At 44.7% G+C, this 253,741-nt stretch overlaps 15 protein-coding genes across 25 annotated transcripts in view; 6 read left to right on the top strand and 9 right to left on the bottom strand.

The window, feature by feature from the left end:
* Positions 1–28,864, bottom strand: part of LOC118770861 (NACHT, LRR and PYD domains-containing protein 12-like) — a 29,815-nt gene extending 951 nt beyond the window's left edge. Inside the window, exons 1-17 of one of the 4 annotated variants that reach the window (XM_036518608.1) lie at positions 28,803–28,864; positions 11,103–11,235; positions 10,791–10,898; positions 9,712–9,819; positions 9,165–9,272; positions 8,630–8,771; positions 8,327–8,366; positions 6,171–8,028; positions 5,093–5,266; positions 4,684–4,857; positions 4,275–4,448; positions 3,695–3,868; positions 3,049–3,222; positions 2,544–2,717; positions 2,022–2,195; positions 1,359–1,532; positions 378–545 (exon numbers count right to left, since the gene is read on the bottom strand). In XM_036518608.1, the coding sequence (XP_036374501.1) occupies positions 378–545; positions 1,359–1,532; positions 2,022–2,195; positions 2,544–2,717; positions 3,049–3,222; positions 3,695–3,868; positions 4,275–4,448; positions 4,684–4,857; positions 5,093–5,266; positions 6,171–8,028; positions 8,327–8,366; positions 8,630–8,771; positions 9,165–9,272; positions 9,712–9,819; positions 10,791–10,898; positions 11,103–11,224 (4,046 nt within the window). In that variant the 5' untranslated portion in view covers positions 11,225–11,235; positions 28,803–28,864. Of the gene's footprint in view, positions 1–377; positions 546–1,358; positions 1,533–2,021; positions 2,196–2,543; positions 2,718–3,048; positions 3,223–3,694; positions 3,869–4,274; positions 4,449–4,683; positions 4,858–5,092; positions 5,267–6,170; positions 8,029–8,326; positions 8,367–8,629; positions 8,772–9,164; positions 9,273–9,711; positions 9,820–10,790; positions 10,899–11,102; positions 11,236–12,173; positions 12,240–28,802 lie in introns of those variants that run through there. The other 3 variants (XM_036518609.1, XM_036518610.1, XM_036518611.1) reach the window with 3 other exon arrangements.
* On the bottom strand, positions 15,211–23,916 carry LOC118771512 (NACHT, LRR and PYD domains-containing protein 3-like). Its single transcript, XM_036519519.1, has 8 exons — positions 23,898–23,916; positions 22,296–23,793; positions 21,927–22,259; positions 17,772–17,945; positions 17,130–17,303; positions 16,633–16,806; positions 15,648–15,815; positions 15,211–15,220 (listed from the first exon to the last, which is right to left on the bottom strand). The coding sequence occupies exons 1-8, from the start codon at positions 23,914–23,916 to the stop codon at positions 15,211–15,213; spliced, it is 2,550 nt and encodes an 849-aa protein (XP_036375412.1).
* A 6,340-nt stretch (positions 28,865–35,204) lies between the features above and the next one.
* On the bottom strand, positions 35,205–38,786 carry LOC118771324 (cytochrome P450 7A1-like). The gene is made up of 6 exons (XM_036519285.1): positions 38,668–38,786; positions 37,667–37,907; positions 36,347–36,957; positions 35,994–36,124; positions 35,669–35,847; positions 35,205–35,504 (listed from the first exon to the last, which is right to left on the bottom strand). The coding sequence occupies exons 1-6, from the start codon at positions 38,748–38,750 to the stop codon at positions 35,205–35,207; spliced, it is 1,545 nt and encodes a 514-aa protein (XP_036375178.1). The 5' UTR covers positions 38,751–38,786.
* Positions 38,787–54,667: 15,881 nt separating this feature from the next.
* Positions 54,668–79,977, bottom strand: LOC118771271 (protein FAM110B-like). The gene is made up of 3 exons (XM_036519218.1): positions 79,831–79,977; positions 62,771–62,928; positions 54,668–56,379 (listed from the first exon to the last, which is right to left on the bottom strand). The coding sequence occupies exon 3, from the start codon at positions 56,171–56,173 to the stop codon at positions 55,061–55,063; it is 1,113 nt and encodes a 370-aa protein (XP_036375111.1). The 5' UTR covers positions 56,174–56,379; positions 62,771–62,928; positions 79,831–79,977; the 3' UTR covers positions 54,668–55,060.
* Positions 79,978–94,132: 14,155 nt separating this feature from the next.
* On the top strand, positions 94,133–98,228 carry LOC118771232 (inositol monophosphatase 3-like). Its single transcript, XM_036519162.1, has 5 exons — positions 94,133–94,721; positions 95,125–95,284; positions 95,385–95,480; positions 95,977–96,138; positions 96,543–98,228. Exons 1-5 carry the CDS (start codon positions 94,383–94,385, stop codon positions 96,812–96,814), a joined length of 1,029 nt encoding a protein of 342 aa, XP_036375055.1. The 5' UTR covers positions 94,133–94,382; the 3' UTR covers positions 96,815–98,228.
* Positions 98,229–121,368: 23,140 nt separating this feature from the next.
* On the top strand, positions 121,369–124,882 carry LOC118771411 (proenkephalin-A-like). The gene is made up of 3 exons (XM_036519394.1): positions 121,369–121,446; positions 121,807–121,950; positions 123,957–124,882. Exons 2-3 carry the CDS (start codon positions 121,810–121,812, stop codon positions 124,566–124,568), a joined length of 753 nt encoding a protein of 250 aa, XP_036375287.1. The 5' UTR covers positions 121,369–121,446; positions 121,807–121,809; the 3' UTR covers positions 124,569–124,882.
* Positions 124,883–127,494: 2,612 nt separating this feature from the next.
* Positions 127,495–140,566, top strand: LOC118771236 (epidermal retinol dehydrogenase 2-like). Its single transcript, XM_036519170.1, has 7 exons — positions 127,495–127,787; positions 128,221–128,559; positions 131,140–131,271; positions 131,594–131,693; positions 133,122–133,266; positions 134,915–135,040; positions 140,262–140,566. Exons 2-7 carry the CDS (start codon positions 128,239–128,241, stop codon positions 140,356–140,358), a joined length of 921 nt encoding a protein of 306 aa, XP_036375063.1. The 5' UTR covers positions 127,495–127,787; positions 128,221–128,238; the 3' UTR covers positions 140,359–140,566.
* Positions 140,567–143,274: 2,708 nt separating this feature from the next.
* On the bottom strand, positions 143,275–160,985 carry lyn (LYN proto-oncogene, Src family tyrosine kinase). Its single transcript, XM_036518600.1, has 13 exons — positions 160,859–160,985; positions 155,909–156,043; positions 155,362–155,419; positions 155,160–155,265; positions 154,696–154,794; positions 154,085–154,188; positions 153,381–153,530; positions 152,240–152,392; positions 147,066–147,248; positions 146,649–146,725; positions 145,891–146,044; positions 144,602–144,733; positions 143,275–143,991 (listed from the first exon to the last, which is right to left on the bottom strand). Exons 2-13 carry the CDS (start codon positions 156,035–156,037, stop codon positions 143,789–143,791), a joined length of 1,548 nt encoding a protein of 515 aa, XP_036374493.1. The 5' UTR covers positions 156,038–156,043; positions 160,859–160,985; the 3' UTR covers positions 143,275–143,788.
* Positions 160,986–162,719: 1,734 nt separating this feature from the next.
* Positions 162,720–174,362, bottom strand: tgs1 (trimethylguanosine synthase 1). Its single transcript, XM_036519520.1, has 13 exons — positions 174,068–174,362; positions 173,767–173,840; positions 173,335–173,483; positions 172,264–172,933; positions 170,542–170,674; positions 170,146–170,235; positions 169,893–170,046; positions 169,099–169,423; positions 168,422–168,595; positions 167,053–167,196; positions 166,428–166,644; positions 165,475–165,553; positions 162,720–162,833 (listed from the first exon to the last, which is right to left on the bottom strand). Exons 1-13 carry the CDS (start codon positions 174,175–174,177, stop codon positions 162,720–162,722), a joined length of 2,433 nt encoding a protein of 810 aa, XP_036375413.1. The 5' UTR covers positions 174,178–174,362.
* Positions 174,363–174,452: 90 nt separating this feature from the next.
* LOC118771266 (transmembrane protein 68-like) lies at positions 174,453–179,703 on the top strand. Of its 2 annotated transcripts, none has more exons than XM_036519210.1 (7): positions 174,453–174,553; positions 175,198–175,623; positions 175,984–176,151; positions 177,334–177,527; positions 177,635–177,695; positions 178,151–178,290; positions 178,783–179,703. In XM_036519210.1, the coding sequence occupies exons 2-7, from the start codon at positions 175,296–175,298 to the stop codon at positions 178,885–178,887; spliced, it is 996 nt and encodes a 331-aa protein (XP_036375103.1). In that variant the 5' UTR covers positions 174,453–174,553; positions 175,198–175,295; the 3' UTR covers positions 178,888–179,703. The 2 variants fall into 2 exon arrangements, with proteins under 2 accessions (XP_036375103.1, XP_036375104.1); XM_036519211.1 differs by having other exon boundaries at positions 174,453–174,548.
* A 7,813-nt stretch (positions 179,704–187,516) lies between these two features.
* Positions 187,517–211,112, bottom strand: LOC118771235 (XK-related protein 4-like). The gene is made up of 3 exons (XM_036519169.1): positions 210,244–211,112; positions 193,035–193,234; positions 187,517–188,943 (listed from the first exon to the last, which is right to left on the bottom strand). The coding sequence occupies exons 1-3, from the start codon at positions 211,107–211,109 to the stop codon at positions 188,009–188,011; spliced, it is 2,001 nt and encodes a 666-aa protein (XP_036375062.1). The 5' UTR covers positions 211,110–211,112; the 3' UTR covers positions 187,517–188,008.
* A 5,090-nt stretch (positions 211,113–216,202) lies between these two features.
* LOC118771515 (oxygen-regulated protein 1) lies at positions 216,203–225,697 on the bottom strand. The gene is made up of 5 exons (XM_036519521.1): positions 225,633–225,697; positions 223,425–224,046; positions 222,193–222,346; positions 218,864–220,749; positions 216,203–218,692 (listed from the first exon to the last, which is right to left on the bottom strand). The coding sequence occupies exons 2-5, from the start codon at positions 224,031–224,033 to the stop codon at positions 216,203–216,205; spliced, it is 5,139 nt and encodes a 1,712-aa protein (XP_036375414.1). The 5' UTR covers positions 224,034–224,046; positions 225,633–225,697.
* A 2,071-nt stretch (positions 225,698–227,768) lies between these two features.
* tcea1 (transcription elongation factor A (SII), 1) lies at positions 227,769–232,654 on the top strand. Of its 2 annotated transcripts, none has more exons than XM_036519219.1 (10): positions 227,769–227,928; positions 228,555–228,617; positions 228,701–228,806; positions 228,981–229,083; positions 229,290–229,429; positions 229,616–229,672; positions 229,947–230,101; positions 230,549–230,695; positions 231,357–231,428; positions 231,708–232,654. In XM_036519219.1, exons 1-10 carry the CDS (start codon positions 227,854–227,856, stop codon positions 231,714–231,716), a joined length of 927 nt encoding a protein of 308 aa, XP_036375112.1. In that variant the 5' UTR covers positions 227,769–227,853; the 3' UTR covers positions 231,717–232,654. The 2 variants fall into 2 exon arrangements, with proteins under 2 accessions (XP_036375112.1, XP_036375113.1); XM_036519220.1 differs by having other exon boundaries at positions 229,293–229,429.
* Positions 232,655–235,587: 2,933 nt separating this feature from the next.
* On the bottom strand, positions 235,588–241,516 carry rgs20 (regulator of G protein signaling 20). Of its 2 annotated transcripts, none has more exons than XM_036519290.1 (5): positions 241,310–241,516; positions 238,926–239,074; positions 237,995–238,072; positions 237,079–237,313; positions 235,588–235,814 (listed from the first exon to the last, which is right to left on the bottom strand). In XM_036519290.1, the coding sequence occupies exons 2-5, from the start codon at positions 239,069–239,071 to the stop codon at positions 235,626–235,628; spliced, it is 648 nt and encodes a 215-aa protein (XP_036375183.1). In that variant the 5' UTR covers positions 239,072–239,074; positions 241,310–241,516; the 3' UTR covers positions 235,588–235,625. The 2 variants fall into 2 exon arrangements, with proteins under 2 accessions (XP_036375183.1, XP_036375182.1); XM_036519289.1 differs by having other exon boundaries at positions 237,995–238,084.
* Positions 241,517–249,252: 7,736 nt separating this feature from the next.
* Positions 249,253–253,741, top strand: part of atp6v1h (ATPase H+ transporting V1 subunit H) — a 30,370-nt gene continuing 25,881 nt past the window's right edge. For 2 of the 5 annotated variants that reach the window (XM_036519096.1, XM_036519100.1), the window contains exons 1-2: positions 249,253–249,311; positions 250,815–250,964. In XM_036519096.1, coding sequence (XP_036374989.1) covers positions 250,861–250,964 — 104 coding nt within the window. In that variant the 5' untranslated portion in view covers positions 249,253–249,311; positions 250,815–250,860. Of the gene's footprint in view, positions 249,364–250,814; positions 250,965–253,741 lie in introns of all 5 variants that reach the window. The other 3 variants (XM_036519098.1, XM_036519097.1, XM_036519099.1) reach the window with 3 other exon arrangements.

The following is a 253,741-nucleotide window of genomic DNA, read 5'->3' on the forward strand; positions in this document are numbered from 1 at the left end:
ACATACTGTCACGACTGCATCCAGGGACACCACCACAATCACACACTGTGATGTCACATCCTCTAATGTGCTTCATTATAGACAAACAGGACTGACCTGGAGATTCTCAGAATGAACCTTTTAACCCATTCATACATTCATTTTTCAATATGTTTTACACAATTTATGTACTTTTCCTCTAGTGTGTTTTTATGTGAGGTCCATCGGCCAGCACTGCCATGTGCTTACTGTGTATTCATCAAGGATGGAACAGGTTGAGAGAAACCATCAGTCTAAATGGTAAGAACTGTACCTCACCTGTTTCCGGATCACAAACCATCATCTGTGTATTAGAGATCGTTAGAGAAATACAAACTGAAATCAGATACTCTACTTACACACTCAAGTTGCATCCTGGATCATTTTGTATGGCAGAGAAGAGCTTCTCTTCACCCCCCTGCAAGTCATTTGCTCTGAGATTCAGCTCTCTCAGGTGTGAGGGGTTTGAACACACAGCCGAGGCCAGGTGAGCACAGCCTGTCTCTGTGACGCCACACTTACACAGACTGCAGAAAGGAGACGAAAGCTGTTCACTGTCCAAGCTCAGGCTACAGTTAGCTTTGCCGCCTCTATAGGCAGCAGACCTCTTAACTTACATCCTCAAACGTAATCTTAAATATGCAAAGGCATGCTTTCATTCATAAACTAGTTTTTCAACAGCGACCTTTTCACAAACTGATAATCAGGAAAGTCTTCATCACCATTAAACCTTTCATAGTCACAGGTGAATTGACTCCCCCAAATATGTGGGGATAATGAAAGCAAGATTCACTAAAGAATAATGTGTGCAGTAAAACATGCACGGGATTTAATGACCAGATTTACTAAGCAGTCTTAATGGCTGAACTGCACCATTAAGTACTGTTACATTGTGATTGCGACACCATGTGCTTTTGCCAATGACACATATTTGGTTTTCATAAGTGGGATAAATGTACTAAAACTGGCCATTGTGTGAAGTGTTGTCCAATTTACTAAAAACAATATCATACACAAGCCCTGTATTTGTGTTGAAATTTTTCAACCTTTGAAAAACACTCATTTTCTGGGTAGAGCATATGGTTGTATAAACTGAGCACCATGCAAACGTACTATCCATCCTGACAATTATCAAGCCATAATTGAGCTTTGAACTGCTTTGCATTTACACTGGCAAAATAAGTCTTCATTTTGGAAGCATAATATTGCTGATTATGTACTTTCCTTCAACCTCACCTATAAATTTTATCTTGTGGAAGAAATGTAACCTGGTGCATTCATTAAACAGGTGGATTCTGGTGCCCAGAGTCTATTATAATAGAAACAAACTCTGCACTGACCTCAGTTTCTCCAGTTTACAGTGTGGATTCCTCAGTCCATCAGAGAGCAGCTCCACTCCTGAATCCTTCAGGTCATTAAAACTCAGGTCCAGCTCTTTCAGGTGAGAGGGGATTGAGCTGAGAGCTGAGGCCAGCACATCACAGCATTTCTCCGTGAGTTTACACCTTTGCATCCTGAAAGGAGACGGGTAATTTTGTTTTCATAAAAGGACCAGTGCTCTAAATTAATAAACCCATGTGGTGGAAGAACATCCCCACTATTTTATTTGAAATATTCTGTGGTTCTTCTTTTAAGAATAAAGAAGTACCATAGCCTAAAAAAGAAGGGGTTAGGGGGAAGAGTATTGTTAAATGTATTTATAATGAGAAAAATGACTAATTTAATGAACTTTGAAAAAGACACAATTAGGACATATAAAATGAAATGACTTTCCGTGACACTTCTATTAGAAAATTTTCCAAATCATTCATATTTACTTATGTTATTTATGATATGGTGGATTTGCAATAAAATATCTTGTTTAAATCTTTATGAATCATATAAACATTTTGAGTTTGACATTTTCATCAGGTTTACATCCTGATATTTCCCTTATACTCCATAAATCATGTCCCCAGTTTCAAAGACATTAGAAACACATGTACAAACCATTCTGTACAAACCTCAGTATCTCCAGTCTGCAGTGTGGATTCCTCAGTCCAGCACAGAGCAGCTTCACTCCTGAATCCTTCAGGTCATTGTTACTCAGGTGCAGCTCTTTCAGGTGAGAGGGGTTTGAGCTGAGAGCTGAGGCCAGCACATCACAGCATTTCTCTGTGAGTTTACACAGCCATAGCCTAAAAAAGAAGGGGTTAGGGGGAAGAGGATTGTTAAATGTATTTATAATGAGAAAAATGACTAATTTAATGAACTTTGAAAAAGACACAATTAGGACATATAAAATGAAATGACTTCCCATGACATTCTATTAGAAAATTTTCCAAATCATTCATATTTACTTATGTTATTTATGATATGGTGGATTTGCAATAAAATATCTTGTTTAAATCTTTATGAATCATATAAACATTTTGAGTTTGACATTTTCATCAGGTTTACATCCTGATATTTCCCTTATACTCCATAAATCATGTCCCCAGTTTCAAGGACATTAGAAACACATGTACAAACCATTCTGTACAAACCTCAGTATCTCCAGTCTGCAGTGTGGATTCCTCAGTCCAGCAGAGAGCAGCTTCACTCCTGAATCCTGCAGGTCATTGTCACTCAGGTCCAGCTCTCTCAGGTGAGAGGAGTTTGAGCTGAGAGCTGAGGCCAGTGCATCACAGCATTTCTCTGTGAGTTCACACCCTCGCAACCTGAATAAAAAGGGATAAAATGCAACAACTATTGCTAATTAGTTGTTGTTGGTGCTAATATTACTGGATTTATCCAAAGAAATTTAAGGTCAGATAGAGTATAACAGTAAGGTCTAATTACAGTACCATTCACTGCATACCTAATCTAGCACAACATACAGTAGTGGCCCTGCTGAAAAACAGAAGATATAAAAAATGCTTGGGCACCTTTCAAATACTGATGTAATAGCAAAATTAACACGCAAAACTGTAGCGTGAAAAAGTCCACATGCAAACATGTTAACCACTCAGCTATTTAAACACATTTCCCTTATACTGCAAAAGTACTGACCGCAGTATCTCCAGTCTGCAGTGTGGATTCCTCAGTCCAGCAGAGAGCTGATTCACTCCTGAATCCTGCAGGTGATTTTCACTCAGGTACAGCTTTCTCATGTGAGAGGGGTTTGAGCTGAGAGCTGAGGCCAGCGCATCACAACATTTCTCTGTGAGTTTACACCTTTGTAACCTGAATAAAAAGGGATAAAATGCAATAGCTATTTATTGCTAACATTACTGCATTCATCTAGAAATGCATCAAGAATTTTAAACAACCTATTATCATAAAGCTTTCAATTAACTTAGACTAAACACATTCCATGCAATTACTCTGGACGTTCTACATTTTACTGTATGAGAGGAGGCATGTGTAATCACGGATTGATGATCAGATAGACTGCTTTCATTCTGAATAAACTACTAGGTCAGATAGGGTACAACATTAGGTCTAATTACAGTACCATTCACTGCATACCTAATCTAGCTCAACATATAGTAGTGGCCCTAATGAATAATATAAAATATAAAAAAATGCTTGGGCACCTTTAAAATATTGAAGTTATAAAAAAATTAATATGTAAAACTGTAGCTTGAAAAAGTTCACATGCAAACATGTAAACAGCTATTTAAACACATTTCCCCTATACTGCAAAAGTACTGACCCCAGGATCTCCAGTCTGCAGTGTGGATTCCTCAGTCCAGCAGAGAGCAGCTCCACTCCTGAATCCTGCAGGTCATTGTCACTCAGCTGCAGCTCTCTCAGGTGAGAGGGGTTTGAGCTGAGAGCTGAGGCCAGCACATCACAGCATTTCTCTGTGAGTTTACACCTTTGCATCCTGAAAGGAGATGGGAATTTTGTTTTCATAAAAGGACCAGTGCTCTAAATTAATAAACCCGTGTGGTGGAAGAACATCCCCACTATTTTATTTGAAATATTCTGTGGTTCTTCTTTTAAGAATAAAGTTTTTACAATTATATTGACACTTTATTTCCAAAGAGCAAAAACAACACTTGCCATAGGGTTTCTATACATCTGACAGACTTTAACCATCCTTAATCTAGCCCAACACACAGCATTGGCCTTACTTAAAAATATAAAGTAAAAAAACAAATATTAATGTTATATTTAAAGTTTATATAACTCTACAGGGTGAAAAATTCACACGCAAACATATTTTTGCTGGTATATAACCAAAGAGCTATTTAAATATCATATTTCTCCAGTATTTCAGAAGTACTGACCTCAGTATTTCTAGCCTGCAGTGTGGATTCCTCAGTCTAGCAGAGAGCAGCTCCACTCCTGAATCCTGCAGGTGATTGTTACTCAGGTCCAGCTCTCTCAGGTGAGAGGGGTTTGAGCTGAGAGCTGAGGCCAGCGCATCACAGCATTTCTCTGTGAGTTTACACCCTTGTAACCTAAATGAAAAGGGATAGAATGCAACAGCTATTTATTGCTAACATTACTGCATTCATCTACAGAATTTTAAACAACTTATTGTCATAAAGATTTCAATTCACTTAGACTAAAGACATTCCATGTTATTACTCTCAAAATTAACATGCAAAACTGTAGCGTGAAAAATTTCACATGCAAACATGTTAACTACTCAGCTATTTATACACATTTCCCCTACACTGCAAAAGTACTGACCCCAGGATCTCCAGTCTGCAGTGTGGATTCCTCAGTCCAGCAGAGAGCAGCTCCACTCCTGAATCCTGCAGGTGATTTTCACTCAGGTGCAGCTCTCTCAGGTGTGAGGAGTTTGAGCTGAGAGCTGAGGCCAGCGCATCACAGCATTTCTCTGTGAGTTTACACCCTTGTAACCTGAATGAAAAGGGATAGAATGCAACAGCTATTTATTGCTAACATTACTGCATTCATCTACAGAATTTTAAACAACTTATTGTCACAAAGCTTTCAATTAACTTAGACTAAATACATTCCATGTTTTTACTCTCAAAATTAACATGCAAAACTGTAGCATGAAAAATTTCACATGCAAACATGTTAACTACTCAGCTATTTATGCACATTTCCCCTACACTGCAAAAGTACTGACCCCAGGATCTCCAGTCTGCAGTGTGGATTCCTCAGTCCAGCAGAGAGCAGCTCCACTCCTGAATCCTTCAGGTGATTTTCACTCAGTTGCAGCTCTCTCAGGTGAGAGGGGTTTGAGCTGAGAGCTGAGGCCAGCACATCACAACATTTCTCTGTGAGGTTACACTGTTGCAACCTGTAAAAAGATCTCTTTTTATTTTACAAAAGGAACAGTTCTTTAGATAAATATCAACACACACTGACTTGGCTGAAGAGAGATGAGGACTGTTAAATATTAAATAATGTATCCCGTAAGCCGGTGAGCTGACCCCAGTCCTTCAGTCTGATCACACCATCTTCATACAGACATTTCTGTCATGATTAGATGCTGAGCGTAAATGTATCATAATCCTTTGCTGTGATGGGTCTTGCACTGAAATCCCACTATAACTCTTGGATTATATCTCTTTTTATTTCATCAGCACAACTGCTTCAATTATACTTTATAATTTATATGTATACATACACATTATATGGAATCATTGTACATGGTCCGATATCATTTTACTGATTTTACTAATTTACTGACTCAATTTGAAAATTTACCATATACAGACAGCACAGAAGACAGACCAGCTGTATAAATGGCTAACATGTTAAAAAACTAACTTATGCAAGTTGCTCTGAATAAGAGCATCTGATAAATGCCAATAATGTAATGTAAATGACTTCAGTACGGTACCCCCATTAAAATGAATCCTCTATTTAAGGGATTACACATTTATTTGCAATGATTTATTTCATTATTTATAACGCATAGCCACGAGCCATTTCTTTTGAAATTTAAATTCCTAACAACTTAGCTAAGGAGAACTGAGTTGACAGTGTAAACAAAACAAGTCCAAATGCAAACAATAAAGTCTTACAAAATTCAGTTAAATGAAAGCCTCACTCATATTTTGTGGAACTGCCACATGGGTGCAACAAATTGCAGACTGTTCTGCTTGAAATGAATTAATATCACTAACATTGACAATATGTGAGACACTGGTTTGTCATTGGTCATTCTCTGGAAGGACTTACTCTGCAGCAATACTTACAGAGCTTTTCTGGAGAATTTCACCACTGGTAGCATACGAAGGAACCCGCTCTCTGATCTTTTGTACTTTCCGAAGTCAAACTCATCCAGATCCTCTTCTGACTTCAGCAACACAAAGACCAGAGCCGAAAGTTGTGTGGGTGTGAGTTTGCTTCTGTCAATACCTCCTGAGCTCAGAAATCCCTCGACTTCCTTCACTAGAGTATTGTCATTCAGTTCATTCAGACAGTGGAAAAGATTTATGGTCCTCTCTGCAGAGAGATTCTTCTTGATATTCTCCTTAATGTACTGTAGCGTTTTCTGGGTGCTCTTTGAGGTGCTTTGTGGTTGGGACTGCAGACTGCGAAAGACAGGGCTCACTGTGCCAATGATGCTTCCTGTCTCTGTCAGGCCTTGTAAGAGAATCTGATTGGAGTCCAGAGAGAGGCCAAGCAGGAACCGGAGGAAAAGGTCAAGGTGCCCACTCTGACTCTGTGAGGCCTGATCCACAGCCATCCTGTGCAAGTTAAATAAAGAGGTTTCCTCAGAGCGCCTGTTTGCCTTCTCAGTGGGGCTTTGGTCAAGCAGATTTGTCTTGCTGGTTCTGTAGGAGACGAACACATACAGAGCAGCCAGGTACTCCTGGATGCTCAGGTGTATGAAACTGAACACTCTGCCTCGGTACATCTCTGAAAATGACTCCTCTTTGAATATTTCTGTGCACAGCCCAGAGTGGACAGAAGCTGCACTGACATCAATGCCAACCTTCCTCAGATCTTCTTCATAGAATATGAGATTGCCATCCTTCAGGTGTTGGAAAGCCAGCTCCCCCAGTTTCATTATCATCTCTCTGTCTGACTGCAGCAGACCTTGTGGAGTGGTTTCCTTTCTCACCTGATACTTCTGATTCTTCAAAGTAGTCTGAAGCAGCAGGAAGTGTGTGTACATATCAGTCAGAGTTTTGGGGATTTCTCCACTGTCTTCTTCATTTAACGTTGCCTCCATAACAGTAGCAGAAATCCAACAGAAGACTGGAATGTGACACATGATGTAGAGACTCCTTGATGATTTAATGTGTGCGATAATTCTGTCAGCTGTTTTCTCATCACTGACTCTCTTCCTGAAGTACTCCTCCTTCTGTGTATCATTAAACCCTCGCACCTCTGTTACCTGGTGTATGCACTCAGGAGGGATCTGATTGGCTGCTGCTGGTCGGGTGGTGATCCAGAGGAGTGCAGAGGGAAGCAGATTCCCCTTAATGAGGTTGGTCAGCAACACGTCCACTGATGTTGACTCAGTTATATCACACCAACGCTCGTTGTTTTGGAAATCTAGAGGAAGTCGACACTCATCCAGACCATCAAAAATAAACAGAACTTTGACTTCATCTTGTTCAATGCTTTCGACCTTGTCCAGCTCTGGGTGATAATAGTGAATAAGCTCCATTAGACTGAATTGTTTCAGCTTCAGCAAATTCAACTCCCGAAAAGGAAGAGCAAATATGAAGTGAACATCCTGATTGGCTTTCCCTTCTGCCCAGTCCAGAATGAACTTCTGCACAAAGACTGTTTTTCCAATACCAGCGATCCCCATTGTCAGCACAGTTTTGATGTGTTTTTCTTGTCCAGGTAAAGGTTTAAAGATGTCATTGCAGTTGATCGCAGTGTCGTGTGTGATCTGTGTCCTGGATGCTGTCTCAATCTGTCTCACCTCGTGTTCGGTATTGACCCCCTCACTCTCCCCCTCTGTGATGTAGAGCTCTGTGTAAATATTGTTGAGGAGGGTTTGGTCTCCTTGCTTTGCAATCACTTCAGATATGATCTGGAACCTTGTCTTCATCTTGGCTTTAACAGCCTCTTGTGCTGTTTGCAACTGTTCATCTACAAGAAGAATGACATTTTCAATAAAACACATGCTGCTTACAGAAAGTGCACAACACTAAATAAATGAACTTTCATTCACTGCTGGAGTGCAGTAACTGTACTTCCTCCATTGTGAACCATTCATATAAAGTAAGGATGAAAACATTCAGGAAAATAAAAACAATGCAGAGAATAAATTAATAGAGGAATACATGTCTGACAAACATTGAATCAATGCATTGAGTATCATTGCAGTCTATCCTGACTGTGGCCACATATCTAGTGGGGCATGAGATTTTTACAGAAAAGACCTTACTCTGTCTGGTATCTGTGTCCTGTGTCCTGTAATCCACACACTGCCAGGGAATAAAGATTAGACAACAGTCAGAAAATCATACGGTCAGAAAACAGATGGTCCAAACAGTCAGGATTTTTAAGACTGCATTCCTCCCTCGTCTACTTCCAAAATACTCTCAGTGTTCAGATATGATATGCAGATTTCAAAATAAACTCTCTAAATATATTGGCAATTTTAATTGCCATTTAAATTCTTTAAATGTGAAAAGAAAGAGACCAGCTACATAAGGTGGGAGATGTCACCTTTATAAATCACACTTACTTCTGTTGTATGAATGTTGTTAGACACCAGGCTTTCACTAGGTTCAGCAACAAACCCACCGCTGAACTGGAATGGCTGCTCCATGGAACGGTCACTCTGCACTGAGAGGCAGCTGAGTGTTGGAGATTCCGCTCGCCGGACCCTGGTCACAGCAGAGTGAAAATAGCGTCAGTAACAAAACTTCATAATTAGCTACTTCAGTACCATTTTTGCATTAAACGCTCTTAACCCTGGAAAAGTGAATAGAGAAAGGTGCTAGTCAGAGCAGCAGAAGCTCGTGTAAACAGTTTCTGACAGAAGTACAACTTCCCTCTATGAAATGCAGTATGAATGAAAATACAGCATGCTACCTGGATCTGTGATGTCCAGTGCTGAAAGATATTTAACACCAGCATCGGTATCCAGTTTGTCTCTGTCTCTGTTTCTGTGGACACCGGCTATCACCAGTGTGTAGTGACTAAATGCTTAGTGAGCTCATTGTACATGTATTAAACATTCCTAATTCACCCCTCTGTATTACAGTCAGTTTTCTCACTTTGGATCCTCAGTTCTATCTCCTTCGCTGAACTGGAATGGCTGCTCCATGGAGCGGTCACTCTTCATTGAGAGGCAGCTCAATACTGGAGATTGTGCTCGTTGGACCCTGGATACAGCAGAGAGAAAATGATGTTAGTCACATTAACAAAATATCATCTTAAGCTACTGTAACTCAGTGGCACAAGAGAATCTGAATTTAAAGAATAGTTTTACTTCCTTGCTTTCATACTGTATTAGAAATGAGTTATTTCATTCCTTGCATTGCATTTATTTTATACCAGGTTTCCCTGAAATTACAGAAATCTAATTCATTATTACCACATTTCACCTATAACCCCCCCCCCCCCCCCCCCCCCAAGAGTCACAGTTAATACATAAGATCTTCCAATAAACAGTTTCTGAATCATATTAAATTCCCCTGTAATTTCCCCACTGTTAAATGTAGTCTGTGCATGAGCATACATGACTACTGAAAGTACCACATACAAGCAGAAATTTAACTTAACCAGCATCTCTATCTAGTACATTACAGTCAGTGAGCTCACTTTGGATCCTCAGTTCTATCTCCTTTGCTGAACTGGAATGGCTGTTCCATGGAGCGGTCACTCTTCACTGAGATGCAGCTGAACGTTGGAGATTCTGCTCGCTGGACCCTGGATACAGCAGAGGGAAAACCGTGTTAGTAGCAGTAACAACAGCTCCTGTAAACTGTTTCTGTCAGAAATAAAATTACATTCCCCCAATAATTTCCCGCTGTGAAATGCAGTCTGGATGAAAACGGAGCATGCAACCTGGAGCAATGATGGCCAAAGATATTTAACTTAACCAGCATCTGTTTGTTTTTGTCTCTCTGTTTCTGTGGATGTTACGGCCAGACTCCTACCAAAGGTGACTACAGGCAGTCACAGGGCAGTTGGCAGGATAAATACTCCGCACATAAAAGTACAACAACCCGGCTACTCGCTCTTCTGTTTGGTCCAGTCGGGCAGACGACACAGCGGCGAGTGCTTCGTAGTTTTGACTGGCTGAACAGTATTTATACGGGTCAGAGAAAAGATAGTTGGAGAGACAGCAGTGTACAGGAGTTTTAGAAAGAGTGGTTTGAGAGAGGGAAGAAGGTAATGTTTAGCAGAGAAAAGAGGAGTTCTGGAGATCAGTGCGCAACAGAATGAAATAAAACGGTGGGGACCGGCCAGTCTGCAATAGACTGTCGGACCGGCTCCACTGTCCTACCCAAAACAACAAAAAAAAACTAGAAAATAAACATGACAAAAATGCACCACCGTCTCACGAACTTTATACACAGAGTTGCACTTAAACACTAAGTGAGAAAACAACTATATTCACACAATATACCACGCTGGTACTCACTCTAACTCCCCGACGACTGTGCTTGCCGCCGTAGACATTTAAATTACCTGAGGTGCACACCTTCGTGCACCCGTGACCCTGACGTCACATGACCCATAACCCCTACTTCCGCGCACCCTTTATGTCCCGTGGCATAACCGTAACAGTGGACACCGGCTAACATCAGTGTGTAGAGACTGAATGCTTAGTGAGCTCATTGTACATGTTTAAACATTCCTAATTCACCCCTCTGTATTACAGTCAGTGGGCTCACTTTGGATCCTCAGTTCTATCTCCTTTGCTGAACTGGAATGGCTGTTCCATGGAGCGGTCACTCTTCACTGTGATGCAGCTGAACGTTGGAGATTCTGCTCGCTGGACCCTGGACTCAGCAGAGTGAAAATAGCGTCAGTAACAAAACTTCAGCTACTTCAGTGCCATTTTTGCATTAAATGTTTTTACTTCCTGGCCTCATATTAGTTTAAAAATGCTTACAAATAAAGTATAACACTTATTTTGTGCCATTAAACATCTCCCTTGTCAGCATCTTTGATTCACTTACATATGTTATTCATTGTGACCTTACCTTGAATCAGGGCTTAACTCTCCTGCACTGCACCTCAGTGGACAATCTTGTGTCTGCTCACTCTCTGCTGGCTCAGGGGCCTTAGCTGGGTCAGAGGAGAGGGATTCAGGAGGGCTGTCCATGGTCAGCAGGTCTGTCACAGAGAAGGAAAGAGACTATTGTTTGACTTTTAAGACCGTGGAATTTAATCCATAGAAGCATGGGGTCGTAAGACGTCGGGGACTTTATCTATGACATTTAAGTCTCTTCATTGTTCATGTACTCGGGGTTGTTCGAGAAAACAGCATTGCTGTCGTACCCTCTGTTCATATTATTCTGTGTATCATCTTGTACCACTAGGTGGCACCGTTTTACATGCGTTTTCTTGCAACTGCGTCGTCTGTAGACCTCTACATCAGTACAGTTTACATCTGATTACACACTAATTCTTTGATCTGTAGACGGTACAAGTTTTGCTCGAAATAAAGAGCCAGTTACAAAAAATAAAAGTTATTTATTCTCTCTCTATATCCCCTCTCTCTGGGGTTCTGTTTACGACCGTCGTTTTAGTCTTTCCTTGTTCCTGCTTGTTAGACGAATGTGGTACAACAGAAACGAATTGTGTTTTGTTGTACAGCTTCGTCCAAAGCGACATATTTTGAACTATAATACTAATGTTCCTTTAATTAAACGTTATTATTTGCTGGTTATTAAACCGTCAACATTAAAAACGCCCTTTGCTTTACTATGTTTTTATTATTATTATCAGGGTTTACATTTACAGCCAGCAAACGTAACTCATCCTGCAATATTAGTAAACTTTATTGAAATCCTTTTCGTTGCTCGGAATTTAAGTATAGCCTTATTCGTTTTCTAATCGGCTTTGTGGTTCCTTATATTAGGAAGGCCTAACTTACGTGGATAAACTTTACTCGAGTCGCACATACAGTACATGACGTGTCGTAAGCCTAGGTCCCTTTGGACGTCAGAGAAGACTCGCGGTTGTACCGAAGCAATAGGTAAGATGACAAACCAGCTATTATTTAACAGTTTTTGCTGTTTCCGAAGGATACTTTTTCCAAATGTTCTTACCTTTTCTGCCGTCAAACGGACGCAACCTATGCAAAACGCTTCACTTTTACTTTCACTTTTATTTTTCTCAACAGGAAAAAAAAAACGTCTGAGATCACAGTGCCTCTATTTACACTTTATCAGTCCAGAACCAGCAGGTGGCGTTTGATGATCACCCAAAAAATGTGCTTATTTAGGAAAGTATTTACGGTTCAATAAAAAAACTCCTTCCCCCAAATAATAAGAACACAAAAACAAGGCGAATATAAGAAGAAAAAAAAAAATAAAGACTGGATGTCCCTTCAGTTGGGTGAATCACACCATAACATCTTGATTCCAGACGCGCTCCTGAGCAGATGAAGGTGTCTAGCTTGCACCCCAAGTAGTGTGTATAAATCACGGCACGAAGAGCAAACGCGAAGGTGGAGAACAGTACGAGCTACGCAAGGCTGGATGTCTTTATACAAACCTCGCAGCGTGACTCTTCTATTCATTCAGTATAGCTGCTCATTCTCGACAGCAGTTTTTCCCCGTGTCCCGTGTGGTGGTGCTTTAGCCTCCCGTGCTGTTCACAGGTGCACGGAGTTTTCCAATCAGTCTCGCACAGCTCACACACGTTAGAATGATAGAAAAGATGGACAAATGTACGTAAAGCGTTTTTGCTGAGTGTTTTGTTTGTTTATTTTTGGTCAGTCTGAGTTTGCTCCTGTGTGCATAGTTTGGCGAAGTAGTTTCAGAAATAAATATGGTGTAATTATCAAATGAGAGCAAGTATTGTTCCTATTCTGCACGTTGACCAAAAGATGGCAGCAGCAAGCTAAAGTCAGGCTAGTTTTTTATCACAATATACATAGAATAGCAGACACTCCTGGATTTGCAAATGGGATGCTTTTCCCGTCCCACCTCCCATTTCAGAGGCAGGATTATTACTGGAATAATGTCTAGATCACATCAAGTCAATGACTGGTTTTCATGTGAGGGTTTCAATCAGGTCCACCAAGTCTTACCTCCTGCCATTAGTCCATATGTTTCTCTCTCTCTCTTAAACAAAACAAGGCTAAGGTAAGATGAGAGCTTTGTGAAGCTGAATGCCACAGTTTGTTGTTGTATGGTCTACTTCTATTCTGCCAGCTCCCCGTGTTCAAGACCAAATGGTCCCTTTCATCTCTGATTGGCTCAGCAATAACCAGATGAGACGGGTCTCCTAGCCTCCCGACATCTCCTGTCTAAATCCTAAATCCTGGTACACATTTCCGGAAAGGTTCAAGAAAATATCTGTCTGCATGCATGGTTAATATGTAAAATTCTATCCTATGTAAGTCACTCTGGATAAGACAATATGATGACAATAAATGACAATAATGTAATGTAATGGATCTGAACCCACAACACTCCAGCACACAAAAAGTATGGTTTATTATTTATTTATTTATTTTTGCTTAGCTGACACCGTTATGGTCAAGATGACATGTGTGGCCTTTTTCACAAAGGAAAATCAAACAAAATTCAATATATGCAGTATATACAAAGTCGCTTCAATATGTAATAGACACAGAAATCCTTTACAATACATATGTGATCTTTTGATCTCTGAATGACATCTCACCAGTATTTTAAAACTGATTAGACATTAAAAACAGCAGGGAAAAAAGTAAAACTGTACTGGTATATTATGAAGCATGTGGAAATTATTTTTACACGGATGTTTACATGATATTTATATGTTTGGACATTGCCTATGTAACAGAGTTAAAATTGTAGTTTGTGATGAGAGTTTCGCCATATTTAAGCAGCCCTAGGCGGTATTAGTTTTCCTGGAGCCTCCTTTGGAGTTGTGGCGTACTGCAGGTCTGCGTTTATTTTTGTCCTCGTGTTGTTGCCGTACTCCAGCAGAAGCGGTAGGCTGACTGCATGAGATACTGCGGTATTACAGACCCCAGGGGATCTGAAGACATTTATGTGTTTGTTTTGTCTTCTACTCAAGGAGTAAAAGAACAAAAGCACATGGTTGTCCCTCAGTCCTTTGACGGTCTGGCCATCATTACACTTAGATGATGTCAGCAGAGTTGTGCCTATCATCCAATTAGCTCCTACTTTACTTTAGTGCATTCTGGGATTTGGAGTGTGTAATATAGTTGCAATGGCTGTGTGTGTGTCTGAGGATTGCATTTGCCTCGACTTGCACTCCCGTGCAAACGCAGAGGTTATCGCTGTGAGACAAGCCAACGTGTGTGTAGCGAAGGGCGAGAGCAGTCACCCCACCCGGCCTTGAACCTGGGTCTACAGGGTACCAACCATGCAACTTTGACCGCGACGCCAAACAGCCAGGCTCGTTGGTATGGCAGTCAGAGCGCATACTCAACTGTAGTGACAGCACTCCGTCACAGTGTGCAACTGGCGATCCCTAAAGGGTGGGTGAAACCTCTCTGTGCTGCGTGGAGCTCCAGTGTGAGCTGACAGAAATCTGCAGAGGAGAGGGAGATTACTGCAGGAGAGAGTCAGAGACACACTAGTTCGATGGCCACATCATCATCATCCTCATTATTGATTTTTCATTCTTAACTGGCCACCTGCCATCATCAGCATCTCTTCGTGAATCAATCTTCAACGGTTTCATTTATTTTAGTACTACTGCCAGGTCTTCTGTATATATTAAAGTATATATTTAACTTGTCGGAAGAAACTTTATTTTACAGTTCAACCAGCCTCTTAAACCCACCTCAAACCAGATTTTTGGGAGGACAGCCTGCCACCAGTTTGATGTATACTGAGTGGAGGTTTCCAACTGATGCTGTGATCTGAGAATTTACAGGTTTAAACTGGTCACAGCCCTCAAAGTCCTTGTAGTGTGAACGGGCCAGTACAGTATGAGGTATTGAAAGCACATACTGTACTGTACTTATTGTACTGACAAGGATAATAATATAATCCATTCTTCATTTTCCACTTTATTTTTAAGTCTACCTGTGGAAAACCTGAATATGAGATGACTGTATTAAACAGGAATCATGTCTAACTTACATTTCTGCTGACTGGTTTATCTGCAGCTCCTTCGATGTCACACCAACCTGTAAGAGCACAGAGAAACAGAGTTAGAGACACAGCCTGTCTATGAAGTGCAGTGTGGAAACCCAGAGCACCGTGAGAATGGGAGAGCCCCACACATTGATGTGACATCCTCTAATGTGCTTCATTACAGACAAACAGGACTGACCTGGGGACTCTCAGAATGAACCTTTTAACCCATTCATACATTCATTTTTCAATATGTTTTATACAAATTATGTACTTTTCCTCTAGTGTGTTTTTATGTGAGGCCCATCGGCCAGCACTGCCATGTGCTGACTGTGTATTCATCAAGGATGGAACAGGTTGAGAGAAACCATCAGTCTAAATGGTAAGAACTGTACCTCACCTGTTTCCGGATCACAAACCATCATCTGTGTATTAGAGATCGTTAGAGAAATACAAACTGAAATCAGATACTCTACTTACACCTTCAAGTTGCATCGTGGATCATTTTGTATGGCAGAGAAGAGCTTCTCTTTACAACCCTGCAAGTCATTTGCTCTGAGATTCAGCTCTCTCAGGTGTGAGGGGTTTGAACACACAGCCGAGGCCAGGTGAGCACAGCCTGTCTCTGTGACGCCACACATCCACAGACTGTAGAAAGGAGACGAGAGCTGTTCACTGTCCAAGCTCAGGCTACAGTTAGCTTTGCTGCCTCTATAGGCAGCAGACCTCTTAACTTACATCCTCAAACATAATCTTAAATATGCAAAGGCATGCTTTCATTCATAAACTAGTTTTTCAACAGCGACCTTTTCACAAACTGATAATCAGGAAAGTCTTCATCACCATTAAACCTTTCATTTATCAGTCACAGGTGAATTGACTCCCCCAAATATGTGGGGATAATGAAAGCAAGATTCACTAAAGAATAATGTGTGCAGTAAAACATGCACGGGATTTAATGACCAGATTTACTAAGCAGTCTTAATGGCTGAACTGCACCATTAAGTACTGTTACATTGTGATTGCGACACCATGTGCTTTTGCCAATGACACATATTTGGTTTTCATAAGTGGGATAAATGTACTAAAACTGGCCATTATGTGAAGTGTTGTCCAATTTACTAAAAACAATATCATACACAAGCCCTGTATTTGTGCTGAAATTTTTCAGCCTTTTAAAACCACTCACTTTCTGGGTAAAGCATATGGTTGTATAAACTGAGAACCATGTAAAGGCCCTATCCATCCTGACAATTATCATGCTATAGTTGAGCTGTGAACTGCTTTGCGTTAAAACTGGCAAAATAAGTCTTGATTTTGGTAGAGTTAATATTCCTGATTATGTACTTTCTTTCAACCTCACCTATAAATTTTACCTTGTGGACAAGAGAACCTGGTGCATTCATTAAACAGGTGGATTCTGGTGCCCAGAGTAAATTATAACATAAAGAATCTCTGCACTGACCTCAGTATCTCCAGTTTACAGTGTGGATTCCTCAGTCCAGCAGAGAGCAGCTCCACTCCTGAATCCTGCAGGTCATTGTTACTCAGGTGCAGCTTTCTCAGGTGAGAGGGGTTTGAGCTGAGAGCTGAAGCCAGCGCATCACAGCATTTCTCTGTGAGTTTACATCTCCAAAGCCTTAAAAAGAAGTGGTTGGAGGAAGAGGGATGTTGAAAGTATTTATGATCAGGATAATGACTAATTTAATGAAGTTTGAAAAAGAGATGATTAGGACATTTAAGATGAAATGACTAGCCACCACAGTTTTATTAGATATTTTTCCAAATCATTCATATTTACGTGTGTCATTTATGTAATGGTGGATGTGCAATAACATCTCATAAAAATCTGTATCAATCATATCAACATATATATATATATATATATATAATCTCAACCCTACACTCCACAAATCATGTCCCCAGTTTCAATGATATTAGAAACACACGTTCTGTACTGACCCCAGGGTCTCCAGTCTGCAGTGTGGATTCCTCAGTCCAGCAGAGAGCAGCTCCACTCCTGAATCCTGCAGCTCATTGTCACTCAGGTACAGCTTTCTCAGGTGAGAGGGGTTTGAGCTGAGAGCTGAGGCCAGCGCATCACAGCAATTCTCTGTGAGTTTACACCATTGCAACCTGAATAAAAAGGGATAAAAATGCAACTACTATTTATTGCTAAAATTACTGGATTTATCCAAAGAAATTTAAATAACCTATTATCATAAAGCTTTTAATTATTTTAAACTAAAGACATTCCATGTTATTACTCTGGACATTCTACATGATACTATAGAGGGGGCATGTGTCATCGGGGATTAATGATAAGATGGACTGCTTTCATTCTGAATAAACTACTAGCTCAGATAGGGTACAACATCAGGTCTAATTACAGTACCATTCACTGCATACCTAATCTAGTTCACCGTAGAGTAGCAGCCCCACTGAAAAAATATAAAATATATTTAAAATTCTTGGGTACCTTTCAAATATTAAAGTTATAGCAAAATTCATTTTTTAAAACTGTAGCATGTAAAAGTTCCCATGCAAACATGCTAACCACTCAGCTATTTAAACACATTTCCCCTATACTGCAAAAGTACTGACCCCAGGATCTCCAATCTGCAGTGTGGATTCCTCAGTCCAGCACAGAGCAGCTCCACTCCTGAATCCTTCAGGTCATTAAAACTCAGGTACAGCTTTCTCAGGTGAGAGGGGTTTGAGCTGAGAGCTGAGGCCAGCGTATCACAGCAATTCTCTGTGAGGTTACAGTCTTGCAACCTGAATAAGGATGCAAAACATTTCATTCCATTTTACAAAAGAAACGCGCCTGTCGATAAATATTAACACACACTGACTTGGCTGAAGAGAGATGAGGACTATTAAATACGACTATGGAAACCACTGATATCCCTTTAGCAGGTGAGCTGACCCTAGTCCTTCAGTCCGATCACATAATCTTCGTACAGACATTCTGATCATGATTAGATGCTGAGTGTAAATATACCATAATCCTTTGCTGTGATGGGTCTTACACTGAAATCCCACTATAACTCTTGTATTATACCTCTTTTTATGTCATCAGTGCAACTGCTTCAATTACACTTCATAATTTATATGTTTTATATACACATTATATGTGATTATTGTAAATAGTCCGATACCATTTTACTTAATTACCAGACTTGAAAATTTACCATGCACAGAGAACACAGAATACAGCCACTTCTAATGATGCCAAATACAATCCATTTGGGCTGCAGCTGGCTAATTATGAGTCAGCAAAGAAAACTGATTTCTCCTGGAGGAGGTTTGTATTGCATTTACATTTACATTTATTCTTTTGGCAGACACTTTTATCCAAAGCGACTTACAAGTGAGGTACAATACAATCTGCATCTAAACCATTATCTAAATCACTAAAACTGGGGGAGGAGGCTCCTGAAATTTGCTCTCTCTGGGTGCAAGCTAAGCTCTATGGTCCCGGGTTCAACCCCAGCCATGTAATTAGCCAGTGACTGAGAGCCCACAGTTGCACAGATGTTATCAAAGGTGTAGCACCCATGCCTTTATGAAAAATAGGCTGGCTCTGGGTGAGTGTATCAGAGGATTACATTCAGCTCGCCTCAGAATTTTTGCAAGAAAACAATTAAACTGGTGCACTTTTCAATGCAAAATGCATAAAATTGTTCTACATAACAGCATTTTTGGCTAGATACCCTGCACAAACTCAGATATCGAAGTTATCCTAAATAAAGTTATCCTTAAATAAAGTTCCTTTATTTAAGTTGGTTATCTTTACAATGAACCAGGAGCAGGACTCATAACCCAAAGTTTGCTGGTTCTATTCAATTTTCAGCAGCTGCATTTGTAAACCAACAGAAGGGGTTTTCAGGAGGCACATGCAGATCCTGAAAAGAGGGCATTGCAGTAGTCCAATTTGGATGTAACAAAAGCATGGAATAACTTTTCAGTGTTGTGTACTGACAAAAATTTCCTGATTTTGGCTATATTCCTCAAATGAAAGAAAGCAGTCCTGGAGGTGTTTTTATAAGTGTTTCAAAAGGGACACCAGTGACACCAAGGTCTTTGATGGTTGCACTTGAGGTCACCAAGACACCATCAAGATTTAATGTAATATAATGTAATAAGAACTCCCCAACGATCGACACTCCAATCACCATTGAGGGTTCTGTGGTGGCCCCCTCCAGGTCAGCCAAAAACCTGGGTGTGACCCTGGACGACCAGTTAACCTTCTCAAGCCACATCGTGGCGGTCACCCGGTCCTGCAAATTCTCTCTCTACAACATCAGGAGGATCCACTCTTTCCTTAGCCAACAAGCAACCCAGCTCCTAGTTCAAGCAATAGTCATCTCCTGCCTTGACTACTGCAACAGCTTACTGGCCTGTGCTATCAGGCCACTTCAGCTGGTTCAGAATGCTGCTGCATGCCTGATGTTCAACCTCCCAAAACATTCTCATGTCACTCCGCTACTCACTGCACTTTACTGGCTTCCGGTAGCAGCCCGCAACCAGTTTAAGACACTGGTACTGGCTTACCAGGCCACAAGAGGCTCTGCCCCGTCCTACCTTCAGTCTCTGATCACTCCATACACTCCAACTAGATCTCTCCGCTCAACCTCCTCTGGGCAGCTGGTGGTCCCCTCACTTTGGGAACCTGGCAGCCGTTCCACTTGGCCACGTCTTTTTTCTGCCCTTGTTCTGCGGTGGTGGAATGACCTTCCTCAGCCAATCAGAACTGCAGAATCACTCACCATCTTCCACAGGAGCCTAAAAACCCACCTTTTCAGAATCCACCTGTCCCCTATTGTGCAACCTTTCTGTTAGGTTTCTATATAAAAAAAATCCTCTGTACTAACCCTGTCTCTATGTTGCAGGTTTTGTTTGCAGATTTCTGTTTTATTGTTGCAGGATATACAGGAGCATGGTACTGTAAATAATTTGCATTCCTACTGTGATCTTCTATGAGGAAGTCAGCTAAACCTATTTGATACACTAATTGTAAGTCGCTTTGGTTTAAAAGCATCTGCGAAATGCCAAATTGTAATTGTAAATTGTAATATAGTTTTCTGCCGAAAGCCAAAAACCAATATTTCTGTTTCCTCCAATTTAGAGGGAGGAAATTTTGGGCCATCCATGTCTTTATAGCTTCCATGTTTGACATTTTCAAGGAGACCTTAGGTTTGGCCAATATGTATAACTGGGTATCATCTGCGTAGAAATTAATGCCATGTTTACAGATGATATTGCGAAGAGGCAACATGTATAAAGAAGTAATCAACAAAAGTCGGGACACCTGTAGGAATTGTTTGCATCAACTTTGAAGGCTTCATTTACTTCCATTGCTGCAGAAAAGCTGTAAGTTGTTAACCCATTACTTGTTCCCCGAAAAGAGAAATTGACATTATTTTTCAGTTTTTGGTAGTTTAAACTTTTTTTAACCTTTGGCAGTTTACCGCCTCCTTTTGTTCCATTTCAGGTCATTCACTGGACCTGAAGTGCTTAAATTTCAATAAACTGGAAAAATGGAGGTGTTCTAAAACTTTTGACCAGTAGTGTATGCCAATCAGGTTTTCAAATCAGTCTAAGAGAATAAGATGATCGATAGTATCGAAAGCTGCACTTAGGTCTAGGAGCACAAGTAGGGAGATACAGCTATTGTCAGAGGAGAGGAGTAGGTCATTAAGCACTTTTAGGAGAGCGGTTTCTGTGCTGTGATGCAGTCTAAACCCACACCAAAAGACTTCCAGAATGTTATTGGTCTGTAAAAAGGAGCAACATTGCTTTGTTACACTTTTTCAAAGATTTGGAATGAGAGATTCAAGATGGGCCTGTAGTTCGACAGGTCATTCAGGTCTAGATTGAGCTTCTTCAGAATAGGCTTGATGACTGTTTATTTGAAGGACTCAGGTACATGTCCAGATATTAGGGAGGCATTGATAAGATTTAACAATGGTGTGCCAATTTCAGGTAGCATCTGTTTTAAACATCTTGTCGTAATGTGGTCTAACAGGCAGGCGGCATTTTTAGATTAATTAATTAGGGAGGAGAACTCGCTTAATTCAATGGGTTTGAAAGAGTCTAGGCATGTGGCTGGCCTTGTGGACATCTCTACATTATCTGAGACTGGACAGGACAGGCTGGAGGCAGAAGTATAAAAAGGTTTTTGAATTGTCTCTCATATCTTTATGATTTTGCTGTCAAAGAAGTTAATTAAGTCATTGCTGCTATGAATTGCTGAAATGCAGGGATTGGCTGATGCAGGGCTCTTAGTCTGGCGACAGAGCTGAACGGATATCTGGGATTTTCCCCACTGGGCCACTGCTGTTGTACCCTTGGGCAAGGTACGTAATCCAGATTTGCCTCAGTAAATATCCAGCTGTATAAATGAATAACATGTTAAAAAATTGTAACCTATGTTAGGTCTAGAAAAGAGCGTTTGCCAAATGCCAATAATGTAATGTGATGTAACTGACTGCAGTAAGGTAACCCCATAAAAAATAAAATTCTCTATTTAAGGGATTACATGTTTATTTGAGATGATTTATTTGATTATTTACAACTTGTACACAAGCCATTTATTAAATTCTTAACAGCTTAGCTAAGGAGAACTGAGTAGTCCTACAAAATTCAATGAAATGAAGGCCTAAATGAAGTCATATTTTGTTGAACTTAATATTACTAACATTGACAATGTGTGAGACACTGGTTTGTCATTGGTCATTCTCTGGAAGGACTTACTCTGTCGAAATACTTAGAGCTCTTCTGGAGAATTTTACCACTGGCAGCATACGAAACAGCCCTTCCTCTGATCTGCTGTACTTTCTGAAGTCAAACTCATCCAGGTCCTCTTCTGACTTCAGCAACACAAAGACCAGAGCCGAAAGCTGTGTAGGTGTGAGTTCTCTTCTTTCAATACCTCCTGAGCTTAGAAATCCCTGGATTTCCTTCACTAGAGTATGGTCATTCAGTTCATTCAGACAGTGGAAAAGATTTATGGTCCTCTCTGGGGGGAGATCCTCCTTGATCTTTTCCTTAATGTAATGGAGCGTTTTCTTGGTGCTCTCTGAGGTGCTTTGTGGTTGGGACAGTAGGCTATGCAAGAGAGACCTCATTGTGATGATTCCTGTCTGTGTCAGGCCTTGTAAGAGAGTCTGATTGGAGTCCAGAGAGAGGCCAAGCAGGAATCGGAGGAAAAGGTCTAGGTGCCCACTCTGACTCTGTGATGCCTGATCCACTGCCATCTTGTGCAGGTTGAATAAAGAGGTTTCCTCAGAGCGCCTGTTTGCCATCTCAGTGGGGCTTTGGTCAAGCAGATTTGTCTTGCTGGTTCTGTAGGAGACGAACACATACAGAGCAGCCAGGTACTCCTGGATGCTCAGGTGTATGAAACTGAACACTCTGCCTCGGTACATCTCTGAAAATGACTCCTCTTTAAATATTTCTGTGCACAACCCAGAGTACACAGAAGCTGCACTGACATCTATGCCAACCTTCCTCAGATCTACTTCATAGAATATGAGATTGCCATCCTCCAGGTGTTGGAAAGCCAGCTCCCCCAGTTTCATTATCATCTCTCTGTCCGACTTCAGCAAACCTTGTGGGGCTTTTTTTTTTCTCATCTGATACTTTTGATTCTTTACATTAGTCTGAAGCAGCAGGAAGTGTGTGTACATTTCAGTCAGAGTTTTGGGGATTTCTCCACTGTCTTCTTCATTTAACATTGCCTCCAGAACAGTAGCAGAAATCCAACAGAAGACTGGAATGTGACACATGATGTAGAGACTCCTGGATGACTTAATGTGTGAGATAATTCTGTCGGCCACTTTCTCATCACTGACTTTTTTCCTGAAGTACTCCTCCTTCTGTGTATCATTAAACCCTCGCACCTCTGTTACCTGGTGTACGCACTCAGGAGGGATCTGATTGGCTGCTGCTGGTCGGGTGGTGATCCAGAGGAGTGCAGAGGGAAGCAGATTCCCCTTAATGAGGTTGGTCAGCAACACGTCCACTGATGTTGACTCAGTTATATCACACCAGCGCTCATTGTTCTGGAAATCTAGAGGAAGTCGACACTCATCCAGACCATCAAAAATAAACAGAACTTTGATTTCATCTTGTTCAATGCTTTCGACCTTGTCCAGCTCTGGGTGATAATAGTGAATAAGCTCCATTAGACTGAATTGTTTCATCTTCAGCAAATTCAACTCCCGAAAAGGAAGAGCAAAGATGAAGTGAACATCCTGATTGGCTTTCCCTTCTGCCCAGTCCAGAATGAACTTCTGCACAGAGACTGTTTTTCCAATGCCAGCGATCCCCTTTGTCAGCACAATTTTGATGCGTTTTTCTTGTCCAGGTAAGGGTTTAAAGATGTCATTGCAGTTGATCGCAGTGTCGTGTGTGGTCTGTGTCCTGGATGCTGTCTCAATCTGTTTCACCTCGTGTTCGGTATTGACCCCCTCACCCTCCCCCTCTGTGATGTAGAGCTCTGTGTAAATACTGTTGAGGAGGGTTGGCTTTCCTTGCTTTGCAATCACTTCAGATATGATCTGGAACCTTGTCTTCATCTTGGCTTTAACAGCCTCTTGTGCTGTTTGCAACTGTTTATCTACAAGAAGAATGACATTTTCAATAAAACACACGGTGCTTACAGAAAGTGTACAACACTAAATAAATGAACTTTCATTCACTGCTGGAGTGCAGTAACTGTACTTCCTCCATTGTGAACCATTCGTATGAAGGATGAAAACTTTCAGGAAAAGAAAAGCAGTGCAAGAGAATAGATTAACACAGAGGAATACACGTGTGACAAACATTGAATGAATGGATATATCATTACAGTCTACACTGACTGTGGCCACATATCTAGTGTGGCATGAGATTTTTACAGAAAAGATCTTACTCACTTATGTCCTGTTTGTAATCCACACACTGCCAAGGAATAAAGATTAGACAACAGTCAGAAAATCATACGGTCAGAAAACAGATGGTCCAAACAGTCAAGTTTTTTAAGACCGCATTCCTCCCTCGTCTACTTTCAAAATCTTCTGAATGCTCAGATATTATATGCAGATTTCAAAATAAACTCTAGAACAGTCATGTTTTGGTTCATTTGCAGTTTCAGTAGCTATTCTTTAAATTCTTTAAATGTGAAAAGAAAGAGGCCAGCTACATAAGGTGGGAGACGTCACCTTTATGAATCACACTTACTTCTGTTGTATGGATGTTGTTAGACGCCAGGCTTTCACTAAGCCCATCAATGAACCCACCGCTGAACTGGAATGGCTGCTCCATGGAATGGTCACTCTGCACTGAGAGGCAGCTGAGTGTTGGAGATTCCGCTCGCTGGACCCTGGACACAGCAGAGAGAAAATGAGGTTTTGTTAGTTGATGTGACTAACATCATCTTTAGCTAATGTAACTCAGTGGCACAACAGAATTTAAATTTAAATAATAGTTTTACTTCCTTGCTTTCATATTGTACTAGAGATGAGATATTTCATTCCTTGCATTGTATTTACTTTGCACCAGTTTTCCTTGGAATTACAGAATTCTAATTAATTACAACCATATTTTACCTATAAAACCCCTAAGAGTCCCACATTTAATACATAAGATATTCTGGTCCCTGGATACATCACAGAGAAAACTGTGTTAGTAACAGTAACAACAGTTCCTGTAAACTGTTTCTGACAGAACTAAATTATATTCCCCCATTAATCACTGTTAAAAAGGCCGGCTGTTCCTTTAAGACTGTGGGAGCTGAGAAGCCAATCACTGGCCAGCAGAAGGCGTGCCTCCAGAGTCTTGCGAAAGAACTGAAGAAAACAAGTTCGCGAACAGCACGGGGAGCCACGAGTTCATTAAGAGTTTAGTTAAAGAGTTTAAATAACGCAGTGTAGTAATCATTAGTCTAGTTACACTGGGATTTGTGCGTCAATGTAAACCAAACCACAAATCTCAATACCTCGAGTCTCTATGCTACCAATGTCACTACCTCAAGCCTTGATCAGCAAGCATAAATAAAGGAACCCTTTATTGTAACAAGGCCTGATGATTGGAATCCCTCTTCTACAGCACCGGAGTTCTAACCAGACTCTCCACAGTGATTTGAACGGTCCTATCAGCATTACTATTCTTCAATTACCCTCTAGAAAGTGCAGTCTGAATGAAAAAAAACAGCATGTTACCTGGAGCTAAGACTTCCAGTACTCAAAGATCTTTAACTTCACCATCTTCACTGTATCTAGCAGACTGAATGCTTAGTGTGCTCATTGTGCATGTATTAAACATTCCTAATTCATTCCTCTGCATTACAGTCAGTTTTCTCACTTTGGATCCTCAGTTCTATCTCCTTCGCTGAACTGGAATGGCTGCTCCATGGAGCGGTCACTCTTCATTGAGAGGCAGCTCCATGCTGGAGATTCTGATCGCTGGACCCTGGATACAGCATAGAGAAAATGATGTTGGTCACATTAACAAAATATCATCTTTAGCTACTGTAACTCAGTGGCACAAGAGAATTTGAATTTAAAGAATAGTTTTACTTCCTTGCTTTCATACTGTATTAGAAATGAGTTATTTCATTCCTTGCATTGCATTTATTTTATACCAGATTTCCCTGAAATTACAAAAATCTAATTCATTACCACCACATTTCACCTATAAACCCCCCCAAGAGTCACACAGTTAATACACAAGATCTTCCGATAAACAGTTTCTGAATCATATTAAATTCCCCTGTAATTTCCCCACTGTTAAATGTAGTCTGTGCATGAGCATACATGACTACTGAAAGTACCACCTACAAGCAGAAACTTAACTTAACCAGCATCTCTATCTAGTACATTACAGTCAGTGAGCTCACTTTTGATCAACAATGAAATCTCCTTTGCTGAACTGGACTGGCTGTTCCATGGAGCGGTCACTCTGCATCGAGAGGCAGCTGAACGCTGGAGATTCTGCTCGCTGGACCCTGGATACAGCAGAGGGAAAACCGTGTTAGTAGCAGGAACAACAGCTCTTGTAAACTGTTTCTGTCAGAAATAAAATTACATTCCCCCAATAATTTCCCGCTGTGAAATGCAGTCTGGATGAAAATGGAGCACGCAACCTGGAGCAATGATGTCCAGTGCTCAAAGATATTTAACTTGACCAACATCTGGATCTAGTTTGTTTTTGTCTCTGTTTCTGTGGATGTTACGGCAAGACTCCTACCAAAAGTGACTACAGGCAGTCACAGGGCAGTTGGCAGGATAAATACTCCGCACATAAAAGTACAACAAGTACTCGCTCTTCCATTTGGTCCAGCCGGGCAGACAACGCAGCGGCGAGTGCCTCGTAGTTTTGACTGGCTGAACAGTATTTATACGGGTCAGAGAAAAGATGGTTGGAGAGACAGCAGTGTACAGGAGTTTTATAAATAGTGGTTTGAGAGAGGGAAGAAGGTAATGTTTAGCAGAGAAAAGAGGAGTTCTGGAGATCAGTGCGCAACAGAATGAAATAAAACGGTGGGGACCAGTCTGCAATAGACTGTCGGACCGGCTCCACCGTCCTACCCAAAACAACAAAACAAAACTAGAAAATAAACATGACAAAAATGCACCACCGTCTCACGAACTTTATACACAGAGTTGCAGTTAAACACTAAGTGAGAAAACAACTATATTCGCACAATATACCACGCTGGTACTCACTCTAATTCCCCGACGACTGTGCTTGCCGCCATAGACATTTAAATTACCTGAGGTGCACACCTTCGTGCACCCGTGACCCTGACGTCACGTGACCCATAACCCCTACTTCCGTGCACCCTTTACGTCCCGTGGCGTACCCGTAACAGTGGACACCGGCTAACATCAGTGTGTAGAGATTGAATGCTTAGTGAGCTCATTGTACATGTTTAAACATTCCTAATTCACCCCTCTGTATTACAGTCAGTGAGCTCACTTTGGATCCTCAGTTCTATCTCCTTCGCTGAGCTGGAATGGCTGTTCCATGGAGCGGTCACTCTTCACTGAGATGCAGCTGAACGTTGGAGATTCTGCTCGCTGGACCCTGGACTCAGCAGAGTGAAAATAGCGTCAGTAACGAAACTTCAGCTTCTTCAGTGCCATTTTTGCATTAAATGTTTTTACTTCCTGGCCTTCAGATTAATTTAAAAATGCTTACAAGTATAGTATGCTACATACTTAGTGAGATTAAATATGTGTCTCGTCAGCATCTTTGATTCACTTACACGTTATTCATTGTGACCTTACCTTGAATCAGGGTCGAACTCTCCTTCGCTGCACCTTACTGGACAATCTTGTGTCTGCTCACTCTCTGCTGGCTCAGGGGCCTTAGCTGGGTCAGAGGAGAGGGTTTCAGGAGGGCTGTCTATGGTCAGCAGGTCTGTCACAGAGAAGGAAAGAGACTAGCGTTTGTCTTTTATTACCGTGGAATTTAGTCCGTATAAGTATGGGACCGTAAGGCGTCGGGGATTTTATCTGTGACATTTAAGTCTCTTCATTGTTCATGTACTCGGGGTTGTTAGAGAAAACGGTATTATTGTCGTATCCTTTGGTCATATTATCCTGTGTATCACCTTTTACCACTAGGTGGCACCATTTTGTATGCCTTTTTTTGCAACTGCGTCATCTGTACAACTCTACATCAGTACAGTGAACATCTCTCCACGCTGTAATTTTTTGGTCTGTAGACGGTACAAGTTTTGCTCGAAATAAAGAGCCAGTTACAAAAAATAAAAGTTATTTATTCTCTAGTCAGGGATCAATGAAATTAAAAATTGTGGGTCTCGACGCCATGGTCTACAACTACAAGCGTAGGCAACAATTGACGTTACAATAACTAATCAAAACAATGTCAAAGAAAAGATCGTACTTTATACACGTTTTTATTCCTATTCTAAGATAAAACATATTCCTAAACAGTTTGAATTTAATAAATTGAACTGGATTTGATGTCTCTTGTACGTTAGTTTTTCCATTAGCCGGGGAATAGCATAATTTAAGACAAAAGCGGAAGCGGCCTGCTGGGGTTCTGTTTACGCCCGTCGTTTTAGTCTTTCCTTGTTCCTGCTTGTTAGACGAATGTGGCACAACAGAAATGAATTGTGTGTTTTGTTGTACAGCTTCGTCCAAAGCGACATATTTTGAACTATAATACTAATGTTCCTTTCATTAAACGTTATTATTTGCTGGTTATTAAAGCGTCAACATCAAAAACGCCCTTTGCTTTACTATGTTTTTATTAATAATAATAATAATAATAATGTTTATCAGGGTTTACACTTACAGCCAGCAAACGTAACTCATCCTGCAATATTAGTAAACTTTATTGAAATCCTTTTCGTTGTTCGGAATTTAAGTATAGCCTTATTCTTTTTCTAATCGGGTTTGTGGTTCCTCATATTAGGAAGGCCTAACTTACATGGGTAACTTTACTCGAGTCGCACATACAGTAAACACCTTCCACAGTAAATGACGTGTCGTAAGCCTAGGTCCATTTGGACGTCAGAGAAGACTCGCGGTTGTGCTGAAGCAATAGGTAAGATGACCAGCTATTATTTAACAGTTTTTGCGGTTTCCGAAGGAGACTTTTTCCAAATGTTCTTACCTTTTCTGCCGTCAAACGGACAAAGCCTATGCAAAACGCTTCACTTTTACTTTCACTTTTATTTTTCTCAACAGAAAAAAACCGTCTGAGATCACAGTGCCTCTATTTACACTTTATCAGTCCAGAACCAGCAGGTGGCGTTTGATGATCACCCAAAAATGTGCTTATTTAGGAAAGTATTTACGGTTCAATAAAAAACTCCTTCCCCCAAATAATAAGAACACAAAGACAAGGCGAATATAAGAAGAAAACAAAAATAAAGACTGGATGTCCCTTCAGTTGGGTGAATCACACCATAACATCTTGATTCCAGACGCGCTCCTGAGCAGATGAAGGTGTCTAGCTTGCACCCCAAGTAGTGTGTATAAATCACGGCACGAAGAGCAAACGCGAAGGTGGAGAACAGTACGAGCTACGCAAGGCTGGATGTCTTTATACAAACCTCGCAGCGTGACTCTTCTATTCATTCAGTATAGCTGCTCATTCTCGACAGCAGTTTTTCCCCGTGTCCCGTGTGGTGGTGCTTTAGCCTCCCGTGCTGTTCACAGGTGCACGGAGTTTTCCAATCAGCCACGCACAGCTCACACAAATTACAATAATGGAAAAGATGGACAAATGTACGTAAAGCATTTTTGCAGAGTATTTTGTTTATTTGTTTATTTTTGCTCAGTCTGAGTTTGCTCCTGTGTGCATAGTTTGGCGAAGTAGTTTCAGAAATAAATATGGTGTAATTATCAAATGAGAGCAAGTATTGTTCCTATTCTGCACGTTGACCAAAAGATGGCAGCAGCAAGCTAAAGTCAGGCTAGTTTTTTTATCACAATATACATTTGAATAGCAGACACTCCTGGATTTGCAAATGGGATGCTTTCCCCGTCCCACCTCCCATTTCAGAGGCAGGATTATTACTGGAATAATGTCTAGATCACATCAAGTCAAATGACTGGTTTTCATGTGAGGGTTTCAATCAAGGCCACCAAGTCTTACCTCCTGCCATTAGTCCATATGTTTCTCTCTCTCTCTTAAACAAAACAAGGCTAAGGTAAGATGAGAGCTTTGTGGAGCTGAATGCCACAATTTGTTGTTGTATGGTCTGCTTCTACCAGCTCCTCGTGTTCAAGACCAAATGGTCCCTTTCATCTCTGATTGGCTCAGCAATAACCAGATGAGACGGGTCTCCTAACCTCCCGACATCTCCTGTCTAAATCCTAAATCCTGGTACACATTTCTGGAGAGGTTCCAGTGAGAGTCTTTTCGGGAGTCTTTTTCAGGAGGCTTGATGTATACCTTACCAGTGAATAGCCTTTAAGCTTCATCTTCAAGTTTTTCAGAAGGGTCGAAGCGTGGCATAGTGATAACTGGTCAAACTAATCAAGGTCTACTTCACTGCTGTTCTAATGCTGGTGGATCAGATCTCCATTCTGATGCCTGATTACTTTGTCAGCGTCATGCTAATACTTACACGCAACCCTGATGTGATCCAAAGACAATGAGAGGAACAAAAAGCTTACTTGTGGATTTCAGCAAATGTTTTAACATTTGTGCGGTTTGGTGGGTGAGTTTGCTACAGCACCCGACATCCTGGTCACTAAGGGGTAAGAGTGAACTGTTTCTGTCACAGGCTTGGAAAGAAACTGCAACCTCTTTTTTTACAAAAAAAAAAAAAAAAAAACAAGCCTTAGTTTTTTGCAAGATAGTTTACATTATGCAGATGAAATTATTAAGAAATGCATTTGATGCACATTAGTACAACGAACAATCAAAAACCCGCAAAGCATACATTGATCAATTGTCAATCTATGACGTCTTTCATTATACATCGGTATGCATGATATTCTGTAAACATCTCTGGACCAAGGACATCAAAGGTGTGGGTCTCTGAGCTTCCAATGGGGTGGGGGAACACTGTGAGCCAGGGGTGGGAGGGGGGTGGACATGTGTCCTGTCCACAGGAACGTGGTCAGCCAGATCACAGTGTGCAGCGCAACGACGGGTCATAACCTCACGCCCAGGGGCAATCGTCCTTTCCTTTCTTCCCTTTGTGGACTGGACATTTCCCACCGGACGCAGCCGCCAATAAAACCATCCCAAGAGTGGCCTGTCATTTTGTCTGGGTCGGGGGGTGGAGTGGGGGTGGGGTGGGGGTGAATACTGTGGAATGACTGGAAAGAACAGTCATGCTTAAGGAGGTGATGTGGGGGGGAGGGGGGGGGGGGGCTGGGGGATGGAGTTTCAGGTGTGCTAAACATCATAAAGCACTTGTGTCTGGCTGCGGTGGTCCGGAACACCCGGTGGACGGACAGGAAATTGGGACATTTCAATTGCTTTTGCTCTGTGCAGTCACTGACTGGACTGGTCCTAACACCAGCATTCCGGTGAGCAGCTGCCCAATGGTCTGTTAACATTGTCTTTGGTTGTGTGGTGTTGCATTTCTGTCATGAGAACCCCCATCAATGTGTCCAAAAGGCCCTGTGTACGTGTCTTCGAAAAGACCCCATTACACCATCACATGGCAGTTTCCTGACCAGTGGCTACAAAGGTACTGAGAGATCTGTCGTTTCACCCTTTTAAGAGCAATGTTGCAATGCATACTTGATAAGGACATTCCTATGCTTATGAATACCAACATCTGAATCCATTTTCTTGCACCATCACATGTTATTCTAATTACCGTTGAATGATTATCTGTGTGGGGCAGCGTCTTAAGAAAAACACGGCGTTTAAGCGTTAATTAAACCGCCTCCCAAACTATTAGAGAAATTAGCCACGTTTTGTGACCAAACATTATTTACTTAATGATCTTTCATTTGATGCATTTGTAGGTTTGCTTACATTGTATTTTGGGTTAATTTAGAAGGGTTGGGATTATTTTAAAAGTCAGTTTTAAATGTTTGTATTATATGCTTGTGATAAAGTTCCCAGTACCTGTGGCTGGAGCTTTTTGTATTCAACTAAAGTTATACTCAATTTCTTAAGAATACAGCGATTATGGAACCGTGAGACATTCCCACTCTTTCACACCTACCTTAATAATAAAGTGTACGTTTCTAATTACTGCTTTGAATGCATGTTTGTTTTTTATTCTAAGGGAACTTCTCAGTACAATAAGTGACAGTGTGTCAGATGTCACAGCCTTTGAAATATGCTCCAGGGTGCCACCCGGGTCCTACACGTAGATTGACGACACAAAGGACAAGAGAAAATTTATCAATGTGAAACTGCGTTTTAAATTCGAAATTCCATTTCAGTGTGACGTTTCAAACGAGTCGATGCTTCGTGAGCGCTGTGGAATCCACGCCACCACGTCAGAAGATGCACTTTGAACGACGGCGCGTTGTCCTCAGCGTGTCAAACAGTGGGGTACCTGCAACGCAGGCACGTTTACATTGACATTTATTCATCTGGCAGACGCTTTTATCCAAAGCGGCTTACAAGTGAGACAGGCAGAGTACAACACAAGCAAAAAGCCAAATAAGCAGTCAACAATATTAGAAGCAGCATAACCAAATTGGCCAGACAAGGTAGTAAATCGCCGAAACATTTGTTTGCAACACTTCAATTTCAGACAAAACAGTGTCCAATGCTAATATTAAAAATATTGCGCGTTTTGGTGTCACGCTGTACACTTATCTATCGAATTGCCCAACAGAAGCAGATTTCAGGGCGAATACCTACCGTCGTTACACCCGTAATTAGCAGAGGGCGGACACGAGTCCTATCTCATTGATAAATAAAGCATTGAAAGATACCGTATCAATTCGCAGATCACCCGTGGTAACATCTCCTCTGTCCGAGGATAACCCCTGTTTCTGGTAACCTCCCCCCCCCTGTAGATATCTCTGGCGCTTGTTTGCGGTTTCGCCCATATCAAACTGTCTCCTACAGCAAATAATGACAATGTTTCTATTCAAAGTCCATGTCGTTAGTGCAGTCTGGATACAGCGGGAGGAACCTCGAGGGCGAAATATTCTTCTTCTTCTTTTTTTTTGCAACCGTGTGTCGGCAATTCGGAGACAGCAATAACGTAATGTACGATGTGGCAATGAGGACAACGGTCTAAACGGTCTAAAATTAAATTATGCCAGCTGTGGTTGTTTCAAAATAGCTTTTGATCTCAAATGCAACTCTTAATTTGGAGCTTGACTAAAACACCAGTTTGGCTGATGTACTGCACTATGTGCAGTGCTGTTACTGTCAGTGGTCGAGCCTCTGAACTGTAGCTCCTTGAAAAACTCCTTGAAAAAATTTCCTAAGTTAACTGTAGTATGCAATGGAATGTATGTGATTCACGCACTATACTGTAAGTGGTGGTCGTCAGGCAAATGCACATTAGTCATTTAACCCTATAAATGGTATATGCACACATCTCTGCTTCCGTTACCACATAACAGCCTCTCTAAAACAACACTGCAAAGCTCATTTGTATTTTTTTTTCCAACCACGGAATTACATTATTTCACTCCAGTTCACCTGTATCATCTCAGGGCACTGTATCAGAAGGTCTGTAAGAATGCACGTGACTACACAGAGCAATCGGTGTAGTCCATGCCCAGTCTGTCGGTGGAGAGGTGCCCAAAGCGCAGTCTGAGTTTACTGGAACTTTCTGCTGGCGTCTCCCCCTGAAAGTACCCTGTCTGCAGCCTGTTCCCTGTAACTCAGCTGAGAGACATGGCTGAAGGACTGAGGAGTCAAGCCCTCTGCAGAGCTCTGGAAGATTCTCAACCTGAAAGCACCAGGTGTGGCGCCATTTTGGGGGGGGGGGGGGGGGGGGTGCCAGATGGACCTCAGTGCACCCTCAGTTGTCTCCTTATATCCTGATGTCTACATCGTATTTATGAGTTTTCGTGCACCCCTGTGGATTGCAGTTGCACCCTTCTGTATTTCATCCTGGTGCTGACCCAGGGGAAAACAGTCTTCTCCTGCTTTTAGCTGTACTCTGACCGTTTGCTGTGGGACAATGGACGCTGAGTGCGGCGAACCCCAACCGTGTGTGTTCAGGATTACTTAATCTACTCTGGAGAGGAAGCAATGACAACCATTTGAAAAGGGCTTCTGGGGGGGGGGGCTGGGGGGGAGTTGGACGACTGCAGGCAAACAGGCATGATTTCGGAGAAGAAGGCAGAGAAAATGAAAATGAAATGAAAATAGAGTACTGTAATTCTCTGGTAGTATTCTGTATTCCCCCCAATCAGGGATAAATTGTACAGTAAAATGTAGTGACACACACGCTCACTGCAGTGATAGAGCAGGTGAACTGTAATGAACTGCTCTTATCTGTAGCACTGGCAAACTCACGCCAAAGATTAAGATAAGGCAGTGCAATCTATCCTAGGGAAAAGAAAATCAAACAGTAATATTTTACCAGCAAACAACATCTACTGCAATCAAAGCTGCCGGGACATTTTAGGCTTTTTAAAAATTTGCGCATCAGTCTGTTTTTTTTTTTTTTTCTTTTGAAAATGCAGCCATGCAGAATTTGAAGCTTCCATTGTCTGGTATTTGTGTGTTGTCGGGTGGGGGAAGAGAAGAGAGGACGTTTAAACAATTTAAACACTTACAACATATATTTTTTTTTTTACAAATGTTCTGATTTATTGAGCACAATTGCTTGCGCAGTATGTTACTATAAACAATACAAAGCACAGATTACCACACGTTTGATACCAAAACAAAATTTATCAAACCCCCCAATACATGAACAAGTCTTCCTTCTATACGCATGTGGTATTTACAGAATTTTAATTACACATTACATTAGACAGCACTTTGAAAAGCAGAGATCTTTCACAAATCTTGACTTTGACCGATTGATTGGTCATGAGGAACAAGAAACAAACAAACAAAAAAAAAAATCTTATCTGTTTGTTCATGAGTAGAATGTACAACTAGTATTTCAGCACTCAACATGTAACACTGATTGCTAACACTTTTGTGTCTAAGTACATGTTTGCTTTGTTTTCATTGAACCATTCCTATTAATAAGACACAGCTGAGGATGAGAAACAGTCATAGGAATTACTAGGTTTACTGGATTTAATTCTGATTCCCACCCCCCGCTCTACCGCTCCAAGATCACCCATCACAGCAGAAAAAAGCAGCAAATATTACTGGTGACCTCAGAGTGGAGTGGGGGAGGCAGGGGTGGGGGGTGGGGGGTGGTTTATTGCATAACTTCTTTCCCAAACATCAGACTTCAAGTCATTTCAGTACTTTTAACCTTAAAAAACACTGTCTCAATGGAAAACAACAGCAGCTGTCTCTTTTTGGTTGTATTTTTAGCCCAGCATGAGCAAAGTCACACTAAAGCACTCTCTCAGTTTATATACATGTATTACGGCTGTACATGGCGGCAAAATACAATATTTACAGCGTTCCCCTGCGAGAACACACATGAGTTTTTCTCTACTGAGCTTTCAGCCTGTACCTAAAGTCCACGTCGTAGGTGGGCTGCAGAATTCCTAGGCCCGCCCGAGACTGATCCAGAGGAGGCACCTTCACGCTGGAGTCCAGCAGCTCCATCTCGAAGTAAGACAGCAACAGGCACAGAAACTGTTTAATCTCGTGCACAGCGAAGAACCGCCCGGGGCACTTGGTCACCCCAGAGCCGAATGGCATATAGTAGTAGCGGAGTTTGCGCCCGTCTCTGTAGAAGCTGGTTTTCTCCTCTCCGTTCTCGTCCAGGTATCTGTCGTATTTGTAGGTCTGTGGAGAAAAAGGGTGAAAATTCATGAAGACGGTCCATGCTTTTTTTCGCGCCGCCGAAATGCATCAACATGAGCTAAGGCCGCTCTCATTCCTTAACACAGAAAGGCAATCATTTCGGGAAACTTGCGGGCGGGTGGCCCACATGACCTTTGGTGACTTACCAGAGGGTCTTCATAAATTTCTGGGTCAAAGTGGAGCATCTGGGGGTAAAGGGCAATGACATCATCCTTGCGGATGCGGTAGGACTCCTTGTTGTCCAGGTGCAGCAGGAAGTCCTCTTTGGCCACCCTTACGTTCAGGGATGCGCTCGACAGTCTCATGGCTTCCTTGATGATGCTGTCTGTAAGGTAGGAAGATACACGGTCAGTGGCTGAGACATAATTTTTACAACACGTTTGCTTGCAGTACTGGTCCAATACCATCCCTCACTGGCATGCAGTCTCACTACGACCTGTGGTTCATTTTCATCAGAAGGGCCGTCCTCACCTAACACTGGAAGGTTGTCCAGCTGTTCCCTGGTTATCGTCAGATGTGGACCATGCGGGTCGGGTTTCTGACCAGAGCTCTCCAGAAGCTTCCTCACCTCCTCGGTTGCCGCTTTAAGGGCTTCAGGACTCCTGTGAATGAGAGGCGAGCGATTACGTGAAACGTTTCGCCAGATCGAAGAACCTCAGGAACATCACACAGCATAGCCCAAAATGTGATATTCGTGACCTTTAGACACAGTGGCATATCTGTGTATCTGTTTCAGAAGTGTGCTTAGGGTTGTTACTTGGGCCAACCAGCAGCCTTCCCTGAGTTTCACCCAGTGAGATGCACTGTTGCTTGTGGCTCCGTACCTGATCATGTAGAAGAGCGTCCAGAAGGTGGCGGGGAGCGTGTTGGCCTGGGAGGCCCACAGCAGAGCCACGTGGGTCCTGGCCTTGCTCAGGTCATTGAAGGTGGACAGGGTGTCATTGAGCAGCATCCGGAGAGAGATCAGGTCCGACATGTCCTTCCTTTTGCTCAGCTTCTCCGCTGTCATGGTCTTGGCCAGGTTCTCCCGGGCGCTGTGGCCGCTCTTGAAGACGTGGATGGGGAGGCCGGCGACCAGGGCCGGGAAGATCTTGTCGAACTCCTTGAAGTTCTCCAGCGCGTTGAGGACCAGGGCCTTCTGCGCCTCCTGCCTGGCCGGGCTCTGGTCCTCCTGGGTGTTGAGCTCCTTGCCGAAGAGGGTCAGGTAGCCGGACTCGAACATCACCTTGTAGCAGAAGGCGAAAATGCCATCCACCTCCCAGTCTGAGCTTTTGGGCGGGCCGGAGCAGGGCTGCAGGAGAACGTTCTGCAGGTTCTCCATCATGTTCTCGATCAGGGAGGGCAGGGCGTCGCCCTGCAGGGTCTTCAGGAAGGTCTGGTGCAGGTTCTCAGTGGTGTGGCCGTGGCTGGGGTCCATGCTGTCATGTCCAAACGCCTGCAGTGGAAAATACTCCTTACTCACTGTACCACATTCCTCACAGTTCCACAGCCAGCGCCGTGGTTTCATTGGCTACACACTGGAAATGCCACACTTCTGAATGGGAATGGAGTTATGAAACCAATAAAACTTATTTAAAATTATCCAATTCTGAAAAGTAAAAAAATTACCATTTTTATTTTGACACAATAGTTGGATAAAATATTAAAACAGCTGTATTTTTAATAAACATTGCTCATTACTAAATGTACTTTTTTCTTTAAAAATCTCAATTTGAAACATTTGAGAGAGCGCCGCACTAAAATCTGACTCTTTCAGTTTCAGTAAAACTGGCTCGGTCACAAAAGATACACTTTAATCACCGACGTGGCTAGGAATTTTCAGCATTGCATTCACATGTATCAATTAAATGTATTGTTATTCTGATATGCATGTATATGGAACCGTAAATACTTAATATAAAGGAGGCGGCGATGTGATTTGTATTTTGTATTGTATTCACTTGCGCAAGAAATAAAGCAATGAAAACATTCATAGAAAGGGCAGTAAAAGAATAAAAAAGGATAAAAGTGCATTCCCTTTAAATTAAATTTTACGTCTCATTTCATGTGACAGATTAGAGCTTCAATAAGAGACATTATAGCTTAAACTCAGGAAAACCGTATCCCGCATACACTGACACCGCAGTACAGCAAAAGTCTCTTACCTTGACAGAGGCGGCGAAGTGGAATTTCTTCCAGTCCAGGTGGCGACCCTGGCGGATGACCGAGTGGTAGGAGAACGGGTCGCAGAGGAAATGGACATACTGGCCGGCGATCTTGCAGGTGAAGATGTGGCCGTACTTCTTCTGCCGGCTGCGGAGGAACTCCAGTGGGTTTGCGCCGAACTGCAGGGCACAGCCGAGGTACGGGATCAGACCGTTTTCCACCGGAGGTTCGCCGGGCTGTCTGAAATGAGAAGCACAACTCTCTCAAAGGCTTGCAGGGAGGACCCAGCGCTCGAGACAGAGAGATGGAAACGATGAAGGTAAAGAACGTCTCCCGCGTGACAGTCCTGAACGTCCACGGAATCTTTATCTGACGTTTCACGCTTTCTGTGATACTACACAACGGCAGATGCGCACAGACGCATGTCTGACTGTGCGCTCGTTGGCGAGAGAGAGAGTGAGCGCGAGAGAGCGAGCCAGGATTTGTAAAACTACCATGATGAGAACCTCCGATTCAGCGTGTTTCAGCTGGTCATTTCCTTACGTGTCACATTAGGTGCTTAACAAAGGCTATTTACATACAAGAGCTATTTACATACGACATACATATCAGCAATGCCCCGTCTGGCAATCTCCTGGATGGCAAGCCCCGTTCTTTAACCACCACAGATCACTGCAACTGTCATTCTTACTGGATGCACAGCAGAGCTTAAATTTACATCTGTAAATGACACGAACCTTCTCGTGCAGTATAAAACAATAGAAAATATACCAATACCTCACGTATGAAATGTACACAACATATGAGCCTTCTCAATATATAACACAAAGCCATGCCCGAAGAAAATTAGGGACCTTCAACATTTGGGGTAAAAAAAAGAGGGGAGAAAAATAATGTGTTTCTTGTCAGGAAAAGTTTACTTAAAAATATACACCGCCAAATTAATAGAAAAAGTCAAGTGGCCTACGACACACAGCAGATGTGTTTCATCCCCGCTCACCTTCTGCGGATGCCGAGCACGAGCCACAGGCAGCAACAGAGCGCGACCACGATCCCCCAAATTAGCGCGACACTCAGCACCATCGCTGCTGCGGACTGCGGACAGATCAGCGAGCGTACCTGGAGATATTCCTACAGAAGAACCCTAATCGAGTGAGAATTGCCCGGTTTTATACGCCAGATCCGCGACCCCTGTCAGATCAGCATGAATTATTAACGAGCCCGAGGAAGACACGGCCCCCTTTTCCTTCAAAGAGATAGCCAGCTGCCAGCTGCCTCTAGGAAATCAGAAAGGTTACAGTCGTTGGAGCGGCCTTGAACCCAGTCCACGAGTACGAAAGCCGGGGAGACTATAGACTGCACTGCGACAGCATCGTTAGGTTGGGAAACCGTTTCAAGGTCCTAGGCTTTGGCTCGGACAAATGCCTACCGAACGCGCTTTGAGAGAAGACGCGTGTTTCTATGAGTCTTTCTTGAGTCTTCCATTTGCTGAGCTGTAAACACATACAAAAGCATCTGAACACGTGTAACCCTAAAGAGGGATTCGTTCATCACCCGTTCATTCGCGAAGAGGGATTCGTTTCATTAGGAAGTGCAGACTGGAACGCACGATTTTTTAAAAAATTAATTTCAATTTAAGCCTTTTAAATTCCGTTTAAATTAGTCACCAAGTGGAGATTTTCCACGAACACACAGAGCTGTGCAATGCTACAAAACAAACAAAAAAAACAATTACATGTACACAATTAAGAACGAGTAATATTTGTAAACGTTCCTTTTAAAGGAACGCTGTCGCAGTTGAGATGAATGCTCAAATGCTGTTTTAAGAGATTTCTCTCTTCCCTCGAAAAACTGGAATTTTGGCAATTTCGTCAGCCTATGTAAAACGTAAAAACGTATACAAAATGCTGAAATATTCTCAACAAAATATTTATGAGACAGTTGCAGAGTTTAAAAGTTTGGACTACGCTGCGCGATTCTCAGAAAAGTGAAGAGATTCATTTTTGTGCTTGGTCACTAGTAAGGCTTGCGTGGAAGTACACAGTACGCTGAATCAACGTCTCAGATCAATTTTACAGCCAGATAACGTCAGATTATTGATAGAGGAACAGGATACAACAATATGATTAAAGGGATGCCCCCAAAGTAACTGACGACCACTGTGCGGGCATTTCTCCATGAGAAGCTCAAACATGGAGAGACATTCACCCGTCGCTGAGGCGACACTCTCTAAACCAAAGAGTGGTTTTAAAGGACTCAGGTAGTTGTGCAATACAGGTTAGCACACACTGCCCCTCGGAAGCCAGTACATTGTGTGTTCGAGTGTGGTCCCGGAGCCCCCTGCTCTTCGTTAAAACGTCAATGATGTCCTGCGCTGGAAACGGTTCACCTCGGCGTTTTTTTGTTGAACCGTTACCAGCGAAAGATTAGCGGCTGGGGGGACTCGTTTTATTCGTTTCTTAAAGGCTGCAGTGGGACACGTGTACCCACGTCAAAGTTTGATTGAACCTCCACAGAAAATATCCGTGTTTATGAACGCATAATATATCATTAATTATATGTAAGTAAATTATAGGCTATATAAATAAAACAATTGCTGATCAGACCTGTTCCTTCCAGTTTTGCATGGCAAAAATATCTCGGATGCATAAAAAAGCAACTCGCCATAGTCATGCCTGAGGTTTGATTTTTGAGAGGAAATGAATTTGACGCCAGGTTCCATCAGCTCATAATGTTATTTGTCATTAACGTTGACGAATGTAAGCAATTATTTATCTGCTTGTTTTGTTGGTGTTGGTTGCAATTGTTGTTTTTTTTTTTTTTTGGAGTGTGGCAGTCACTGTCATTCATGGAAAATGTTGCAAATGCTTTTACCCATGTGTTGAACTATGACACTCTCAAAAGACCCCAGCATGAGCAGATCTCAGATAGGAATATGGGCTAACTGCACATGGCAAGGCAGAAAAGGCAACAAAGGTGAGAGGATGAAGACCCAGGGCCAGCACTGCGGTGCGGCAGTGAGGAGCATGTCTTGTCACCCAAAGGTCACTGGTTTGATTCCCAGGCAGAGCAGTGCTGACATCATATTGCATGACATTTTTTCCATTTAGCAGACGCTCTTATGCGGAGTGATTTACACAGTCTACAGTTTTACATGTTATCCATTCATACAGCTGGTTATTTAGTGAGGCAACTGTGGGTTAAGTATACCTTGGCCAAGCGTATAACAGCAGTGCCCCACCAGGGAGTCAAACCAGCAACCTTTTGGTTACAAGCCCTGCTCCTTACCACTATGCTACACTGCCTCTCTGTGATTGCCTCAGCTGTTCTGATGTACCCTTGGATAAGGTAGTTAGTCCAGTTTTCTTGTGTAAGCTTCTCTGGATAAAGCCATCTCCTAATAAGCTAGAAAAATGACAGCAAGTCTGTGCAGCCTGCATACGCGGATTTTTCCAGCATCTGACTCCCACGCATCTGACCCAAACCTGCAGATGAAAGAGGGGAAACAGCTAGAGAAATACAGTCACAGCTTTGTGTGAGATGGAGTACCGGGAAGGACGGCTCACGGGTTCAGCGTGAAATTACAGGGAATAACAGCATTTCGCTTCACCCCTCAGCTCTCATCTCCCATCGATTCTGCCTGGCTGTGCGTACGGTTTCGATTCGGATCCACGGGCGTGGCGCCAGTCGCTCACGCTGTGCCGTGAAAGTGGGGACTGAGCAGAAACGGCACTGCAGCGCTCGGCGAGCCGGGAATACCTGGTAACCAGGTGCTGAAAAAAAAAAACAACAAATGCAACCAATGGAAATAAAAAAAAAATCCATTTACATTCTTATTTTGCTTAGCAGACACCTTTGCCTGAGGTGATATGCATAGCTCATGTTTCACCTGCTGCTCCTTAATGTAGCTGGATAGTGGAATTGTGCAGCTACTCAGGTTGGGAGCCTAGGACACAGCTGTGCCCCGTCTGGGATGAGATCTCACAACCTCTCGGCTTCAAGCCCACCCTCTAAACGCTATGCCTCATTTTCGTGCATTCGTCTCAGCTTTCAGCTATAGAATGAAGGGTAATAAATGTGAAAGCCACTGGCATGCATGTCAAACATGCTTTTTCTTTTATTAATGTAAAATTCAAATAATGACATTTGAAATATTCATCTTCATTTCATATCCGTCCAATTCCCAAAGGTTTGTTTTAGCATGCCACGTCAGTTTCCTCACCCCCTGTGTTTTGAGGACAAGCAGTCGCACTTTCACATCTGACCAGACAGTGTACAGCCTCAGAAAAAGTCTCAGACTTCAGCTGGTGCTTTTGTTTTATTGTGATGGTAAACGCAAGCTTGGAAGCTTAGCTTGCTGTGCTTTCAGAGATGAAAACTATGAAAAGCGGTTCTCTAACTGCCCATTAGACACAACCCTGAACGATGCGTTTCACCTTTTGCCTGGTTTCACTGCGGTGATTTATTCAGTTTCGTTGCCCTTTGAGTTTTACGCTGAGGTAACCTTCTTGGCTGTCCATCAGCTGGAGTTACTTTTGGGTAAAGGCACAATCGCTGGCCACGCGCGTCATTGCGCACCGACTTAACAACGCCCTGTTGTTGAGCAACAATGCGGGGTTTGACTCATGCGATCACAAGGATCTGGACGGGACTGTGTCTCATCTCTCCCTTTTCACACGCCTGCTGCTCTTGTCCACTTTCAGACCACAGGGCAAAAGAGAACATCGTGCTTTGCAAGCACACAGCAACGGCAGACAAACATTGCCTGTGGTCATGGGAGTCATGTCAGGAAGCATCACTGAGTGGAAAATTTGCACAGAGCAACACTTTGAGTGATGAGCAACACGTCAGTAAATTCACTGCAAGTTGGATTACAGGCTCTGAAAAGGCTTTAAATTTGAACTCAAAATCCATCTTTTTTAGCATCTCGTTCAACCCCTGACCTTTGTCATCCAAAATATACACTCTGCCTGGCCTACCCTGGTGTTCTCAAAAATCAGAAGGCCACCTGAGTGACATGTGTTAAATATATCACAGCTGAAACAGCCTTTTGTACCTTTTAGTTACCCTTTACTAACCTCTCTTTGTGTGACTGCACGTATTTTTTTTTTTTTCAGTTTAACTTGCTTGCTTGGTTTCCAGCCCAGGGACCACACGATGATAGCATTTCTCCAGTGGCGCTGCGTATGGTAGCATCAGCACCACAGCGAGCAGCCGTTGTGTCCCTCCCCTAGTTTTCACCTCCTTTGCCCTTTTCAACACACAGCCTTCAGTTTAGCTCATTTCCATATCAATGTGTGTTATAAATTCAAATCAATGTCAAATTACTTTCCATATGAAACTACTTGGCAATTGATGATGTATAAGGGTAAACCCACTCGCATGCAACTGTATATAACGGTAGCATAAGCACCTGTATGTACCTGTGTCGTGTGAACCTGTATATATCTTGACTGCATGCACCTGTACGTACCTGTAATGTATGTGCCCACATGCACCTGCATGTACCTGTGCTGTGTGAACCTGTATATACCTCTACTGCATTCACCTGTACATACATGTATGCACCTGAGAGCTTTTCGCATACCACAGATCTTCAGTACAGGTCTTATCAGAACCTGCTTCATGAAATCTAACTCTCTGTGACGTTGCTGATTTGGACTCAACACAAATGATAAGGAAACCTTGAAAGCCTACTCTATTAGCATTAAAAATTAACAGTGTAACACTGAGGCATCACTGTGTGGCCTTGAAAGCTCAGATAGACAGCAGAACATTAGCAGAATGTTTCTGTCCACACCTGAAAGCTCCACAAAAAACAACCAGATCAAGGTTAAGCCAGGTTTACCTGAGGTCGAGAAAAAAAAGGTGACCTATTAAATATTAGAGATTTTGAAAAGCCTTTATAAAATTATGCATGCATGAACAAGTAAAGAATATTAATACATCCCCTCCTGTATTATTATGGTGAGATTGAGTTTTTTTTCCCCAAAATCATTGGTTTAGCTCAGTCCCTAACTAAAAAAAAGAGTCAACTGTGCTCAGTCCTTTTTACTAAAATAAAAATGTGCAATTATTTATAATTCATAATCAAAGCCACACATGATGAATATTGTAATGAAGGGGTAACTGGGATGGACACACATTTTTAAACGTGGGTGACGTGTTGGGGTGTTGTGTGGTGAGACCTGGTGAAGCAGACAGGACAGGTGGCAAGGGGAAAAATGTCTGAATACAGACACGCTCACAGATAATGCACGGATACAGATACGCCCGAATACACACACGGACAAGCGTGCACACACACAAACACACAGGTGTGTACACACATGCACACACGTTGATTCCTTGTTGAGCACCGAACTGATAAACGAAAAGAACCTATCAAAATCATTGATATGAGCCCGTTAACCCCCCTAGATGGATTGGGATGTGGCTATTCCTGAACACCTATCAGATCAGAAGATAGGAACAGAGGAGATGACGGGCAGAGATGGCCACAGGTCTTCTTTATTCTTATGGTTCCATGGACTGTATTGTGTTAGAACACCGGAGCTGACAGATTCCCATCCTGGATGCAAAATGAAAAAGATTTTCTTGCACTTATAAAATTCTAACACTCTGAGAAATGGAGAGGGAGTGTAACCTGCTTAAGACAAGACAACAAGCTGAGTGAGGTGGTTAAGTGGCTAGCTGAAAATAGAGCCTGAACACATTACACAACCCTCTTGGACCAAGGTGATATGTCCCGGCAGATACCTAAGTGAAAAATGCCACCTTCCACAGAAAGAGGCTCATGCAATCACCGGAATTCTTATAAGAAGATGACCGGTGTGACAGAGAGTTGGACCACAAAGGGTTGTGCTGACATATCATAACTGGACATGACCCGCAGGAGTGCAAAGCTTGCGAAAAGGCGCAAATAGGCAGAAATTATACTATCAGTCCATACTAACACGAACGTGCGCTAGCTGGGTGCTACTTTGTTCACGTCGTCGATATCATTTTGTAATTAATGATTGCTCGTCAATTATTAAACACGGTTCATAAAGACAACAATGCAATTTTTGTAATTCTGACCTAATAACTGTCTGATGTGGCTCTTGTCATGTTGCCATGGTTCTTGCGTACAGATGATGGTGTAACGATGACCTTCAAAACTCTGCTCTCCGTTCAACAGTCAGTGCGATTACAGCTGTCGGGGAACGCTTATACAACCCTTCAACTCATCTGAGAAAACCATAAAGAAAGATAAAAACAATGCGCCAAGGTAAAACAGGCAAAGAATATTTAAGTGTGTTATTACATATATACATATCATATTTTGCTGGACTGATTAAAAATATAGGAAAAAAGCAATTACATATCGCGATCTCTTAGATAACAGCCAGTGTGCACTGCATTGACGATTAATTACGATGAAAAGAGGAAGAAAACGTATTGTAATTTTGCCTGTCAGGAGCAGAAAAGCAGAAGTCGAACACATCACTCGCTATCTATCTATCACAGGGCGAGGATCGTGTGTATCTTGGATATAATTTGTATTGACATTTTTATCTGACGCATTTGTGCGTCAGATAAAAAGTTAAACTCTCCGGCAGAAAGTACTTTTGTGTGTGGAGAGATTTTTAAAAGTAGTTTCTGTTCAGTGGATAAATACACATTCCAGAGGAAATATATACATTTTATATTATTGTAATTGTACACCAGCACGAAATAACTAACTATAATGGGCTTCCAATACATTTTATTGATCATCGAAAAGTATAAATGTACAAACATATACATGAACCAAACAATATACGCAAAGATTTTTTTTTTATCTTGAATCCAGCACAATTTATGATTTTATTTATTTTTAAATTCAAATTTAGTTTGCGTTTTTGCAGACATCAGACATTCCTATCATGAGATCAGAGTTCATTTTTGTACCACACACTTCGTTCGAAATTTCCGCTTCTACGCAGTGATTTCAAACAGCATGAAAAAAATGTTCAGTCTGCACCTGCACCCTGCTGGAAAACAAACCCAGACCTGTTAAACCTTTGCTAATTGTAGCGGAATCTGACATTGCTGAAAAAATATGCTTACGCGTTTAGCATCTTTATGTGTACGGTGCGGACGTACATTGATTGAACACAAAAAAGCTACTGGATGCGCTGTTGTATACACCATGATAACAAAAGTAAACAAACCCATTAATATTATAAGTTTTTTGTTTTAGAAAGTGGTAGAAGTTGATGGGGAAGAACTTGCGCTCAAAAGTCTGCTTTCCGCAATCCCCAGCCCACGAACTTCGGGAACCATCAGGGCTCTTAACCCCCAAAAGTTTAATTTTCAGGAGAGCTGTTGTTGTTATGTCTTCGGACAAGGTATTTAACCCAAAATGCTTCAGTATATAGCTGTAAATGACATGCAAACTTGTTCACGTTTTTTACTGTAGAGAACTTTGTCCCTGCTTCACGCTGTGCTAAAAAAACTGCAGCTTGCACTTCTCTCTGACAAGACCATAAAAGGGAAGCGCAGATATTGTTAATTCACCGCGGCCGTGACGGATATAATTGACCTTGAAAGCCTAATAGCGACTGAAAGATAAACCACGTATAGGGCATAGATCAGCAATATTGTGGAAGCAAGTGGCGTTTATGCGCTTCCTCAAAAAATTGAGACAACCATAAAAACAATAAAGGACAGATTACGATGGCTGCCTATCTGGAAAGAATCTATCGCTGCGTGCAGTTTCGTCGCGTAAAATCCAAGGGTCTCCGAGTCCACTGGCAAGCTGTTCCGTGCATCAGTAGCTCTCTGTGGAGAGACAAGTCTCTTTACGTTACATTTCTGAAACAACCTACGCAGAGGTACAGCCTTAGGGCGTAGGTGTGAATAAGTGGATTTGCTCACCGTTTTGGAAGTTACAATATACCAGCACAGACCAGAGGCACACCAATCAATCAGTCAGTCAATGCAATTTGTAGCACATTTGCAACTATCCAACATGCACCGTTTGAATCACCTACAATTCATTTTTGTTGTATGTGGAACTAATGGGTTAAACCTGTGTCGGTGCAGTGCAATCGGTTCTGTCAAACTCATCCAGGTAAAATGGAACACGGTTTGATTTCATGTTAGCAGATACTGCATTGTGTATGCAGCGTGCCTTTTAGGAAGTGGTAATCGCACAGAACACAGACTTGTCGTCACTGTAGTATGTTTGTAATGCACAGGAGTAAATGAAACTATTACTATTTCCAGGGACAGAGGTAAAAGCAACAATACATTACATTAATGGCATTTAGCAGATAGTCTTTTCCAGAGCGAATAAATAAATAGGTTACAATGTTAACATTTTAGCTATATATACAGCTGGATATTTACTAAGTCAGTTGTGGGTTAAGTACCTTGTGCCCCAGTGGTGAATCAAACCAGAAACCAGTTTGAAGCCCCCCTTGCCAATGTGCTACACTGCTGCCCCCTAATAACAATTTAGGTGTGTGTGCGTGCGTGCGTGCGTTTCAGTCCTAGGAGTTGTGATTAACTGCCCAAGTCATCTGTCATGCAACATGAAATAGTTTGCAACAGGGCAGGTAGAATTAAAACTGACTCTCACAGATGGTCCCACAAACAAGTTATCAATAAATTGTTTTTCTTATTTTCTACAAAGTCCAAATGGCTGAAAAGGTCCGTTTCAGATATTGTGAAACATTATGATCTGCTGGTTGGCAGATAGCATTCATTCATGTATTGACTGGGGCTTGCACTTTGGCTACTTGCAGCTTAAGGTCAGTCTCAGCTCCTAGATATGTGATCAGTTGTGCTTGGAGGTTGTTTTCAAACACGTTGGCATTTATTCCAAAATTGATCACTGTTGCTTATTGATAGGTGAAGATCATTTGATCGTTGGAGATCATCCAGACAATTTCGAAACAGAAAAAAAGAAAAAATAATAATCTTTGGTAACATTGGCTTTCAGTTTTTAGGAAGTTTCAGAACAGAGCACAATGTATAATCGGTAACATTGATGGCTGCTTTACTAGTTGACAAGATAGAAGGCTTTGTGATATCCCCATTGACGATTCCGTCTGCCATTGTTGAAGCTACAAGCATTCTGATTTGCTGGCTGAACATTCTTGAAGAAGCGTGGTCTAAAAGCAAAGCACCGGGAGTCAGAGAGCAGTGGAACCTTTTGGAAGGAGGACGGAAGGATGCACGAGCTGAATATCTGGTCAGAATGGAATATCTGTGCCTGTGGGCGGGAATGGGTAAGGGATGATGCCACACTGTTAGCATAAGTCAGGGGCTGTCACTTCATACCCCCATACATTTTATCTGAGCCCTCTGAACCATACCTGAACCACACTTGAACCACAAGGCTGCTGGACCACCCCAGAGGGCCATTGGTTCGACCCCCCAGCCAAGTCATACCGAAGCCTGTAAAATGGCACTCACTGCCACTCTGTGCAAGGAATTCAGCTTTAAGTGAACGGACTGGGATTCAGAGACTGAGACAGACAAATCAGTCACATGATGCATTGATCACTCCCCCACTCCCATCCAAAGAAAGACAATAGACATTCGGAAGGCCTTACTGCAAGCCAGAATTGCATAACCAATCAATTGGGGTTTCACTGGAAAAGGGGTCAAGGATTTCAGCAATGCTTGTACGTATTTTCTTTGCCGATCAAGTGTCAACAAGTCCGCAGGTATGTCTTGCTGTCAGTAGATTGTGCTTAAAACAGAAGGTTATGGCATATCTGCTGCCCTGGTGAAACCAGATGGCCAAACTCTACAGACAAAAATCATTCTTGTTGTTCCTCACTTAATGCAATGGAGTCCATCTGTGGGGATGAGCGGACCACTTCACCAATCTCTTGTCTTGAGGAGCAGCATGGTGCAGTGGTCAGGAACACGGCCCAAAACCAAAAAAACAAACATTTGATTCCCAGGTGGACTGTTGCTGTTGTACCCTTAAATGTGTTTAACCCAAATAACCTACGTATATATACCTGTATATAACATGTAAAAAAAATGTAAGCTAAGTAGCTCACTGTGGTTAGAGGAGTTCACTAAGCACATGTATGTTTTAAGCGTGCTGTTTCTGTAAAAAAATTGTTAGGGCCCTCTGTGCTCTAGTAGATTCTTTTGTTTTTGGCTCTGTGTAGCTGTACTGGCATACTTTATAACAATGCAACCCCAGTGCGGGCTGGCAATAACAACTTTGAGAGGTGCAAGGAATGTGTTTTCGGTGATAAACTTTCCCAGAAAAGGACAGCTTGTATCTCCATCGGCACTAAGCAGTAGTGCACTAAAGCGTCTCCCTCCTCCATTTCGAAACCCTTCTGCTTCTGCCACGCTGAGGATGTTATCACCATCGGCAAAATACAAGAGAAACCATCGCTGCAAATTGGAAAAAAATTCAGAAGCATATGATTGGCTGGTTTTCTTTAAAATTGAGCATTGCAAAATTCACAATCATCAAAATGCAGTGTTTCCTTGTTTCCTGCCAGCTAGCAGCAGAAATACATCCAAACACATGCCTGATTATTCTGTTATTACTCAGCCTCGCTGATGTGGTCCACAAACTGCAATTTTGCAACAATTGGTCAGAATAAAATTGTAAATATCAATCACTGACTGTTTCTAGAAATACTGCAAGTGAATGATGTTCCAGTTAATAATATGTGCGAAGTGAATACAAGGAATCAATTATTATTTAATTGAATTAAACATAAATAATTTTAAGGTGAGTTGGACGGCAATTTAACTGGTGCAAGGCACATCCTAAGGATAAATTACAAAAATACTGCCATGTGTTTACAATAAATGTCATTTTAAAAACTGTATGGCTCAAAGGGTATTTTAATTTTCAAACAGTCCAACACTCTCCCCGCAGCCAATCTCTGCCCTCAATGGTAGAAAGCAGTATGACGCGTGACCTGGCACATTGTGTGTAATAACGAAATTTTTCCACAAGATGTCAGTGTTTTCTTTGATACTGAAAACGGCTTCTCCTCTAAGGTGCATATAGCGTTCTCTCTGCTTGACCTAACATTGATTCGATTATAAGGGCTCTATTATGATAATATGCCCGCCAATACTTCATCAGTCAATGTAATAGGATAGCTGGCAGTGAACAGGAGGACTCATCAGGCATTCCTCAGCCAATCAGAGATGCCAGGAACCCACAGAGTACCAATGATATGTGTATTCGGTGGTGGAGGCAATAATTCAAATTTGTGGTGTGTAAAGTGAGCAGAACCTGAATATACTGCAGATTGGCCTTCCTTTCACTAGACTTTGTGATTCTCTTTAAATCACATGTGCGTGTTATGTCTTATGACACTGGTCTCCCCTCTGTCAGGTTACGTCACATTATTACATTATTTAGCAGACGCTCTTATCCGGAGCGACTTACACAGGTTACGGTTTTTACATGCTATCCATTCATACAACTGGATATTTGCTGAGACAACTCTGGGTTAAGTACCTTGCCCAAGGATACAGCAGCAACACCCCAGGCGGGAACTGAACCAGCAACCATTTGGTTATGAGCCCTGCACAGTACCATAGTGCTACACTGCTGCCACACTAGCTCTGTTGTTTTGCAGCTACTGTAGTGCGTTGACCGGTCAGGTCACCCTGGGGCAGGCTGTATGTCTCACAGGATGACGTCACAGTTCAAGCAGTCAATGCCCCCACGTTACCTCTCCAAAACCGTGCTCAAATGAATCCACGCTCCTCCTCAGATTCCCGGCATTGTCACAGTCAAAACATCAAGTTAATGTGTATCTATTGCTTTTTTTTTTTTTTTTTTGCAAACAGTCTTTGAAGACTGGAAATAGGAAATTTGCTTGGACGCAGAAGGTGGTGTACAATTCCACTGAAGCCTCGTCAGCAGTTCCCCCCTGGGAACAGAGCTTTGCTTTTTTTTTCCTGTCTACACTAACATATCTATACAATCAATACATTATCTCAGTCCTTGAAAGAGTGAATAATGGCTATCTATGTATCATTCAATCTCATCCATAGTTGCTCTCTTCCAGTTTACCTTCTGCACTGTGGGCAGAATTCACTGATGTCATGCACACACGTGTTATAAATGGTGTGCAAGGAAGACACCACCATCGTATATGGCTGCCCATGACGTCTGTGATAAGGAGCAGGACTCGTAACTGAAAGGTTGCCAGTTCAATTCCCTGCTAGGGCAGTGCTATTGTACCCTTGGGCAAGGGAGACTTAACCCAGAATTGCCTGAGTAAATATCCAGCTGTATACATTAGTAACGTGTAACAAAAAAAAAAAAAAAAAACACAGTTGTAATCTATGTAAGTTGCTCTGGATAAGAGCGTCTGCTAAATGCCAATAATGTAATGGACACTGTCAGTGAACCAATGCAAATTTGGTCGCATTTTATGCAGCAGTGTTATTTCATAGTAAAAGTCACCCCAAGGTGCTACCTGTACACTCAAAGGCCGCATTTGATTTGACTGTAAACTCAAACCACGCAGGTGAATGTGAGAAGGTAACAGAACCAGAACTCATTTCCTCTCGGCACTGATGTCACCGCTGGGACATAAAGGTCCTCTCTGAAGGTTGTCACGCTCACCACATTTTGGCAGAGACTTCTGTTGTGACATGGAATGTTCCAGACCTGCAGTGCACCATGGGTAACTGGACAGCTCACCAGAAAACAGAGGTCAGATGATACCGAGCGTCTCCACCCAGCCAAGCTGTTTTTGACTTTTCATACCTTTGTTAAAAAAAAAAAAAGGTGAAGATCTTAAGTGTGAATTTCCTCGGTGAGGAGAAGACAACAGTTTTAGCACAATGCATCAGGATGCTCTGTGGCTGACAGACACATCAGGTCTGACATTACTTTGGAAAGACACTTTCCATCGTATCTAAATAAAAACATGTTTACGTGGTTGTGTGAAAAGCAGATTTTTGAACAAAACAATGAGTTGGCTGTTAGTCTCTGAGCCCCTTGGTGATTGGGGTTATCTGGCTTAATGATTTCTACGAGAAGTGCGTCTGAGTGTCTCTTGAGCTGTGGAAACTGGTGCTGAATTAGGTCACTTCCTTTCCTGTGATCAAACAGAGACCTTAAAGTGCCCAGATAACTGCTCCACCCCTTCTCCTAGCCTGTACCTACTGCAGAGAAACTGCATATGCAGATAGACTTACAGCATAAACCTGCCGGAGAAACCACAGTCTAAATACACTATTGAGGTCCCACCTGTATACATTGAAGATAAAGACTTCTTTGCACAACCTGTATATACTGCAGAGACCACCTTTTACTGCCTAAAAATGCTGGAGAGGCAACCTCTTACAGTCTGAATATACTGTTGAGAGACACCACCTTTATATGCTGAAGAGAGAGATCGCTTTGTACAGCCTGTTTATGCTACAGTGAAAGACTGCCTGTTGCAGCCTGTATATACTGTAGAGAGAAACCACCTCTTACAGCCTAAAGATACTGTAGAGAGAGACTGCCTCGTACAGTCTGTATGGACCAGAGAGAGATCACTTTTTATCGTGTTAATACCGCAGAGAGAGACTGACTCTAACAGTCTGTAAATACTGCTTCCCACAGTCTACACATACAGGAAAAAAGAGAGAGGCTACCACTTGATGGTGTGTGTTATACTGCACTTAGCGTTATGCAGCGCAGTGATATAGGTGGTGAATACTAAGGGAACGGCACAGAAAACTACATCTCCCATGAGCCCAGCCCAAACCACGCCTGAGCGAATGGAGTCCCTTTGTCCTCGGAGGGCAGCCCAGCTGCTGATGAGTCACGGCTGTGGGGTAAAGGAGTGCAACACTACAGCTGTGTCAGCATCGCAGGAACCATCACCACATCGCGCACAGCCCGGCCATTGTGTACAACAGCTGGGAGGGTAACAAAAGGCAGCTCTCACACAATCACACCTCTTGCCCTCATATTCATCATGACAGTTGGGAAAGTAAAAACTTGTGCAGATCTATGTAGTAGGAGTTCACATGTAATCTAATCTTGTCAAACTGAGGGTGAAGACCTGAATACTGAGCGGAGGTTGATATGTCCTTATGCCACTGTCTCAATGGCAGAGAGAGACGTTGCATGAACTCCCTTTAAATGGCAGATTTATTTATTTATAATCATCCCAATACAAATTTAATCCTCATCATTTAAAAGTCTACAACCAAGGTTGTGAACAAACACTGTCTTTAATAATGAAATAATAAAATAATATTAAAATAATAGCAATAAAAGACAGATTACATTTATACAGTGTCTTTCGAGGCTCTCCAAACACTTTACAATGAGGAAGCGGTACTCACCTCAACAAACAGCTCCCACCTGGGTGAGGCACGGCAGCCATTTTGAACGCTCAACAGAACGCTCAGAACGCTCAACACACATCAGCTGAGGAGGAGAGGGAGGGAATTGTCTAACCAATTAAATTTGGGGATTACTAGATGACCAAACTGAAAAAGCCTGATTGGGAATTTAGCCAGGAGTGGCATGGGATCACAGAGGGTCAGGACCTTGGTTTGACACTTCATCTGAAAAACAACATCTTCTACAGTGTAGTTTGAGTGTCATTGAACTGGGGCACTGGTCTCCTGTTAGGGACAGATGGAACACTGCCCTCTACTGGCCCATCAACAACTTCTTTTTCCCCAGATAGTCTCCCAAGTTCTAACCAGGCCCAACCTTACTCAGCTTCAGGCATGAAGAGCTGCAGGGTGATATAGCTGCTGGCATCTTGGTGTCACGCTTCATCCCATTTCATACGTACGCCAGGTTCAGTGAGCGAGCTGTCACAAATTAGAGTACCTCTTAGGCAGTGAGCCCACACAGTCCCAGAGACTCTGCAGATTGCAGTTCTGAAGCATATCCTACTGTAAACATGCTAAGGTCGACGCAGACTGGGGCCGAAACAGGCTTTTTAAGGACCAGGGTTGAGGTGGACCTTCTCACACCAGACCACGAGTTTTGTGTTGCACAGCAGAAATGGCCATTCTTTCCGAAATCACTGAAATCCGTGATTTCCAATGCGAGCGGATGACAAATAGCATAACATCCACGCTAAAATCATACAGTAAGCATACAATTTCAGCGTTAACGCCTAGAGCTACTCCCAAGGAACTCATGTCAGTGTGAACTGTTAGCGTGACTCTGCGTACGAACATGGGCTTATATATAAAATATTTACATCAATACCACATCATAACCTTAAATATAACATCAGATTTCCATGTCTAGCAGATGCCCTTGGCTATGGTCACTGGCCCATCTTCAGACTTCTGCATATTGTTCATTTACGCAGCCGGACAGGGAAGCAATTAAAGTTTAGTGCTTCACTCAAGGGTACAGTGGCAGTGTGCTGTATGCCAATCCTAAGCCTGTGGGAAAGAGACTGCATCCTCTTCCTCATAATGGGTACAGAATCTGGTTAAGCAGTACGTGTGAAGGCCCCAGATATCACTATTCCAGGGATGACTGTACCAGCTAACGTTCTTATAATACAATTACGTTCACCAAACTAAAATAAAATATAAAATATGTTCAGTCAGCTGACCTATTTACTGACCTAATGAAACATATTGGATGGAAGTAACAGTGGCTTTTAAACTCAGTGTCTGATGTGTTAACACTGAATACGAATTCCATCGCGATGGGTAATAACATCAACAAAAAAAAAAAAAAAAGGGAAAAAAAACATGGTCCTGCAAGAATGAACGAGGCAGACAAGCAAATGCACCAAGAGCTATTTATTAGCAGAGCAGACTCCCCCTTTACAGACCTGGTAACAACTTCAAAGTTATATACATATTCTTACAGCATTTACACCATTAAAAAGTTTTATGTTTTTACCAAGGAAAAGCCGGGAGAGACGTCGCTAAGGGTGATGAGGTCACGGGCTGGATGCGCCTGTCGCTCGGTACCGGAACAGAGAGGGTCAGGGGCGGGAGCGCGTCATGGGACACGGAGACGAGGGGGCGGGGGGGGGGGGCGAGCCGGCTGCAGGGGGCCTGGGGGATGAAGCGGGGTGTGTCTGAGAGCAGCACGAACCGGGGGGGCTGTAACATGCACCTGCAGCCCTCGGTTTCACACACGGAGACGCTCTCGCTCGGAGACGGCCCCTCGCCATGGAAACAACCTCGAGGGGCTGACGCCGCAGTGTCCGATTGGCTGCTGGTGGGAGCTGGGCGCTAAGGGCAATGGACGAGCAGCCATCTTGAATCAGTCTTTATTTTGTTGTAGTTTTTTTTGTAGTTTTGTTGTTTTTTTGGATCCTTTGATCTGGAGGCGGGGTCAGCCGGGGTTCTGAGAGTAGGAGGGGCTATGAGAGTTCGGGGGGGGAGAGTGGGCGGAACAGGGGTGTGGTTGCAGGCCCCGCCCCTCAGACGTGCGACACCCTCTGGGACTCGCGGTGCTGCCGGATGCTGTAGAGCCACTTGATGATGCGGGCGTTGCGCTCGACGGCGGAGATGCCGTAGGGCACGTGCTCGCCGGCGTCGTCCTCGTCGCGCCCGTCGTCCTCGCTGTGCCGCGAGTGCTCGCAGTCCGAGCTCACCATGCTGGCGCTGCGGAAGTTGAGCGAGACGATGTCGGAGCCCGCCCGCGTCAGGCCCTCCACCGCCAGGTGCTCCAGCTCGTCCGGGTCCAGCCCGCACAGGTTGAAGAAGCGCTCCACATCGGCGCCCGCCCGTGCGTAGCGATCGCTCAGGTCCGACTTGGAGCGGTGCAGGGAGGGCCGTTTGGCGGCGCCTGCCCCGGGCGCTGCCCCCTCGCCCTCGGGGTGGCAGGGGGGCGGGGCGTAGGGCTTGGGTGGCAGCGGCGGGGCGGAGCTGCTGCTGGGGGTGGCCCGCAGCGACTTGCCGTTGCAGATGCGGCGGATGTCGGAGGAGCTGTGGGAGACGTGCAGCCAGGCGTCGCCGGCCCGCTCCTCCAGGGGGCGCTTGCTCAGGTTGAGGTTGCTGCCCTGCGGGCTGCCGCGGCTCTGGGTGGGGAACACCTTGAGCGACTCGGCAAAGGAGCGGCGGTGCAGCTCGGCCGACTCGGAGCGCTGAGGCGCCCAGCTGCGGGCGCTGTGCTTGTGGCTGGCTGCCGACGCCGCCCCCTCCGAGCTGTTCAGGATGTTCTTCAGCATCTCCAGGTTCAGGTTGTCCCGGGTCACGCACGTGTCCGACTTGGCGTTGTTGTTGGAGGCTTTGAGGGCGGGGCTGCTCCCGGCCCGCCTGGGCCCGGGAGCGGGACCCGGGCCCGAACCCGGTCCCGGGCCCGGGGGGGGTTTGACGGGCTCCTGCTTGGCATTGATCACCTCCTGGCTCTTGACGTACTTGGCCTTGTCTGCCTCGAGGCGCTCGACCGCGCTGAGCCGCTTGGGGTTTTGGTCCACCTGCCGGCGGAAGTAGTCAGGCCCTTTGTTGAGGATACGCAAGGGAACAGCGGAGGCGAAGGAGCTGGCGGGGCCCGCGGGCTTGCTATCTGTCTGTAGCGTTTCGATGGGCATGCTTAACCGTCTCTCCCCGGCGGCCGTCTTGGACTCTGCGATTGGCTCTCCTCGGAGAACTGCCCGGATACATGTGCATCAAGCCAGATGATTGGACGATTAGTTCTCTCTCCTCTGTCGACCGGCCCTCATCTCCCAGAACGTCGAACAGCAGCCTAGCTCCCTCCTGCTCACCTACTTCCTTTGTGTGCAGAGCAAGTGAAAATCTGAGGGGGGAAAAAAAAAAAAAAAGCAACCAATCGGTCATTAGGGATCAGGTGACATCACAATCACAATAAGAAAGAAAAACAAAGGGGCAGATCTGCAGCTGGCTGCTCTTATTCACACCTCCAATTTATCCGAAAACACCTCATGTCTGGAACGCCGAACATAATCATTTGACATGAAGATGCATGTCAACACACATATAACTGTATCTATGTCCTGTACTTATGTAATATGTCATTTCAGCACACACACACACACAATGTAAACACAGTGGCTTACCAATTAATACATCTGCAACAACACAAACACACACGCTGCCTTGCTGCCCCTTAAAAAAAATGCTCGCGAACATGCTTCCCCGTTAAACGACGGCTTCGTGCCGTACTGTTGCATTCCAGGAGCTGCGCATGATGTAAATCAGACAATACATTTCTTTGCCCCTCCCCCTAGATTTTTAACCCTTGACGTGCGTTCCTAATGGCTTATCATAGTCGGGGGCTGGCAAGGAGCCTATCGTTCCTCGGCTCAGTGCAGGCGCAACAAACTCGCACATTCCTCAGCAACGGTGCGCATATTTCATGGTTTATTCATAGGAGGCAGAGTTTTCATCTCAGCGGCGAATCCCAGGCTTCCAGAGCATGTCTTCTCACGGCGTTTTGTAGTGATGACAGTGTGTGTAATGAGTTTCCCCTGCTGTCGCCTGGATACACCGAGATCAGAAGAGATTTATAATTCCTCCAATTAAAGGCTGTCAGCACACTGGAGCGGGGGGCTTGAGATTTCACAGAGTGATCCGCGCAGGAATATTTACATAACCCTCCCCACACTCCATCACACACACACACACACACACACACACACACACACACACACACACACACACACACACACACACACACACACAGAGGCTCTATCTGTTTAAAGATGTCCAATAAAATCACTCACATCACACAGGTCCGAATGACCTTTCAAAAGCTGTCCTCAAATGTAGTCCAACAGACTCAGAGGCTGTGAACTCCACCCATCATTACTGCAGCTAACATGCCTAATGGCCTGAAAATAATGCATAATGGAGTGTGGAAAACCGTACTGCACATATCCAATGTAAACATGTGCAGCAGCACCCACTAGTGGCTGGTAGTGGCAGCACACTGTTTCCATGCAGGAAAACGCCTCCCCTACACTTCTACAGTTACTGAGAGTGGTCTTCAGTACTCCCAGTGTTTCTAATGTTTGAACTAACCCTTAAAATATTAAAATACGTAATTACAATAGTAGTGCAAAATAAAAAATGTGCCTAAAACGTTCTGTTCTGAGGTTCAGCAGCTGGTACTGGCCTGTCTGCTCTTTAAAATGACCCCATCTTTTATAAATTTCAGTTAATCTCTTGAGGCAGCTGAATTGCAGAAAGGGCCCATTATATTCAAACGCGATGCTCTCCATCAGCTGAGGGCTGTGGTAATGAACCATGCGCTGGTTCTGAATCTGCTGTGTCTCTCGGAGTTTAACGCGCTGCCGTTCGGCTCTCGGCGTGTGACGCTCCTGTGAGTGGGCTACATGTGGGCAGACCACGAGAAAAAAAGAAAACAAAACACAAAACGACCCATCAACGTCACTCTGACGCCCCAAATTACGCTCACCCGGTCCTGGCAGCACACCCCCATAGCCCCCCACACACATCACAAGGCCCACTGTTTATAAAAAGCCAACTCTTTATAAAACGCAGTACAAGGGACAGGGTTGTTGGATGGACTCTAGATCTCAGAGCATCAAGAGTCATTGTTCCTGTGTGCATGGAGTCCCTGCATATACAATAGCAGTCATTCATGAACAAACCACACAGTCTGTACGTACATGTACATATTTAAATGGTCATTTCTGTGCATCTGTGCATGCAAATGGGTATCTGTGTTAGCGCATGTACCTGTATCTGTGTGTGTGTGCGTGTGCATGCATATATGCGCATATGGGAGTGTGTGTATCAAGGCAATGTTTACATGCAGGGGAAATCACACGTTGGAAAAACCCATCTCGGTGATTTTAAGCAATATTTTTCCCTCCACTTTTGCCCAACTACTGGTGACTAAGAGTACAGAAATAGCGGCTCTAGGCAGCTCAGAGAGGCGTATTTTTATCTGCATCACCCAGAGGGATGCAATGTTCAGAGGGACCGTGTGCAGAGAGCAGCATGGTGGAACAGCATCGACACTGTGCGCATTCCCAGATCGTCCTGATGAGGATTGACTGCTAGCGTGGGCTCGGTGAATGGGGTGGGCCATCCAGGTGATATAGAGATCAGTGCAGTGATCAGAAGGGCAGGGCCTGTCTGTAGAGGGCAGGGCTGACGGAGAGGTACACCTTTGATCTCATGCGGGGAGCTGAAACCCTGTCGGGACATGAGGCGTGTGTGTGTGTGTGTGTGTGTGTGTGTGTGTGCCAGCAGACCTGCATTCACATCAATTCTAGTAAAATGAGGGTCATATAAACACACAGGAAATACAGGAAATCACTCCCAACGACATCATCTCAGTTTAAAGAGCTGGAATGTTTTTAAAAGGAAGGAGAAAAAAACATTGATCCTCAGATTACTGTCCTGGGCACAGCGTCTAAGTACAGAATTCAGCCTAGAAGTGAACCTTGCAAGTTTCATTCGTAATTAATGCACTAATTAAAGGTGCTTATGGCCAGAGAACGCATGACGATCATTTCCAGTTATACTGGCATTCAATAACAGACAATGAGGACAGCTTCCTTCTTCAGGTACAGTCATCTCTGCTGTGAGCTTGCCGACATTCCTACAGCATTCTGGGACCTGGCTCACACAAGTACCATCTGAAAGACTTAAAAAGACTAAAAAGACTTCACCAGGATTCTTCTTCAGGCAGGAATACGATTAAACCCTCTATTATGTCCACGTTTTGCACTTGGCTGGACTCTGTGTAGTTCAGACAATCACAACAGCTGCATTACACAACAGAACAAGGGCTTGAACTGTGCTCATCAGTAAACATCCAGTAGGGGGCTTTTGTCAATATTTCTATAGAAAGAGAAGACAAAACATAAGAAGCTAAATGGGAGCTTTTATTTACTCTCTCTAGAGTCAGTTGTATCTGCAGAATAAACATTTCCAGGTCTGGGCTTTTTCATTGAGTTTACACAAAGGGCTCTGCTGGTCTTCAGAGTGTTCTGGGGGATTCTGGGTATACATGCGTGGGTGCCACGTGTTCTCCTCTGGGTAAGAGAAGGAAGAGGGTTTGCCATGTGATGAAAACGGAGACGCTCAGAGCCTTCCCCAAGCGACCCGAGACCAGAGGCCCAAACCGGGCCTGAGGCCGGAAGCAGACCTGTTTCCCAGAGAACTCAACACCACACAGTGCTGAGGCAAAAATCTCCGCTGCCCCCTAGGGACCACCACCTGCAAACAGCATTCTCCGCTTCTGAAAACCACATCTGCAAAACGCATCTCGCAGCGGATTATAAAAAATGATCATTACATCCAGCCGCTTGTGATCCACTGCATTTTACTTGAAAGTTAATGAGTATATGATGGACTGTCACTTTTATTATACTGTATCAGTTGTGCTCATATTTAATTAGGTTAAAGCGAAAAGGGTACAGGGAATTAGGGAAAAGGACATGAGCACAAAGACTGTGTCCGTGCTGGACCTGCTACGGAAGAACAGCAGCGGCATGCTAGCAAGCTAACACTAACTCTGACAGTAAACACCTGCTCACATTTCCGTAGTTCATTCAAAGTCCGAGATCATAATTGAGGAAGTTTCGAATTAGGCTTCCTTCCCACACACACACACACACACACACACACACACATTGGTGCAGGCACTAAACAAACGCAGCCACGCCACCACACCTCCGACTGAGGGCGCTTCTGATTTACGATCCGAACGTGATCACAATTCCAGACGAGTCTCGGGGCGAACGCAAACATCTGCTGTGTGTAAATGATCTGTGCTATTTAGGGAGTTCAGTCCGCGCAGAGAAAGGACACAGTCTACACAGCTGGAGACAGGAAAAACAAAACCACAAACCCTAACCTTAAAAAAATAATCATAAATTAACTGAAATTAAAAACTGATTTGTCTGTGTTCCTGCGTGAATGTAATTGATGGTGCTCGACAGGACAGAAGAATGGAGCCACGGGCTGCCCTCTGAACGTGGTGCAGATCCTTTCATGGTGCCAGTGTAATCCTTACGTTAGCCCCGTCTCTATTAGAGGGGCCTGGGCAGCTCGATTCTCAGGCCCCCGAGGGGTGCGCCGAGGCGTCGCCTGATCAGAAACGCGTCCGCGGGGGGGGCGCGGTGCTGAGGACGCTGTCGCCGCGGCGTCTGGGTCGCGTCGCCGTGGAGAGGCGGGCGCTCCCGACGGGGGGATTCGGAGAGCAGCAGGGGGGTTGCCATGCCAACGGGCCCTGTTAACGGTGCGCGATCGGTAGTTCTCCGATCCGTGGCTGTCCGGGAGCCGCTGGCGCTCCCGTCTGCAGCGAGACCCGCCTGCGCGCTCTTCCCGTGCCACGCCCTCACCGCCATGCAGGAGCGACAGCATACACGCGGCACCAGCGAATTCATCTGCCTGACGGTAATACGCAAGGTAATACGATTGTGGAATGTTGTAATATTATTCATGCCATCATGAATGATTAATGAACTGTGTTTTTTTGGTAATAATAAGACGATGGAGAAGCTCATGATGGCTTAACGCATGTCATTCTGCATAATAAACAGGTAATTATCTTGTAGATCCTCCTTTAGCTTTTATCATTGTTTCACACCTCTTTGGAAGGCTGTTGCACACGTTCTAGAAGCATTCTGGAAGCGTTCTGGAAGCATTCCAGAAGCTTTCCTCTGGTAGTGCATCCCACACGGTTTACATCAGTCTAGTACTTCGTAGCTGCAATTTTGTATCCCAAGGGTTCTCAGTGGGACTGAAGCTGGTCCACTGCGATGGCCTCGATTCCCTCCTCCTCCTGAAACCACGCCCTCACACTGCTGGCACAGGCGCCTCCACATTCCCAGAATGCTCTCTTCTCTTGGCTCAAGTCTCATGAAAAGGCTCCACATCAATGAAGAAACTCAGGTCATCAGGCATTTAACTGAATATAGGAGTGTATTTCTGTTTCTGGTGACAGATTCAGTTCGGCTGCCAGCGTAATTAGCAAACTGCCAAATTAGCAAACCGGCAAACCCAGCCATCTTTTCCCATGAACAAGGATAACTGAGCTGCTATAGCAGATACCCAGTGGTATGAATGAGTAATGTGCAGACTAGATTAGATGCAAATTGGCCTGTATAATCGTGCCTGCTCAGCGTATGTGCTGTAAGTGCACTCAGAAACAGGTCTGCTCTATCCCACTCCATGAGGCTTCTGGTGGTCGTAGTTCCCAGAAGTCTCTCTCCTGGTCAGTGAGCTTCAGAGCCTGTGAGCGCAGAAAGCCCACGTCCTTGGAAATGTTTTCTCTCCTGCCTCATTTACATTTTTGTCATTTAGCGGATGTTCTTATCCAGAGCAACTTACACAGGTCACAGTTTCACATGATATCCATTTATACTGCTGGATATTTACTGAGCCAGTTGTGGGTTAAGTAACTTGCCCAAAGGTAAAGCAGCAGTACCCCGCCGGGTAATCAAACTGAGTCCTGCTCCTTAACCACTAGGCCACGCTGCTGCAGGTTCAGTGTCTGACTCCTGCACACGGATCCAGAGGCAGGCAGAACAGGATCACACAGCCCAGCACCGCCAGCAGTATCTGACAGCCGTCTCCAATGGGATTTCAGAGCCGGAGGGGAGAAAGCCATTTGCAGAAAAGACACACACTTTCAGGCCCGTCTTTGACTGGGAGCTGTTAACGGACTCCCCGTTAGCGGTTTCTGAACTCAGCGTGGGGTGCCGGGATTAGGGTGCGTGTGCGTGAGCAGCAATTCTGAAAGAAAACGTTACTGCGGTGTTAGATGAAACTCCGGGTTTTCGCCAGAACGCAGAGCGGATTATGGGCTTTACGAGGAAACGCTGGTGAGAGGCGCACGGATGTGGGGTGATTCAGAGGGCCCTGCAAGGAGGCTCTACTCCTCAGCAGGACAGCAGTAGGTTCTCTCAGCAGTAAAGCACGTTCCCCTGACAGACGCGCCGTCAGTAACCGTTTCAGAACTGGAGCAGACACTGTCGGTAATTCTTTCTGAACCACAGCAGACACTGCCGGTACCCATTTCTCGACTGCAACGGACACTGTCAGGAATTGTTTCTGCATTGCAACAGACAAGGTCAGTAATTGAATTGAATCAGACTGAATTGAATCGCACCCTTTCAGAAATGGAACAGACACTGTTGGTAACCTTTTAAGAACTGGAACAGACGTGTCCGGGAGGAGAGACTTACTCGGAGGGGTCGGATCAGCTCTGCATGTCTGCGCTGATGAAGAGGGAGAGGCCGATTCCGCCTGCGTAAGACTCAGGTTCTGGAAGGTTCTGGCTGGGTACTGGCTTTCTCCGGCTCCTCTTTCTCCTGCAGCTGTGAGCTGTCAGTGGGGGTGATTCCTGCAACACGGCCAGGCACAAGCAGGTGAGACAAGCCTCACACACGCACGCACGCCCACACACACGCACGCACGCACGCACAAAAACATGTATGCTCACATACTCTCACACCCAGGCACACACACACACACCCAGGTGCACACACACACACACATGTATGCTCACATACTCTCACACCCAGGCACACGCACACACACCCAGGTGCACACACACACACACACACACACACACACACACACACACACACACACACACACACACACACAGCGATTCTGCAGTCAGTGGGAGTGTACTGTCACAGAGAGGAGAGAATGCAGCCCTTGTGCGGGATGCTTCCAGCGGCTGATCTGCAGTCAGGAGATTAACCCGTCTCTCCCGGCAGGTCTCTCCCGCTGCTCTCCAAGGTGACACAGGAAGTCTGGGGCCTTTCCGAGTCTGCCCTGCACAGCAACAGTGGAGCCCCGCCCCCTCTCTGCCTCTGCTGCAGCAGAGGCCCCGCCCCCGAGCCTCTCTCTGACTGGAGCGCACTCTTTCCGCTGCTAAGCCCTGCTCACAGAGACACGGCCTGCCATCCCTCACCCCCGACACCCTGCTGCCGTATCGATCACGGCAACAGCAGCCAATAGCAGCCGCTGATGTGACATCACTGCCAACCTAACCTCACGTACACGCAGAGAATAAACGACCCGAAGACTGAGGGCATCGGAACACGTTCTGTGTACAATATTTACCGCCGGTTTTCACGTATTTTAATGCCAAGCTGCCTCACCGAGATTCTGACTCTCCCACTTGCTGCCAACGGTAAGAATCTTGATTTAAACCCAACGCCAGCGTGACACTGTCCCCGCCTCAGCGTGACAAATGACATCACGCCACACTGGGGACAGGCTGTGTGGAGCAGCATGTTCTGAAGCGCGAATGCCTTTTCACAGACAGCGGCCTGCTGTTCATGAAGCCCCTGGAAAAATCAGTCAGCCTCCTGTCCTATTTTTGGCTGGATGTGCTTTTTTTCCCCCCTCATCCTTACCTCAGAGAACTGCACTTCAGCCATACAAGGAGAGTTAAACACACTCACAGACCTGCCAGGTGCAGAATCACTGATCTCAGGTCAGCTGCATGCAAAAACAGGGGAGTCTCGCTGATCTCAGGTCAGCCGGGCAGAGACACAGAGACACCTCACTGGCCTCAGGTCAGCCAGACAGAGACACAGAGACACCTCACTGGTCTCAGGTCAGCCAGGCAGAGACACAGAGACACCTCACCGATCTCAGGTCAGCCGGGCAGAGACACAGACACGCCTCACTGATCTCAGGTCAGCCAGACGCATAAATAAGGGAAGCTTACAGGTTGCAGAGCAGTTTCACTCTTTTCCACTCACAGTTTGTTGGCCAGATTAAAGTAAATATCATGGATGAGTGAAAATCCAAGCAACGAAAAGGAAACCAAAGACGAAGCCCGCAGACATTTCATTCAATTTCCATGTAAAGAAATCATAACCAAGCACATACCACACATCGATACAGAGTCACACCATGACTCTTGGTGTCTTTACGAATCAGAGAACAGTGGGAAAACCAGCCTTTCTGAGCACATTTTGGACTTTTCTGCCTCTCTGATGAAACAGCTCACATCTTGGTGGTAAAGCAGCTTTTCTCATAAGCTGGAGGAGGAAGGTGGGGTTGCAGACTCTCAGTGTGCGGTTCGGAATGCTGAACTGCACGCAGAATTATATGCCACAGCGCACATGATGAAATATGTTAAATTTGCATTTTTGACCCTGGTTCTCCTTAATCTCCAGATGCCTGGGAGATGAAAGAGGACAGATTCTCTTCTGCCTGTCACGGGAGAGAAGCTGCGCTTGTTGTGACCGGGAGACGGGCCACAGCCATCCGCGGAACGTTCCAGATTCCTGACCTCTGACCCCGCACGCGACAGCGATGGAGAACATGAGACATCTCCAAAATGAAATTAATCCGCAGTGCATGACAAATCAAAAATGCTCCTTAAGTCCTCCCAGCCGCTGTCTTGATTAACCCAGTTCTGCTTCTGTTCCTAGCCCTGAGTGGCACCGGTTAACAGAGAGCTGGACTGCGGCCTTCTTGGACCAGAGCTGCTACATATACTAATCTCGTGCTTTATTACATCATGTTATGCTGAAAATATGGTTGCTTTGCGTCCGCAACAAATCCGCTCTGCGCGTCTGCGTCTTTATTATCTCTACGGTGCAGTTCTGGTGGATCGCCCCATTTGTGGGGATCCCAATACCCAATAACACGCATCACCCAAAAAATAACAAGGGTGTCCAGGGGCGTGCTGGGACACAGTCCAGCTCAGTGTCCTGGGGTCGATTCCTCTCAGGGCGTACTCTCAGACACACCCTCTGACCCGTGCCCAGAGAGACACACACAGGCAGCCAACTCAAAAAAGGCCAGCCTATTTACTTTCAAGCAACTAACACAGAAGAGGCAGGAAATATCCTGTCAAAAAGCCTGATCCATCAGAGCCAAAGATGATGGATTCCATCTAGAATCGCAATGACAGACGAATCGGATTCCGTTCCACCTGCCTCCCCTCTCTGATCTCCACCAATCAGAGGCTGTAGCCATGACAGAGGAGGAAGCAGCGTTCTTCAGGGGAAAAATTCCTGCTGTCATTGTCTCAGTGCACGCAGTACCGATGAGGTGGTTTTCAGTCTCCTTAGCCGTGTTTAAAACTGTTACGCCAGTTGGTGATAAAGGATAAGTGGTCCATATAGCAGGTCAACACTCTGCTACAGTATATCAGCACAATCTTCACAAAAAAAGATGTGGCAACACAGTGTTTTAGTATTTACACCCCCAGAACAAGCATTCAGAACCACTTAAGGAACCTCAATATGTGGAGAAGTATATGACACACACAGCTCCTTCATCTGTTTAAAGTTAGTCTTCCTGCTCTTTGCTTAAATACAGTTATGCATCATAATGGGTCTGGCAGAGAGATTGCACAGAGGTGGCTGGATATCTGATTTTAGTAAAAGTAGCGCTTCTCTGCAGAGTGATAGCGCGGAGGGGAACGGGCGGGGTCCATAGACTTTGGTTTGGCCACCGCGAGGAGGCAAATCCAGGCTGTGGATCTGACTCTACACGTCAATCACCACCATGTGCTTTTGTCTAGAGCCACCAACAACATGGCGTCTGCCCCACTAAAAATGTAGGTTACAGACAAAAACAACGGATTTAAAGATAAAATTACAGATATGACACCCTATTTTAGCCTATTTTTACCCTCTGGAAAAAAAAAAACTAAAAAAAAAAAACACAGCCTCCATAAACAGGTGGAAGGCTGTCCAGGTCTCGCTCTCTCTGTCCAATGCGTGGATTAGCAGGCCCGTCCGGAGGTGACCGAGTGCGGCGTTCTGTAGGGGAGGCGCGTGGCCGTTTCGCTGAGTCAGGACTGCAGCTACGCGGCTCTCCTCAGGGTGTAACACTTCATCAGCATTCTCCACGCAGACCTGTCTCACACTCGGGACGGGGGGGGGAGTCAGACGCCCCGTCTGGGAGGCCGTTTCTGTAAACATTCCTCATTTTCACCGAACGAGACGCCCGGATTTGGCCCGGGGACCTCCGTACCCTGACGGAGAGCTCGCCGGGCCGACAGGCAGTCTGGTCATTGCGTTACATTACTCCCATTTAGCAGATGCTCCTATCCAGGGCGATCTGTAAGTGCGGTCATTCAGAGCGCAGATGGGAAATTACAGTCCGTCGCAATGCAAGTGAACTGTGCAGGTTAGCCACAGTTCTGCTGGGCCAGCAGTGTAGCATAGCGGTTAAGCAGCAGGACTCGTAACCGAAAGGTTGCCAGTTCGATTCCCCACGGTGGGCACTGCTGCTGTACTCTTGGGCAAGGTACTTAACCCACAACTGCCTCAGTAAATATCTAGCTGTATAAATGGATAGAATTGTAAAAACCTGCAATTGACGTAAGTCACTCTGGACAAGAGCATCTGCTAAATGCCAAGGATGTAATACTGTAATACGCAGCCAACGCAGTCTGATCAGGACGCTGACAGAGCCCATGTTGCTGGGCCTCTCCACGGGCCTTCAGAACCACGCTCACTGGACCCAACAGGCAACCTGGACTATGCTGCAGCAGCACAGCTGGGTATCTCCGCGGTAACGTACGGAATACAATTAGAAAGCTGCATTCAGACGCACAAAAGCATGAGACTGCAGACATCAAGTAACACCATGTATTACCGTTCACAAGATAAACTTATTTCATTCCAATGGTAAAATAATGATGAGGAGAATGTAATGTAGAAGAATGTAAATGTAAATGTAAGAATAATAACAGAAGAACAATAATAAGCTGACACACCATGGTGCTTGGAATGGGAAAACAATCATTAACATTTTACCCCTCTTTCAAGGACAAAAAAATGAACCCAATCTAAGGGTATTTAGTCTAATCATATTCCAAATACAGACAGGCAGCAACTTCCTCACAGAGAAAAGGGTGAGAAACTGCTAAAAAAAAAAAAAAAAAAACCCAGACGTGTGATTGGAGTCTGTCTGGAAACAGTGATTCTCTTCCCTGCCTGCCAGCCTTTAAAAAGACCCACCGATGAGCCAGTGCCATTTCCACAGAGAGGGAGAGACCGCCCACGCCTGCACTGCGCTCTGTATTAGCAAAGATAAACACTGGCCTTATTCTGGAGCGTGTGTCTGAGGACACAAACGGCGTCACCGGGACTGGGACAGAGCTGTGGAAAACACGCTGCTGGCCGTGCCCTGCTAAACCACGCTAGGACACAGCTAAAGCCATTAACTCCGGCATCATCACACACCTCCAGGCCAAGCAACGGCGAAAGTGAGATACACAGGCGCGCACACACACACGCGCGCGCACGGGCACACGCACAGCGGCTTATCATTTCAGACTCACTTGTATGTGGCCCATCTGGTTTCTGCAAAACTTTCTGCAAGCATGACACTCGCATGAATACCCCACAAACACGCTTGTGCACGCGCATGCACACACACACGCACACACATGTGCGCACGCACACACATGCACGCATGTGCACACACACATACGCGCACGCACACGCGCACGCACACACACACACACACACACACACACACACACACACACACACAAAGCCAGAAATCACCACAGGTAATGACATCAGCTTCTTGTGGAAGCAGACAGTGCCTTCTGCACACGCTCAGACTCAACACAATGCTCCGCCCACCGATCTAATCCAATCAGAGCCGCTCAGCCCACCCTCTGCCAGGGAGGGGCGGTGACGGTCACACGTCGAACATGAGAAAGGCTTAAACCAACCCCTCTTCCCAGACGACCCGATCCAGACGCCCCCTGTCACAACACTCGGCCTCCATCCCTTCAGCCTTCACATTACAGAGGCAGCGGGAGTCTCGGCTTTCAGCCATCATTGTTTACGGCAAAGACACAGGCGTAGAGTCGCAGTGGCAAAGATTTTCAGCCAATCAGAGCACAGAAGCCTCCACGACAGGGTCTTCTTGACTCGCTCTGTGGTTTTAGGGAGTATGCCTTCCTCACGGGTCTGCAGAGACAGCTCTGATTTCTTATGAAAAGTTAATGTGTGGTGTGGCGAGACAGAGAAAGAGAGTGAATCTATAATGGTCATGTATAAAGACTTGAAATCCTGTCTTTTATTTTACACTCTCATCTCTTTGTTACCATTGTTTTTTTAATCAGGAGGGTACAGGTACCACAGACACTCTGACAAAGGGTTTCAATGACACCTGGAGGTTATACAGACACCTGGAGGTTATACAGAACCTCCTGCCCTCACAGCCAGAAACAGCCAATCAGTGCTGGAGTATCACATTTCTTTCACAAATGTCAGTACAAAAATGACAGTACAAAATCGGACAGATTAAAAAATACATTCTTGGTGAAATGTCTCGATTTGGGCCTATTACAGTATGAAGTATTCATCCTTCACTGACCCTAAGATTAAACAGATCAACAGCTTCTCTGGCTCGTCAGAATTATAAAACGGCTGTTCGCTATAAAGCTTGCCGTCGCTGTAACTTAGACCCAGATGCATGTTAAAAAGGGACTGATCTCTGGTTCCAACTGCGAACATCACACCATTCCTGCATGGTCCAGCGTTCAGATAAGCGCTTTAATGTTTTGGCCTAACTCGGCGCAAATGGCGGTTTGCCCAGATGCACAAGGCACATGTCTCCTGAAGTCACCAGCCAATCCTGTTCACACGAGACAAGTTCTTCTGATTCTAGAATCTACTGACTTTTTCCTCACCTCTCTGAGTGTCCACCTGTGTGAATTCACCAGCTGATAAAGTTTGCTGAAACTTACAAGCCATTTTACCTGCTGGTTTTCCAATGCATTTTTAGGGCAACCCCCCTCACGTTCACAAAATGTACCACAATTTTCGACAAATAATCTCTTCAAAGTTAATTCTATCTTTGAATTCTGCACACAGAAGAAGCAGGCGTTCCACTTGTTAAAAACGATATAAACATTTCCAAATAAAGTTTCATTAAACTACACTACCTAAACTACATAAACATCAGGGTTAAACACAGCATTTCAGCAGTTGTGTTGGTTTATTTCTCAATGTCTTTTTGCATGACAGCACACTAATGTGCTCCACAAAATACATGCCTGCAAAAAGCTGGGGTGTTGTGTGACGAGAGCCGACACCCCCCCCTGCCTCCCGTCACCACGGGAACACCCAGTGCGGGCGGGCCAGATGTGAGGGGTTACCGAGGTCTGGCTCTGAAGTAATAAACCTCAGGGACATCTGGAGAGTCAGTCCCGTGTGAAAAGGGCTTCAGAAACAGAACAGCGGCGAGGTGACGGTGCTTTTTGGATGCCCCTTTTCCCCCGCTGTGACTCTCCTATCCCTCGAGTGTCTCTTCAACAGGAATCACATGAGACAGTGCCAGTCTGATGGGGGTATCTACGTTACATTACATCACAGGCATTTAGTAGATGCTGATATTCAGAGCGACTTACATAGGTTACAATGTGATCCATTTAAACAGCTAGATATCTACTGAGGCAATTGTGGACTTTGCCCAAGGGTACAGTAGCAGTGCCCCAGTGGGGTGACGAACCAGCAACCTTTGGGTTACAAGCCCTGCTCCTTACCACTATGCTACACTGCATCTAAAATTCAGGCACCAGATGACTCCAAAAACACAGCGCCCTGGGGCACTCCAGAGGCCCCCAAAGATGCCGACACCCGGTCACAAGTCAGCTCAGAGGCCTCTCGGCAGACGCAGACTCCCTGTTAATTGACGGCAGATTGCTCCTCGCGAGGCACGCTGATGTCACTTTGATTAAACGCCCATTGAGCGTCTAATCAACCGGCAGCGAGAATCTAATCACTAATTATCTAAGCGTTAATTTCAAATTAGAGGCCCTTTCTGACTCACACCGCGACGATAAAATAGACCCCAACGTGAAATGCATCTGATGTTGCTGCCAGCAGATGACACAGTAAAAAGAGATGGGAAAGAGAGATTAAGGACTTCCCCACCGTCCCGGTGCAAGCACACGCCAGAACCCAGACCCCTCCGAGACCCCTCTGCTTTTGTGTCCATATAAAGAGCATTCCTCTCGCTGGTTCTAACAATATCTTTGTGTTATGGTACTTGCTAGCACTGACAGGCTATGGAAAGAAGCTCAAAACAGATTCCTGCAAACGCCTATGGGCCTAAACACAGACTGGGGCCCACACAAGAATAGTGAGATTATTTATATCTTGGAAGACACACTCAAAAGAAGCTGGAGAAGGTCTACACAAACCCTTATTTGTGCGAAAGAAAAGTTCAACAGATTTCTTTAACGCTCACAGTCACTGCTAAGAGAGCTGTCCAGCAAGCTAAGCTCAGCCCAAAGCTAATTAGGCCCTCCGATATCTCAACTAATTGCTCCCCGAACTGGGGACCCCCCACTCTCGAACCCACGCACTTACGCCCTCTGGACTCTCGCCCGGCCGAGCCCACCTTGACGGCGCACTTCCAGGCCTGCCGCAGGAGGAAGCAGACGATGACGGTGCACATGTTTGGGATCCTCCTGCGTCCCACGCCGCCGAGCGCCCCTGCGAATGGCGCCGCGCCCGTCCCCTGCGGGCCGCTAACCCCCGGCTGGTCCCAGCCGGATCATCGCCCCCACTGTCAGGCCCCGTTACGCTAATCCCGCCTGACCGCCCGCTTTAAGACGCTTGGCTGACATCACACTCTCCCTGACTCCCCCCGCCCCCCCCCCCCCCCAAACCCCAGCACCTCGGGTGCTGATGTCACTGACGATGCTGGCTTGTTTGGGACGTCGGCGGCCAAAGTTTTTGGGGTGTGACCTTGGCTGAATGTTTTTTTAAGGTTTTTTTTTCTTGTTTAATCTTAATCTGGGTGCATGAGTGCATGACGGGGTCACCTCGTCCCCGAGCAGTTTCCTGGAGAGATTACATCTGCCGTATCACTGCATTTTAATGCTAACGGCCGAGAAAAAACCAGATCCCCTGGGGCTGAACACCTGCTCTCACACTCGAACCCGACTCGACCTCGGCTGGGTGACAGAGCAGGCGTCAGTAACGAGGTTGGGGTCACCGACAATGTTTTTAAACTCACAGAAAATCACATCAAGAGAGCAGCAAAGGCATACACGGCGAACTCTGCAGCGAAATCACCGCGACAAGAACACCAGAATGTCCTGGAAGGCCGGAAGCATGCCACCCACAGTCACCGTGCCCTTCCCTCTCAGGGACATTTCATTCAGTTTGATTCAATTTCTGCGCTTAATCTCAAATCCCATTCCGGCAGATTACAGGCAACGTCAATTAGGCGGCGGCTGATCCTCTGTGCTTAGAGGAGCCGACTCCGCCCGTTTTAATCAGGTGAGACAAACGAGCGCGGCCCAGGCTATAAAAGCAGGCGCTGGCAGGCGGAGCAGGTGCAGGCAGACGAGTGAGACGACGGCCGAATTTCCGCCGTCCATCCACGCGGCGTGGACAGTTTACAGTCAGAGGAGGATGGCTCAAATGGAAAACTACAGCAGTGTGCACAGATTACAACCACACTGCTGCTGCATGTGGATCTGAGAGGTGTCAATCACCTTAACACTGTGCTGTGCGGAGGTGGAGTTTAGTGCAAGGACTATTTAGGGCTTTAAATATTAATTAAATACTACTAGTACTACTCTGTGCAGTATTCCATGGTTCACTCCATGCCAACGGGATGAGGTTGGTAGCCTTCATGTTCAGATTTTACTACCCCAAAAAAAAAATCACCTGGGGGTATCTGGACATGGATAGAAATTGTTAATCTTACAAAATGTCTCACTTCAAGTCTGACCTGACAAATCTCCAGAAAAAGTGAAATCAGGACCTCAGCTATAAGACATACCCAAGAGAAAAATATCATTTGCTTAGCAGGGGTAAATTGCCTATCTTACATTCTTTATGTTGTCCATGTGTACAATGGTTTTAATAAAAGCAATCCAGGATAAATGCTGACCTTAACTGTACAACAGCATGGGATTTGACCCTGCAACCTTCTGCTACATGTGCTTGACGACGTCAAACTATGATCACTGGTGTCTTTTTTTCCATGAAGTAAGAATTCTGAGAGCTGGGCAGAGCCCTGATTTAAGCTGCAGGTTCAATTCCAGCCGTAATGAGAGTGCGTTCGCTCCAAACTGGACTCTGTCGCCCGAGGGCCTACCAATCGGATTGACCCTGGATGACTCAGACCAGAGTGTGGCCCAATCGAACACAGGAACTCACTCTCCAGTCTCCGGGCCACCTTTTCCATCAGAAAAACGATATCGCATGCCAGCACGGTTCCATCACACACCAGTGCGGTTCCATCACACACCAGCGCGGTTCCATCACACACCAGTGCGGTTCCATCACACACCAGCGCGGTTCCATCACACACCAGTGCGGTTCCATCACACACCAGCGCGGTTCCATCACACACCAGTGCGGTTCCATCACACACCAGCGCGGTTCCATCACACACCAGTGCGGTTCCATCACACACCAGTGCGGTTCCATCGCGGTGTTCGCCCTGGGGTGAGAACATCGCTCACCGGGATCCAAACGGAGGGAGAAAGGAATAAGCCGTTTACTGTCTTGTGAGGGGGGGGGGGGTCAAAGGGTCACCTGCCTTCCCAGTCCAACACCACTGACTCCTCGGGCAGTGGATTCAGGTCACCTTTTAATCCCGCCGTATGGCGGGCCTCACACGGCTCAGAGGTTAACTGCAACGTTCCCCACGCCCACTTTAATTACATCCAGGGGAATAACGAAGGAACGCAGCCACAGGAGACCCCCTGGAGAGCGTCAGCCATCAGAAGCACAAATAACCCTAAGCCATTTCCGAAGCCATCGGGGCTTCTGATTTGCCGTCTTTGCGTGAATATTCATGAGAGGGTGCGGCTGAGAGCTGACCTTCCACGCCTAGCACACCAGTGCAGACAGCACCACGGACTCACAAAGACACAGAGACAGAGAGGATGGAAAGAGGAGGGAGATGAATATCTGTTTAGTAAATAAAATATCTGCTCCCTGTGACCTGGAACGCTACCTGTGTCAGCTGCATGCTAATTCAGGACCTACTGTGACAACACAGCTGGTCTTGCATTGTATATAAATAGAGTGCCGTTGGGAGACATCCCAAAACTGAAGTGATCTGTTTTGACAAGAATTAAAAGCTGAGCTCTCAAAACAAACACCTAGCTTTTTTGCTTACAGTTAGGGATGTACCAACCACATCCCACATCAAGAGTGCTCAAGAAGCACATTCATAAATTCTTAGTACATCCAACTACACGCTTTCATAGAGGGGGTGTTATTTTCGGATTTTCTCATATGCAGGTACCTTTCAAAGGACATATTTCAACAGCGGTGAATCCAAAAGCTCTGATTTTTAAAGGCCGCTGTCGAGCCAACAATTAAAATGACAGCAGTAATAACAATTGGCAAGTTCACATTCAAAGTGCAGAGTGTTCGTCTCTGACTCTGTGAGGCCGTTCTTGAGTATGTTATTTTTGTCAGCCTTCCACCTGGGGGAAGTTCAGTCCCAGAACCCTTTGAGAGAGGCCATCTGTTCCCGATGGATCCTTCAAAGGCTGTTTTCTTCCACGCCTCCTTCAGACTCATTTACTCCTGCAGACAAGGATAGTTTCATCTTCCCTTATTTGGCAGAATGTCCAAATGCTCTAAGCCCCTAGAGAGGGCGATCAGAGCTGTCCGAAGACCTCTGTTCCACACCTCCGTCTTCTCTCCCATCATTTTGATGAGTTTCTGACATCTGAAACTCCATCAGCAGCCTTCGGCCGGGTCGTTCAGTCTCCTGCTGAGAGATGCCCACCTCAACCTATTCCCCCATCAGTCTCTACCCTCCACTCACTGACTAACCTGCTCACTGAACCCGATCCCTTCTTCCCTCCTCCAGACCATTACCCTTGACCTCCTCCCATTCCTGTCCTCCCTACCCAACACCTACCCGACCACCGGCCATGTCCCCTCTGCAAAACAGAACTACTGCCCAGTCTCTCTCCTCCCATTTCTCTTCAAAACCATTAACCTGCTGGGGCTCCCGAGTAGCTCAGTCAGCAAGGTGATCGAGTGCAGGCTGAGCCCTACGGTCCAGGTTCTATTCCAGTCACGTCAAACAGCCGAAAATGACGGGAGGCCACAGCAGCAGGAAACCTGGCTTTGCTCCACCAAGGCAGGGTTGGATTTGTTGGCAGGGTCTCCTCATCTCACTACACTCAGGCACCCTGCCAGTTGCACAAATGATGTCAAATGATGATATAAGCGGTTTTCCTCCAATGGGCGCCCGCTTCACTGTGGTGCACTGTGGGACTCGTAGTTTGAAGAAATAGCAGCTGTGTACGAGAGGACCAGAGGATTGCATTCGTCTTACTTCTGCGCCCCTGCACGGCTGTTGTCATGGTGAGATAAGCCTAATGTACGATCCCAAAAGAGGGTTTACGTAAGAGGTGGAGACAAAAGACAAAAATTTAGCAGAATCGCAAACCATCACCTGACACAGGTATCTTTTCAGACAGCACATCTACTGCCTAATTAGCTGGCTTCTGTTACTCTTAATTCTCCTTTGTTTAGCACTGTGCATTGTAAGGCCTCCTGGATAAAAGCGTGGATCACATGACAGCGTGAGTATCACAGGTCACATGACTGTGTGTGGGATCTGCCAGCCTTCCCCACACCCCTCAGTGCAGGTTGTTGTCTATGCCCGACAGCTCTCACCGCTGAAACCGGGCGATGAGTCATTCGCTGCCCTGAAGGACAGCATATTCTCTCACCAAGAATGCTCTCACCCTGCACAAGCTAACAGATCACGCACTAACTGGGGGAAAAAAAAAAACAAAACAAAAAAAAATGTGTGAGCGAATGCCAGTTTTTTTGAAGTGAGTCATTATTTATTATGAACCGGAGTTTCATACAGAGCTTGGGGGGGGGCATAAAAAGAAAGGTGGTTTTATTATACGTGTATATTTGATATTGGGAGCTGCTGAATGTTCAAGTATCAAATGAATTTAATAAAGACGCAACCCTGGAAAAACCCAGAGAAGCAAGCAGCTGTTCCACCGTGAAATCAATAATAAAATGAATGGGTAGCCTACAGTATATATTTCATAGGCTGAATGTTTTTTTTTAGTGTGAGGGGTAAATCTGTTCAGACAGATGCAACATCTGACTGCATGTTGCTCAATATTCCTGCGTTAGATCCGCAGCCAGGACCTGATCCTCGACGGCCCTGCTCGGTATGCCTTCATTTCCTCGCTTCTGCGTCTCAGACGCCGCTGGCTTCCCTTCCGAGGTCGCCAGGGCAATGGTGAAGCACAACCCTGCCGCCCCCTGCTTGGTGCAACGTGCCTTTTCAACTGCAGTTTCCCCTCTGTATGCTCGTTTATCGAACCCGAGACACTTGCTCAGCAAGGGACCCTCGAGAGGCCGCGGGATATTCTGCGGTGCTGAAGGCCAGGGGTGCACGGCTCGCCCCCGGGACTCACTCGCAGAAAACGCTGCAGGACATTCCATCGCTACAGACGGGGAAGATTTCCTGTAACTGCCCTGATTCTGTGTAATACTAATGACCACGTCACCAGATCCCCCACCTCAAACCACGAAAAAATCTGAGGAATCCATCACAGAATGCTGTATCTGACATAATAAATTGCAAGCATGTTATTCCATTATTACATCTTAAAGGCAATTTTCTGTAAAATATTCTTTTACACTCTCACACATTTTTAATCAATTATGAAATGCAGAAATTTGGAGGAGACTGGTCACATGGTAAATGGCATTAAGGACTCTCTGGTAATTCACTGGTGATGCCCGATGGTACGTACTGACCACAGACGGCTGAATTCTTTGACGTTGCACGGTACCATCATTTTGGATTCAAGTCAGAAGGATTACTAGGTTAGCTGGAGGGAGTAAACGGCCACAGTCAGCTGTAAGCCATTTCTCCGCTGCTACAGAGCCACAGAAAAGACGTGCAGGCAGACGAGCATGATGCCTCTGTGTTTCCCGTCAGTGTAGCTGCGTGTGGAGTGTCTGAAGCATCTGAAGCCAGGGACCGTGATCAATCGTCACAGAAGCTGCCCGTAAGGGGCGGCTGGTGCTCAAATACGTCCCCGTTTCGGTTTAAAGCATGCAAATGAGGCGGTGCATGGGGGGAGTGACATAGAGAGCAGCTTTAATGGCCATCACAGTTTATCTTTCGCTTCATCTCGCCCTATCGCAAGAATGCAAAAAATGTCGAGCTTTCTGCTTCCTTCACGCAGCCAGCTAGGCCTCTCTTACCTTCCCGGTCAGGAGCGGTCCCTGCAGGAGAGAGCTTCTGTTTCGGGTGCGTGACAGACACCATGGTGCTAAACAGATGGCTGTGCAATTAATCTCCCCGATCGTGTCAATATTCGCTCGCCGCGGCCGGTCTGGCTCGCGAGCGCGTTCGTTTTTTTAACGTTAGGGACTTCAGTAACGAAGACAAACAGGGTTGTGTGGCTGTTAAAATGGCACCGTGGAGTCCGAGACACCGTGTACACTTTCACTCACGTTCACTGTGCAACAGCTGTCCTTGTTTGTTGTAACACTACTGTTTGGCATTTGCTGTATTTGATGTCACTTTTGACGTCGTAAGCAAACACTACAAGAGACACAGGAACCTGAGTCAAATCCCTTGTATGCGTAGAAACACGCTTGGGCAATAAATTCTGATCCTGAACCCCCCAGGTAAACAGCGCTCTGCTCGGCTGAGCCCCGGTCCCGCTGCAGAGGGTCTCTCTCTCTCTCTCTCTCTCTCTCTCTCTGAACACAGGTTCTGCTTTTGCTATCACAGAACCCCTCCGGAGGAACGGGCCACGAGATCCCTCCTCTAGCTCCAACGAGGCCTGCAGAAACCTCCACTCTCACACACGTCACAGGACAAAGGAAACCCGTCCTAACAAGCTGGTGACCAAAACGCTGTCCTAGTCTTTGTACTATAATGAACAGATGGAATAGATCCATATCCATAGATCCATCGTGTTGTGAGTCATAAGGGCAGAGATGGCTCACCTTGGTTTCCTCATCCACTCCAGTGTGCCCAGTTCCTGCGTGTAGATGGCTTTCTCAACACCGCAGAGAGCACCCATAACAAAGCATTCTCTTCTGCCCCAAACGGACTCAAACCCCGTTTTTATCCCACTGTGGGCCACAATGTCCCTGCTGTTCAACACACACAGAACATTTTCAGGACAATATCAGGCCAGGATCAGAATCTCCTGTGTGAGCTGGCCTGGCCTACACCCACCGCCTCTGCACAGCCCTGGTCATAAAAACCAAATAAGTTTAATGACAAGAGCAGACCACTCGGCCTTTGTGGGCCTGCAATTTTGCCTACAGGCCAGAGAACGTCTTGCGCTGTGAAACATGTGATAAAAGTCTCTGCTTCCACTATGACCTCCTGGTAAGATATCCCAAGCATTACTGACTCACCGCCTGAAAAGTATGCCCTAGTATCGGTGTGAAATTTACTTTTAGCCAATTTCCCTTGTGTCTCTACCAGCTAGCTTGTACCTTGTCTGGCCAACTACTGAAACTTTGTGACTAATATTGTGACTCCTTGTATGCCTTTGCTTGTGTTGTACTCTGCCTCACTTCTAAGTCGTTTTGGATAAAAGCATCTGGCAAATAAATAAATGTAATGTAAAGGTTTCTGTTATGTTGACACAATTTCAACTGGAAATCTGAAACATGCCCCTTTTAAAATTTAAAACGCCAGTCAAGTCCTCCAACTTCACCTTTGCTGAAGCTAAAGAAAATAAGAGCTGAAAGTATCCCTTTGCAACTAGAAGCCTACGGTTTACACCCAGACCCAGTCTTGCTGTCTTTCTCTGTAGTTGTATACACCAGAGCTGTTCTGTGCACCCAACTGTCAGCACTCTCTTAAGCCCAGAAAGCTCCAAGTCACAGCTGAGAACTGTCAGAACTGAGCATTCGGGGGTAACACTGCGAGAATACTTCCAGCACACACGGTCTGTGTGCACCCACAACGCACTTCGATTCGCACAACGAAACAAAACAGAGAACCCACATCTAACAATAACTCACTGAACCACTGAAGAATGCATGACTTCAAATGCGCCCGCACGTCTACGGCTAGAAAGCACGACACCTATATAAAAGGAATAGGCGTTACCCTATGGGAATCTGGCAAAAAATCGCAAAACCTTTAACCTGGCAACATGTTTTATGTCCTGCCTTCCAGTAAAGCTGTCCTGATCCGACGGTAGTGATTTACTTTTCCAGCGAAAACCTGCTTTTCGCAGCTGGGGATCACGCCTGGTAATGAATCAAACGCACTTTAGCACCTGACTGCCCTCTATGGTGTAAGATTTGCGGTACATTTCCGCGGCAGGTGCGCTAGCTGGTACGCCGAATCCACAGCACATAATAAATTTTCCACAATATGGTGATGATGCTTAACGGCTTTAAGCCGAACTGGTTTTGCTGAAATACGCAACGATTTCGACTGAGAAATCGACTGTAGTTCTGCGTATCCCCGGACATTAATTCGGCTTGCTAACTAGCTACCTCGTCTCACTCTATTTTTGTCATTAGCCCAGTTCAGCAATGCGGGCGATAAGCAATCGATGCACACACAGTCTGCACCGCGGGTGCCATCTGTTTATTGGCGATGTCAATGCCGAATAGGATCAGATATCAAATAATACTCACAAGACATCGAAGATGGCTGGCTTGGTACCTAGCCAGCTAATAACACGGGAGCACCTTGAGGACAATTGTCCTCCAAGGCACACAATTTTCTAGCATGCAAACAAAAAACGATAGTGTCCCTTCATCACCATCCAAGACAGCTATCAACGGAGAGCCGATGAGAGTTTGCCTGTTTTATATGTGGGTATTAAGTATCTGTTCAGTAAACCAGCTGAAAACTGTCATAAGACAACAGTATATGATGCGAAGCCGTTATTAAGTCAGAGATCGCAATGAGCAAGCTAGCTGTGCGACACGTTCAGCGCGAGGAACAATCGTCCCCCGACTGCATTGTTCCAGCGTTAGCCGACGTTAGCTTGCCACCAACCTGAAAACCGCGATTTGACACATTATATGTAGCCACGATGTCTCAATAAATCGGTCGTCAGTTACACTTTCATTTTGTGCCGTGCATTAAACGAGTGACACCTTGAAGTAAGGGCAGCTTGCTAGCCAGCTGTGTCTACACATCCAGTCTAGCAGCGGAACAAAGACACAAGAAAGGTTTCCATTGGAATAACAGCGCAGCCTCTGCTTTTCCTGCAAAGAATATGTTGCCTGTTTCTCGGTATTGTTTTAAAGGCATGCCGGTAAATGCCATTTACCTTCGTGTTTCGGGACCACTGGCCAAACAGATGTTGCGGTATTCGCAGGTTAGCCGGTGCGCTCCGTACCGTTATAGCTACCGCTGATGCCTCCTCTGCCCAAACAAGTGGCAATTTCAGTCTGCACGGTGCACTGTAGCGATCCACCTTTAAGACTCGCGTTTGAGAAAGAGGGGGGGCAGAGTTGGGAGGAAAAGTGTTGATCCCGTCTTAGCTCCGCGTGAAAACATAAACACATCTTATTTCAAATTCTTCATCACTGTTGTTCAAACTTAATATGACCTGACGTTAAATAGTTTGGATTTATCTGAATTTGTGCATTTTTCTCCTAATCGTCTTTCCCTACTGCCCAAAAAAGTTACATTTTCTCTTAAAGGGGACGTGCTCCTTTTTTCGTTGACGCAAGAAAGAACTGTTTTGCTCCCATGAAAAGAGAGATTGTCGGTGTCACGAATAAAAAGACCGTTTGCAAATGTTCAGGGATTTCAGGTTGATATTTATATTATGTAATCACATACAGGGATTAAATTCTCTTTGTCTGGTCATTTAATTCAGCACGGTAACCATGAATAGCAAGTAGTCAAAGTATACAGTATTCAAAGAAAAAAACGTGCCCTTATTTGAAAAAAGTTACCACTAATTCTTAAAAAAGGGTGTGTACATGTTAAATATTTACTTTTTCCAAGTTACTGCTTCAGGTTTTAAAAAGACCACTGTTTTTAAAAATCACAGTGGAAAGAACAACCTGGAAAAAAACAACCATGCCCTTCTCTTCCCAGAAAGGTGGATTTGGGTGGCAGATGACCATTTCCTGGACTGGTACAAAGTGTGGCCTTCATTACCTTCTCCCCTGCTGGGCTCCTTCACTCTGCCAGTATAGTATGCCCATTAAGCAACACCAGTTGTTATAAAATGCTTTTCGGCCCTACAACTGCTTTTTCATGAACTGACTTTTTTTCAGAGCTGTGATATTCCATTACATTACTGTCATTTAGCAGACACTCTTATATAGAGTAACTTACATACAGTAGGTTACAATTTTATCCACGTATACAGCTGGATATTTAGTGAGGCAATTGTGGGTTAAGTACCTTGCCCAAGGGCACAACAGCAATGTTCTAGCAGGGAATCAAACCACCAATCTTTTGGTTTGATCCCTGCTCCTTACCATTACACCACACTGCTGTCCCTTATAGGCTTAAAGCACCTGCTATTCCTAGGAGGACCCCCATCCAAGTACTAACTGGGCCTGTCCCTGCTTACCTTCCAAGATCAACTGAGATCAGACATGTTCAGGGTGGTATGGTGGTATTCCTTCTACACTGTCCTAGCCCAGTAATTCAACAGCAAGCTGGAAGGCCAGTCATATCAATATCTTCCCTGTTTTTTTTTTTTTTTTCTCAGATCAAAGCCAGCCCCATCCACAATCCATCACTCTCTGAGGCAAAAAAAAAAAAAAAAACCCGAAACAAAACAAACCAGTCAGCTATACAATATCACCTGTAGATTGTGTTGTATGCTATACTGTGGGTTTTATACCGTGGATTATATGCAAGACAGCAGTTCAGAGAACGAACTGCATTAGCACTTCACACACTGCTACCACAGCTTTTTCCCAGTTTCACTTCCCCTTGCATGCTACCCTGTGCTCCTGTTTCATTCGTTCTTCATTTTCTGTTCTTCATTTACTGCATGCACTCAATCACTGTCAAATTAACACTCTAAATACTAAATGTTGTGGTATCCTCAACTGCCTGCTCTTGAGTTTCCTCCAGGGGAATGATTTCCAAGCGCAATGTTCATAGAATGGCAGGCTTTTGTCTCCCTGTAGGCACATGGCCATGGCCATCAGCACAAGGTCTCCTTTCAACATTAAAAAGAGCTTTTACATGTGCTGACAAAGAGCCCGCACACAGAATTTGAAACAACGCACACATCACGTTATCTGTAAAAGTGCACGTACCACAGCGAGGTTGAAACCCGTGAACTTTTCAGAGGGTGAATTCTTGTTCAGCTGCATTATGAAATATATGTGACAGATTTCCTGAGGTCTGGCTACAGGGAGTAATCAGATTTTCTCATGGTTAGCCCATATTTAATAACGTGATCAAATATGGATGCTCTTAACTCATTTTGGATGCTCTTTGTTCCCATCCGGTGCCTTCTTTCAGGCCCTTGTGCACCCCTTCCTCCACTCTCACACACCCTTCTTCCTTTCTCCAGGTTTACCACTTCATCTAAAAGACTAAAAGACTCCCTTTTTTTTATTACCCATGACCAAGCGTGCACCTGTGGCTACTTTTATGCATTATTCAGGACCGACGGTTCAGTTTAAAAAGTCATGCAGCAGCACTTGCACGTATCACATGTGTTAATGGACACAGCTGTGGGCCATTGCTCTCACTCTCAGACATGTGCCACAATCTGTTGAGTGAGACACACTCGCAAGAACTGTGCATTCAGCAGTTACACTTTTGTGTCAAGTGGTTTGGCAAAACAATGTTTTGCTTTTGCATTTTGAGTGAAAAGAACAAGAAATTAAGTTCAGGTTCCATGAATGAGTTTGATCATAATGTGTTTGATTTATGGTCGTCGATCTACAAATTTAAAAAAAGAACAAAAAAAAAAAAAGCATACTAATGCAGAGTTTAAAAACAGGTGACATCATTTTATTCTCTGGACACAAAAGTGGATACAAATTGTCTTTTTACACGAAGCCCTCAATAAATATTCACTTTTTATAACCTCTTTCATGAGGTAGAATTCACAAAGATGCACCAGGGTTAGGGCCAGCTCATCCCTCATTTACGATAAGAAGTGATTCTGAGCTCTGTTCCAGCGTCAAACAAGCAGCACTCTTCCTGAGTGATCCGTCAGCAACTGTACCGGAACGTCTGCTAGCCCTCAGCCAACTGCAGCATGATGCGCATCCTGTCCGATGACACGCTCGGAGACTGGGCACAAAATGTCACCTTTTGGCACACGTCCGTGCTGTGCTTTGTCTTAACTGGAATTGAGCATTGCTGACACTCACTGTCTCACACTTGTCTTTTTTACTGGGTTAATTTAAAGTGTTCCCCTTGAGGGTTACTGAATCATACAACGGGGCTATAATAACACCCTGTGAACATGAGTACTGGAACACACCACTGCTTGGTACAAGCAAAAATTAGGCACTGGAAACGGGTCACATTTAAGAGAGGCTGTGAGGGTGAATTATAGTCTTGAAAGTTGATGGTGCCTATAGCTTGAAGAAGATGACCGTCCTACATGTATAATCTGATGCTCCAGATGCCCAAAAATAATGACTTCAGCTTTATCAGGGAATTACCCAAAGAAGCCAAATCCTTCTGCTGATAGAGGCGCTCATTCATCAGGGTTTTGAAATGAACGTCTAATCATTGTAGTCTGGTGGGCTACCCATGTGTTGGTATCAAAGCGGGGTCAACTTTCGTAGCGCTGTATCAGGGTCACGTCATGCCACCTGGCTTGATTGTGGGAGATATAAAAGGGCAAGACAATGGATCATCCCACCAAGCATCTATAAATTTGCCTGGTAAAAGCCTTACTGAAGTTCATACAGCCAACCACATTCCTTGGGATCCAGTTTCAAATATGGAGATACTTCTACCAGAACTATGAATTTAATTTCAACCCCCAGTCACAAGTACATGTTCAAATGACCATTTTAAGGTCACTGCAATGTCTCTGACCTAGGTACTAAAGGGTTTCTAAAGATACAGGCCAAAACCCTACCTGAAGAGACAAAATCTCAGATATATCCAGTATATATTCAGTAAGTGATGTTTGACCTTCTGAACTTTCATATTTTTAATATAATTTAGCATCTCGCACCTTGACCCAGGGCTGTAGCGTTAGCTGGCATCGTGGGCGTGAGGGTCACCCCTATAAATCCCAGGTCAGTCATGGCTGTCGAAACCAGGGAAAATTCGATCTCAGCGGCCCCATTTAGTGTCCTGCAGTGTGAACGGGCTCAGGGCTTCGGACAGTAAAACGATAATCACTGTAATTTGCGACAGCGGGGGATAAAGGGTGTTTCTGTTCAGGAAATCCAAGCACTGTCTGGGATTTAATCAGAGCTCTGTGTCCACTTGCACCAGAGCCCCTGAAACCTGTCCAAGAGAGTGACCCGCTGCCATGCGCAGTCTCTGGCTGGGTCAATGGGGGGCGGGGGGATTGGGGGGTGGGGGGAGGGGGGTAGGGGGTCAGAGTATTGACTTAATACAGGCTTTTCTCTGTCGGGAGCCAAATGAAACTGAGAATGGTATACTGACTTGTCCTATGGAGTTAGGAAAAGATTAAACACCTCTTTCTTTTCAGGACAAGTCATCAGAGAAGCAGGTGTGATAGAGGTGGGGGTGTGGGGGGGGGGTGTGGGGGTTGGGGGCTGCATAGAAGGTGGGGTAGGGGGGCGGAGGTGATGTTAAACACAACATTTCTGAAACTCTGCTATCAAATTCATTGGAAAACATGGGCTTACTATCATTACCTTTGTACATTAATTAAGTGGGCTACAACTGCATGTCAGATTTCATATTTTTTTATTTAGTTTTGTGGAAAATCGTAGCTTTGATAAGAGGTGGAACACCAATAGCCTCTGAATATGTAAATGTGATTTACATGTGATATTCACATGTAGTTAGGCAAATGCATCAACGCGTTAAGAGAGTTGATCTCATTTTTCCTCGATGTTATTCATATTAACCATGATGCTTTGTTCATGAGGGCTTGTGCTGGTCAGGAAATAAAAACAAAAGGGCAGCGATTCTTTAAGCGAGCAAGTTCTGAAAGGGAGGCTGCTTCAAAACACAGGCTGCAGGAGACTTCACCTCAGAGAGACATCTCCTGGTTACTAAGCAACAGCAAACCGGGGTGATAATCGCAGTTCTAGTTGTCAGGCAGAAGCATCATGCCGCTCTTATAATATTTAAAGCACCACCACTATTTTTTTGATCAAAGTAAACGCTCGCAAGCAACAACACCACCCAAATTAAGATTGCTCTTACGTACCTGTGGTTTGTTTTTTGCGGATAAATGCAGAAAAAAAATCAGAAATCAGAAAAATCAGAAATCAGCACCTCATCCAGTCAAAGCTTACAGCGTGTCGTGCCAGGATTAAGTGTCACATACAAGTGTGACGAACAATGATTTGCAGTTCAGCTCCCAGACACTGATGATTTTCAAACAGCACATGAGCATATCTCTGCATAGAAATGGGACCCTGTATATTGCCTCTGCTTTTTGCAGGGGTCAGCCACAGGTTGTTCAAATTTGCCACGATAATCATTTGTTTGTTCTATGTTTGTCCAGCGCAGGACTTTGGAATTTCAGCCCATAATTCGGATTATGAATGTGGTTTTATCTGAAAGAGCAGCATTCCTGAGTTCGCACCTTGTGTGGAATGCTGGAGAGGAGGATGGTGTGTGTCCAGCCCCATGATCGAAGAGGCAGGAGGCTGTAAGCTGCTGAAATGTTAAAGCGCTCAGAGAGAGAGAGAGAGAGAGAAAGAGAGAGAGAGCACCAGAGCATGTAAATACCACCCAAATGTGAGGGGAAATCTTTCATCATCGAGCCTCCACGCTTCATTCATCTGATAACAAACATAAATACAAAAGTCAGCATGAACACACACAATCAAGGGGTCGTTCATAATATTTTACCTTTCCAAGAGAATTTGTTCCTGAAATCTCCTGGGTCTGTGAATCTTATATACTGGTAATTTGAATAATGGCATAATATCAGATATTACACTCACCATGTAGTCTGTCCAGTTATGTTTACAGGAATGATTATGAATGATTAGGGACACTGTTGCTATGTCTCATTCATCTTTAAGATACATATCTTATGTACACACACACACACACACACACACACACATACATACATACATATATACATATATGTATGTATGTATGTTTACCCGAATGGAACCCACTTATGGAACTAAAACGATGTTTAATTTTACTAATTCTCCTTATTAGATTTCATTAGAACACGTGAATCCAGGGAGTTATTAAGGGAGATGGACGGGATACTTTATGACTCGCAGTTTTAGAATTTGAGCGTTGTGAGTTTTGCTCCTCCAGCTCTAAGCGTGAGTGGTGACTGCGTGTAAGTGCGAGCTCGATGCTCCACACTCCTGCGCGGATCATCTCTCTCTGTCTGTATGAAAGGCGTGGCTGCACCGCGCGGCTCCGTGTGGCAGAACTCCTGGAAAATCTAACGTCTGGAAAAGGGGAGCGGTTTTTGAGTCACGCTTTCGGGAGAACAAGGAGACGCTTTTATCCGTCTAAGACCGCGGTTCCACGGTCGGCTTTCTCTGAACACCCGGTGGCACGCGAATGTGGGGAGGCACATGACCGTGTGAGCGCAGGTAAGAGGAGCCGGTTGCGGAAATATTAACCAAATCACAGCCGTGCGCACTGCTTGAGGGGGGGAAACGTGGAAAACACAGAAGTAAATGAAGACGGTCGTTTTATCACAGCAGCTGATTCCCAAAGCGGCCATCGCAACCTGCATCCATCAGCTGTGTTCACTCAGCTGGGTCAGCACTGTGGCCCACCTGGGGAAACAGGAACCAGCTCTGTCAGACAGGCCAGGAAACAGGGGCAGCTTTCACCAGAAACCAGACCAGCAAAGCGCTGCCAAAGACTGCACAGCCAAAGGGGTTAACAGTGTTATCAGGGTAAGCTCTGAATGACCAAAAACAAAGCAGCATATTGTATTTATTACTTACTTTTTCCTAATTTAGGGTATTTTATAAAAATTCATGCTGGCTCTGCTGATGTTAATGTGATCCCGCAAGCTCAATCGGACAACGGTGTTTTTAAACAATGCCCTGATAATCCAGAACAAACTGCAACAGTACAAAGAGGCCAAGGTGAAAATCCGAGCAGAATGTTTGGCCTAATTACGCCTCGTCACCTTCTGCCAGATCCCACAACCCGAACAGCCACCCCCACCAACCCCCACCACCCCCCTTCCGTCCTGTCCTGTCCCCAGCAATCCCCCCCAAACCCCGCCCCGTCCCTAATGTCTGGGACCAAATCTCTGTTTGATTCATAGCCCGCTGGCTACCATTAGCCTCAGACGCAACATCTGTTACTAATCCAAAACAACAAGCAGGCCAGATTCCCACACTGGTCCAAGCGCAAAGTCTTTAGGGGCACCTTGGTGGGTAGAATTAAACTGTTTCCATGCTGCAGTTACCACAAGGCCTGATATTAAATCAATACAGCAGATTGAGTGGCAGGATGAGATAAAGCTGCTCTGTCTCTTCTCCTCACTCATGTGACGGCTGAGGAAGGCGTTTATGGAAGGTACCGGAAGCAAGACAGGCAGGGCGCTGGGTTTATGTGTTAGCTCTGAACCTAGCGGACACAGAGGTCAGGGCCCGCGTTTCTGGTGCGGTGCTCACACAGATTCCTCAGAGGATCATTTTCATTGTATTTACTCTTCTGTCTGCTCCACATTCTGCTTCCTGCTCTGCCCCAATGATCACAGAGCCTCCAACAGGAAGTCCTCATCTAGACAGGAAGTGACAGCCCTCATGCAGGAAGGAAGGGCCTGGTGTAGGTGGAGAGACCTTTGTTACACTAAGGCTCTGATTCAATCTAACCGCCATACGCTCAGTCCTGAAATCTGAGTAATTAAAAAAAAAAAGTGTTACCATTTTTTCTTCATCACCAGAATGGATTTGTAAATCACTGAAATGATGAAAAATATTAACATCTTTACAATTTCATATATGTCATCAAGACTTGCACATACAAATCAAATGAAATAAAAAGAAAACGTAATAATAACAGGACAAGGGTGTGATCACAGCAGCAAAGAACTTACCTACAAAGTGATGAACAAAACGCATATTCTCAGTACCACCTTTTGTAATATTTGCTCCAAACGTGATATCATCTTTGAGGACAGACAACTGACCAATCGTGACACCAAAACAGCTCTTCTCTCCATCACAGATGCAGTTCACTCTGCAAGAGCTGCCTGCCAGTCCTGTGGGCTGATTCTTCTAGAATGTTCTGCAGCCTTTGCCTCAGTGACCCACCATGCCCCTCTGTCTGCACTGGCTGTGACGGGCATCTCAGACACTGTCCTTAACTCATCTCATGCTCCCGCTCCTCACCCTTCCTGGTCTCCAGCTCTAATGGCCCACATCTGTTTCATAACACTGCTGTTAGCCTACCGGGTGGCAAGGGGAGTGAGTTTACCTTCTCTGCAATCGATCACCAGACGCCGCGCGCTGGCCAGGCCACGCCGCTCTGTGCCCTTGGGATGCCTGGCTGTCCCTCGCCTTCAGAGCAAAATATTTACATTTATCAGATGCTTTTATCCAAAGAGACTTACATAGCTTGCAGTTCTTTACAATGTTATCCATTTATACAGCTGGATATTTACTGAGGCAATTGTGGGTTAAGTACCTTGCCCACAGGTACAGCAGCAGTGTCCCAGCGGGGATCGAACCAGCAACCTTTCAGTTACGAGTCCTGCTCCTAAACCACTATGCTACACTGCCATATCCCAGCCATGTCCTCCGTCAGTTCTGGCCCTAGTGTGGAAGAATAGGCTTCCGTCAGTAGTCAAGACAGCGGAGTTGCTGGCCATCTTCCATACACTTAAAGACTGATGTCTTCAGACTGCATCTTGCATCCTCTACCCAAGCCAAACTCCCCAATCCCTCATTTGCACAGTCTTATTGTATGACACGTTGTACTGATGTACTGCACTTATGTATAGCATTTGTAAGCTCTAGGTATTACAGCACAGTGTGTAAGAGGCTGAGGCTGATTGCGAGCTGTATGAACCATCTTTCAATCAACTTTATTACAAGTACTTTGCTCTCATTCTTTGTAAGCCCCCCACCCCACGATAAGAGTATCTTTCAAATTACAAAAATGCACACATGCACGGGATCTACAGACATTGTACATTTATGCTCAAGTCAGTTCATTTTGTCTTTAAGCGCCGGGACAAACCTGAGGGAGGAAAAGGAGGGAAATAACAGAGAGAAATGAAATCCAGATGGCATCACGAGCGGAGACGGCAGGCAGTGATTCAGTTTCACACTCGGGACACGTGGGATTGCTTAGTAGTGACGTGTCTGTGTTCATGAACTCAGCCAAAACCTCCACCGCACTTAATAACTAGGACACGTTTGTTCCAAGATATTATCACTGTTGTCTCTCCTCCTCCTCCGTTCCCCAGGGAAAACATACAGTACTCAAACTTCCTGTCACCTACCGGAGCGTCTCTGTCCTGAAACAGTGCTCACAGGAACTCTCCAAGCATGTACTTTAACAAGAGAAGTTTTAAATGCTATCTCGTTCGTATCCTACAGAAATTAAGATATCATCTAAATAAGCATACACGTACACCCCGTCTGGCTACTCCAGAATAATGACTTGTATTGAAAGACCACTTTCTTATGTCTCTGGCTTAAATATGAGACTGTTTTTTGCTGTTGTCAGATCTTCAGGAACACAAGCCAGGAAATCTGAACAACTTTTTCCAGTAAAACAGTAAAAACACTGACAACGTTGATAAATTACAGAAATGATGTCCTTAGTTACAGCGACAACCTATGCTTATGAAAATTGATTGAAAGAAATACGACCTGCGCTTTCTATTTTAAGCAAAGCTTTATGTTAGTAAGGGAAGCAATTTTAAATCCAGATGTAACAAGTAACTGTGTTTTTGTGTGAAGGCTTTATACAGGACTGGATGATATGGGCTATAGAGGAAATGAACAAAAACCACATGAACCATAAAGTAATGAGAACTGATCATGCATATTGTCAGCTATTGCTGAATTTATTTCCATATTACTGCAATATTTTTGGACAGTGTTGCACCAAGCATCTGCAAGTATAACCCTGGTTATGTTACAAGATCAATAGCATGACAGAGTTTCCAAATTTTCAATCAACAATGCACTGCTTGTGATGCAGGTTCAAAGTCAAAAGTGGTTATGTATACTAAAAAAGCACTAAATACAACTTGATTTTCTGAGGGCAGACTTAAAAGTAGTTTTTCTCTACCAATAGCAAACAGACGGTAATCCACAATGTACCGGAACATATTTCAAGACGTTTTCTTGGAGCATTTTCAGGGTTGTATCTTGAATTACAGATTCTGCAGAACATTTCTTTCAGAACTTTGCTTGGCCCAGTTCCTGCCAGCCTTTTCTCATAATGCGCCTGTCTTTCACTGAAACATAAGCCAGAGGAAACATTAATCTGTCTGCAACCAAAAATCCCCCCCCCCCCCAAAAAAAAAAAAACAAAGCGCACAATCACAGCACAGAAACGCCTGTTTGAAGACACGTGTAAAATTGCTTGTTCGACACCTCGTGGCTGCGATTAAGGCCCCCATGCACTCGCAGAAAATCATATTAAGCAAAGCATGCATACAGAGCGTTCAGCTCCCAGCCTCTCCTCCTCAGCTTAGCAGCAGTAAAACCCTCTCAGAATGTTGTCCTGTTCTCCGTAGGGTTCCGGAACACTCTGCTCCCTAAGCCGGGACCCTCTGTACAATGTAACCAGCACAGCATCTGCCGTGAGAGAAGGAAAGTTTGTACATGATAGAATTGGCTTTTTTTTTTTTTTTTTGAGCAAGCAAATGCTATTTATTTGGTTCAGGGACGTACAGTCCTCAAAGACAAAAAGAATGACATCTGGCTGGCAAAAGATGCATTGTGAGACCTCAGGCCCTTCACCGCAGAAGCAACTCGATTGAGAACAGACTGATAATCGATGCGAGTTTCTGTCCTGTGCCCTTTCAGACAGGACTGGTCCACCTCCTCTCTTTCCCGTACAGGTAACAGGCCTACTTATACAGCACCTTCGCACTTCTGCCATGACAATTCAGAGAAAAAAAACACCCATAATGCAACAAAACTAGTCAGATTACGTAAATTAACATGTGTTAGGGCTTGAAGGGTGTTATGCTCACACTCACTAGTCTGGGAGTGTTGTTAGCCTGGTCTGAAACTGTTGCTCATTTAACTTGAATGGATACACTTATGTTCTATTGTGCTGGAAGTCAGTCTGGGTAAGACTGTCTGCTGAATGCATGTAATATAATGTAAGCTATGAAACTTCTTTCCATTGCCCAATTGTTAAGGTGAGTTCAGAACATTGAACACACAATGAATGCTGCCAATAATCTATCTGCTGGAGAGGATGTTTAAGCGTCCATTTCCTATCAGTTACACATTCCTTTGTCCCCTGCTGTGATGTCACCACCATGTCGTTCCAATCACATGATCTGGGGGGAAAAAGCAGCATCTTTCTATGTGTGTAGAGAGTCTTTGCAGGAATGCTCATTCAGCTCTGGCGTGGTTCCTGCATCCCTCCCCTCGGCCAGCGGAGAGCTCCAGTGTTTACGGCCATCCCCTGTCTTATTAAAACCAGACCCACAAACGTCCCCCCACTCCCCTGCCCGGGAAGATCAAAGCCCCTCTCTGAGGACCTGCTCAGACCCCGAAGGAACTTAAACAGGAAATGGGGAAACAAATGACTTTGCTCACATTCGCTCAGCTTCTGCAAGGACAGCGCTGCTGGTTCAGTGCAGTGAAGAGTGGCCCTGACAGAATACAGCCCTTTGACCTCTGACCCACGCAAGCACGAGTAAGGTACAGCCTTTAATTCCTGACAGGAAAAGAGGCAGGGGAGGGAGGAATGAAAAGACACTGGGAGAGAGAGAGAGAGAGAGAGAGAGAGAGACAGAGAGACAGAGAGAGAGAGAGAGAGAGAGAGAGAGAGAGAGAGAGAGAGACAGAGAGAGAGAGAGACAGAGAGAGAGAGAGAGAGAGAGAGAGAGACAGAGAGAGAGAGAGAGCGAGAGAGTGAGAGAGAGAGAGAGAGAAAGTGTGAGAGACAGAGAAAGAGAGAGGGAGAAAAAGAGAGAGAGAGAGAGACTGAGAGAGAGAGAGGCAGAGAGAGTGAGAGACAGAGAAAGAGAGAGGGAGAAAGAGAGAGAGAGAGAGAGACAGAGAGAGAGCGAACGAGAGAGAGAGAGAGACAGACAGACAGAAAGGGAGGGATAAAGAAAGGAAGTGAAACGAGGAAAGAGAGAGAGAGACAGAATCTGCTCCTTTCTCTTGGCTGCCGTCCTGCAGGATCCTATGCAGAAGCGATCAGATGGGCAGATACGCTGCCCATTAGAATCTCATTACAAGTGCCCCAGAGACAGGGAGGCATAGCAGTGTAAACCACACCAGCCCTGCAAGGATGGCATACTGCAGAAACACAATATGGATTGATCTGTTTGAAACAGCATCTGTTTAATTCACACACACAGGCACACATACACATACTCTCCCTCTCTCTCTCACTCACTGTCTATATAACACACATACACATGCACATACTCTCCCTCTCTCTCTCTCTCTCCTTCTCACTGTCTTTATGACACACATACACACACACACATTCTCTCTCTCTCCTCTCTCTCTCACTCTCTCTCTCTCTCTCTCTCCTTCCCACTCTCTTTATAACACACATACACACACACAGATTCTCTCTCTCTGTCTCTCTCTCTTTCACACTCACACACACACACACACACACACACGCACACTTTCTCTCACTCTCTCTCATTCTCTCTCACACACATACATTCACATACATACACATACAGTCAAACATACACACAGTACTCAAAGTAATAGCTTTGCTGAAACAGCATGGCATAGACTATTCAATACAGAAGAAATATGGATTCAATCAGAATATTGATTCTGTAGGGGTTCTCATCAATTAAATGTACATGCAAAACTACGCTGTACACAGTAAACATAAGTATTCTTGAATGCATATTCTGATCTCACAATCAGAGAAAACAATGATGAAATGATGAAAACAAAAACGATACCATTTCTCTGTGTTCAAATTGTATTTGTGTCTGCTGTGTGATCGTGTATCAATAAACCAAAACAATAAATAAGAACAATGAGGAAAACATATTTCCATTCAAAGGCCCGTCACTCAGCCAGACTCTGTGGAAGACCACCTTGGAATGTCTGAACTGCTCCGCTGACCCCACTTCAGGACAGATGTTGTCATGACAACTATCTTCGGCCGTCACTGGACGTCACTGTTAGAGGCCACACAGATCTGAATGAAGAGTTAAGAAGGGTAATGTAGAGGGCTCTGTATGAGCTGGTCTCCACATTGTTGGCCCCCCTATTTGTGAGCCAGCTTTACTGACCAGATTTAAATCTGTAATTTCATTACAGATTGCATCACATATCATTTCTGTGGTGATATATATATATTATTATATATTTTTGCTACTCATTCAGAAGACGTTTTACAAAGAGTCATACACAATTTGTAGTTTGTAATCCTGGAACCTAAATTTGTTCAAAGCATTAAATTACTAGACTGCTTAACTGTTTGTTTGGTGATAATACACGACATCCTGATTAAAATTTGTCCCCTCGCGCATTTTTTTGAATTAGACAAACGATCATTAGTGTCCTAAACAGGGTCACTGCAGCAACCATGAATAAACCAATAGTCAGAAAATAGTGAAAAAGAGGACAAGAGAGACGACTGCTGGTGTGCAAGCCGCTTGCAGAGACGGATCATTTCAAGGTGAACTGACAACGTAATGAACCACAGTTGCGCTGTACGGGTCTCTGTTGAGAAGTTGAATACACCAGTCTGCAACGGACACGCTGAATGTGCGTTTCTCTGGTTTGACAGGAAATACCTTCAAGGCAGGTCCGGAGAACTGTCACCTGCACAAGTACGACCATTTTCTGTTGTCTTCTGACATCTAGTGGTAAAAGCAAAAATTCTTCAGATTGCTCCCAGTCCAGGAAAAGTGAGGAACTAAGAACTAAGAAGTTTTAAGATGCTTTCCCTGAAAACATCATTATGACCCCCTCAAATCAGAGCCGGGGGTTTCTTAAAAATAACAAAATTAAATGAAAGGAAATACAAGCATATACGCAAGGGAAATGTACCTTTTTAAAACCTTGTTTCACTGGTTTAAACTGTTAAAGTATTTAAATAATGTTGAGTGGGCTTTTCAACTTGGGGTGGCAAAGAAGCTATAAACAAAACTATTTTTTTCTGGACCCCTCCTCCAATTAAATTCCATTTGGTCTAGACTCTAGAGATATGTAAATTCCGACGCTCATAGATGCTACTGGAGCTTGGTTTCTTTAAAATCGGAAATGTATGAAATCATACAATTAGTCACGTGGCTTTTCTGACCCGGAAAAGAAACAAACTATTTCTCACCTTTCTTTTTCAACGACCGTGGACAAGGAAATAAGCCGTTTTGTGGTCACAATACATGCATTGGTTATAAAATATATTTGGCTAGCTGGTCACCAGTGAGATACGGAATGCTAAACCGCTTGATCTTGTCTATTTAGGTGCTGGCAATAGATAGCCTATCCGAAACAGCTGGCTGGACTGTAATGGAATTCGCTGCATAAAAAGTTGCATCTTCGTGGTAAACACTGTGTTTTACCAAGGGAAAACCGACACGTTTGTAACGCAATGGCTCCGATGGGAATCCGCCTGTCTCCTCTCGGAGGTGCTGTATTCTTTTTGCTGGGTCTCGGCATAATCTACCATCTTTACTCCGGCGTTATATCCAACAGAATTGCGGCGTTCCGGCAGCGGAGGACCGTGGATCTGCGGGAGCTGCTCGCCCTGTCGATCGAGGCTGCGGTCCGAGGCGGCCGCGAAGTGAAGCGCGTCCGGGAGGGCAACACTTTGGAGGAGAAATCTAAGGGCAAAACCAAGGAGGGGGCGAACGAGATGCTCACGTCGGGAGACCTTCTCTCTCACAGGAAGATGTATCACCTCATAAAGAACACGTTTCCGTTTTTACAGGTGAGATAAAATGTGATCAAACATTCACTCATACTTGTCCGGACAAGCTTAATTCAGCAGAACCTAGATCTACCACACCCCTTGCAGAATTTTGCTAAATTGGGTATTTCTGTTGAAGGTATTCGATGTACGTTACCTATTTTGGTTTCATTAAGCATTGTCGTTTTCAAGGTTTTACTGCCCCAAATCGAGGATGTAACTAGTTTCGGCCGTCAGGACTTTTTTGGAAGGGCGTGTCAATACACGAAATTATAAATCTAAATCACAAGGATCAGCCTATATCACAGACTCGATTAGTAAAACGAGCTGTAAGCCTTTCGCGTACAGAACTCTCTATTTGCGCAGCCCTGTTCGAAAGTTTACAATTAATAATAACAGTGATCTGAACCGTGCCGTGCTTCAGGTGAAATCAGAGGAACACGACGACACCGGCGAGGACGAGACAGCCGTCTGGGACCACGTGATTCCCCCCGACATACAACTGATCACCAGTAGCAAAGAGGTGCCGGCAGAGGGCGTCACTGTGTGGATTGACCCCTTGGACGCCACTCAGGAGTACACAGGTAGTGGCACACAGTGTACTGAACATACAGTGTTTAAGATGTGCTGTCAAAAGAGATTGTGCTTGATATACTGTTCATGTACTATTTTCCCCCTCTACAGAGAATCTTTGCAAGTATGTCACCACAATGGTCTGTGTTGCACAGAATGGTGTGCCTGTTATAGGTGTTATCCATAAGCCTTTCACAGACTACACAGGTGAGTCTCATCCACTGTGAAGGATGTAGCTTATTTGTGGAATCAAGCCTCATGAAGTAGTATAACAACTGTCCACATATACACACGGAATTATTGTGGCTGAAAGAGGTATTATTGTTGGAGTTCAGTGTTAGCCGAGAGAGGGTGAGAGTGAAAGCTGGCACATTCAAGGTATTAGGTTTTTGAAAACTGAAAGCAAGTTTAGCGTGTCCTGTGCACCTTCACAGGACCCTGAAAATCTGCATGGTGTTAAGCTGTGAACTGAAAGAGCTAAGTCTGGGCTGAAAGTGCAGTGTGTGATTTAGACTGTTTGGTGCAGCGGTTTTAGTTTGTGTTTACTGTTACTATGGTGAGTGTATACTGTTACTATGTAGGCCCAGAGATGGAGAGCAGCAAGCTGGCTGAGCGCTTCAGAGATGGTCCAGGCCCAGCAGTTTCTCTGGAGCGCTTAAGTCTGAGGCCTCTCTTCTGATCGATCTGTCCCCTCCCCTCTCAGCTTGGGCCATGGTGGGCGCGGGTTCGAACATCAGGGCCCGCGCGTCGTACAACGAGAAGTCGCCGAAGGTCATCGTGTCACGCTCCCATGCAGGGAAAGTGAAGGGGTTCGTCCAATCCGCTTTTGGGAACGACACGGTCATCCTGCCCGCTGGGGGAGCAGGTACTGGGGTCACTGCGCTTAAAAAAAAAAAATGCATTCTAATCCAGGGCGACTCAGACGTGTTATTTACCTCCTGTCCATTCACACTGCTGGGTATTTCACACTGCTGGGTATGAAGTTGATGCCTATGTGTGATTTTTCTTTCCAAAAAATTTTTTTTAAGAATCTAAATATAAAATAGTGTTGATTTGCTTAACTTTTTTGGTCACTGCATAATTCCATTTGTGTTATTTCATAGTTTTGATGTCTTTACTGTTCTTGTAAAATGTGGGGAAAAAGTAAAGAATAAAAGTTGTGTCCAGACTTTAGAATGGTACTGTATGGTAGCAGTAAACGGTAATCACTGTGCTACCGTCTCCTCTCCGCGTACAGAAGTACTCATGTCCGCCCCCTTCCGTTTTTAGGCTACAAGGTCCTCGCCCTCCTGGACCCAACCGATGAGAAGTACGAGCAGGCGGACGTGTACATCCACATCACCTACATAAAGAAGTGGGACATATGCGCAGGGGACGCCATTTTGAAGGCGCTGGGAGGTCACATGACCACCCTGAAGGGAGAGGATATAGACTACTGGGGCTCCGAGGCCAATGATGGCGGGGTTCTGGCCAGCGTTAATGTGGATCACGAGGTGCTGCTGGCCAAACTGCCGAGCCAGGACACCCAGAAAAACACTTAATCCCCTTGGCCCGGGACGGTGTTCTCCCCTGTCATTAAACTGCTACAGAGATCTAACGATGTAACCTGCCGTTATCCGTAAGATAATGCACAGAGTCTCCAGAAGATGTGTGGTCTTTAACTGAGACGGGTGCCATCTGAAAGAAAAGTTCTGCATTGCCAAGCGGTGTGCCTTGAGGTAGTTTGGTGTGTGGGTTAAGTTCGAAGGCCTCAGACTTGCAGAACACTCCTGTCTGAAAATGTCATTATGTCGGACACTTTAGAACATTGCTATTGGTTGTCCGACATGCTTTTAAATGAGTGTGATTTGGCAGGAGTTGGTGGAGGTTGAACTATTAAAAAAAGGCTACTGAGTGCTGTTAGTTCCTGCTGTATTTCGATGCTTTTGAGGTAGGTGTTGGTTATTCAGGGTATTTTAAAGGGACAGATTGGGGTGGTGATGTATACAGTACCTGCCCTTATGAGCTCAGGTGAAGAAGAATCCCTCAGTTTGCCAGATTGAAGAAGATGTTTATACATAAACTCCTACTTTTATTGATATCCACAAGTGGGGTGGCAGTGTACTCTTTAGTGTACTTGCACACTGACCCCACCACAGATACGCAGTTAAATTCTGACCCCTGAGAGCTCTGATGTGTGGTGGCAGATTAGTCAGGCTCTTTGTAAATAGTATCATCTGAAAAAAATTCTATTTAAAAAGAGCAGAATGCTACTGAAGCTGGGTCTGAACTATAGATGCTGTATGATCTGCCATGAAGCAGGGTGATTGTCTACAAATCTGAGATGTTTGATAATAATAGTAATAATAAAAATAAACAATAATATGATGGCTAACATTGCCTGGGGTGAAGGATTCTGTAATAATGCACTCACTGTGATAACTACACTGAAAAACTGTGCATTTTCGTATGGATTATTTGCGTACGAATTTGTCTTGTGAATTTGTGTGAACTGCACTTTTTCGGGCATCGCACACAGCTCTGTTCGTCCATTGTGCCTACCTTTTGCGTGTTTTAAACAAAGTGGATGCATGACAGTGGTGAATGGATGATTTTTTTAAAAAACAGATATACCTTTTCAGGTGTGAATTTATGGTTTCTGTCGTGTCTACAAGCTCCACCATACCGCATGATCCATAAAGATGTGTCTAACCTGGACTGCTCCCATTAGGCTGAAAGGATGCCTTCTACTGTCGGATGATTAAAGATGTACAATTTTATTTCTGAACCGAAGAGTATGTGTTTTTATTGAGGGAAGAAAAGTAATGGGTATGTGGGTGAGAAAAGTAATGGGTAGTGATGAGAACAGCAGATGTAACAGCTCTCATTGCGATAACAACCTTGTGATGGTTTCAGCTTCCTGTTGAAATGTGATCATTGTCCAATTAAAAAATGCAAAAATGTATTTTGTCTGGGGGGGGGTTCTAATTGAAGATAATAAATAAAAAAAGATAATTCATGATCTTGATGATGGCGTCTGTTTTTCCAAATAGCCTTATTTGATTTTGTATTTTCAATTTTCGTGTAATATGAAGAATGAAGGAAAAAGGATTAGTATGAAGATTTAGGCTTTCAGTCTCATCCTGCTTGTGGCTTTAAATGACTTTAAACCATTACTTTTTACTATTTTTTGAGTGACAGCTAAAATTTCCATCTTTACAGTCTTTGTTAATAAGGGTCATATATTTCTATATTTCTTTTCATGATTGTCAACAGTATTTTTTATTCAAATGTGTATTAAGTCATTTTCGTCCTGCTTTCTATAATGTTAGATATGTTTTGGATATGCAGGTTAAATGTAAGCGTACATACCAGTCGAATTTAATTTATGAACTTAACTTCAGGTGAATATTTTGATTTACAGCAACACATTCTGGGCAACATCGTTTTCAATAGTAGTACCTCCCTTTTGCCACACGAGGGCAGCAAATACAAGGATCTCAGGGTAGTGCAAGTGCTGCAACTGTTACAACTGAAGAAAAAAAAATGAAAGACAAACACATATACATATTAAAGAATACAGACTGACAGCAATAAAGTAGCCTCCATGCTGAAGTCTTAAGGGAGTTTGAGGGCCTGGTCATCCCTAAGGGACTCAACATATCTTCAGAGTCTGTTCTCGCTGTTCTAGCAGGATTTACAATTATGACTAAATGTTTTTGAGGCCTCTCGGCTGCAATATTGCATTATATCAGAGGCTGTGAGACTGATTCACTGTTATTATATTTCTCCATTGGTCCTGTGCTGTGCAGTGTGCCTTTAATCAGGTATATCATTTATTTGCTTATTCATGACAGCTTACATATCCTACACATTATCTATCGATAACAGCAAAAAAAGTCACTTAAGCAGTTAACCTTAAGCACCTTGATGACGGATACAACAGCAGAGTTGCATTTAGGATTCAAATCTGCAACCAACTGGTTACAACAAAGCCTTCCTGAAATTAATGCATGTAATAACTGACTTCCTTAATTACTGTTTTCTGTTTTGATTACCTTTGGGAACAGCACTTTCTATAATCCAGTTACCCATTTGTCATGATGATCCCATAACTCATATTAACATTAAATAAGTTTTACCGTCTGCCATCCCAATTACATAATTTGGATCTTTTTTTTTCTTTTTTACGGATGCTAATAATGCTAATCGGCGATTGGCCCTTGTGTGACCGCTGTTGGGCGTTAGCCTGCACATGTGCTCCGCTAACACGGCTGACAGAGATGGAGGCAAATGGCCCGGCTCAACACCCACACCTCCTGGCGTGGAGCGGGCAGGAAGCCGGACAGCAGCGACTCCCTGCCCGTCAGAGGGGCTGATTAAGGCAGGCAGTTCCGCGGGTTCGTTAGGGAGTTAATCAGCTGGCAGCTGAGCGGGGCAGAAAAAAATGGCCCCGCTCTCCCGTCAGTGCGGGCAGCATGTTTAAGAGTCCTCAGGTGCGGCCGGTTAATTCTCCTAATGGAGCGCGGGTTCCGCCAAGACCTCATCTGCTGTCGAGTGCTTCTCCTCGCGTAGCTTTTGAGGGCCCGCTGAGAACGGCTGGCTAAAAGCTCTGCTCTGGCTCTCACAAACACTCAGCAAAACAAGAGAAAAGCACGAGGAAAAGCATTTTGTGTGCTATAAGCTAGCAGTGCAATCGGGGGTATCAACCTCAGCACTGAATTATACCCGTGAGTACAATAATAATAGTATTAGTAATAATAATAATAATCATCATCATTATCACCACCACCATCACCAGTGTCATCGTCATCATCATCATCATCATCATCATCATCATCATCATCATCATCATCACCACAAACTGGTGGAAGACATGACTACCATCCCGGTCGTGGCTGTACATGCTGCATGACAACAGCCATGGTGCTTCCTTGCAGTTTCCTTAGTGCTTCAGAGTTTGAAATGCTATTTCCATAGCTGTGGTGAGAGGAGCCTTTCAGATGAGCTGGTTTTGCGTTGAGTTTCAGATTGACCTGCCTGCTCTGCGCCTTCCTCACCTGCCATGTGCTGACGACCCACTTTTAAGGCCAATCGTGTTCATGCAATTATCAGTCAGGAAAAAATTTAGGAAATGGTCCTCAGCAGTGATCAGGGAATGATTAAAAAAACAAGCAATTAACAAAGTGGTGGCTGTAAGGAACAACAGCTATGAAAAAGGCATAATTAACAAAGTGTTAGACCAAAGGATGATGGCAATAATGAAAAACAAGTAATTAGGAATGAAAGGAGCTATTCCCTAACAGGTAATTAAACTGTGTGTGGGGCCTCTCAACTTTGTGACAAATTCTAATGGCCTAAATACTTTAACAAAGTGCTGAGAATGAACCATACAAGGCAATGAAAATAGTACAGAGGTGTTTCTTAACCCCTTAGATGGTCCACTGGACTATACAATACACAATTTAGTCATCTCTCAGTCTTTTCAGTATGACACTTTTCATAAATTCCATCTCAAGTGCCATCTTTGTGCTTCAGCAGTTTTTCTGCATGGTATTTTAGGACACTGCCTGTTCTTCGTTTGTGGAGGAGCCCACATTCATGCTATATTTTTCCATACAGCCGGTCTATGGCTAATCTATTACTACAGCCATATGCTGGTATTGATGGTAACTGCTGATATTGAAGACGTTTGATTTGGTTGGTTCAGTCTTCTTTATTGGACACATTCCTTTGCCACCTAATCTTCAGAATGCATTACAAGGATGCTCTTTTGAAAATAGTCACTATTTGTCATTCTCACATTTTTTTCTCAAGTCATTTTGTCTCCATGCAATAATAGAAATATGTTTTTAAGTACAATAACACAATATGTTGTAAATTAAAAAAAATGTTTAATGATGTGTTATCTTACATTGTAAGTAAAGAAGAGCCTAACTCTTTTGGGAAAAAAAAGTGCTGAGAATGACCTCATGGCATTCAGCTAAGAGATCTACAGAAATAACCATAGCAACAGAGAGAGGGGAACTTAAAAATCAACTCTCTGGAGATTTTAATTAAACAGGTTTCTGACACCCAAAACAGCGACACCAGCATGTCACCATGGATGCCACTGGTCCCTCATTGGATGCTTGCTTGCTGCCAGAGTTTACTAATGTTGCTTGGCAACCGCATCCAGTTCGTTGCATTGAGTGATGCTGTAGGTAATCTGTACAAGCAAGCCTGTGTTTGTGGAGAACAACAGAGGCAGGTCATTATCCCACATGTCTGTTGCCATCAAACTGATGTCACCTCTCAGCTTACACAGTCAGAAAAGACTGTTTTGCGTTGATTAATTCAGCGCTTTGCCAAAGGATGGAATTCACTGTTTGGCAGCTTTCTGCTGGAGGAAGGCCATTGGTTATAATTTGGAGCAGGAAGTGTCAAACTGTGAAAAGCTGTGAAAATGGGAGAGAAAAGGAAAAAGAGGATAGATATTAATATGTGAAAAGGCAAGGCGGAGTAGGAGAAGTAAGGAGAAGCTCCATATTGTTTTTTTTTCTTTTCCTCGATTGACATTCCATCTCAATGATTCACATCACATTTGACTTTTCTGTTCTTTGATTGGTCTTTCTTTTATTCTTTCAGCCACCACTTGACAGGCAATTCATCTAAAAAACCTTCACTAACAGGGCAATGCTGGAGGAAAACACTTAGAAGAAACTAGCAATGACTGAGTGAGAAGTAAGCTAACCGCTTACAGTGAAAAACCAGTTACAAACATCCAACAAAAGGCACAAAGCCGCATTAATGTTATACCTGGTCACTAGTTAGATCATTTTCATTTTTTTGGGAAGTGATAGAGATACTCTACACTTTGTGAGCTGTTGCTTTCTTTGAGGAGCAATCGGCTGCAGACCTGGAGTTCCTTCAGCTGTCACTGAAGGAAGTCGCAAGTCATTGAGAGGAAGTGAGAGTGTATTCTCTGTAGAATAATGATCTTCACTACAGGGAGTGTCCATATAAGGCATTCTATATCCACAGCTCTGGAAGGACATACTGTTTAACAGTCTCTGATGAAACTTTTATGTCTTGATTTAAAATACTGGCAAATAGTTAAAGAATGCAATGTTGCATATATCATACAGTAGGATTTAATTGAGCTAGGCCTATTTACTGGCAAATCAAAGTAATTATAGCACAGAATTTATGAACTAACTGTCACACGATCCAGAATTTTTAACAGTCTTTAAAGACCAAAGCTGCCTGGGTTGAATAAGATGATTCCGACGAGCTGAAAGACTTGGAGACATTGTTGCCATGGAAATTATCGTCCTAATTGGTTTAGTTCTCTAATTAAAAATTAACACCCTCAATGAAACCCTGTCTTTGTCTGGTTCAGATGTTTCTGGACAGAATCAGATTCTCATTTCACTCATTTCATTTTATGTATATTACATTCCAATGCTTAAACCAATGACTAAATGGTCTCCCAACTAGTGCTACTGGGTCCAGTAAGATGATATTCAGGAAGGAGTTAGTCACCCCATTACCTGAGGGGATTATTAAATTAAATTGCCAGACTGTAAGGGTCTCATTGGGAAGTTAGCCAGGGCATTGGGGAATCCCCTAGTCTCAGCAAGAAGCACCATGGGATCTTTAATGGAGAGTCAGGACTTCGGTTTAACATCTCATCTCCATCACTGCTAATGGGGCATTGAGCTACTGTTAGGTTCAGAGGCAAGACTGCCCCCTACTGGTACACCAACAGCTTCAGCAGCAACCTGATTTTTCCACAGATGGTCTCCCATCCAAGTGCAAACCAAGCCCAACCCTACTTAGCTTCAGCCATCAGACAGAATAGAACATCAGGGTGATAAGGCTGCACCATATAAAGGCACCATATGAAAGTGTTCCATCAAACATACAGAATGAGCGTGTGTGATATCTCTTCTGTTTCTCTCTAAGCATGAAACACCTCCTCTCTCAGTGTAATGTGGCCTCAGTCTACAACCATATTAAACTTGACAAATTGAAGAGAAGTCTCATTGCCACTGACCATACTTTTCGGATTCAATTTCTTAACTGATTTGAATGACTCAGTACTAGTTTCCCAGTTGCACACATGATGTTAGGTAAAAAGTAATAATTGTAATGGCAATTTAAAAAATGGTTTTACCAAGTGGTAGATTTTTGAGAATATGGATCTCCTCCTCCTGCTGGGATTCGCAAATTAGCCATGATAGGGCTCGGCCGTTGAGAGGACCCCCGAAACTTCTCTGCAATTAGAGTAATTGCTGACTCTCATACCATCTGAAATCACTTCTCCTTACCAGCATTTGATTGCACTGATTATCATGAAGGTAGCAGGCACCTTCTGCAGTGCTCAGTAATTATGGAATGATAGATCATTTCGCTGTGGGCTATGCTAGCAGCGAGGGGCACTCTCTCTGATTGCATGGCACAGTTCAGCTCTGTGCTGCCAAGGGGGCCGGAGTGTCCTCTTCCTCCATCTTCTCACTCTCTCTTTTTTTTCCAACAAGGGACAGAGAACATGATCTGATGTGAGTGGAGACAGAAATCGATTGCGACGGTGCGTATTGCTGTCTGTTACCAATGCTCACTTTGAGAAACAGGTATGGAATGCAGGAGTCAGGGGGTGGGGTGGGTGGCGGTATAGGGTGGGGTATGTGGGGGGGGGTTGTCTGACAGTCTGAAAACAGATATTTGAACCTGTGACTGTCATGGTTCGGAGTCCTGGGTGTGATGCCATTGTGGGTGGTAGGCTATGGAGCACACTAAGCCCCCTCACATGCACACACACACACCGCATCGGATCACTGGATTCGCAGTGAATGAGTCTGCGTGTCCGTTTCTGACCAGTCACTCTGGCAGTCTGCTGAGGAGTAGAGCCACAGCAGAAATATAGGGCTCGCCGGTCATATGCGACACCACACCTGTCCCCCCCTCTGTGATGCCCAGATGCCCCCTCTGTGAAAAATTTGTGATAAGAAGTACAAATATGTACAAATAATTACTATATAGATGGAAGGGTTAAAGTTGTCAGTGAAGGCTGCTCGTTTGGCAACAGCCAATTCAAATAAATCTCCCCTTCACTCTCCCTCTCTCTCTCTGTCTGTTTTTCTGTCTTGCTCACACTGTTACCCAAAGACAGATCCCTTGGTCTTCATGCACGTCACCCATGTGTGCAGGCCGGTCTGTATGAGGCTGGATAAATCGGCTGTTACAGTTTCAGAGCGGAAATCGATTCATTGTGTCTGACTCCTGAGGGCAAGCATGATGGTACCTGCATTTCTAATCTGCAGGTGAACGTTTTGCCCGGAGGCTACGGGGACAGGTTGTTCTGACATTGTTCCGTCCGTTAAGGTGTCAGACCTGTCATGTTTCTCGCGTTTGGGCGAGATACCTCAAGGTACCACCTTAAAATGGCTCCGTGGACTTTAACATTACTTGCTCCCTCCCAAACACGGCCGACCCGCTGACATTTTGGTCATAAAACCTTTGGCCCTGCAGGTGGCGGTGTTTCTATTTGTGTGTCTTCTGCGGACTTAAAGTAATTATCGTCTCCATCTGCCAGGAGTGCTGGGCAGATGGGAATGCCTCAAGCCCTCTGTGTGACAGCTCATAGCCACCATCCTGCAGAATTGGGATCGGTCTCCTTCTTGGGCCTGGAGTCGCAGTGTGTAAAACGAGTCTCTGTGTTGGATAACAGGGTGTGACACCCTAAAAACGGGGCACTCCTTAGAGAGTGAGGGTGAGGGACACTGGGCACCCCAGCAAAATGATAAAAGTACCCAAGCTGGGTTGTTAACATTTATCGCTAATGTTTGGTTAATACCGTAGAACAGTTTTACTGGCAATTATATTCAACATTATTATTATTGTAAAATATTATCAAAAGGTTACATAAGTGTTTTTACCCACCTGCAGTGCCAGCTGCTACTGGTTTTGTGTCTAAGCCCTAACCTCACCTGAGTCACTGACTGCAACTCAAGCATCACTCATACTGTGATTTCCACATCACTCAAGTGACTCCAGCCTTACTCAGACTGTGATTCCTGAATCACTCTTTGACTCCATTTGTCATGCAATTCATACTTAATATGTCTTCACTAAATTGCTAAAATAATGAAACTCAATAAAGGAAATCAATTTTGCTAACACAGGTCTCTTGCCTTTCTGCCATGTATGTGCTGACTGAACAACCTATAATTTACCTGTACCGAAAACCCTCATTACCTGTCCCTCAATTAAGTTCACCGCCATCTCTATACATGAAAATTTGTTCATCAGACAAGCCTGTCAATGCGTGACAAAAGAACATTGTTCTACTGCCTGTGACTGCTCCTTGATCAGGTATTAATTAAATCCCCCTCCACAAAGGGGGACCTAATTTGTTTAAAAATGTAAAGAAAAGCATGCAAAAATTTTGCAAGAGTCATTACATAAGTTCATTACAGCCCCCAAGTTTCTAGGATAACATATACATGTCGTCTTTCCCGGAGAGGATTGAACATTTTCATCTAATGCTGTTTAATGTAGCTTATTGACATCTGGACAGTTAGTTTGGGAAAACGAGCTGAAATTCAGTCAGAGAGCTGTCATTGGGCTTGTGAAAGGGCCGTGTCATAATGTCAGCATCTGACAGTGTACATGCTGAAATTACTACTCTCTGCATCAAATGTGCATACACTGACACTGAATCTCATTCTCTTCATCTCTGGGAAAAGGTATTGGAATGAGAGAGAGAGAGAGAGAGAGAGAGAGAGAGAGAGAGAGAGAGAGAGAGAGAGAGAGAGAGAGAGAGAGAGAGAGAGAGAGAGAGCACAAATAGGCTACAAAGATTTAACTGCCTGTATTAGGCAAACTTAGCACTTACATCGGAGGGGTGTAGTGTCTGTTAGAGGAGCTTGGTGATTGTATGAAAGACGCATGGTGTTTGGGTAAGAAGGGCATGGCGTCTATTAAAATTCTGGGTTCAGATGATGGTTAGATTGCCAGAGAAAAGTTACCGCAGGGGCTATGAGAACCTTGTGGCATGGTGAGATCAGACAGACACTACTGTGAGCTGACAGAGGTGCTATGATCTGAGAGAGACACTGCACCATGAGCTGAAAGATGTACTCTCCCACTGTGAGCTCAAAGATGCTGTGAGCTGGGAGACGCCATGATATTAAGAGGACACCGTGAGCCCAGAGACCCTGTGAACTTTGAGGTGCGGAGGTCATTAGCTCCTCCCTACCTCAGGTGCTTACATAAAGAATGCAGATGTTTCGTAAGGTACATCAACTGTTTATTAAAGTACATTGGTGGTTATTCTCTTGTCTAATTCAACCCTCTTCTCTCTGGTAGAGAGGAATGTTCTCTCTGTGTAAATGAAATTATGTTCAATATGCTCTCCAACGAGTGAGTCATGATGTTAAAATGAATCTGTTCTCGTTCCCAATAAAGCAGAGAGTGAAAATAGCCCTTTTATGTAAACGCTGAATGATTATTATTTATTTAAAATGTCTGATTCAAATTTTAGGTCCTTATGTCCTTGTGTGGGCCAGGATAAAGGTATTTTGCAAAGGTCTTGTTGACATTTGAACAAAACAATATCCCACTGCCCTTCTCCCCAGTTGTATCGTTGCTAACTCTAAGAGAATGGGGCTACTTTAAAATATGCCTAAATGCAAACATCTTACCAGGAATATATTCTGAATGCATATTAAAATATCAGGCTTCCTCTATTGTTCACACTACTGAAAGATGAATGAGGTTTTTTTGTTTTTTTTTTAAATACGGGTTATTTTTTAAAAATAACTAATTTATTTATTTAATAAACTAACTCTAATTTGCTTCAGAACAGACCTGACCACAGCAACTACATCAACAACCAGAGAGCAGTGGACACAGCTGAGACACATGAATTACTTAATAAGATTATTATTTATATTATGCATCTACTCAGTGGTTATAAAACTTTGGAATATTGTGTTTTCAGTTCATATGAAAAGCCAAACCATTCAGGTTTTTTTTGTATACCAAGAGCATTTACATTTCATACTGCCACAATGGCCAGCAACCTACTATTTAAACTCATGGTTTAAAAACTAAGTAAAAGTAAAATGCAACATATGTCTCACTCATGAAAGTTTATACAACTTAGTGCAGCACTGAGTAACTGCATTGTGCTTTTTCTTTAATCAATTAGTGAACTGAACTTCGGTGAAAATGATTAGCGTGAACGTCATTCATAGCTCAAAGTTAATTAGCTTTTCTGTGCCTTAGAACAGTGGCTATGATTTAATTTAATTGCTTCCCCCTTATCAGCGTGACGAGAGGATTAGTCTGGTCTGTGCGTTTCGTACAAAGACTTTTTCAGGTGCTGTTGAGGTGTCAGCTGTAAGATTAATTATGACACATCAGGGCGAGATCAAACACACACATATGAAAATCAAAAATGCAAATATATGACACATCCTGTCAATATATGTTTCCGAGCAATGCAGCAGATGAACACACAGCTGAATCTGATGAATTTTACATGTGTGAATTTCAAAGACTGAGTTGGGTGTTTAAGAGTTTTGCTCACCTCCACAGCTTCTCATGAGCTCTGCACAAAACTGAAATGAATGTTACCATCAATTATTTAGAACAGGAATTAGCTGTCTTAATCTTTCTGTATGGTACAAAACTATTAAATGAGTCCATGCTCTATGCTATTTAATCCCAATTTGCATCACTGTGAACTACATAAAGTCAGTCCTGCTTATTATAATTATCATTAATACTATTACTAGTGTTGCTGCAGCTAATACTTTGAACACAACTAATAATTCAAATAAATTATCATTATCGCCATCATTAATAAAGTTTTACGGATCTCAAAGTGCCTTATTGTGGGGGGGGGGGGGGGGGGTGAATCACCTCAATGTGTATCACCCACCTGAGTGATACATGGATGAGATTTTTTTTTTAATAAGCAAATTAATTTTTACAGCACTATTCACCACCACAGCCAGCAGTGATAAAGAGCAACCCCCTACTGTATTCAAAACTGAGTCATGCAAAGAATATACTGGACTAAGGTTTTACCAATGTAACGCTCAGTGCCAGCTGAGTGTTGACCTATGGATATTTAAAAAAAAAAAAATCACATATTCCATATTCAGTGCTGTTGCTCACCTGCTTACTTATAACCCTGGGGAAACTGTCTTTCAGCAACAGAAACACAAAACCAAATATAAACCTCAGCGCTATACAACAGCAACTAATAACATTACTTAAGTCTCAGGAATAAATCACCAGCTGTCCAGTTTCCTTCACATTTTCACATCATATTCTCAGGTACCTTTGCCTTGGAGAACTTCGCAGGACTTTGCAGAGCTGAATGTGTAAGCAAAAATGAATGAGATGTTTCCCTTTGAAGGTACTTTTGTCTGAATGGTTACCGCTGCTGTAGATTTTAATTTCTGTTCATCATGACCCTCAATTAAATTCCACATTCCTGCATCTCACAGGTCACTCTTTAAACCAGTCTGGCAGTTAACCTTTCAATTTGCCAATAGGTGTATATAGGGCTCTCATTGGGAAGACGGCTGCACCTCTTTGGAAATTCAATTTGTCCTGTAAAGGTCAGATTCGTGGCGACGCTTTGTGGATAAAGTAGAGATTTAATTTAGTGTATGGGAGAGTTACATACAGCAGTGATAACGGTGAGCCAAACATCTTGTGCCAATCAATCATTTTTTCCCCTCATTACATTTTTTTTTCTGGTTTTTTCATCACCTTCACAGTTAAAGATAACTTTTACTGCACCTTTAAATGTTTTACAAAAGCCGAAAGCAGTTTCACCAGTTTGCAAGCAGAAGGCTCCAAAAAAAAAAAAAAAAAAAAAAAAAAAGGATCTGCACTGTGGTAAAAATAGTCCAGATGGAGTGACGGAACCATCATCAGCACATTTATTTTAAAATTAAGGGTACGCAGACAAAAACGTGTCACTGTGCGAAAAGTAAGAGCGCAAGAAAAAAAAGCATAAGTTTTTGTGCTGATCTTCGTCAGAGCTCCAGACAGCTGGCTAGATACATACAAATTAATAGCTCTGGAACTGAGAGGGACTTGAGGGGAACATTCTGCTTGTTAATAACCCATAGAAAATAACACAAGCAAATATTACTGAGATGGTATAAGTCCCAAATCATTCTCTCCATTTCACAATGGCAGTTAAAACAATCTTTTTTACACAATTGTGTAAAACATACCTTGTACGTGTTAAATTTTCTGGATCACGCTATTACAAGTAGTAATTTCCATTGCCCTCTTACGTAGAAGAAAAAGGTTAACCTGTCAGTTCAAGTTATGCCAACAGCAAGCAAAAAAAATTAGAGGCCTTATGTTATCAGCCTGCTGCAAATCTATGAGATAGTTAAACTGCACATGATAACATTACTGTAAGAGCAATTCTGACAAACTGTCTGAATTATGTCCCAAGACATATAACTATGACCAAGGGGAGAAAAGTTCTACTTTGCATTAAAACAAAATCATCAGGGAGTGGTACAGACAGTGGTAATTTCACCTTTCAAGTCTCTAGAATGCAAAGACTTCTGGTTAAGATTGCTATGGCAACATTCAAGTCACAGTTTTAAAATGGCTTAATGTCTCAGGTCAGAGACAACGATTTTGACCGGTGAAATGTCTGGCTTTTAGCAAACGGGTGTAATTTTTCAGGGCACATTGCTATGGTCATTTATTTGGTGATGTCTCTGACAAACATTCAACCACAGGGGCTGCCTATGAAATAGACTATGTGGGTGCTCATCACCGCTTCTGGTATGTCATGTTCCCTTTTTGGTCAAATGACTTTCACAGCTGTCGTTCCTGTAGTTATTTAAAGTTAGCTACAGACATGACAGGGGCCAGATTCTGCCTGCTCACCTGCTCTTTCAGGGTTTTCGTGTGCCCTAAAGGAATTGTGAGGAAGCCAATGCTTCTCACAAAAGAAGAAAGCAGATGGAACAAACAAAACAAATTTTCAGAAAAATGTATTTTTAAACACAAAGCAAAGAAATCCATCCTTGGCCACAAGCACCACAAACTGCTCACAAGAGTCATCCAGCAACACCCACACATCTGCATTTAATGCACCTTTAATTAGGCAGGTGTGGCCCATTAACCAATGGCTGGCTTCACAAGCACATCAGACAATTACACTGACAACTGGCAAACAATTAACAGATTTGGATGCAATTGATAAAATGTGATCTCCTATTGGTAGGTTTGAATTAGATAGAAGAAACATGCCCCTTGAACATTTAACATTTAAATCAAATCAACATAAACTAACAATTAACACACAAGCAGTTTCTCGGGGAGGTGAAGGCTCTTTTTTAGAGGAATACTCTCTGATTAGATCTGAAGTATCTGACTTTTCTGTTCCTGTTGTAAACTGGCATAATGAGAATATTAAAAGCACAGACAACATAATCTGTGCATAGAACATTCTGATCTTTTGGTCACAGTCTAGCAGAATCATTTGAGGAAAACAGTGGTACTCATTGTTTTTTTCAGTATTACAAATTTCTCAATATTACAATTATTATCATCAAAGAAAGTGAACTGTTTTATGGTTTACCACGGCAAGGAGCAAACAACGGAAGCACCTTGCAGCGAAGACTCCAGGGTGACATTGTTACAGGGCTGCATCAGGTGAAGCTGGGAATTAACGCCACTGTGTCTAATCAAAGGAGTGACATTCAGACAGGGATTTAACCGGACGCCAGTGATAGTGGTGTTTTGAAAAGAGGTGTAGGACTCAGGTCCTGATTACAGCAAACTCACAGAGGACGATATGCAGATACTGACTGTAGTAAATCTTACAACACATTAGTCCTCACAACTGTCTGTTTCTCACCTGTATTGAGATGCAGCACAGAGACACAGTCATTGCTGAGATTTCACGCGGGGAGGCAAAATCCCTGAGAGCGCATGGAGCTAAATTTCATCGTCAGTTAATTAAGTGCCAGCCTCCTCCCATTAAAGCAGCTTTCTATAAATAATAAGCCCTAGAAAGAGTTACAAAATAAACAATGCATATTCTGAAAGAGTCACAGGAATATCCACATTTCAACAGCACATGCAAAGAAAGGCTTAGTAATGATTGCTTTAGTATTCTAGGACATAATGCATTTGGTGTTTGTTCTATGCCAGTAACAAAAATAAAAAGAAAATTATGCAGATTGCTTGCCGGGGAGATTGTTGTTGTTGTTGAAAGTTAGGAATCAAACTTAATTAATTTTGTTGTATAAACAAATGTCTGTGCTGAGGAAAAGGAAATTATATATTTCACTTCATCTCTGCATTCAAATAACTACACTTTGCAAGCACCTTGGTTAAGAGCAGAATCTTTAAGTTAGAACGATGTTGACCAATAACTTGTTGATTGGACAGAATTTTTTTTTTTTCTTTTTCTAACTCCTGGGACAATTTGCAGTGATTTGGGAAGGAAGAACATCACCTGGAGTGACCCTGGCCAGAGATTGCCTTGACCACTCTGAGGTGGAACCCAATTTTGCAGATTGAAGTAAATAAGGGTGATCTAGTGAAAAAAGCACAGTGAAAGGAAAGTCAAAACAATAATTTTGCTCAATTGATTTTTAAAAAATTATATGTTTTGAATTGAATTTATGAATTTAGAGCAGTCACCCAATCCACACTTTCATTCCTGTCAATAATGACAGCCTCTGAGAGTAAAGAAACTTCACATGGATTCATGTACAACATATTATTTATATTTTTATTCATATCAGTTTTAAGGTGTGATGGTACCAATCAATAGAAGTGTTTATCCTCTGTATGAGTGAATGTATGTCCAGTTTCTGACACAAGAGCTTTATTGTATGAAGCTCAAACAAATTGCAAAGCGATCCTCTTTGTACATTTTAGAGGCACGCTTATAGTGCAACAATGGTGAAGTAAAACAAAGTTAGAATGGAACAAGTCAAATGACCACATTTGATGCAGCTCATTCCTACTGAAAAAAAATCATTTAATGGGGACAGTGATTGGCTGGACTCGGTGACATCATCATTAGTGGCCAGGCTTGTGTGTCATATTGCCATTCTGAGAGCACTTTCTTTAGTGTTTGCAGATTGCCCAGTGTGTTGTAGTCAACCACAGTCATTTTCAAACACTGAATAATGCAAATAGTTTCCCTGTGGGTGTCTTGGGGTTACAGAGATTCTCTGTGGATTTTTAGGATTTAATCAGCAGTTTTATTCAAAGGAAAACAAATTTAACTTCAGGGAGAAGGGGGATTGAATATATCCAAGCAATATTGATATTACCATTTACCCAAGAGTTTCTCTGAAATTCATTTGCGAAGGCACAAGTTGTGTTTGTGGGTGCAAAGAGGTTGGTGGGTGGAAGGAAAAAAAAAACCTTATGCTTTATTCATCACCAGCAAATCCTCTGAAATACCTCCCATATCAAAACATGTCCCATGAGTCACTGCTAGAGGTGATGTCATAGCAATGTAATAAAGCTGGAGACACTGGGGACCCAAGTTTACATAGAGTTGACGTTAGTTCTTTTCTCTGACAGCTATGGCTCTCCCACACTGTTCGGTATTTGGCGTTTGGTACTCAAAATGGCGGGCATGCATTAATTAATGTCATTCCGCCAACATATTTTAGGATGGCATCATTACAATTAAAAATTTCACATCTATTATGTAAATACTAAACTTTAAAATAATTGACCCATTAGCTGAAGTGTAAGACTTTAGCATATGAATATAAGATTTCAATTATGGCCTTGAAGTCAGGCCTCCCACATATAAAACTGTTCATCTCATACAGCCAAAAATCAGATCTGAAGCATTTAAGAAATAATTAGAAGGTCAGAACGCATGCGGAAAGACTAACTTGAGGGACGTGCTTATCGGCATCCGATGACCTAATGAGCTAATGTTGTTTTCAACAGGAGAAAATACTGATGAAATCACATTAGCGCCACGGTATATACATCAAATTAATTTCTTCTGCATTCTAAGCATTGTGTTTCTCAATGCTAATAAAATCGGTTTTTATAAATTTAGCGCTGTTCCTATGGGGAATGTGAAATGCGAGGTTTGCATCCACTGGGAGCTCTTTGGGATCTCTGCCTTGTGACTCGCAAAATGAAGTGTTGGCACACAGCGTGGCGGAGCTTTCTCATGAGGGTGGAGGATTCAGCGAGAGGCCCTCTCTGGTTAACACACTGTGGGGGGGGAATGGACTCACCCACTCACTGGATATACCCCTTTAGGGCTTGAACACCCCAGTTCAGAGACGGGACGTGGCCACCGAGACTGGACACACTCACTCAGCAAATGACCACGCCCATTTAACAATTGGACACACCCTTTCATTGACTGGGCTCTCTCATGCGATGTGACAGTGATCAGTGATGTGACATACCCACTGGACGCTCAGAAACTGGTGGGCACTGTATGCAATGCTCGACACACACATGATAAGCATGCTGATATCAAACATACACACAACACAACGCCGATACCAGCCACACATTGCACCTGCTGACGCTATTCACGCACAGGGCACATGCTGAAAAAGAGAGCAAGGTGCCACGGGCCTGCACAAGCTGCACAGAAGAGAGAAGTCATGAAGTTGCCAAACTGAAGAAAGTCAAGAAACAGGCTCAATTCCCTCAGGCTTGGAAGAACACCAGGGGGCGTCAGAGAGCACGAGAGTGAGTGTACTGTGGAAGGCACATCAAGGACATGTGTTTCAGCTCATTCTCAGTGAATAAATAGTCAACAAAAACCAAATTACCTTTATCACCTTTCAACACCTTTAATCTGATGAGCAAACATCAGTCAGGCCTCCTTTGTGCGAGCAATTAACTTAAGGCTGTTCTTTTTATTAGCTCTGTAAAAATGGTCTATCGCATCACCCCCAGACCATTTTATGAGGATGAACACACTCTGTGTTTGATTCCAGAAATGTATGTGTCTGTGTGAGTGTGTGTGTGTGTTCGAGAATGTATGTGTATGAGTGTGTGTGTACATGGATGATCGTGTATGCATGCTTCATGCAAGTTTGTGCAGACTTTGATTACTCTTGTTGGAGCATATTATTCAAAACCTTGGTTTAAGAGCACATGAAATAAAGGAACTGGAAGTGAACATTACAATCAGAAATATGTTCCAATGTTGTAGATTAAACAAAAAATAATTCAAACTAGATCAAATGTCTAATGACTAAATGTCTAATTGCTTTAGTTTGTACCAAAACAGAATGTGAACAAATTTGACAATTTAACACCTTTTGTATTTTCTGAACTGATGTTCGTGCAGCATTACTGAACTCATTTACAGTGAAAAAGACAGGGTGTGACAGCGTTGTGGTGGTAAGCCAGGTAAAGGCGAGTCCATCCCTTGAGCACTGGATAGGTCTGAGTTGCTGCTAAATGCACTGGTGATGTCTTCACCTGCTTACATCAGAGAATCACACAGTTAATTAAACATCCTGTCACTCCTTCATTTTTTGGTCTCTCTCCACCAAACAAAAGCATAATTACAGGCGTGATTGACGCAGTCATTACTGTACTGTTATACCCAACTTCCCTCTGGAGGAAATTGAATTTGAGTTGATTAAAACTGTAAAACTGAGAGACAGAGAGAGAGAGAGAGAGAGAACAGGCAGAGGGAGACAGAGAGAGACAGAGAGAGAGAGAGAGAGACAAAGAGAGAGAGAGAGAGACAGAGAGAGAGGGAGAAAGAGAGAGAGAGAGAAGGAGAGAGAGAGAGAGAGAGACAGAGAGAGAGAGAGAGAGACAAAGAGAGAGAGAGAGAGGGAGAGAGAGAGAGAGAGAGAGAGGGAGACAGAGAGAGAGGGAGAGAGAGAGAGGGAGAGAAAGAGAGGGAGAGAGAGAGAGAGAGAGAGACAGAGAGAGAGGGAGAGAGAGAGAGAGGGAGAGAGAGCAGGCAGAGAGAGACAGAGAGAGAGAGAGCAGGCAGAGAGAGAGGGAGAGAGAGAGAGAGAGAGAGAGAGAGAGAGAGAGCTGGCAGAGAGAGACAGAGAGAGAGGGAGATGCAGAGAGCTCTCAGAATGTGTTTCCGTACGATCACATTAACGTGAATTAGTTTCACAGAAGAGTGTGTGTTGTTTTGCCTGCTGTATAAGTAATACTCGGAACACTTGTACTCCTGTGTAATCACAATAGTTAACAATGTATATCACGTATGAACCCACCTTTCTGCATCAGCATAAGACAAGTGTACACATTCTCCCCCCGGGTTGCAGTGGAACATAAAGACACATACAATGATGCAATGTTTATTAAAGCTTAAAGTCAGCAAGATAAACACCAACACGTGCGGGGTCTGGGTTTATACAGAGGTGTACATTTCAGCAGGGATGAGGGCCACACAACCCTACCAATAATTAGGAACTGTTACATAACTAACACATATATATAACATATAGCCATTAGTGAAGTTAGCATAGCCAAATACAGCGTTAACCAATTCACTCTATTTCACTGTGATGTTGGGCAGCCAGGTGCAGGTTGAAACAGGGAAGACCAAAGGAGCAGAAGGACAGGTACAGGTGAGATGTTATGAAATGCTACTTACTATGAGGCAGAGATCTTTTTTGGTTGTGGTGGGGGGGGGGGGTGCGCAATGGTCAATGTGCCCCCACCAATGTCAAACTCAAGCCTATGCTCTTGGATTTCCAAGTGCATTTCAGTGTTAGAAGGGAGTGAGGCAGAGCACGGTTGATGTTTCGCCTCCACTGAAATACGCAGAGCCGGAAGAAAGGGAACCATGGAGTGAAACTCCTACTTCTGGCAAAGCATCAACACACGGCTAAAAAGTTGTTCGGTTGACAACAATCACAGTTTTTGCTACTCAAAGGTTTCATCAGGCTCAGCAAAACGCGAGGACAAAGTCACGATTTTATATCCCCGTTTGATCAATGGTGGGCGATGGAAGTCACCCAGCTGTAAAGTGAAAGGCATTGTGGGAAGGGGGGAAGTCCCTTCAGTCCACTAATGGAAAATTATTATGACCTAATAAAGCAGGGGAGCAATAATACATTTTATATTCCTAGTCTTTGTGCCATTTGGAGTGAATTTACCTGCCGAAACCACTGATGAATTTGTCGTCCAATAAAAAAAAAGATGTTTAAATGGACAAATGAATAAAATTAGCCTGCCACCAGGTTCTTTTAATAGCCGTGAGTCAGATAAAGTGAAATGAAGCTATGAGTGCTGATAAAAGATCTAATATAGCATATTGAGCTGTAAAGCATGATGACATCCCCCAAACCCCAGACCATATAAAGATATATTAACTGCTGTTATCTACTCTCCACGCCTTGTACACCAGTAAAACACCTTATATTCCTGCGATGTTTGCATGATCCTGTAAACTGAGGAATTACTTCCTGTCACTGGGCGATATTTCCCAGTAATGACCACCATGATTGTTTTTTCCAGGTGTCTTTTGAAACAAGCAGGCTTCTCCTCCTCACACTTACTGTAAGGATGTGTAAATAATTCCGCTGTGCGGCTGACCCCGCTGCCCTTTCTCAGACATGTGATCACATCCTGGGTGTGACAGTTCTGTCCGGGTCCCCTGTATGACCCCCGGGTACATTTCCATAGTACCCAGGGGCTTCCTCTGCCATGTCTACAGTATAGACACGGCAAATATATGGGTGGAAGTTAGGTAACTGCATTAATGACAAAGCAAGACAATGACTAACAAGATCACATGTTCAAATACCCAGGAGGGGCCACTGCTGTTTTACCACTGAGATAATACCTTACCTCACAATACTTAACCTGCTCATATTATCAATATACATATAAGCGTGTGTGTGTGTGTGTGTGGGTGGGTGAGGTATGTGGGTAATATGATATGTAACTGTGTCTGCTATGCAAAATAATGTCTATATATATATATATATATATATATATATATATTTATATTATTGTTACTATTATGCTAAAGGTCTGATCCAGGTGTATCCAGGAGGATTCCCTACTGAAGGTGCAGAAAATGGAAAATTTCATTCATTCTTTTTTTAAAGTATAAATTATTTTTCATAAAGTATTTCTGGAGTGTGTGACCTTCCTTTAAAACTCTGTCATTAACAAGATAGGCTTAATACAAAAATATATCTTCAATAAATTCAAGAGCACAAAAGTAGTTTGTTAGTGGTACAGTGTCCATGGCCGTTGAAACTATTTCAGGCGAATAGTGAATCATAACGAGTTCACAGAGTGGGACTTGACCACGTTCCTGCCGTTTGGTGATGTTCAGTCTAATTTGGCTGATTTTGGAAACACTGCTTTTGGTTATAATGAAATACCTTTTTAGAATATTCATCTCAGTAATGATTCAATAATGAATAATCATACTGAGAGTTCAGACCATAGAGTTAACTGTTGTTGGAAACCATGCAGAATGCAAAACTGAGGCAAATGCAACTTACTTTTATGTCATTATAAAGGTTACTGCATACTATGGATTCTAATGACATTTGTTTTTGAAAGGAAAAATACACAGCAATTACACCTGAGATGTTTTGCCAAACATTTCCATTGAATGAACCAGAGCCACCCTCACCTGAGACTTATTTGATTATAGTTCTCTTTTCTTCTGCATCATATATCTCCCAATTTAACTCTCTCCTTCTTTTTCCCGCAGATATTGAGGGCATCTTCAGGTAGACTCTGTGTCCAAACATTTGAGCTTCTCCCATTTCCTGCACTTCCAGGAAGTAAAAACGGTAGTAATTTTTCCAGCTCTGTGATTGACTCATAAAGAATGATGTTTTTTCCACAGAAATGAACACCAAAGGGATATTATAGATCACCTATATGATGTATCAAATGCAACATAGGCAATATAATTACCAGAAACAAGACACATACCGGTAAAACATTCAGAAATTCTGATGGAAAAAGTACATTTACATTTGGGAGACACTTTTATCCAAAGTGACTTACAAGTGAGGCAGAGTACATCACAAGCAGAATACTTTGCAGATAAAATGTACACAGACATCCACAATGCGCACGTGCGCACAAACACACACTCATTGAAAAATGAAGAATATGTTATGACTATGAAAAATACCCCTTCAGTCAGACTGAAAAAGACAGAAAAAGCTCCTTATACAGTAGGAGAAGGCAGTTTACTGTACTGAATAGTACATATAACGTCCTGGCCTTGACATATATCGATATCATAATGTGATTCCACAGGTGTGGCCCTCCTTAAACAATACTACTGTATACAGGTTTCTGCACTGCATCTATATTTTCTGAATAATGAAGAGATCTTTCAGAAACACAATAAACCGTTTTCATTTTGAAGGCTTGTTTTTTTCATAACCACTTCACATTTTAAGTGGTCTTTATAACCCTACTGTTATGTTTTCGCGAAGTACGTGTTTGTAACACACGTGCGCATAGAGTAATTGTATTTCAACATGAACTGCAACACAATTAGCCACTCCAGCGCGTCATTGTGATGTGATGTGGTGTTCTTCGTCTCCCTCTAGCGGTTGACCCGAGTAAAAAAAACTGTGCAGTTGACAAGCACGCAGCGCACCTACGATCAATCTCTTGTTCAGGGAGGAGAGGATAAAAATGACAGATATAGAGTGGTTTTTCTCGTCTTTAAATTCGCACCCATGATCGTCCCTCTTGACTTTATGATGGAAATATATGCAAAGTTCCTGCGTGTTTTGTTAGTATCGAACAGCTAAAACTTCCCTTGGTGCTTGAAATCACCGTATTTCAGACCTTAACTGATGCTGGTAATTTAATGGAGAAATAAGCAAATATCCAAGGAAATCCAATATTAACACACAATCTGGGGACAATAAGTGCCAAATCATTAATAACATTGACATTAAAGCTGTAGGCCTCCAGTTTCATTTATATCTGACTGATGTAAATGCATTATGATTTGCACAATGTGTGTGTGTGTGTGTGTTTCAAAATAAATATGTATTAGGCGAATTGTGGGATGGAAATCCGTGCAGCGAATGTGACATGGGAGGTAATACTAAACATTGAAGGCATTATTTTCTTCCTTCATCTGATGAACTAAACCACGGAGAATAACAAAGTGAAGCACCCTCCGTGTGCCCCGCAAAATAACGCAATCGTCAAGCTCGCTCTCGGCTTGACAACAGCCGCTGACAGGGGTCTCATTTATTCCAACAAACAACAGTAGTGCAAATTACTTTCCACGCAAAAAAAACCCACCCGGTATTCCGCGCTGCCGTTCCCCGCGTTTCCCTGTGTGCGGGTTATCTGGCGAGGTTAGGATCACAGGTGCAGTATGGGAGTGCATGTTTTCTTTATTGGCCTTGTCACTTCGTTTTTAATGTGTCACTGGATCTTGTGTCAACAACCTCTGATTAACATCGGCCCACAAAGACGTCAGCTCGCGGGCGACGAGCGGCGCACATTTAAATTGCTAAAACCTTATCTTCGGCGTTTACAACTCACAGATAAAACGGAGGCAAACAAAAAGCGATAAGAATTAGGCCAGTTTTAATAAGCATATCTGGTGGGCAATATGGTTGATTATTAGCATAATTATTCTCTTTGACACCTGGAAAAAGTTTTCAATAGATCAAATACGTCTGATCCTCTTGAAAAATAAACATCCTAACGTAAGAAATGATTTTGTCTTCATTGTTGGACTGCACGAGGTCAGTGTTTAAGTTAACACTTTGCAAGCAGATGCGTGAATTGGTGTCTTTAATGCCTTTAATGCTTCAATTTTGCTGTTTAACAGTTCCCCTTCAGAACAAAATAAGACCCTTTCAAACATTTAGTAAAACACCTGGCTTCCATTAAGTGACGACGATGTGTCATAATCTGGTTTTTAGGTTCCAATCATTAGAATGCAGTCCGGAAATAAACTTTGAGTTATCCACTTGACAGTCGGGTCCTTCTGAAACAAATACTATAAAAGTCAAACTTAAGCCCGGAGCCAACAACGAGGGAACGTGATCTCTGAGAATACTGCTCACCGTGAACCGTAAAGGAAGGTGTAGAGACAGAACTCGAAGAAAAACCCAATGAAATAAGAATACAGAGACGCTTTTGAAAAAAATGTCCCCGGTGCTGAAAATCTGCACGGTACAGTACGCATCTCTATGGAATGTACTCCAAAGCAAATATCACTGACATGATCTTACAACAGCAGCGTAGTCCTCACGCAAATCCGTTTACCTCCTCACAGCACAGTGAAGGTGTCTGTTTTATGGCAGTACTGAGCGCTATGGGTGGCGTTTTGGTTATCAGCATTATTGAAGCCTCGATATTTAGGAAAATCTCGTGAAATTGGATTTTTATGACCATAGTTGACTTTAGTTTTGGCTATGATCGCTAGAGTATTGTGCTGATTGCTGATACGGCTTTGAAGCTCACAAATGAAGGCCACCTTTTGCCTATCAGCCACAAGTATCCAACGAAACTGACGTAATTTTTTGCTGGTCCAAGTGATCATTTTACTGACGAAATTAAAGTACCATATAGGCCACTCAAATTCGATGTCCCACGTGGGAAGTGACCCTGAAACCCCCTGCTTTCAAACCCCAATTCCTTAAAAAAACTCTATTTCACCCCTGCCCTCTGGTCACTCAACACATTAATAGTTTATGATGGATTAAGGTCGGCACACAGGTGCGGTAAAAGGTGGCTATGTAAAGTAAGACCTCGTACCTGAAGCTAATTCAAGACGTGTGACACAACTTCTGATCTTTGTCAAAGTGCAGCGAGAATCCTCGCGCTTTTGTTTGCGTCATTCGACGTCAGGGACCGTCCCCTGACGATTGGGGATAATTTTGGCCCCCCGACCCGCCGTTGCATATTTAAGTCTTCCTACGGCACATCAGGTGCACTGAGTTGAGCGGTCGCGTCCCGGTGAATTTGCTTTCCCGCTCACACACACCGAGAAGCTGCTGCTGAGACAGAAATTGGCGATCAGCCGCAGTTTTCCAGCAATCACTGGGAGAGTGGTGATTGGACTCATTCGAGGGCAATCTCCATCTGGATTTTTTTTTCCCCACAGGAGATTGGTTGGCTCCTGTATAAATATATATTTGGTCTGAAGCAGATACATTAGTGCCGCTGGAAACTTCAGCAGTGTTAGAATCTACGGAATTAAGAGGTGAGTTGCAACTGAGGTCTTGATCCAGTAAGAACAGTTTTACTTGGAATATCATTGCGCATTTGATATGGTCATATTTAATATTTTAAAATAATCTATATCAATGTTACGATCTGACCACAGGGGTGTATGTCTGTTTTAACATTTAAAAAACTTTAAAGTGTTGTTGCTGGCAAATTGTGGATTCCTGCACAGAATTTTAACATATCCATCCGTTTACATATCAATCTTTAATGCTATAAATCGCAGCAAAAGATGCGTCGCATTCATTCAGTACCTGGTTATGAAATATTGTGGAGGTTGATGAAAGTGCGCTAAGAAGCCACGGTTTCCTGGGTGGTGACGGTTGTGTGTGCGCAGCTCATGGCGCGGATGGTGAGCCCGTACTGGACGCTGCTGGCTGTCAGCGCCTGCCTCGTGCTGATGGTCCAAGCCGGCTGCGGGAAAGACTGCGCGCTCTGTCTGCTCCGCCTGCAGGGTCTACAGCCAGGTGTCAGCACGCTGGTAAGTAACACTTAACCGTAGACTATTCATGTCGTGACAGAGCCATGGCGCACGGAGGGAAAACGTATTTGTCTGGGTGGAATGTCTCCTACTTCATATCCTACCATTTAGTGTACATCCGCCAAGACTTGGTGGAGGAAAAATTGAACACTGGATAACATCTTCGCTTCATCGCAATTAAATAAGTGCACCTTCTATAGGCAGCTGAGGGTCGGAGTGTCAGTATTACCCTCTTTCTGCGGAAGTTTATGTTGCATCCCGGCCGGTGGCAGTCACCAAGGTCTCCAGAGAAATATTTTAAAAATGTGGTTACCGTTTTATGAAAGCCGCCGATCTGCTTTGCTATGACAGAGACGTCACAGATATCTCATGTCTAATAGTTTAATAGTCTAATAGTTTGTTGTACTGGACCCATATGGGTGACTAAAATTCAACTACATCCTCTGCTAGTACTGCTACTATTACCACCATAAATACCACAATACAACGAGCAGGACTTGTGTAGGTTGCATCTGGACTTCACAACAGGTTTTTTGGGGAAGTGTCAAGGGTGAAACATTGCTATTCTATCGCGAGTCACCACCTCTTTCAGAGTGCGTGAGTATTTTAAAAAGCACGAAGAAAAAGACTGCAGAGAAAGTCAAGTAACATTAGCCACATGGATACGTTTATACGATGCAAATACAAGCGCAAGACGGATGCGCGTAATTTGGTGCATTTCAGCTGGACACAACTGAACTACAGCAGTACTTTGGTTTCGTGTGTACTTTGAACCACTAGATGGCAGTACAAGGTCATGGATTTTGTGTATTATATACAATACATATACACGTATGTAGGTTTCAAAATCCTTCAAATGCCTATTACCATGTTCTTCGTGTATATTTTATCTTTTAATTTTTGTTATTAAAAGTTATTCAAGTGAGCAGCAAGCCTGAAACTATTTTAAATTTTGTTTTGAATATTCAAATACTCATTTCCTTCAGAATATGTTCCCACTATGGACAATGCTAGATGGAATCCAAACAATAGCCATAATATACCATTCATTGAATTCACTTTTTTCATCAGATGAATTTAAATTACAATAAGAATAAAGCCCTTTGGGTCTGTGAATTCTCTATTATGCTATATGCTAATTAAACAGCAATCGCCGTAGAACACATATTGCATGAAATTGTATTGTTATATTTGATGAGACATAAATCCTCTCCCGAGCAGAAACACTATTACGACTTTAACAGCTCTGAAATGTAGTGCCTTTGAGTAGGCTACATTTATACAAAACGCTGACTATCATAAACTCTCGGAAAGGACTCCAATGCATCTGCCATTCGCCTCTCATTTGCATTGTCAGCTCGAATTGTTGTTAAAATGCCAGCCTAACAGTGTTCACATACAGTCGTGCATTCAACAGATATTGACAGCTCATCCGGTTACAGTCATGGAACAAAGTGTTACCCAAAAGCAAAAAAAACTATGCGCGGTGACACCATTACAAACAGACCTGTTCGAAGTGTATTACGTTAATCTTATCCTAAGAGTTATGTCAGTTTAGACCGGTTTTTCCCCATCTCACGTGCACTGGCGACACTGTTTCTTCGGCACACAAGTGCTGTCACCTGGCCTTTCGCCTCTGATCGCACGCCCCGGGGATGGGAAACGGTAATCGAAACCACACAGCACTCCGCTGACCGCAGGCTCTGAGCTGTGCGAGACACGCGGGTTTGATTAGATGGCTATTTTTGCGTGTGGAGTGGAGCTAAATGTTTGGATTATTGGCTTCCTGAAAGTGCCAGACAGGAAGAGGGAGACAGTTTAATGCACTGTGTGCCCTGAAGATATCTACATTACTTTCAGAGCTATTATGCATGCACCGTTAGTCAGACGCGGCGTTTTTTTTTTGGGGTGGGGTGGGGGGGGGTGCAAAGCTTTCAGAGCAACACAGCATGCTTGCGCCTCATAATATACTTTGAAATTCGTTCTCGTCCTTTTTGGTATTTCAGACCTGTGCGAAAGAATGCGGGGGTCTGACCATGACAGAGTCTCTGGACCTCTGCAAAGAAACTCTGCAGGGGAAAACGGCCGATTCTGCAACGGAGGAAGACCGCGCGGCAGCGGACGGCGAGAGCCAGGACGGGAACGAGCAGGAGCGCGCACGGCGCTACGGGGGGTTCATGAAACGGTACGGCGGCTTCATGAAGAAATCTGGCGGGGTGAACACGGAACCGGAGGACGCGGACGACGGCGGAGAGATCCCGGGGAAGAGATACGGCGGATTCATGAAGAAAGGTGCAGACCGCGGAGAGGACCGCCTCAACATGGTGAGAGAGCTGCTTACCGCAGGTGTCAGTGAGGGAGACGGGCGGTCAGCCGAAGACGGGGAGATTCTGAAGAGGTACGGGGGCTTCATGAGGGCGGTCAGACGCACACCTGACCTGGATGATGACATCAAAGAGCTACAGAAGCGATACGGAGGGTTCATGCGGCGGGTGGGCAGGCCCGACTGGGAAGAAACCCAGAAAAAGTACGGCGGTTTCCTCAAGAGGTCCCGGTGGGCGGACGAAGAAACCCTCTCGCCGCTTATGGAGAAGAGATACGGAGGATTTATGGATTAATTTTTCAAATCATAAGACGCTGTCACAAATCATTCCTCTTGTTCTGCTGTGTGGCGTGTATTGTACAGTGTTTTTTTACAGTCTAGATAATTGTAAGTTTGTTCCGTACACGTATTCCTTGTCTGAAAGCACACTAGAATGTTTCTTTTCTCAAACATACTTGCCATCTGTGTTCATTTTAGTTATCACTACCAAATCCACGTTTTTGCGTTTCGCAGAGTACCACCCTTTACTTGCCAAAGGACAGGGTCACTGGGTCTTTTTAAAGACTCACACAAACATACAGAAACTTAGAACCTTTCACCCCAACTCACACCGACATGAATGCCTTGCGAAAGTGTTATCAATCTCATAATTAAAAACGGAATGCATTTTCAATATACTGTACATATTTGAACTTATCCGTTATTGCCACTATGCCACTTCAGCATAATTCATTGAAGATTATAGATTGATGCAGATATATTCAGTGACATATGCACTGTATTTAAATCATTAAAATATGCACTTCTTATCATATGGATCTCATGTTTTAATTTTTTTTTCCCTAAATGTGAGATTCAGTACCACCCGCAAAATGAAGTATACTGTTGGGCACACAGTATTGTCAGACTGCAGAAGACCTAGAGGATTCCTAACTGCAGAAACTGTGTAAAGGCAACAAAAGGGAAATGGTATAAACACTGATTTCCCATGATCCTCAGTGCTGCTTTAGAGTCTGATGTAGTCAGTTGTACTTCATCCACACAAGGCGTGGCAGGAGTCAGGGGGGAGGGGCTGTAATGCAGCACTCTGATTGGCTCATACCTCCATGTCCAGGCTGTGTTTGTGTTTCCTTCAACGTTCCCCCCCCCCCCTTCCAGTGAATTAAAACCTGTATCTCCTACTGAGTAGCTGTACAGATTACAAATAAATTGAATTTACTGCAGAGATGATCGTGTTTGTCGTCAGAGGTCATGCTGAGTAATTACCTTATCACGTTGTTCCCCCAAATCACGGGCTAACTCTTACCTGCAATTGTAATTTTCTTTGTCAAATGATGCCATTATCTCAGTCTGGAAGAAATCACCTACTCGCCAGAAGGCCTTTATTTTAAAGGCTGAACTGTGACAGCCCCAATAATCACCTGCAGGGTGTTTTAAGTCAGCCATTTCTCTCATCAGGAGAGTGAATATATCCTAACAACATCTAAAAGTTGAAAGCTTAAATATTCAGATTTATAACCTGATTATTAAAAAAGAATAGCTATATAAAATGTGTGTTGAACCTTTTTCAATTTCTATAACAGCTGGTTAATTGCATGTTCTATGCAATCATGAATTGATGTGGTTTCCTTGTGTTCCCATAGAAGGAAGCATTTAGAAATAGCATGTTCAAAAGCTCATACGAGTACAGATGTATTTTCCACAGTGTACCGTTCTGTTCCACCCTGTTACTCTAATGAGAACAACAATTAAGTGGAACTTTCAAAGTGTAACTACAACAGATCCATAACTGAACTGTTTTATATTTTACTATTTCACAGGAAGATTGCGAACCTCGCTTGAAACTGCAATCGAATGTAAAAACATATCTACAAATTTCCAAATATATTTTTAAACTGTTTGACCCATGAACAACTGGCAAACATGAACACTGAGTATTTAAGGTTCTGTTAAAAACACTCAAGGATATTACATCTAATGTCTGCCTGGTGGTGACTGTCATATAAAACTACATAGTCTGAAAGAAGAGGTGGCAAACCATTTACGGAAACTGAAATAAAATAATTAAGTATAGTGTTAAATCAGAAATGGCAGTTTAACCGCAAATCCTTTCTCATTAATTTGACTGCAATATCTGTAGCCATTCGGCCTGCCGCTGCCAGAGTCGTAGAGATCATTCATTCTTAAACCACCTGTAAAAGGAGGCGAAAAGAATTGGCAGTCTAATCTGGTTTTATCTGAAGTCATGGATTGACTTGACTGGTTTTAAATGTAATCCATCTTTTGTAAGGACTGTAATGGCCACACAATTCATATTTCTACGATGAACAGGCAGACGTTACGACGAACTACTTTTCAGTTACTGTTCAGTTCAGTTACTTAAATCAATAAATTAAATTTTTTAAATGTTTTATATGATTACACTATTCCATATCGGCCTTTTTCTCACTTTGCAAACAAAGCATGTTTAAAAAGCTTTATACGATAATGTCCTGTCATCTGCAGTGCTTCGCTGATTGGCAAATTCACACTTTTTTTTTTATTATTTTCTTCTTTATAATTCAGTTTAATTCAGGTAAATTATTTTTGGGGTGCATACTCTGTTTAATTATAAACTTTCATATAATCGAAGAAAATCCCCTATCACCTACGTCCAGTGTCAATATTTCGTTTTACAAATGTAATTTGCCTTTACCTTTGAAACGCTTGAAACGCCCCCAAGCGAACGGGACATAAACCCATAATGTCAGAAGGTTGAGAGCAACCGATAGCAACTTTTTATACGCTTATGCTGCGCAGATTCGGTACAAATCCACTGAAAATGACAGCATATGGATCGGAAGATCACAGGGAGTCGGTGAATGCAATATGCCATCCACATACTTTCCTTTGCGGTTAACGTGCACCCAAACTGCTTACTACCGACAAAGCCCATGTAGCATGACTGGAATTTGAAACTGATTTGATTAGCTAGGTAGGAAATACAGACCTTGAACTTTTGCTATGACAAAATGAAATGGGTGAGTTTTGGAACGTAAAAAATGTGAACGTAAACAAAGATTGTATCTCGCAATCCACATTGTATCGGTGTATTTCCAAACAATTATCACCAACTCATACCGGCGTGCTACTCACGAGACCCACAATGCTTTGCGTGAGTTGACGTATCGCATTTGATTGGTGCCGTGGTTGTGCAAGGCGAAGGTTTCTCAAAACACTCATCCGGGAGCCGGCGATAAGACGGCAGCAGGCTAACGACCAAAAAACGCAGAAGGGGATTTAAAAACGGAAAAAGTGTACCAAGTGCTCGCCGGTCTCTGGTGACTGCGCCCCAGGTCCTGGTCGCAAAGTTTTTTTTTAACAAAGTGAAAATTTAATACAGGCGAACTTTGATCTAAGGCGCACTTCGTAAGTAAAGAGTGCCTACAAAGGTCGTGTATTAGCTAGATGCACGGTGAATTAAGGGAGACAGACCTGGTACTACCCATCAGAGGCAGAATCTAAGAAGGCTGTGGTAAGTTTTTGTATGATGTGCTCCCCTGTAGCAGCGCCGAATAGCTGCTTTGTATTTTCAATGAATTGTTTATCAAATTCCAGTTACACTAACGTTAATACTCGTCCCTAGTGATTAAGCCACAAATATTTTATTTTAGAGGAGGCCTAACTGAATGCTTATAAGACCAAAAAAATAACGTAAGTTTTATTAAGGGGAAGGGTCGTGGTGGCCTAATAGTTTAATTTAAGCCATTTGATCAATTAACGTTCAATGAATTATCATATAATTCATCTCTTGCCACTGAAGCTTTACATGTGACCAAAGCAACTTTTCTTGGTCGAGCCTCTGTGAACTTTAGCTTATTTAAAGTGTATTTTAATTCAGCTGCGCTTCGCTAATGCTAATTGTCATGTTCTTTTGTTCATGTGGGTGAAAAAAAAAAAACTTACAGGTCTTTGTGATTCGCAAAATGAACTTCCTCTTGGAGACGCTACAGGTTATGATCCTTTCGGTATATTACAACGTGGAAGGTCTTTTGAGACTGTTCATCCCGGCGAGGAAGAAGAATGTGACCGGAGAGATCGTGTTGATCACTGGTGCGGGCAGCGGGATCGGGCGGCTCATGGCCCTGGAGTTTGCGGGTCTGGGGGTCACCTTGGTCCTGTGGGACATCAATCAGGAAGGCAATAAGGACACCGCGTGTCTTGCGAGAGAGAAGGGAGCCGTCAGAGTGCATACATACCTGTGTGACTGCAGCGACAAGACCGAAGTATACAGAGTTGCTGATCAGGTAAGATTGACATTCTGACGCGGTTTAACCCTTTCCCGGTCCAAACCGACTTCGATGGGAACCAACCAGACCTGCAGAGCCACTGGAATGTGAAGTGTCGAAATGAAATATTTCTACGTGCAGTGCAATGCCATGTATTATTATTATTATTACTATTCAAGTGACAAGGGCACGACACACGTGGGAAAGAAGGAGAGTAGTATTTTTTTCTTACCACATTGGCATTTTTGCAGCGTGAGGAGCCAATGCTTGAGTAAGAAGTTGAAGCTGAAAGCACCTGACTCTAATCAAGGTTGCGTTGCTAGGCAGAAGTAATCATACAGACAGGATCAATGGATCGTCAATATAAGTGACCGTTGACCGAACGCCGCGATGGCAAATTGAATATTGATTAAGTTCATTCATAATGCAACGCGAATAAGTCACTGCTATAAATAACACCTCAGACAGAAAAATGTAAACAATTGAAAGAGTATCACGTTTACTATGTAATTATTGAATCATATTAATTTACAATAAGAATGTTTCCCTATTCAAATTGGCTGACACCGCACAGGACACCAAGGGCAATGCGAAACGTTGGCCGTTTGCCCACAGGGAAAATCCTTGACCTCTAGCGGTGGAATCTTGTAACTGCACCCTTTTGATGCGGACCTTGCGAGGCTTGAGGGTCAGTGTCCAAATGCAGAAAGCGGTAACAGAACACATTTTTCAAGGAAAAAAATGTCAGCAATTCATATGTGGGGAAACATAAAGAATTCAGAAACCAATTAAGCTTTCTGTTCTAAAATCGAAACTGGAAACGGCCAACTGAAACTACAAATGAGTTATAATGAAAATTAAGCCTTTTGTGTAAAACTTAGGTAATGACGTCATTCGTTTGCGTCGTGCCTCTTTTTTGCAGCTTGTATATGTGTACATACAATTTTCAAAGTAGCTTTGAGGATGACTGAATTAAATCTGAAACAAATTTTCGAAAAGATTGTCAGCTTCGTTCGTAGAAGGCCTTTAAATGAGTGAAGATGTGTAAGAATTGCAATTGCCTTTTTTGTAACATTTTCCGATTATGCATTCACATGATACCCATAATATTTGAAAAGCAGGACTGACACCCGGGCTTTGGAATTGGTAAAGGCCACATAATTTTCTGGTTATTTTTACATTGATTAAAATGCGTACATATATACTTTACATTGAGGACATAACTGGTAAATATATATCTGTCCAAAGGGTTTGTCAATTATTGAAGTAACATTATCTATTGAAATGGCAGCCAGTCTACAGGGCACACCGAAATGAAATATCCTCATTTCATTTTCAATCTTCTGAAGTGCTTTGCTTTCCAATCTCCTGAATCGCTTTTTCATTGCAGAAGTGTCTGTTGCTTTCCCCTCTGATTGGTGTACAATTTGCATATCTTTTCAGTGTGCTAATTTGAATAGCTTTTTCATATACGTGCTTATCTGTCAGACACACCCTGGGGTGGGTATTGGGTGTCACTGACCTCCCAAGGGTGGTTCATGGTTTCTTTTTTTTTTGGCCATGGAAAGTTCATGCGTAATCATTTTCTGTATTTTCTGTCCAATTCAACTGGAATGTCACAGGTTACAGTCAGTAGGTGATACGAGGGGGGATGCTATCCTCCTTGTTAGCAAAATGACCAAAATGCATCCCCCCTGTTTACCTGCCACCCCCCCTCTCCATCTCCTAGTTAGTAGCAGAGAGGGTGCTGCGTGTGCATCTGCCATCCCCCCTGTTAAAAATTAACAAATCACCTACTGGTTAGTCACGGGTTACTTGAGGATTCAAGACATCATGCTTATGAAGATTTGTAGGTTATGTCAAAGTATTGGCTAGCTAGTACTCCCCCTTGATGTGATATTGTTATTGTATGCTAGAATAACTAGCTAGCTTGACTAGTCATGACCGGTCTGTCCAGCTGGCTTGGCATCACTAGCTTCCCAGCTACAAAATGGCGCCTGTCCTTTAAAGGGCCATATTCATGATGCTGTGCTTTAGTTTGCAGAACACTTACGGTCCTCACATTGGGCAGCTTAGCAGCTGGAGTGTTAACTGTGAAAGGGTTAAAATAAGACAATTATGCTGTATTTTAGGCTTAGTATGGTTGGCCTTTAAAATGCTTAAACCTGTGTCATTAACGGATGTTTCCAGGTAACCGTGCTGAAATCTGTAAAGGCTGACAAAGTCGAAATTTGACCACCAGTTTCGTTTTGTAAACGCCTTCTCCTTGGAAACGCCCCTCAGTGCCTTTGTGTAAAATTGGAACAACAGAAATGGCCAGGCTTGTAATATGAATCCTGACCTTGCCTGGGGCTTCTCCGGCTGCCCTTACTGCCAGCCCACAAGCACAACAGCGGCTCCATGTTTGGTCTTCCTTATTAAGCTTTTTTAGACAGTGGTTTAATAAAAAGCTTCTAACTTAATTATAACCAAACACGCACAGGAAGAGCAGTTTACTGCAGAAAAGCTGTTTCTGGATTTAGAGAGTGTGTTGGTTATGAGTTTGAATTTTGTGATCGTGCCATTAAGATCTGAACCCTGCTGTCTGCGTTTGTTTAGGTCAAAAGGGAGGTTGGTGATGTCAGTATTCTCGTAAACAATGCTGGCATCGTGACGGGGAAGAAATTCATGGACGCACCAGATTCTCTCATTGAGAAAACGATAGAAGTGAACGCCATGTCCCACTTTTGGGTAAGTTCCCCTCTCAGGCCCCTAGAAACCCAAGCTCAGTCAGTCCCAACACAAAGAAACCCACATTTTCCCCCCATTTTAGTCAATGGCCTATGAGAGGCCTATATCCACAGTGATGTGCACAGGTTACGCTTGTACATTTGTACAGTGGAATTGTTACTGCAGCAGCATAGATAAATTATCTCATTCAAAGGTGCAAAAGCAGAGCACCATCTGAGATCTGAACCCACAGCCACCTGGTTACAAGGCCAGTAATGTAACCTTTGCGCCATACCATGAATGCAGTGTACCGGGTTAGTGTGATGATCTCTCTCCCCTCCAGACGTATAAAGCCTTCCTCCCGGCCATGATGGCGAACAACCACGGTCACCTGGTCAGCATCGCCAGCTCAGCGGGGCTGATTGGTGTAAATGGTCTGGCAGGTAAGAACACCCAGGCTGCCCCGCCCCTCTCCTGAGCTCACACACGCCCACGCCCACACCCACACAGCAGTGCAGGGTTTGGCTGGTGCAGGTGTTGTTTTTGTGTGTTATAGTATTGTATATTACCTCTGGCCGAATTGCTACACCAGTGTGCTCTGCGTTTCAGATGTGTGGTCATGATTTATTATTGTCCGAGTCTATTTGGCATTCTTTCTCTGTGCATATACATTCTGTATACATACAGGGTTTTCCAGTTTTATTTGTGTCCCGAATTAAATAGGATAATGAAAAAGACATTACAGGCACAATCTTGTTTAGTCCTTTTGGAAGAGGGTTTGAATTGCTAGGCAAACACTGACTGATTGATATTGATGCAAATAGTTGTATGCTTTAAACAAACAGGACAAAGGCCAAACAACGCTTCTACATACACTTGTACACAGCCATAGGTCTGTAGACTGGAGAGTAAGTTTCAGTCTATGTTACATATTTGCAATGCTCCATGTTGACCTCAAATCAATCAGAAGACAAACAGAACCATGAGATCCCACCATGCTGTGTACAAGTGTTGTGTAGAAGCGTTGTTTGGCCAATGTGCATTGATGTGCTGGTAGAATAGCATGTCCAAAGAATGTCTCACGCTGACCAGGTACGGCTCAGCTCTGTGCCTGATGGAGCTTTGTAGCAACAGCCAAGATCTTTCCAGCTACATTTTTTAAAGACCGCAATTTAAGAAGATAAACCTTTCAGAATGTTCAGTGTTTTTTGGTATTAATTAGAAACAAGTGTGAGGTTACAGACCCTTATCTGGGACAGTTAGGAGAGCCTGCAGTTCATGTCCATTTGCACAGCTGGGTATGTACTGAGGAAATTCAGGTTAAGTGCCCACCCTGGGGGTACTACAGGCTACCACGGAATTAAGCTACCTTTTCAATGCCCAGTTTCCTGTCCATTGCATCACAGTCCTGCCCTCATTTTGCACTGGCAACACCCTCCCGGTTTCCAAATGCGGCCTGCAAAAGAAGGCTTTGTTTGTGCGTACTGCTGGCAACTAAGAGCACCGTCTGTAAGAACAGTCGCACGCGCACGCACTGGCGTGTTTTCAAGCCGCGGTTTCAAAAGCGGGTACCGAAATAACCAGGGAGCACGCCTGCATAATTGCTGTTTTGCTTTGGCCGGTTTCATAACCCCTCCGCGAATCCCAGTCTCCTCTCCCAGTATGTGAGGTGTGTCAACATGCACTTCAAAGACTGAAATTTCCTCTCGTACGGCTGTCTGGGCCAAGGCAACATGTGGCTGCCATTTAGCAGGAGGTATGAATGGATTTCTTGTTTTTGGCGTGAAACACTGCAGCCGTGTGTAGTAAGGGCATATAGATGCACCCTGAGAATGTGTGCCTGTTTCCTTACCGCTGCTCTCCCTCCACAGACTATTGCGCCAGCAAGTTCGCTGCCATCGGCTTTGCAGAGTCTGTGGCCCTCGAGCTGCTGTCTACAGGGAAGGACGGGGTGAAGACCACCATCGTCTGCCCCTATTTCATAAACACGGGCATGTTTGATGGCTGCAACACCAAGTAAGTTAATTGTGTAAGAGATTAAGAGTCTGTGCAGAGTTTCGTAACGCTGCTTTGCACTGTCATATTGTTCACGCTGTTTTGGTGTGGTTGCCGTGTTACGAAGAGTAGTCATGTCTGCAAACATGCAGCTTCTGGTGCGCTCTCTCCTGTATCCAGCCCTCCTCAGGCGAAACTGGGTCATTTAAAAAAAAAACGTTGAGTGTTCATTGCCAGATCGATCTCTAATATCACACCGAAACTGTTAGAAGGTTGCACCGGCCTGCAGGTGGAAATAGAATCCTCAGGTTGGAAGAAAGTGGTTTAAGTGTATGTGACGGGGTGACCCTGAGGATCTGACCTTTAGCACATTGAGAGAGAGAGAGAGTGTGGGGGAGGTGTTTGTGAGAACAACGAGGGCGGCTTTGCCTCTGTGGTCCTGTGACGCTGGGGGCTGGTTATTTCGGGCAGTTTTCGGCTGTGTCCGAATGCCTCGGGGCCGCTGGTGGTGGCGGGGGGTGACCCCGAGGTCAGGGCACAGGGGTCGCGGGAGGTGGGGGTGGGGTTGCACATCAGACAGGGCGTGATGTGAACGGGCGGACGGGCGCCCTGCTGTCCCCCGTGTCGCTCGAACCGGCGTCCTGGAACACCGGGAACGGTCGCCGCCCGGGGCGGATTGTCATCGGCGATGCGGACGCCGCTGACAGCCCTGCGTGAGAGCGCATTCGTGAGGTCCCAGCCAGCGGCGTCTGACTCGCAGGGTGTCGAGTCCTGCAACCGCGCTGTTACCTCACTGCAGATTAACCCCCTAAGTTACTCCGATTCGGGTTTGGGCTTGGTTTCAGCTGTAGCTTTTCCCCCAGCCCTCACACACAGTGCCTAGAATCTGTCCCTCTGACACAGGCTGAATCTGGTCTGGGGAACCTACCGCCCGGTGCTGATTGCGGCTTCATTCATTAGCCACTCCTGAGTCACCTGTGTAGTGCATACCAGTCCAGGTTTGACACATCAACCGCTCTCTGCTCAAAGTCCTCAGTGAAGTAACATGGAGGAGCTGCCTTTGTGATTTTACATCGACATGTTTTCAATGTCCCCTCCCTAAACATGTTTTTGGATAGATGAACAATCTGATCAGCATACACAGTGATCCCACAGCACTGCTATTAGGAAATGTTGGGCTCCATGGCTGAAGTTAATATTTTACTCAGCTCTTTAAAGCTGCTTTTTGGATTACATCACACCCTCCTCCCAGTACAGGGAATGGAGGTCATATGATCACCTCTGTTGCTGAAGGTAATTCACTATGTGATTCTATTATATGTTTTACCGCATGTCACACAAAGAGAAATTGATTTTTTTTTGTAATAAATTTTTAAACAAAACGCAAATTCATGTTACTGGCAGCTCAAGTATTATGTAAACTAATATTGCTCTTACAAAATTGCTACACGTTTCCCAAGAATTGTCATCCAGGTTAACATTTGTATCACAAAATTGCTATGCAAACCAAGTTTTCACCACTGCATTACCAAAGCTGCTTTTTGGCATACATTGCTGAAGCTGACCTCTGCACTACATTGCTGAAGCTGACCCTTTGGACTACATCACTGAAGCTGACCTTTGGTCTACATTACTAAAGCTGTGTTTTTTTTTTCATTTCTTTATGTAGATGGCCCCGCATGCTCCCCATCTTGGACCCACACTACGTGGCAAAGAGGATCGTGAACGCCGTGCTGACCGAGCAGGCCTACCTCCTCATGCCTCGCAGCCTGTATGTGCTGATGGCCCTGAAGAAGTGAGTACTTCCTCCTCTTTCCCCCGCCGATTCCTCCTCTGCTGTGAAAATGCGTCAGACGAGATTAAACCGAAGCTGTCCGTTAGAATAATGCATTAACGGCAGTTTTTGGACAGCACGCCCTGAAGCCGTTTCAGAGTAAAGTCTTTGTTCTGCGTTTACCTGCTGGTGATATTTTATAAGCTGTTTCTGTAGCCTGCTGACAGTTTATGTTTTTATTCTAAGAATGGTTCATACACGTATTCCGCTGATGTGTTGTACATGCGCTCTGTGAGTCAGAACAAAGTTGTACACTAGGACTAAGATTGACTTGATTCTTCCTCCTTGGCTGTGGGGCATGTAATTGGCTTTAGATACAAGCTTTAGCCTAGTGAGCGAGCATAAGCCATCCGTATCGGGGAGTGTGGGCTTTCCGAGTGTCTGAGTTGTGTTGTGGCAGAAAAGGGCACCGTTGTTGGTTAAGGCTCTCATTGTTTCCTTTAACCAAAGCCAAATGTCAGGCTTTGTGTTTGGCTGGGGCATGTTTGGGGTTTGGAGTGACGGCGCTTCGTGTAAACACGGCGTATGACTAAGACCAGCTTTTGTTGGAGCAACATGTGACGTGGTTCGTCACCTTGAGACAGGTGTGTGCGCGTGCTTTTGGGGGTGCAGGTTCAGACACGATCTCATCACTAAGCGACTGACCCTGGGTCAGCCCCTGACGGAACAGGACTGTGACAGTGAGTGGGGTCCTTCTGAAGGGACTGGCAGAAGCGGGCCTGAAGTCCCGCTCATGAGGAGGGGGCAAAGACGAGAGAGTGGAGTATCTCACTGAGAGCAGGTGCTATACAGATCTGCTAACATTGTCTCTTCGTCAGTGCTTCAGTCTGATTGTCTGTGTCCAGTCTCGGCCCATCTGGGTGATGTAAAGATCTGTGGGTCTGCACAGTGCGTGCTCTGAAACCGAGGCCTCCCTCTCTCTTTCGCTTTTTGTTTCGGCCTATTTAAAAACCCCCGCTAGGGTCACTTCCTGTTCAGAGTTCACATGGGGTCGAGTATGGGGGAAGGGTCTCATAGTGGCTAAAGAAAGATGAACGAGTTAACCCCCTGACTCCACGGCTGGTTCCTCCTGGAACAGCGAGCTCTCGCATGTGGAATTGGCAAGGTTTAAGGTCAACAGGTCGGTTGCTATGGAGACAGGGAAGGTTGGAGAGGTCAGGAAAGGAAGGACAGGTGTGGGAAAACAGGAGTTGTATCAGAGTAGCGAAGGGGTAACAGGAGAAATGTGAGTTGACACAGGTTACCTACGACAGAGCTACTAAGAATGCACCTTACATGTGTTGCTGTTTTGTATGTGTTTTATATCTGTATGTGTTTGAGAGTAGTACTGTTATCATTGTAGAGCTCTTACACTGGAGAATTTGATAGCGTTATTCTGTCTGAATTCAAGCGTACTGTGTACCCAACTATTTCTATTCATGACAAACCCGTTTGGACAGATGGCAGTGAAGGGGGTTGGGGGAGGGGGTGTAAAATTACGCGTGTCATGTGATGTCATTTTAACCAAGTAGTAGAGGGTCTCATTGGTTAAAATGTCCAGTCCTGCAGCTAACCTTGAGCTGATTCTGTTCTTGTAGCTCCCTGGACTGGAGGCAGGGGGCGATGCTGGGAAGATACCTCGGTGCTTTTGAGAATCTAGACCGTTTTAGCAGAGACTGGAAACAGCGCTGAGCCCTCGGTCTAAAAACGGCCTCTAAAAATTAAAGCTTAACTGTAGCTCTGCGTGAAGGGAACAGCAGAGTGTAGCGGCAGATACTGCTACAGAACATATCGTTTGGCTTCACCGAAATGGTTTCCATCATGGACTGGTGCTCATTTGTACTTGTTTGTGTGAAATGCACTACACTTTAGGTTGGTGACTGGGTGTGGAGGCACTGTGTCAGTTATTTTCTACAGGAAGTTGAAGTAAACTGTGAATTACCTTTGGAAGAAAGATTTAATATATTAATAAAGCTTTTCTACCTTTTGCAATTAGAGTGAGTTTTTCCTCTCTGATTTCTGTGCTGGTGCTAGAAAATTATTCTGTGAGCATTGGGGAATACAGATTAGGACCTTAATTAAAATATTTTTTCCTTCCTTTAGATTTCAGTTTTTAAAAATATGGATTTTTCGACAGATTCACATTTTTTTCCAAAACATAACGGAAAACATTTTGCTGTTGCTAAACACTTTTCATTCATTAAGAATAGCCTAATTTCAGCACACTGTTTCTTGCAAATAAAGTTTTTTTTGTAATGAAGACATTTATTTATGACAAAAGACTTATGTGTCAGCCAGCATTAATACCTAGATTCCCCCCACTGTTGTTTTTGGGGTCTCAATTGTTTTTAAGATAAGCCATTGTGGTATTCGGTAATTGCTCGGTAAAATGGAGAGGCTCCGGTGAAGGTCGTTAGGACATCTTTTCTCTCTTTTTTACATATGGTCTTCAGAATGTTTCTTTACTTTTAATGTCATTTCAACACACCTGCAGGAAGAAATTATTTGTGGCGCGCGCGCTTTTATTAGAACGAAAAATAGAGACCAGGTTTGACAGTATTCTGGTCCTAATGGAACTCATGCCAGTTCTTTATGGGCAAATTACAGTGCATCTCGCAGGCCAAACTTCTGCAGAGTAGAGGGAAACGTAACAGTGCTCTTTGGAGACGAAAGGAGGTGTGCTCTTAAGAGCCGATAGTAGATTCGCTTTGTTCAGTCCACCAGACCACCCGTGGAACCTCAAACCACGTGTCAGCGTGACACAGCCAGCACCAGCTAATCACTCGTGGTGATGTGGGTAAAATTGTGATTACAGGAAACGGTATGTCTCAGCAGGTTGTTTGTATTTGTGTCATCTTAGAGCAGACTGACTCCAGTCCCAAAACCCTTCAATTACTGTAAATCGAAGGATTCTCTGCTCCGCTGTCATGGCTAAATTATAATAATTATATGCCATCAAAGGGAATGGAATTAAGATCAAACTGATGGCAGCCGGCAACGTCCAAACATTGGAACGTGAAGTCTGTCACGCTCAGTAAAAACGTCATTCAAAATGGAAACTAATTCCACGACGTCCCTGTATTTGGTTAGCGTCCACGCAGCTTCCGTCATTTCAGCAAAGGGTTTTTATTAATCGTTTAGATGCTGTCAAGTGGCGATTATCACGCAGATGGACGCCTCAAAAGGGATGCATCCTGTCTCCATTCTGTCCTCCGTGTGAAACCGCGGCTCGCTGAAAGAGCTAACCGGATTTGCATGGGGACGGTCTCTTTACAACGAAAACATCGTCGCACCGTCTATATATGCAACGCGCGGAAGACCGACATTCCTAACGGGTCCGGTTCTGTTAATGTTCTACAGAACACGATCACTCGAACGGGTGCGTGTAAATGGGTCCGCTGTTAGACAAAACTGTCTGCATGAGTTTGATTCCCTTATGAGGATACTGTCAGAACTAAATCGGCGTTAATGTCAAGGAAGCAGTGATTTAACTTTGCTGTTTGGTGGCACCGTCCCTGCTTGGGACGAGGGCAGTCGTGCAGATCGAAAATCCCCTTACTGTCACTGTGTAACGGACCTTTAGTGCCAGTGGAAAGAAACATGTCCTCCCGTGAGCGGAGCGAAGGTGTGCAGAAGTGAGAGGAAGCGGTGTCTATGGGTAAGGATAATAACGGGGGGACAGCGTTCCCAATGAGAAGCACGGTACCACAGACAAACACGTCCTCTGTAGCGTTACCTTGTATTCTGCACTGTTGGTCTCAGTGTGCATTTATATTACAATCGTTTCTATTAATGTAAGAGCAAATTCTGTTCATCGCAGTTTTTTTCCCAATGTACAAATGAATAAAGAGTTTTTTAATTTGTCATTGTCTTTTCCTATAAATAGTTTTTTTTTTGACATTGACCCATTTTTGACATCAAACGTGAAAATGTTCTTGGCATACATTATTAAAGATTGCACCATATAATGGTGTTTCTAATGCAAATATTACTGAAAAGGCTTTCTGTTTTTTAACGTTGTGGTAACCTTCAAAGGATGAACCAAGAAGGACCAGTGAGTCTGCAGAAAATACATTATGAGAATCGAGCACAATCGCATCAGGTGAACGCATGGCAAACAATTTGTATTTATCCAGATTTAAATTCACTTATCACAGCAAGGAGAGAGTAATTCCAGATGCAAACATGCAGCATTAAGAATAGAAATACTACTTTGAAATCCAGAATAGTCTTGCTTTCTTATTGTTAATTTATGCAAATAAGAACCCTGCCGGTGAAAGGACTGGGGCGCGCGTTCACGATGCCTGCCTCCCACACGGCTCCTCCTTTGAAAAGCTGATGAATCAGGTGCTTGAAGATTAAAGGCGAAACTTCTCTGGGATGTGGAGGAGGACACGATCTCTACGCAGACACTGTGACATCTCCAACACCTGGACACGGAGGGGTTGTCCAAATGACGCCATGATGTTATGTTCCGCTACGTGTCCAATTCCAGTGTGACGACTTTCCTCCTACGTCTCACCCGTACTGACACAAAGTGAGGCAGCTCCGCGTCCACTCAAATGGAGTCAATGCATATGCTGCTTGTGTTTCAAAGACACAATAATTTTGTTGCAGAGAAGAGACTGTAAATTGTTTCCCTGTAGTTGCTCACCAATCCCTTTCAAATGCCACCAGTAGCTGTACAGCATTGATCCAACGTGTACAGCAGAACCAATTTTACTTTATTTTAAAAACAGCAGGGGTTTTCACTCCGTAACAGTTGGAAATAGTTTCCCTGGACTGTTCACTGCAGTGCCAATGATGTTAGTGCTAGTGATGATCAACAGCATGGCGTAGTGGTAAGGAGCAGGGCTCGTAACCGGAAGGTTGCTGGTTCGATTCTCCATGGAGCCACTGCTGCTGAGCCCTTGGCCAAGATACTTAACCCACAGTTGCCTCACTAAATATCCAGCTGTATAAATGGATATCATGTAAAAATTGTAAGTCACTCTGGATAAGAGTGTCTGCTAAATGACAATAACATGTGATGTTATATGGTAGGTCATTTTACCACGGCTATGGTGGTGGCAATGTTTCACCATTTCCTGTTACCAAATCTACAGTGATGGTAATGTTTCCCTGTAGTCGATTACCATGACTACGGTGAGAGTGGCAGTCTTTTTGACTCGCTTTTTTTTTTTGCGGTGTTGTCTCTTCACAGCATCCTGCCGGTGAAGATGGCGGTTCTCCTGGGAGTGTACATCGGTGCCTTTAACTTCATGGATGCTTTCAAAGGCCGTGGAAAGAAACAGCAGTAAACCTGTGGTGAAGACGTGCCGTGGGAATCAAGGACTATCCAGGCAGTCCACAAATCACTCGCAGCTGGGATGTTTGGGTTTTTTTAAAATCTAAATTTTAAAACAGTTTGCGTGCCTAATTTTATTATGTAGCCCTTTGTAGGTCACAAAAATCTACCTCTGGAATTCATAGTTAAAAAAAAAGATAAAGGTAAAATGAACAAATATACCACCGTGTTAAGTTTAGAAAATGTTTATTTGAAATCCAGAGTAGTCTTGATTTTACATTTTTTTAAACTGAAGTCAGCTTTTGTGGTATGACTGAAGGATTTTCACAAACAAGAATTAGCTCAATTTTGTTCACTACAGAATCTGTGAGGACTGTGTCTGAATCTGTTAATTTGTGTTCGTACCACTGTTCTGTACTCACCAGGTCAGATGAAGTGTTATTGTGGATATTGAAGCCATGATTTGTGTTTTGTCACTGTTAAAGAAACTCAGTCTGATTGTCACCTCTGAAGATCTTAATGCCATTTGGAAAACACTCCTCAAACATGGTACTGGAAAGTCTTCCATAGCCCCTGTTAAAGGTTACGTTTAACATTGGGACAGTCTTGTCCTTAAAAATCTTTTTGTGTCAACAATCACACACACACCTTTTCAGGCACAGAAAAATGAGACTAAATATTTAAACACCTAATTTCATTAAGTTTTCACAGATTTTTAAAGGGTGTGTGGAACAAGGGCTTCACCAAAGATGTCCTGTTTGTTTCGGCATTGTCTGTCCTGATAAGCATAGCCTCCCAAGTTTTAGAAGTAACAGATCCCTTTCAGACTGGAAGTGACTGAAGTATTTGCAGAGTGAAGCATTGCTTCATAATGTGACAATGATTCACTTGGTTTTGAATCTCGAAGGGTGGTGGTTGGTGCTTTTGGTTTTGCACTGGGTGTAAGAGCACAGCAGTTAAGCAAATGCAGGTTCATCACACCATTGAGTTGTTAGTCATTGAAAATGTTTAGTCAGTAATCACAGTATCTATAAAAATGACCATTTTTTATGAAGAAAAGAACATCAAACAGTGAATAGTTATGTAGTATAATCGTGTATTGTATGTGTGCATGTATGTTTTGTCTGAACTGGAAAAAAATCAAAATTAAATTACAAGTTGCTATTTTGCATTTCTGAATAACCTATTCATTCATTATAATTAAAAGGCAGTGGGTTGTAAATCCAGAATTATGAGCCTTTTAAAATGAAAAAATATATACACCCTATTATCTAGTGCTATCTATGTGAGGTATACCAAGCTAAACATTCTTTTATCAGATAAGAAATGAGGCATATCACGATCAACAACACCTCTGTGCAGGGTGGAGTGGAAAAACGTTACAATAGTGACCCCTGCTGGTGTGAAATAAAAGTGCACACTTGACTTAATTACCATGCCTAAGGGACCAGCAGCAGCGCCTCCCTGACGGCTGTTTCGCATACACGGGCATGCATTAAATGCACTTTGTACTCTTACTTTTGAAAGCTGTTTTGAATAATAACATTTTTGGCTAAATTTAAATGTGCTGCACGTGCAACATAATTGCAACATGGCTTTGACGATGATTATTACTAAATGATTATCTGGGATTCCTTTGTAAGATTTTCCGAGGCATGTGAAATGTGTTGAGTCTCAATTATATGGTTCACACTGAAGGACTAAACCCCTGCTCTCCCCATACACGGTGTACACCCCACTGTGTGAACTGATCTGATCTCTGGGGTGAAGAAAAAGAACCTCAATGTCAAAGGGATGGTCTGTGCACTAACTGAGGCACAGAATCACCTGCTTCCCTTCCTGATCAGCTGGCTTGTGTGTTACTTATGATGCATTACATTACATTACATTACATTACATGCATTTAGCAGACGCTCTTACCCAGACTGACTTCCAACATAATAGAACGTAAGTGTATCCATTCAATTTAAATGAGCAACAGTGTCAGACCAGACTATCAACACTCCCAGGCCAGTGAGTGTGAGCATAACACTGTTCAAACCCTACCACAAGTTAATCTGTGTACTCTGACAAAAGCCAAGTATACTATGATAGTTGTTCTCTGTGATACAGTAGCTTGCACTCTCCTGAACATATCTGTGACAGCTTGGTGTCACTGGCACTCTTTGGTAGTACTGTATTTCTGAAATGCTCTGTGATGGCTGCTTGTTCTTGAAATTCTCTGACAGCAGTATGTTACTGAAATTTTACTGAAATTCACCCTGACAGCAGAGTGCTTCTGAAAGGTTTTTGAAATTCACACTAACAGCAGTGTTAGTGCCTCCAGATTATTGTGTATTCAGAAGTTATCCTTTGCACCCCCAGACAGATGCACCCCCAGTTATCTCCTTATATCCTGATGACTACATAGTATTTATTGCAAGTGCATCTCAATTTAGGGAAATACTCCTTCTATTGAGAACTTGAGGCTTATTTATTTAAAATGCACATGCTACATTAACTGTCACAATTATATTATACAAACTCATACGTTTTGTAATTGGTTAAGGATAACATTTTATATACAATTTATATGGAAAAATAAGAGAACATTTACAAAATCTCCATAAGAATATTAGTAGGAATAAGGCTTCACAGGCAGTGGTGAGAAGGTGCTATCCAAAGCATTATGTCTAAGGCACATGTAATGACATTTTTGGAATGAAACTGGCAGACCAGGTGTCTCCACTCAATGCACTGAAGAAAAGGCAAATAAATGCTTTATACAGTAGTAAAAAAGTATATTAGCATGCCTACCTCCTGACCATCCTACCTCCTCCTCAGTCCAAGTATATTTTAAGGTGTTTTTTTTTTTTAAAAATACACCACTGTTGACACCACGCTCAATGTCTTGCTTATACTCTAGACTGCCCATTCAGTCTAGTAAGATGCTTTCAATTAAGTTAATCAGAATACCCTGACATGCACAATGCTCGTTCTGGGCACGGCCCCCTTCACGGATTTGCAGATGGTGATATTCACAAAGGATCTGACTTGGGAAACCAAGCCAACACCTCCACTGTGTTTGTGCAATAGTGCTATCCATCATGGTCCTAGGACAGGGATAGGTACTTTTGTAAAGTGCTCACATACAAGACCAGAAGCACAAGGCCTGGGGCGAAAACATTCATCGGCTTGCCTCTCTGCTTTCCGCCCTCATTACTGGGGATATGGAACAGACTTCTGAAAACAGGCGTATTACTAACAATGTAACTAGAATCGTTTAAAAATATATATCTCAGATTGTTGTTTTACTTCAATTTGAAGCGGGAAAACAGAAAATTAAAGCTGCGTTTGCTTTAAAATAAGCAAACCAAGTGCCGTGTGATGTCATTCCACTTTCTACCTTCCAGCTGGCGTGATCTGGTGAGCTGAACCTGCTGCATGGGTGATCTGTCTCCCCCTCATGGCTGCTGCTGGTACTGCCCCTCTGTGGCGGTGTAGAAGTCGTCCAGAACGCTCTGGATGTAGTCGAAGGTGGGCCTGTCGTCCGGTTTGTTCTTCCAGCAGCTGTTCATGATCTCGTAGAGCTCCGCGGGGCAGGTCTCTGGGCGGGGCATGCGGTAACCCCGCTGCACAGAGGTCATGACCTCACCATTACTCATTCCTAGTGGATAAAGAGAAATGAACACAATTGGCTTTAACTAGAAACTGGTTAGAACTGAGCAGAGGAAAAGGGTCACACAATATGTAGAGTTAGGTGTAAATAAGACTCTCTAATTAAGAGAATAAATTGTACTGAATTTTTCTGCTTCCTTAAAAGTGTACAAAAAAACAGTTGGCATGGACACAGCACCACATCTGAACTGCAGTTCATTAATGAACAATTAATTCATATTTAATATCCTGAGATACATCTGTGGACTAAACACATGATTTAAATATGATTCATATTCATTTATATATAAATCTACCCTGAAGGCAATTTTATGCAGTACACCACATAATTTTGTGAAAAAAAAAAAACATAAGTTGTAGTTATCATCTTTCTCCAGTAGAGGGCAGTGATGCACTATAAAGTGCTGTCTTGGACAGTCATTTCCCTGTCCTTTAACCCATCTATCCAATATTGTTGCACCTTATAACTGGCTCCCACACATAATATATCAAATACATTCTACATATGCACTGGTTCTTTTAAATGTCCAGGTTGGATCCGTTAGGTAAAGAGTGAGATCACTGTCAGTTGACATTCTCTGTTGCCATGACTGTGTTACCTGGATACGGGATTTTCCCATACGTAATGATCTCGTACAGCAGGATTCCGAAGGACCACATGTCTGACTTGATGGTGAACGACCCGTAGTTGATCGCTTCCGGGGCGGTCCACTTGATGGGGAATTTGGCCCCTGCGAACCAAAAAAAAAAAGGTTTCTAAGCTTCAATGGCCCTTCAGGGGGTGAAATCGATCCCGAAACTCCGCTAGTTGAGAACTGAAGATCAAAAAGTGTGGGATGTTGCAGGGTGCCTTTTAGGCACCTGCTCAGTCTCTGTGCGCTACGGCTGCCCAGACGCATTTCTGCCGACACCCAGAACGCAGGCTGAATTTGCATGAACATCTGTGTTTTCGCTTTTGCGTGTTGATGTGGGTGCAGCTCACCCTGTGTGCTCCCTCTGCCAGGCCCCACACCTCCCAGGAGAGTGTGTGTTTTGGGTCTGCAGGCTTTGCGAGCATTACGACAGAGATTCCACTGAGAAAAACACCCTATACCACACAGCGCCGTGCCAGGAAAGTACATTCAACAGAGACACTCATTTCACTTACTTGTCTCGCCTTACTTACAGTTACTTGCATGTAATAATTGAATGCAATTAGTACCAGAGTAAGACATTAGTGACCAGTTCAGTTTCAGGAATTTATGATGAACCACTGGGTTGACTGTGGCATGAGAAATGTCTCTTATCAACTCTTTCAATTTACCAATTCCTCTTTTAGCTTGGCCTGAGAAGCAAACTGTAATGCCCAGCTTCAGTCTAACCACCACACCAGCACTTTATTGAAATGTGACAAGTTAGAGTCGCTTGCATGCATTTTATATTCAAAGGATGAAGAGGGCTGCAGTTAGAATCGGGACTCAAATGTAACTGATTAACAACAACATCAATGTATTAATTGGAGAAACACCGTGTAACAGGGTTGTGCTTGAGACATGCAGCATGTAGCATACACACCTATGAAACATTCAACGTGTAACGGTTGTGTGTGTGCAAGACTCACAACATGTAACAGAAAGGTATATGACACATACAGCATGTAACCGTTATGTGTGTACAAGACTCACAACATGTAACGGGCACATGTATGAAACAACCAGCATGGAACAGTCTTGTGTGTGCATGACTCATAGCATGTAACTGATTGGTGCATGAAACGCACAGCATGTAACAGATGTGTGTGTGAAATAACCAGCGTGTAACAGATAGGTGTGCGAAATAACCAGCGTGTAACAGATGTGTGTGCGAAATAACCAGCGTGTAACAGATGTGTGTGCATGGAAATGCCTACCCTCTCTGGCTGTGTATTGGTCATCCTCGATGACCCTGGCGAGGCCGAAGTCAGCAATCTTACACAGCAGACTCTCTGACACAAGGACGTTGGCGGCCCTCAGGTCTCGGTGGATGTAGTTCTTCTTCTCGATGTACGCCATCCCCTCTGCGATCTGCAGACAGAGGGAGAGCCAACGCAGTCATTGAAGGTTTAACACCTGGTGAACACACACGCTCGGCTTTGGCCGTTAGAACGCAGAATTTTTATTGAAAAAAAAACAGTAGTTATTTCGGTATGATACACACAGACACCATTTCTGGTTCAATATAAACCCACGCATCAGTTGCAATCCGTGGGGGTCCTGTCTGTAGATACCCCCTGTGTGCCCTTTACCCCAGGTAGAAACACAGCATACTGGTTAGGGAAATGCCTGTTATGCATGGAAATTGCTAGTTCAGCGCTGTTCTCATGACGGATTGGATAATTAACATTTATAAAAGACGAATCAACAGTAATGGAACAATCCAAGGAAGAACTTGATTGACGTTGTTCTGTGAGCGTTCACAGTGGGCCCTGAGGGCAAACTGTGTTCTCTGCCAGGCTGCGAATGCAATAATGTCTGGGTTTTTGTGTCAGGGGGTGATAAGAGTATCAGTTCCTCTTTCTAGCTTACTAGTGGAAAAACCTACATTTCTCCCTCACTGAACAGAGCAACAAGTTGCTAAAATGAATCCGTATTGTTGGCGGGTAGGAAAGAAATTAGCAGTATCTCTTACCTGGGCTGAAAAATCTATGAGTTTTGGCAGCTGCACTCTGCTCCCAGCGTCACTTTTTAAAAAGTCTAACAAGCTTCCTGGAAAACAAAAACAGGAAACAGAGAAGATAAACAGGAAGTGCTGGAAAATAATGGACACTGAAGGCTGGGTGAAGATGTGACAGAGAGAGAGAGAGAGAGAGAGAGAGAGAGGATGACTGGGTGAAGGAGGTTATATACAGGATGAGAGGGTGAAGGCGGTTATAGACAGGATGAGAAGGTGTTTGTGGTTATAAGCAGAATGAGAGGGTAAGGGTGGTTATAAACATGATTTGAGGGTGAAGGTTTTTTTAAAGTGGATGAGAGGGTGAGAGTGGTTATACACAGGATGACAGGGTGAAGGTGGGTATACACAGCATCAGAGGGTGAGGGTAATTACCATTGGCCATGAACTCAGTGATGATGTAGATGGGCTCGGTCTTGGTGACCACAGCGTAGAGACGGACCAGGCGGTCATGCTGCAGGGTTTTCATCAGGTTGGCCTCCTCCAGGAAGGCCTCCACAGACATCGTCCCCGGCTTCAGTGTCTTCACCGCCACTTTGGTGGTGTTGTTATAGTAGGCTGGAAAATAAGAGGATCACACACACACACTCAAAATTGCTGTACACTCCCTCACTAAGGGCAATCCCGTGAGAAAAGAAAACCTGAGGAAAGTATTTGGTTGGACATTCCCAAGCAGTTATCGGGTTTGCAATGGGCCATGTCACGTTCTCTGACAGATAACGCAGCACTTTACATTGAGCTGGCTTTGAGCTTTGGCTTCAATATGTCACCTCAAGGTAAATTCAGAGGTTATGAATTTTAATACAATATGAGGTTTAAGCCTTGTTTTCGATGGGGGTTTCGACGCACCGGTCTTTGGCTTGGAGTCCAGTGCACCCCCACCCCCCCGATAAAATGAATCCTTCCCTCCCCGAGAGGAGGAGAGATGCTGTGAACATCTAGCACAAAAAGGAAAACTTCCTTTGGAACTTTAGAATGTTAGTTACTGTTGCTATGGTCATTGCACTTCCCCAACACACTGCACATAGATAGTCCTCTTTCTTCTTACATTTATTTACATTTACATTTATTCATTTAGCAGACGCTTTTATCCAAAGCGACTTACAATACCAGAAATACATTCAAGCAGTATGAAAGGAGGCCTTGTAGTAGGCGCGAAGTGCTAAGGGAGCTGTAAGGGATAAAGCGAGACAATGCAGACAGAAAGGTGAACCGATAAGTGCTATAAGATAAATTGCAGAATAGGTGAGGAATAAGGTGAGGGTTAGAAATGAGTCAGTTCTTTTGAGTCAGCTCCTAAAAAGGCTACATTCTATGAGCTAAAACCACTGAGTCCTTAAACTGCAAGCGTTACTCTGATCAGCAGTTTGGAGACTATGGGCCCATGTGCAAGGTGCATGCTCGGTGTGTGCAGCTGGACACTCCCTGGGGTTTGTTATTCAAATCCTTACTGACTTTTCTGTTTAACAGAAAACGTAATTTCAAGTTCTGGTTAGCGACGCACAATACACGATCATTGTGAGGGAAACTACTGTTTTTCATTGTGGAACAGACCTGACGTAGGCACTCTTTAAAGATGAGCTAATGCCTTTAAAATTGCACCAATTTCATGAGTGCACTTCAGAAGATAAAGGTGATTAGGCTGGCGTTTTTTTTTTTTTCGCGCAACCAGGCGAGAGAGGTGCAACGTCCAGCTGATCTTCGCCACGCACCAACTGCCAGCGCCTCTGAACGTTCAAAGTCACTGGTGTGTCTAAGTGAGGTCTGCTAGGATGACATTTACAGCCCTTACTGACCACAGAGCACAAACAGGAAGCTGTCAGCAAGCCCTGTGGCAGAGGCTCCTTCTGTGCACTAATGCGAGGCACGATGTGGTGGAAGCAAACGGCTGTTTGAGAGGCTTCAGTGCAGAAGAGCATCCTCCAGTTTAACACTGTCTCTGCTTGCGCAGTTTCCCCCCCGGATCAAACGCTTAAACCTATCCCACATGTGCAAGAACGCCAAAACAAGAGGCCCGTGCTGAAACGCGTGGCGTTGAGCCAACGGCTCGGCACAGGGCTACACCGAAATGTTTTTTACGGTGATGCACAAAGAAACAGAGCGCGTTTGGGCCTGATTTTGATGACGCAAAAAAAAAAACGCATCAGGATCAGCAGAGCAGGTGCTTTAGCGGTTTTTGCAGCTGCGATGTCAGTGTAGATGGCATGAATGATGTCAGTGTCAGGGCTGCATTTTGTACTGACAGCTCTCACATTTTTTTTTCCCCAAAATAGAAAAATGATTGGTTGGGATCCTATTACCCAGGGTGTGGTTGTGAATATTCAGGGTGAATCTGGGACACAGCACAGTGGTCATTTCTGCCCTATTTTCACCCTGATGCCACCTGCCAAGTGTCTTTCCTGGGTATTTGACAGTGCTTGATTAAAAATAAGAGGAAACTGTAAGAGACGTCAGAAAGGCATCTGCTGATGAACACACAAATTTAAGTAACAGCGTTAACTGGTCATTGACAAAGCATTTTAAAAAAAGACAGAAAATACAATCAGCAGTCCAACTGCAAGAATGTGAAACTTACAAGAAAACACCATAGATTTACTGTTTTGCATGGCATGTCACATGGTCTTTTAATTTTGCCTTCAGTGCAATGAAAATATTCATAGCAAAAAAAAAAATTATTGGTCGAACACTAAGAGACAGACAGCCCTGAAAAATATAAATATGGTTTTGGCTGAAATGCCTCATGGCCACAAGGAGGAAGAGGGAGAGGCAGAGAAAACAAAACTAAACAAGGTCACAGACGACCATTACAGAATCAAGAGCGGAACGAGAGAAACCGCTTACAGCTGCCATTTGCTCACGTCAGTTTTCAAACGCTTTCCCTCCGTCTTTTCTCCCTACCTGCTACTGTAAAGATGACAGCAGCCACCTAGGTCATTCCGGCGTACCAAGCCGTGGATTGCCCATATTACACCAGACGGCTGTCAGTTCTGCTCTACGTGAGGTCATGCTAGCCGTTATCTAACACATAAATGGACACATACCCTTTCCTTAAACTCTCGGCGTCCAAGATCACACCAAGTAGCAGTACATGGCTACGGTCTCCATAACGTCCTTCATGCCATCAACAGGTAACAGTGTCCATGTCAAAAAGTGCCTGCTTTCATCTTAGCAGGGCATTTAAACAAAGCTTGAATGTAAAATATCTCAATAAATCCCAAATAAATGTTTCACGCCTTTTATTATAAGACATGACATTCAACCGTTGGCTCATTCTGTGCTGTGCTTCATATCCTTTGTTATTTTTGTTTGTTTTGGGGGGATGAAGGTTGGTGGTGGAGTAAGTCGGAGAGAATTCTCTACCCGTGTGAAACACCCATGTAAAAAGGTATGGCATTCGTTCTTGTCCATTCTTGTGGACCATTGTCACACAGCCCTGTGGCGAGTGCTCTTAAAACTAACTGTGTACATTCTGACTGGGCATTACAAGGTCACATCTCTGGCTCTTTAAAAAGACTTCCTCAGTTTGCTTGCTGCTCACTGTACTGTCTGCACCTGGGCTTGTGTGCGGTAAAAACACCACAGCTGTTCTGGCCCCAGTTAGCCTGCAGTGGGTCGATGAGCCTGTGTTAGACCACTGCATTTAGATGGTCAATATGACACATTGGTATAAACTTCACGGGTTGCATTTATCAAATGTGTCTGGTGCATGAAAGTTTCCACATTAGAAGGATTGAAATATTAAAATGGGATGCCAGTTGTGGCTGTGAATGACTCTTCCTGTCCATTCACACCTCAGTCCCCCCCCCCCCCCCCCACACACACACACCCACACACCCCCACCCACCCACTCACACACCCACACCCTCACCTACACACACCCCCCACACACACACACACACACACACACACACACACACACACACACACACACACCTACACACACCTACACACACACACACACTTCCTCTTATTGACACAGCTCCTACAGTGTCAGACACAGCCAAGGCGTGGTAGCGTATTAACTGGTCTAAAATAGACACCAGAGAATAGCATCTTTGCACTCTGTCACATCCTGCTGCTATTCCAGCTACTGCTGATACCGAAGCCTTTCGTTTCTGTAGCATTTTACAGAGGCCGACTCCCCAATTAGTAGCCTCCACCCGGGTGATCCACTGCGGCCATTTTGAACCAGAACCCTCATCACACATCAGTTGAAGCGGAGAGGAAGGATTTATTTAGCCAGTTACTCTGGGAGATGAATGGATGCCCAGTTTGAAAGAGCCAGATTGGGTATTTGTCTGAGACACCAGTGATAGTGCCTCTACACCTTGCGGTACTGAAGCTCAGTGGCCTAGTGCCTCAGTCCATTACATTACATTACATTACATTACCTCATTTACCCAGAGCGACTTCCAAATAACTGCATTACTATGCTGAGAGTGGGTACTGAGAAGTATTACAGGAGGTCAGTTAAGATACTGAGTAAAGTGCTAGTTCATCACGGATTTAACCTTTCAAAAGTTCCGGAAGCAGAACTTCAGCGTCGAACAGCCAAACGAAGTTCACACTCTCCGTGTGGACGCTGAATCGCAGAACAGCGGCGTAACTTTGAATGCTGAGATTTGACAGCTGCCTCTCTCTCTGACGGCCTCAGTGTTTTTAAAGTGCATTTCCTGCAAAGAGGAAGAGAAACCTCAGAGACAGGAAGTACAGGCGATGGAAGGCGGCACGCTGTCCACTGGTTCTCGCTGGTCAGCTCCAGTCCCACGGGGGGGGGGGGGGGGGGGGGGGGGAGCTCCTCTCCGAGCTGCAGTGTCCGAGGGCCAGCTAACTCAGGAGGAAGTGTCACAAACACAGAACCCGACACAGACTGGACATTTGCATAGCCAATCACTTCCTGGTACTCTTGACCAATGAGAGGGAGACGGCATGAATAATTATATAGCCCATGCAAATTCTCTGCAAGGTCCCAAAGTGTTTCCTCCTCCATTGGTGCTGATAAGAACAAGCCCCCCTGTCACACTAAAGCCAGGCTGAACAGCAGGCCTTAAAATTCGCAGGAAGGCGAGCTTCCGGAAGCGTGGTCATTTGACTACACGGTCTCAGTGACTTTATCCATCAAATGCTCGGGCCGCAACAAAAGGCAAGTTGTGCGGCTTCACCGGAGGACCTCACTTTCTGAGTGGCAAACAGACACGCTGTCTCACGACGAGAGCCGTCTGACCGAGATATGAAAGGTCATTTTAGTCACAGGAAGGGGGTTTAAGTATTTCTCTTTCGGACGTGTTTTGAACTGACATCCAGGCTAAGCCTGGAGACAATGTCGGTGTTGCCTTTTTGCGTGCGTCCGAAAAATTTCCATGAAGAAGACTTAAAAATGCAGATATTCAGACCACTCATGTTTTTACCCTTGTCGGACATCCCTTAGTCATGCTTCTAATAGCTTTCTACAGAGTCAAGCTGCATGCGGAGTGTGAAATCCGAAAGCGAGATGCAGGTGTGCATTATTTTACATCCAGCGTTTTTCGCTGCGTCAGACTGTGACTCACCCATCCACACCTCTCCGAACTGACCGGCTCCCAGCTTCTTCACCATCTTGATGGACTCCTTGGAGATCTCCCAGGCGTCTTTGTCCCACGGTTTCTGGGCCTTGGGTTTCTCACATGGCTTCTCCAGCTTTCTGCACAGCCCGTCCGCTTGTTCTGCACGTCGAAAGAACGAAAGGTTTCACCTCGCACAGAACCAGTGGTTTCCCCAGCAACCCTCTACCAATTGAGCTATCCACCGCAACCCGCCAGCAATAATTTTAAAACCATTTGATAGAGCCATTTATTAAACACCCTTTCAAGCACAATTTCACAAACTGTGAGGTGAGTTGTGGCGGGGGGGGCACCCCTGGTGAGATAAATATTAAGCTTTTTGGCTGTCAGTCTCCTTCATGATAAATCACAGTCTGGCACTTGAGGGTTTGTCTCACAGCTTAACATCTTAGCATGACTGCTGTCTAAACAGCATCATAACTTGTACCATATAAGACTGCACACAAGAGGGAGGATAAATGTAGACAGTGCTCATCTCCAGATGAAAGCCCAGTGTGATGATTCAGCTCATATTTGAATCAAACTCGAAAGACAAGCGACAGAAGCTTTCTTTCATATTCATCTGCTGAAATTCAGTCTGAAATAAACCCGCTGAACTCCATCTCCCCTTTATCCTCTCTCCACCTCCCCTCACCCCAGTGCTTTATGGAAGAATAAAAAAAAACGGCTGTGGGTTTTGCTATTTGCATTTTATTTCACACAGATTTGCTATGTAGATGTAATTGTGCATGTTTTATTAATGCAGAAATAAAAAATATGAAAAATTTCATGTCTTTTTTTTTTTTTTTATTAAAAAGGGCACTGCTGTGCAACTGAGATTTGCATGTGTTACGCATGCTCTGTACATGAGAGCACTGAAAAAAAAACCAAACAAAAGAAAACAGTCAAATATTTTGTTTTGCGATAGATAACCTACAGTATCTTAAAATTTAATTGAGGGATTCTATTATCCTTCAAGTTCCAGAACCACGCATGAGCGTGTCATATCTCGGAGTTATGGTCTGCTATTTAGAGGGAGAGAGAAATGGGTGATTAAACGGGGGAAGGTTTTGCCACAGAGTGACAGAGGGAAAGGTGTGCACACACTCACTGTGGTAGTGCTTGATCATGCTGCCGATGTCGGGGAAGGTGATTTTGGGAGATATGTAGTACCCTCCGTTGTCCAGCATGCGGATCTTATAATGCTTGACCATCTCCGTTCCCTGGGCGTCGACATCTCTGATTGACAGCGAGTAGCTTCCTGAAGAAAGACAAATGCGCGTACACACACACACACACACACATAAACACACACACACACATATAAACACACACATGCACACACACACACATATAAACACACACATGCACACACACACACACGTATGCACGCACACACACACACACACACGCGCACACACACACACACACACACATATATGCACACACACACGTATGCGCACACACACACACACATGCACACACACACACACACATATAAACACACACATGCACACACACACACGTATGCGCACACACACACACACACACACACACATATAAACACACACATGCACACACACACACACATGCATGCACACACACATATAAACACACACACGCACACACACGCACACACACACACACACACACACACACACAGGATGAGGAATACCATCAAGCGTAAAAGTGTAACAGTAGATAGGTGCAGCTCCTTCTCATTTAACAGCCGCGGTTGACTTGTTAATTTCAGTTCTAATTGCACTTCCTCTGCTCTGAGTGTTAGAGAACGTGAGGCCGTCGGGGCGCTCGCACCTTTGGACGTCTCGCTCTCCCGGATGAGGTAGGACCCCGCTTTATTCGCGGGGGCCAGAAGCTGCCTCTCTGCGTCCTTCCTGGTGATGTCCTTAAAGAACCACCTACGCAACAGGTTTCACACAATCAGCACATGGCAGCAGAGCCAAAAGCAGAGAAAGGAAACGACTCTTCATCCGTGCGGATACGGGCGGCAGATTAATGTGCACATAAACACTTCAGCGCCATGTGGAATCTGATTATTCTGATCGTACCTTTCAGTGTTTGATTTATGTAACCGTCCGGGAAAACAGGGAGGCGATTATATTATATGTGATGCAAATGTTCTGAAAACATACAGCAAATGCATTGCAGATCTACCATACACGTACAATAAACACATTATAAATAAATTATAAATACTGTAAATACAAATTCAATATAAAACTACTGTAAATGTGTTATATATCTACCTTAAATGTCAGGGGTTGTGAATCTACTGTAACTATAAATAAATGCAATAGAAATATACTGTAATTGTTAGATGACTGTAATGCGAATCTACAGTAGACATGTTATAAACCTAAATGTCGAGTAAATGTAGTGTGACTCGGTGAATGTAGTCTACTCACTCCTCGGTCTCCATTGTGTTGGCCTCAGCGACGTAGTTGGAGGGAATGAAACCCTCTTTCCTGGTGGACAGAGACTTCGCCCTCCACCACTCCCCTCGCCTGCAGAACGGCACCCAAATAAAACGAGGCGAAGCATGTGGCACAATACTGCCGTCCCCAAAGGAACTTCAAAAGAGCTTCTTACAGGAGGTGAACACTTATGTAGTTCTGTCAGCTCACTGGGTCCTGCTGCTCTGATGAGCTTACGTGTTCGAAGGGCATTATAAGGGTTTGTAGTACAAACGATATTGCACTGCATGTCAAATGTGAATTATCCACAGAGATATGAGTAATTCATCACCCTGATGCACGGCACTGTTTGCGCATATATACTCGCAGAAACATGTTGGCTATGCACAAGTGTATGAAACAAGAGGCACTGGTTTTCTGAGAACAGGGTTAAAAAAATGAAGCCGAATACTTACTCCTCGAGAACCTTGAGTTTTTCTCCTTTCTTAAACCCTAAATCGTCTCCGTGGATGGCCTCGTAGGGGTACAGCGCGATGACGATCTTCCCTGTCTCACTCTGCTCTGTAAGGCAGGCCAGAAGGAACATACAGTACATAAGTGAGAGGTGGTGATGTCACTGCGGTGAGGGTAAATAGGCAGCATAACGCAAGCACTGACCCTCCATTTTCTGAAAGATCTGGCCCGGCAGAAGGAGGCCATCTTGCCCAGATGTATTCTGAAATGAGAGACGCGTGATGTCATATGATTAATGTCATGTGATGTTAGGCCGCATGCTGTAGCAGACAGCAAGACATGCAAGAAGAAGATTGCATGTTCCAATTCCCAGGTGGAATGCCGCTTTTGGAAACATGAGACATACCCAAAAACAATGAAAACAACCAACCACAATAAGAGATAATCCAGATCCAGTACTCCAGTGCTTTAAAGGAGTATCAGGCCTGTTGCATGCCTGTGTGTGTTGTGTGTGTGTGTGTGTGTGTGTGTGTGCAGGAACATATTGATTTATAGCATTTATCAGAAAAGTGTTTATATACTCTCTCGTCATTCAAATGCAACATGTTTGAAAAGCACTTAAAATACTAATCAGGACATTGTTTAACATGGCCCAAATCCAGGTCCATCTGTAGTGAGAGACAGAGACAGAGAGAGAGAGAGAGAGAGAGAGAGAGAGTGCGTGCAGGTCTCTCTCTGATAGGTCACTCACTCTGGCCTGCGGCTTGCCAGAGGTGGGGTCCCTGACGTAGGTCTGCTCGGCGCATACGGCCTGCCCGGTCTTCGCGTTGAGTCCTCCGCCATTGTGGCTATCCCTCAGTGTGGATTTTCGACAACCCATTTTTAACTGTCAGGGTGGAAACAAAGTAACTGAAGTTCGCACCAGAGATACATGTCAACCAGAGGCTGAAAACAAAAAAAATGCAAAAAGTACCTAAATAAACACATGTATGGAAACACAGCTGAAAGCACTATTTATTAAACCCAGTGCGACAGTATAAATACATGCACTGTATTCAATACAGTTTTCTGACAGAACATGGAGTCAGCTGTATTCCATTATTATTTCATATGTCATCATTAGTACCTTTCTACTATCAGTATTAGCTTTCCTCTTGACATGCAGGTGCATATGTATACAGGTGCATGCAAGGATCTGTGCATGCATGTTTGTTTATATTAGCATTCCTACTGTTTCTGCAGCTGCTAATGATTCTCCAGACAATCCAGAATTACACAGCAACAGCCCCATATCTTCATATCCAGGCTAAAAGTCTTCCTCATTGTGTTTACTCATTGACAGACATTCCTGCGAGGGGTCTTCAATTATTAACGGGACGGAACCGTGGCGGTAAACACACACGTGCACAGCCAACGAGGAAGTGGAGCAGCATTCGGGCTGAGCCATGAGGGTAATGAGTCAGCCAGCCGCCGAGGGGCCGAGCGCTTCCTCAGAAAGCTGCTCTGAGTGCACCGCCGGGGTTTGGCGGACCCGGGCTCTTCCTGTACGGCTCAGTCCACTTCCTCTCGCATGGAGCTCCGGCGTAATCAGAGCTGTCAGAAAAACGGGAAGATGACAGAGCAAAGCGCTCCAACCCACCCATGGTGTAACACCCCCGGACCACCCCCCCCCCCCCCCCCCCCCGCAAAGTTTGGGGGCTGGGGGGTTGTGGGTTGGGCCTTTGTACGTCAGAACTTACTAACATAAGTTGACCGGCCCTTAGTGAGTGACATACAGCTACAGTAGCGCAATTTCAATTTCAGCATGTGCACCAAAGCCGGCTCACTGCATCAGAGGGCCTCATAAATGGGCCTGTCTCTGGCTGCAGGAACAATGTTTCAGGCCCCCCTACCCCCTCCCCACTGCAACCCACTCATGCTCATTACTGACACTCTACTGCCTCTTCCACCATCTACCAGCAGGAATCAATACATTCATTTGCATAGCTTTATGTATATCTGTTCTGCTGCAGGTTTTCAGGGACTGTCATTTGACTGCCTTTGGCTGGAGCCAGGGAATCATTTTGCAGTTTTTTCTCCCGACTGGACCTGGGGTTTTCTGGTATTGCCGTTCCCTTAGATCAGCGTTTCCCAAACCTCTCCTGGAGGACCCCTCGTCCTTCGTGTTTTAGATCTCTCCCTGCTCCAACACAGCTGATTTAAATGAGCAGTTTGTTATTAAGCAGCTTCAGGAGTTCATAACGAGTTGATCATTTGAATCAGTTGTGTTGGAGCAGGGAGAGATCTAAAACATGCAGGACAAGTGGTCCTCCAGGAGAGGTTTGGGAAACGCTGCCTTAGACGTACGCACTCTCTCCAATGCTCTATGAGAACTGTAAATGCTTGCAGTAAGGCATTACATTGTTGGCATTTAGCAGATGGTCTTATCCAGAACGACTTACGCAGGTTACAATTTTTAAATGTTACCCATTTATACAGCTGTATATTTACTGAGGCGATTCTGGGCTATGTGCCTCGCCGAAGGGTACAGCAGCAGTGCCCCAGCAGGGAATCAAACCAGCAACCTTTCAGTTACAAGCTCTGCCGCTTACCACTATGCTACACTGCCACCCCTGTAGAAGACCCCATTCATGTTTGGAATGCATTTAAAAGATCGCAAGCACTAAGAGGTGTCGATCTTTCTCGATTCTGTGATGAAACTGCCGGTGAAAACAGACGCCTTACACTCCGATGGGTGAAATTCACCGACACCAGCACTGCGAGGCTTATCTCTCTTTTCAGCCCTTCATTATTCTTGGATCCCTCCCAATTTCAGATGAAAGATTCCTGTTCTTGCATACCTCCAAGCAGCGATATGCAGCCTGTCTCCTATACAGGCACGGCTGCTGGCACACAATGAATGGCCAGTGTGGACACATCGCCAGGAACCTCCATTTAATGTTAGTGGGGCTCAGATTTCAGTCATTATTACTTACGGCTGGCTTATGACACACTGACCAAAATGCAGCCTCTGCAGACCTTGTCCTCAGAAATCATTACTGGCCTCTTGCCTCGGAGGTGAGTCCATCAGGAAAGCCCCTGTGAGCTGTTCAGAACTATCGCAGGAGAGTTACAATGACTTCCTGATGACCACACCTTCTGCAGCTTCAGAAATTGTGATTCACACTGTAGCTTGGCTCTGGCATGAGTGTGAAATGTATCATTTGGACAACAGTATGAATGTTTGAGCTAATTTCAGATATTAACTAAAATGCGCCGAGCCGTTTGAGACTAACTTTATACAAAAAGGGCCCGCACTGACGCAATAAAATCTGGTCAGCCTTTACTGAATGCAGACTAAACGTCACTCCTTTCCCCAGGAAAGTCTGCACACTCACCATCTGGGCGTCATTTCCTCAGACGCAGACCTTGGAGGAAACGTTGGGCAATTCTACTTTCAGCAGACGCACCGCGTAGAACAAGCTCATTATCAGCCCCACAGACCCTCATTCAACCCCCTTTCCTCCTGACTGACAGCTCCATTCATCCCTTAACAATGGAAGCAGATGTATATCTTGAGTGCAAAGTGAGTAAACCAGCCATTTCACTAAGGAAAATCAGTACTTCGTCACAGTTTGCACAATACAGTTAGGGGGAAATTTTCAGGTTAAGAAAGAATTGAATCCACATTTTGCCATACGTTGCAAAGCACTGCACCCACTGCCAGTTGCATTCATGTGCTTGACTTACTCATGTTAATTTGCTCAAGCAGTGGTTGCAAGTGTCAGTTGTATTACCAGGCACACTACTGTATGAGAACGGAAACAGATATGCACATGTATACGCAATAAAATTTACATTCAGGTCCGCTACACCTGCTTCTGAGAGGAATGTCATAAGCAAAGAATGCGGTTTCCAAGCCCAGACTTCAGACTCCAGCTCGGTTAAACCCAGACTCCAGCTCTGTTCAAACCAATCTCTAAACTCTGATTCTGTTGAACCCAGATTCCAAACCCGATCTCTGTTAAACCTAGCCCTGGTAAACCCATTCCAGCTGTATGCAGGCTTTTAAAAACATGGTAGGGCAGCGGACTCACAGGGGAACCCTCTGTAGTAACAGATTCCTGCCAGGAGTCCAGCAGAGAGTTCTGGTCGGGCTTCTGTGATGAGCAGTGTACAAAAGGTCGCTTCCCTCTTCCTCCTCCAGCCAAGGAGTAAAACATTAAATATCCTCCACTACACAAAAGTACAGTACGTGGGAGACATGCCAGATACAAACTGGGGAACTAGGAACGTCTGTTTGGGAGCCACTGCTGTTGAGTCTGGCAGCATTAGCTAACACACAAAGCTATTGTGTTTTACTGGTTGGATTTCATCAATGAGAGGAAGTTCAGTGGCTCCAAATGTGTCTGAAACAACTGAAATCGCACGTCCGTTTTGTCTCTGATTCAGACGGGCTGAAAAAATGATCCGCAGGGCATCAACACCGCGAGACCTACTGCACAACGTTTATTTTATTTTATTTTTATTGGATGAGTGTGCCTGTGAACATCCACTAACTACAGTATTTGGTAGTGCAGTGTGGTAAAATTTGCAGAAATATACAAGTCAGCCTGTTACGTTTCGAAACATAGGCTGCATGGCCTTGGCATTTCGCATTTAAAAATGAATCCCATAGAACGAGGATTGACAAAATCCACCCCGAATTAGCGCAAAGAGCGCACGCACGTTCTGAAATTTACCCCTAATTACTGCACAGAGCGTGTATCAGTTCAAGGAAATTAATACGCATAAACAAGTGAAACGATTTAGTAAATGTTTTACATAAAGCAAAGAAACAAGGCGATTCCCGGTAACTTTTCCAAGTAAATATCAAAATCTACCAGGTCACGGATTAGTGGCCTCTCCGCATTGCGATCAAATGAGTTAACTGCCAATACACCTCCAGGCAAGGGTGCTGTGAGTGTGAATGCGTCATTAGATATTTGGGCCAGTGCAATTTAACACAGAAAAGGGTAGCAACAGCCCATGCCACACTTAATATGAAAGTGTTCCACCTGTGTGTTGCCATCACAGAACCCGTGAACACCACTGCTGCGCAGGTATACCCTCAATCCCCCTTGACATCCATCAGTCTTGGGTGAATTAAGATCCAGGTGACGCCTGCTTCACTGGCGTATATAACGTTTCGCACGTCAACGAGTTACAGAAAGACTTACTTTGTCCACAAATCACTCAAAGTATTACTTTCTGTGGGAAATCCCGCCGTTAAAGCCGTAAATTAAATTTACTCCCAAGTTCCCCGAGACCGCCAGTTTGTCGCACTACACCTATTAAAGTAACAGTGGAATCACAGTGCCTGGCAACCTTGTCCGGATTGATGGTAAATTTTGCAACAAATGAGTCTTTTAATACGCATTACAACTTTTTGATATCCCTCAAACGCCACGAAAAACTGAAAAAATCCGACAGAATGGTATTATTACTACCATATTTTACACCAGTGCCACAATGCATACGCCCAATACGCCGTTTAAATACACGTTGTCAGAGCAGAGCAGTAACGGACAGCCACAGCAACTGACACAAATATTTGAATTCGCAGTCCACTGAATGAACGAGTTTTTTTTTTATGAATGTACATGAAAGGAAAACACAAAAATTTTTGCCAAAAGCAGGAAAATAGAATCATTCAAACAAGAATGCAGTTAAACTTTCTTACCTGTCCAGTATTAGCCGTCCAGACTTTCGCGCATCGAATACGGTATTTTCACCTCCGTACTTTCTACTTTTTCTTAATAAAGTCTTTCAAATCTTTGGCGCAACCTTTCCCGAAACATGTACCGCAGAGAATGGGGAACTTGACTGAGAGCTGGTTGGGACTTTTTTTCATTTCAACTTCCTGGTACAATGCTCAACGTGTTTATCAATTTTATTTGCATAGTAGCACACGGGTCGCACTCCTCCAACGGCCCCCCTGCCGGAGACCTTCGCTTTATCACCGTCGGAACTGACAACCGGTGCGGAGACACCCGCCGCTCCAGTGACAGACAGGCCGGTCCGTGGATGTCAACACATATTTCAGAACTGGGTGTGCTAACTGTCTCTATTCGTCTATTAAAATATATTCTTTCACACCAGAATGAGGCACCTTTAAGAGCAGAGAATAAACTGACAAACACGCATATTACTCATTTTTAAGCGATGTGCAAAAAATAGTTTTTTTTAAAGATTTAAATGCATTTGTAGACCATTCAATTCTGATAGCAAACGAGATATTTACATTTATTCATTTGGCAGACGCTTTTATCCAAAGCGACTTACATAGGTTACAGTTCTTTATCCATTTATACAGCTGGATATTTACTGAGGCAACTGTGGGTTAAGTACCTTGCCCAAGGGTACAGCAGCAGTGTCCTAGCGAGGATTGAACCAGCAACCTTTCGGTTACAAGTCCTGCTCCTTAACCACTATGCTACATGCCGCCTTTACTTTTTCCATTTAGAGCAAACATTTTAATTTATGCAGCAGACATCTTTTTTTCTTACCATCCCAGGTGTTTGATTGGTGTTTTAATTTGTGTTAGTTGCTAAAATAACCTGAAATATTTATTTAAAAAAATACAGATTTAATAAAAAGGCAATCCGTATTTAACACAAATGCAGGTCCTGCTTGGTTCAAACCTTTTCTGTAGATTAATTTTATAACACTTATTCAAAACAAGGAAACCTTCCCAAGGCTTAAAAATACCATACAACCACCAAAGAATAAACCAAAATATCTGTGAGAAAATGAGTAAAATAGATCTGTCACATTATAGGAGAAGTGTTTCAGACACACGTTTACATGACTGTTAACAGTACGTGACAGCCATTCTGGCATTTCAAACTCGGGCAAAATGTATAAATATATTAAAGAAAATTTAGAATCCCTCATCAGAATGCAGATGTACACTCACTCAAGCAACTGTTCTAAGTGATGCATGGAGACCATATATACAGACCTGCAGTAGCAATTAAGGAGAAAATCAGACCTTTGCACTCTCTCTTACTATAGGTTCAATTTTAAATAAATTCACTCAACACTTACTTACAACCAATCACCTTCACAACTATGAAAAAGCCTCTGTGAAAACCTTTGTAAATACTGGCCCAGAGAACAGTCCTACACAACTGCTCAAATGACTTCTGTGCATTGAGTCTGAGAATTGTCGTTTCTTTTTCTCTACAGTTCCTATTAATCAGACACAACACTAACAGTCAGACTGACAATAATGGTCAGAAACCAACTGATGGTCATCGGGACTGCTGAAAAGCCATGTTAAATCCAAGGCAGGACACACCCACCTGGCACACAGGAACAGAAAAAACCTTAGTGACGCTGAGAATGTACAAATGAAATGACAAGACTTTAATATGAATTAGAATATACAGCAATATAAAATATGAACATCTAGAAAAATATATTATCCAGACGGACTAAGAAACATTCCCATTGAACACACAAATATACTTCCAAAAATTAACAAATTAAAGACCTTATTCATTTAACAACATTCAGGCTCCTCACAACATGCATCAAAACTAAGAACCAGACTGAATCAAATTGCCAAAGTATGCAGTTATGGTCTTTAACTTGTTGTTCAGAAAGTTCTGTTCCACTTCAACTCGTCCACCAGGTCCAGCAAGAGAGGCTATCTGTAAGAAATAATAAAAAAAAAAACAAAGAGAAAGCGCTGAAACCTTTCTGAAAATTAACCAAATCGTCATACTCCACCCCACGGCCCACGCTGTCCTCGAGGTTAAAGTCCAAATGGCATGCCATATAACAATGAGCTTAAAGAGGAGAGACAGAGTGATAGCAGAGAGAGATACTGAACATAGAGTAAGAGAGAGGTAGACAGAGAAAGGGGAGAGAAGGTGAGGGAGAGAGAAAGACACACAGTAAGGGAAAAATAAAGAACGAGGGGAAAAGGACAGACATTAACTGAGGGAGAGACAAGGCCAATACCTGCAGACCTGTACCAGCATCCACAAACACGAGCGTTCACCTAAACCTGACGAAGCAGGAGGAGCCTCTGAGCAAACAGATAGCCCCTCATAAGCACCCTCTGAAAAAGCTCCAAACCAATAACTACATTTCGAAATCCACTGTGACCAAAATTGACCTTCTTACAACGGACTCACAAACTCGAAAACGGACATATTGAGCAAAGTCATGAAACAAACCTGAATGCTACTGGGCTCTGAGCAGACACATTAAAATTGGTGCAATACCTGCAAATATAAAAAAAAAACACCCAAAGAACGACAAACCCTGAAAGTGTCCCAACTCGGTGACCATGGCCCAGCAGTTGAAAAGGGAAGGTGTAAAGCCCCCTGAGACTCCAGTGACTGGAAAATCATAGTCAAACTAAGGTGACTGCAGCCGACGTGCACTTCTTGCTTCAAACGCACACAAACATGGGAGACATGCATGGAAGCAAGTAGAAGATATGGAAAAGAAAGAACGCCCCCAATTTATGGTCCTCAAAACTGGCATAAAACCCTTATTCTACACTGGGGGGGGGGGGGGGGGGGGGGCAGGTGTGAGTTTGCCTGCCACAGTGTCAGAGATGGTGGGCACAGAGCCTGCCACAGCAGGGTCTGTTTATAGACACAAACCGATGGGTTTCCTGTTCTTTTAGCTTTTTAAAGCGGCACTCTTCCTCCAGTAAAGGCTGACTGCAGTGCTATTGATCATAACAATTCTGGGTAATGCTGCATTTTTATGACCAGGCCAACAAAGCACATTTGAATTTCGGATTTGAATTCGCGATAGAGGGGGGGAGGGAAGCGAGGGAGGGCAGGAGAGATAGGAGAAGAGAGAGAGGGGGTGTTCTATGGTGGGGATGTAGGAGGTGGACCTGGGAGGCTGATGGTCTCTTCACTGGTAACATGAAACACAGAAAGCAGTGGAGGCTCTAAAAATAAGCCCCACTGATGCTCGCTCTTGACTGATGAAGGGCGTTCTAGTCCTTTAGCCGAACAGCGATTCTGAGAGAGAGGGAGAACTGCTTTCGCTTCCACACCGAATACAGGCACTGAAAAAAGCTTTGCCTTTTACTGAGCAGCAACACACACACCCACCAGCGAGGGCTGAAAGCCACCATATTCAACGATGCTTCTGACCATCAAGAATTCCATAATAACACAGAGGGCGGAAAACAGCTCTACCAAAAACAGACTCCATGTTCAAAGCTGGTTCTTTTCTCCAGCTAAAACTGAGCCAGCTTACACACTGTACATATATAAAGTCATAATAAAGGAAGAAAGGAAGGAGTGTGATCAAAATCTCAAAAGTGACACACGTACACACACGTTTCCGCCATAACCATAAATGTATTCATATCGGTCTTTCACCCTGTCAGGGAAACTGAAGGCTTCAGCTTCCACACTAAACGAAACCTCAACTTCCTCTATTCTCATATACATACAGCTGAGGTACCGTGTGAATATTCAGTAGGCTGTGTTCGAAAATTAAGACTTCATGCACAAATATTTCTTTAAATGTTTCTATATGAACAGAAACTTATAAACGTTATCACTGAGTAACTCTGGGGGCTGTGCTGCTCTGGAGTTCTTGTGATGGCCTTTAACAGAGACCTGCAGAGTACAGTGAAAAATAGACTCCACAGGTATCCATCTCTGGTTTAATCACCACCCCTCCCCCCAACCCCAAAAAGGAGGAACAATTCAATGACAGGATGAACTCAGGATGAACCACAGAAAAAGCGCAGGGGAAAGAGCACTGTGTCCGAACTGCACGGTGCTGACAGGTGGTCTCGGCTGACACGCTTTCGTTTTTGCGTTGACAGCCCCAGGATAAAAAGAGGCTGGTGGGACACCTGGATTATGTAAAAAGCAAACCTGCCCTTCCAGAACACTTCACCTTGGGATTCTGATCCAGTAATGACAGAAAGAGCAGAAACAGACAGGCAAGAACTGAACACAAACTCAACTCCTCACAGCTCACACTCAGACAGAACAAATAATAAAGAATATGCAATTAAAGAAAATAAACCACTAAATGAATTACCAGGTCAGTTAAAGGTTTGTAGCACCCCCTTGTGGTAACAAAAAAAACAAATGGGAGACCATTGTCTGTTGACTCATGGCCGAAGTGTAATTGAGGGTCTTTGATGTGGAATACTCTGGTTGTAGAGAACAGGAGCAACTACAGAATGTTTGCAGAATATTGAGTTCTAATGAGGCAAAAACTGAGATGGAATTAGGCTGTCTGCAGTTCTGGAAGGTGACATTAGAAGTCTGAGTCTGAGTGCTGAAAGGAAGGCCTTACCTGGTCTACATCCGCATTCCGAGGGAGAAAGTACACAATGTTGTCTGAAATCAGTTTGGCTAACCTGAAAATTTCGAAAGTGAAAATGTTAAGGAACGCGTTTTCCCCCTCAAAGTTTTGCTTCAAACACACTTCTTGTGACAACGTCAGATTAAAGAAACCCTGTACAAACAGGAAGGCGGGTTTTCAAACAAATAAACAATGACAACTGACACGAGGAAGCGCTAAGCACAGATCTGTGATCCCATTGAGGAAACCTTCAAGGTCCTCGTGCGCTCCTTTGATCTGACACAATGCTAAGGGCTGCCTGGCCTGATGCCAGTGTGTAACGAGCTGCTAAAACTCACTGACAGGCAGACGGAGTGAAGCAGCAGAGGAGATTAAAGGAGAAACGGAGTGAGGCGGTGAAGGAGTGTAAAGATACAGGACAGAAGAGCAGGAGTGTAAGGCTACAGGAAAAAGCAGGAGTGCAAGTCGACACAATTGTACAGAAGTGCAAGGCTACAGGATCATACAGGAAGGCAAGGCTACAGAATCATACAGGAAGGCAAGGCTACAGGATCAAACAGGACGGCAAAGCTACAGGATCATACAGGAAGGCAAGGCTACAGAATCACACAGGAGGGCAAGGCTACAGGATCAAACAGGAGGGCAAGCTTACAGGATCAAACAGGAGTGCAAGACTACAGGATCAAACAGGAGTGCAAGACTACAGGATCAAACAGGAGAGCAAGGCTACAGGATCAAACAGGAGAGCAAGGCTACTGGCTAGCTGTCACTGACGGCCATCATGGAATCAGTATTAGCCACTGGCCAGAGACTGTTGGCAGACGCTGACTGGCTACCACTGGAGCATCTCGACCAGCCACTGAGTGAGTGCATCACCAGCTTAAGGGCGAAGGATAGAGAATCCAAGAGAGGGAGGGGGAGAGGAGTATGGGAGTAAAGGATATCCGTCTGGACACATCATGGTCTTGATATCGAAGACATCTGCGCTGAGGTAGTCGGGGCCCCCCCAGGGGGGGCTGAGGAACACCACGTCGGCCCGAAGGCGCGGCGCCACCTGCAGGAAATCCGCCTGCACGAAATCGATCTGGTCGGACACCCCGTACACCCCTGCGTTATTCTGCGCCAGAGCCAAGCGCACGGGGTCGATATCGATGGCTATCACTGCAGGGGGGACATACACACACACACATACAAACACACGGACACACACGGACACACGGACGCACATTCATAAAATTAGCTTCTCTGACTGAAAGTGACTTCATTAGCACTGCAATAAATGGAATACTTAGTTTTAAACCAAATTTACTGGACACGTAATCAAAGCTTTAAATACATGCCTTGATATGTGTTTGATGCCATATCATAGCAGATAAAATTAAAAGTTACGGAGCAAAAACAACCTGGCACATCTACATAATTACATGAATCAATCATGTATCAAGTCTAAGCTGAAGCCATGAGCCACACTGATCCACTAATTCTGAAGCTACTTCCTCTAAAGTTTTGAAGAGGTCCTCCAAATTAGACCAGGATCAAGCAAAAGCAATCTGAGTGAAATGGTGGTACCTCTTTTGCCGGTCAGGGCGAACTGAATGGCATTGCCCCCCACTCCACAGAAAGCGTCGATGATCAGGTCGCAGGCGAAGCTGTTCTGTACCCGCAGGGCAATGTGCTGGGCAATCTTCTCAGGGGTCACAGAGAACCAGCCCTCTGCATGCAAACAAAATACACACACACACACACACACACACACAAGCACAAACACACAAACACAGGCAGAGAAGTACACACGCAAGAACACACCCATGTGTACAAACACACACATACACACACCACAGAGAGAAAAAAAGACACATTATTGCTGTTGCAGGTTCACTGCTACCAGAACAGACCATACTGCACTGACACACAGCTACCACCAGAGGGCAGCTGCTGCCACAGTTCATGTTCAGAGTATTTTGATGCAGTGTGCTCTCACAATCAGATCTTCTTAAACAAAAAATATATAAATAATTGAAATTAAATACAGGCACTGGGGTAGGGGGGCTGGTTTTACCTGATCCCATTGAAAACAGCAGGAATGTACTGCACGCATCATTATTTACCATGTTATCCATGGGTAAACTCACAGCTAAAATAACTACCCACTCACAACTGGTTCACGACCTTTCAGTTATACTCAGCCCGGCAGGTGCCCATCGGTGTGTAATCTGAGCACACCGGTGTGTAACGGGGGGGACAGAGGTGTGTAGTGGCGTGCCGAAACGGTAACGGCTGACTGGCTGTATCGTGCGCTTTTTCTGTGACACAGATCAGGTTTCAGTTTCTGCCGCCATAAATAAATGAGCGGATCTGACTGATCCGTCTTCACACGGAATTGGAAATGTCCTGCGAAAAGGCAGACGCAGAGAGAGGCGGAAAAACACACCGTCATTAACCAACGCTCTGCATCAGAAACGCCAGCTGAAGTGCTCCTGTGAGGCGCACGCTCCGCTAACACATACGACGAGGCGGGGTCGGAGAAATCACTTAACATCGCGCGGAGAGATTAACCTCGGGGGACCTCAACAAATACCCACACCGCCACGACAGACGCATACCCGTAAAAACTAAAAGTAGTGGCGTAGCCTATTTTTACGGTTATCTTCATGCCTTTTTTTTCCCGTTTTTCAAACAGATTTAGTAATCACATATCATGCACGACTTACTGCGTCAGACTGTGTAGGGGGATGGGGCGTGGCAAATGCCACCCTCCCTTACACACATGCACCCCATCCAGTGTGATGAGAGGACCCTGGCCAACCTGCCTGACCCCGTTACTGTCTGCAAATGATGCGGTCAGGTTCAGAGCAAGTGGCTTAACTTCCTGACGCACCTGGACCCCCATCGTATGGGGTCAGTTCGTTATGGGTCGCCCGTGAACCCCGGGACTCACCGTGGTCTAGCTTCACCCCTTCATCGAAACGGGAGAACAGCCTGTAGCGCTGGACCCAGTACTTGGCCAGGTCCGGTTCTGCGGCGATCTCGGGCGGAACCCCGAGGGCCTTCCTCTTCTTCCTCTTCGTCGTCTTCGTCTTCTTCTTCTTCGAGGACGTCTTTGCAGTCTCAACTGGAAAGGGCGAGACACATACACAAACATATACATGTCACCTGCACCGAAGCTGTGGGATTGGCTCCAAATTTACACTTACACACATTTACACTTAGCCAGCTCACTACATTCACTTGTGTACTTCCTTATCCTTCGCAAAAACATCCTTGATGAAAGGTAAACACTTTATGAATACATACTCATTCTCTCCCCTGGACCTCCCCTGGTGTGTAATTTAACCTGTAGAGAAGCGTACACATCTCACTTTTAACCTGGCCCTGAGGTGTATAATTTAACCTGTAGAGGAGAGTACACACTCACTCTTAATCTGGCCCTGAGGTGTATAATTTAACCTGTACAGGAGAGTACACACTCACTTTTAACCTAGCCCTGAGGTGTGTAATTTAACCTGTAGAGGAGCGTACACACTCACTCTTAACCTGGCCCTGAGGTGTGTAATCTAACCCGTAGAGGAGCATACACACTTACTCTTAACCTGGCCCTGAGGTGTGTAATCTCACCTATAGAAGGGCGTTCACACTCAGTGTCGACCTGGCCCTCTGGTGTGTCAGGGAGGAGGTAGTCAGGGATGTCCAATGGCAGCAGCGTCCTCTTGGGGGCGCCCTCGCTCTCCTCGTTGCTGTCTGTCTGGAGAGAGGGTTGGAGCGGGGCAGGCGGAGCAGAGCCTTCCACTTTCTTAGCAGGCTGCTCTTCCTCCTCCTGCTCCTCCTTCTCTTCCTCAGGCCCCCGAGCCGCGTCGCCCGCCACGCCGTCCCCTTCGGCGTGTCCGTCCGACCCCGGCGCGGCCTCCCCATCGCTCAGCACCTGCTTCAGGAAGCTCTGCACCTGAAACAGGACCCGGGGGTGAACATAACTGAGCTGCGCTGACCGGCACGTCCTGTGAGTCGCTGACAGCACAGAGCTCACGCCACGGCTCTCCCGCTACGTGCAGCAAGGAGCAGGGCAAACCCGAGCGCAAAGACGGCTCAGGACACAAGAGGCTTGATTCGAGTAAAATAACGTTTCCCTTACTAAAGACTCAAGAGAAAACAAAACAGGCTTGGTGCAAGAGTTCACACACAACAAGCACGGCAACTCAAGACTGATCAAATACGCAGACAAAGGGCAGGCCTTTAACAGAATACACAGGTGAAACTAATAACTAATCATCACAGGCAGAAGACATTAACTAAATGAGACATGGAACACACAGGAAGTTATGAGGCCATCTGGTGGAAATCCCAGGAAGCAGCAGCCAAATCGCTGATACTCCGAGCCGTGCTCTGCCCCTCCGCAGACCAGTGGATGCTCCTACCTTACGCAGGGTCTTGCTGACCTTCGGCTCCGCGGTGCCCCCCTCCTCGGTGAAGAAGATGTGCTTGTTGCAGCCGCTGGCGGCCTTGTACTGGCCCGACGGGCCCTCGCGGCGCGCGGCTCCACCTTGCCTAAGCCTCAGGGTGCTCCTGAATCTACCGGGGCGAGAAACAGGGACCCGGGGCGGGGGTCAGGGGCGAGCGTGTGACGTTCGGGAATGGCGGGGTGTTTGTGAGCACGGCGCTCTCTCTCACTCAGGCTTCGGGCCTCTCTTCAGCCCCAGCCGGGCCCACGCCGCCTCCACGCGACCGGGGGGCGGGTCCTCGTCGGCGTCCAGCTCGTGGCTGTGTGCGTGAGGGGAGGGGGAGAACACACACAGCGTTAACACGCACACGCGCGCACGCCTCCGAGTCAACCGCCGAATAAGCCCTGACGTAACAGCCAACGGAAACCTTCCAGCTTCCAGGAAGACAAAACGCGACTCTAACACGAAACGCTTCTGTAATCCCGTTACTGTTCAATTCTTCGCTGTGAAATCAGGCAGCACTTGCTGCTGTGGATTCCTGTATGTTTAAAGGCCACAAATACTGTGTAATAGAGAATGCATCTCTCGGTACTGTAGAGTATAAAAAGGTGGGTTTGCAACATACCTCCTCTTAATCTTCACTCCTCTTCTCTCTGGCGGATTATCATCACCTTCATCATCTTCCTCTTCGTCATGGCATGAGCGTTTCTCCAGTGAGCCACGCCTGTTTTCTACACCACTGGAGTGTTGACTGGACTCTGGAAGAAAAAATTTTTTTATTATTACCTATAGAATGCATTGCTGTTTCCGAACAAATTTAAAGTTAATATGCACTATGAACTGAGATCAGTTTAAAGATGTGAAGCGTTAGTACTGGGTTAATCTGCATTCTGAACTCAGATCAGTTAAAGGATGTGGAGAGTTAGTATTGGGTTAATCTGCATTGTGAACTGAGATCAGTTAAAAGATGTCGAGAGTTAGTATTGGGTTAAGCCACACTGAACTGATGTCAGTTAAAAGATGTGAATGTCTCCTGCGACAGCACCAGTCACAGACCTCCACAAGATGACAGATATCCCACATTTGAGAATATTAGACCTAAATCCTGCAAAGTCTCTCAGATCACGCATTGTTTGGTACTGCAGTGGCACCATCTCTGTGACAGGCAGCGATATTAAATATTCATGAGGTGGAGTCACATGGTCCTGCCAGTCAAAGGCAGACGGCTTTTGAAGTGACGCTCAGAAGATGCCAGGAATCTCAGTGCAGATGGATCTGAGAAAGGACCTGAACGTTTCAAGCCACAGAAAGCCTGCAAAGCAAAACTCAAATAAAATGCTTCGATGGGCTGCTTACAACAACAGTAAAGACAGCCCTATTAATAGTTATGACTCCAGTTTAATGGCCAAATCCATTTAATAGCTGCATCACTCAGCTATAAAGACTCATTTCGCATCTCTGACCTCCTGTGTACCCATCCGCTTAAACAGTCATCCTCTAAACATTCCTTAATCTCACTCAACTGATCACCTGATGTATTTTAATGAAATATCATATCTCTTCCAAGTCGATATAAAAGGGCTTTTGAGGAAAACACAGTAATAACTACGAGCAACTTTCTCACTGGGTCATATGAAACTGCTAAGTTTTTACTTCCACTGATACTTTTACGGCAATGTCTGAAGACTATGCAAAAATGTTCAGCACGTTCTACTATTGTTAATCATTATTTAAATACTCATCAAGTGAAGCCAAACGACCAGCTGCAGATGAATACTCTCCAACAGCTGGTATTTCCTCCTTTGCATTACGATAATCTAAGGGAGCGATTTCAGATGAACAGACTGTTTGCATATGAAAGCTTTTCGGTGCTTGACCTTTCTTCCACAGGCCCACGTGTACGCTTCACCTTTTGGGTAATGCGGAGTGTATTTACTGTTCTGTACAGAGTGATGAATCTGATCATGCACTAATAATCTTGTTATTATAGTATCTGGGGGTGGCAGTGTAGCATAGTGGTAAGGAGCAGGGCTTGTAACCAAGAGGTTGCTGGTTCAATTCCCTATTGGGGCACCACTGCTGTACCCTTGGGCAAGGTACTTTACCCACAATTGCCTCAGTGTATACATCAAAGCTGTATAAACGGATAAAACTGTAAACTATGTAAGTCACCCTGAATAAGAGCATCTACTAAATGACAATAATGTAATGTAATTATAGTACCACTTCTTTAGGTCGATGTATTGTAACATGAGTCTGTGCTCCTCTGTGACACTGTGTGTGTTTGTGCGGCTTTTCTGCGGCAGATGGAGATCAGGTGAACACCAGGACAGACCAGGTCACTCACCGGCTGACTCAGTGCCGGCTCTGCTGGACGACGACCGTTTGTGACCGCCCCCGTCGGAGGGCTCGTCACCATGGCAACAGGGCACTTGGTCACTCTGGTCGTCACTCTGGCAGCCCGTCGACTCAGCTGCCCGGGAGCACAGGCTCATCTGTCCAATCAGGTTCACCGCCTCCTCAACCTCCGGGCCTCCTCCAATCACAGCGTCCGAACCCAGTGACCCCACCTCTCCTTCCCATTCACACCCTTCCTGGGTTGTTTCGTTTGACCCCGCCTCCCCATGGGCGGGGACGGAGTGGGTGTCGTCCACAGTCCAGCCCTGAGACGCCCAGTAATTAAACTGGTCCCTGTAGTGGTAGTATGACTGACTGTAATGCATTTCCCACTCGCTCTTCCTGTTTGGGCAGTCCCACGGCGCCACCTGCTGGTCGCTGCTGTCCTCTGGGTGGGTCTCCAGCCAGCCCTGCCACAGGAGCACCTGCCCCTGCTGTTCCCAGTACAGCTCCCAGCCTGGGTGGGACTCTGAAGCGTGAGCCTCCTCTGTACCCAGAACAGTCTGTGCGGGCTGTTCCTCACACTGGAGCTCCTGTGTGGGCGGGACCTCAGGCTCCGCCTCCCAGTGAGAGCCAGTCCTCTTCCATTTTCCCCTTTTCGAAATGTGATCAGTTTTCACCTGCGTGTGGGAGGGTAGTGGGAATGATTGCTTTGCTTTTGGTGTTACGCAAGCATCACAGTACACTAATACAGAGCTCACCCCAAAGGGGGGCGTGTATAGAGCTATCTGAGTGACAGACAACCCCCCCCCCGAACCTCAGAGTGGAAGATTACATTTACATTTATTCATCTGGCAGACACTTTTATCCAAAGCGACTTACAAGTGAGAGAGTACAGCACAAACAAAAAACCACATACGGAGTCAACAATATTAGAAGCGCTGCATGACCAAGTTTCAATAGTTGGCCAGACAAAGCACAAGCTAGCTGGTGGAGATCTGAGTGCATTAAAGCATTAAATTTAATTTTTTTGAAGATGGCACAGTGGGCGTGTACAGAGATGTTTGAGTGACAGATGTACCTGCTGCTTCTGTGAGGAGGAGCTTGCGAACTCCAGCGGCAGGCCCATGCTAGCCATGAGAGCGGTCTCCTCATCCCAGGGCTCACTGCCATCTCCTGGACCTTCCTCTTCCTCAGCCTGCTCCTCTTCCTCTCCCTCTCCCTCTCCCTCTTCAAGCACACAGACAGCAGAGTGAAACACTTGCATTGGGTCCCACTCCTGCCGTTACCATAATTAACTGCGGATAATCCTTTTGTATCTGCTGGGCTGCAACCATTAGCAGCACATGTACCAACACAGAAAAACTATTAATGTTGTCAGATCTTAACTTTGTGAATTTTGATTAATTATAGTGTATTTTGGGACAGCCTGGCCGCCAGCAACTATTTTGCAAGACATAACGGGCATGGAGCACGCACACATGTACAGCAGAGCACTCAGCCCACACAGTACCTTCCGAGTCATTCCCTGCGAGCTCCGTCTCCACAAAGCGTGTCTTGAAACCAGAACGGTACGATTCCCAGTCTCTAGAGGAGGCAAATAAAGAAAAAAATCATGTGCACGAAAGCAAACATTTTCTGCTGTCACTGGGCATTAGAAATATCCCACAATCAAATAAACCACTTCACGTTTCGCAAGCTCGTTTGAAAACAGAAGACGACCTCTGTCGTGATCATCGGCCAATATTCTTTCACTGCTGTTAGCCGTGAAAGCCGGCAGCCGAGCACATTATCACACGCTCACTGCCACTTACTGCGCAAAAGCCCTCGAGCACAAGCAGTGAATCGTTTTATCCTCGTCTTTGCCCCCGAGGTCGAAAAAGATGTCAGCAACCACAGTGCCAGTCCCGTGATTTCCCCCCATCGGTCTGGTTTTCTGTTGGTGCCACAGCCTGACGGAAGCTAGGTGAATCAACAGCTCTCAATATATAAAACCAGCGAGCAGTGAAAGAAATAAACACGATCGCTCAGAAACGGGCAGTATACACGTGCACGCAACACAACAACATTCCCCGCGACGTGCGCTCGCGCCCTCTCACATGTCACTCTCTCGAGGAAGCAGCCCCGTGGCCCGCTTCCTGTTTGTGTCACGTGACACGTAGACTTACCGAACCCGGAAGGAGAATGAAATACTGAAAATAACAGGAGAGCAGTTGCTCGACTTCGATCATAAACGGGAGGGGACCGAGTTCCGTGCACGGCGTCCTCGGTATTCACGGTTGCAACATGACTGCTGTAAGGTACTGTCGATAATAAACACAGGGATGCATAACTAGGTCACGACCTAAACACCTACATAGCTATTATTTAGACTAACCTAAAGAAAAGTTTTGCTTTCGCATTGCCTTAGGCTATCCTGCTAGTTAGCTGGCGAAGTGTCAACAAGACACTATTGCTGTATTGCTGTATTGATGCCAAATTAGCTAGCCTAGTCTGTCAGCCTCGTTTGTTACAACGGTTTTTTGTTAGGCAATCTGTCTCCTTTTGTGTTTAGAGGAACGACTTGATATCTTGTTAGTTTGATAGCTAGCCGTTGTGTTTTGGTTACTTTACATTATTGTCATTTAGCAGACGCTCTTCTTCAGAGCGACTTACGTAGATTACAATTTAGGTTACAATACAATGGCGGTTAGGTAGACCTGTAAACAATTGTGTCTTTAAACAGTTAGATCATAGCTTTTTGTCTAGTTGTATAGTGTTGGTGTATAGGAGGGACCCACTTTTAAAAGACCACTTTTACCAGGTATCTGTATAAATTGATAAAATTGTAACCTACTGTATGTAAGTCACTCTGGATAAATGTCTGTCTGTCACCTTGTCTGCTAAATGATGAGAATTAAATGTAATATAATCCCACTGACGTTTTTAAACTGTTCCCTAACAGATCTCTGTCCACTGGAATTGTGCTGTAAGTCTGCCTGTTGTTGGCAGCCCTTCTGACACGACTGGTCTGGGATCTGTAGAGGCCCGCAGAGAGTCAGGATGTCTGATGGGTTTTATTCCTGCATGAAGGAACCAGGATCAGCGGGCTACCTCTCCTGTTTGAGTGTCCTATGGGACGAGTGGTTGGGGCTGGGGAGTTTGGAGGACTACCTCAGCTATCTGGACTACCTGGTGTGGGTGTTCACCCCACTGGCCATAGTCTTCATCCTGCCCTTCTTCATCCTGCTGCTCCTCTACCTCTCCATCCTCTTCCTCCATGTCTACAAGTTCAAGAACGAGCTCAGGGAGGCGTACTCCAACAACCTGTGGGACGGGGCGAGGAAAACACTGGCCACTCTGTGGGATGGACACGGCACCATCTGGCATGGTAACGACTGTGTGTGTGTGTGTGTGTGTGTGTGAGAGAGAGAGAGAGTGTGTAAGGGGTGTCTGCATGTGCGTGTGTGAGACAGCAAGGTGTGTGTGCACGTGTGTGTGTGTGTGTGTGTGCGCATGCATGTGTGTAAGCAAATTATGGTATGTGAGTGTGTGACAGTTATTGTGTACATGTGTATGCGTGCACATGGTTGTGTATGTGTACATGATAGTGTATTGGGTAAACAAAAGGTTTCCAGCACCTCATTATGTCAATTCAACAAGAGTCACTAGAACTTTCCCACCTTCACATGCTAGTGTTTATAGATCTGAACTATTTTGTGCCTTAATTGAAGTTTCTGTCTCTCCACAGGCTATGAGATCCACGGTTTAGAGAAGATTCCAGACCAAGGTCCTGCACTAATTGTTTATTATCATGGAGCCATTCCTATAGACTATTACTACTTCCTGGCCAAGGTCATTCTGCACAAAGGGAGAACCTGTCACTCTGTTGCTGATTACTTCCTGTTTAAGGTTCCAGGTAAACTGTTTTGGGTCAGATTTCTATGAGGCATTCTTTGACAACTAAGATAATAATCAGATGTTCACAGGAACTCGGGAGAGCTTTAACGGAGGCCCTGTCATAAGATAGATAGATAGAGATAGATAGATATGTACTTTATTAATCCCAGTGGGAAATTAAGTACCACTGCTGCTGGCTACAGCTTTAAGAACACGTAGCTATGACCGAAGGAAGCAGGGCTGTTCTTTAAATGCCTTAAGTGTGGTCAGCCAGTAGCGAGGGCCTACTTGCATTCCTCAGTTTCACCACAGTGAGGCGCTGCAATCCTATACTGTAGACAGGTAGAGCAGTGGTGGTAGTGGTGGGGGTGGGGGTTAAGTGTTCGGGGGTGGCAGGTCTCTCTAACCAGGTTTTACAGGGAAGCCCCCCCCCCCCCCAACCCTAACCCTGAACGCTAACCCTAACCCTAACCCCCCCCAACCCTAACCCTGAACCCTAACCCCCCCAACCCTAACCCCCCCAACCCTAACCCTAACCCTGAACCCTAACCCCCCCAACCCCAACCCTAACCTTGAACCCTAACCCTAACCCTAACCCCCCAACCCTAACCCTAACCCTAACCCTAACCCCCCAACCCTAACCCTGAACCCTAACCCTAACCCTAACCCTAACCCTGAACCCTAACCCCCCCAACCCTAATCCCGAACCCTAATCCCCCCCTAACCCTAACCCCCCCAACCCTAACCCTAACCCTAACCCCCCCCAACCCTAACCCTAACCCTAACCCTAACCCCCCCAACCCTAACCCTGAACCCTAACCCCTAACCCTAACCCTAACCCTGAACCCTAACCCCCCCCAACCCTAACCCTGAACCCTAACCCTAACCCTGAACCCTAACCCCCCCAACCCTAATCCCGAACCCTTATCCCCCCCAACCCTAACCCTGAACCCTAACCCTAACCCTAACCCTAACCCCCCCAACCCTAACCCTAACCCTAACCCCCCCAACCCTAACCCTGAACCCTAACCCTAACCCTAACCCTAACCCCTAACCCCTAACCCTAACCCTGAACCCTAACCCCCCCCCAACCCTAATCCCGAACCCTAATCCCCCCCCCCCCCCCCCCCCCCCAACCCTAACCCTGAACCCTGAACCCTAACCCTAACCCTAACCCTGAACCCTAACCCCCCCCCCCCAGGGTTCAGGCTGCTGCTGGAGGTGTTCAGTGTGTTCCACGGCCCGCGGGAGGAGTGTGTCAAAGCCCTGCAGAGCGGCCACCTGCTGGCCATCTCCCCAGGGGGCGTGCGAGAGGCCCTGTTCAGCGACGAGACCTATCCCCTGCTCTGGGGCCGGCGGCAGGGCTTCGCCCAGGTGGCCATCGACTCGCGAGCGGTGAGCAGCTTACCTGCGGCGGGTTCACCTGCGTCCCCCTCACCTGGGCGTGGGACAGGCCGGAAACGTGAAATATCAGCAACGGTGACTTTCCCTCTCTCTTTCAGCCCATTATTCCAATGTTCACGCAGAACGTCAGGGAAGGATTCAGGTCTCTGGGAAATTTAAGTAAGTTACATTTTATTTAACTTACTTATTTTTTGAACATTCTTTGCAAGTGCACAAAAATTAAGTTGTGCATTTCACATAGATCAGCAGATTCTTTCTTCATATTTTTTTCCTAACAGCAGGAGGCATAATGTGATTCGCGGTTGTTTCTTTTTTTTATTATTTATTGAAGGAATGATACAATACAAATTAAATAATACATTACACTTTCCTTCTTTTTTTGTTTTGGAACGAAATACCCTTCCCCCACCCTCCCCAAACATACCTTAGGAGCTGGTGTGTACAAAATACAACATTGCATACACATTACATTGCATATACAATTACAAATGCACATTCTCACAGCCATACCCCCACATTGTCTGAGGCATAGGTCCACACATATCTACAACAGAGTAGTTCGAAATACGCATATTGACAATGTGTTAGCCATCCTTTCTGTTGCTGTCTTTCAGGGCCTTTCCGTTGGGTGTATGAGCGATTTCGGGTTCCGGTGGCGCCAGTTTACGGGGGGTTTCCTGTCAAATTTCGTACCTACCTTGGCGATCCCATTCAGTACGACCCCAATATAACCGCGGCTGAGCTCGCAGATAAGGTGCTGTGGCGGATTTTTACGGCTTTCTTTCAAACCTGGTTGTTATTTTTGTCATAATACAGTACTCGGGGCTCGGGGCAGCAGCGCAGCATAGTGGTAGGGAGTGGGGCTTGTAACTGAAGGGTTGCCGGTTCGATTCCCTGCTGGGGCACTGCTGCTGTACCCTTGGGCAAGGTATTTAACCCACAGTTGCTTCAGTAAATATCCAGCTGTATAACATTGTAAAAAAACTGTAACTGATGTAAGTCACTCTGGATAAGAGAGAGTCTGCTAAATGCCAATGATGTCATGTCTAGTGCCTGAGCATACATTACATCAGGAGCAAAAGCACTGCCATTGGATGGTGGTGAACCAGGAAGTGACACTCTGTCCAATCCCTGGGTGGCCACTGCAGGCACCCGGTGCCCATGCGGTTCGTGGCATTACTCATCGGTCATGTGATCACACAGTGTTACACTGTCGGGCATTGCATTGCACGCTTCTCCGTTTCAGGCGCAGAGAGCTGTGCAGTCTCTGATCGACAAACACCAGCGGATCCCGGGAAACGTTCTCCGCGCGCTGCTAGAACGGTTCCACAGGAGGCGCAAAGAGGAGTAGGAGCATCTCTCCAGCGATGCAGCGATGACCCTTGCATCGCTGCCGCCCCGGGGGCATGTGGGAGGGAGACAGCAGCCGAAGACGCTTCACTCTGTTAAAGCTCATCTCTCTCTGGCTGACCCTCCAGCTCTGCCTTATAGCCTTCAGTGAAAATCAGTGAGGGTGTGAAGCTTTTTAAAATCTTGTAAAGTTTAATTTTAAAGACTGATTCTGCAGTATTCACGATGACCCGCAGAGTGCAATAAGTTCAGATTTGACAGTTCTGGGTGAATGACTGTAAAGGTACTTTTACACATGTTCTAATTTAGTTATTTATAAGAAAATGATGACTTGTTGAATAATGACAGGGAATTTTCTGTACAGCGTTATTTGATCTAAAAATAATTATGACAAGGCTGATTGACATAGATTTGGAGCTTATGATCAATCTGAGAAGTGAGTTTTGACAAAACGTTTGAGCTGTGGGTTGGACATCATTCCCTTCTCACTGAATTGTGTTTAAAAACTATATGTATTACATGTGTTTGTAAGGTACAGCAGTCTGAAAATGGTCACAGAGGCTCACCAATGCCATAGTGCCTTGTACACAGACTCTGACCTGTGCTAAAGTCCCCATAGTGCCTTGCACACACACAGTTGTCTTTTCTGAAGTCTCTGGTGTTGTTAGACCAGAAAATAACTGGTTGATTTTGGACCATAATCACTAATTGGTAAGATGGGAGAGCAGGGACCAATCCTAACAGCTGAATGCTGCAGGGACCAGATTTTTGTGGTGTCAATAGGATGAAATGAATCAATATTTAATTTTTAATTCAGTGCTGCAGATAATGTAAAGAAATAAAATCAACAATGTCTGTATTTTTTAAGGAAATCATATTAAAGTGCTACTGTTTATTGAAAATCTGATGACTGCTTTAATGTAAGTGTACACTGTCTAAATATGTTTCTGATATGGTTCTGAAATGGTACAGTTTTTGAAAACAATGGCACAAATGTAACCTGTATATTTGTTATACTGAGAACTTCACAGGACATTTTAATTCTGTGGTGTGCCAGTCCAGGTATAGCACCCCTTTTTGGGTGCATGTGAAAGTAGCAGTCCAAGAAATGAGAGTGTCCCTTACTAGCTGATTTCTCGCTAGATCTGGCGCAAGGTGGCAGGGGTACAACTATCCAACTGTGAATCCACATCCTCATGGCCTCACTGTTTTACACTGTCCTTTTCATGAAGGAATGGAGAGGCTTTGTAATCACCCTGGACGACAATGCGCTGATGTAAAAAGGCAGCAAAGGTGCTAAAAGTAGTTGAAGTCGTTTCATCAGTCTTCTGAAATGCTCCTTGACCCTGGTCTTAAAGCCTCGAACAGCCAGTTGCTCCAAAGTCCTTCAAAAAAAAAACATTAGTCTCAGAAGTAGTTAGCTAGCTAGCAGGGTGATTACTTTCAGAAATGAACAAGTAATGTGAAATTTAGCATCATATTACAGCACATGATATACAGAATCAGGGTTCCTTTTTTCTGTGAATGGGTTATTGTGCATCAGTGGACCATTCACTTGTTTACTAGCTAACCAGCTAATTAGCTTTTGCTGTTGATTTATGTAGCCTTTTTCTTCTCTAATATTACTTAGCAAGCTAGCTATAAAATTGCCTCTGCCTCCTAAATTGGATTTCACAGTGGTGTGCCTCATAGCTAATTGGTGGTATAAGCTAGCTAACTACCTGACACCTCTAGATGTGTAAGGAAGTACGAGGTCTGAAGAGTGAAACCTGAAAATTTAGTAAATATCATAAGCTAAAGAAGGTCCCCATACTTGCTCATTTGAAGATTTATTTATTTTCTCCTGCTTTCACAAGTTGCTAGACAGCGAGCAACATAGGCTGTAGCTTGCAAGAAAAGGACAAATCTCAGTCAGGGGTTCATGGGAACATGGTACTTTTATGTCGTTATGTAGTATTCTACAATAACAACGTAATCAAATGCTGAGGCAGTCTGAAGATGGAGCAGTCAAATGCATTTCCCATCATGCCTTTTTGAGGAGATGGGAGGAGCCAGAAAGCACAACATATTCCAGCAGAGCCTGGCAGAGTCACATGCTAATTATTTTTGCTTTCATACCTAATACCTAAGCCTGTTTTCTGTCTGTTATCAAGTGTTTTTTCCTTCCAATTTATGAGCATGAGCAGGTAATTAACTCCCCCAAAAGCAAAGGCAGTACCACATTTCTCCCATTAGGGGTCACTGTAGTCATGGACCCCCCGAATGGTGTCCGTTCAGCTCTAGTTTTAATGACGCATAACCTTAATTTCCCTGAAAAAAAGAGAGGGAAGGAGTGAGAAGTTTTGGTTATAATGAGGTTAGTATAAGTCACTTCACTGTGCTTTATGGTAGAGTGACGTGTGAAAAGAAATAAGGTATTAACCACATGAAAAGACTGAGGGAGAGCGATTCTTCACTAATTAGAAATTATATATACTATATTACTACTAATTAGTATTTATATACTGACATGAATTGCCTTTTTTGCACATTCATAATATCCACATTTGCCAAATAAATGTTGCATTTTCTCAGTTCATGTTTGATGTTTGAACTTTGTTGTTACATACAACAGAAATGCGTACCTTGGTTGGAATGTGATCATTTGTCTTACTGTGTGAAAATTGCTCATTTCGTGTGGGTCTGTCAATGGATGTGAATAACAAGCGGATATTTGGATGTTGTTGGAAAAATAACAGCCTATTTTGTGGTAATTATTTTAAGTGTTCATTCTGTTTTTAACAGTGAGAGTAATCCAGTGGTCTTAAATGATCTGCTCTGGGCTGAGCCAAAGCAAACACAGTGAGCACAATGATCCTGAAGAAACAGAAAATAAGCATGTGAAAGGAAGAGAAGGGTGCAGGGTCTGGTTATGAGTCCTGCCTCTTCAACGCCCTCTACCAATAATCACTTATAATTACTGACAAATCCCTACATTAGGAATACACTGCCTGTTCTTAAGCATCAGCTTACACCGGCTTGTCCAATTCTTTTGTTTTATGGATACTTAAGTGTTATCATCACTGCCTACTACCCACCCATTCAGATGGTATAGCGATCTGTGGATCCACGCAGTGCCAGACTTGATGTAATACCTGTATATGAGCAGATATTCTTCACTGAAAATATGAAAAGCAACGCCGATTGGAGTGCTTCTGTTTCTGGATATACACGAAAGAACATATTTTACCCTCAGCCAACTGCCCAATGGTGCCTTCTTCTTCAATGTTCTGGTGTCAGGTTTAATCACATTCATCACATTCATCACGTTGTGGGTTGTGGAAAATCGTGAATATAATCTTGCAAAAGATTCTACATAATCAAATGAAATGGAGAAACACCTTACCTTTACATTAAGTATAATATTTGCTTGCCTGTCACAGACTGGCAGTTTGCTATGGAGATAAAGATTGAGGGCAAGTCATTATGAAGAGAAACCCTTTTTTATAACCCGAGGGACCCAAACAGAGGAGCCAGATAAAATGACCACAGTGTGCTTTATTAAATGAATTTGGTACCTTGTGTTGCAATAAAATCAAATAAAAATTTACAAAACTCCAATATATACAAAATTGTAAGATTCTGCAGTTTTCACGCTTATATATTTACAATAAAATCAAGTACCCATTTAAGTGTGTTCACTTCAGACTTCCGTCACACAATGCAACTCACTCAAAAGACCAAAAATAAACAAGATTTTGCTTTTTGTTCTTTTTTTGTTTTCTTTTTTTGCTATTTTTTCTCTTTTAATACATCACATACACCACACTAGATTATTCAGTACTATAGCATGAGTAGCTGCCATCTCCTGGCGCTGTCTGCTAGTCAAACACATCCTTCACAATCAGGACTTACATAGGAATGTTCTTTTTTTTTAAAACATGGTCATTTGCATACATTTATGTACAGTTAAAATATTTCTCCATAGCTATCATTATCTTCCATTGCGAATGAAATACAGAGTACGTTTGTACAATATCTTTACACTTTGAGTGAAACTGTACGCCATTGTTCTCATGGTCACGTGTTGCTGTGCTCTTTGTGTCCTGGGGGGGGCGCCACAGCTGGTAAAACAACCATCTTGTAAAACCATCTTGTGCAGATATTACTGAAAGAGACTCGGATCCCCACATCTAAATGCCAAGACCTTGTCCACCCTGAGCAGATCATCGTCGCCTATCACCACGTCAAACTCATTTACTCTGTAAACGCGCTGCAGTCAGCTCCTCACGACTGGGGTGTAAAAGTTTGCAGCTGCACATACTCTTGCAGCTCATGAGAAATGCAAAGGTGAGGATACGACTTTTAAACTCTACCTGCACAAACAAAACCATGCACTTATCCTACACCCCCCCCCCCCTCCCCCCCCCCAACCCCTTCCCCCAACACACCTGCCAACTACAAACCACTGTGCCCTTCTGCTTGTCAAACAGAGTTCCTTATAGGCCCATAAAATACCCATGGCTGCTGAACTCTGATGAACCTCTACTTTTTCACAAGCGTTACTCTTTAAACACGGATTCCTCCTTACTGGTGAAACAATGAGGGGCTATGCGTTATGTGGGGCCTAATTGTCTCGCTGGTTTTACGGATTCTGGGTGCGAACGGCAGCGCAGACCCAGAAGCTGTGCTGAAGCAGAGAGACGCAGGAGGATGGCGAAGCCGCGCGGCCACGAGCACCTCGCCAGGCGTACGCTCACAGAGAGCGAAATCTCCTTACGAGAGGGAGGGAGGACGAGAGCAGAGAAGAACGTTAAGGCAAAACGAAACAGACAAGAAGCAGCTTAAAATGTGACAACAAGACCGAGCAGTCCCCCCCTCCACCCCCCGCCTCCCCCCACAAAACAAGAAGCAATTTTCTCGTCAAGTGCAGATTTCCTGTTTCTGTTCTGCTCCTGGCTGCACTTACAGCGTGAAGACGATACCGCCGCCATCACAACACTGCTCCAGTTACTGATACATGGTTGCAGTGTGTCCTCCGTACGGGGAGAAGAGCAGGCGGGTTATCTGCGTGTGAAAAGAGCCAGAGAGGAGAGCAGGGGGTTCCTGGACAGCAAACAAAGGCGAGGTAGTTAAATGTTCGATGTACCAGTGTGAGCCGTTCGTGGAAAACTAACCAAAGAGATCAATAAGTAAAAAGACTGGGGACTGCATGCTGGATCTGTTCAATGCTGGTCCACCTTTAAAAAGGCTGTTACTTTCAAAAAAGCCTTCAGGGAACACGGTCCTACTGGGAGAAGTCTGAGCGAACCGACTTCAATACAAAGGGATGTAAGGCTGTCAGATTTTATATACTTTATGTGTGCAAAAAGAAAAAAAAAATCTACTTCTATTCACTCAAAAAGGCCCCGGTGACAATATTCATGATTCATATTCGTCTGCATTTTTCCAACCCAAGGTTCCGTCATCTCAGAGGTGGATAAGAGATGACATCAAGGTTTAACACCGTGGTGTCAGCACAGAACCACATTTGCTCAAACTCCATGTTAAAACAGGCAAATACACTGTGTGATTACCTTGCAGAGTAATTTTTGCCTGCTTTAAAGAGAATTAACAGGACCCATTCTGACATCCATTTGAGAGCATAAATGCTGTTTTCTACGATACCCAGCTTTACTGCCTCCGTATATTCTGTACCACTGATTGGTGCAAGGCAAGGCTAATGGGTCGCAGGGTCGAGGGTTCAGAGGGTCAAGAGTTCAGAGGGTAGACAGATGTATGATCTGGCCAGTTAATATCCGTTATGGTAAGCTTCAGCGCTGGAGGCAGTCATTGTGACCCACGATACCCTTGTATTGGTGTAATCTGGAGCCTCCCTTGCGGTCACACCTCCTTTCTGTCATGGAAGTACTTTTCCCCCTTCACGCAACCCTGTTTGGCTGGTCTCCCCACAACAACAACCTCAAGCCAGGAGCAATGAAGCCAGATGAATGCAATCCTCCAATACACTCACATGCAGCCAAATGGCTATTTTTCACTCCAGAAGTCACACTGTGCATCTCAGTGAGGTGGGCACCGATTGGGGGTCAGGTGCTGCTTCTGTGACATCATCAGAGAAGCATCATCAGAGAAGCCCTCAGGTGCCTGCTGATCTGCAGGGTGCCTGAGAATGGCAAGACGAGGAAACTCTTCTCCCAGAGAGAATGAAGCCAATTTGTTCCGCCACGTTAAGCTCCCCGTCATTATCGGCAGTTGCCACACCCAGTTTCACCTTTGGACCATAGGGCCTACGCTCAGTGTGCTTTCTGTGCCATATAGCCAGACATGGGGCGGTTGTGATAATGTTCTGGAAATGTTAGTCTAACGTAAGCCAGCACGTCAGTAATGAGGGGAGGCCATGCAAGGCAGTGAGCACCGTCTCTGAGCAGCGAGACATGAGTAGTTAGCCTGAGATATGAGCTGCGAGTTTCTGATGTGATATCGCTGAAGATATGAGTCTTTAGCCTGAGATGTGAAGCTGTTAGTTGGATATGTGAGAGGCTGCAGGTGCAAGCGGTAGGCCAGAGGTGAGGGCTACTAGCAGGAGCTGTCTGTCTGTCCTCATTGTGAGAGAGATACCGTGCAAAACGAGCTGCTGTAACATTATCCCTTTTTAAACGGGTGAACAATCACTTATCACGCAGTAGCAAGGGTAGCTTCCTGACGACAGGCTTCCTCAGAGGAACCTATCATTAGGCAATATTACCCTGACGATACTGCATTAATATGTCAGGACGTGCGGCAGAAATTCAAAAGCAGGGGCCTGCTTTGCACAGTAATAAAATGACTACGGTGGTTTGCTATTGATTAGCTTTACTTCCTAACTGATGGACCCACTTTGTTACATTAATGAGAGCAGCTGTCACAGAGACCACAGACCTGAAAGACATTTCCTGACGAACACAAAAGGAGCCAGGGAATATCCAGTCACAGGGCGCCACTCAGAGGGCACAGCCAATTGGACAGCATCTTTGAGCATCAAACAGAGGGAACATTCACTCCCAGAGCTTCTCTCCGAATGAATCAGGACAGCGGTAATAAAATTAAATAAGACAAAATGAACGTCTGAGGGAAAAGAAACCGCAGAGGTTTGATTTGATAAAAACACAGAAATCTCTGAAATTTAAAAATGTAATCCCTTGGCATTCCCAGGACCTCATTCTGATTTCACTTTCATCCCTGGCTGTAAGAGGAAAAGATAGAGAACGTGCCAATGCTGACGGAGCTCTTTTTTAAGCTGCAAAGGCCAGGTCCTCAGTGAAGAGATGAAAGAGGACTGTGCTTTTCAAAAAATTGACCAGATTAGAAAAAAAAACATGACACTGATGATAACAGTTACCATTTCCACTTTTGTGCTAGATTTAATCTATATTAAAAATGTGGATTTCCACCGCTAAACACAACCCTTCTTTGAACTTTCTATTCAATCTTGCCTTGTACTGTTCAGGTATGACATTATTGCTGTCATGTTAAAAAAAAATTAAATGATCCATGGGAAAATCTGTTGAGAGAGGCCTGCAGGCTCTACATATCTAACAATCTTTTCAGAGGCATGCTGCCCGTACCAGCTACACCAGCCTGGCAAAACCGCTCTTTAAAATGTGGCTCTAGACTGTCACAAAGACATGAATGATTTATGTGCTATTATGTCCTGTGCTTGTTCTTGTGTAATGTCGGCACAGAGGTGCACACAAGGGCTATGAATGCATTCCACGCCATTTGTGACCACTTGTCTAATTTGTATGCTCTGAGCGACCGCTGAGGCTAAAAAGCAAAGTGACTGAATGCAGCGATTAAAACACATTACCTGTGTTCTGTTTCATACTCTCACAAATGCTTTCGCAACGTGTAACAAATCAAGGAGGAAGGAGCTCCTCTCTTCCCTTTGTCTCTACGCCCTGTGAGTGTAGTTTGGCCAAACACATGCCGGCTCTGGATTGGCGGTACACCTGCACTGCCTGGGCTTCCTTTTCCTGTGCCTGTGTACTCTGATTGGCTGACACGCTGTATATGTACTCCTCCTCTTCCTGTTTCCTTTGTAATCTGACTCCTGACAGCAGCTCCACGGAGAGTCTGTAGCTTCTATCCCAGATGCAAGGAGGGTTGTCTTGGTTTGATTGGCTCCCTCTGTGGAAATATTATAATGAGGTCTGGCCCCGCCCTCCACCTCGAATACAAACACTCCATGTCGTATGGCACCTTCTCAGTAAAGTGACCAACTGTAAGTCTTCATTTATTTTGTTTTTTTTTTTTTTAATTCAAGTAAATTAAGATTGGGTCTCGCTTTAATGTCCTGTGCGTAGCAGTGACCCACAGCAGACCTTTTGGCACAAGGAGAGCGTGTGTGATGGATGGGGGAGATTACACAGCAACGACAGAATTTCATCACGTTAATGACATCACGGGGCGTGTCATCCTTTTGATCCTTGTCACATGACACCAGAGAATGACACCAGAGAATCCTGTCTATGTTACACTGGACACCCATGTGTGCACCAATTCTGACATGTCATTTATGGCCTGATTATTGTGTGTGTGTGTGTGTGTGTGTGTGTACACGTGTCTGTATCTTTTTCTGTGTGTGTGTGTGTGTGCGCGTGTGTATGTGTGTGTGTATCTTTTTCTGTGTGTGTGTGTGCGCTTGTGTGTGCGTGTGTGTTTGTACGCGTGTGTTCCTCCTGTGAGCTACACCAGAGATGATTTCACTGTAAACTGACTTTAGTGGCTGGGTTTTGGAACCGGCTCAGAAGGTTCCTCTGGTCCTCCGCAGTATGGAAGGAGACCTCGAACCTGGGTCGGAGAGCTTGTGTGGGTCACTGCGTGTTACAGCACAGTGGCCATTCAACTAAATAACACGATCCCTGACAGACACCAGTAAAAAAAATCTGAATAAAGATTTGAGAACCGATTTAAAAAAAACATTGATCAATCAATCAGCTAATAAATCTCTCCTACTTTCAGCCCGTGACAGTCAAACATCAGGGTTGAGCTCTATGTACAGAGGGGGGGGGTCTCACGTTTTATTGCCAGAGTCCTGCTGCTGACCCGAGCTGACCGCTCTCTGTCCCGTCCACGGGGGGGCGTCCCGGGAGCCGAGGGGGATCCTACAGCGTGGTCTCGTACTCCAGCCGCTCCTGCATCAGGGCGTCGTCCTTGTACTGCAGCCGGGGAGGGGCGGCGGTCGCGTCCACCGCCAGCACGGCCTTCCGGATGCTTCTGTCCAGCACGTGCCGCTCCCAGGCTGGGTACCTGTTCCTGCACAGGTCGATCTTAATGACCGTCTCCTCCAGCCTGGGGGCGCGGGAGGAGGGCGTGGAGGGGGCGGTGGGGCGCACCTGAAAGACGGGCGCGCAGCCGTCCCGCTCGGCGTACTTGGCGTCCCGCTCGGCCCCGCCCCTGTTGGAGCGCAGCGAGTTGGTGGCGCCCTCAGGGGGCAGGGAGAAGGTGGCGGCCGGGTCATCCAGGATGCAGCTGGCCGAGCGGCCGAAGCGCGGGCCGTTGGGGTGGAAGAAGGCGTAGTACATGAGCATGAAGAGGACTCCGGTGAGGAAGCTGCTGAAGATGACGCAGAGCGCAGGAACGGCGAAGGCCTCGGTGCTGGCCGGCGAGCGGTACAGGTACCACAGGGCGCTCAGCGCCGCGTTCTCCAGCAGGATGATGAAGTAGTAGATGAAGAGCCGGCAGCGGGTGCGGCCCTCCTTCACGTTGAACCAGCTGAAGATGTAGACGACGCCCACCACCATGTCGAAGACGATCTCCTCCCACTTGCTGATGCAGAACTCCGTCTCGCAGTGCACGATCCAGAAGGTCATGATGCACCAGTGCAGCACGATGAAGATGCCGAAGTAGAGCTGGAACACGGAGGCGAAGAGGGCGAAGGTGATGACGCGGGCCGCGATGGTGAAGAAATGCCAGCAGAACTGCAGGATCACCGCCAGGTGGCTCAGCGGCTTCTTGTCGTCCCGGCTGTCGCGCAGGGCCTTCTGGTAGGACGCCAGGGCCCAGGCCAGGGACACCAGCGACGCGGCGGCCGTGATACCTGTGGGAACACACACCTTTGAGCTGTGTTTCAGAGAGCATGCCCTGTGTTGTACGGGTTGTGTCTACAGTGTGTTGTGTGGGTATTTTACACTGATGCACAGCATGTTCATCACATTACAATGGCTCAGAGCGTTAATGTTACAATAACTCACAGTGTGTTCTATATGTATAACAATACGTCACAGTGTGTTATATATGTGTTACAATAGCTAATTGTGTTCTGTATGTGTGACAATAACTCACAGCGTTTCTTTTCAGATACGTGCAAGCTGCGGTGTATTAATCTATGGCTGGGTTTGTACTGGGAATTTCCCTCCTGATACATAGTGCCACAGGCATTCCACATAATACAACATCGCAATTCATCAGATCACTCTGACCCGTGTGCATTATGACAGCTCTTGGGTGCGATTTCATTTGTAACAACACAGTCATGTGGTGATGTGGTGTTTTTATCCACAGGCACAACCTGCAAGACCCCCAGCTCATCTACAGGCGTGATTATTCAGAAGAGGCTGATAACACAGAGAAGACACCAGGCATACAGAGACCAGTGTGGGTACAGCCAAAGCAGGCCAGAGAAACTAAACACAGAATGCATCATATCAAAGCCTCTTGTATGAATCTACGCCCATCTGAGTATTAACCAAATACACGGATGATCAATTCAAGGTCGGAAACCTCGTGTTCCAGTGTAAGATGTGCCTTCCTTCTCTGTGATGTTACCAAACGATCTCTGGTCAGCTCCAAAAGTGCGTTTGACCCAACCCCGCAGACAAACAGATGCTAAAGCGCTTGGTCAGCAGTTTTCTGGGAGGAGGCCTTCCACAGCCAGATACTCTGCCCCCCCCCCCCCCGCTGGACTGTTACACAGAACATTTTCCGCTCAGGACAAGTAAAGTGTAACAGGGAGACCGAGAGCCCTTCTGCTGAATAGAACAATGTGATATGTTTCCTGAGTCAGCGATTCTCTGCGTCGCAATTAATTTCACGCGGCCACGATCTTCTCCCGGAGTGCCGTGATAAAAGCCGTAAATCCAGCAGGGACTCTCCAGCTCCGAAAACGCCACATCCCAGGGCTGCTCTTCCCTTTGATAAAGTCCAATAAAGGTCCGAGACTGTTTTTTTCCCCTAATAATGATGGTGAAATGGCTTTTTAAAAACATGGCTGTAGAAATTAGAGATATTTTGACAGCCTTTCAAACCATAGTGAAGGCTTTCCCACTGATATGACACTGCCAATGGAGACCTGACAGTATAGTGCATATGTCTGTATATTTCTTTTTCATGCTTTGCTGTGAATCCAGATCATGAATTCACATGAGGATGTGTGTGTCTCTGGGCGGTAATTGGGGGAGTAATTAAAATTCAGTACCCTCTTGTTTAGAACAATTTGGGCTGTAATTGCTCCCTCTGTGTAAAGCTTTTGTGTAATATCCTCCGAAATTGTTGAAACGCAACACTGGCGACTACAGGGATGAGGAAGTCAATATTTTTACGTGAGCTAAATGTGGCTGTTGTCAGATCTTTCCCCTGGTCCCTGCCCTTTACCATTGGGGGCCATTACATTCCATTAGAATCCATTATCTGTTATCAGAGCAGAGCATGTGGCTGACCGACAAACTCTTTAATTACTTTCACTTCAAAGCCACTTTGGTTTTTTTTTTTTAATGCCTCCTCTTTTCCCTCCCGCCCGGGGACATCAGGGAGGACAGAGAGAGATTGTGCTTCGTTTTCATCAGAGGTGACAGATGGTCCCTCCTGCCTTTGTCCTCTGTCACTCTCATTAGATCACTCTGGAAAGAGTGAGGAGGAGTTGAGCTGTCGCGGAATGATGATGTCATAAAGTCATGAGTAGAACAGGGGTAGAAAAGTTCTGGTGGAATTTCATTAGTGGTCATAGTTCTATGCAAGTACTGTTTATGAAAACATGCTGTCCACATGTCTAGCCTTATATCAAGCTTATACAGGTTGTTTGATATTCCCGAGAAAGCTTCTGGCTTGTTATTTTATAGGGTTTCTGCTACAAATATCCTGCTTTTCCCTCTAAGGCTTTCCTCTCTTTATTTTCTTGTGGTCCATCACTGTGCCAGTGCATATACCTGCAGATCAGAGACACTTACTGTAGCTATCTATCCAGCAAGTTAGCTTGCTACTAGCTACTTGCTACTTGCGTAGTGGAGTTGAGAGCTGAACCAGAGGCAGTCCCCCAAAGGAACGTGTCTGTTAACGATCAATTGTCTCTGACCGAAGCAACCGGGATTTTTTTTTGAGCAAACAATCCTAGAATCTGGAATGGTCTGTCTTCCATGACCTTCCATTAAACCTATTTACAATTATGAGAATCTCTTAATGAAAACAATTTCTGGCATTCGTTTTACTATAAATTAATACATAAGGCATTTGCAAGGAGGGACAAAGAGGTCTCCAAGGTCAGATGTTCAGGGTTTCTCGTTCTCTTGTTTTTTAGCAATGAGCTTTTGACACACAGGTCATAAATGCACAGTGCATTTCTCTGCCTCCTCCTCTGGTAAAAAACGGTTCTGTCAGAATCCAGCCAGAGAGCATCTCTGCTCCTGTCCTCAGCATCTACCCATCAAACCTTTCGCCACTGAACTGGGTGCGGCTGTACGAAGGGGACTGTGGGTTTGCCAGTCCTCCACAGTTTTGGGGTGTCACGAGCCTCATGTGTCATACCTTTCAGAAGGACACTGCAGGTGGATGTGTGACACTGAGAAAGTGACTGTGAATTTGAATGCTACTATGAATTTGCTTTTTCTGTTTGTTTTTACGTAAGGCTTTTTCATCTTCTTATCCATAAGTCATCATAATATAACACAAACCCCCTGACTGAAGTACAAAATAAACTCATAGAAGGCTCAACAGCTTTATAAGTAAGCGCATTAATCATTTTGAAAGCTTTAGTGTCATATATGAACACTGCACAACATGCAATGCAATAGCTGGATGTACAAGGGCTAAGAGATTTTCCTCTGTCTGCCTTTGAAAACAGGGCCTTCTAGGTCAATGACATGACAATGCCACACAGGAAATGACCTCATACTTTCACACAGGAAATGACCACATACGTATCCATCGCTGGGTGGAGGCAAGCAGCTCTCTAAGGTCAGTGTTTCCGAGCTTTCTTCAGCCGAAAGATTTTCTTACATTCGGTTTATTGAAAGGCCCAAGTGATGCGTTGCTGTTCTCTTGTTTTAATTAACGTCGGAAACAGCAGGTTCTGCTGACTTATGTGTCCCTCCCCACCTCACCACTGTGATTTCGACCTGACTCAACTCGAGGACACAGCTTTAAGCGTTCAAATCTGCCTCAATTTCAGCTGAAAAGTCAATTCATTAGATATGTTTATACTCGGCCCCTAGAAAGCTCACATACTGTGCCTAATGAACTCAGTCAAGTCAACAAGATTAAATGGGACTAAATGATTAAACAGATCAAAGATTAAAGATTTAAGATTCAATCAGACTGCAGTATCTTACGCTCTTTGTGGCTACCACTTTGTGCCTCACTATGAAGTTAAACTCAACAGACCTAATAAGGTCACAAAGAAAAGATATTGTCAGAAGATGTTATACTTGATAAATTAAATTCCTGCGTTTATGCTTCTCTCCACCGTGGCTATGTTTCTATAATTACTCCAATGTGTCGTGTGTGAATATGACGAGAAGGTAATGTCAAAAATATTATATAATGCCCCTAGTGGTCACAGTTAAATATGCATGGTACTTGATACAGAAATATTTTACATACATTTCATCATGAAGTTAGATTATATTATGTTACATTTGGCAAACCATCAAAGTTTTATAATTGTTTATAAGACTGTTTCAGTGTGTGTGTGTGTGTGCGCGTGTGTGTGCATGTGTGTGTGTGTGTGTGTGCGTGTGTGTGCATGTGTGTGTGTGTGTGTGTGCGTGTGTGTGTGTGTGTGCGTGTGTGTGTGCGTGTGTTTGTGTGCGTGTGTGCGCGCGCATGTGTGTGTGTGCGTGTGCGTGTTTGTGTATGTGTGTTTGTGTGTGTCCATGTGTGTGTGTGTTTGTGTGTGTTTGTGTTTGTGTGTGTCCTCACCTTGCAGGGCCTGCAGTGTGTGGGTCTGGATGATGATGCAGAGCTGGAGGACCAGCTGGGGGGCGCTCTCCAGGAAGGTGGCGAGGAGGTGCAGCATGCTGACGTCAGCGTACTCGTACACCATCATCCAGTGGAACCTCCACCTCTCCTGCTCCCCGCTGCGCCTGCTCCGCACGCCCAGGTACAGCGTGCGGAAGTACCTGCCAAAAACACACACGCACCTGCTCACTGCCTGCCTTTAACACAGCTGATCCCGCAAAGTACACAGGGCTGAGCGACACTGATTTAATCCTCCAACGCCAGGCCAAATTAGGGACAGTCAGAATGGTCAAATAGATAAATCAAACATGAAAAAATCAGCAAGCATATTAAACCTTGGATTGAAGAATATTAATTAAAGTGACTCAAATTAAATACAGGTATGACATTTTCTTATTAACAACAGGCAGCTTTAGCCAAGAAAACAGCTGATGGCAGTGTCAATTTAACAACCAGTAAACATTTGGTGCTTTACAGTGCTAAAGCTCATTGCAGAATACAGTGTAATAACATCTACATCCCTTCCCCCTCACTTAATGTCTAAACTAAACCTGATACTAAATTCTGACCTCTGGGGTGCCATTAGCCTGCATTAAAAGATAGTGATCCCAGTGGCATGCCTATATTGACCACTAGCGGAAGCACTTCCTGGGTCAAAGTTCAGGAGGAAAATTGCATTAATATGTATAAAATGGAGGGGGAGGAGGTCATGTGGTTTTCTGCTGGAGAGATATCAACCCCTCAGTCATCTCTCTCAGTCACTCATTCGCTCAGTCATTAAACCCATTCCCTTTAATGAATAAATGAATCCCAGGCTTTCCACTCCAGTGTCACAGAGGGTGACTCCATACACCCGGAAACAACTGCTTCACATTGCTCATAATACGCACTCACAGCGCTCAAATATTAAATGGCACTATTCCACGGCCTTTCGTTAGAATTACTGTTACAGATGTTTATGTGAAAACTGCATTAAACACCAAGCGGCATCCGATTGCCTGCCTGGTGACTGCGTTTCCTGTAAGCCTGGCAGTCTGGAGCAGTAATTAAATACCTGATCCTTTCTCTGCCCTCCTGGCCCCCCTGGGCAGACACCCGCTTCAGATTAGAAAATTTAGCATCCTGTTAAAGCTGCTATTTCAGGCTAATTACCCGCATCTATATTTATCGCATTAATTCCCTGTTAAAAAGCGGCGGCTGATTTTTCAATTTTTAATGTATACCTTTAGAGGAGAGACACACGGTGCTGTTTACAGCCACGGAATCATATTCACCAGCGACCGTCTGGGCAGAGCTCCAAATATAACCCACAAAAACATATATTTTCTCATCCTAAGGCTGTCTGACTGTGGTGGGGCTTCAAGCTTCCACGCCGGCGTTCGGTAATGCGTTCAGGCAGGCTGCACACAGCCAGGGCCGAGGGAACCACCGAGCGTCTTCGGCGGTTACGCCGGCTCGTTGGGCTGATTTTCCTGGTGCGTTTCTGTAAGCATGCCCCTTCTTCCACACCCTCTCGCCTGGCGTACCCGCTCAAACCGCACAGCGGGCGAAGCTCTCACTCCGTCCGCGTGAGGGAGAGAACATGCATGCTGGCTGACATGTATACAGAGGCAGACGTCCTCTTTCCTGCTGCAGATGTCACGTATATCTCGGGTAGACATTTGCAGGAGCAGGGCGGGTCTGAGGGACGTGTTTCTTTAGGTAAAGTGAAAGCAGGGGAGAGTCACTGCTGCGTCCTCGTGAATGCATGAATTTACTCAGGCTGTCTGTGCCCCCTGCCAGACAATTCAGTAACAATAAAGTAATATGTAGCTAATAATAAAGTACTATATGTAATAACTAGGCTTAAGAACATACCGGGAATTAATTGTGTAATTAACTTTGCTAATCAACCTAATATACAAAGTAAAGAAACACAAATAATTCCTTGCCACGCAGTCTCATTTCTGCAAAAAGGGTTCAGATCCAAGACAATAATAGTTGGACAACATGAAAGCCTTTATTTCATGAGAACTAACAAGTTCAGACCAGGCTCTGCCTACGTGCTCTGACAGTTGAAGCCGTTGTCAGGGTATCCTGAAGAGCACTTTTGTTATTTGAGATATATATTTTTTTTTAGAAAAAAACCTCCACAGGAGGCATATATGCATCTTTATTTTATTTCTGTTCAGTCGTCACCCTCTCTACCAAAGGGCACCTTGCTGGGTTTGCTCTGGGCAGTAGCAGCACTCCTGATGCATTCTCTGTAAAATCTGAGCTCTTCTGAAATGAAGAGGAGTCTGTTTATCCTGTGCTTCGGTGCAAATGGAAGCACACCAGCCCGATTTCTGTTTGATCTGTGGAGAGAGGATTTACATACATCAAATTCATGTTTGAGCATTAGCTTTTGAAACCATAAAGGGTATTATATATATATATATCCACTCCCCTGTGACAATTAGTTATTTTAATAGCGTTACATTAACTTATTGTTATATAGCTGATATTTTTATTGCTTTTCCCTCTTTTTAGACGACCTTTTTGACAGACCAAATTGCTCATTAGGTTAACGTCAGCGCAACATTCTCTGCACTTCCACTGGTGCAACGAGGACAGCAAATGCAATCCTATAGTACACTCACGCGCCGAAACAAACGCCAATGGGAGAACAGAAGCATTTCCACTGAAGCCGTTTGAGAGGCTAACAGGCAGCTGAGGAGTCTCAGGGCTTGAGAGGAGTGAGGTGAGGTTACAATGCCAGCAAACTCACCCGTACCCCAGCGGAACCAAGGTCCCGGGCGCTGTCAGCAGATAATGCAGCTGGGCTTGAACCCAGGCCGCAGGGCGCAGGATGTATTTGGAGGAGTGCCCTAGCTGGCTGAACCGCTCGGGAGCCACTAAGCTACATTTTTAATGATTACAGCCCGTTATAGTGGTTCTTGTTGTCACAGTGTGCTGATTGCATCCTGTTAGTGTTCCCCTAAATCCACTGTGTTTGAATGTAAATGTGGACAAGTGAAGGTTTTACTGAAACAACTGGAAGAATTAAACCCCATTCTCGTGTCACCGGCTATTCTCACAGTAAATTTCTAGAGACAGCGCTGCCTTCCTCGCAATGTTCTTTTCCAAAATAATCTTAAACCGTGAACACTCTCTCTCTCTCTCTCTCTCTCTCTCTCTCTCTCTCTTTCCCCGAATTACGCTCTCAGTTGCTAAGCAGCGTCAGCTGATAGTCCACTGGAGACGTTTCTTCTGACATGAATTTCGCATGCCTCTCACCAGCATCGTCAGAAAAGCCCACTGCACAGAGATACCCGCCAGACAGAAGCAAACGCTGACGGTGAACACAGAGGCCCGCGTCAGTCACATGGACGGCTTGCCAAACCGTTTTAGAATTTTTCCAAAGCAAGCGTAATTGAATGGGGACAAAGAGCTGTCTAATCAGTCATAAACAGTCCAGCAGTCAGGCCCGGGTTACAGTCTGTAACTGGAGAGAAGGCATGCCAGTACGGAGTCATCAATGGCAGAACCTCGCTGTCCAATCAGTAACCGGGTCCGTATGTGACATCACAATCTGGAATCACACTGTCTTACAGATTTTCCCTGCAGTTATTAAACTAGCCCTTACATGCCATATGCTGTTGTGATGCCCATCCAGGGATTCGCAGAGCACTCTGTGTGACTGGAGGAACTGATCTCAGATCTGTTCCCGCCCTCGCTGAATCCGTTGGATGATAGATGCGTCTGTGTCCCGGCTCATCCTAAATCAGGTGAGCCTCATTATTCAGTCATTACCGCGGGTCTTCTGTCTGATACACGGAGAAGGGGGGGTGGGGTGGGGGTTTGGGGGGGATGTCAGAAGCACAGGGTGTCATAAATACAGGCTGTGCCGCGGAACACTAAAGCACTAAATCTCAGGCCTGGCTTCACCAGCCCCTGCGGAGCTGTACGTCACAGCAATGAAGCCCCCCCCCTCACGGGCTTCTCTCCAGACAAAACTACACCTGATCGACTGCGCCGATTAATTTTACTTCACGTCAGCCCCCGGGTGACCGAGCAGCAGCGCCCGGGAGCTAGCACCGCAGAAACTCCGGGGCTAATGAACGCAGTGGCAGGAAACATTGCCAATAGTGACGGAAAATGAGTTCATTTAAGCTCATTACCGAAAGACACTGGAGACACTGACGTTCCAATGCGGAGAATATTAGCCATGTATTGAGATGTCTTAAGTGATCAAGTTCTGTCCTGGTGTTTTCATTCGAAAATTTACATTGTTTAAAAATTTCTCCTGCTTTTGAAAATATTGTATGATTAGCTGAGGCTTGTATGTTAGGGGACTGCAAAATAAAATGGAAATGTACAATTCTGTTGGCTTTCACTGTCAGATAAATCTCTCAGTTTTCAAAATGTTTACCACATTGTGTTTCAAAATTGCCATACATAGTAATTTAATGTTAAAAGTAATATAGACCTTCATTCATTTTCATGCTAATATGATTAGCTGATGTTACAGATATGAGCACTCCCTCTCCCTCTCCCCTTCTCTCTTGCACTCTCTCTCTTTTGCTCCCTCACATACACACACACACACACACACACACCTTTAAATCCATCTGAATATATGCTGAAAGTGTTAGAAGGCAGACTCTGTTCACCCAGTTGTGCTGTGGGAATATCTACATACAGATGCAGAGAGCGCACAGCTGGTTGAGATCTAAAAGAAAATGTCTGAACCATACACTCAAAACGGAGCGTGAATATCGTCAGTTAGCTAGCCCGGCGCTTCGGGGGTTTCAGAAAACCTGCTTGCTCCTCTAAATAAACAGGCAATCCTGTAAAAACTGGAATGTTTATCACGCTGAAGGATTTTTCACAGGTCTCCTTCTTGTGCCAGTTAAAGCCGGCACTAACATGGCTGAATCCTGGAGACACTCCATCTTCACATGTATACACGACATGCCTCCATTTCAGAACAAGTTACGCTTAATCCTGCTGATAAGAGATCAGTTCTCCAGTGTCATTCACCTCCAGGCCACGGGGGACCAAACCATCAGTGGTGAGTCTCTGTTTCGCTCTCAGACTGACCCTGGAACCCCTCCTAACCTGATTCCTTTCCATCATTCCACGACTCCTCATGATCTGAGATCAGCGAAAGGAAATAAACTGCGGCCCTCTCACCAGTACTGCAGTTTCTCCTCGCTGGCTGCAGCCCCATCACCCAGCGGATCAGACGCTAACGTGTCCTTTCTTTGGTCGGATTGCTGTTCCCGTTCTCGTAATTGTACGGCAGTCTCTGTGAAACAGGAAGAACATGGGGCCCTTGTGGAATGGATCTGATCACCTCTTTCAGGATCGTTTACGGTTATTTTCTCCCACTGGCTTTAATAATGATCAACGCTGTCCTCCACCTGCGGAGTAAAACGATACTCTCTGCGCCAGGCGCTCATGGTGGCCGCGGAGCCACAGATGGGGGAGGCAGAGAGCTCACCTACAAACTGCCAAGGGCCTCCAGCTGGGATTTTGTGATTAACAAGCTTGCAAACTTTTGAAAGTATCAATTAGGAATAGCTGATTCATTCTGACTTCCTTATATCAAGTGCCACAGCATTATTCTCACGCTGCAATTACGATTATGACAATGAGAGATCAGTTTACGTTCAAAAATCCGAATTGCCACAGTTATAAGACATTTCACTTTTAGATTTTTTTTCCGTTTCGTTGTAACTAAAATGATTTCACGCAAAGGCACAAAAGCCGACCCAGCACCCTAGACGCAAACCTGTATGAATAAGCTGCTACTGATGACGAACAGATGAGCCTTATTTTCATTAGCATGTTAATTGCACACAAACAGGTGTGAGGATCGGCTTCCAGTAAAGGTAGGTTTTCTGCCTCTCCGGCTTGTGGCTCCCCAGCTGGCTCTGACATTTTCTGTCTGATAATTTTAGAGACGGACTGATCTGAAGCATCAACAGCAGCTCTGGCGGAAAGAGCTCTCCGCTAATGCACTTCCAGCACGGAAAAAAAGACTGTTTATGACACGTATTTATCTGTCAGTCAAATACACGGGGATTATATTTATTATTCTTATTTGCTTATTACACTGCAGTGAAGCCGGCTCCCGGTGGTTACTGAATAAATAATGCCCGCACTAATGCCGGTAATACTTAAACCAAAGAAATAAGAAACGAATGGATCGTGCTGTAATAGGATCTGTGTGGGGGCCCCCAGAGGATGCAGGTACTGATTTAATGAATGAGACCCCACTCAAACTCTGCCCAGATTCCACAGGACCCGGGCCGTGTACAAAAGTCAGATTGATCGGATCATTCTAGAATTAAACATTAAATATTTTTGCACAGTGTTGATGACAGAACGTGTGTGCACTGCAGCATCTTGTGCAGAATACTATATTAAATACATATTAAATAATAATAAATAATAACCAGAGATAGGCAAGTCTCCAGCTCATTAGGACATGCTGGTGCAGAGCGTCTATATGTGCCTTTACCTGTTTATGCAGAATAACTACTGGGAGGTCATGGCTGACCGCTGTGATCTCCTCTGGAGCTCGGCATTAATGGCTCTTAAACATGCAGCATGGCCGGGAGGCTTCACACATGTAAAAGGCCTTTATTTCAAGCCTCTGTGTATTCCTCTGTTTGAGAGACGGGTAATGAGAGTGAGAATGTGACGGGTCCGGCATCATGGGTAACAGCCACCCACACTGAGGCGGCGTTTAACCCTTCGGTGACTTTCTGAGGAGGTGCGGGAGACGGGGGCTTTTCCTGCACGCTGAAAGGTGTGGGACAGAGACCCGGCAGCTTTCCTCCTCACCCTGCCCCTGCTGTCCAGCCCGATCACGTCTCCTCTGCGTCTCGAAAAAGGGGTCGTGCACAGACAGGGGGTGGGGGCACGTGAGGTGCGACCATATCGGTGTCAGCACCGACGTCTCCCGCCGCTGTAAGTCAAAACTCGCCGCCGAGTAAAAAAAAAAAAAAAAAAAAAACCATCCACCACAGAGTTCATTTTCCTGGCCCTGTTCCTGTCTGCAGCCGGATGAAAAACTCCCTTCACAGCGTCTGTCAGCTGAACACCCGCTTTGCCCTGTCGACCCCTGCCTCTCCATTCCGCCGGTGTAGAACACTGTCTGCCTTTCGCTTTCGATTACACCGACGCACGCACCGGGCCGCTAGCCCTTCAGACAAACAGCATACCTCCATTAGAGACGCAGGGCACTGATTAGCCCGCTTCCGGCTGCCGTGTTTCTCTCCCTGTGGTTCTGCATCCGGAGATCTCACTCACATCCCTGAAACCTGGATAACCCGGGACCTCAGGTTTCCCGTACGCAGTATAAACGTCACATCCGCTAGCGACCCCGCTGCAGAGGGTGTTGCGGGTTCACACTGCCGCTGTGCCCTTAATGAGGTGGCTGCACTGCCTCGGGGAGGCCAGCTGCGGGACCGGCAGAGGCGTAACCCGAATCTGCCCTGGACGCGGGTTTCTGCTGAATGATTCATGAGGAAAAGCGATACCGCCCTGGTTGCATGGGAGCGGAGCCCTCTGTGTGGACCGAGATGCATTGTGGGTAGCTGAACGCATGCTGGGGTCAGGCCTGTGTTTCTCAGTCCGGGGCGAGGCTGTCGTGGGGGTAGGGAGGGGAATCTGGCTCAGTGCACTCACAGGTGAGCAGACATTCATGCATCTGCAACTAAAATACAATTCTCTGCAAGTGCAGTCAAATACACACCTCAACATTAACAAGTGAACTTCTATTGCTGTACTTGTGCATGAATACACCTATCTACCCTCTTGGGTAGGGTATGCCTGCCTCCGCAAGACACATAATCCCTTTCTGACACAAGTCAATCTTTCTATTAAGGAAAAAGATTCAGACATTATTATCACTTTATTTAGCTAAATGCATATTTTTCCTTCAGGGAAGGTATTTAACTTATGTGTTTTAAATGGGGAAAAACAAACACATACATACCACATACCGCTTTTCATTTGTGACGGTTGTTTTGGGGCTTTGCGTTTTCACTGTTTTTTACATGTAGTTAGCACAGTTTTAAGGCTTATCGTGAAACTAGTATTGAATTTTAAGGGATGGATCTTGGACACAGTGTTTAATACAGGCCCTGGTCATTAAGCCAAATCGTTAAGCCATTAAGCCTAAGAAATCTTGAGGGATGAACTGTATGGATGCATTGTACTGCAGTGCTGTTGATGCGATTGAAGTTCTTTGTGTTACAGGGACAGTTAAATAAATCCCTAAATAAAAGAGTTTCGGCGGTGAACACACACCTACGTGATCCGACCCACAAAGCACAACATTAATGTATATCCCACATCAAAGGAGAAGCTGCTGTTTTGTGGACAGCTCTTCATTCCTACAGCGCCTGACAGCAAACGCATTACCTCCCTGGATGTTGGTCACTGCTTCACTGCATATCACCTAATAAACAGGACATACAGCGTTAAGCTCAGCACAGCCTGGGAGAGGCAGCACTGTGAACTATGGACTTCACTGGAGCCATTACATACCACTTATACTGTTATATACCATCTTATATCACTGGGCCAGCGTGTGCTAACCCATGCACGATCTCCATCCTTTTAAGACACAATGCTAGCCAAAAGGTAGCACACACCTGGTTAAAATAATGGGAAACATGCATTTGAAGACATTTTGATCTAACGACATAAGCTTAAATGCTTGAAATTTGTTTCTTAGGCAGTTATAAACACTGAAGTTGATGCCTATGCATGCCAAAACTACTTTGCTACTTTGAAGAATCTAAAATATTAGATAGTTTTGATTTGTTTAACACTTTTTGGTCACTGCATAATTCCATTTGCATTATTTCACAGTTTTGATGTCTTTACCATTACTCTAAAATGTAGAAAATAGTAAAAATAAAGAAAGAAAGGTGTGTCTGAACATTTGACTGGTACTGTACCACACACTTACACTAGTGTTGACAGCTAACAGAGGCTTAACATGCTCTTCCTTCTTGCTGTTATGACAAAGTGCACTTTTATGAAGTGTCCAGCTGCTTTGCGCTCTGATGAATTTTGAGTTGGGGGGGGGGGGGGGGGGGGATGGGGGGGTTGTGCCTGGCTGGGGGGCTGGGGTGGAGATAACTCATTTCGGAAGGCACCAGGAAGGTCGAGGGGAAACACGGCCCAGATGGTGTGAGCCCACTGGGTTTGGGGTTTGGAGTCTTTCACCAGCTGCAGCTGCAGGTCAAATCCCTGCACACTACACCCATCTCTGTGCAGACAGTATGTCCATCTCTGTGCAGACAGTATGTCCATCTCTGTGCTGACACTATGTCCATCTCTGTGCTGACACTACATCCATCTCTGTGCTGACACTATGTCCATCTCTGTGCAGACAGTATGTCCATCTCTGTGCTGACACTATGTCCATCTCTGTGCTGACACTACATCCATCTCTGTGCCGACGCTATGTCCACCTCTGTGCAGACAGTATGCCCATCTCTGTGTAGCCACTACACCCATTCCTGCACAGACTCTGTGGTTGTCAATGTGCAGGGTGCAGTCACAGCTCTAACCACTCTCACTGTGCACATGAGATCCACACCACCAGCCACATCTGCACAGCGCCGCTGTTCTACACCGCACTGTTTGGGATGGATCCCCTCCTGCAGACAGCAGGGAAGGCCGTGACAAAGCTCCTCACTCCTGCTTCCTTTCAGTAAATGCCCCTGCTGAAGGCTGAGGGAGTTTGGGAGAGGAAAGCTGATACTTCATCTTAACCTGCCTCCCTCCTGCCCCCCGGACAGAGCAGTACTGCCAGGAACTAGCAGGTGGCGCCCTACAGCTTGTGATGTCGTTTGTCCTTCTGTTGTCATGGCAACTGTTCCCAGCAGGAGAGCTGATGCAGAGACGGGTGAAGAGTTAAAAGTCTGGATCTGTCTGAGCCAGTAAATGACAGCCTCTCTCTCTCTCTCTCTCTCTCTCTCTCTCACTCTCTCTCTCCCTCCCTCTCTCCCTCTCTCTCTTATTCTCTCTCTCACTCTCTCTCTCTCTCTCCCTCTCTCTCTCACTTTCTCTCTCTCTCACTCTCTCTCACTGTCTGTCTCTCTCTCTCTCTCTCCCTCTCTCTTTCACTCTCTCTCTCACTCTCTCCCTCCCTCTCTCTCTCTCTCCCTCTCTCCCTTTCTCTCTCCCTCTCTCTCTTCCTCTCTCCATACCTCTCTCCATATCTGTCTCTCTGTCTTGGACGTTGAGATGAATAAAACACATCGTGTGCGCGTACAGTAGTATTATCACCAGGCGGACCTTATTCTGGAGTTTGTTTGTTTGTTTAATGAGTCGTTCACCCTATAAATAATTATAATTTGTAACATTAATCAAAGAAAGACACTTAAATTACAGCACTAGAGGGAAGAACAGCAATCTGTTTCTACATGTGGTAATTAGGACCAGTAGTAGCTTCAGAAGGGTTTGTGTGTGTGTGTGTGTGTGTGTGTGTGTGTGTGTTTAGGTGGGCAGGGGTTCAAATTCCTCAACCTGCCCTCAGTTCCCAAAACAACAAATTGTATTACCCCATACTCCTGTCCCCTACCTCAGACAGGCAAACCTCATTCCCATCATAAATAAGCACAGACACATTAAAATGGACTAGTTACTTGTTTCTAAACACACTGTAGTTTGTGTTTGTCTGTAACATGTAAGATATTAGCCCCTTCCAGAAGCAAAAACCGTTGTATTCAAAATCATATCTGTAATTTGGTGTAATGTAGTCCTTTGAGTAGTAAGCATGTCTAGGCCAGGAAATGACTGACCAAGAGCAGCAAGAGCTTTACAACAACCAATCAGATTAGACACCATGTGTGCTCTTAGGTGTGTGAGTGTTATCTGGTGTGTGTGCACGTATTGTCTCCAGTGTAAATATTCACAGGTGTATGCCTTCTCAGTTGTGAGCATTCTCAGGTGAATGCACAGTATTAACAGGTGTGTGTGTGTGTGTGTGTGTGTGTGTGAGTGTGTTGTCAGGTGTCTGTATTCCCAGGTGTGCATATTCTCAGGTGTACTGTTCTGCCTATGGAGGTGTCGGGGGGGAGAGAGAGGGGGTGGGGGGAGAGAAGAAACAGCAGATCTGCAAAAAGCCCTGCAGCATCATGGGTAATTCATGAGACGGGCCCGCTGTGCTCCCAGCATGCACACACAGCAACCGGGGGAAAGCGCGCTGGCTTCCTCTCCGCCGGCCTGCGAGCTCGCTGACTGCAGAGGCCGAGGGATCCGATGTGACTGGGGCTACAGCTCCTCACAGCCATCTCTCATCCCTCCCTCATCACCATGATTATAGGGCCGGGCGGCACGCCTGACTGATTTCAGATCAGCTTCATTCCCCACATTAGTCTGACGAGAGTGATGTTTTTTGGGGGGGGGTCAGGGGGGTCGGGGGGGGGGGGGGGCTTGGGCAGGCATTGGAAGTTCAATATACAAGTGAATTTGTTACGTTTTGATATTGTGTAGGGGAGCCCTGTCTTTTCCCATTACGTACGGGCACGGAATCCAATTCAGCGGAGAAATGAATAATCAAAATGCAGTCAACCCCTTGATGAATGCATAGTTTTCAAGGTAAGGTTCAAAAGAAAAATGCTCTCTTTTAAACATGCTACGTCTTGTAAATTGTTGCATTTTGTGTTGTGTTTTACAACTTCATTCCCATGTGCTTATATTGCCTTTCATCTTAGACCAAGATTGTAATACAGCATTAATGGAACTATGTCCATAATAAAATTAAATGGCTGAAGGTTTGATTTATTGGGGGGCATTGCTCTTGTGCCCTTTGTATTTGATTTGACTCACTTTCTGTAAGTATATCAATCTGTAGAAACGGATGATATGTATATGCATAGTGAATGTCTAAATCATCTGAAAAGAACAAAACACTGTTGGAAATCCACGTCTTGATGCAAAGGGCATCTCTGACCCCTCAAAGCCCACGCTTTGCTGGGTCACAGTACAACATCTCCTCTAGACCAGCCTTCTCTGTGACTCACTGTTCTTCTTCAAACAGCATTGAGCTTTCAAACACACCACGTTTCAATTGTAGAAATTTCAAAACATTTTATGTCTGCCTTCTGGGATCAGGCATAAAAAGAGACAAAAAAGTTGTAGGAGATCTCTGCTTTCCCTCTGTAGAATGTTCTCTGCACTTGCTGTGTGCGGAACGTTCTCCTTTCTTGTTCTGTGTAGAATGTTCTCCATTCTCGTTCTGTGTAGAATGTTCTCCTTTCTCGTTCTGTGTAGAATGTTCTCCATTCTTGTTCTGTGTAGAATGTTCTCCATTCTGCTTGTGTTTTAGAATGTTCTCCATTAGCACTCTTCTGTGGGATGTTCTCCTCTCTCTCTTTGCTGAAAGTTCCTCACCCATATTCTTTGTAGAATGCTCTTATACCCTGGAGAATATTCTGGATTCGAGGATCTGGGGGGTTGGCTGGACAACTATGCTGTGTCTGTAACTTTGATTATGAAATGTTTACAAAAAAGTTAATAGAGCACCACAGTGCCTCGGTTGAACGTGGCCTTTACATTAGTGTTTCTCCATCAGATGAACCTTCATAGCTTTGAATGAGAGAAGGCTATTTTACAGCACCTTGCTCTCTCACTTTATTTTCATATGAGAGGCTTCATTTTTTTACCTGCAAATGAGCACTGTGTGCAACTTTGGTTTGCACAGCGTGAATCCGGATAATAAAGGCTTTGACGTCTCATTGAAATATGATAATAGCTCCGCATTTAGAGACTCTCAATAGGCTTTTATTCAAGTATGAAAAATGATAAAGGTGTGAATATCAGATCATGTCATCATGACAGATTACCCCGTGAATATGAATCATTAATGGCTGTGGTGAATCACCAGGCACACGGTCTTCGTATAGAGCCGAGCAGCATGAGAATGCACCTAACGAGTTGTTAATTACGGAGCGAAGCCACTCCCGTTGCAAAGTGGGAGAGTTCTGATGAGGAGCAGGGTGGGATTGGAACCCGCACCCCCCTCCGATGTAAGTCCATTACTCACTGTGGCCATCTGAGAGGCTGATTCTATGAATTAGATAAACTCTTCTGTAAGGCAGCTGGCAGTGGGTCACTACAGCGTTTCGTTACGTTACGTTACGTTACGTTACGTTACGTTATGTTACGTTACGTAACATTACATTACATTACATTGCATTACATTCATTTAGCAGATGCTCTTACCCAGAGCAACTTCCAGCGCAAGAGAACAAACATGTATCCATTCAAGTTGAATGAGCAACAGTGTTAGACCAGGCTAACAACACTCCCAGACTACTAACTGCCACAAGTTAACTCGCACAACCTGACTAGACAAGGCCGACTACGCACCGATACATCACTCACTAGATCACAGAATCCGTTGCGATACTACATGTAAAATAAACAGCAAGCGGAGAACACGTGTGAGGCACAGGCCATCTTAAACACAGCGGTCTTACTGCCATAAATATGATACATCAAAACGCAGCGCTCCTACAGAGGCAGCTCATCTTTGAATGACAACTACAGCAGAAGTGCGGTGCCGCCTCATGAGAAAATAATATTTCACTGGCATATTGAGTGCGATTTTCCTCTGTCAATTAGGTACAGTGATTTCAGTCAAAATAAGTGTCACCATTTGAAATCACATTTAAACCTTAATGGACACCATAATCGGATACACACCATGAAAAGCCTTAACAGCTGAAGTTCAGCCACAGTGAAATCGATTACATGGTAACAGATTTTGCCGCTGTTCGACTGTATTAAATTAACACCATTAAGAAATGTGACTATGCTGTCACATGCACTCAGAGCTGAAATCACAATGAAACGCTGACGAAGTGAGTTATACTGCGCCACCATGTCAATCAAAGACTCCTGGTGCCGATTCCTGGCCTTTCTGCTATTAAAGAGTGTGAAGCCTTGGCCTTGGAGTGTCTAGGATTTGTGGGACATTAGCATTAGTGTGGAACAGAAACCATCTGGTCTGAACCGTGTATTAAAAAGTTCTGTGTGATATTTACATAAATCAATCTGTGGTCAATCTGCAGCACAATTTGTGAATTTTCCTAAATCTGACGCCATGAACAAGTCAACAGCCACAAAAAAACCTAATGGATGTGGAGCTCAATGCCATAGACCAGTGGGGAGAGAGCAAAGCTTCAAGAACTCCACATTTGGTAGGGCCACGATGTGCCAACCAAGACTCATTCATCTGAACCAAGCACAGAATTTTTACATGCAGAACAGCCTGCTGATTGGTTCACAGAAGTCAATAACTGACACCACATGGTAGCTTCACCCAGTGTGGGGTCTAAGAGGCCTCACTGAAACATCACTACACAGATTTAGGCCTGACTAGAGGAATTCAGAGCTGTGCTGGTTGTTCACCACCACGGCCACAGCTGCAGAGAGTCTTGCACTTGTAGTTCAATAAACTAAATATTTCATTTCGATCCAGACAGAGCTGCAGGCACATAACCTGGGTTAGCACCACCCTGGTTTGCAGGTTTGGCTCTCAGTAGTTGGTGTTGCTCATTCAGAGCACAATCATGTAGGCATACAGTATAAAACGATTAGTAATGCCTGAACACACAGTATAAAATGATTAGTTATGCCTGGATGCACCACATCGTAAGTCTACTGAAACAGTCTGAAGACCCTTACTAAAACAGGGAGGGAAAGAAGTAGAGAAAAAAGGCTCAAAATATTTCTCCTCGACAGACCTTATCTTTTTAATAGGCACTTGGCACTGTTCTACAGTAAAATAAAACCCAGTGAAAGTACCTGGTTGGACACACTGAGTGTAGATAAATCAGGTTGTAAGGACCATTTACTTGTGGGCATATCCCTGGTGTTGTATATCAAACTAAAATCTTTCCCTGGGGTTCAGCTGCAAAGATCTCTGGACTTTCTCCAGCAAAGTAAGAAAATAAATCCCTGCTCCCATTAGACGCACATTAGATGATAACTGTAAAGTAAACAACCAATGATTTCATGCCTTTTAAAATAAGCCTATCTGTCAGTATTGAAAATTCATTCATTTAATTAGCTTCTTTATTGATTTTTTTCTACATTTAGAATTTCTTAAATTCAGATTCTTGATAGCGGTACAAAGCCCACTATTAAAAGATCCTGAAGTTCCACTTTACAGCCTTGAAAAAAAGCTCAGTAATGATATGGTACTGTTCAGTGTTATGCTGTAACATTTGCATTACACAGTTGATAAGATTATATGAACTTCCCCCTGAGTGTAGCTGAGTAAAGTAATGCTTCAAGACTTCATATTGTTGCATTTTGAGGAAACTGTCTTTACAACAGGGTATCTGCTGTTTTAAAGGAGCACAAAACAGTGACCACAATCACAAAACAAAAAGCAGCATTCATCTTTGCAAACACAGACACAGTCCTGAAAAAGTCTGACTCTGTACACATAGTCCTGAAAAAGTCTGTTATAGAATCTGATTCTCCATTAAACTTGTCTGATCAATTCTGTGCAAGTCCTGCACCCACATAGCTGACCAAATATCATCTTTTACAGTGCAGCACAGATGCGAAAATCTACTCTTGTAATCATGACTATGATTGCATGTTTCAGATGTCTAATTTAGAAAGCCCTGGTACTCATTTCAAAATGCATTTCATTTCGCTGTCACTTCCCACAAAGGAGCGGGTTCCCTCGACTTGGATGGCAATGCAAGGTGATGAGCCTCTTTGAGACAGGGCTATTTTTAACCGTTAGCTTGGTGTGACATTTTTTTTTTCCCCCGACACGCAGCTCCGCTCTCTCTCTCTTTCTCTCTCTCTCTCTCTCTCTCTCCGCATTTCATCAAAACCCTCCATCTGCTCTCTGGGGCAGGTCTGTTCTAGACTGCCGAACGTGTGACACAAGGATGACGAAACCCGACGGAAGGGATCACAGGGCACGGCGAGGGACACACCGCTGTGGCTCTGTACCCACGGGGGGACGGGGAACCTGCGGGTTTCAATCAGCAAACGCTACACAGCAGAAGCACCAAGTGAGGTCACTTCCTGTCCAAAGGACGACTTCAAAAAAATATTTAAGAGCTAGGGCAGAATGAAACCCAACTGACACTGGCCCCATTATAGCTAGATAAACGTTAGACTGTAACTACAAACGTGACCAAAGCAAATGGGTCCCTACATTCCCCTTAGTTAAGACTACCAAGGCAGGTGCAACACCGAGCAGCCTTGATATTCCATTTTCAGAATGAATATTAATATTAATATTGTCCATTTTTCTCTCTGTCTCTCCCAATGATGAATGAACTTCCACCAATGTTCTGCCTGGTCTGTGGGCACATCCTGTTTAACACATTTCGGGTAAATTGTGTGGTGGCAACTTATATTCAGAAAAAAAAACAGAGTGGAGTCAGGTAAGGAGCTTGTTCATTGAAAAAGTCTTTGAGCTCTGCCTCCACAGATCTTACAGTACCTATGTACAGGTGCTACAGGCCTATTAAACGTGTCCATAGCAGTGCTGAGATTTAAATGTGGTCTTTTAAGAAAGCATAGCACTGATGTAGAATACTTGTAAAATCAGAGTTACTCAACCTCTTCATGTTATGACTGAGGCAATGCACAGCTTCAAAGTGAATTGCCCTTGTCCTTCTCTTCCATGTAAATATCAATACTGTTCCTTCGTGCTTGCTCCGCCAGATCTGATAGATGTTCAGTTTGTGTAATTCAGTCTTTATAGGACCATCACCCGTGCTGCACCCAATCAGCGCCCATGAAGCAGCGAGATACTAAGTAAATCATATAAATAACTCATATTCAACATGTAAAACGTTAAACGGAACACACGCTACGTTACGCCCCCAAGATGGTTTAAGGTGCAATTACATGGAAATAACTTGATATCACACCGCCTTTATAGATTACATTTTTTGTTTCGCTACAAGATATTTTTTTTTCTTCTTGGACTGAACGGCACTCGCTCAAAACCCTATTAGTCCGATCTGAAGAAGTAGACTTCCACCCAACGGTCACCGACTTCTGGGTGACTGACGCTGGCGGCTTATCAGTGGGCTATCAGGACGACACGCTCCAGTGCGCGTGCAGCCTTACAGTCTGAATATGATCACCTCCATCCTGTTCGAATGTATCTACAATAAATGACACCTACCTCCAGACCTGCCCCAGCTGCAGGACATGAATGACCGACTGCATGAACCAAACGCAGAACGAGCAGGACGTCGACCTTTTCTTGTTAGTCCGGGTCGCGGTGCTGCTGTTGGTGCTGTTGGTTGTGGTATTGCTCTTGCTGGCGGTAGACGCCTGTCTCTGGGGTGTAGACGGGTGGGCGCCCACGTCGCCGTGAGAAGCCGAGCCGCTCAAAAGCTTGCCGTCCATGTGAGAGCAATTGGCGGCGCTTGAGCTCTCCTCGGTGCTGAAATCCTGGACGAACCACCTAAAACTGAAGACCTGGACCGTGAATGAACCGAGCACCACAAAAAACAACGTGGGGCCGAACCACCAGTAGTCGCGACGGAGGTAATAATCGACGGAAAGCCAAATATCCGTCCCCACATCGGCGAGATAGACCGCAACCGCGGCTAGAATCCAGAGAGCGTCCCAAACCGTCCACTTCTGCTGTTCCCTGCCGAGACGGAGGCACGTCGAGGAGGAGCCGCAGCAGCGCGAGTCTGCATTCACGAAGTCCCCCTCTCCCGTCCCCGAGTCCGGCTGCGATCCCGGAGCGAGCCCCTGCACCGAGCCCGAGTGGTCCGAGTTCTGCAGCGGCGTGAACGCCACATCGCTCTTTTTAATTTTTATCACCCCATCCGACTTGGCGGCCATTATAGCAGCCTTTCCTTTCCCTAAGCAGCGCCGTCTTTCTCCTTCCCGTTCCTCTCTCTCTTCCTCCCCTCTCTCCCCGCTTCTGTGCACCAACGGACAGAGACTGGGCTGGGCGACCTCCTCTTCCGCCGGCCGCAGCGCCGCCTGTTCACAACAAAGCAACACTTCCTCTCGGCAGCGAGTAGGAGCCATATGCTCTCCCATGGTTCAAATTTAAGCTATGACATCATTGCTTTGAAAACTCGTCCTCAGTCCCCTGCCACAATTTCCCCAGCATCCACACCACCGCAGTATACACCGGTTAATAAAACGTACATGCACCGGAACAGAGATACTGGTGTCTGCGAGAGTTAACACAACCGCAGAGATGTTTTAATTTCACTCAAAAGAGAGCCCACGTCCATCACATCTGCCAAGCCGTGGCAAGGACAAGCGTCAGTTTCGAAATGTATGTTCAGAACTGGATACCTAGAAATTCAAAGTACTTTCCTCAAGACATAGAAATGGCATATCACATTCGCATATACATTTAAACTGGTTCCCTAGGCTTCGTATATGCATTTAATTAACTACAGATCTGTTTTTATTCTAAACTGGGATGGGTTAACGCCGCTTGAAGAAAGATTCATAACGTTATGTTAGCGGATTACATTATGTGGTTTTTCTGTAAGGTGGTGCCACCCAGAGAGCCGGCCACATGTTTTTGAAGCGATCATTTGAAGCTGCAGCGAGGCATATCCATTTTAACTCAGGCAGGATAATTTGGGCTAATGCAGGTTAACTCGTATCCATTAATTCGCGTTCACCTTCAAATTTAACGGCTCATTTTTGTTTTCATTGCGCCGCGCTGTCCATGATACGGATCAGCACCACGGAGAGCTCAGAATTAAAGGCGAGCCGTTGTGCTGAACCGCTGTACCGCTGTATCCCCAAAGCGTTCGTGTGAGTTGAGGTCTTACCGCGAAAATGTGCAACCGAGGGGCGTATTTATCGCGGGGGTTTGGGGGGGGGGGAGCCACGGACGGCTGCTCGCTCAAGTGTTTTCAGAGCGCGTACTCGTGCCCATTGGGCTTGCTGGTATTGCATAAGATTTTACGGCGAGTGTTGGATGCCATGTTGTGGACACGCCCTCCTTTAGTGGCCCGCATTTTCACATGCACGGGACCGCGGGAAACAGGACAACCTGTGCCGGTGGAATGGCAGAGAGAAAGAGAGAAGAGAGAGAGAGAAAGAGAGAGAGAGAGAGAGAGATGGAGAGAGAGAGAGAGAGAGAGAGATGGAGATGTACTCCACCAATCAAAAAGACCACAAATGCATTGTTTTGATATTCAGTTTTGTCATACATGATGAAGGGAAAATGGTCAGGCTGGCATTTTTATTTCGAGGAATAAGATACATACATAACTGCGTTATGTTTAATGAATGACAAGCATCCGCCTCGAAAGCATGTAAGCACGTGCCCTGAGCCAGCAAAAATCTATGTCCCTCCTCATTTGACCTCATCACAACGAAATGTGACACTTAAAAATATCATAAATATTCACAATGTATGTATGAAAACGCTGAGAGATTCGTGTTTTTGAGGATCTGTAGCTCCATTATCTACGGTGGTGGCATCCCAAGTTATCTACTGAAGGAATCATAGTTTGTTCTGCCATTTAGCCTGAGTCCTTATTTGTTAAACTGACTAGATTCTGTATTTTAGCTGCATATCCAGAGAGACTCACTGGCTAATAAGCACTTCAGCTCAGGTGATTTTATCACTAAGCGACACAGGTATGTTGTCATAGTCATCAAAATGAGTGGGATCCAGAGTGGGATCCAAGTTTGAGTGATAGCAAGGTGTGGCATTAATTTAATATGTTAAACATGACCTGCCCCACCCAGCACCCAACATACTCATACACCATGCTGTTGGAATAACCACGGCTGTTAGAAAATGAAATTAAATATTTAGAAAATCATAAATAGAATATTTCCAAAGAGTACTTTTCATCAGGAGATCCACGTGTTGATACAGCTGGTGCCGATTTGGCACATGCAGCAATTGTATGACGTATGATTGAGAACTGGCTTTTGGGTCACATGATCATGATGTCATTTCCTGTCCTTTTTAACATTTTTCAATATCTAGGAGTATGCTATCAGCCTCTTCTTTTGCTTCTGGTCTATGGCCTGCTTTCTCTTTCTCGTCTTGAGAGGCGCAAGAGAGGGAATTGAGAGAGAAAGATGAGAGGAAACAGAGAAAGAAACAGAAACAGTGAGAGAGAGAGACAGCGAGAGAGACCTCTTAGGTCTTTGCATTCACTTCCACCTCCTGCTTCCTCAAGGTCACGAGATCCGCTCTCCATCTGCAACTTTCCATGAGACGCACAATCAGCTGGCCCACAGAAGATGGATGGTGGATCAGCTGATCACACAGTGCAGACCACGGAGCAAGACTCAGCACCCCAGCCTCCCGGCTGACAGGCACAGCAGACCCCTCAGACGGCTCAGATCACACTGATAAGCCCCCCTACCACACCACATTTATCCTCAGTGGTGGGTCAGACAAATGCTGGGTTAGACGTGCACACCTGAGTATGTAGAGATTCCTTACAGGCCGCTGGTGCGTACAGGTGGCCATCGCCCCTCACATCTGAGCCACGCCCGCAGCCAGAGAGAGGCGTGATCAGGGCATTTTCGGAAGTATCTGCTTCCTCCTGTGGGTGCCCACTGCAGAGAAATGTCACAAAAAAGGTGACATTGTTCTCGCTCTCTGACCACAGTCAGACAGAGATCATGTCGTCACAGAGAGACGGTTCAGAGAAACAGACAAAATAACTCCACCAGAATCAGGCTTATGATGAATCAGGCTTATTATGTGCTAATGTCAGTGTAACATCATCACTGTAAATATGATGTTACACTGACATTAGCACTCTTCAGAAAAACATGAGCCACCAGACAGGAGAAATAGAGGCCAGAGCAATGATAGGACCATGTTATCAGAAACATGAATATGAATTTTCTTTGCTTCTTATGTATTCATGTGCTTAACTCCTATCCTTTCACAACTCCAGGAAATGATGTCATTCATATTCAGTAATACAATATTGGCAGCTGAGAACCTGACGGTAAGCCCCATAATCAGAAGAGATTTACTCCAGGCGTGAATCAGCGGTCATCCTTCACAATTTGAAACCTGTCTTATAAAATTCAATATACAGCTACAATTAGTCTTTTGGCAAAAAACTACAAGTATTGTAGTTGAATCAATTTCCTTACAATACTTTACTGTCCTAAATAAATAAAAAAATATATTATTCAAATAATTAAACAAATTTAAAATAAATGTCTAAACATCTTTGCAACTTCCTTATCACTGCATTGTGCCCCATTGTGAAGATTTATGTTCTTATACTGCCATCTGGTGGACACTGAGGGAAAGAGGGAACTTGATGCGGAACGATAGGGTTCCTCTGTCCTGAATGAGGAAGATGCGGTCTGACTACACTGGCCATTACATCACTTTCTCATTACAGGTGTCGCATAGGTTAGGAGGGGCCCGGAACCACCCCCGCCCTCCACACGCCCACTCTGTCTCTCAGGTGCCTACTGACAGGTTTTCACATTTTTTAAACACACTCATTGTTACCTCCACTCAATGTCACAACCCACACAGAATCATATCCATCAATAAATAATGAAGTACTGTATATACCAATAGATGAAAGAATATATTTAGACATTCATGGTCAAACAGGCAGAAGAGTATTGAAAACATAAATATATTTACTCAGATTAATCACAACAGAATACAGAGACAGACAGAAGCACATCAGATATCAGCTGTCTGTGGAAATTTGCAGGCATAAATATGAACAGCTACTGAACATATAGCTCCATGTGGCATATTTGGTATAATCACTACCACTACCATTCATCCTCAAATGGCAGACAATGAGACTTTATCAAAGCAATGATCATTTCATTGTTTTAATCATGTTGATTTCATTTAATCATATTGGAAAAAGAAACTGCTCTAGAGTTTATAGCATTTTTGAACAAATTCAATGGCAACAACAGCATTGGTATATTTGAAATGGAGTTTTGCAAGTTTGTTTATTTCTTCAAGCCCAAATTTTCCCTTTGGTTAAGCACTTAGAACCAGGATACAAGAACAATGGCGAGGTGTCCCATTCAGGACTTGATCCTGCAACATTCTAGAAGGTTCCTTCACTGGAACTCCAAGGTGTCACTCGTTATTCACCTTGCAAAAATGTATTAGGCTGAGCTATTCTGTGCACACACATCACAGAACGACACAGTGATAATGAGCAACACAGAGTTCAGGGGAATGCTAGAACAGATGACTCGGGTGCAGCAGTAATGTCTCAACTAAAGTCACTTTGAATACGCACACGCGTTGCAAATCATTCTTCCCAGAACTGGGAAAAAAAATTTTTTGTTTAATGTAAAACAACACTTGAATGCTCAACATAAATTAGAAGAATAATGCTGTTATACACCCAATAACAACATAAAAATGGCTACCACCACTGCCAGAAATTGAGATCTATGGTGGTGTTGTTTCTCGCCTGGTGTAATTTGAGGTCATGCAGTGCCAGCACTGGGTAATGAAACCCTCGTCTGAGAGATCAACCTCCGAGAGAGGGCCCATGGCGTCTGCAGGCCATCACATCCATAGATCTACGTGGGCTGAGCGATGAGGGTTATTAAAAAAGTACAGAAGAAAAGATTAAATATTTCACATCATCACTGTTCAGGCACCAAGTGTGAGTGGGAATCTATACCCGTGGCAGTCATTCATGTGCCAATTTTTTTGTTATGTCAAAATTCCATATTATATAATTTATGCCACGCGTGAATCTTTTATGCAAACGCATCTCACTAGAAATAACTGATGTATATTCTGTATGGCATGCCTGCTTTGAATGGAACATACAGGGAATTACAAATGTACAGTATCTTTCCTCTTCAGCTTTTATGGGCACATTTCACGTCATGCCCCGGATTACAGTTGCAGTACTGAATTACAAATGAGGAGTTCTGGATTATAGTTAGTGCAGAGTTGGATTACAATGTGGGGCAGTGTTGGACTATAGTATGGAGGAGAACTGTATCATAATACGGTGCAGCATTGTTTTGAGCACAGTGCAATGCATTGCTGGGTTAGAGTATGGTGCAGTGCTGAACTTCAGTATGGGTGAGAACTGCATCAAAATATGGTGCAGTATTAGACTGCAGTAAAATGCTGGGCCACAGTGCAGTGCATTGCCGAGTTACAGTATGGGGCAGTGCTGTCCACACACCAGATGAAGTTTCTCCAGAGAGTCCTGCTCTTGGAGGGTCCGGGCAGCGGCGGCTGCAGTGTTCTCTGCCCTGGCTGGTTGAGTGACCACAGGAGTGGCTCCAGAACGTTGAGGGTGCACCTTGTTGCCCGCCGGCTTAAACTCGACGGAGGCGAATGAGGACATACTGCCATGCCTCTTTGGCAACGCCTGCTCGGCCTCAGCCAGTGGGGCGACCTTTGGGTCCTTCTTCTTCCTGGCGCCGTTGGTGTTGGCCTTGACCTTGGCGCTGGTCCGGCTGGTGACGCTCAGGCTGTCCTGAAAGGGGTCGGAGTCGCTGCCGTGCGGCATGTTGAAGTAAGTGCACTTGGGCGTGGCCGGCCTGGCGAGGTCCTCCAGCTCGTCAGAGGAGAGGATCTCCATGGCAGAGCGCTGGCTCCCGAAATGGGAGTAGGGCACATCGTCACTCGTGTCCATCGACGTGGTGTCCGCGTTCCCGTACATTCCCCCGGCTGCCGGTGGGGACCTCCGGATCAGGTGGTTCTCCCTGAGGAGCCACCTGCCTTTGTCGATCAGCACGCCTTCGCTCACGTCCGGCTCCGCCTCAGCCCCGGGGCATTGTGGGGGATCTCTCTCCAGGTCGTACGAGCCTGTGGTGTTGAAGTACGAAAGCTCTGCCATCTCCTTGGTCCTTGATGGAGACTCAGAGATAAGGCTGTCCACGTGATGCTTTTCTAGAGCGTATTTCTCCTCAGATTCCACATCATCAGCATCCTTCTCTCCATCCAAAGTGCCCTCGCAGCCCTGAGTAATATACAGCCCTCCCAAATCTTCCCCTGCACCTTCTGAAGACAGCTCCTCAGACAGCTGCGACGAGCGTCCATCACTGTCCGTCGTCTCGGCTCTGTAGTCCGAAAGGTCGGACGTGTTCGGTGTCGGCAGCTGTATCTGTCCATACCGAGGGTGGGTGTTGCCTTTGGCTGTTATTGATCCCACACAGGCACTGTCCGGCTCTATCCTTAAGCTCCCTTTGGAGTCATGGCAGAGAACCAAAGAGGAGGACATCAGGACTGAGCTCACAACCCGCAGCAGGTGGTCTGGGATCTCCACACAGTGATAGACGGTCTCACAGTCAAGCTCCTCAGCCTCCTCCGGGACACCCTGGAGCTCAGCCCCACCCCCCTGGTCCAGCCCCCTGGGAACCTCGGAATCGTCCCTCGTGAACTCCTCCATCTTGGGGTGTTCAGCAGAAGAGAGGTGAGACACGCTGCATCCGTCAGCAGGTTCCGATACTTCCGACACCGTGTCCATTTTGCCAAAGCCCACCTTCCCTTGTTTGCCATTGGCCCTCTCCTCTACAAAGCCATCCTGCACTGCAAAGCTCACCGGCTCCTCTGCATACCTCCCCCACTCTTCTATGTAGCTCGCTTCCTCTAAAGCAGAGGACTGTTGTTCAGTGTCTTCCTCAGCACCGACACACAGTGGATCACTTCCAGAAATGGCATGTTCCACTGCTTTGTCCTCATCAGTGACTGACTCTGCGAAGTCGTCTACCTCCTTCACCTGGACGGGTTCTGAAAAGTCATCTGCTTCTTTCTCCAGGACAGACTCTTCAAAGTCATCTGCTTCATTCTGTTGGACACATTCTGTAGAGTCATCTACTTCCTTCTCTAGTACAGACTCTTCAAAATCATCTGCTCCTCTCTCATAGAGAGATTCACCTGCATCTTTTTCCTGGAGACATTCTGTATAGCTATCTATGTCTTTTTCCTGGACAGATTCTCCGAAGTCTTCAAGTTCAAGTTCCTCCTTAGTTGCTGATTCAACAAAACTGTTCGCGTCTTCAGACTCTGATGGGTCTTCATTCCTGTTGAAGTCATTCATTTCTCTGTTGACTAAAGAGGACAACTCTTTCTGCAGATCATCAGAGATGCCCAGTTCTCCCATCAGATGTTGAATACCAAAGGGCTGCTCCTGGTGTCTGTTGCTCTGCTCTAAGCTTGCCTCAGACGGAAATGTGTTCTCTGAGCTCCCCAGCGATGTGTCGCAGCTCTCGCTCTGGTTGCTGAGCTCCTGGAAGCTCCTCCACTTTTGCAGCAGCCGTGAGGACGCAGACCTGTGCAGATCCGACAGGCTGTTTTTCAGCTCGTCGGCATCCTCAATGCTGGCCATTTTATGCAAGGCCTTCAGCATCTGCAAGGCCTCGGAGCAGCTCAGGTCCGTGGCCAAGGGCTGGTCTCTGCTGAGGCCCGCGATGCCGTCCGTTAAGGACATGACGGATAAAAACGCAATGAGCACTTTGGAGGACGCCCCGAACATCGAGGCCACGTGGGAGGAGAAGTCGGGAACGCTGTGGGACTTCTCGAGACAGGACAGCCGCCTGCCCTGCGTAATCTCACCGATTGACCGAATGGATGAGCACAACTGCTCCAACAGGGGCTTCATTTTTGCCTCTGCAGCTAAAGGCGCTTCCATTTCCGCCTGAACAAGAGATTCCGCAGATTTATGTGTTTTGACAGGAACTCCTACAGCTGATTTTATAAAAACGTCTGACTTCGAAACACCTAAGCTTTTCCTTGTGCATGAGTCATCACGTGATCCCTGCTCAAGCCCTCCCTCTGTAGGGGTGCGTGGTGTTGGCTGGCCGCTGACATTGTGCTTGCGGGCAAGATGATCCTCAGAAAGGGTCCCAATTTCGCTCTTCGTCTCCGACTCCTCCGGAGAGTCGCTGCCGATTCGGAACAGCACCCTCTCTGCTGGCTCCGATGCACTTTCGTTCCCATCGCCGACGCAGGAGACGGGGTCTGGCTGCATCTTATCCAGCCAGTCCTCCACGTACTCGCTGACGGCGGAGGGGGGGGTACGGAGCGCAGGAAGTGACACGCTCTCGCTCAGCTCCCCGGCTTCCTTCGCGTCTTTCCTGTCATCACTCATCGACCTCTGCTTCACCAGTGACTTCCGGGGCGGCGGGACGTCCAGCACGTTTTTACTCGCAGAGGACCGAGCCCTGCCCGTGCCCACAGACCCCTCTTTCTTTAAATTCAGCTCCTTCACAGATTCGTTCCGGTGTTTGATGTTCAGGGACAAGGGGAGGCTTCGGGGTGAGAAGTCTCCGTCTCCCCTCACTTTCTTCCTCTTCGCCGTCCTGCCGGGTCCCTGCTCGCTCTTCATGCCTTCTCTGATTCGCCCGTCGCCCTTCTCAGGCTCCGCACCGCTCGCTACATCCGAGGATGACTTCACACGCCTGCCATCCCCCAGAGCCCCGCCCCCCTTTCGGGGCATGCCGGCGGGCAGGAGGGCCGCCCTCTTTTTCGCTTTGGGCTTTTCGGGCTTCCCCTCTGCCCGCCGGGTGCCCTGGCCAGCCGGGCCCTCGGGCGGAGCTCGCTCCGAGCAGTCTGTGTCGTGAAGGGAGAACTCGGACGGGGAGTCCGCCACGGCGTGTGCCTCGTTGTCGGTGAAGGACGACAGGTCGTTCCTGATGGTGCAGGAGGGAGGCGGGGCATCCGGGGACGGGGACAGGGTGCCGGCCTTCTGCCCGTTCAGAGATTCGGAGGCGGATGAGGGCCTCCGCTGGCCCGTGTCATTGCTGGAGGAACATGGGGCGGTATCCATGGAGACCGTGCGACTGCACACCGTCGTGGTCACAGACTGGCACTCCCCGGTGACCTTGGCGTTAGCGAAGTAGGTGTCGTAGCTGCTCTGCTCCTCGTACACCTGCATCACGGACTCCGTGACCTCCCCTCCGGAGTTCTGTATCTGAAGGATCTCTGCCGATCTGGAGGACCTGAAGGTGGAGCGCACCTCGGCGCGGTCAGCGCCCGCGGGCACGGCACTTCTCGGTTTAGGCGTGGGGCGGCTGCTGTGCTTCTCTGCCACAGAGCCCCCCGGAGCCTGCTCCTTGTAAGTGTAGGTGCCCACTATGTTTTCCTGCACCTCAACGGAGGACAGGGTGTTGATACTGTCTGTGGAGGGAGGCTTCTTTCTCCGGCGTCTCGGCCCGGGCGTGGGCGCCCTCCTAATCCTCGGCCTCTCCACGTCGCACACTGCGGTCGGGGTCACTTCCTCTCCCTCCTCGCGGACACCCTCAGCCCCTGCAATCGCCACCTGCTTTCGGACTTTGTGTCCTTGCACACTGACGTCCTTGGGGTCCCCTGTCAGGGTGGCGTTTGAGTCCGGGGAGTTCCCCTCCGGCGCCCCCTCCCCCGACGCGGCCTCGCCCCCGAGCTGGCCGGTGACGCTGGACCGCACCAGCGTGGTGGTCCAGTGGATGGTCTCCTCCTGCTTGATCATAAGCCGCACCTTCATCTCCACCGTCATGCTGCCGTCCTGGTTGATGCGGAAGGACTTCTCGATGTCCTCCTCCTCAGGGGGCACGAGGCCGCTGCCCTCCGCCACATCCCCCACGCCCGCCAGCGTCTCCGTGTCCACGGATCCCAGGGGGATACTCCCTGCCAGTGAGGCGTTGACCTGGTTTGGGTAGTAGTGCTCTGAGGAGGGAGAAATGTTCCTGGAGCTTCTGGACAAAGAGTTGCTCTTCCCTTAGGGGACAGATTCACCCAGGCCAACAGGGAGATTGAGGAGATCGGAACGGTGATTACATGTTCATTCCAAAAGGAAGGAAGGAGAGAAAAAGAGAAAGACAATACCATTCAGAGATGCAACAAACACATACACTTCACACTGAGATTACGTTACATTATTGTCATTTAGCAAACGCTCTTCTCCAGAGTGACCATCATGTTACAATTTTTACATGGTATCCATTTATACAGCCAGACAGCTACTGAGGCAGTTCTGGGTTAAGTACTTTTCTCCAGCAGTTCCCCAGGAGGGAATTGAACCGACAACCTTTTGGTTACGAGCCCCGCTCCTTACTAACATCCCACACTGCTAAATTAAGATAAAGTGAAAAATAAAACAGGGGGGGGGGGGGGGGGGGGGGGCAAAAATTCTCATCCAGGGTGAAACCGCAGTCTGACAGACAACAGAAGTGATGTATGTAGGTCATGCATGGAATTATTCATATGAAAATGTCAGCTGTTTCCCTCTGCTTGTGTCTTGTGTCCCCGATGAATCTGTGAGCGCCTGGAGACAGCACTCACTCTTCATTGTTTCCGAATGCGCAGACTGCGCGCTTTCAAACTCGGCTCTGAGCGTTTCTACACAGCACAGATGAGGGAGTGCTGCGTAAATGGCAACAGCCGGTACAGCTTTAAATGTTACTGATTAAGTACATACATACACCTCTGACTTATCATGAGAATATTCATCCAATTGATTTTCAAATGGAGTGTCCAGAACGGACACATGCTTCAATGTGCAATGTGCTACGTCTACATGCAATATGACTGTGCAACTAACAATAATGATAATAACACACACAAAATAATGTAACGATAATTTGTATTATTATTCGTTGAACAAAGGTACTTGTTTATTTCTCTGAGGTAAGAAGACACTGGGTCCACCTGCATTTAGTGACAGTAAAAAGTGTGCCAGTTTTTTAACGCAAAGGTAATCATTGCAATATAAAACATAATTTTAATCCAACAGCCCTCTTGTGTGAATTCGAGTTTCTAGTGCCCAACAAACAGTTATATTCCCAAGGGCGGATGAGAAACAAACATGCACAACTCCCTTGCGATTGCCAGTAAACATCACGAACTGTGTGTAGGACGGAAAGGAGAAATCTGCTGGAATATTTACGCATAGACAGATATGAGTTAACCCCAGGTCAGCAGATAAATTTTAGTGGTTCTACCATGCCACATAAAACTTAGAGAATCTCCCGATTTTCTGATCTCATATTCATGAACATGATTAACACGTATGTAGAAGAGGAAACGGCATATGTGATACGGAACAAAACTGGATGATAGCTATTACAAAAGCCAAAGAAGCAAGCTACCCATGAATCTACTCCTAAAATACGTGTGAGGTTTCATCTCTCTCTTCTGAAACATTAGTGGGGTGAGACTCACAGGATGCAGGCTGCAGGCGATCTGGTTCCATGAGGCTGGAGGTTCCAGTCGACTGTGTGGGCTTCTGAAGATCGTAGCTGTCCGACCTGAAGGGTTCATTCCCCGAAGCCACAACTGCTCCGGAGCAGAGAGAGAGGGCAGGAAGGCCATCAATCTGCAAAGAAAAGGACATTCATACAGACTCTGAACTTTCCTGTTCTGTTATAGCTTTTAAATGAATACAGCTCTGCCTTTCAAATTACCTAACAACCTTCAGAGAACATGTATATGTGCATTTATTAAACTGAGCTGAAAGAGATGCAATCAAAATGTCAAATGTCACTCATTGCTTATTACTTATTTTTTCTGTCATTGAAATTGAAAACTGCAATGCAGCTTTATCAACTGTTTCATGTTCTCATTACGGTTTTTGTTGTCTTGTATTTGTTAATTTTCATTTTCTAATTCTTTGACTATCACGTTCATACCATCCCAATTTCTGTTGTACATCAGTTGATTTCATCTGCTGCAATAGCCAGTTACCTCACTTTTTTTAAAAAACAAAAAAATTCATATTATAACTCTGCAATCGGTTTCAGGTCATGCTCTGTACTCAAAACAAAATTATTCTGTGAAGGGTGCAGTACTGAATAAAAGTAGAAAGACATATTGATTTAGTAAGAGATATGAAAAGGTAATGAAGGAAATGCCAGACTCTCAGCTTCTGGTCTGCACTAACTGGGGTCCTCTGAGGACATGACCTGATACATACATTGTGTCCTAGACTAACGTAATGGATCCTTCATTGAAAGCCGAACACTGTGGTTCATGTCTGCCTCTGGGGTGGTTAGCAATCATTGGTCTGCCCTTTTATTTTGTATAGCCCCTATGAGTTGTGATAAATGTCTCTATATATCTGTTCAGAGAGTGATGCAAATCACGCAGAGTTCTGGAAATGGGACTTCATTTCATGTCACTTTATTATTTTTATCATTGTATATATCAGCCTATAAAAAAGCCTGGGCATTCATCTGGAGTTACACTGATTTTATTTAACACTGAGATGCACTGCTCACTGCGGATGCCTCCTTCTCTTTGGATGGTGTACAGCTCACGTTGACAGGCTAATGGGTTTAGCTATTTAACTTTCCCCGCCCTTGCCGCCATTATTTCGGAGCTAGCGTGGGCTGGCCTCCGCAGGTATAGGCACCTGTCACAGCGTCTCTCACACTCTCAGGCAAAAGAAGCCTCACCCTCTGGCCGTCGGTGGTGTGAAGGTTCTTCACAGGGAACCCCAGGACCTCAGAGATAAGCGCCAGAAGAGCTTCGAAAGTCTGGCCGTTTTTCCTCTGTAGCAGCACGGTGTGTCGGACACGTGCATCTCCATTCCTGAAGACGGTCAGCCTCTTCGCTGGCCTGCCGTCGCCCCTCATGGACAGCTGCACCGTTCGGCGCCCCCTGCTGGCCTGGAGGGAGGCGTTCCAGGGCAGCGGCTTGCTCCCGGCTGTCTCCAGGTCTATGGGCTTGACCTTCTTCTGGTCGGAGCAGATGTAGGACTTCCCGTCCTCCAGCTCGTCCAGGGAGTGGAGCAGGTGCGTCCCGCGCGGGGTGGTGATAGTCCGCACCCCGAAGGGCAGGGGCACCTTTTCGGACAGGCCGTCCAGCAGGGCCTCGAACGTCTTGAAGTTTCGCCCGCTGATCACCATCCTGATCCCGCTGAACTGGGGGTCGCCGCTCTTGTAGAAGCAAACGCGCTTCGGGGCAAGGGGGTCGGCGATGTTCGGGGGCCAGGATGCCAGCGTTTGCACGCTCCCCATGGACGGGTCCTGCAGAGGACCGTCTGGGGGCGCCACTTCGCTCATTTTCGGTAACCAGCTAAAGGGGGGGAAGTGAAGAGTCAGATCAGACCATAGATAACCCCCTCTTTCTCCTTCTCCTTCCAGAAGAAATTACAATCATGTGAGTAACTCAAGATATAAAAACTAACAGTGTGAATAACTTGAGAGAGAAAGAAATTTTAACAGTGTGAGGAACTCGAGACAGAGAGAAATTGTAAGAATGCTTTATAAACATGCCAGCTACTTCTTCCTACAGTCACATCCTTCAGGTAATAACAGCCCTGTTTCTTTATTTAACGGGTGCAAAAAGTCCCTAGCCTCTTTTGGTCCTTTTTTAATCTCCCGAGGAGAGATAACAGGTGCTCTGGCCCCGACTCTAAAATTCAGACCAATCAGATGCTGGTATTCTGCACCACGTTCCCCTCTAAATGAGCTTAACTCTCCCACATTTCCTGTGTCCTCACAGCTCTTTGCTTAGGTTGCGTGTCCTGAGATGACAATCGAGAACATTGTGCTTTCTCTTTTGTCTTATCTCTTTAAAAATAAAGGCACCATGAAAAACAATTATCTCATACAACATAAAAGATGGGATCTTAAAGAGTGCGATCTTCTTTTTCAGTATAATTTTAGGATGAAAAACCAGCAAATTGAGATGGCATATAATTTTAGATAGACCAATATGTTATCTGGTGCTTCTTGGAGTTTGTAGAAATCCCAATGAAATGTTACCTTGTTGAGGTTCTCTAGGTGACACACACTCTTTGTGTAATACTCCAGGAAAAGCTTAAGTATTTTGTGATCGTGAGGCATTACCTTCAGTGAGGCAAACCACCTTGTATGTGTTGTGAAACACGACAACTTGTAATAGACCTGCATACTCAAACTTACTATGAAATTACACATCAGACAAGAGAGATGAAGAGAGACAATGCTGTAACGGGACAGTATTAAATGGTTCTAAACAGTGTAAACAGTATTTTGAAATGTCAAGCTTTAGAGCATCAAGCTCTGTGTCATAGCACTGAGTTACAACCTGCTTCAAAAAGCAGTTTCTTGCGTCTTAATTTGTATAGCAAAATGAAATTACAAGGAGCATAGTTACGAAACTCATTTTTGACAAAAGTTACGTTAACTCATCTTTGAATTCTAGGGTTCAGATGGAACCCTATAATTCTAAACTCTAACGATAATCAATTGCATACTAGCATTTTACTGTTAAAATTGTAACCCATTAACACAAATTAAACGGGGACTGGCAGCCCAACCTAAAACTCTGTGCCATTGATTGTTTTCTTTGAGCCCAAACGCCTACATTAGCTTTCTAAGGTTTCATGCCTGTAGTTAAAACCGTTGCCCTAAACTGCAGTACGCTGACAGGTCACATTACATTACGTTCACTGTAAACAGTACACCATTTATCGTAAGAAAGAAACCAAAACAGTGTTAAACTGCACAGCACAAATCAATATATAATTCATTACAAAGAACAAACCTTAAACCCATTTCTCTTATTGACCTAACTAGAGAGGCACAATAACGTTAGACATCACTATACTGTGGACTGCCAGATTCCTTTAACAAATTTTCAGTTACGTTTACGATAGTTAATCGCTAAAATCTTACCTGGTTTCACATTTTGAGAAATGTGACGGTGGCAAAAGGGGTCACTCGACCGCCTGCGCACGGCAGTCCTCCTACGACTGAAAGCCGCTCAGCGCTCTCCCGCAGTTATTTTTGGGTCCGACTGCATCAGCGCCAATTTGCGTAATCTTTGCTCAGAATTAATCAGCCCTTATGCAGGAAGGCGCTCGGGCCCCGCTACCTGAACCTGGCCGCACGGAGGTGCCGATACAGCGCGACATCACTCCTGTATCGCGTTACAGACAAACACTGTCAAACACCCCTCCACTACTACACAGCCCCTCAGATAGGTTTACTGTTTTATTACCCCGACAAAATGAATTGAATGAACAGGTCAGATTTAATGCAAAGGTTCACCTAAATGCAGGGTTCAACCTGAGGTCAAACCGAGAGCCGTCTAAAGCGCAGAGACGCAGCTATAGGGTTTGCGACTTTTGTTCGATTTCATCATGGATTTTAGTGCGTCACTGGGTTCGAATCAAGAATAAAATTCCAAGTAGTGCTTTGTTCACACCGAGAACTCCGGGATATTCACAAGGTAGTCTATGGATTATCCTTCCCGTGTTTCAGAAAATGGGGGCCAGGGTCCAGATGGCCTGCACTGTGTTACTTTTCTAGCGGGGACGTAATCAGATTTGAGAGGTCTTTGGGTGATGGGGATTAAAGGAGGTTTTAGACATTAGCTGACAAGACTGGAGGCGTGCAACAAGAGACATTTAATTCACAGCAGGAGAGGAACTCCCCGTTGGGTCTCACCAAATAGGCCTACACTCACCTCCACCCTGAGTGTGTCCACGTTCTTCCGAGTCCTGCATAGGCATCACACAGGTATAAAACACGTACCTTTTATTACCAGTCAGTACACTGCAGCAACAGAGAATCATGGCAGTGTACTAACACTCCTGAATGACAGTTAGTGGCACAGCGTTGCTTGATTCTGACCCCTTACTCATGAGGATTCACCCAGGTTGGCAACTGTAGTGCCAACTACGCCCCCTAGTGGACATAAACTCAGCATCTGGTACATTCCAATTTGTTTGTAGGCTACTAACGCAGTCGTGCCTGGTTGCTTGTTTCTCCTAGACCTGTCTTTATCATACATTGTAAAGCCATGGCTAACATTTGCATTCAAATACAAGTGCTGTAAATGATCATGTTAAAACATTATGTGTTTCTTTGCCGAATATGTTCCCAAGATCGTATCTTGGGAACAAATGTTGCCGAGTTGATCCACAGTCACTCACAAACAAAATAATTTTGACATCGAATGCAGTGTTCAGTGCTGGACCTAGGAGGAAGGAATCACGTTTATTCCAGCAAAGCCGGGAGAACCTTGATCCGTATAGTCTAAGACTTCCACAGTCTAAGAGTTCACTGCGACAGGAAGCAAATGGTGTGTAGCATAGTGGTTAAGGAGCAGCGCTCGTAACCGAAAGGTTGCCGGTTCAATCCCCACTGTACTGTACACACTTGGGCAAGGTACTTAACCCACAGTTGCCTCAGTAAAATATCCAGCTGTATAAATGGATAACATTGTAAAACAACTGTAACCTATGTAAGTCGCTTTGGATAAAAGCGTCTGCCAAATGAATAAATGTAAATGTGTGGTATTTAGCGAAAATGCGCAATGCATGTAGAGACACTAACATATTGCGATATTCTAACATACGGTTCCATGACTCAACGGAAACGTCCAATCCCATTCTGACCTCGTTTTCACCAAGGGCTTGAACACCGATCTACTCGATTCGATCGATGAGATAATTTGCCATTTTTAGCGAAAATACCACAGTTATATTTAGTTATGATCGATATTCAGTTATATTGTAATTATAAAAAATCCATATAATTTCCACCAATAACTACGATGACAGTTCTTAGGGATGATAGGTAACCACCCTACTCTTTCGTTAACTCGAACCGAGTGTCCTTGGGTTTGAGTCAAAATTGTAATTTGTTATTTCATTTTTTATCTATTTTTTTCCCAATTCCAAACGGAAGAGAGGATACATTCATGCTTCACGTCACAGAACGGTAGACTGTGTACATCGATGACATCTCACTGTACTCGGTGATTAGTTTTGCCTGTAGCCTTGCTGCGCATGCGCAGGAAGCAAAGAGATGTGTTGTGTTTAGCCGCCGTGGTGGATTTAGATTTTAAGTGATTATTTATTCATTAATTTAACAAAACAAGCGAAACATAATGGGCAAAAAAGAAGAAGACGACATCATCAGGATTGCAAAAAAGTTGGACAAGATAGTGCAGAAAAAAAATGAGGTCAGATGTGGTTTGACTTGAATGAATTGAAATGCTTAAGATGAAGACCCATACTCTGTTATAAAGGGCTAGATGGCAATGATAGCTAGGCAATTAATGCGAAAACGTGGTTAAGATGTAACTGTGTTTTATGCAAATGTACATAATGGAGTAATAAAGTAGATGGGTCTCATTTATGTTTCTTATGGAAAGATGATTCACAGCAAACACCGAACGAAGGTAGTTAACTTAGCTGCTTGGTAGCTAGCCAACAAGCTTGTAGGGGCTAGCTAGTTTCATTAATTGCATTGAAAATAGTCACAACTAAGTGTACCGAGCTAACTTGCAAGCTAATTAGCTCAACAACATGATGAAGCCAATAAATTAGCCTTGTTCCTCCAGTCCTCCGATAAGACATTTTGCTAGCCATCCAACTGTTCCGTACAACTAAAAGTGTGGATGTTTTGACTGTTAGCTGTTAGACTGAAGTCACGCTAGATGTGGTCAACAAATGTTGCCGTTGTCGTATCCCAGCTGGCTATTATATCGCGTCTAATACAGAACTGTATCCTGTCGGTTGGCTTAGTTGTGTTGATCATAGCTACCAGCATAAAAAGAGATTGAATTGACCCTGTTCTACTTTGCAGTCTGGAGCGTTTGACCTGCTGAAAGAACTAAAGAACGCTCCCATGACGCTGGAGCTACTACAGGTGGGTATGACGCTGGTTTTTACGTGCTGAAGTGAATCTTGTCTTTCGGCGGTATCGCTGATAAACCTCTCCCTGCCTTGCAGTCCACCCGAATCGGGATGTCCGTGAATGCCATTCGTAAACAAAGCACCGACGACGACGTCACCTCGCTAGCCAAGGCTCTCATCAAGTCATGGAAGAGGCTCTTGGGTCAGCAATGTAGATGGTCAATGTTTTTTTCTTAAGTAGCCTGCTATGGGCAGAGAAGAGAGGTAGATCTGTATGTTTTTGGCAGCAGCAGCTGTATGCACACAGATGAATTTGGTGGTGTTTGAATGATGTCACAATGTTGTCTGAAGAACCACAGTTTGATTGGTTTGACAGATGCGCCAGGAGGAGGAGATAAGTCGTCAGTGGAGAAGAAGAAGGAATGTGAAGCCCCACCCACAGCCTCCTCCCAAGACAGCCCAGAGCCTCAAGAGGAGAGGTACTAGTGACCATCTGCCTCCCTTTGATTGCTCTGACTGAACATGGAGTCAATCCAACTGGCGGTTCTTCACCAGCCACCATAAACTTCCCTGAGGATTATGGGAATTGTAGTTCATGTGTATATGATATTGCAGAGAATTGCTGCAGAGATTCTGATTCCAGGTGTCTTGAGGGCTGACTGTGCCTCATGTTGTTCAACTCTAGCAGTAACTCTAGCAGCAGGAGTGGGCCCGCTGATGTCTCGCCCACTGGCCTAATCAAAACCGTCCCACAAGCTCCGCCCACTTCCGACTCTGTTAGGATCAAATGCAGGGAGATGCTGTCTGCTGCGCTGCAGGCTGGAGGTAGGCCGGCTCTCACTGCTGCGCCCCCTTGTGTTAATAGAGAATGGTATCACCCTCCTCTGACCAGGAGAATGCTGCCTCCCCCATGAAAATGGAATAGCCCCCATCCCCATAGCATCACCTTCCTGTGACCTGGGCAGTGCTGACAATCACTCTTTTTTCCTTTTCTCTCTCTCTGTCTCTCAGATGACTACATTACCATCGGTGCTGACTGTGATGAATTAGGGGCTCAGATTGAGGAGTATATCCTTTTTACCCTGAAAAATGGTTTTGAGCGGCAGTCATATCCTTAAGAGATACTTTATCTGAACTGTCTCTCACCAGTTTTAACCTCACTCTAAAAGTTACAAAACAGTGTCATGCCACTGCAACAGAGCTCTGGCTTCACTGATGCGCTCTTACCAAGGCATTTGATTGGACAATGAGTTTGTAACATGTGTTGTTGATACTATTATTTGCCTAAATGTTGAGGAGAGAGACAGCTTTTGGAGTGGTTTGCTCCTTAACCAACTAACACGCATCTTTCAGGAGTTTAAAAATGTAGACATGAAATACAAAAATCGCGTCAGGAGCCGAATTTCCAACCTGAAGGACATCAAAAACCCCAATCTGAGGAGAAACGTGTTGTGTGGGAACATCCCCCCAAGCAGGATGGCCAGCATGACTGCAGAGGTGAGAGAGGTGAAAGGTCAGGCTAGTCTAGGTGTGATGTCAAAGTGTGAAGTGCCACAAAGGGTATTGAGCTGTGAGATCGCTGTTTATTTCTGTTGGAATTCAAAATGGAAGTCCATCAGTAAATTGAATACACAGTCCAGTGTGCTTTAAGAGAGAGATGTCTATTCTTGAATATTAACGCATAAAATCCTCATTGTTCCTGTTGGTGTTTATGTGAGGCCTCCAAATGAGAGAAGGGAGAGGATTTATGGGTATGTTTAGGGGGCTGGGTCCTGTTTTATATAACGGAAATGTTAGTATTTCATGTTCAGCTTCACTTGTTGGCTTTAAGGTGATTTTGTTTACCTGAGCATTTTCAGCTCCTTGTTCTCCCGGGTTTTTGTGCTGTGCAGTGTGTGCAGCTGTTGAAAGCAGTATGGTAACCCCACCCCTTGCATGCGGCAGGAAATGGCGAGTGATGAGATGAAGGAAATGCGCAAAAACCTGACCAAAGAGGCGATCAGGGAGCACCAGATGGCCCGGACTGGGGGCACAGAAACCGACCTGTTCACCTGTGGGAAATGCAAGAAGAAGAATTGCACCTACACCCAGGTATGCACACCCTCCGCCACAGAGTCACACGCACAGGTATGCACACCCTCCTCCACAGAGTCACACACACAGGTATGCACACCCTCCTCCACAGAGTCACACACACAGGTATCCACACCCTCCTCAACAGAATCACACACACAGGTATGCACACCCTCCTCCACAGAATCACACACAGGTATGCACACCCTCCTCCACAGAGTCACACATGCAGGTATGTACACTCTCTTGCACAGAATCACACACAGGTACATGCAATCCTCAGAATCACACACAGGTACATGCAATCCTCAGAATCACACACAGGTACATACAATCCTCAGAATCACACACAGGTACATGCAATCCTCTGCATTTCACATTTCACATTTCACATACACTCAGGTATGCACAAATCCTTTGCACAGAAATCACACGCAGATATATAACATTTTTACAGAATTTCAACAAAGTGCCATTACTATTTTTACAGCAACATTTGATTTTTGAAGAGCGAAACACTCTTAATGTATTATAATCATTTCTAATAGGAGAGCAGTTATCGCTGATTTTTATTATTTCCCAAGACAGTTTTCCATGTTGTGTATTTTTCTGTAATGCATGTTGAAGGTGGCGCGTTTGTGCTGTTCTCAATCATAAGGTTTAACTTTGCATCGCCCAGGTTCAGACCCGCAGCGCGGACGAGCCAATGACCACGTTTGTCTTCTGTAATGAATGTGGGAACAGGTGGAAGGTGAGGTCGCTCACGGCCACGTTGCGTTCATCAATGCTACAGGAGTGCTTGTTACGTTCTGAGGAGTTAACTGTGTTAATTCAGCGTAATTACCACCTAGTTGATTGTGTGTTGAAAGGTGTGTCTCATTGCTGTTCATACAGAATATCGCTAAAAGTGACTGTTTTGTGTGCAGTGTTTCTGTACTGTAAACACCTTTATTGACCTTCACAGAAAGTAGTTGGTTGTTATAGCTAAAGTTGTGTTATAGCTACTTAGCATGTTTTTTTTCTTTTTCAGTTCTGCTGACTTGCTGGGTCTTGGAGGCTGGAAGAGTAGCCAAGCTGCTGGAGCTAAATTGTATTCCTGAGTGTGTAAGATGAAGCAGGGACTTCCGTCTGCTGAAGCCGCAGAATAACTTCCACTGTTTTTAATAGAGCCACGATCCTCAGAGCCGTCCTGTTGCATTTTCACCTGACTTTACACGTGACGTTAGCTTGGGAAAATCTCAAATTTCCAAGGATTGCAAGTTACTCTACTTCTTTTACTGACTTTTTTATATGTATTTTAACATTTAACTTCGATCGATATGTACTCAATGTTTTAGTTCACGGTATCATTGGCGATCGTTTTCAACGCATTTTAATTTCTTTATTAAAATCAAATTAAAAATAAAAACACCTACATATTTTTTGACTGAAACCAGTGCCCAATCATGTTTGGAAAAACTGAATACAGAGCGAATACATGGAAAGATTTTTGCCTCATAATGACATTAATAACAGCAAATCTATTTAGAAAACCATGAATATAGCTAATTGCTTTACCAGGTAGGCAAAACAATGACGCAGAAGTCTGTTATTACAATAATATAGGTGCATAAATGTGGGAACAGGAGGACACACCCAAGATGGGCATGGTGCAGGCTAACTGCTAATTGTCGATTAGGAAAATAAGAACATACTTTAACACAAAGAAACTAGAGTATTAGACTGTAAGGCCTTTTTCCCCTTTTACATTTACATTTACATTTATTTATTTAGCAGACGCTTTTATCAAAAGCCACTTACAAAAGTGCATACAGCACTTTTCCTCACATTTAAGATGAAACCACTGCATGGTTTGTAATGAAAAGCCGGTATAAGTTCAAACAGTTTGTAAAAGTGTGAGTGTTTAACCTGCATGGCTGTCACCTGCTCAGCTGCAGTCTTCCTTTTAAGAAAATCACCTTCTGTACTTTCCCTCATTATTTCAGGCAGAGTTAGTATGTACCTTTGTTGCGAACATGTCATTTTGTCCTTGGCTGGTTCAGTCAGCAAAGAAATTCTGTGGAACATTATAGCACGTTCAGTTAATAGGAAACCTCCATGAATGTGGGGATAATGTCTGGATGATATTTTTTTCTGCCTGGATCTATGTGTAGATCTCTTTGTTAGGCATTCATAATGAAATCACGTTTTCTTAAATCCTGGTCAAGCTCTTTTTTTTCTATTTCAGAGAGCAGAGAATATCTTTTACCAGTTATTAGTATGTTTTTTGGGAGGCTTATGAGTAATTTTCCCTTTGACTTTTAACAATGAATTGGACTGCTTGCTGGCTGAAGGTCAGGGCCAGCGTTGCTCCTGGTGTTGGACCAAATTATCTCAACTGGGAAAAGTCACCAGTAGAAAGTACAGGGACAGACTCTCCATGTGTCCAGCTTCACAACAACCAACCTCTGTGAAGGGGAGGTCCATGCGCTGGACAGGGTCAGAGGTCATACACACCACTAGAGCATCTGACTCATAAAAAGGGTAACACGCACAGAATGCCCATAGCAAATGCGGCTTCAGATGTTTGCCGTTGTCATGCTGTAGTGTGTAAGGAACGGTGTGTGCCTTTCTTGTCTGTACCTGCTAAAAATAGAGGTGAAAAATGTGACTGGTTTGAGTTCCTGCATGTATATTTCAAGACAATGGAACAGGTCAGAACTGGGTAAATGATTGTGCTTTATTATATTTTAAAGAATTGAAATGCCCACAATTTCTCAATAGATTTCCTAGTTAAGTAGTCTACCCCCAAAACTGTAAACATTAACATCAGTAATTAAAAAGGTATCTTTTTTGTTTTTTTTTTTTTTTGTAGGAAACTTTGAAGTCAGCTTCAAAGCAACACATTTTTTATATTATAAACAAAAAAGCATTTATAGGCAGTATCTCTCCAGACCAGTGGTTTGGATTCTTCTGAGGTTTGGATTATTTTGAGGTCGATCTACTCGGTTATCCCATCAGCTCAAATTGCACATATTCCAGCACGTATCCTCTTAAAGAGAAGTTGAAGTGCCGCCGTGTTTCAGCGTGACTAGCAGACGCTACAGTCTCTCTGTGGCAGAGGGGTCGGTGCAGGTATTAGCCCCTTTTTTTTTTTTTTCGGGAGAAGTCAGACGCTGAATGCCAAGGCACTTCGCCACGCGTAGATCTCATCTTTGAGTGACATACAGTGTATCAGGCAACAACAAATAAAAAAATAATAAAAGTAATGATCATTAACTTGGCAACTCCAAATTTTTTTTTTTGTAGCTGTGAAATTCTGACAAGTATAAACCACAAAATGTGTGCTAAGATGAAAAAGGTCTGGCACCACGCACTGAGACGATGTGATTTTCTATGTCTGGGCACCTAAACCAGCAGGGAGAGGACTTCTGGTTTATACAGTATGACCACGAAAAACACTTCTGATCGCTGTGTGATTGTGCTGAAGGGTTATTTCCACTTACATGTGATAATGAAACACGTATTCCTGAAAAGATAATAGCCCCTCCTTGTTCCTGTAGCACTGTAGGTGGGTCCAGGAGTTGTGGTCACAGTGATCTTATTCAATCCTTAAAATGCGCAGTACCTCGCCCGTTTTAGCTCTCAGACTCACTTGAAGGAGTGCAGTGATTCCGCACTCGCTCGTATTTATTGGATCTGAAACGTGTCTGTCGTCACGCACGTGCTCAGTTAAAAATGCACTCAAGATATTCAGAGCAGAGATGCTTGAACTCAGGCCTGGCGCTATGGGAGTGCTTAGGGGTGCGCACCCCCCCCCCCAGTTGTCTTGACTTCTTGTGCCCCCTCTAACCCCCCCCCCTGATTGCAATTGCACCTCTGTACTTTGTCCCGGCGCCAGACCTGCCTGAACTGTGTTGATTTTGGAAGCATGATCCACATATTTGCACCCTAGTCTTAGGGTACTGGGAGTGGACCAGATCTGTGCGCTCCCAACAGCAGATCCAGGATCAGTTTACCTAGGATTCCAGTTAAGGCTACCCAACCATAAAGTGAAAACAGCACAAACAGATCCAGGGTCAGCCATTGAGAGCAGATTACATACATGAGTTCCGCACTGCTGCGCTTGTTACGCAGAGCGACTGAATCAATCTAAGTCTGCAGAAACACAGCATAAATCGGCTATCTCTGTGCGTTCATGCTCCTTGTGGTGTATGGAAACCTATTACCCCTCACATCCTGTTGGAACTGAAGTACCTTTAAAATTTGGAGTTGCCGAGTCATTTCGAGCAGTACCGTAGGGTGTTAAACAGAGAAAGGAGAGCGTAACAAGGTGAAAGATCAGCACGAGTCCTGTAGTGCCTTGCACAGCTGCCGTCTGGGTAGAGGAGACTCATTGCCAAGACAAGCTTTGATTCTCGTACGCGTTTCTGTGCGTTTCAGCCGACTCAACCTGGCTTCGTGAAATTGCCCAGTTTCCCTTTGCCTCCTCTTCGCAATACAAAATAAAACTGTCGTGAGAAAATGATTTACAAATTTCAACTTTCACAAACAAAAAAAAAAAGCCTGCAGTTTTGGCTTTTTTTTTTTTCCTCCACAAGATATAATACAAAAATATAAATAACAAAAACATCAAAAATTAAAAAAAAAAAAAAAAGATCAGACAAAATACATTTATAAACCGTAACTAGTATCCTTTGGCGCGTCTTGGCGGTGTTGGTCTGACGGCGTGCCGAGCTCGTGGTGCGGAGATCTCTGCAGATCTGAGGCGTGAGGGTGACCGAGCCCTGAGAGCCACCTGAGATGTGACACACCTGTGCAGCCCCGCCCGCTGGAGGGTGCCCCGCCTGTCGGAGGGCCCCCCCGCCCGGCTCTTTGACACCTTCTGCTCTAATAAAAGTCACAAAACAGAGATAAGGGGTAGGGTGGGGGTGTGGTGGTGGTGGGAGGGGGGGAGCGTGTACAGGAGCTATGCCTCGGGGTTCTCCTCTGAAACAGTCTTCAGGAGGGTTTTGTAGGCGGCGGAGTTGACGTAGCGGGGGTACGAGTCTCTTTGCATCAGGGTGTAGATCTGGAGCTGTGCGTCGTCGAAAGCATGTGCCGTCGGCTCCAGCATGTTCCGGTTGATCACCTCACGCACCCGCGAGTCCAGACTCACCTGTAAGGTCAAAACACAGATTCATATATTATGTATTATATACATATATATTAACATTATTCTCATTTAGCAGATGCCCTTATCCAGAGTGACTTACATAGGTTGCAGCTTTTACATATTTTCCATTTATATAGCTACATATTTACTGAGGCAACTGTGTGGGCTGATACATTGCCCAAGGGTACAGCAGCAGTGCCCTAGCCAGGAATCAAACCAGCAAGCTTTTGTTACAAACCCTTCTCCTCACCACTACACTACATACAGTATTTTATATATAGTATATATTGTCTATTCCACATTATATATATTTATTTATATATATATATATATATATATATATATATATATATATATATATATATATATATATATATATATATATATATATATAAATAAATGGGCGGCAGTGTAGCGTAGTGGTTAAGGAGCAGGACTCGTAACCGAAAGGTTGCCGGTTCAATCCCCACTAGGACACTGCTGCTGTACCCTTGGGCAAGGTACTTAACCCACAGTTGCCTCCGTAAATATCCAGCTGTATAAATGGATAACATTGTAAAGAGCTGTAACCTATGTAAGTCGCTTTGGATAAAAGCGTCTGCCAAATGAATAAATGTAAATGTAAATATATATATATATATACACATACATATATAATGTGGAATAGACAGTCAGCTCAGTACTCCCCATGCTGAAAATGATGTCTCTGCCATTGTTGAAGCTACAAGTGTTCTGATTCGCTGGCTCACTACGAACATTCCAAAATGGGGTGTGGTCTAAAACAGAACGCTAGCACGGAACACAGACCCTTCCGGAACCTCTCAGACGGAGGGCGGAAGGAACACAGGAGCTGCCTATCAGGCCCTAACAGAATATCTGTGGCTAAAGTCCAGAAGGAGAGAATTTGCAGATTTTGTAAAACCCTGGAAGAGGACGGGCACCTCCGTGAGTGCAGCGTGAGCGTGGCCTCGCCAGCGCGGCGTACGGTCTGTGTGTGTGGGCTGCGAAAACCCAGCCTCGCACAATCCTCCAGGGCCTTTTCTGCATAATCATTACATTATTTACCCGCCCGGCCGGAGTGACTCACACGGCTTGCATTTTATATAGCATCCATCTGTGCAGCTGGATGTGTGCTAAAGTAATCCGGGGAGACCGGTGTAACGCAGAGCAGACCTGCTACATCTGTGTGCAAAGTATGCAGTCCAAATCAGATTTTTCCAGGTCCTCGAGCAGTGCTACACACAAGTGCAAACCCAGTCCAACTGACCTCCTTGGGCGAGAGGATGGAGACGTAGTCCTCGTAGATCAGCCTGGCTTTTTCCTCCATGGTGCTCTTGTTGGTCTCCTTGCGAAGGTCCTCGCAGGCCAACCAGAAGAGCATGTTCTCCTCGCTGAACTCGGTCTGGAGGAACTCCTGAAAGGCGTCCCGCCCAGCCGGACACTTCATCAGCTTGTCGAAGGACTGGCCCCAGCAGCGGACCTCCTCCAGCGTGGGCAGGGGTCTGAACCAGTGTGACAGAGGGGAGACGCCCTCTATTAACGAATGCGATATGAACTCCGGGTGCCCCACATGTTACCTCTGCGCACTTCCAGATGCGAGCCACGGCTTATAACAGATCTGATTATGTCACAATGGCTATGTGGTCAGCCTGCCACACCCACTGAGGTCAAATTACTGACCAATCAGCTCAGAACACCCACCACTGACATTGCACGGCTATCATTGTTTCCTGGCTACACAGATACTGATGGGTGAAACTGAAGGAGTTTAGATGAGATCAGTCCCTCTGTCCTTAACCCTTTCAGTTTTCCTACAATTATTCACTCCATGCTCAGCCCTACAGTAACAGAGAAGAGTCCCCTCTCTCAACGCTACAGTAAAGTGACTTGGGCAGAGATGACTGACCTGGGGTCAGTCTATAGTCCTCTCTCTCAAAACTACAGTAAAGTAACTCAAGCAGAGATGACTGACCTGTGGTCAGTCTGTAATCCCTTCTCTCAACAATACTGAAAAAGTAACTGTAAAAGTAACACGGGAAAAAGTGTCTGTCCTTGCGTCAGTCTCGTGTCCCCTCTCTCAACGCTACCATAACATGATGGAAGTAGAGGTAACTGATCTTGGGTCAGCCTGTCGTCCCCTCTCTCAACACCACCGTAAAGCGAAGGGGGCAGGGATGACTGACCTCTGGTCACAGTCCGTGGTTCCCTCGGTCTTGGCCTCGTAGGAGGCCCTGCGGTTCCTCTCGTTCCCCTCTTCATTCCTAGCAGTGAGACTGGAGGGTAGTAAAACATGGCATCGGATTCGTGAACAGCAGGACCGGCAGGGAGAGGGAGAGAGACCGTGGTGCGTTCGCATTCCAGAACATTCCGCCCGGTTCATCCCGCCCCCCACCCCCACCCGCGCATCGCACAGTGCACAGCGCCGAGGCTCCTTATCACCTCAGCGGAAATGTATGCATCACAGGACGCACTGACAAATATCATCCATAATTCATTAAAGAAATGCAAATACAATAAGAATTCATTCTGACAGACACAGACCACGGAGAGCTCTTCAAAGCAGAGGGTATGCAGGGGAGTGATTACAGTAAGATCTTTAATTTGGATGAGAGAGCTGACACGCTCCTGCTTTGACCTGTGCTGCTGGGACAGCAATCCCAGGATCATTTGCTCTTGAAGTGAAGAAAGGTGTTTCCCTCCTCTGATAGCCCCGGCTCCAGAACAGGCAAACTCAGCTTCAGAGCGCTCCGGGCACAACCAAACCCCAGATTTTCCTACCACACCCTAAAATCTGATGCTGGAAGGTTACAGCTGTAGCACTGTATATGCATTATGTACATATTTTGGTGTTTTGAAGGTATTGTTTTACCGGTATCACGTATCTTGCAGTACTCCGTGCTCGTAGTCTGTCGGAGGTTCTCCTGCCTTCACCTCACCCCTGATATAGACCCTCACAACCCACTGACTCTGACTCCTGTGCCAGCCCTCCAGCGCCCCCTTCTGTTCCCCCACAGTCATCAAGCAGAAGGAGCTACAGCGCCCTCTCCTGTTCCCTCGCAATCACCCAACGGGATCGGCTACAGCGCCCCCTGCTGGTCTCCCAGAGTCACCCACCAGGAGCAGCTACAGCAGCAGCACCAGCAGAAGCAGCAGGCGTTGGGTCCTCGGTTCGCCGCGTCGGGCGGGGCCTGTGCGGCGCTCGATGCTTCCTGCTGCCCCGTCGTCTGACGCTTCCGCATCTCCATGCGCTGCGATCCCATGGGCTGCAGGGAGAGAGAGAGAGGGGGGGGGAGAGAGAGAGAGAGAGAGAGAGAGAGAGAGAGAGAGCACAGCAGGGGTCAGAGAGAGAGAGAGAGAGAGCGAGAGGGGGGAGAGAGAGACAGAGAGAGAGAGAGAGAGAGAGAGAGACGGGGGGGAGGGAGACAGAGAGAGAGAGAGAGAGAGCAAGAGAGAAGAGAGAGAGACGGGGGGAGAGAGAGAGAGAGAGAGCGAGAGAGAAGAGAGAGAGACAGAGACAGAGAGACAGTGTCAGAGGGTGAGTGACAGAGAAAGAGACAGAGAGACAGAGACAGCAAGGGAGAGATAAAGACAGAGGGGCAGCACTGTTAAACGCTGGTCCTGACACACGAAACCACACAGCACGCATAAAACGTCCGCTCTGTTTAAAAAAGTGCATTTGCAGGCAGCTGCAGGCCATACACCACTAATAGCTGGTAGTTAATCTCTCGTCCTCTCCTCAGCGTATGATTCTGATGCCACAAATGTTTCACTCTGAGGGGCACGTATGTCTGCCTCCCTGCTTCAAGTCAGAGGACATGGGATGGTCTCCTGACCTTGTGACTCCAAGACTCAAACAGAATGCCATAAAATGTATCTGACTACGTGAAATGAGAAACTTCTTATTTTCCACGATCGTGCACCACATAGTTAAAATATTGCCTGAATGCACATGTACAAGCTGCTACGTGACTCAGAACGGTATGCCTGAATTCTGTTCATAAAAATCTCTCCAATTTGCATGGTTTTTGTACCTAAAATATTTATTACCCTGAAGTTCAAACGATGTCTCTTTCTCAGAAAAAAAGTGCCTTGAAGTATAAAATACGCCTTTTTTCATATAGGCCTCTTCCATATGTGCTGTATGACCTTTAAATAATATATGACATCTTCTGCTGTTTATTCAGCCATTCCTATTGGCGAAGAAGCTCATTACGTATGTAAAATGGATCAGTACAGAAACACTGACCGTGTGGAGTATAACTGCCCAGGGCTACAGTAATACTGTACTAATCTGTTCAGTTCCTGGTTACAGGGCGAGGGAAGTGGAGTCCGCGCGCGGCCCTCATTCTACACTGCAGTGCTCCCTGCGTTTTACGTTCATGGTCTATCTGTTTTACATCCTGTGTTCACTTACATAATGTTCAGCGTCCGATTTACATTTTGTGTCCTTTATTTTCCCCATCGAGTTATTTTTTTTCTGTATTAAGCGGTGAGACTGTTTTTTTTTCTTTTATGATAAACAAATTTTGTGCTGTGACATATTTTTATTTTTTGCGATTTACATATTTTAGGCTGCTTATTTTCAGTGTTCTGTGTTGAGTTAAATGACAGCTTTATTATCGGCTGGACTGGCTTAAATGATCGTTTAAAGGCAATCAACTTGTTTGGGCCTGCATGCATTAATAATATCGATTTATTAAATAATGCCATTTATTAAATGTCTGCAAAATGGAAACCCCAGATATTTATTGTAGAATACAATAGGCCAAATCATGCAACTCAAAAGGCTTAGTACAATAGATTCAAATATGGTCATTTTACAGAATCGCAGAGCAATCGCCCTCATTCTACAGCTAAACGTCGGAACCTGTCAAAAAGAAACGTTAGAAATATCGACATATTTTGGTGGGTAAAAGACAACGAAGGCGTTGCTTCTGCAGTCCAAGAAGCATCGTTGCATTTCACATACAACCACGCAATATTAGACAATTCATCCCTGTGAAATCCATCCGTTCGAGCAAACTCACCTAAACATTGCTCTAACACACAACACGTCACTGACACATATGTTCTAATCATAGTGCTTATCCATGTAGCCATCTATACAGGCAGATATTGCATGCAGAATGATATACCGTAGATCGCTTGACGACACAAAAAATAACCCACAGTGTAAAATATTAGAGATAGCGGCTCCATTCATAACAGACAACCTAAAAATATGCATATTAAAAGCATGTAATTGTGTCGTGTCCCCCTTATTCAACGGAAGCCATTGAAGGTATGGCATTATCCGGACATCACAAAGTGCCACCATGGAGAACAGCTTCAATACAGCCTCGTCTTCCCTGGATGACACAGAAAAGACCGCATATCTATTTGTCGTCCACTGAATATAAATTAGCACAAGTCCTTTAAACGCTTATAACACAGACAATTTGACACCCCCCGTGCCGTTAAACCCGTCCCGAGATACATCATTAGGCATCAGTACTTACAATATCACCATGGATGCCAGAGATTGAGGGAATTCGTTGCCTTGATTACATCCGTTACCGTTAGCACAGGACTTTTCAGACCGGCTGCTTGCTGTCAGTGCGCATGCGCCTTCTCCTTACTAAGCGGTAGTAAGGGTAGCGTAAAGCCTCTGCATATTGCACAGATATAGCCGGATGCTTAAAATTGTAGCCTTGGCGCACGGGTTACATAACACTTGCCAAATACATATCGAAAGTGCCTGCGGTGCACCGAGGATTAGATGGCGTGAGGGCGTCAACGATCACATGTTCAGCCCACCGGAGTGACAGAGCACGGACTTGGAACACGGACTTTAGCGGTGTCTTCAAGGGGTCTTCCACCGAAACTGCCCTTCCTTCAAGCTGTTTTAGCCCACCCGTTGCCATGGTGACCTACCAAGCCGCCTGTGGATTTATATAGCATTCACCCGGCATTCTGCTCAAAGTCTTTGATGCGAGGATGACAAGATGTCTGTCTCGGTTTTAACAGGCACAGGTCGTGTCGATTGTTTTTCTGGCTCTGCGCTGTCCGTGGTGCTGAAAAAGTTTGGAAACGCCAAAACCTCACTGATCGCTATTGCAAGCAACTGCAAAAAAAAAAAAAAAAAAACCCGCATGCATTTCCCACGAACTTGTCACCTGCATTGCCACCACGTGCGTGACCGGTGTATATAAGACAATAATGGAGCCATATGTGTCTATGAAGCTCAGTCCCTTGGCAGAATTTCTCAGAATTCTTTGCTCTACTAAAATACGCTGACCGATGCAGGCTGTACGGTATTAGCATCACACAATATTTCATGTACAAGGGTCAATGTCCATCGTTTTGTAACGCATTAGACCCATGCATTTTGGAAAGAAACGCAGAAACGCGTTGAAATCGTTCAAATTCAATATTATACTTAGTAGCCATACACTTAACTGATCTAATGCAACCAATCTGTCTTTAACAAAGAATGAGGATTAGTACGATAAGCCGCCGAATTGCTGGGCATTTGAAACGGATAACAGTTACAGCTAAAGTTACTACTTCAACGGCTGTGCTTCCAATTTGACCTCAAATCTGTTTACCTATTTGATGTCTAACCTGTGCTGTCCAATTTGCGGTTCTTCAGCATTATTCTGATGTTAGACTGGGCAACGACAAAGTTTTTTCATGTGTTTAAAACATGTTATATAAACACATGCACTTTTTACCTGTCTTTTCAGCTTTTACATTGTGTGGGTGTGCTCATACACATAAATGAAATGTGCGCTTTTTTTGCACCAGGCGAGAAGGGTTGCACAGCGTGGGTTTGGTGCATTTGTTTAACAGCCAAAGTGAAAGAACAGTGGAATTTTAAAACATGATCTGGCCTAACTCGTGGGGAGAGGATTTAATTAAGTCATTTCGGATATGTGCAAGGGGGTAGATACTCCGACGTCCACTAGGGGGCAGTGAGGGTCTGTTTGTGAGGATGCACTTTCTATAGGATTCAAATTAAACCTCTTACATTAGATGAAAATCTAATCTAATACAGATCTGCAGAGATTTTTTTCCCCCCCCCGGTCCCTCTGTCGGACTCAACAGCATTGGCACCAAAAGAATCAGAGTTCTAGAAAAACGGTTTGTGTGACAGGTTCTCAAGATGTTTGAGGTGCAAAGATTCTCTACTCCTCTCTGATCACAGTGGAGCGTTCTCAGGCAGGGCCGTAGTGAAACGGATGCCTGCAAAGGGGTCATGACCTGACCCCTGGGAAGAAACCCATCTGAGGGAAATGAAAAGGTCTGACTTTGAAGAGTCAGGAAGCGGCTTTAAAAGGAGGATTAGCCCTGAGTGAGAAGATCAAGAAGAAGCTGCTGGATTTACTTCCTGTTGTCCAGAGGGGTATACACCTATGTGCATGAGGTGCTCTCTTCCGAAGCTTTGATTTAACACAAAGAGTGGTATTTGCATTAAAAGGAAGGGAGGTTTCTGTGTGGCTTTTTGTGGCTTTCTTGGTCTGTGACCTTCTGTGTGGAGGCCAGCAGCTTCATTTATACAGAGTCCTGGTAACTGAGGATCCACAAGATGTGATGCGTTTGCTTTGGGCTTATTCCAGTCACTTCCATTTTTGTGTTATTTTTCAGCGTTTGATTGATCTGGCCTGCAAATTCAGAGTGAATGCTATGGAAGCTCCTCCATCAGGGGGGTGATACGCAGGTGCAAAAGATGCACATTGACTGCCTGGTGATCCCTGAATTCACAGGGGACATCCCAGAGCTGCTGCCCCTCCTGTCATCCCAGGAAATAAAAAAAAAATCTCCTTTTTATCACATCTGCTCTCTATATCATCATCCCAGGAGAAAATCATTCATCATCTGCTATCAGTGGAAGTGCGAAAGACCCATGGTGACAGTCTCCTCGGTCTCCGAAGGAGTGATCAGACTCTGTGTCATTCAGTCGTCGAATGCTGTCTATAACTCATACATTTTAGACCCCCGCTACACAATCCTGAGAATTTCCACATGTATGCGGCGGAGGTAAACACGAACGAGCTGAATGAAATCAGTGAGGGGTTTAACGGGGTGATTTTGGATCCATTGCTCCAGGTCTGGAGAGTCCTATTGGACCATGAGCCGGGAATATGGAGCAATAACGCAAACAGACCCAGGTTACCATTCTGTGGAAATGTTTTACACAGCAATTCGAGAAACTCTTCATTCAAATGTCGATCAGGCAAATGAGTAAAAGGTATTGAAATTGTATTGGATTACGGCTAAGGGGAAATCAACTTTTGCACCAGATTCTCTCATACGGCATATATACAACTATTTGTGTTTGCAATACCACAATACTACATACCAAAATGACAATAATTTACATATCATATATATGATATTATGTATTATATATTAAAAAAATATCTAATTCTATATCTAAGACTGTATTCTCTGAAATCTATTCTCAATTCATCATTTCATATCATTTTTAATTTGTGTAAGGTCTCCTTTCCCAGAAAGACAATCAAGGTTGAGCTGCATGCTATGTGTATGTGTAGCGCTGATTATCACAAGGCCCATGGGAGTGTACTTGCATACTGGTGAATTCAGCTCTAAAGAGGTGAAGCAACAATCCTAGTGAGTCATCCCTGTGCAGCCCAATGAGAATTACCGGTTGCATGTCACTATTCCATTTGCTTGTGAGTCATTTTTTTTGCTGAGACGATTGTCAGAAAAGGAGTATCATGCCTTCCTTTATCTTTCACAAAAGATCAGTGGCCATTTGTTTGCTGCTGACCAAAGCCATCAGACAAACACTGTCCTGTCCACAGCAGAGCTCTTTATATAGATAAGACTGCCTGTCAATGCCACTTTAGATTGATTCGAAGCTATTCTTGTTGACCTTTCATTTAATTGGCTTCCTGGAGCATTTGCACTGTGCTGTTCATGAGAGGGGGAGTTCGTTATGTGTCATGCCATTTGAAATCAATTGCTAATTGACCGCAGCACCTCAGAATTCAGCAATGATGGTCAGATACACTGGCCTTTCATAAATTGGATGCAGCATCTGGATTTTACAATCTTGGCTAAAATAAGCAAAGTAGGAAAGCAATAGATGGAATATGCAATGATCCACATAAAAGATAACTGCATTGTGAAATATTTTACATTGATTAAATTGAATCACCAACACCTGATCCCTTGTGCAGCAGCCAACAATCTTGACACTCTAACTGAGGGCATTTAATTGAATCAAACAGTAGATCTACTAATCTGTTGTTGAACCCCATGTCATTCATAACCCTTAATTTCCAACTTTGTTTGATGAGATGAGAAAATGATGATGAGAACACCTGTATGGTTTTGACTTAGGAGAGACAGCTTCTTCTTCAGTCTATAAACCGTCTGTCTGGCCAGCTCTGATTTCTCCTCAGATTTCAATTCAGATATACAGTGATTTATCCAAATCTGGACTTTTTCAGTCCTTCAAGCGATGACAAAACTGTCTGCCATTATTCTGAAGGGGTAAGGAACACATGCAAAATTAATGTGTCCTTTTCTTGACTTTAACATCAGAGGGGTCCCTGATTCAGAGGTCACCTCTTTAAAACATTCTACCATTTTTCTATGGAAAACGATACAGCAACCATAACATTAGAAAATACAGAGAGCAAGTATCGCCTTGAAATGTCATACTGAGTGATAACACTCATGGTAGAAAACATATTTTTCACTCAATATCATTATTTTAGTACAAAGATTTATGTGCAGGTTAACTGAGTTCAGTCTCATCACATAAAAGTAAAGCCTAAAAGTCATTCCCATTGAGAGTTTTAAAGAAAAGCACAAAAAAACACAGGGTAGCATTTCTAGCTGTCACACTTGCATTGCTGTGCCACAGGTAATGTACCCAACTGCCATTAAAGACAGTTGCAGATGGGAGACATGACATACTGGCATTTAGCAGACACTCTTATCCAGAGCAACTTACATAGGTTAAAATTTTTTACGTTACCCATTTTTACAGCTGGATATTTACTAAGCCAATTCTGGATTAAATACCTTGCCTGAGGGTACAACAGCAGCGCAGGGGAATTGAACTGGCAACCTTTCGATTGCGAGTCCCGCTCCTTACTACTATGCTACACTGCCGCCAAGACAAACACGCACGCACGCACGCACGCACACGCACACACACCCCAACAGATTCCAAAATATGAGTAAAGAACCGCAGAGTGACCTCACGGGCTTAGCTCCGAAAAGAGGTACGTGATCAACCTGACTCTCAGAATAGTAAAGCACCGGGCATTTTGCCAGAGCACCAGGACATCTCTGTTTGCCTGTCTAAAAACAACCCATCACTCAACTCTGTGTAACCTCGTGCGCAGAGAGGAAAGGCGGCTTGGGACAGCAGTGCAGCATAGTGGTAAGGAGCAGGACTCGTAACTGGAAGGTTGCCAGTTCAATTCCAAGCTGGGACACTGCTGCTGTGCCCTGGATAACTGCATGACATTGTAAAAAGCTATAACTATTTGTAAGTCACTCTGGTCTGCTAAATGCCAATAATGTAATGTAATGTAATGCATCTTGTACAGCAGTGCTGGGACAGCGTACCCCACCAGTGTACCAGTGTGAGAGAGCTGGAGACACACTCTGCCTGTGTCTCTGTAAGCATGGCATGTTTGCAGAGCGACAGTATCCTCCACCCAAGTGTCTACGTGCTTCAGCTTTACCTGTTCACTACTCCAGTCATCAACACATAATCCTCTTAATCGCCTGCAACCTGGAAATGCTTCCATAAATAACGCTGGATTTTAAGGAATGAGAATGACTTCTGTTAGGGGCCTGTCTTTTTTTAAAATCAAAAACGCACGCACACACGTGTGCCGTGGCCAATCCCATGAATGGATTTCATGTGATTATCGCACGTATGTCTGAAATTACGTACTTGCTTTTGCTGTTCAACACTAAACAAAAATGAAATTGCCATCATCGTTGGCCTTGAAACCATGATATTTAATTGAGTATAACAATGTTTAAAATGTATCTTACAAAACATTATATGTGTATCATAAAACACAGGGAACTAATGTCATGGCTACAATATGGCAAAAAATGCGATTAGTGTAACATAATCAAGTTTGTTATTGCTGGTATAACTTGTGTTGTTTCTGCGAAATCAGCTCTGTGATCCGTTTTAAACCTGAGAGACATTTCCTTTGTTAGGAGAAGTCTATGAAACAATATGATTAAAAAAGTGATTAATTTTTTTTAAAAAAGTCAGATATATTCTGCCTGTTATGACATCACAAGAAAGTGTATCCTGAGATTTGCGGCCTGTTCCTATGAGTTTTGTATAGGCTACATTGTAAGGGTATAAGATGAACAGCACAGTGCTAAGTCTCAGCAGTGTCAGATCCAACACTTCCTTCTAAGAGATTTTCCGTCTTGTCACGGCAGCACGTCTGCTGGTCTCCTAATCGCACGGACGTGCATGGTGAGTGTGAATGCATTAAGCTCCACCTCCATCTTCCTCATGTAACCTCTGTGTACAACACTGCTCCACATAAGTACAAATAGCCCTCTTTATTTTCAGGTGGTTTGCACCCATGTTCAATACTCCGTGTTCCACACCCTACAGACAGTGTGAATGTGTATGCACACAGCAGCTAGTAGGAATGTTTATGTCAGATAGATAACGTAGCTCTCACAATGGTGCCAGTGCTAGGCCAGCGCTAAGAATAACCGATCTGAACTCTGTGCCTCTGGAACTGCAATACAAAGGCATGGGAAAACATCTAAACTTCAATGTATTCCACAAAACAGCGTAGGCTAATGTTTACTGCCTTACCCAAAACATTTGAACAGACGCAATCGATCTGCTCATGGATTTTTGTGTAAAAATGTGCAGCCTCCGTTACTTTGAAATAATTAATGGTAATGAAATCTAGCAAACAGGGAAACTATTATACATGTTTAGTCCTCTGTTAATTGTTTTTGTCTTCCATTTTATCAAACAGAAAGAAGAAACACACAGTAAGACTTAAAACCTCAAGATGAATGGCTTAAAAAGTACTTTTATGGTCATGGTAGTGACATAATTTGAAAAACAGAAAATATGCCACCAAAACTACATGATGTAGCACATCTGACATATGGCATTCCTTAAATTACATGTTATACTGTGAAAATGTCATGTGTTAGCTAGGAAAGCCATTCAGAGGCACCGATAGCATTTTTAACTTAGAGGAAAAATGAAAAGCTGACTCATTTACAAAGAATACTTTACATAAAAGTTTGCTGGCTCTCTCAACCCAAGGCATCACAGATAACTGCATGTGAGCAGGCCAAAAATCACAGGTCACAGATCACTGTATAGAAGGCTGTGCCCAGAGAAGGGATGCCAGCGTTAGCCGAATTCCCGCTCTCACCTGGAAGGTGAGGGCCTCCTCGATGGTCCTCTCCTCATTTTCGCTGTCAGGGGTCTGAGCTGTGCGGTAGCCTTCATCGTAGCGGAAGCCTCTGCAGTTTAGCCGTAGATGCCTCCACATGAAGAGGGTACACAAGGAGTTCCCGCCACCAACACAGGGCCAGACGTCCCACCTGACGCTAACACGCCCGTCGCGTCGAAAGCACCCCCAACACCCCAAACACCACATGTAACCCCCCTCTGCACAGAACCGTGCTGCTCCACGTGACGAGTCGGTAGAAATGCCAGACCGGGGCAGGGTGCTGTCGCCACGGCTACACTTGCTCACCCCTGAATGCCATCGGGCTGGAGGGTTCCGAACTGGCACCGACCACACACAACAAGCAGTGTGTTTCCTGCGGGACAGGCAGAGAGGGGATTATGTGCTGTTTCCCAAAGCTTGGCTGATCCCCTGAGACACAGAACATCTTACTCCCTAAGAAGATTACACCTAGAGGTCTGAGCTTTCATGGACAGGTGGATGTCTGTGTGTGTGTGTGTGTGTGTGTGTTTTGGGCAGCATGTTTGGGTATGCGTCAAAGAACTGATAACAGTCATTCATGTCTTTCTAGAGATGATTCTTTAAGTGCCTTTAGAAGCCTGCGCTGTTATATACAGTGTATATAAGTATGCTTCACATACTCTGGTCTTAACCACATTAACCTGTGTACCCCCAAAATTCATTCAGGATATGGTTTTGATGAAGCAATATTGATTTCACATGGATTGACCCTGTAAACTACTCCCAACAACCGAAGCAAAACCGAAAGAGAAACTGAAACCAAGAGAAAAAACTCATTAACAGAAGCATGGCCCACCACAGTTGTTCAGATGGGAGTGTTGGAGATTGCTTGTAACCATGTTAAACGCAGAGTAAATGTTTTTCTAGGCTTCGGCACTCATCACAACCTTAAGCGACGAGTGCCGGTTGCGCCTACGCTGCACCGCACACTTTTTCCCGCAGCGCGACATTTCACGCCTCGTTCCTGTCATGTGATCTCACATGACAGCCGGACGTGACGTCAGCGAGCCCGTCAGCTGAGAGGCAGCAGGTAGGATACACAACTGACGTTATTTCAATTTCTGCTATCTTCGTAGAAATAGGTAAAATGTTTCGCGAACCATGCGGTTGTACACTTTGAAGCACATAACAGAGCGGGATCTTTTTTAGAAATGTGTTATGCTGTGTCTGAACATGCGAACAGATTTGTGACGGAGGCCTCTTGAATGAAGTGCACTGCAGTAACGTTGCTTTACCTCGTCCTTAGCGAAGCATCTCACCGCTGACCAGCTAACGTGCTACCGTATCCATGGTGTCGGTTATAAAACCATGACTTTTAGCAATTTTATTGACATGCGTGGCAATTGTGTTCATCCCCGCAACACATTGTATTTTGCGAGCGAGTGGGACAAACGACCTGGCTAGCCAGCTAGCTGAGCAGCTCATGCATTACCGTATAGGAGAAGGTCGCAGTCAATATCATAGGTGATGCGAGGGACCATAATCCAATACCATATTCATTTAGAATAGACATTCTTTACATGCAAGCGCATATGAGAAATCAGACTGTCCTTCTCTGACCCGGTATTGAAGGCGGCTTGAAATGTGAATACTAACGTTACCGTCAGCTACCTTCCGAGAAGTCATTGGGAGCTAGCTAATCAGTTTGCTATAGCAGTGACTTACTGGTGTTAGTCGTATGAAACCCTTAATTTAAACAGCAAGCAGTAATTTGAAAGTACTAACATAATAATAATGGAAAATAGTAATGAAACCAGTGCATTTTCGTTTAAAAATAAAGGTGAGAGCTACTTCGTGAGAATCCTGGAATGGTCTGCATTCTTGTGATGGCAAGGTGCAGCGAAGCAGATCGTTTCTGCGGTCCCAGGCGACCTGGGGAACGCAAACGACGCGAGTCGTGTGAACTTGATTTTCGGCTTTGGCTCCGTTTGCTTGTATGCCTGTTGGTAATGGTCCACGTGAATAAGGCCATTACAGGAGTAAAAAAAGGGACCTTCCGATGCAGTTATGGTGTTCACAAGCTTTTGTTCAAAACCTCTCTGACCCCGAGATGAACTTATTACTACAGTAGCTTGAAGTGCATTAAGCTTCTTTTCACGGTCATTGAAATCAGGAACATTGATTCCCCTCTTCCTGTACTGACGTATTAAATAAAATACATTTGTTGGTTGGATTCCCCACTATCACATTGCTGGGCAAGGTACCTTTGGGCAAGGCACTTAAGCCAGAATTACCTCAGTAAATATTCAGCTGTATGAATAGATAACATGTAAAAACTGTAACCTGTGTAGGTCTGCTAAATGGCTATAATGTATTTTGTTGTGTTGCTGGGAGAGCAATCATACATATATGAAAAAAAAAAGAAAAATAAGACATTTCCAATTATGGTGAAGTCAAATGTATGCTGCAGACAATGACAGTTTGTTAGCCTAAACCATTTAAATCAAATAAAGCTGAATAATATTACCTAAATTGCGTTGATGTGTGTACTAGGGCTATAATAATGTATGGTAATGTAATCTCTTTTAATAAGTATTTCAGGCTTTATTCCAAGCGGTTGAAGGAAGATCAAACTGGAGATGGACATCAGAGGAGCGGTGGATGCCGCTGTCCCCACCAACATCATCGCAGCCAAAGCTGCGGAAGTCCGAGCCAACAAGGTCAACTGGCAGTCCTACCTGCAGTGAGTACAGCGCGGTCCAAACATAGTCCCACCTACAGTGAGCGCAGTACGGTCTAAACTTAGTCCCTTCTCCAGAGTCTGCAGTTAGGTCTAAATTTAGTCCCTTCTCCAATGAATATAGTACAGCCAAAACGTAGTTCTTCCTCTAGTAAGTACAGTAAAATTACAGTCCTGTCTCTCAACTTTTTCCATTTCCTGTCAGCAGCAGTCAGCAGGTGTGTGTTTGGTGTAATTTAATATTTCAGGTGATCTGGGTTTGCATGTAGCAATTCATGTTTGTTTTTTTTTTTTTGCATAGTCTGCAGGCATTTAAAAATGTATTCAGTTGCGTTGTGTGTGCAGTGGGGCCTTAGAGATGATACAGGGCGGCATGAAATCATGGGCTGAACCTGGATGAACTGTTCTTGGCATAGTAACGCATGGAGCTCCAGATGTCAGAGTTTGAGGAGCCAGCAGTAGGTTTCAGTAGGTGAAGCCAGCTAGCTCATGCCTCATAGCCCCCTGTCAGCTGTTCTCTTCTGAACCCTTCATACGATTCATAAGCATTGTTCATAAACATTTCTGCATTAAGGTTTCTGCTGGGCTCACTCTAGTAAAGGCAGTGAGTGACTAAGCTGCATCTGGCTGTAGGCTGGGATCGTTTCTGTGTTGCAGGATGGTGTTTTTTATCGCTGCAATGCTGTGAGATGCAGCTGTTAATGACCTGCCACTCGGCAGAGCTGTGAGCGTTCACAGTTTCTGTGGTGATAATAACGTCCTCTCCTGCTCGGTCTCCGTGGGTCGTAGGAGCACTGTACAGCACCTGTATGCTATTTACAGTTTCACTGCCCGAGCAGCTTCTCTGTTAACATCCTACAGAGAGGATCACACTAGGAGCAGATCCAATTACGTTTTTTCTGCCATTGCTTAATCTTTTTTATATAATGCATTTTCCATCATAGATCAGTTGCTGAAATGTAAGTTAGAGAAGTGCACCATCATAAACACGGGCTCTAGCTGCAGATTTGCAGTGTGCCGTGGAAGTTGGGAGGTTTTTTTTTTTTTTTTTGCCTTTTTTGCATGTGTATTTGTGTCAGTGTGTAGAGGTACATACACTCATGCTGTGTGAATGAATCACTGTCTCACCCTGTCTGGAAAGTCCCAGAGCACTCTGCCCTCTGAGGAAATGAGTCGGAGTGCCCCATTCTCACACTGCTGGAGTCCTCTCCTCTCAGCCCATTCTTACTAGGGGAGTCCTCTCTCCTCCTCTCAGCCCATTCTTACTAGGGGAGTCCTCTCTCCTCCTCTCAGCCCACTCTTACTAGGGGAGTCCTCTCTCCTCCTCTCAGCCCATTCTTACTAGGGGAGTCCTCTCTCCTCCTCTCAGCCCATTCTTACTAGGGGAGTCCTCTCTCCTCCTCTCAGCCCATTCTTACTAGGGGAGTCCTCTCTCCTCCTCTCAGCCCATTCTTACTAGGGGAGTCCTCTCTCCTCCTCTCAGCCCATTCTTACTAGGGGAGTCCTCTCTCCTCCTCTCAGCCCATTCTTACTAGGGGAGTCCTCTCTCCTCCTCTCAGCCCATTCTTACTGGGGGAGTCCTCTCTCCTCCTCTCAGCCCATTCTTACTAGGGGAGTCCTCTCTCCTCCTCTCAGCCCATTCTTACTAGGGGAGTCCTCTCTCCTCCTCTCAGCCCATTCTTACTAGGGGAGTCCTCTCTCCTCCTCTCAGCCCATTCTTACTAGGGGAGTCCTCTCTCCTCCTCTCAGCCCATTCTTACTAGGGGAGTCCTCTCTCCTCCTCTCAGCCCATTCTTACTAGGGGAGTCCTCTCTCCTCCTCTCAGCCCATTCTTACTAGGGGAGTCCTCTCTCCTCCTCTCAGCCCATTCTTACTAGGGGAGTCCTCTCTCCTCCTCTCAGCCCATTCTTACTAGGGGAGTCCTCTCTCCTCCTCTCAGCCCATTCTTACTAGGGGAGTCCTCTCTCCTCCTCTCAGCCCATTCTTACTAGGGGATCCTCTCTCCTCCTCTCAGCCCATTCTTACTAGGGGAGTCCTCTCTCCTCCTCTCAGCCCATTCTTACTAGGGGAGTCCTCTCTCCTCCTCTCAGCCCATTCTTACTAGGGGAGTCCTCTCTCCTCCTCTCAGCCCATTCTTACTAGGGGAATTCTCTCTCCTCCTCTCAACCCACTCTTACTGGGGGAGTCCTCTCTCCTCCTCTCATCTCATGGAGGAGTCCTCTCCTCTAATACCATTCTCAGACTGGAGGAGCCCTCTTGCCTCATTCTCAGACTGCAGGAATCTTCCTTCTCCTTGATGGCTCGCTGGGCTGGTCATACGTCTCTGGGGTGAAAGTGCGTGTGCCACTCGGTACAGGCTGGTTTTGAAGAGGTTGTGAGGATCTTGAGAGAACTCCCAGATATTTAGTGGGAAAATCTGACATTATTCTCACATGGCTGGGACCTCAAGGGGCAGTGTTTGTTTAAGTGTGGGGGTTTTGAAGAGAGGAGGCATTTTTCCCCCTTTTTAACTTTCAGGCTTTGCCGTGAAGTTTAAGACAATAGTACATACAGTGGCAGCAGTGCGAAGCCATAGCTGTGCTAGTGTTATGCAGGACTCTTAAAACATTATCATTGAGAGGTGCCTTGTTAGATGTTTGAGGGAAGCCTGTGGAATTTGCCATGTAAGTGCTGCAATAATATGAGAAGTGTTGTCACTGAGGAGCTCCATGCGGGAGCCATTTTGTGTTTGAGTTTATTTTCAAACTAGCATGAATGAGGAACTGAAACTTTGGATCAGT

Source organism: Megalops cyprinoides, chromosome 24 (genome assembly GCF_013368585.1).
Source record: "Megalops cyprinoides isolate fMegCyp1 chromosome 24, fMegCyp1.pri, whole genome shotgun sequence".
Classification (NCBI taxonomy): domain Eukaryota; kingdom Metazoa; phylum Chordata; class Actinopteri; order Elopiformes; family Megalopidae; genus Megalops; species Megalops cyprinoides.

What these genes read in the sequence shown, in the direction of transcription:
- LOC118771512 (XM_036519519.1), bottom strand. An exon ending in ACAGGAATCATCACAATGAG is followed by an intron (nt 22,260 to 22,295) that starts GTCTCTCTTGCA and finishes CCAACCACAAAG; the next exon opens with CACCTCAGAGAGCACCAAGA. An exon ending in GCTCTAAGTATTTCGACAGA is followed by an intron (nt 17,946 to 21,926) that starts GTAAGTCCTTCC and finishes ATCCTTATTCAG; the next exon opens with GTTGCAAGACTGTAACCTCA.
- LOC118771266 (XM_036519210.1), top strand. Translation starts at nt 175,296, where the DNA reads ATGTCTGATGGGTTTTATTCCTGCATGAAGGAACCAGGATCAGCGGGC. An exon ending in ACACGGCACCATCTGGCATG is followed by an intron (nt 175,624 to 175,983) that starts GTAACGACTGTG and finishes GTCTCTCCACAG; the next exon opens with GCTATGAGATCCACGGTTTA. An exon ending in CTTCCTGTTTAAGGTTCCAG is followed by an intron (nt 176,152 to 177,333) that starts GTAAACTGTTTT and finishes CCCCCCCCCCAG; the next exon opens with GGTTCAGGCTGCTGCTGGAG.
- lyn (XM_036518600.1), bottom strand. Translation starts at nt 156,037, where the DNA reads ATGGGTTGTCGAAAATCCACACTGAGGGATAGCCACAATGGCGGAGGA. An exon ending in GATCTTTCAGAAAATGGAGG is followed by an intron (nt 155,266 to 155,361) that starts GTCAGTGCTTGC and finishes CCTGCCTTACAG; the next exon opens with AGCAGAGTGAGACAGGGAAG. An exon ending in GGAGAGCGAGACGTCCAAAG is followed by an intron (nt 153,531 to 154,084) that starts GTGCGAGCGCCC and finishes GTCTTTCTTCAG; the next exon opens with GAAGCTACTCGCTGTCAATC.
- LOC118771271 (XM_036519218.1), bottom strand. Translation starts at nt 56,173, where the DNA reads ATGCCCATCGAAACGCTACAGACAGATAGCAAGCCCGCGGGCCCCGCC.
- tcea1 (XM_036519219.1), top strand. Translation starts at nt 227,854, where the DNA reads ATGGGCAAAAAAGAAGAAGACGACATCATCAGGATTGCAAAAAAGTTG. An exon ending in TGCTGCGCTGCAGGCTGGAG is followed by an intron (nt 229,430 to 229,615) that starts GTAGGCCGGCTC and finishes TCTGTCTCTCAG; the next exon opens with ATGACTACATTACCATCGGT. An exon ending in TGGCCAGCATGACTGCAGAG is followed by an intron (nt 230,102 to 230,548) that starts GTGAGAGAGGTG and finishes TGCATGCGGCAG; the next exon opens with GAAATGGCGAGTGATGAGAT.
- rgs20 (XM_036519289.1), bottom strand. Translation starts at nt 239,071, where the DNA reads ATGGGATCGCAGCGCATGGAGATGCGGAAGCGTCAGACGACGGGGCAG. An exon ending in TGCTGCTGTAGCTGCTCCTG is followed by an intron (nt 238,085 to 238,925) that starts GTGGGTGACTCT and finishes ACTACCCTCCAG; the next exon opens with TCTCACTGCTAGGAATGAAG. An exon ending in ACCACGGACTGTGACCAGAG is followed by an intron (nt 237,314 to 237,994) that starts GTCAGTCATCCC and finishes ACACTGGTTCAG; the next exon opens with ACCCCTGCCCACGCTGGAGG.
- LOC118771236 (XM_036519170.1), top strand. Translation starts at nt 128,239, where the DNA reads ATGAACTTCCTCTTGGAGACGCTACAGGTTATGATCCTTTCGGTATAT. An exon ending in TATACAGAGTTGCTGATCAG is followed by an intron (nt 128,560 to 131,139) that starts GTAAGATTGACA and finishes GCGTTTGTTTAG; the next exon opens with GTCAAAAGGGAGGTTGGTGA. An exon ending in TTTGATGGCTGCAACACCAA is followed by an intron (nt 133,267 to 134,914) that starts GTAAGTTAATTG and finishes TTCTTTATGTAG; the next exon opens with ATGGCCCCGCATGCTCCCCA.
- LOC118771515 (XM_036519521.1), bottom strand. Translation starts at nt 224,033, where the DNA reads ATGAGCGAAGTGGCGCCCCCAGACGGTCCTCTGCAGGACCCGTCCATG. An exon ending in TCGCCTGCAGCCTGCATCCT is followed by an intron (nt 220,750 to 222,192) that starts GTGAGTCTCACC and finishes CTGTCCCCTAAG; the next exon opens with GGAAGAGCAACTCTTTGTCC. An exon ending in ATCTTGCCCGCAAGCACAAT is followed by an intron (nt 218,693 to 218,863) that starts GTCAGCGGCCAG and finishes TCTCTTGTTCAG; the next exon opens with GCGGAAATGGAAGCGCCTTT.
- LOC118771411 (XM_036519394.1), top strand. Translation starts at nt 121,810, where the DNA reads ATGGCGCGGATGGTGAGCCCGTACTGGACGCTGCTGGCTGTCAGCGCC. An exon ending in AGCCAGGTGTCAGCACGCTG is followed by an intron (nt 121,951 to 123,956) that starts GTAAGTAACACT and finishes TTGGTATTTCAG; the next exon opens with ACCTGTGCGAAAGAATGCGG.
- LOC118771232 (XM_036519162.1), top strand. Translation starts at nt 94,383, where the DNA reads ATGGCTCCGATGGGAATCCGCCTGTCTCCTCTCGGAGGTGCTGTATTC. An exon ending in ACACGTTTCCGTTTTTACAG is followed by an intron (nt 94,722 to 95,124) that starts GTGAGATAAAAT and finishes GCCGTGCTTCAG; the next exon opens with GTGAAATCAGAGGAACACGA. An exon ending in CCTGCCCGCTGGGGGAGCAG is followed by an intron (nt 96,139 to 96,542) that starts GTACTGGGGTCA and finishes TTCCGTTTTTAG; the next exon opens with GCTACAAGGTCCTCGCCCTC.
- tgs1 (XM_036519520.1), bottom strand. Translation starts at nt 174,177, where the DNA reads ATGGGGGGAAATCACGGGACTGGCACTGTGGTTGCTGACATCTTTTTC. An exon ending in CCTCCTCACAGAAGCAGCAG is followed by an intron (nt 172,934 to 173,334) that starts GTACATCTGTCA and finishes TCCCACACGCAG; the next exon opens with GTGAAAACTGATCACATTTC. An exon ending in TCAGCAAGACCCTGCGTAAG is followed by an intron (nt 169,424 to 169,892) that starts GTAGGAGCATCC and finishes GTCCTGTTTCAG; the next exon opens with GTGCAGAGCTTCCTGAAGCA.
- LOC118771235 (XM_036519169.1), bottom strand. Translation starts at nt 211,109, where the DNA reads ATGGCTCCTACTCGCTGCCGAGAGGAAGTGTTGCTTTGTTGTGAACAG. An exon ending in CAGCTGGGGCAGGTCTGGAG is followed by an intron (nt 193,235 to 210,243) that starts GTAGGTGTCATT and finishes TGTTTTTGGCAG; the next exon opens with GTACTTCCGCACGCTGTACC. An exon ending in CACACTGCAGGCCCTGCAAG is followed by an intron (nt 188,944 to 193,034) that starts GTGAGGACACAC and finishes GTGTTCCCACAG; the next exon opens with GTATCACGGCCGCCGCGTCG.
- LOC118771324 (XM_036519285.1), bottom strand. Translation starts at nt 38,750, where the DNA reads ATGGTGCTGAGTGTCGCGCTAATTTGGGGGATCGTGGTCGCGCTCTGT. An exon ending in GTGCTCGGCATCCGCAGAAG is followed by an intron (nt 37,908 to 38,667) that starts GTGAGCGGGGAT and finishes TTCTCATTTCAG; the next exon opens with ACAGCCCGGCGAACCTCCGG. An exon ending in ACTTCGCCGCCTCTGTCAAG is followed by an intron (nt 36,958 to 37,666) that starts GTAAGAGACTTT and finishes TTTCCACTGCAG; the next exon opens with GCGTTTGGACATGACAGCAT.